This window comes from Hemicordylus capensis, chromosome 3 (assembly GCF_027244095.1).
Source record: "Hemicordylus capensis ecotype Gifberg chromosome 3, rHemCap1.1.pri, whole genome shotgun sequence".
Lineage (NCBI taxonomy): Eukaryota > Metazoa > Chordata > Lepidosauria > Squamata > Cordylidae > Hemicordylus > Hemicordylus capensis.
In genome coordinates, this window is record NC_069659.1 from 38,195,674 (window position 1) to 38,484,031 (window position 288,358).

The 288,358-nt window shown below is 44.7% G+C and overlaps 3 protein-coding genes across 7 annotated transcripts; 2 read left to right on the top strand and 1 right to left on the bottom strand.

Annotated features, from left to right (window-relative positions):
• Positions 1-30,899: 30,899 nt before the first annotated feature.
• LNX2 (ligand of numb-protein X 2) lies at positions 30,900-154,809 on the bottom strand. Of its 4 annotated transcripts, none has more exons than XM_053307859.1 (10): positions 154,793-154,809; positions 65,598-66,099; positions 61,413-61,657; positions 58,117-58,316; positions 52,125-52,493; positions 46,589-46,732; positions 43,154-43,331; positions 39,998-40,229; positions 38,429-38,587; positions 30,900-34,773 (listed from the first exon to the last, which is right to left on the bottom strand). In XM_053307859.1, the coding sequence occupies exons 2-10, from the start codon at positions 65,990-65,992 to the stop codon at positions 34,638-34,640; spliced, it is 2,058 nt and encodes a 685-aa protein (XP_053163834.1). In that variant the 5' UTR covers positions 65,993-66,099; positions 154,793-154,809; the 3' UTR covers positions 30,900-34,637. The 4 variants fall into 4 exon arrangements, with proteins under 4 accessions (XP_053163834.1, XP_053163831.1, XP_053163832.1 ...); XM_053307856.1 differs by lacking the exon at positions 154,793-154,809 and adding an exon at positions 152,445-152,754; XM_053307857.1 differs by lacking the exon at positions 154,793-154,809 and adding an exon at positions 146,971-147,219.
• On the top strand, positions 152,917-170,997 carry POLR1D (RNA polymerase I and III subunit D). 2 transcript variants are annotated; one of them, XM_053307862.1, is made up of 3 exons: positions 152,917-152,976; positions 165,828-165,902; positions 168,799-170,997. In XM_053307862.1, exons 2-3 carry the CDS (start codon positions 165,886-165,888, stop codon positions 169,079-169,081), a joined length of 300 nt encoding a protein of 99 aa, XP_053163837.1. In that variant the 5' UTR covers positions 152,917-152,976; positions 165,828-165,885; the 3' UTR covers positions 169,082-170,997. The 2 variants fall into 2 exon arrangements, with proteins under 2 accessions (XP_053163837.1, XP_053163836.1); XM_053307861.1 differs by lacking the exon at positions 152,917-152,976 and adding an exon at positions 158,543-158,717.
• Positions 170,998-263,356: 92,359 nt separating this feature from the next.
• On the top strand, positions 263,357-267,609 carry GSX1 (GS homeobox 1). The gene is made up of 2 exons (XM_053310640.1): positions 263,357-263,890; positions 265,412-267,609. Exons 1-2 carry the CDS (start codon positions 263,440-263,442, stop codon positions 265,786-265,788), a joined length of 828 nt encoding a protein of 275 aa, XP_053166615.1. The 5' UTR covers positions 263,357-263,439; the 3' UTR covers positions 265,789-267,609.
• Positions 267,610-288,358: the final 20,749 nt, after the last annotated feature.

Below are 288,358 nucleotides of genomic sequence, written 5' to 3' on the forward strand. Positions count from 1 at the left end.
GCAGGAATCTCTCTGAGCCCTATCTTGGAGAAGCCAGGGAGGGAACATGAAACCTTCTGCTCTTCCCAGAGTGGCTTCATCCCCTGAGGGGAATATCTTACAGTGCTCACACATCAAGTCTCCCATTCAGATGCAACCAGGGCAGACCCTGCTTAGCTATGGGGACAAGTCATGCTTGCTACCACAAGACCAGCTCTCCTCTCCAAGACCAGCTCTCCTCTCCGGACCAGCTCTCCAGTGTAGATGATCCTAAGGTCTTCCCCAATAGACTGGCCCTCTCATGAGAGTGCTAGTCCACTGGCAGCAGGCCACCATGGGGGCAGGAATGTGGCTTGGTCTCAATGGAATGCTTTGATGGGGTGAACCCTTGCAAGAGCATCCTTGGTCACAGTGGGCCAGACCCCAGGATCCTTCAGCCTCCCTCATATACATATCCCCTCCTCGAAAGTCATCATGTTCCCTTCCCTTCCTGAGTAACAGGAAAATAGTGTCCCCTAAAATGATCCCCCCCACCCCAGAAATTGTGCTTGTGTGAGACAGGTTTTTTTGGGGGGGCTCATATCAGAGCAGCAGTGCACTCGTCAGATGAAGGGCTTGCATGGCATTTAAAGGGGTTCAAATTTAAAGGGGTCCACCCGAAGGCGAGTGGACCATTCTGAAAAGGCATGATCATGCTCAGCACACTCCCTTGAAGACTGTGGCCAATGGAGGCTGCTCTTGTGATGTTCCAACACCTTGCCCACAGTCTGGTGACGTGAGTGCTATGGAGCTTGCAAGGACCCGGCCTTGGCAGACCAGGAAGAGGGAGGGGCTCCCCTGCCTGATAACAGAGGTGGCCGGACCACAGTTGGATGAACGTCTGTGTTGCAGTTCATGGTTAGAAGAATTAAACAAGAGTCTGGTGACCTCCGGTTTCATGTTAGGTGTGATTGGCACAACAGAGGGAAGGAAGCGAAATGGAGACTTGAGATAAACAATAAACATTGTTGTGGTTGCACATAGTTACGCTTAGTTACAGTACAGTGGTTCCCAACCTTGGATTCCCAGATGTTGTTAGACTATAACTCCAATCATCCCCAGCCACTATGAAGGATTACCTTCAAATTTTCTTACTGCTTCTCTTTCTCATGTCCTTCCTTCCTTCCTTCCTTCCTTCCTTCCCTTGTTATTTTTCCTCTCTCCCTCTTTCTTTTTCTATTTATTCTCATTTACTTTTCTATCTCTCTGTTTGGAGTAAGGGGATTTCATGGGCTGCACCCTCCTGCTTATGCAGTAGGAAACAAAGCACTGAGAAGGATCTTCTCCAAATCTACCTGGGCATGCCCAGGATGGAACCTGAGACTTCCTGCAGAAAAGGCAGATGCTGTGACACTGAGCTATGCCTGCTCCCCTTCCATTCAGCACTCTCTTGTAAATACATAAAAATAGATACTCCCAGAGAAAAAATGTTATGAAAACAGGGTGCAGATTATCTGTTCCAGTATTTCTTCACTTTTTAAAAGCTCAACAGTGCACCTGCAAGTCACTGAAAAGATTCTGGCTTTTCTACGTTAATGAATAAACTAAAATCATTGCTAATATGAGGAACTAAATTCAGAACTGGTGTAAAAGGATGCATCAACTGTCAGTTTCTGTATTATTATGAGTTGCTTGGGCACTAGAGCAAGGTTTGGTCCACGGTCTCTTTATTTTATAATAAATTACTTAATGGATCATCAAATTTGATATTTTCTCATAAAGGTCTAATTAAGAAAAAAGCAAAATCCCATGACACGTAAAACCTCTGACTAATAGTACTAATAAAATGCCCTGAAATGTTTGATAGGGTTTTCACATACTAATTGCCTTTCATTAACTTTAACTCTGACTGAACTGATCAGAGGAGCACTAGCTAGGCTAAGATACTCAAGAAGCTGATGATTATGATGGTAGGTAAATGAGAGGAATAGGCCAAAAAGAAGAGAAAGGGAATTATACTGATGTTCATATTGGGGTCTAGAGAGGGATTTTCTCCCGGTCCAATTGGCCAGTGAACCTTAGTTGCTTTTCTTTTCTCTGAAATATGTGAGACTAGTTCACTTGCTGGAAACATCTAGACCATGATGGGCCAACTTCTTAAGTCTTTGAGAGGGGCAAACACTTTAGCACCACAGTGCTTCAGATGGTGCAGAATGCAATGGCCAGACTGATATTTGGGATGATTTTCATAGTGATTTTATGTAGAATCCAACATTCTATAAAGTACTCATATATAATTTACACAGGTACGCCATGTACAAAAAGTTACATAGAATGGATACATCAGATACAGATACAACAGATACAAAACCTAATGGAAATATAGCACAAGTTATATTCTCAATCATATTCCAAATTTTCCCTCTTCCCTCCCTTCCCTATTGTATAATGTCACATGAAATGTGTATTATAGACCACACGATATGCAATGCATTACAATAAAGATCTATGAACTTCTATGAATTTCTATAAAGCACTATACTATGTTTCAAGATAATACCACATTGGTGAGGAAGACACAACAAATGTCAACAGAAGCACAACAGAGTTAATATGGTGGTTACTTGAATCCAAAATACTACACGAATTATTTCAAGTGTGTCGGGACTCTCCCCCAATGCCCAGTGAGGCAGGGCACTCATCCGACCAGACAGCGAGCAGATCAACGGCCGGGGATTGCCTGGCTGCTCACGAAGCCGACAGCAACCATATTGGGAGATGGGGGCATGCAAGGAAGCCAGAAGGATGGCTGCCCGTGACTGGGCCAGAATGGCCCGACAAGCCATAGCCTGGCTAATGCCCCTCCCCGCTGCAGAGACCCTGGGGGGATGATGCAGGGAGAGGAAACGGAGTCCTGTAGGGTGGCCCCTTTAAGGGCGAACAGGCAGAATGCAGGAGGGTGGGAAGGGAAGGCAGGGGAGGGATTAAGAGGGGTGGCGGCTGACCCTGTGAACATATATAATGGGCTTGAAGCCAGTGATGAGGAGGCCAGTGGACATGGAGGGTGGCTGCCTGCATGGGCTCCCAGGAAGGATCAAGACAATCCCTCTTCCTGGCAGATGGAGGAGGAACAGGGTGCTTAAAAACCCCTCCCTATCCTTCTGAGGCCTGTATCCCCAGGGGTTGTGAGGCTTGTGAAGAGGAAACACCACTAAGTGATAGGAGGTGGTAACAATCCTTCTTTCCACTTCTACCAGTTAAGTCATCTGCAGTGGAGGGTGGGGGAGGGGCATCTACTCCCTTTCATAGTATGCTAGTTCATGCATTTTTCAGTATATGGACCACACTGATGTCTGCACAGTGGTCCTTTCCCCAGTCCGTTCTGTGTCTCTGATAAATCAGAGTTCTTAACACAAAAAGATGTATTGGTTTTATTGTTGTCCAGGGAATGTTCACCGTCCCCCATCCCCTCACCTCTTTCGAGGTGCCTTGATCAGATCACTCTGAACCCATCTAGAACATATCATGTCCTCCTGCTGCTGGGTGGCAAGCTCTGGCCAGTCGTACATTCCTGCAACTGCCCTCCATAGGATGCTGACCACGTATTTTATCATTGCCAGTGGAGGGCGGTCAAAGACATGTATTTTGTTCTGCTGATATCCATGGAAACCCCTCCACTGTATCACACTCACAGTGGTAAGCACCCCCCCTGAGTTCCCACAGATGAAAGGAGATTCTCCTATCTTGGGAGGCTGGAATAGGGGCTTGTCTGTGGTTACAGATAATCTGGTGTCCTTTCTTTTTCCATTCATGATGTTTCAGAGGTTCCAAAAAGCCTTTGATCAAAGCCTTTTTCTCCCAGTCTAGCCCATCCTTCCTCCCAATTCCAAAGAAAAATGAACACACACACACCCCCATTTTTACCTCTTTCTTCCTCTCCAGTGTTTCATCTCCAAGACTGGAGCGGGGTCATCTCTATTTCTGCCAATGTGTGATGGAATAACAGTCTTTTACATTTCCATGGCTTGATAAGGGCACCTGAAGCCTTTCTATATTCGTTCATGTAGTATTTGATCATCCATTCTCCTTGTCATTCTCCACCGATGTTATGCCCCCACTGAAGACTCTGAAGAAGAAGTGGGGGTAGTGGACTTACTGGGAAGCAGGGAGACATCTGAGGAGAGTCAGTTTGATAATCTGAGTGGGGAGGCATGTGAGACGGGCCAAGGTGAGCGGTTGCCACAGGAGGAGCCCACAGGGCAGAGTGGCCTTTGGAGGGAAGAGTTGGAATCTGAGCAGGAGGTTGAGCGGCCATTGTCTCCCAGAGAACATAGGCGAGAGAAGCATCAACAGCAGGTTATGGATTTGAGAGGAAGCAGCCAGTTTTCAGCAAGAAGGCAGCAAGAGACTGATTGTTTGTCCCATAATCATACAGTCTTTGTCTTCATCCTTTCCATTTTCATCCACTCTCCTAGCTTCCGGTATCCTCATTTCTATTTTGATACCATTCAGGATCACGCTAGAGCTGATCTTTCAAAGAAGGGCATTTAAGGCCAATATGTACAAGATAGAGCTGAGGGGACATCCCTGTCTCAGTCCCGATCATATGGGGATTGGAATCCCCTTGTTGTATGGGGATGGGAGTCCCCCTGCACCATAATGATAGCTATCCTGTAAAAGACTTGTATATTCCAAATGAATGCCTCCAGCAGCCCAAGCCACTTTACTGGTTCCATAGATAGGTATAAGAACATAATAACAGCCCTGCTGGATCAGGCCCAAGGCCTATCTAGTCCAGCATCCCATTTCACATAGTGGCCTACCAGATGCCTCTGCGAAGCCCACAGACAAGAGGTGAGGGCACACCCTCTCTCTTGCTGTTGCTGCCATGCAACTGGTATTTAGAGGTATCGTGCCTCTGAGGCTATGAGAGACCCTGTAAAAGGCCTTGGGTTGATCTACAAGTAACAAGTGTCCTTTCCAAGTTTCCTTTTTCAGTCTTTCAAACATTTATCTTAGAAGAGTGAGAGAGTTGGCAATCTCTATCCAGGAACTGCACTCATCTTTCCCCTAATAAATTTCCCCATGATCTGTGCTAAACTTGCATTTAAGATCTTAGCGAGTATCAATAAACTTTATTCATCAATGTTATCAGGCACCATTTTGAAGCCAAAGTGGGGTTCCCTTCTTTATTTTAAAAAAAGTTGTTACCCTGATATATTGAATCCACTAAAGTTTCTTCAAGACTTAGTTAAAAGTCCTCAGAATTGGATTAATCAATTGGTCCTTATAGGTCTTGGGAAAAGAGTAGCTGAGTCCATCCAGCCATGGAGCTGACTTGGTTATACTTCCTTCAAAACCGCCTCAATTTCATTTACTGTAATCGGTGCAATGTGAGTAGCTTTCTCTTCTTCATTCAAACCAGAACATCCAGTAGTGTCAATATTTGCTAGGAAGTGATGGACTATTCCCTTGTTCATTCCTTTGTCAGTGTACAACTCATCATACATGGTTTCCATAACTTTTAGCATGTCCTTCATTTTGCGCTTCATGTCATCTTTTGGATTTGCCCAAAGTCCTTCAAAATCTCTCAAATTTGATGTTGCAGTTCTCTTCCACATCCATTCATGATGTTCCACGATATGCCCCTTAGTCCTACATCTCTCCATTCATAATCTCTGTTTTCTTCCGATGGTTTAATTAGAAATACTCAGAGGTTCTTTACAGTTACTCCTTGTTAATGCAAGAGTTAGTATACATTTTTCTATACAATTTGAGAAATGTATATACGGCACAGTGATGTTCTTGGCGTTCCCTGTTATCTTGTGCTCTAACTACGGCAATACAAGCCCTCCTAACTTCCTTCTTCATCTGTTCCCAACATGTGAGGGTCTTTAAGATGTTATATTCTTTTATATGGCCCAATGCCCCAAGAGTCCTTTTGATGGCATCCCTGACATGCTGTAAAGCAAGATTAAAAGGAAATAATCTCCATTGTGGCCTTCCCTTATCAACCATTTCTCACTTATTGAAATAAATAGAGCCCTCTTTCCTCGCATTTGGAAGCACACAGGCAGCTGTCCCCTAAAATGGATTGCCTGTCTGTCCCCTCCCAGGAAGAAGTATTTGGGCAGATGGGCAATGTGGCCATGGCTTTTGTCAAGGGTGACTACTGCCCAAGACTCTCCTGTCCAAATCTCTCTTTCACTTAATTTCTTTTGAGGCTCAAGAAGGACAGGACAATATCTTGATAACCACACAGCAGCATCTGCCTTGGGGGGGATGGTTGTTGTGAGGAATGAAATAGTCACGGTCCTCATCTCCCCACGGAAGAGAGGGATCAAGTCATAATCCTGCAATTGGATGCATCCTCTGTAGGTACTTTCAGAGACCCCAAAATTGTTGGTACGATCTCACGGTTCTAAGACAGATATCAATTTCTCTAATTCCTGGTGGTATGATCGCTGCAGGATTTGATCGTTTAGAAAATGAAGCAGTTCCTCTCGAAATTCCTGCTCCACATAATTCCAGTCCAAAGATCCTAGGTTTTGTCTTTTGTATCAGAGCCTCACCACGAATCATTGAGGGGGTCAAAGTCTTCCAGTATAGATTTATAGTATGCCTGCAGAAAATCATAGTCTTTGAAGAGCTCTAATGTTTCCACCTTCTGACTTCCAATGGCCCCTCTGCCCTAAGGTGTTTCTTCAGCACACAATTTGCCTTTATCTTATACTCATTGTGCTCCCGATCCATTAGTCATGTTAGTAACATTAACATAATTCATGACCTGAACAGCATTTGTAACACTAACACTAACAACAACATTAACATATCTTACCAATAAACCAACCTTAGCCACTTCCCTGTTATTAGTATCCACATCAGCAACCTTAACAAAATTAACATTATTAGCATTTCCAGCTTTTGGGGGATTGTGTGTGTGTGTGTGTGTGTATGTAACTCTCTTCCTGATCAATCAAGTTAGCCATTTATCCCCATAGAGAGACAGACAAGATCATTTGTTTCATCTGCACATTATTAACACATGGCTTCATGATGAGGGGTAAATGTTGAGTGAAGCCACTTGGAAGTACACTCGTGGCATTGAGGGAAGCATCCTCTCCCCTTTGCTCTTGGGTTTGCTTTTGATTCAAGTTCACATGCTTTCCTTTGTGTTTTCCTTCCAGCCAATGGTGGGTGGAGGAGAGGGAGAGAGTACTGAAGAGCTACATCTGCATTTGTAAAGAGAGTATCCCTCTTATCATGCGAATGATTCTAAGTCAGTGCCTTTCCCTATTTACTCCAGCATTTTCAGAAAAAAAAGCTTAAAAGCAGCACTTTAAAAACCCTGAAATACCTCAAGATAAGCTAGAATTTGCAAGACAAAGCCTGACTTGTGTGTGGAGTGGGTCCGAAGATCTCGAAGGGACTTGGGGGTAAGTTTGGCTGGTGTGTGAATGCACACACTCTCTCCCGAAGGAGATTCGGGGTAGAAGTCCTGTGTGTAAAGCCTCCTGATAGCTTTAACATTAGCTTGTGCTGACCTTGCCCAGTTCAGTCCCTGGCACTTCTAGGTAGGACTGGGAAAGACTCTAGTCTGAAACCCTGGAGAGCTGCTGTTAGAGTAAACAATACAGAACTAGTAGATGGACCACCAATGGTCTGACTGTATAAGCCTGCTTCTTATGCATGCTTCCTCAGAAGGGAGTCCTGCTGTATTCATTGGGGCTTCCTTCTAAATTGGTGAGATTAGGATTGTAGCATTTACTGTGGCATAAGTCTTTGTGGATGTATCCATGAAAGCCTCTGCCATTGGTTAGTCTTTAAGGTGGCTCTGGTTAACCTTTAAGATGCCACAAGACTCCTTTTGAGACTTAGACTATTTCGGGACAGTGACCCACAGCATAGAGCCAGTTTCAGACTTTTCCACTCATCCAGTCTCAAATTTGGTCAGGACCGTCAAGGGTATAGACCTCTTCTCTCTGAAGGTGCATCCATGACAAGAATGTCAGTAGAGGTTAACTTGACATAGAGGAAATTGCCTTCTTAACAGAATAAACACATCTGTGGCAGGTTTCCCAAAATATGGTTTAGAGACAAAGATAAAGGTTCTGGAGCAGCCTTTTTCTTTATCAAAAAGCATGTAAAAACAATTCAGATAATTGGCAAGGCAAGGTTACTCAAAAGAGAGTTTGCATACCAAAGGTGTCTGCAGCCAAAAACTTGTACAGTGCATTCAAAAAGTTGCTGTTCAAGATTACTTTAAAAAAGCATTCAAAAAATATAACCAGTGAGGCTTGGTACAAAACAGACAGCATGCAAAAAGACACTTGTCTGAGCTCAAGAGAGTTAGGCACAACCTTGCCGCTTTTAATATTGTCCAGCAGTTAGGAATGTAAGAAGCTGCACTGAATCAGACCATCGGCCTATCTAGCTCAGTATTATCTATACTGATTGGCAGTGGCTCTCCAAGGTTTGAGGCAGGAGTCTCTCCCAGACCCACCTGGAGATGCCAGAGATTAGACTTAGAACTTCTGCATGCAAAGCAGATGCTCTACCACTGAGCTTCAGCCCCATCCCCTAAGGGGGATGTCTTACAGCAGACACATAGTCATCCATATATCTTACATGTAGGTAGAGGCAGAGTGTGCCATTGAATTGGTTTTGACTCCTGGCGCCCACAGAGCCTTGTGGTTGTCTTTGGTAGAAAGCAGGAGGGCCTTTCAGCATCTTCCTATATTGCTGCTGCCTGATGTAGGTGTTTCCCATAGTCCCATGTTTCCCATAGTTTGGGGAACATACCAGCGGGGATTCGAATCATCAGCCTTTGGCTTGCTAGCCAAGTCATTTCCCCACTGCGCCATTAGGTGGCTCATGTAGACACACAGCCCAATGCAAACCAAGGTGAACTCTGCTTAGCAAAGGGGACAATTCATGCTTGCTACTGCTAGACCGACTCTCTCCATCCCAGTTACTGCAGTTCTGCTTTCTTTGTGAGCCTTTGACCGCACTATTACACAGATTTGAGTCTCAGTTCCTCCTCCCTCCCTTTTCATAAACAGAAGTTGTTGCCAAAACCTAAGTGTTTTCTTGGTTACTGTTAACGGCAGCGTTCAGCTGCCAACCATCTCGCCTTGTTTTGGCTACCTAGCTGCTGAAGGCTGCGGGTTTTCTGCCCAGCAGCAGATAAACCAGGCTCTGAGAGCAAAAAAGCTATGTATCTTTCTAGACAGAAAGAGACAGAAATAAAATGGTTGCTCTAAAGGCAAAGTAGTTTCTCTATGGCCCAGAAAATGACAGATACCTCCCAAATGGCAGTGATATGTCACAGCCAGGACCTTGTTCATTTGTCTTGATGTCTGATTGTATTTGTAGTTTCCTGGGTGTGTACAGACATGCCCATACTTGTCCGAATAGTTTTATTTCATTTTTACATTTCTATCTTGCTCTTCCTCCAAGGAGTCCAGAGTGGGGCACATGGTTATGTTTATCTTCATAACTAATATTTAACTAATGTTTTAATGTTGTTTTTATCTTGTTGTAAACCACCCAGAGACGTAAGTTTTGGGCAGTATAAAAATATGTTAAATAAATAAATAAATAAATAACAGCCCTGCCACTGTGAGGTAGGTTAGGTGGATAGAGAAGTGACTGGCTCAGAGTCACCCAGCAAGTTGCAAGGCTGAATGAGGATTTGAACTCGGGTCTCCCCATTCCTAGTCCAGCACTCTATCCATTACACCACACTCGATACAAGTTACATATGACCTGAGAAGAAACCATAAACTGCTGTAGAGATATCTTAAGACAGACTTGTTCTTTGGGCAAAGATATTTGTCGCAGTGTTCTCGGGGTGCTCAATTAGATCATTTAATAAACCATCTCATTTGTGTGCTGCTCTGGGCAGAGCATTTGATTTGTGCTTTATTTCTTGTCCCACTTTGTATTCCCATAAATTCGGACAATCGCGGCCTGCGCAATGCTGTGATTGTTGCCTGGAGAATGTTTACTCCTCACTCTCTTCAGGCCTTAAAAGGATGGGAACTGCCTCCTAATTGCCCAATTAGTCCTAATGCCACATCGTGTTGACTGTTTAGTTACCACGTATTGTGTACAGAACTAATTGTGGTGAAAGCAAATGAATGGGAAGGAAACAAACAAGCTACTAGAAAATAATTACATGGAGTGTTTCTTTTTAGTACCTGTACAACAGATTTCATTATAGTCAACAGCTCCTAAAGCTGCTCAAAATAGCGGTATTTGTCATTTTCATAGAAACTTGATAATGACATTAATTTATCTTAATGGTCTGTTCTATTGTTATAAATAGTAAAATTAGCTCAAATTGTCTTGCTTTGGCTGGTTTTGGATGGCTCCGAAGGGCCCCACAACAGCAGATGAGTAGGTAATTTGGTGTGCTTGACAGTCTTCCAATAATTTGTTATGTGGAGCATGAGTAATGTTAGTGCCATTAATGTTCATTTTCCTCTAAATTCATTACTGCCCTTTTCCCTTTTATCTTTTTTAATGTCTGGGCCATTTTTCTATATTTCAAGTGGCTCCACCAAGCCTATTCATATTCCGCTATAGTAGCTATTAACATTCTGAACATAGCGAACATCAGGTAGAAAAACAACTCTTTACAAAATGATGAGCGTGGTGGCTATTTATGACCGGGAGCAGGTAAAGCAGGGTGGCATTAGGCAATGGCCATAATTAAGTCAAATCTAATTTTAAAAGAAATTTAAATGTTTCCATGTTCCTTGCAAAGATCACACACACACACACACACACACACACACACACACACACACACACCACACACACACTCCAGTAGATGTCTAGGAAGGTATCAGTGCTTGAATAAACAATCATCATGACTACAATGTAAACAAACAACTTGTTCCTCTCCTCTAATATCATCTGTGTTTAAACTTCACAAGATGTTTTCCTCCAAAGTGATAGCTCTGTGACTATACACCAAATAGTCTCTCGCATTTAATTCTTATTAGCCTTGGGAAACGATCCTTTTCAATGAGGTTTGTTGACACGCTTCATTATCTAAACAAATGAGAAAGCATTCATAAATGGTAAAAGTGAGGATATGTAAATGGATTACTTTTGGATTCAATCAGCCTTTAATTCCTGACTGCTTTCTCCTTCTGCTATGCTGTGCCTGACGTGTGTGTGTGTGTGTGTGTGCGCACACGCGCATGCTACTTATACTGAGATATGCAGGAAATACTTTAATAAGACATACTGATATGAATACGATGGATGTTTATATACCACTTTTCAACAAAAGTTCCCAAGGTGGTTTACATAGATATACAAAATTAAATTAAATGGCTCCCAGTCCCCAAAAGGCTCACAATCTTAAAAAGAAACATGATAGACACCAGCAACAGCCACTGGAGGGATGTTGTGCTGGGGATGGATAGGGCCAGTTATTCTCCCCCTGCTAAATATAAGAGGAGAGTCGGTCTTGTGGTAGCAAGCATGACTTGTCCCCTTAGCTAAGCAGGTCTACCCTGGTTGCATATGAAAGGGACACTAGAAGTGTGAGCACTGTGAGATCTTCCCCTCAGGGGATGGAGCCACTCTGGGAAGAGCTGAAGGTTCCAGGTTCGCTCCCTGGCTTCTCCAAGAGAGAGATTCCTGCCTGCAACCTTGGAGAAGCTGCTGCCAATCTCTGAAGACAATACTGAGCTAGATGGACCAATGGTCTTACTCAGTATATGGCAGCTTCCTATGTTCCTAAGAGAATCACCACTTTAAAAAAGTGTGTCTTTGCCCAGCTAGCAGAGGTCAGTTAGCAGCATCAACATGATAAGTTAATGCTGTCTTGATTATGCAGCAGTACCAAAATATGCCATGATCAGGACTTAGTGAGCCAAGGCCCAGCCTCTGAACCATTTCCCCCTAATCCAGTTGTCAGCCCTGGATTATAATAAGAGACTGTTTCTGAACGTGTGCAGAATTCATTTGCTCACAAGTAACCACAGCCTTTCATGATACATATGGAATAAAGGGTCAATGCTTCTAAGAAGGAAATCATGGCTTTCAGGCAGACAATATTACTCTTCAAAGAAAAAAGTGAACTCTGTACATGTTCAGAGACTCTTATTTCTCATATTCAGAAACAATATCCTTTAACGGAATTAAACACCAGTAATGTGCGATCAAACGTTACCTTTAAAATGCAAGAAATTTGCTCTAGGACAAGGGTTCCCAACCTTGGGTGCCCAGGTGTTGTTGGACTACAGTTCCCATCATCACCTGCTACAATCCCTTTGGCCACTGTGGCTGGGGATGATAAGAGTTGTAGCCCAACAATATCTGGCCCCCAAGGTTGGGCACCTCTGCTCTAGAATATATGAAGTAGTTTACCTTTTAAATCCAAATTGTTTGGGGGACATCTGAAATATTCAAGTAAGTGGAAGTTCAATTAAATGAGTGTATCCAGCCAAAGATGTTGCATCCTAGACCTGATTCATAGTTGCTCCCACTGGGCTTTGAGAGACAGAATAGGTTGCAAACTGGAGCACAGCTTATGGAGGTGTAGTAGGGCTAGGCACCTTCTCCCACACCCGGGTCACCATGATGGGGGCAGGTTTCATCCTCCTGAACTATGCCCTTGACAGAGTCCATTCCCCACCCCCCACTGCATAACCTAATATAGCAGCACCCCCAAAATGTACATCCCTTTTGCATTCTTGTTTTATAAGCAAACAGCTGCCATTTCTGCCAGAGGAAAGCTGCTGTCAGTCAGAGCAGACAATACTGAGCTAGATTAGCAGCTGTGTTATGGTGGTGGGGGTAATTGGCTGTAGCTCAGACGTAGAGCACCTGCTTTGCATGCAGAAGCTCCCAGGTTCAATCCCTGGCATTTCCAGGCAGGACTAGGAAAAGCCCTCCCTGAAACAAGGATGGTTCACACAGCCATTACAAGAGGGCTCCCTCCTACCCAGCAGCTGTACCCAATGGCAGAATGAAATAGGAGAAGTTCTGGCGCATCACGGCCAACTCTTCCTATAATGGCTTGGCCCGAATAGACTCCCACATCCCTCCAGCAGGTTGGGAATTACACTTCCAGAACCAATATGAAGATGTCATGGCAAACTCAGGTCCCCCTCCAAAGGATATAAAACTCCTGCCCAGCTGGCAACCAATCACTGTATAGGAGCTTGAGTCCCTTGTTTCACAATCTAAAGCAGGAAAGGCCTCAGGGGAAGACCTCGTTCCTATGGATCCTAGAGTGGTGGGCCCCAGTCCTGGCCTCGTTATTTACCCATATTGACTCCCAGGGCTGCATTCTCAGGGACTGGGGGCTGGCGATCATCATCCCATCATCCCAGTGAATGGCAGCTCCTGATTGGGCAGGGCCTGGGTTCTTTGAACCTGTTCGCCCAATGATAGCTCCGCCCCTGCTCCTCCTCCACCCATCGGCCTCCCTGCCTTCAAAAACAGCCCCATTCGGCCATTCAGGCCTTTCCCCTACCAACGTGGCCATTTTGAAGGCCACCATACCTGTACAATGGGCCTCTGCATGGCCTGGGTCCTGCCAGGAGGTCACGTCTGGGTCATGCCAGGAACAGGCCAGGGGGTTCAGTCTAGGGGTCAAGTTGAACCAGGGGTGGTTCACCTTGATCCCGAACCTTCAGACCAAACTGGTTCGACTTCAAACCAGTTTGGTTTCAAACTGGTTGCATATCCCTAATCCTTACGAGGATGCACAGTGATGACTGAAGCTGACTATACAGCTCTTCCAGAGAAAGCTCTGAAGTACAAGAGAACTCTATGTATCTGGAGTGCAAGAGAAAATTAATGCCATACTGAGAAAGACATACAGCTGGATTCCAAGTATTACTTGTGCAAATGGAACTTCTATTTGCAGAAGGGAAAGGGGAGACGGAGTCCCTAGCCCTCAGAAACATATTTCCGGGGGCACAAGAGGATGCAGGAGATAGAAGAAGGAATTGACATAAATCACCCCTTCTCGCTCGTACAACCAGAATTTCTTGCATTTTCAGAAGTACTATTTGGGATCTAACCGACTGACTTGATATCTCTTTTCAATGAAGCAACAGATATTATTGTGCCTCCATAGACTTACGTAGTGGGAAAGAATGATAATCATATTTAGTTAATCAAATATTTGCATATGTGCTTGAAAAACAAAATGGGAAATCATTGCTTGGAGGTGTGCTTTTTAAACTCAATCTCTGTCGTAATATGCTACTTTTTCATTTTTATTTGCATAAGATGCAGAAATATTAATGGAAAGATCAGCAAGCGCATCGCTAGGATCATGCAGTTTTGTGGTTTTGTGTAAGGAGCACCACAATCAATACAGTAATCAAAATATACTCAGGAGTGGATTGCTCTTTGAATTTTTTTTAAAAAATATGGAAGATAATGCTTTCATAATGCATAGTATCAGAGACACAGTTCATAAATATTTATCCTAATAATGTAAATGCATCCACCTGCCTTCATTTATAAAATAATAGCTTTTGAGAATAAGGCATAAACCTTATTCCATTTAACTTACTTTGCCTGTAGTCCATTAGACTGGGTTATGTATTGTGCTATGGAAGCCACAGCATGACAGCAGCCCATAATGGTTCATGGAAGATAAATGGAATTAGGCAATTGAATAATTACAGGGGCACTCTCTATAGCGCTATAAGTAAAGGTCTGTCAGCATTTCCATTAGGAAATCCAGTCCCCCAACTTCAGGATACATCTGCAAAGTTTGATTAGGGATAGAACCCATTAAACAAGGACTCATCCTGGAAAACTAGTTCCTTCACATTTGTTTCAAAACTTGGAGAACCACTATGCAGTTTTAAAATGCAGCAAAAGCCCATCTCAGCATCCAGAGCACAGTGTAATAAACAGAGTTGTTTAAATATATATGCCATGGACTAGTTACTGTGGGTTGACTTTCCTCCAAGTCCACTATGCTAGGGGATCCCCATCTTGGGTCCCCAGATGCTGTTGGACTACAAATCCCATCATCCCTTGTCACAGTGATCTTTGGCTGTAGATGGTGGGAATTGTGGGCCAACAATATCTGGGAACCTAAGATTGGTAACCATATTAAGAAGTATATCAGGCCAATAAGCCAAGCATAATTTACATAGCAAGGGTTCTCACTAGACTATCCTTCATTTAATATATTGGTTTGTTTGTTTGTTTGTTTGATTTCTATACCGCCCTTCCAAAAATGGCTCAGGGCAGTTTACACAGAGAAATAATAAATTAATAAGATGGATCCCTTTCCCCAAAGGGCTCACAATCTAAAAAGAAACATCAGCAACAGTCACTGGAGGTACTATGTTTGGGGTGGATAGGTCCAGTTACTCTCTCCCTGATAAATAAAAAGAATCACCACGTTAAAAGGTGCCTCTTTGCCAAGTTTGGTTGTGTTGCTAATATCCATAGTGAAGGCTTTTCAGTAATATACGAAAATAAGAACAGCCCTGCTGGATCTGGCCCAAGGCCCAGCTAGTCCAGCATCTTGTTTCAAACAGTGGCCCACCAGATGCCACTGGAAGCCTACAGGCAGGAGTTGAGGGCATGCCTTCTCTCCTGCTGTCACCCCTCTGCAACTGGTATTCAGAGGCATCCTGCCTCTGAGGCTGGAGGTGGCCTATATCCCTCCGACTAGTAGCTGTCCTCCATGAAGTTATCCAAACCCCACTTAAAGCCATCCAGATTGTTGGCACATCTTGTGGCAGAGAATTCCACAAATTGATTATTGATTGATTGATTGATTGATTGTTAAATTTATATACCGCCCTTTCATTAAAGCAATCCCAAGGTGGTTTACAACAAAAATTTAAACACAAAATGGTAAAAATGGCACAATTAAAATATTGTGAAAAAATATTAAACAAATCTGATTAAAAATTTAAAACAAATGCATAAAAGCAATACAGACTATAAAGAGCAGCAGCAGAGAATCAGATAAATGCCTGGGCAAAAAGCCAAGATTTTACACTCTTTCTAAAAGCTGTGATGGAGACCAAAGAGCGAATAGACTCTGGGGAGCATTCCAGAGTCTGGGGGCAGCAACAGAGAAGGCCCTGTCCCGCGTGCATGACAACCGAGCCTCCCTCATTGTCGGCACCCGGAGCAGGGCCCCCTCAGATGACCTCGTCAAGTGGGCAGTAACCCTTGGGAGCAGGCGGTTCCTCAGGTATCCTGGGCCCAAAGCGTTAAGGGCTTTAAAGGTCAAAAACAGTACCTAGAATTGGACCTGGAAACAAACTGGTAGCCAGTGCAGCTCTTTCAAAATGGGTGTGATGTGCTCCCACTGGGCAGCTCCAGATAAAACCCTCGCTGCCGCGTTTTGCACTAGCTGCAGTTTCCGGATATTCTTCAAGGGCAGCCCCACGTAGAGCGTGTTACAGTAATCCAGCCTTGACGTGACTAAGGCATGAGTAACTGTGGCCAGATCTGCCTTCTCGAGAAAGGGACGCAGCTGGCATAGTAGCCGAAGCCATGCAAAGGCACCCTGGCCACGGCCTCTACCTGAGCTTCCAAAAGCAGAGCTGGGTCCAGTAATACCCCCAAGCTGCATACTTGCTCCTTCAAGGGGAGTGCAACCCCATCCAGAACCAGTAAAATCTCCTCATCTCAATTGGCTCTCCTACTGACCAACATTATCTCTCCGTCTTGTCCAGTTTCACTTTATTAGCCCACATCCAACCCATCACGGCTTCCAGCCCCCAATTCTGGACATCCACTGCCTCCCTAGGATCAGGTGACAAGGAGAGATAGAGCTGAGTGTCATCCGCATATTGCTGACAACTCAGTCCAAGTTGAGTTTCACATGATTATGCGTCATGTGAAAAAATAACTTCTGTTTGTTGGTCCTAGATTTCCTGGCAATCAATTTCATGGGATGACCCTTGGTTCTAGTGTTATGAGAGAGGGAGAAGAATTTCTCTCTATCCACTTTCTCCACTCCATGCATGATTTTATAGACCTCTATCATGTCTCCCTGCAGTCATCTTTTTTCTAAACTAAATAGCCCCAGGTGTTGTAGTCTTGCCTCATAAGAAAGCTGCTCTAGGCACCTGATCATCTTGGTTGCCCTCTTCTGCACCATTTCCAGTTCTACAATGTCCTTTTTTAGATGTGGTGACCAGAACTGAATGCAGTACTCCAGGTGTGGCCGCACCATAGTTTTGTATAAGGGCATTAGAATATTAGCCGTTTTATTTTCAATCCCCTTCCTAATGATCCCTAGCATGGAATTGGCCTTTTTCACAGCTGCTGCACATTGAGCTGACACTTTCAACGAGCTGTCCACCACAACCCCAAGATCCCTCTCCTGGTCAGTCACTGAAAGCTCAGATCCCATCAGCGTATACATGAAGTTGGAGAGGGTGGGGTTGTCCCAATGTGCATCACTTTATTATTAATAAATATTGATTTCTATACTGCCCTTCCAAAAATGGCTCAGGGCAGTTTACACAGAGAAACAATAAAAAATAAGATGGATCCCTGTCCCCAAAGGGCTCACAATCTAAAAGAAACATAAGATAGAAACCTGCAACAGTCACTGGAGGGGTACTGTGCTGGGGGTGGATAGGGCCTCTTACTCTCCCCCTGCTAAATAAAGAGAATCACCACATTAAAAGGTGCCTCTTTGGCAAGTTAGCACTTTACATTTGCCAACATTGAACTGCATTTGCCATTTTGTCGCCCACTCCCCCAGTTTGGAGAGATCCTTTTGGAGTTCCTCACAATCTGTTTTGGATCTTACTACCCTAAATAGTTTGGTAATCTGCAAATCTGGGCACCTCACTGCTTACCCCAACTTCTAGGCAATTCAGCCTGCTATGTAAAAAAAGACAAAATAGGTGGCTATTCACGAGTGGCTCCACTGGCAAGTAGGGATGTGTGAACTGGTTTGGGGGTTCAAGGATTTGGTTTGATGGTTTGGGGGGTTGTGGTTGAACCAAAGCCCCCCCCCACTTCTGTCCAGACCAAACCCCCTTGCCAGTTTGTGAATTTTTTAAAAAAATTTTAAATTACCTCTAGCTTCTTTGTGGGGCTCCCTAAAGGCTATGGGAAGGGTATGCAAAGGTTCCCCCTCCCCCCCTGCCTCATTAATCACCGCCACAGCCCATTTTAGAGCTTATTTCAGCCCATTTGGGCCTCTTTATTTTTGCACGGTGGCCATTTTGACCACCATCGTGCATGAACAAACGGCCTCTTTGTGGCCTGGCATGGCTCAGGGCCTTGCAGAGGCCATTTGTGCATGTGCAGTGGCCATTTTTCAGGCCTCGCAGAGGCCATTTGCACAAGCATGGCAGTGATCAAAATGGCTGCTGTGCAAAAATGCAGAGGCCCGAATGGGCCGAAATAAGGTCTAAAACGGGTTGTGGCGGTGATGATCGGGGCTGGTAGTGGGAGGGGGAACCTTCACGGACACCCCCCTCCACCGCAGCCCATAGGAAAGGTCTAAAGGTTAAAAACAACTTTCCAAAAATACCCAACAAACAACTTCGCGAATCCCCACCCTGGACCGAACTGAACCAGGGGGGTTTCTAAGGGGTGCTGGACCGAACCAGGCCAGCCGGTTCCGTGCACATCTCTACTGGCAAGGAGGACTCCCAGTTTGCTACTTAAAACTCTCACAACCACCATCAGCAAATACTACTGCAATGCAGAAGGAAAACTGAAGAAGGAAAACTGCATATGCCCAACAACTCCAAAGGGCTAGAAAAATATTCCCCAGCAATCAATGGCCCACATTCTCTGCAGCTTTATGAGGGTAGAGCAAGAGCTGTGTCTTTACAGGGAGCCAGGACCAGAAAGCAAATTCTGCTACTCTCCCCTCCTTGTAAAAGCCCTGTTTACTGCCAGAAATATGTCCCTGAGGGTCACATAGCCTTCAGGGATATATTTCTAGGTGTCAAAGAGCAGAGCACTAATGGAGGCAGGGGGAATCAGCAAAAATGGCTCAACTCTCACCTCACATGTGCTTTGCTGCTTCACAAGATGTCAACTGAGCTCGGAGCAGCCTTGCTGCATCTGGATGAGCTCCCTTATGGCAGCAGATGGCTTCTCAACATGTCAGTCACTGCCTATTTCCATGAGGAAACAGAAACATTCAGCCAACTCCCCCTGAACAAAGGAACAACAATAATTTACTCCATGGTTAATCTTTCTCACCTACTCTTTAATAGGGAAACCTTTTAGGATTATGTAAAGGGAGGGGAGGCATCCACCCCTTGATATGTGGAACAATCAGTACTGTACAAGCTATGGAGATTGTGAGAGATAAGGCTAGCTGATTATGGAAGCTTATTCTATGAGATTTCCAATCTCCACATTAGTGAAGACTGATTCAAAGCAAGCAATCTAAATGTTGAATCACTAGTCCAAGAACTACACTTCTAACGTACATCTCCCTGAGGTAGTCTGAACAATTCCACCCCACCACACCACCCAGTGTGTACTTGGGGATTGATTGGGAACAATTCCCAAGCACATCTGTGTACTTTAGAGTGAATGAGCAACCATTAGCTGGACAGGATTGAAAGGGTGGAGATATAGTTGTTGGTGTTTAGATAACAGACAATCCATAGGCAAGACAGTCCAGCTTTGCTAACCCCCAAAATGGAGATTTGCCCAGTTCATACAGAAGCCAGTGATGTCAATTTGGCCAGACCTAACATTCATGGCCAATTTAGGCCATATTTATCATATTCAATCAAGTTGTACGGGCCTGCTTTAAAACCTATGGGGGAAGGAATGCATCCTGAGTAGAGAAGGCCACACTATAACAAATAACTAAGGTGTCCAAGAGACACACCTGTGAATTGGGTTTAATATAATCAATCATCAATCTCAATCATCATCATCATCATCATCATCATCATCATCATCATCATTTTCTCTGGGCACCTCACAAAACCAAACTAATAAACATAGAATTAAAGCATGTAAAAAAACATTGACACCATCAAAACCTTTAACTTTAAAACTTTAAACTTTTAACACTTTAAAAAGTTTTAAACACATCTGTGAATAAAAAGGCCTTCACTTGATGCCTAAAAGAACATAACGATGGTACCAGTGAACTTTACTAGACTATTCAATCAATGGGGTGCCATCACTGATATGTCCTCTCCCTAGTAGTCAACGACCTCACCTCATTTTGTAGGGGCACAGACAGCAGGGGAACTGAAGAAGATCTTAACATCCAGGTAGACACAGATGGGATAAGGCACTCTTTACATAGTAGCATCTATTAAGTAGTAGTTACTGTGTAAAGTATCATAGTAGCTACTATGTAGTAGGTATGTAGTAGTATATGCTGGAGTTACTTTATATTGTAGAATTAAGAAACAAGCTGAAGTCCAGAAGTTCAGTATTAGATGTAAGGTTTGAACTTGCATAATGCATGGTCTGATTTAGTTTTCTTTTTGCATCTCTGCTTTTTTGAAGGTACCATTTGGAACTGCATAGGGCAAGAAAGACCAGATGGAAACAGCTAATGATTACTGAGGCATAACTTCTTAAAATCAGCACACATTTGAGATTCTACAAAATCTGCCCCAGAGAAGAGTTTGTACTGTGTGAATTATTATCCCATTTGAAACACAGAATCTACCTCAAATGGCTTTAAAACCATATTGTAGTGAAATATGCAGTTTATTCCATTAACTACTCACTGAGTCAATTGGAGAAGTGCTGTTATTAATTTCAATGGAAAGCTAAAATGTAGTTCATTTTCTGTAATTGCAGGCCCATGGCCTAAGGAGTCCGTAAAAGCTTTTAATCTGAGGCATTTTTAGAAGGGCATGATCAGAATTACATTTAGCATCATCATAAGGTGCATAATTACGAAAGCCTCAGTAAAATACAAATAAAAAGAGCTGCACTCGGCATGATCTAAATCTCCTGTGTTGCCAACCAAACAGGAACCTTATGCACACTTACATACAGGCTGCATTTGCACGTAACGGCAACCCGCGGGTAGATGAACCCAAGGTTAATTTTTGTAACTGTGGATATTATTATTATTATTCCTTGTTTACACAGTCAGACAGATGTTATTGACTGGTTTGTTTTATCCAGACATCGAGTCCTTCCCAAGGACCTGGGATGGCTGAATTTTATTATCAATGTTGTTGCTGTTATTATAGATATCATCGCAGAATATAGGCTGTTCCCAGTAAAGTTGCTTTTTGTAATTGGCTGATGGTGATTTCTCTGGCCCCAATGGTGTTGAGGTGCTCTTCAAGGTGTTTTGGAATTGCACCTAGGGCGCCAATTACCACTAGGATTATTTTGGTCTTTTTCTGCCACAGCCTTTCAATTTCAATTTGTAGATCTTTCTATTTGGTGGTTTTTTCTATTTCTTTTTCTTCTGTTCTCCTATCCCCTGGTATTGCTATGTCAGTTATTTTAACTTGTTTTTCTTTCTTCTCAACTACAGTTATATCTGGTGTATTGTGTTGCAGATGTTTGTCTGTTTGTAGTTGGAAGTCCCATAATATTTTTACATCTTCATTTTCTACAACTTTTTCAATTTTATGGTCCCACCAATCTATGGCTACAGGTAGCTTGTATTTTTTGCAGATGTTCCAGTGTATCATCCCTGCTACCTTGTCATGCCTTTGTTTGTAGTCAGTCTGTGCGATCTTTTTACAACAGCTGACCAGGTGGTCCACGGTTTCATCTGCTTCTTTACAAAGGCGGCACTTGCAGTTTGTGGTGGATTTTTCTACTTTTGCTCTTATTGCATTTGTTCTTAGTGCCTGTTCTTGTGCAGCCAGTATTAAACCCTCTGTTTCTTTCTTCAAGTTGCCATTCTTAAGCCATTGCCAGGTCTTGGTGATGTCAGATTTTCCACTTATATTGTGCAAATATTGACCATGCAGGGGCTTAGTTTTCCATTTTTCTGCTCGGTTCTTGACTTGTTCTTTCTTGTACGCCTGCTTTGTTTCATTGGTGTTGAATAGTTTCTCGTTATTGACCATTTGAAGTGCATCTTCTTCACTGTCCTTGATATATTCTTCAAGGCCTCTTTTCTCTTCCTCTACTGTTTGATGGACTTGCAGCATTCCTCTTCCACCTGAGCTGCGAGGGAGGTATAGCCTTCTACATCACTGTGGGGGTGCAGAGCATGATTGATGGTCATGATTTTCCTGGTCTTATGATCTAGCATCTCTAGCTCTGCCTGGGTCCAGTGTATTATTCCTGCAGTGTATCTGATAACAGGTATAGCCCAGGTGTTTATGGCTTGTATGGTGTTCCCGCCATTGCGTTTGGACTTGAGGATTTTTCTAACTCTCCTCATGTATTAACTTCCAATTTTTCTTTTAACTTCAGTGTGTGCAATGTTATCAGCCTGGAGAATTCCAAGTATTTGTAATGTTCTTTCTCCTCCAGGTTCTTGATGTTGCTTCCACTGGACAGTTCTGTTCCTTCTGTTTTTCTTATTTTTCCTCTGTTCGTTATTTATTTATTCATTTCATTTCATTTCATTTCATTTCTAAACCACCCCTTCTTATTACAGATGTTTGTCCAACCATACCCAGGCAACCTCCGGTTTCAGGGTAGAGGAGACACACCCTCTTCCTGATCTGCCGGGGCTGCATCCCAGCAAGCTCTGCAGCACTCATGATGCCAAACTGTGTGCAAGGTGCCAGAATATCTCCAGGGTGGCAGCCATTTGCCACAATCTTCAAGGGGGTGTGCTGAGCATGATTGTGCCTTTTTGGAATGGACCACCTGCCCTTGGCAGGGAAAGGCCATTTAAATTGCTTTGAATGGCATTTACGTCCTTCTCTTAGCAGCAATTGCACTGCTGTCCCCTGCAGCAGGAGCCCTGCAGCAAAACAGTCTTGAACAAGCACAATTACTGGCAACGGGGCTGGAGAGGGGCACTATTTTTCTGTTGCTCCAGGAAGGGATCATGATGACTTCCTAGAAGGAATATGTATATGAGGGAGGGCCAAGAAACCTAGGGCTTGGTCTACTGTGACCAAGGATGTTCTTGAGATGGCAGATCCTGGCAAAGCAGTCCAGGAACACCCAAGCACACTCCTGCCCCCCTGTTGGCTTGCCGACTGGGGATTAGCCCACTCATGAAAGGGCCAGTCCACTGGGGAGGATCAGAGGTTCAGTGAGATTTGGGCCTCCATCAGACTGTGCTCTCATGAGGTAGGCCAGCCAAAGCAAGCCCCCTCCCCTGTGTGGGGCCCCGATTCTCTCTGGTAAATAATAGAACTTGTACACCATGACCCCCTCCTCTCCAGGCAACCCTTGGATACTTCCAAGGAGTAGTGGCCGCTCCATGTGTCCAGTCGGTACCATGTGGACAGACTAGGGAAACACCAGGACCAGGGATAGATCTTTACTCTCATTCAAATTTCCCGGGTTTGGACTGGCATTGTGGCATATGCAGATCAGCTGCAATGGGGAATCACAGGAGAGATCTGATTATCAGCGATCCCAGGAAAGTAGGGTGTTCGTACTGGGCAAAACCAAACATGGATATATGCCAATGGATTACCAGACTGGCAGAGGGACTGCTTGGACTACTTCATCGTGGCAGTCGCCAGGACAGGGAGAGGTGTTGCTTGGGTCCCCATCCACATGGTTTGCTTGTGTTGAGCAACCACTGTCTGGTGCTCATGTGTGTCTCCATGGCTTTCACTCTCATGAGAGAACGGTCCACTCAGGAGCAGCCTCCGCCGTCCTCACACAGGAAGAATCTCTCCATTGACTGGAGGCAATACTGCTCCTGCTGGATGGTTCTTCTCATGAGTAATGCCAGAGACTGCATGCTTTTACCCAAAGGGAAGGGGGCCCCCTTCCCCAACTTTATTGTGCAAAAATTAGAGCAGAGCCCAAATTCTTGGGTGGGCTGCCTTTTAAACCTGACCCTGGGTATCGCTGCCCTGCCATATGTTAAAAGAACATCTTCTTCATTATGAGCCCCACCGCCCATTGAAGTCATCTGGAGAGGTCCATCTCCAGTTGCCGCCAGCTCGGCTGGTGGCTACACGGGGACGGGCCCTCTTGTTGCTGCCCCAAGACTGTGGGATGCACTTCCTACTGAAAATACAATCCTCCCATCTCTGGCAATTTTAAAAAAGCACTCGAAAACCCACATCTTCACCCAAGTTTTTTCAGCTTTTAAAATTTTTAGGGTTTAATTTGTTTTTGATTTCAAATCAAATCTTTATTGTTACGGTCATTCGACCAGCAAATGTTTTTGATTTTTAGGTTGCCTAAATTGTTTTAAGATTTTTGTGTATGTTGTAACTTGTTTTATGTTATTGTTAATCACCCAGAGAGGAAAGTTTGGGGTGGTGTACAAATCTGACAAAATAAAATAAAATAAAATAAAATAAATGTTATCTTTGCAGTGATCTCATCAGGTTGCCCAGTTTATGGTGCCGGTGCCACTGCCACTACTTGTGCTTGTGAACATACTTCTTTATTCATTTTTTCTTTATTCATCTTTATTCATTTTTTGAGAGCAAAGCACATAGTGCCTGTCTTGCCATCCTGTCCTCTTTCTCTTCTGATTGCCAGAGGGGGGAACAAGAGACAAAGTGGAAGGTGGGCATCCCCCAATGCGACTTTTCCCTTTGACAGGTTTAGAAGCTTGGGATGGGGCAATGTGGCATCCCTGACATAATGGAGCTGGAAGATGAGAACTGGTCCACTAGCTTAGTATTGTCTACACTGACTGGCAGCAGATTTCCAAGGTTTCAGGCAGGAGTCTTTCCCTACCTGGAGATGCCAGGGCATGAACCTGGGACCTTCTGCATGCAAAGCAGATGCTCTGCCACTGAGCCACAGCCTCATACCCTTGCAAAGCCATTGTAAGGATTAGTGTGGTAACATCTGAGTAGGGGTGTGGAAACCTGTTTAAGTCTAATCGGCCTGATTCAACCTCAAACCAGACTGGCCCCCACAAAAGGGAGGGGGGGCGGTCTGAGCTTGAGCCAAACCAGGACTGGTCAGGATTGAAATGGTTTTGGTTCAGCTTGAACTGGTTCAGCTGGTTCTAGTGCTCATAAAGGGGAATCCTTACTGGATTCCCCTTTACAAGCACTGGGGAACCCTACGGGGTTTTTAAAGGGTGGGGTGGGGGTGGGTGGGCAGGAGGTTACCTTACCTGCCAAGGTGGTGGCACAGCTCCTCAGGGTCGGCAGTAGCACCCTTAGACCCTGCCAGCGCTCTCCCCATCATCTCGAGCCATTGGGGGCCTGGGTTGGGCCTCTGCATGTGCAAAGATCACTCAGATAGCCTCTGTGCTTACGTGAAGGCCTGAACGGGGCCTCCACCAGCCCGAGATGGAGGTGTGTGCCGGCAGGGTCTAGGGAAGTGACTATTGGTCCACCACCATCCCCAGGGAACTGCACCACACCGGGTAAGGTAACCTCTTGCCGCACATCAGGTAAGGTGACCTCCAGCCCACGCCCTTTTATAACCCTATAGGGTACCCCCAGGGCTTGTAAAGGAGAATCCTTACCGGATTCCCTTTTAGAAGCACTAGAACCGGGGCTGAACCAGTTCAACCGCAGTTCTAGGCATGAACCAAACTACCAGCCAATTCGGCAGAACCAGGCGGCTTCTTTCGAGCCCAGCTTGGACTCAGACCAAACTGCCTGGAGTGGTTCCATGCACATGCCTACATCTGAGAAAGGCTTGGAACGCTCTACTGTGCTATACAATGGTAGGTAGTCATGTTATCCCACTGATGGAGAGCTCAGGATGCAAATCTTCTATGGGACACAACTTCCATGCAACATGGAAGCTCCATGATGGAACTTCCTGGGCGACATGATATGCTGTTTCCTACTGATGACGCCAAGGGTGTGCCAGGGCGGTTGTGCAACTTCAAAGGCAACCCCAACAGTGTAGCATCATGGTAGCAGTGGCTGCATGACTCTAAAGCACTTCTTTCCACTGGAAACAACAGGAAGGAGCACTGTGCTACTGCCCAGATGTGCTCTAAAACAGGGATCCTCAATGTTGGGCCCCCAGATGTTATTGGACTTCAACTCCCATAATCCCCAACCAAAGGCCACTGGGGCTTGGGATTATGGGAGTTGAAGTCCACTAACATCTGGGGGCCCAACGTTGAGGATCCCTGCTCTAAAGTGATTGCGCAGCACCCCCATTGTGACACTGTTGGGGCTGCTTTTGAAGTTGCACAGCAATCGTAGTGTCAATGGGAGACATAGAGCCTCCTGTCCTTTTGTTTGGCCTTAAAAGCAGTTATGGGGGCACGTGAGCACGGCCTGCTGTAAGATATGCCCCTTGAGGCAGGGGTAGGCAACCTTGGCCTTCCCATTGCCATAGAATTACAACTCCCAGCATCACCAGCCTCCATAAATTGTGGCCAGAGATGATGGGAGTTGTACTTCAACAGCAGCTGGAGAGCCCAGGTTGCCTACCCCTGCCCTTAGGGAATGGGGCTGTAGTTTATGCTTGCATGCAGGCAATCCCAGGTTCAATCCTTGACATCTCCAGGTACGGCTGGGAGGAACTCCTGTCTGGAATCTTGGACAGCCCACTGCTAGTCAGTGTAGACCAGGGATTCTCAACGTTGGGTCCCCAGATGTTTTTGGACTTCAACTCCCATAATCCCCAACCAAAGACCACTGGGGCTGGGGATTATGGGAGTTGAAGTCCAATAACATCTGGAGACCCAATGTTGAGAATCCCTGGTGTAGACAATGCTGAGCTAGATGGACCAATGGTCTGACTCGGCATAAGGCAGCTTCCTACGTCCCTATGCCTTTCCTCCTGCCATGGATGCCTTTAGAAGTCAAGGACAGCATGAGATTTGACGACATCTCCCACATCTCATGCTGATTGGCCCTTGGATCCATGACAAAGTTGAAAATGCAGAGCCACAAGACCAGAGTGCATGCACCTCATGTGAGCTGTGTTGCATCAGAAATTACTTATGAGCCCTATTCAGAGATTGAGGCTTTTCTCACAACCAGCCTAACCTTGCCTGGGCTGCTCCAAGCAGGGTTAGGCTGCTCATGAGAAGTGTTTGGATCTCTCCTCTCCCCTCCTAACTAACCCCTTTAATAACCCTGGCTGTTAGCTGAGCTTAAGGGTGCTCTTGCACCCTTAACTTGGCTACTGGGAATCACAGTGACGGCCTCATAGAGCGCCTGTTGGAGAGGGGAAATCCCCAATGCAATGCACAGGATGCCTGGAAGCTGGAACAACAAATTTCAGATTGTGAGCCCTTTGGGGGACAGGGAGCCATCTTATTTATTATTTCTTTATGTAAACTGCATTGGAAACTTTAGTTGAAAAGCAGTATATAAATAGTAGTTGTTGTTCCGGCCACAGATCCCTCTGCCCTGCTCCATGCTTCACAAAGCTGCACGGGAGCAGGACTGTCCATGTGGGCACATGGGAGGCACGCTGACCTGCTTGGTCATCTGGAGGGGAAGGTAAGTTCGAAGCAGCCTTTCCTCCACGCGCTCCCCACCTGCCTAGGGCAAGCTTGTGAATCGCCCCATTATGTTGCACAAGGGTCCAGATGTGAATGACTGTGGTTGTGTTCATTTCAAAAGAGAACAGGTCCCTCAAACAGATCCTTCCAATGCAGGGTACAGATCAGAAGTGCACTGCTGTGAGTGTTCCACTTAATGTGTAAATAACTGTACCTGCGTAGAGTGTTGAACATAATATGTTAATAGGGCTATCGAGTTCAGCAAGATCAGGTTTTGAGATGCTAGCAGGGCTCCAGTTCTGGAGCTCATCCTGCTCAAGGAAGCCAAGCTGCAGAGGGCCATTAGTATTCTTGTCTGATTTACACTGCCCACGCAGGGAGTCCATTTGGGTGAACTCTTCGCTGCGCAAAAAAGCCAAGGAGAGCAATGGATGAACCAGCTCTTAAGCTTCACTGGGCCTTTGGGAGGATGAAAGGGGCAATTTATATAATAAAAAGTGCTATAGAAATGATAGATAGCAATGATAGCAGGAAACCAGACAAGATTACATGGACCAGGATTACTCTACAGACAATTGAGTCTTTCAGTTCTGTGGCTTGGTTCACAGGTGAGAGAATTGCATATTGTTACAAAGATGACACAAAAGCCAGAAACAGACACTGCTGCAAAGGGGAGAATGGATTTTTATTTTTCTCTTTTCCTTCAGTATTACCACAACATTAGATTTCATTGTTCAAAATAATTTAAGACAGAAGGCACAGAAGAACAAACCCAATAATATAAACTACAATACCAAAGAAAAGAAGTAAGAGAGAAAGAGAGAGAGAAAGAGAGAGAGAAAGAGAGATCCACATATGGAAATGAAACTAGGGCAAGAGAAGGAAATTCCACACGGAACAAGCTGGCATTACCGGAAATTGTGATCAAGAGCACTAGCCTCCCTAGCATGAAGTCTACAGCAAAGCTTGCAGCTACTGGTTCATGATGCACTTAGAGCAAAAAACACATGTTGGTTTTGCTTGAGAATTCAATGAAATTCCTCCATTTCAAGTGGAATGTTTTAAATACAGCAGCACAGCACCTGCTAGGCTTATTGCAGTCTGCAATGCAATGCAATACACACCGAGGTTATCCTCTTCAGGGTAAGAGCAGCAGCCAGGCTGGGTTCAGAAGTTACACACACTCCCAATTGGCCATCATGAGAATTTTGCAATCCAGGTAGGATGGAGTGTGTGTGATAGACAGCAAACTGGATGTGGAGGCGGGAGGCACAGGGATTGCTTTCCCTCCGCCCTAGGCTCTGTATGCATGTTCTGGGCTCGTTGTTTCCGTCTGCCCCCGTACCAAGTTCATAGACAAATCTCTCCTCCCCTCCTACCTTGATTGTAGAATTCTCATAGTGCGCATAGCTCTCGAACCTGGCCTAGCTGCTCCACCTAGCCCCTTTATTTACAAAAGGTGTGTTCTCCTGCACAATCATAGTTAAAGGATTAAGTCCAATCACCGTGCAGGGTGTACTCCTGCAGAGCATGACACAAGAACTTGGGCTTTACATTCAATTGTAGTTCCACCGTCACAGCTAACTAAGATTAAACTACAATAGTCAGCTATGATCAATTTGTAGCTGGCAATTGTCATTTAATCCTACCTACCAGTAACAGTGGCAGGTGACAGCAGGATTATGACTGCAAGAGGTCATTCATAAAACCAAAAACTGTGTTCAACCCAGGTTTGGGAGCTGTGTGTGCTCCTAATTTTCTGTTGTGTGGAAGCAACTTTAGAGGAAAGCCTTGGTAGAAATGATTGTGTGGAAGCAAGGCAGGAGGAATTTTTCTCCTACCTTGCTTCCACACAGCCACTTCTGCCCTGGCTTTCCTCTAACGTTGCTTCCACACAACCAAAAATTGGGAGCACACACAGCTCCCAAACCTGGGTTGAACACAGTTTTTGGTTGTGTGAATGACCTCAATGTGTTCTTACATTGCGCTCTGTGGAAGTATGCCAGCTTGGCAACTGTAGTTGTTATTTATTAATTATTATTATTATTATTTCAATTTTTATACCGCCCTTCCAAAATGGCTCAGGGCAGTTTACAATTAAAACAGAAACCGTTAAAATCAATAACAATTAAAACAGAAATATAAATATACACATCAATTAACAATTAAAACATCATAAAAAACAAAACAATTAAAACTCCCAGATCACAGTATTAAAACAATTAAAACTAATTAAAAACCCTGGAAGGCCTGGCCAAACAGATAAGGTTTTAAGGGCATAGTTAACCCTTTAACTATGATAGAACGTGTCCACTGTGTCATGCTAAAACCAGAAGTTACCCATTGGGCAAATGGGATGAAACATTCATAGAATCATAAGTTGGAGGAAGGCTGATAGGCCTTCTGTATTTCCTGAATTGTCAGGAACTAGAGTATCCTCAATAGATGGCAGTTCAGCCTCTGCTTGAAGACTTCCTGAGGGAGACCCCATCACCCTGTAAGTAATTGTTCTTACAAGATAAACCAAGGGTCTCAAAGCGTGGCCCACCCCCCAGATGTTGGCCTATAACTCCCACCATCCCTGGCTCCTGGCCATTATGAGAGGATGTTGGGAGCAGTAGTCCATAAACAGCTGGAGGGCTGCAGTTTGAGGTCCCCCCCTCCATGAAAGAAAGTTTCACCCCAATCTCAAACCACCCTAGAATGGTGGTGTAAAATCACACTTCTGTCCTAGCGTGTTAGATTTTAGGGTCTCACAGTGGCACGGTTTCATCCATAGCACCCTCTTGTCGAGTCTCTTGCTGTAGGTGCAGGATCCTAAGGTACCATGCCTTCATGGAGTTCCCTTCACTGGAGAAGGCCCTCACAGAATTAACCCCTCTATCAAAGTGAATGAGGAAACCTGAACATGAATTACCAGGACATTTGTTGTAAGGGTCCACTGGGACTCCAGATGTGATGTTCTCACAACAGTTGCATCCCACCATGGTTTGCACTATGGCAACCCGCTTTGGAAACAGAGGAATTTCAAAAGCAGTGTGATATAGGACAACGGAGTTAGCTGTAGAAAGAAATGATTTCAGAAGGCTAGTTCAGTCTCTTGCACATCCCTAAATAGCTCTTTGAATGCTGGCCTGTGTACACATTAGAGCGCCCACAGCAGCTCTGGATTTCTACGCATGGATTTTAAAACCGGGGCTGAGCATACTGGCTTCCCAAGCGGATAGCCTTGACACAATAATAGACTGTATGGATCTAAAGCAGAGGTAGGCAACCCTGGGGCTCCAGCTGTTGTTGAACTACAACTCCCATCATGCCCAGCCACAATTTAGAATACATTGTGGCTGGGGATGATGGGAGTTGTAGTTCAACAACAGCTCGAGTGCCAGGGTTGCCTACCCCTGATCTAAAGTATAAAAGTAAAAAGCTGCATGTTCTACAGAAAAGAAGAAAGACAACCTTTAGATCTACTGTGGACTCTTGTTGGTTTTTTTTTTTGCAAAGGCCTGTAGCTTTATTTTGAACAAAGTTACGTTGAAACAGTGACATGCCGTAATATTCCGCATCACATAGCTGCTAAATCAGGGGGTTGGACAAAGAGAAAAACAAAGGCTCATGCCCACCATGGATATATGTGTTGGAATACATTCTCTGATCATTGATACTAGCATTATAATACAGAGATAATTCATAAGGGTAGTTGACCATTCAGAACTCGCATGTTTCAAGTAGGCAAAACGTTTGACCCATGTTTGAAGCTTGGATGGATCCACTTGGAGAGCACGCATTGGAGTGCCTTGCCACAAGGATGCCCCTTCTGTTCAAGTCACAGAGCAACTGGAACATGCGTGAAGTCATCAGTTTGGTTTAGAAATGTAAACGCTAAGTTTAAAGCAGGCTACCCGTCATTAACTCAACGACAGATCAATTAACCAAGAACATGGCAGATTGTTTCAGCATTTTATGTGAAGGCATCTGGGCTTTTGTCAGCAGATGACAGAACAAGGAAAAAATGCAAATTTCTCTTTCTCACAGCTTGGGGGCTGAGGGGGGAGATAGAAAAGTCTGTTTTGGGCTTCCTAAATGTAGCACTCCTAACAATAGCTTTTCCCTTTTATTTCTCTGATTTTGCATGTGATGCACTCAAGAGAGCTACAGACAGCCGCAATATAAACTGTAAAAATGGTTTTTAGGAAAAAAGGTTCATCAAAATCCTTACATAGTAAAACATTCATTTGGAACAGTAATATCAGTAAATGCTAACATTGCAGATCAATCAAAACTTACCCTCCATTTTTTAAAATGGTTGCCAGCATTGCAGGTAAATTGCATCAACATTGTTTTATTGTAGGGTACAAACCTATTCATATATTAAATAGTTTTCTAAGAAATTGTCCAATTATTGCACTTTATTTTTTAAAAAAAACTCCAGGCTTTTGTCCTACTTTATGAGAACTAATGACCCATAAATAAAACTATGGGATGAAAACAAGTTCTTGCCAAGAAAGATTCTTGGAAGCTTATGGAAGAACACAGCAGGTGAATATGACGATGTTAAAAAAATGTGTGTCCCTCTTTATTTATTTATTTTTAAGAGCCAAAGAAAGATAGAACTAGCTAGATTTCTAGCATCAAAGTTTCTTTGGTGGAAAAAGAAGCTGTGCCTAGATGATCACTATTTCAATTAGCAAAAATTTAAGAGAGATTATGCAGAACTAGCTCTCAGATATTGCCAGGATACCACTTGTCTGGAGAGCTTTAGACCAAACCTGCTCAGCTTAGGCCCCCTAGCTATTTTTGGACTACAACTCCCAAAATCCCCAGCCACAGTGGCCAATAGCCAGGGATTATGGGAGTTGTAGGCCAACATCTTCAGGAGGGCTGAAGCTGAGCAGCACTGCTTTAGACTATACCTACACTTGCATGTCAACACAGGAAGGAGGGTGGCAGTGCACAAAATGGACAACCGCCTGTAAGTACTTACCAAGTGGGTAGAAGAGAAACCAGAGATCACAGGCCTCCATCGGGCATGTTGCATGAAGCTGCCAACGTACCTGGTTACGAACTTCCACTTTAGAGTCTCCATCCAACTTGAAACCAGGAATTGATGTTAGCTTAATGTAGTCGGTGAAGTCTAAGGCGAAAGTCGATAAATGGGCACACTGGCAGCTTCACACAACACATCCGGCAGAAGTGCGCACTCCCTGTGATCTCTAGTTCCTCTCATACCTGCTTGGTACTTACAGGCAGTTGTGTGAACCTGCCCAATACCTCTTAAATCAGAAATTGTGCAGTGTGGGGTGAAATGATGCAAACATTGATCTGGACCCAGAACAACCACATATAGTGATTGCATCAGCACTTATACCAATCTGCTATCAAACCTGTGCATTGGGAAGCATCCCATGCACCCATGGCCAGGGCTGTGTTTGCTCTGAGCATCCTGCAGAAGGGTGGGATTGGGTGTTTGGCACAGAGAAGTCAATATCCATAGAAACTCACTTTTTAGTATCATTTTCCATAAGTACGTTTCTAGCCTTTATGGCAGAAAAGGTGTGGCTAATCTCTATCAAATTTTTAGAAGGGTGTTGAGCAGAACCCCCCATGGCAAAGGGGCTAGGGTTTCATTGAGCAGTATGGCTCCTTGGCTTACCCTGTGATTATTACAAGCAAGATAAATTATGCAAAATACAGCCGTAATTGCAAGTATCCACAATTTATTCAGGTTACAGAATTTGGATATCTTTATCACAGAGTATACTCAACCTTGTCCATAGCACAGCCCAGATTTTGCAGATAAGGTGCACATTGGTATGCCTCTGATGCACAGACAACCCATGACACAGTGCAGCTCTCACAGGCTGGTTATGTATTGGTATGTGTGTGTGAACTATATAAAACTAACCTGTAGATCTATCCTAGTGTAGCTACAGCCTCGGGGGCCAATGCCTATGCTAGAAATGAACTGCATGGAAGGTGCCCTTGAAGCAATTACCATGCTTGGAAAACGAAACATGGGATTGCTGGTTACACATCATTAGGGGCAGACTTGGATGCTCCAACTGCAACATGAAATCCACTACAGCAAATGCTTCTGTGAGGCAAAAGCTATAACTGATGCTATAACCCAGGGGTTCCCAACCTGTGGTACTCCAGATCTTGTTGAACTACAACTCCCACCATCCCCAGCTTCAATTTATTGTGGCTGGGGATAATGGGAGTTGTAGTTCAGCAACATCTGGAGTACCACAGGTTGGGAACCCCTGCTATAACTGATGGTGAGCCATATCCACCATCTCCTTGTGCTGGAAATTTCCACGCCAGCACTGAACATAGCTAGTGGTGGCTGGCACTAATGTGGAGTCTTTCTGCATGCAACGGAGGTGATCTACACAGTGTGGTGATCTCACATGCTACAGCTGTTATGGCAAACAGGCACCATGAGGAATGACTTCCTATTGCTTCTATGTGGCAGCCATCACTGAGGAAATTGCCAAGGAATTAGAGAGAGCGAGAAAGAGAGAGAGAGAGAGACTGACTATACCTGTGACTCTAGAGACATAGGAGCATCTGCAAAATACCCTCTGGCAAAATACTAGGAGCACACGTCAACAAGAACACAAGGTGCTTCTAGGTGTCTCCTTCTCAAGCAATGTTGGCTGCAAACCTAGAAGCAAACAGGAAGGACTCGCAAAAGTGGTACCTACTCTTAAGTGGGGCTTGTGGCTACATTTTGTATAAAAGTTGCTGTTCTACCACCACTATAGATCCTGTAAGTACATTCAGACCAGTATCTGTCAGCGCAGAGCTCGGCACGGTTGGTATCTGGCAAGCTGGCACATCAGTGCGCTGGCTGCATGTGAAGAGAAGCACTGCTACCCTCCAAGAAGCCAACCTCTGCAAGCCCACCCAAGATCTTTCGGCCCGTGCATGTGGACAGTTTGAATGCCAACTTGCGAAGAAAGGAAACAAAAATTAAAGTCAAACACAACAAACATGGCAGACATGGCTGTTTCAAGATGGAGATACACACACCGTGAGGTTGAGGATCTTCCCTCCCCACCCCCCAGATCTGAATGAAGCAGTTTTTGGCCCAGCTTATTACCAGCTGTATCAGTAGTAGAAAAAACAAACCCAGCTTGAATAGTTTGAACCAGCCATCTAGAAAAAATAAGTTGATTAAACCAAAGGGGTTTCTGCGAGTCTATACAAGACTTCCTGGCCAGCAGATAACTGTCAAAGTTACTTTGTTTCTCTGTTCCTTCAACATAGGAACCAGCGCTGAATGGCTCATGCCCACGGTTGAAAGTCCATTGACTGCAACTATCATATCGCCACATCTAAGAAGGGAAAACAGAGAGAGACGCCAGTGAAGATAAGCAATATGCAATAGCTGTAGCACCCAGATCCCTTAGAACAGAGGTTCTCAAACCTGTGTCCCTAGGTGTTGTTGGGTTGCAACTCCCACCAGCCCCAGCCCCAATGGCCAAAGGGTGGGAATTGCAGTCCAACAACATTTAGGGGCACAAGTTTGAGAATCTCTGCCCCAGAGAATAATCTCTCTGAGATGGAATGCTCCTCCTTGGATTACTCTGTCTAGAGAGATGAAAAGCATATAAAACGCACGAAGCTACCTTATATTGGTCCATCTAAGTCAGTATTATCTCCACTGGCTGGCAGGAACTCTTCAGAGTTTCAGACAGGGGTCTTTCCCAGCTCTCCCTGGAGATGCCAGGGATTGAACCTGCCTTCTACATGCAAAGCAGATAGGGACACAGGAAGCTGCCATACCGACTTGGAGCATTGGTCCATTTGGATCAGTATTGTCTACAGCTGGTTTCTCAAAAAGGGGTACTAGTACCCCAAAGAGTACTTGAGGGGCTCCCAGCGGGTACTTGGAGCCCTTCTGCCTTCCCACATTGCAGCCGTGCTATTTGATCCCCATCTGAGGATCACTGGCTTGAGGCCAATGTGTCCTCAGTGATAAGTCTACAGCAGAAGGAGAGGGAGGAGGGTGAAGACCCTCTTCCTCTGCTCCTGATAGGCTACATGCTGGAACTCCATGAACCCCTCCCCCTCAGCTTGACAGGCTTCAGAAAATTAGCATGGAGTACTCCCATGGAAATTAATAGGACAAGTTGTCCCATTAATTTCAATAAGACTGCTTATGAGTAACTTAGTCTGGATGTAAGCCAGTGACTGGAGTAACCCGTCTCATAACTGTAACATTTAAAACAGATGTGCACACGTGCACGCACACACACACACACACACACACACAAGTACGTGAGCTGAAGGTTTGCAACAGAAGGGGTACGCTTGTTTAAAAAAGAACTAGGGGTGTGCACAAAACCGGAAAACCTGGTTCGGTTCGAGTAGAACCGGAGTCAAACCAAACCGGGTCTGGTCCTGTGCACGCTAGAGCTGGGCCTGGTCACCCATGCAGATGACCATTGGGCATGCGCGACGGCCTCCAAAATGCTCTGCCACTGAGCCATGGCCCCACACCCAACGTATAGGGGAAAACATGCAGAAAATGCTTAAGAAAGACTTGGAAAGGGCCTGCTTAGTGTAGGCCATTATTAGTATCAGTTTAGAGAGATGTGTGTCATGTTCCACAATGCATTACAGCAAGCTGTTAAAATCTTTACAAAACCAGGCAATTGCTACAACCCCCCACCCCCTTCTTAAAAATATTATCCTAAAATATATATCTGATGTTCAGTGTGCTAAGAGTGCTGGAGTAGGACAATCCCCACTAAGCCATGAAGCTCACTGGGTGACCTTGAGTAAGTCACTTACTCCCAGCTTAGCCTACCTCACAGGGTTGTTGTGAGGGAGAAAAAGTGAGAGGAAGAACCATGTACACTACCCTGAGCTCTTTACAGGAAGGGCATATTAAAAATGTAATAAATGCATACAAGCATTATTATGTGCTAAAATGAATAAAAATGGTGAAAATCTAATAAATAAATTACATGTTACAAGTGTAATAATTAAATGTAAGCATTATTACAACACAGCACGGAAATAAATCCTCTCTTCTCAAAGCTTACCTACAAAAGAAAATTCTTACTTTGCCTTGGCAAACTTCATGAGAAAGCGAGTCCCAGAGTCGGGAAGCAACAGCCAAGGACACCTTTCTATGCACTCTTGTAGCCTCAACTAGATATCCAGATGGTGTACTTACAGATGAGCCTTATCACCTGTTTTCCCCCAGCTACATCCCAGGATGCACTGGGAATAGCTGGGGGAGTTCACTTCTCAGCCTCATCGCAGCAGGTGTTCCTGATTAGAGTGCTACTTCTTGATTTTGTTGCAGGAAGTCAGGATCTGACTGGAGAGATACTAAGTGTGTGCTGCTCCTCCTAATATCTAGAGAGAGCTCATGAGAAGCATTGTTCCTGAAGGGAGCAAGCTGGATGGAATATCTACTTGCAAACAGTCCCATTTATCTCAGGGCTGCACAACTTCTGCCCTTCTGCAGGAGTTGGACTAGAACTCCCATAATCCCCGACTACTGGTCACTGGGGGTGATGGGAGCAATAGTCCAAAACCAGCTGGAGGGCCAAAGTTGAGCAGCTCTGATTTATCTGGAAGGACAAACTGGATCTAAGTGACCAGATTCACCATGGCTTTGCAGAGCATGTCTACCATGTGTTTAGGGATTCCCTGCTAAACTACTGGATATCAAATCCTAAATCCATACCCATCCCACTAGTGATGGTTGTTTTATTTAAAAATGAATATACTGTGCCAAAAAAGGAAAAAAAGTGGGGAGTGATGGTAGCTGGGAGTAGGGTGGGTAGGTGAAACATATGCAAATGAACACAGACATGATGCACCCGCACAAGACATCTGGAACACGCAATTTGCACTTCCTTGGCTCAGAATCTGGACCACCTTTGGTGTAGAGTCACATATTAGTAGCAGGTGTAAAAGTGACATCTGCTAACTGGTCAAAGAGGCACCTTTCTTTTTAAGCAATTGCAAACAACATAGACATACATGTATGTATAATATGCATAATACTATTCTAACAAGCACTAATAACCCAATACCAAACACCACTATATATCTGGTATAAGGTTTTCTTCTTCTTCTAACAGTGCATGGAATAAGTTTTGAAAGTGTATATGTATTTACAAACATACCCCACCTATATACACATAAGCATCCACAGGCATACATGCATGCACACACTTGCATGTATGATACATGTTTTGTATACTGCTATAATTTTAGCTTAGCTTTAATCATTCCTGGCAGAACAAATGACTGTGCTTTATCCTGTACTTTTATCGTTCCAATGATTGATAAAGACCATTATGGATAAATTTATTTTTCTCTGCAATTAAATTTGGCACAGTGGCTGACATGCAGATTAACACCGCACTTGTGCAATTAACAAAGATGCACCCATGCAAGAAGGTAGCTGGATTCTCAGAGTGGCACCATCTCTTGTGGTCTCAGTCGGCTTGTGCAAGGGTTACACTTGCACAACAAGGGCAGCAGGTAGCTTTGCATCATTCCCTGCAACATACATGGACTGAGGTAGTGGTTTCACAGCAGGAGACAAGCCACAGATTGTGCAAGAGCACCTTGTTGCACTGGCACAACGCTCATCTGGAACGCAAGGCCCAGCAGAACTAGTACAACATCCAGAACTAGCTAGCACAACATCCTTGCACTAGTGCAGCCTTAGCCCAGATGTCAGCCACTATATCCCATTCCGTGACTAGCCATTCTTGCCCAGTTGGGCAAAGAGGCACCTTTTAAAGTGGCCTCATATTTAACGAAAGGAGAGCAAAGGCCTCTGTTCATCCCAGGACAGCATCCTTCCCTAATTGTTGTAGCTAATATCTCCCTTAAGTCTCTTTTTAGGACAGGGAACCATCTTATCCTTTTTCTGTGTAAACAGCTTTGGGACCTTTTTGTTGAAAAGTAGTATATAGAGGACAACAACAACAAAAGGATGGTTATAGCAAAGCTCACTTTAGTCTTCCATCAAAGTATGCTGGTGTCCCCAGAACAATCGTTTTAATGAAGAAAGGCTGATTTGTGTGATTTTCCTCATAGCCTCCAACAATGCTAAAGCCCCAGCTTGCTAAATTGCTCCTCCGTAGCACGACATCATGGCAACTGTGCAGGCAGCTATGGAAAGAAAGAGTAACGTTAGTTGCAAAACGTATAACCTGCTTTCCTTGTAACTGAAGCTAACAGAGGCTTACAGTACAAATCATCCAAATATACACATCAAAATATCATTAAAATATAACCAGCAAGAATAATAAAACCACAGGGATTTTGTCAAAACTATACTATGCTCTAGTCTCTCATAGTCATTGCTTTAATGAAAGGAGGTATATAAATTTAACAATAAATAAACAGTCATGACAGGTAGAATAACAAGAGAAAACACACGATAAATAGTCAGATCTTCAACCATGGGATCAATAACATCAATCTATATTAATGCTGGTGTTGCAGTAACTCAAGAGCTGATGTTATTCACGTATGGTGTGCATGCTTGAAGATATTGGGTGGGGGGAATTATACAATTAAATTAGTGAACAAATTACAACATTCCATTTATCCCTATAAATACTTTAAGATATACTGATAATTCAGTTAATTAAAAAAAAGACCACCACAAACTGATTTTTTTCAACAGCAAATATTCTAGTCTCATTCCCTAATAGATAATGGAATGATGATGGAAGCTGTCGTCCAATTTCATCTGGGGATTGAAGGTTGAGAACCCAAGAGCAAAGGGAACTAGGGGTTACTATCTTCACCTTGTGTAGCACACCTTAGAAATCCTGAGGCTGTTCACACAACCGAAAACTGGGTAGGACAAATGTCTTACCCAGGTTTGGGAGCTGTGTGCACTCCCAGGTTTTGGGTGGGCGGGAGCAAACAACTAGGTAGGAGGAGGGCAAAGTGACTTTGTGGGAGACACGAGCCGACTCTGAGTAGGACAGCCTTTCCTCCTACCTTGGTCAAATGTTGGGTATGAAAGCTGTGTCAGATGGCACTGTCCTACCCAGCTCCTGTCTCCCACACAATCACTTCTCCCTCCTCCTACCTAGTTGTTTGCTCCCAACCAAACAAGAATTGGGAGCACAGACAATCCTACCCAGTTTTCAATTGTATGGACAGCCTCCCTGTGTTTTAAGATAAATTACTACATTCTCTCTATCCCACCCCCAATAGCTGATTTTAAGTCACAAGTGCCCAACCTCTGACATAGGTGCCACAAAGCCCATGGATCTGGCTAAAAGTTAGGGCTTGCACTTGGCTGCTGTCTTCTCTCCAGCTCAACAGAATAGACTCAAAGCCACAGAGGGAGAGGGTGTGTGATTATTGTAGTAAACAATAAACACACTAGGAGTGGCACTGTATCATGCTTATGCCTTGTGGGACACCTGCCAAAAGGTTGGGGGTGCTGATTGAACAATTCAAGTCAAGCCAGGTGCCTGAAGGCACCTCAAAGGTCTGCCCAAATGGCACAGCTGTAGAAAATCACAAGAACAAGCAGAGGGATTTAGATGTCAACAGTACCTTGGAAGGCCCAGCCACATCACCCACGATGGCGACCAGCTTGCATCATATTCATTCTCACTGATGGTACTTGGCTGCTCCTCATTTGCCTGGGGCTGTTCTTCAGCAATCTGGACCTCCAAAGCTTTAAGGGCAACAGCCGAGGAGGCAGCACTGGCCTTGAGCATGGCCACTGCCTCGCTGTGACTTAGGTTGGTCAGATCAATGCCATTAATATTCATCAGGACGTCACCTGGGTAAAAAAAACCCCAAGAAGTTCCGGTAAGAACTAATCTGCTCATTTTCCTTTCCCTTTAGTCCCTACAACTGGACTAAATTTCATCCAAGTTGGTTAGGCAGTTCAAAAGCTTGTGCCTCAAATGTTCATGTGTTCGCCATCTTGAATTGGGGGTGGACGACATCATCACTATGTCCTTGAGCTGTCCTTTTATGTTCCTACAGCAATAGCAAATTGGTTCAAATTGGTTAGGCGGTTCGTAAATTAGCCCAGTTATGCCTCAAATGATTATGTGTCCATCATCTTGAATGGAGTGGATGACATCTGCACACACTACGCCGTTGAGGTGTCCCTACTGTACCCAATTTGGTTCATATTGGTCCAGGCATTGTGAAGTTGATAAGGACACACAATGTCGGGTGATTTCATAAGCGTACTTTCCTTAAGGAAAGTAGACTAAACAAATGAGTGGACAAAAGCCTCTGTTCGGTGCCTCAGCAGCCTGTGACATTCTTGTGCAAATGAAGAGGTGCTTTTTTCTACTCATAAGTGGCACCTATATCCTATGGGCACATGTAGCTGTGATGGTACACAAGGTGCTTGCATCAAAGTTGATGCAGCAGCATCCTGTGTAGTAATGCCACTGGGATTCAGAGTTCTGGGCTGCAGTGTCAGTAGTCCTCTGGAGAACTACATTTCCCAGGGGCTATTTGCAACCTGTGTAGCATGTCAGGCATGGTGAGAGGAAACATCCTTCCTTCTGTTCACCCATTTGCCATTATTGTCAGAGCACAAGCAGAAGCCAGGTAAGTGTGATGGCAGGGAAGGAGGTGTCAAAGGATTAACGGGCAAGTGGGGAGAAGGAAGCTGGAATGGGGGCTGAGGGCTCATGGGGTGGATTAGGATAGTTTCAACGGATTCAGACACAAGCTATTTCCTGATTTTATGGGAAATGGAAGCAAACCAAACTAGAAACTATTTTCCCATTTTGGGGGGAAATAGCTTGGCTTATTTCAAGTCCAATCTGAGCTGGGGAGAACATCCACATCACTATCCTAGGCAATGTAAATTCATCTGGCTACACTACCTATCAGCTTCTTATAGATTATTTTAACAGCTAGTCAAGACATGAGCATTTAGGGTACTTGCTCTGTGGTGTGCAAGGAATTCACCTCTAGGCCTGCATAGCTTATTGCTGTTTACCAATAATAGCAGAAGAAATTATGCAAAATATATTCTCTTAATTTCATTCCAAGGCCTATATTGCGGCTCTTTTGTCCCACCCTCATCCCCTGCGCCCGCCCCCCACCACATGGACAGCCATGTGTAGATCCATCTGCTTTAGAGATGTGCAGAACTCATTTGGAAAGATAAAACAGATATGCACAGATTGGCAGGGTCTGTGCTGAGCAGCTAATCTGTCCTCACTGCCAATATCTGCGTTCTGAAATCCATGCTGGAAGAGGGAAAAGAAAAGAAAAACTGAGGTGGGCCTTCTGGACAGTTCTGCTTCTGAAGTTCATCTGAGCCAGTGCATAGCAGACTACATGTGGGGGGAAAAGGATTGGCCCTGAGGCCCATTGTCTGAAGAGTGACCTAAAAGCAACCTCCCTTCCAGTTAAATGTGTGGAAATACACTCCAACACCAAAATACACTCAAAACAGGATGCAAGCTCCTCAGTACAGCTCGTGAGAAGAGACACTCAAGTCTTAATAGGATGACAGCCAGCCTGAAGGAATTTAACAAATGACTTCCCATTCCCCTCAGGAAGTTCCCCACAGATCTCCTTCTGAAAACAGTCACTTCCTACATGGGGACTGGATGCCGTGTCTCCTTTAGAAGGATAACAGTTATAAGGAAGGAATCTGGGAAAGAGAGGGGAGGCAGGTGAAGAAAACACCAGACGTCTGCCCCGCTCCAGCTGGTTTTGTTTCACATGTACAGTTTTGAATGTCTACTGCAATGAGCCCCTTTGGGGACTCCGATTAAAAACACGATAAAAGTCTACTAAATAAATAGTACACATATTAATGCAACAACCATGAAATTGCTAAAGTACTTCTTATATATTATTCCAGGAATCTTTACAACAATCCTAGAAGGTAGGTCAGTATTCATCACCCCAGTATTGTAAAGGGGGGTTGTCCCTGCTGGAGCAAGGCACAGATCCACCTAGCCCAGCATCCTGTTTCCCACAGTGGCAAAACTCAGATGTTTCTGGTGAGCCCACAAACAGAAAATGATGGTGGGGTTCACCCAGATTTCATGATGGATTTCATGAGTTCATGACGGAGGGGAGATTTGAATGGGGGGCTTTGTGGTTCCCAATCCATTCATTCTCTCAACCACCTCTACAGAGTAGCTCTCAAGTTCAAGAGACAAATGTGTTGTGACTGCACTATTTTCATGCAGACGCCATATAGTGTATATATTGTGCAGAAGCTATATGTGTGTGTGCTACCATGTATTAAGGGCACTACCCACTGTGAATATCTCCAAGCCTTATCAAAATTAACGGAAGCTGCACAAAATTGTGATGGACTGGAGTGTCGAAGTATGTTTTCCTGGGATCTACCCTCAACAGAGAGATGGCCCACTTTCGGATCACTTGGAGACTGATCTAGAGCCACCGGTCAGGCTCAGACATGGCTTCAAAACCTCAGAACAGTCCAGCTTGGGACTTCCTGGCATAGTATCGCCAGAGTCCATAGAACCCCTGGATACAAAGCATTCTGTAGTGCCATGGCCTTGCAAGGCACATGGGGAAGAGTTCTGCAAGTAACCCTCCAGAACCTTTTAAGACCAGACTGAAGGAATGCTGAGTCGTGGCAATGGCCTGGCCTAGGAGAGTGTCTTGGCAGATTGTGTCCTTAATCACCACCAGGACTAAATTAGGAACAAATGCAACGTGCTGCCCCAAAGCCTCTTCCGCTCCCACCTCTTTTGATCCTGCCATCTCTTGCCAAGCAGCCGTGAGGTTGCACACTCGTTACAAATATGGGCAATTCTCCACTTTTGCTGCCTCGGCCTCCTGCCACTGTCATGCCAAGGGATTCATGAGGCTCTTTCTTCACTGTGATGTGCTTCTCTTGGCACGTAACACACTGGGAGAGATCCTGCATGGAAACGGTGCATACATGATATTTTAAAGTGTACATTCAGATCAAGTTTGAAGCTTACATCCACATTCAATCACTCATAAAGGCGTGTTCTCGCTCTCCCTGCCACTTCCCAGCCATCCCACTGAAAACATCTGAGCTCTGCGCATTCAGGCCTCCGTGAACTTCTCAGAAAATGCAGATGCTGGTGTGCCCTGTGATCCCACTCTGACAGCTAAACTTTCTCCTGTTTTGTGACATTCACGTCTGTGAAGGGAAACTTTGATACAGTTGGACAAACTCGGTGTTTATTTGTTGGGGGAGATTAAAAACTGAGCCTATAATTCTGGTAGGAGGAAACATACATGCAAAGCAAATATGTAAAGATTAATACGAAGCTGATTGAGAAAGGGCTGGTTACAGAGAGCTGGGTCTAGGTACACCTTAATTTCAGTCCCTATAACCATTATTCAGTTGCAGAGGCGTATCTAGGGAAAATAGCGCCTAGGGCAAGCACAGAAATTGCGCCCCCTGTCCAAGCATCTGACACCCAGCTTTGAGATTACTTTACCATAATATCAGCTGAAAAATACAAGTCAGGCTCGTTAATCTTTTAATCTTTCAAAAACTATTTAGCAGTGGATGTAGCCAGACCAAATAATGCTGAAAAACTATAAATTTCAATATGATGGGGCTCATGAAATACCCAAATACTATGTGGAGGTGTACTTGGAAAACTAAACAGAAGTGCCTGTCTAATTCTCTACTATGCATTGTAGCATCACTATTACATAAGTTTTAAAAATAAATGGAAAATCTGACTTTTCCCAGATATTCTGAAAATAATTAAAGGACATACAGAGTAAACTGTGTCGTTGCTTGGAATATAGTCTAGTATTTCAGAAAGACAGTTAAAATGAGAGAAAGAGAGCAAGAAACGCCCAGTGGGCCTTAATACTAAGGATTTCACACTGATTCAAAGACAAACTCACCATTAATAGCCATATTATTAAGACATCACATTTAACTCACTTATCACAAGAAGCAAAGTAAGAGCAAATGAATACAATCCTAGCTCATATGCTTCAGCTCAGTATTCACAAGCCCTGATTCTCTGTACATAGTTCCAAACTAAATATGTGTACAGTGACTTATATTATTATTTTTTTAACCTGTAGCCCCTTCAGGAGGTTTTCTAAAGGCTGTGGAGGGGTCTGCAAAGGTTCCCCCTTCCCACGCTGGCCTCTTGGGCCTCACAGGGACCATTTGAGCATGTGTCATGGCCATTTTAAAAAATAATTTTTTAAAAAAATGGCTGCTCAAAACAAAATGGTCACTGTGCATGCTCAAATGGCCTCTGTGAGGCGTGGCCTGGCCTAGGGCCTCACAGAGTCCATTTGAGCATGTGCCATTTTGTATTTGGTGGCCATTTTTTAGATTTTTTAAATTTTAGAAAATGGCGCCCCCCTTCAAATGGCACCCAGGGCACATGCCCTGCCTGCCCTACCCTAGATGCACCCCTGTTCAGTTGTACCTTTCATCTTAGCAGTAGAATCAATTATGAAAGTACAGGCCATTACGTGATTTACTTAAGTTACTCAGAGCACCAAATTTGGGTTAACAGAACTTGCAGGATGTGAATTTTGTCTTCACTGAATACACAAAACTCTTTGCAACCGTTCCAAAAGGGACCCCTTCTCTTGATTCAAGGAAACAGAAAACATGTACTTTGTTTTGAAACTGAACATTGTGATTAACATTATTATAGCGATTTTTTTAAGTGACTAGGATCTTATTAAAATGTCTGCTTTTGCTTAACTTTGTTTTGTAAGAAACCTTCAAAAGTAAAAAGATTTCTTGCAAAACATCAAAACAAGAAAGCAAGAATATAAGAACCCAATCACATTTTTAAAAATCCCTGTAATACAATTGATCACAAATCATGTTATGACAGAGAAGCAACGAAGGAAAAGCTGATCAGTTAAACAGAAAGGGAAGCATCTAGATCAGAGCTGCAAAACTTCAGCCCTCCAGCAGCTGTTGGACTGCAACTCCCATCATCCTTGACTATTTGCCACTGTGAGTGCGGATGATGGGAGTTGTATTCAACAGCTGGAGGGCTGAAGTTTTTGAACTCTGATCTAGATAACTTAGTGGACATATATAACTTTGTATTTAGCTAGATGATAGAGAAAGATGCTCTAATCCTGGCTCATTTAACACAACAAATGCTAGTCTTTTCAGATGAACTGGCTCATTTTGTCCTGTATCATATTGGTATTGCCTCACTTACAGAATGTAACTTCCTCACGCAACATGAGCTCCAACATACCTATTTGCCAGGAGTCCATTGCCAAGGGAATTTTTGCCTTCCAAGCTAACAAAATGAGATGTTTGCCTACTGAAAAGGCTAGCCAAGTCTGATGTGTTGCTATCCATCTTGCAGCTGGGATTTAGCCCAGTATAGCACTGACTTGATTTTTAGAATTATTCTGTTTGTTTGTTTATGGCATGTGGAGTTATATTTACTTTTACCTTTGTGTGCTACCCTGAATATGCTGTAGAAAGGCAGTTTGAGGATGAGAAATACATAACTAAATACATTACACTCCCTTGTATTGGGTCAGACCATCAGTCTTTCCAGCTCAGAATTGTCTATTTATTTACTACAATCCTATCCTGCGCTTCCACCAAGGAGCCCAGAACAGGGTACATAGTTATGTTTATCCTCACAACCACCCTGTGAGAGAAAGAAGTGAATGGCCCAGAGTCACCCAGTAAATTTCATGCCTGAATGGGGATTCAAACTTGGGTCTCCCTGGTCCCAGCACTCGAACCACAACACCATACTGACTGCAGTGGCTCTCCAGGGTTCCGAAGCCCTCCTGGGGATGCCAGGAGATGACCTCACGATGTTCTGCATACAGATATTGAAGTGTAAACTATGCGCCACAATCCCTCTCTTTTCTGACTTGTGCCACAGAAGCTTATCAGATGTTCTTGAACAATACTCTTCACTGGGTGATTTCAGCCTATTCATTGTACCATTTTTAAAATTGTGCTTTAGTTTTGCATGATTTTGGGATGATTGTATGTAATTTTTATTTTTTATTTTTAGGTAAGGATATATTGCAAGCCAACTTGAGTGCTCAGACTGAAACAGCAGGATATAAGTCCAGTAAATGTGTACTGTTGTGCAAAGCCTGCACATTTACAGCTGGAGCCAGTTCTAGAAATTATTTCTTTCTGTGGTCAGTCAATCTGGGCGAACTTACCTTGTGTGGGCTGGGCCTGTTACTATGATAGAGCTGATGGGACTGATGCTGACTGATGGGATGAATCCCTCCATCTCTGAGAATGCTCACAATTTGTGACTTGGCTGGTCGGGAAATGGTTAGACTCACCCTCTCTCCACTGGCCTGTCGAATATACATGGAACATGAAGTGGGGGAGGGGGAGGGAAATCAGCATTATTGCAGATGTTCAGGAAACCCAACACACCCCAAACATTCTGCAACCAGAAAGCTTAGTTCTACAAGTAATAAGAACAGAACACAAGAACAGCGCTGATGGATCAGGCCCCTGGCCTATCTAGTCCAGCATCCTGGTTCACAGAGTGGCCCCCCAGATGCCACTGGAAACCTACAGGTTGAGTTGAGGGCATGCCCTCCCTCCTACTGTTGTTCCCCTGCGACTGGTGTTCAGAGGCATTTTGCTTCTGAGGCTAGAGGTGGCCTACATTGTACAAGTTAAGGAAATCACAGTTTTTACCTCTACATTTACATTGCTACACACATTTAAAAGCTTTTGGTTCCATATAACTGGCACCTTCACATCCATCCTTGGGGCAAGGTCACACAATCCACTGGAAAATAAGTTGGGGGGGGAAACCAGAGGTTCCCAGGGAGGGCACGCTCCTGGTGGGCTTGTCGTCCAGATCTGCCCGTGTCTGGTTCCTGAGCCTTCTGCCCGACATTCAGCCATCGCCAGTAGGCGTCTCCGCCTACTGGGACCCATTTGAAGTTGGACAGGGAACGCTGGGTGGAAGGCTCAGGAACTGAATGTGGAGGCTTCAGATAACACACTTGGCAAGGGGCACACACTCCCTGGGAACCTCCGCTTCCCTCCAACTTACTTTTTGGCAGACCATGCAGACCTGCCCATTGTACCATGCACTTTTTGTACTTAAGTCTGCTAAATAACTACTTTAGCTTTTTAGAAATGCAGGACAGAATTATTTTTTTTAAACCAACGCAACATAGCAAAAATAAACATGGGAGGGGGGCAGCGCTACTTCTCTCTACAAAAGCCTCAGTTGAGAGGTGGGGGGATAGAGTTCTTTTGGACACTACCTCCTCCCGTCAGACTGAATTTGCTGCTGCTGGTTTGATCTGGGACATTCTCCTCAGTCTCCTTTCCCAGCTATGCAAAGGGCATCTCTGCAAGCCTTAGAACACAGACATCGCTGATTCTCACAGTACCTTGGAATGACATGGAGAATTCTACGCCCAGCACCAGACCCTTCCAGGAGCATCCAGCATTGGCCTTCAAATGCTCCACACTGCTGGAAGTTGCCATTTGAAAAGCAGTACCACATATTATAATGGGTGCAGAGACTGACCATGGGGGAAGCAGGTTGCAGCATGTATCAGGTGATATGGAGACCTGCGCTGCACAACTTCAGCCCTCCAGTTGTTGTTGGACCAGAACTCCCATCATGCCCAGCCACAGTGGCCAATAGTCAGGGATGATGGGAGCTGTAGTCCAACGAAGCAGGAGGACTGAAGATGTGCAACCCTTAGAGAGGAGAGCTGGTCTTGTGGTAGCAAGCATTACTTGTCCACTTAGCTAAGCAGGGTCCACCCTGGTTGCATTTGAATGGGAGACCACATGTGAGCACTGTAAGATATTCTCCTCAGGGGATGGAGCCGCTCTGGGAAGAGCAGAAGGTTCCAAGTTCCTTCCCTGGCTTCTCCAAGATAGGGCTGAGAGAGATTCCTGCCTGCAGCCTTGGAGAAGCCGCTGCCAGTCTGTGAAGACAATACTGAGCTAGACAGACCAATGGTCTGACTCAGTATATGGCAGGTTCCTATGTTCTTAAGCAGACCAAACTTAGTAAGGATAATGCTTATAGCACATACATGAGGGAATCAAGCTATGTGCTACAGTGGAGGCAAACACCTTCCTCCTGTAATGTGGGCTGGGAGAATATTCTTTTTCAGTCTCAAATATGCAAACTGATATGTGTGTGGTTGAACATAGTGAGGACACGGTGGCAGAACATGTATGTCCTGGACTTCCAAATTTTCCTGATGGCTAGAACCAGAATAACTTATGCTGAAGATCTATTTTAACTCACTGTCACTTACATGTAATGGTGAGTCATAGAAATAGTTATTATTTATTTACAGATTAATATTTCATCCCACCCTTTTTCGGAGGAACTCAAGGTAGCATACCTGCTCCCCTTCCTGTTTTGTGCACCTCACAATAACCCTGTAAGGTAGTCTAGCCTAAGTGAGAGTAATAGTAATATATTTGTTTGTTTAACTCCTCCTCTTCCAATTAGCACTCAAAGGTGGTAAGACAAGGAATTCTGCTTACAGACAAGGATGAACAGAAAGGTTGCCCACCTTTAGCAGGGTATAGGGGTGAATCTAGTAATGCAAAATAAATAAAGCATCCAGAGGGGCAACCATGTTTGTTGTTACTGCCACCACAAACTAAGAGTTTTGTGGCACCTTGAAGACTAACCAATTTATTGTTGCAAAAACTATTACTGTATATAGTTTGAAGAGTTTTGTTTGTGGATTAGTTTGTGCAGAATAAAGTCACGTTTCCCCAATTACTATACCAAACTTTAATATCAAATTTTGCATAAACAATCCTGCCACTTAAAGTAGCAGAATGCACTACTTTTTACACTGGAATATGCTGATATATACGTAGTTCCAGCCAATACACATTTCTATCCCCATGTGCATATATAGCTGCCAACTTTGATGCCACTTTTTGCATCTGATGAAGTGGGCTCTAATCTCTGAAAGCGTCTGCTACTATAAATTTGTTTGTTTTTATAAGTGACACAAGACTCTTTGTTGTTTTATAGTAAGCATGTTATGCAGTTTCACTATTCTGACCTGGCGATTTATTATAGTAAGAAAGCAAGACGCTATAGCAGTTTCCCTTAAAGCAGAAAAACAGTGTTTTAAGGATTACTTTTCTATGGAAATGAAGCTGGGTTCACATATGTGAACAAGTAATCATGAAAATAAGAGTGAAGAATACAGATTGCCTAGCAGGTTGTATGAAATGAGTGCCCAGCCAGTAATATATTTACAATTGTGTGTGGCTGGAAACACACAACTGCTCAAGGGTTTATTTCTCCGAGTCCAGTATTTTAAAATTCTGTTATGCAATCTGTCCCCCTCTTCTCCTTCCCCATCCCCCAGTCTCTCTCCATCCACATGTCCATTTACTTTAGTTTTAATTTTTATAAAATGTGAATTTTCATAATGGAATGCTTGGGTTTAATACATTTTGTGAGCTGCTTCGGGAGGTTTGATCAGAAAGCAAGAAAACAACCAAGTAGTTCTAAGTCAGGGTTAGGCAACTTTGGCGTCCCAGCAGTTGATCTACAACACCCATCATTCCCAGTCAGAATTTATTGTGGCTGGGGATTATGGGAGTTGTAGTTCAACAGCAGCTCAAGATCCAAGGCTGCCTACCCCTGTTCTAAGCAGAACTGATGGAACCTATTCTCTGCTTCTCTTAACATTATCATTTCTTGTTTACACAGTCAGACAGGTGTTATTGGCTGGTTTGTTTTATCCAGACATCGAGTCTTTCCCAAGGACCTGGGATGGCTGAATTTTATCATCAATACTGTTGGTTATTATAGATATCATCGCAAAATATAGGCTGTTCCCAGTAAAGCTGCTTTTTGTAATTGGCTGATGGTGATGATGATGATGATGATGATGATTTACATTTATATCCCACTCTTCCTCCAAAGAGCCCAGAGCGGTGTACTACATACTTAGGTTTCTCCTCACAACAACCCTGTGAAGTAGGTTGGGCTGAGAGAGAAGTGACTGGCTCAGAGTCACCCAGCTAGTATTATGGCTGAATGGGGATTTGAACTCAGGTCTCCCCGGTCCTAGTCCAGCACTCTAACCACTACACCATGCTGGCTCCGTGGTATACATGGTGACCCTTACCATGGGGACCCTTACCTAGAACCCCCTCCTCCCATGAACTGTGAATTTTATTTGTATCTGACTTTCAGTAGATGGGTTACAAAGGAGTGCTGCCTGTACTTTGCATGGACGTATTATCTGTTGCTCCTGAGGGCAGGACTAGAACCAATGGGTTGAAATTACAAGGAAGCAGATTGAGGCCAGACAGTAGGAAGCATTTCCTAACTGTTGTTTGACAGCGGAACAGTCGGCCTCATGTAGTAGTGGGCTTGCCCTTGCTGGAGATGTTCAGATAGGGGGGCAGGGCGGGACTAGAAACCTTCAAGGTCCCTTCCAGCTTTAAAGGTCCATGGGGCAGGGGTTGGGGTGGGGATAAACCAAGAAGATGCCTCATAGCAAATCATGCCATTAGTCCATTTGAATGTCCTAACATTTGAACGCCTGTAAACAGTACAGGTGTGTGGGCAAAAACGTGCCTTCATCACACGCAGAAACAAAAGCCATTCCTGCCTTCGTCAGGGGAGTGACGAGAAGGAAACCACTCACAAGGTATTGCATTAATATGGGCAACAGCCTTCGCTGCACAAATAAGACTCTGTGGCTTGTTAACTAGCTGGTTCAGCTCTCCAAGGATCTGCCCAATTAGTCAGACATGGCATTCCTCTGCTTATCCTCTCTCTGGTAATGTCTCTCTTAATTGAAATTCACAGCATTAACGTCCTGGATATCTAGTCAACCACTGGGACTGCATTCACACAACAGGGCAGTTCACATTTATTTATCAATCATATTTCTATACTGCCTGACATGTGCATCCCTAGGTGGCATACACAAGTTAAAATAAAACAAATATTAAACCAGGCTAAAATGATTCAAACAGATAGGATATAAAAGCAATTAAAATTAATTAAAAGCCCAAGAAAACAGGTGAGTCTTAAGGGGCTTTTTAAAAACAGCCAGGGATGGAAAAACTCTGGTTTTAACAGGGAGTGCATTCCAGAGCCCTGGGGCAGCCACAGAGAAGGCCCGGTCCCGAGTAGCCACCAAACGAGCCAGTGGTAGCCATAATCGGACCTCCCCAGATGATCAAAACAGGTAACAGGGTTCACAACAATGGAGGTGCTCTCTTAAATATACATGATCAACATGAGGGTGGGAGAGGCCTCCTACCCTAATTTGGGAGCTGTTTGCCAATTGTGTGTTAATTAAGCACAAGGTCAGTGAATGGGAGCTACCCCAGCTGGGTAGAACAAGCATGCCCTACTCAGATTCCGTCCCCAGCTTCAGATGGGGCAGGAGGAAAAACTGTCCTACCCAGCTGGGGCTTAACTCAAGATCAAGCTCCTAGCACCGACCTTGTTTCACACTCACACACAGTGCATGCAGCTTCCAAATAGGGTAGGATGCTTTTCCTATCCTTGTCTTGACCATGTGAGCTGCCCTACAACCATCAAGGGTTCCCAAACATGTGGCTGCAAATGTAGTTGGACTACAAATCCCATCATCCCCAGTCTTCAGCCATTGTGGTTGGGGATGATGGGAGTTGTAGCCCAACAAGAACTGGGGACCCAGGTTTGACAAGCCCTGCATTACATGATTCAATGTCATTTACCTGGATAATCTGGGCAGCCAATTCAGGTGTGCCATGCTTCAGGTCATGACCATTGATCGCCAACACCTTGTCATTGCTACAGAGTCGGCCATCCTGAGCAGCCAAGCCCCCTTCCAGTAGGTCAAGTATAAAAACCCCTGGCTCATCCGTCCTGCGCACTAGCTTGATGCCAAGCTGTTCATTGGTGTCTCGCTTGTGCAGGGTCACGTGGAAACTATCCTCTCGCTGGGGAGGGCTATCGCTGTGATTGTGAGTCCGGCTTCCAAATCGTCTCTCTCGGAGGACAGTGAGGTGTAGTACTGTGCAAGGCTGGGAAAGGATGGCCCTGGCATGGTTGTGGGACACGTTGCTGATATCAAAGTTATTGACCTGAAAGGAAAGAAATTGAAAGGTTTTCACACAGTTCTGCAACAGGGCTGAATTGCAACCGTTCTTAAAATTATTTGCAAAGTTTCTGGCATCCAAAACAGGCCTCTCCTATTTGGCAAAGTTTTTAGGCACTTCTTGTGAAAATATTCACATATTGGTTTTAAACTGCCAACACGTTCTCAATTGCCCTCATTTGCCAAATGTATCACTTTAAAGAAGGGGTTTGGCCTTGTGTGCTGATTAAAAAAATAATAATAATTAGCAGTCATGGAAAGCAGGTGCAATTTGTATTGGGACTGCAATGGCCTGTAAAGAGTTAAATCCCCTCCCTCATGCTATAGTGTGGATCTGGCAGGAGCAGGGGAAATCACACACCTGCAAGGAATCAATGACTGCTACTCAGACTAATGAAGTGTTTGTGCAAGCGTCTTGTGCTAGCTAGTAGCTCTAAGTCTTATACTGCTGGTCACCATATCTCAAAAAGGGTATTACAGAATTGGAAAAGGCACAGAAGAAAGCAGCCAAAATAGTAAGGAAGGCGCTCCAACCCCCTGATGAGATATGGTCACAATATTTGGGGCTTTTTACTTTAGAAAAGCGGCAGCTAAGGGGAGACATCTATCTATCTATCTATCTACACTCTCCTAAATGTACCCATTGCTAATCCCATGCATGGCAGCATTCGCAACAGTTTGCAATCAAGCTGCTGATTAGCAACAGGGATGGCAGTGGGGAGAGATGCGGCAGCCTGGAGAACGGACGGCCACGGGGGGAGGCGGAGAGAAGCAGTGGCCCAGTGAGCCACCGACTACCGGGGTGGGGGGGCAGAGAGAAGCAGCGGCCTGGTGAACCGCCGGCTACCAGTGAGGGGCGGAGCGAAGCTGTGGCCCAACAAACTGCCAGCCACCAGAGGGGGAGAAGTGGGGGGGGGGAGAGAGAGAGAGAAGCGGCAGCCCAGTGAGTCGCTGGCCACTGGAAAAGCGGGGGGGGGGGGGGAAGAGAGAAACAAAGGCCCAGCAAACTGCTGGCCAGCCATGGGGGATACATGGGGTGGTGGTGGAGAGAAGTGGCTGCTGCTTCGCACTCCCCCCCACAGCCGCCGGGGGAGGGAAAGCACGAAAAGAAGACCAAGAGCGGGGGCGAGGGAGAGAAACAGGATGCTGGACTAGATAGGCCTTAAGCCTGATCTAGCAAGGCTCTTCTTATGTTCTGAAGCCTGGAGCTTGCCTTTCGGAGTTGCACATCTCCTGTTTTGCTGGGAACTGTTACGCAAAGGTATAATCTTCCTGAACTAGCTAATGCAACATTGTTTGTTGTGCAAGTGCTTCATTCGTCTGAATGACAGCCACAGTGTTTAAAATTGTGTCTGGCCCTTAGTTGCTAACAGAGACAGCTATATATTAATTATAAGTCCATTTACTGATGTCTAATGGCATCAGCATGTCATAGACAAATAGTTTTGTCTACAATCCAATCATAAAGGGAAAATAAGCAAGTGTTGTGGGGGGAGTATTGTAATGTTTGGTCTGAGTCAGGGATGTGTGTAAAGTTTATTTTTCAGTTGTTTTTCACTTTAGCTGTTACTTTGGCTTGTATAAGTGTACTTATATTTCCGCTGCCACCAATTATACGATGGAGCCTCTGTAACTCTGTTGGTTTCTTTACCCTGATAACATGGCTTTGCAGATGTGAGGAGGGTTTGTTACAGAAATCACTCAGTCAGATGTACTTTAAAGCAAAACAAGAAGAATATTTATTTAAAGGTGTTTTCTGAGGTTTGTTTGTTTCCCTACTGATTAGTAGGGATGAAATCTTGCTTGGTTACAAAGTTGATGACTTGAACTTTCTCACAGCACTTAGTTACTTTAAAGGTGAAGTGTGCTGCCGAGTTGATTTCAACTCCTGGTGACCACAGAGCCCTGTGGTTGTCTTTGGTATAATACCAGGGGTGTAGCAAGGTTGGAGTGGGCCCAGAGACAAGATTTTAAAGTGGGCCCCTCGCTGATACACACACACAAACACACTTCACAATATATAGTGCACTCACACTCACATCCCCATCACGAATATGGTGAATATCTAGTTCACATTGAATCTGGTTTTTTTATTCTCTGCAGGGGCGGAGCCACCATTGGGCCAATGGGTTCAAAGAACCCGGGCCGCTGACCAATCAGGGGCCGCGAGAGCAGCCCTGACATGCCCCCCGCGTCTGACGTCAGACGCAGGGAGGCTAGTTTAGCTCCCGAGCGGGGGCCGCACAGCCCCTTCGGGAGCAAAACAAAGGCTGGTGCTGCCTTCGCAATGCAGCCCAGGAGCGGCTCTTCCCTGCAGGGAAGAGCAGCTCCTGGGGTGTGCTGTGAAAGCAGCGCCAGCCTTCATTTAACTGCCTAAGGGGCCATGCAGCCCCTGCGGCAGTTAAAGAGCAACTGAGAGTCTCTCTCGGCCGAACGGAGCCTCCAGGCGCCGTTCGGCCAGACCACGCCCCTGCATCTGACATCAGATGCGGGGGCGTGGCCCCAGCGTCTGATGTCAGGGGCGGGGGCGGGGTCAGTGGGGCCACGCTGCGGCGGCTGCACACAGGCCGCCAGCGGTCCCGCTACGCCACTGACTCTCTGCTACTACCGATCTCAAAGAGACTCAACATAGTTCATAGGGGGTGCAACACAGGCGGGTGGGGAGTCATGGGATGTGCCTCTGGGGGGCCCCTTGAGGCAGTGGGGCCCCAAGACTACTGTCTCCCCTTGCCTAATGGTAGTTACGCCCCTGTATAATACAGGAGGGCTTTGCCATTGCCTCCTCAATATAAGGCTTTTCACCTTTGAACCCTTCCCCAAACTTTACGTCACAACCCACTCTTTATTACAGACTGTCCTAATAGCCCAGTCCTTTATTTTTATAGTAGTCTACCCAGAAAACCACATGGCTCTGTGGTCGCCAGGAGTCGACACTGACTCGAAGGTTCAACCTGACCCCTTGCATCTCAGAGCAACTCCTCTTTGAGACTGTTCCTACCCAGACCCAAATCTTCACTCTCACTCAACTGCACTTCTAACTTCTGTCACTCTCTAACTGCCTCTCATGATTGACAGCCCCAAAGAGTTCTAAGCCAATTTGCATAAAAGTGGTCCAGCACCATTTCTTCACAAGAATAGCTCCTGGTGCTGAACAGGTTCAAAAGGGGGGGGGGGACACAACATAGGAAGCTGCTTTATACCGACTCTCTGGCTGGGTATTGTATACACTGGCTGGCATTGGTCTCCAAAGTTTCAGGCAGGAGTCTTTCCCTGCCCTACCTTCTGATGCCAGAGAGTGAACCTTCTGCATGCAAGCATGCAGATGCTCTTCCACTAAAGCCTCGTCCCCTCAGGGAAACATCTTACAGCAGATAATGCTCACATGTAGTCACCCATCCAAGTGCAAACCAAGGTGAGCCCTTCTTAGCAAAGGGGACAATTCATGCTCACTACCACAAGACCAGCTCTCCTCCCCACAAACCTAAGCATATTTGTGACATCCTTTCTATCCTACCATGTTCCACCTGAAAATCAAACCTGGAGTTTATTCTGTACAGCCTGAGTTTTTACAGACTTAAAAAGTCCAGACATGGAATGCCTAGAACCATGCACAAGCCCCATCATACAAGGCTATTTTGTATTGCCTTGCAGTCTGCATGTCCAATGGCAGTGCGTGCTAAGCTCTCGCTTGTGCCGAAAACACTAACAGTCACTAACAGAAATACAGCCAGATCCAATATCTGCTGTTTAAACTTGCAGCAGGCTGCTTCAAGTGCTTCAGTATTCCAAAGGCATGTTGATAAAACCTTGTGTCACAATTTCTCTCTCCGAGCTGCTTCTTGACAATGAACACAGACAGTTATTTGTGTCTGTGGAGAAGAGACTGCTACACCAAGGATTCTGCTATTTGGAAAAACAAGGAGGCCAACATCCATCTCAGAGTTCTTTTTATTTCACTTACCCAGCTTGCATATCAATGCTCTAAATCAGCTAGGGACAGCCCAACTCTACTAACTGTTTTGCATGCTCATGCATGTGTGAATAATTCTAAGGGTGTATGCAATTCAAGTGGTGCAGCCCAGTATGCTTTTGCAACAAGGAGAGATGTCTTTGTGCACCTCTCAAATGGTACATGGAAGTGGGTGCTCCAGAGAGGTGTGTTCCAGTGTCCTCTGCAACACTGGAAGGGATCATCTTGGGGTACAGCTCTCAGAATGCAAGTTGCTTCCTTCACATCCCAAAAGCTGTGGCTACCCCAACCCCTACTTATTTTATTTATTTATTGTTAAATTTATATACCGCCTTTTATTAAGACAATCCCAAGACGGTTTTCAAAAAAAATTAAACACAAGACTATAAAAACGACACAATTAAAATATTAAGCTAAAATATAAAACAAATCTGACTAAAAAGATTTAAAATACAAGCATAAAAACTGTACAAAATACAAAGCAGCAGCAGTAGACACAATCATATAAAAGCCTGGGTAAAAAAACCAAGATTTAACACACTTAGATGAAAATACTCTGACAATATGCTCTGGCAGCTTCTGACGGAGGCAAACCAGGTTCTCCCTATCAGGCAATGAAGCTGCCTTTTTCTGAGTCAGAACATTGGTCTGTCTAGCCCATTGCAGTCTACTCTGACCAGCAGCATCTCTCCAAGGCCTCACAGGGGCCTTTCCTAGTCCTTCTAACCAAGGTGCACCTCTCCCAAGTGGAAATGGAACCCCAGTCCTTGAAGAGCCCATGCTTTTGTTTTTTGTTTTGTTTTTGGGGCACAATGCCCTAAATGAAGGGAATGTTATCTATTTTAACATTTGTCAGCCACCTTGAGTAAATGTGTTTTAAAAGTGGGGAATAAAAATCACAATGTATTTTAAGAATACCCAGACCGGAGCAAGGGGTTGGACTAGAAAACCTCAAAAGGTCCCTTTCAATTGTAATATTCTATTATCCCCTACTACATATACACCTAACAGTCTCTCATACACACACCCTGGAACTCCCAGTTCTTATTTGTAAGGACTTGAAATCTTGCCTCAAGCAGAAAGTTAAAAAAATTTCAAACCCTGGTTTCAGCTTATTTCCCCCAAGGGATTGTTGAGAAGATAAATGAGGCAAGAAATGTGAATCAGCCTGTATCCTGCAGTGGAAGCAGGAGGAGCAGGGAGGAAATGCTATAGAGATGATCAATAGTAATCCACACTGCTGCACTAGGAAATTTATGTTAACATCTTATCCAAAAATGACCTCTCCGGGCATTGGAGAATGTCCATTAAACCACAGCCAACAGAGCCAAAAAGGAAGAAGGGGCATTCAGCCCGACTTCTCCATTTGAAAAGATGAAGCAGAACAGAAATAGTTATAGCATGCAAACTCCCAAGAGCCACGTAAATCACTAGTATCAATACTGAAATAGCAACTCCTACTTTGTCTGAATTATAATGTTTTTCGACTTGAAATTGCCATGCTAACATTCACCCAGAACAGAGAATTCCAATCGGCTGCCAGGAATGGATGGCTCCCCCCTGCCTGCCCGTCGCTTGATATAGCTCTGCACAATCCGGACACAAGCAAGCCGAGAAGAATATATAATTAGATACCTACTTGCAGTATTTGATCTCCAGCAAGAAGTCTTCCGTCTCTGGCAATAATCCCATCTCGATAAACCTCTTGAATAACAATGTTGATCAAAGGTGTTTCATTGCCACCCACTATGCTAATTCCCAGCTCAATATAAGGATTGGACCGATGGATTTCAATGGTGGTGATCTCGCCTTCCGGCAAACTTGGGACCTGATGGGTTGCTGTCCAATTTGAAAAGAAAACAGAAGATGTAAACCTAAATACATTTTCAAAAGAGCAAATCCCAGAACACACACAAGGATGCCTGACATGTAATGGAAACAAGTTATAGCAACGTATGACTGCTGAACCAAAACACTGCTCACCCGCCATGAATTGTGGCCTGCCTCGTGTTTGACAACTCCCCTGTGTTTACAATCCCAGTAAGGAAAAACAAACACAAAACCCAAGGTTTACTCCGTTCCTGGTAGGCTACCATACATGGCTGATTCGCTGCATCCATCTTGGTGGGCTCTCAGATTGTTCAGGCCTGTACTGTACCACATCACCAGTGTTCCCTGTAACAAAGGTTCCCAGATGCTGTTGACTACAACTTCTATAATCCCCAGACAAGAGCACTGCAGCTATTGATGATGGGAGTTGTAGTCAACAACATCTCGGAATCCTTGTTACAGGGAACATGGCACTATTATCAGAAATGCCTTTTGTTACAAAGCAGTTAGGCTAATTAGTGTGTGCCATTCAAGTATACATAAAAACATACCCCAAAAAAGGATATTTGTTAGCCGAGCGCATAGTGACCTAGGAATATAGGAATCTGCCTTATAACTGAGTCAGATATCATTGGCCTATCTAGCTCAGTGTTGTCTACACAGACTGGCAGCAGCTTCTCCAAGGTTACAGGCAGAAGTCTCTCTTGAATACATGTCATTTTCAAATTCGTTATCCATTTTGTCTATCGTACTTTACGCTTTTTTTGTTTTTGCTTGATTTTGGGCAAAACAGAGAGAGAGAGAGAGAGAGAGAGATCAACCCTAATAATGTTTACTTGGGAGGCACACCCCACCATGTTCAATAGGTAGCATTCAATGGGTAGCATCCACAGTTGTCTTTAGTCTGGAACAGGAGTCCATACACTGGAGCAAACACTCCCATCACAAATTGAGATCATCTGGAGAGATTCGTCTGCAGTTGCCACCAGCCCGTCTGGTGGCTACTCGGGGACGGGCCTTCTCCATTGCTGCCCTGAGGCTTTGGAACACACTTCCTGCTGAAATAAGAGCCTCTCCATCTCTTACAACTTTTAAAAAGGCTGTCAAGACACATTTGTTCACTCAGGCTTTTAATTAGATATTGTTTTAATTGTGTTTCAATAGTTTTAACATTTTAAATTTTAATTGTTGAAATTTGTTAATCTTTTTATTGGTTGTTTTTATTGTTTTGTTGTAAACCGCCCAGAGAACTTGCGTTTTGGGCGGTATTAAAATGTGTTTATGTTTTATTATGAAGTTTGTTTTGACAGGATGGTTGTTACAGGGAGGGGTCAGTTGCCCTCTTTTCTCCACTTGTGGGCTTCCCTGATTGGCTGCTGCCTGGAGCAGGATGCTGGAGTAAAATGGGGCTTTGGCTTGATCCAGCAGAGCTTTTCTTAAGTTCTTATAACAATCTGAAAGAATGTTTAAGCTGCTTTTTACTGTGGTATGGAACCTCTGGAAGTTTTACTATGGTATGCAACCTCTGGAAGTTGCCTTGTGAGACCGTTACACCTAAGGAGTAGCATAAAGATTATTAAATGTTTGTTAAATTGCTTTGGAAGCTGGCTATACAACCATATTAACAACAGCCCTCATCAGTTTAGAAGGGTTAATTCAGGATGCTTTTTAAAGAGCAGACTAAGCTCTGAAAAGCAGGCACAAACAAAGACAAATGAAACTGAAGCGGGGTGCTGATGAGTGGCGAGACACAGACCACACTAGGAAATGGAAGTGGAAAGCCTCCCTTCCTGTCTGATAAGGCTTCTCTTCCTCTCTAAAATCCCAGTTGTTGGGAGATGTTGCTGTTAGGTCACTGCCGATGGATGCTGCAAACTACAGGCACAAGGCAATATCTCGTAGATGGGAGTTCTGTTGATTATAAAGTGGAATGTGGGTGAGGAATTTAATCTCCCCAAAATTCTTGGCTTTGTTCCTGACTTTTAGCTTGTTGCTCAGTCTCTGTCTTCTAACTCATCTGCATGGTTTGACCTTTAGCTCTGTTCTGGACTTCTAGCTTACTCCTTGATCTCTGGCTTTTCCTTGATCCCTGGACTTCTAGCTCCTTGATCCCTGGCTATTGGCTTGCTGATTCTCCCAGACACAGCTGCAAAGCCTGTGACTCCTACAATAGTTGCCCATGGCTCAACTTGACACCTGTGAGATAAATAGCGTGATGGAATAGGGGAAGCGTTTGATCTGGAAAACAAATGCAAAATACAACCAGCAGTATCCTTGGACTATGTAAGCAAACCTAAGCATAATTAGGTGGTCATGGTCCAGTGAGTGGACAAAATGGGCATCTCTCTCACTAGCCTCTATGGTAATCTTAGTGGATGAAGGACCAATAATGTGTATTCAATAGAAAGATGACATGAAGGCTGAAATGTGAATGGAAACCCACGTTATTGTATGAGTCTCGATTTAAAAACTGGATTCCTACACATCCAAGCCATATCAATCATTCACATCCGTGCACATACCAGGATAAGATATATTTTTTAATGTCACTGTTTAAATGCTATAATCTTGGGAGGCGCGGGTTCAAATCCCAGCATAGCCCACTGGATGACCATGGGCAACTTCTATCTCTCTTATATCTTGGTAGGTGTAGACATGTTGCGGCATCTAAATATCCTTTCCAAGGCCTTCATTGCGACCCTATCAAGTGCTAGTCTGCAGTGTATTTCTTGACTGCTGGATCCTTTACTGTTGATGGTTGATCCTAGAAGGCAGAAGCTACCCACCACTTCAGTATCTTCATTATCAGTTCTGAGGCTGGTTGCTGTACCCATTGTCATTAGTTTAATTACTAAATTAATAAATTAATTACTCAATTTAAACTCATATGCCTAAGATTTCTTTACCAGTAGCTCTTACTATTTCAGAAGATTGTGGAAAGCTAATGAGATCAGGGTTAAAGAAAGGGGTGGGGGTGAGGGAATAAGCCATGGTTGCCTGCATGACAAAGGGAAAAAAGTGGGGAAGCTATTCTGAGACTTCCTGAAGTGTTAAGGTTTAATACAAGCAGATCAAACAGAATGTCAAAAGAGAAACACAACATACTGTCAGCGCCTGTGTTCTCAAAGGCAGGGTTGTCAAGGCCTGACTCATCTGTCCACACAGGAACAGTTGCTGATGTAGAGTTCTGCTCCACTGGTACTGTCCCCGTCCCAGCATGCTCTGCATCGGGAGATTGACAGCTTGGGTTATCCATCATATTGCTCTCGTTCTCGCTCTCCATGTCAGCCTGCAATTTGCTGTTTTTCCTTCTCTCCAAGGCAGCTCTTCTATGAGAAGCCCCAGGACACCTAGGAAGGAAATGCTAAAATGTCTTCACAAAAGTAAGGACTATCACAAAATGCATGAATTAAATTAAACGTCCTCCAACAACACTGTCTGGCAGTCTCTGGGCATAAGTTATTTTCCTTCGAACCAGCTGATGGCACATGCACCCTCCAAACAGATGTCTTGGCCAATATCTACACAGTGTTACTTTAGGGATGAATGGGCCAGTTCTAAATAGTTTCTGCTGTAGTTGTCCACCTACTTCATTTCTTCAGTTATGTTTTGTCCAGGCTTTGGAACTGCCTAGCTAAAAACAAGTGCTAAGGCAGACCAAAAACTCTGATTTTTTCAAAGGAGGAGCAGCATTTAAAGAACGTAACTTGTTCAGCCTCAGTTTCGCAAACCCTGCTTGCCTCTAGCTCTATTCAATTGTTATATTCAACACTCATACAATTATTAATCAATCAATCATCATATTTATTTGTTAGCCGCCACGTAACAAATTGTTCTCTGGGTGGCTCACAACACAACAAGATTTAAAAACATGCAGACAAGCACATAACACACAAATTACAACACAAAAATTTTAAAAAATACAAAATAAAACTTTTTTAAAAAAATCAATTTTAAAAAGCCTGAGTGAACAGAAAAATCTTCACCTGGCATCTAAAAGAACAGAGTGACAATGCCAGGCAAGCCTCACTGGGGAAGCTATTCGATAGACTGGGCACCACCACTGAAAAAGTCATCTCCCTAATAATTAGTATCTAGCATGTCCCAGGTTTGGTTCTTGGCATCTCTTACTCGGGTGGAAAAGGTTCCTGCCTGAAACCTTGGAGAGCCACTGACTGTCAGTGTAGACAATACTGAGCTAGATGGACCAATGGTCCTGCTCAGTATAAAGCTGCTTCCTATAGTATATGTGATAGTATATGTGAAATATGTATAGTATATAGCATAGTATATATATGTATAGTAAAGCCTGGAGATAGTATATGTGAAATTTTGCAAATGGGGCTGCCCATTTGAATCCCAGTAATCTGTCAACTAAGAAGATGGGCAAGAGACCAGTACAGTCCTAGTTTACGATATATGTTGTTTAAGGAAATTGGACTTGCTCCAACAGTGAGTTATACTGTGAAACGGGATCCTTTGGAAGAAATGTTTCATTCCCCATTGCATTTGGTTAAGACTTAATGATAATCAAATAAAAGGTAGCAAGGTTCAGTAGAATAATCTTGGACCTTTGCTTGACCAAATGACATTTGGTCAAGAACATCCCAGAAATGATTAAACATTAATCGTTTCTCTAAGTACCACATGTGAAGGAATTAAAGTCCACCCCAGGGTTGGTGGCAGTTTATTGCAGATGAGCTGAAAGCGGATCTGTGGCTCCCAAGGGAATCTGCTGAACCTGAAAATCTGATAAATCAAGGGGATGCTAATGAGGCACTAGGGTAATATTGGGGGTGGGGTTAGTGACCAGGAAATAATTACATTTGTGCTTCATTCTTCTAATCTCCTTGTTCACTGGCTTGCAGATTGGCCCCACACTCCCAAGCTGCCTGAGGGTTACACTGACATTTCATTCAGCTTTTATGCTTAAATGAAGCCGATTATTTTGTCAATGGAAATTACCACGTCCGAGTCAGAATGTCTGCAATCCCAAGGCTGAGTGAGCTTGATCAACTTGCATGTATTCCAGAATAACAGAGCCTTGGCCTTGGACCTGAGAGGTGAATTTCAACCCCAAACCCAAGACACTGGGATGAACTTGGAAATGAAGCCGCATTTCCTAGTATCAGTTCCCCTTGTATAAAATAGGAAGAACAATGACATACATCACTAGGTGTAGCGAGAATGAATAGGATAAGTACTCCAAAGCAGTTTGCACACTGAAAATGTTGCAGTAATTACGACAAGGGTATTGTGGGCCTCATTTCCTGACATTTGCTTTCTCCCAGGGAAGACACCTGAGCAGACTGCACAGACCTTAGGTGGGATGGGAGCAGAGCATCTGCCTTTGCATGCAGAAAGGTCCCAGATTCAACCCCAGCATCTCCAGGCAAGTCTGGGAAATATCTTTCTGAAACCCTGAAGGCTGCTGCCAGTCAGTGCAGATAATACTGGGGACCAAGGTTGACTCAGTCTAAGGCAGTTTCCTATGTCACTGTGAATTTGCCCAGTGGATGCCCTTGACATCCCACTGTTGGGTTTGCCTGGGTACCAACTCTGAAGACACTCTGAAGAGAGTCCACATCTGTCCTTGTGATCACTAATCACAAGGACCGCCCCCCCAAGATCCTTTGGGGCCATTCTTCCAGTGGGGCTCCTGTCCTTTCCTCAGAATCCCCTCCATCAGCCCCAAATCCCCAGGAACGGTGGTGCTGATGTATCAGGGTGGAGCTCCAGCTCCAAAAGTGGAGTGCTCACCTGGCTGCTCAGGGCTGCCCTCCCAGAAGGCCGACTGAGGAGGAGGGGCTCTGGTATCTCCTCCAGAGTACATGGGAGTAATTGTAAATCCTCAGTTAATGCCAGCCTTCTGCTGGTTCAACAGGACCACCTGAGAACTCATGCTTCCAACTTCCTCCTGACTCAGGTTAAGACACCAACCAGTCATTCTACTGAATGCAGTTGCTGGAAAATAGTCATCCTTGTTAGGACAAAAACCAGGCCAATGGTCCATCTAGTCCAGCATCCTGCTTTCCACAATGCCAGCCTCTGGAAAGCCCACCACTGCTGTCCTTCAGCAACTGGTACTCAGTGGCATCCCGCCCATAAGATGCTGTACACTGCATAATGCCTCACTGCTATGCACCCACTGACTTGCAGGTGCACTAGAAATCTCCTGCCTTGGAGATGCCTGGGAGGAAACTTGGAACCTTCTGCATGCTTGCATGCAGAAGGTTCCAAGTTCCCTCCCTGGCATATCCAAGAGAGGGCTGAGAGAAACTCCTGACTGTAGTCTTGGAGAAGCTGCTGCCAGTCTGTGAGACAATACTGAGCTAGATGGATCAATGGTCTGACTTGGTATAAGGCAACTTCCTATGTTCCTAGAGGCACGATGCATCCATCTACCCACCCACCTGGTGAATACATTTCTAGAAACTCTGGGGAGGGAGCGGAATCCTGAAGGACAATGCTGTTTTGGGGATGGGGCTGTAGTTCAGTGGAAGAGCATCTGCTTTGTATGCAGAAGGTCCCAAGTTCATCAGTGTCATCTCTGGGCAGGACTGGGAAAGACACTTGTCTAAAACCAGTGTAGACAGTACTGAGCTAGATGGACCAATCATCAGACGGACTATAAGGCAGCTTCCTATGTTCCTATGAAATACAAACATTCCAAGTAGCTGTCCTATGGATAACCATTAACAGGGGCATAGCAAAGTTGATGTGGGCCCTGAGACAAGTAGTAACGATGGGCCCTTCTCCCCCTCTGCCATGTTTTTGCTGCAGATGGACATGCAGAGGTGCACCTAGGTAATTTCGGAGCCTCTACCTAAAGGCCTTTGGATACCGCCCGCCCCCCCCCGCAAGTTAAGCATAATTTTTTAACACGTAGGTTCTTGAAGGCACAAACCACATCACCCAGGACAGACTAAAGAAGATTTGGAGGCCCCCAAGGGATATGGAGGTCCTGGACCTTGGCCCCAAAGTCCAGGGGTAAGAGCGCCTCTGTGGACATGGCGAAGGCGGGGGAAAACATTCTCAGCATGCGCTCTCTCTCGCTCCTATGCAAATACTATCCCATGCTTCCCACACATTAGAGTCAGCAGTTTGCCAATGAGTTGGGGAGGCAGGAAGGAAGAGCAAAGAGGGGGCTGTTTTGAAGCCAGTGGGGCCCCCTTGCTCATGGGTCCAGGGACATTTTTCTCCCATTCAGTTATAGCAACGCCCCTGGTCATCAATGAGCTTAACAGCCACTGAAAGGCCCAAGGACCATTGATGTAGGCCTCTCCTCACCTGTTTTTGAGGTGCGCCTCCAGATCACATCTCTGCATTACTTCATCACATACTAAAGAGAAGGGACACAAGACCAAGAGCTTGTCGAGCAGTTTATGAACAAGGATACTGGATTTTTTGCACAGCTTAAAATGGAGCCTTTTGCGATCCAAAGGGCAGAAATCCTTCTCCTGCAGAAAGTTCCGTAGGCACTTATAGCAGAATGTGTGACCACAGGGCGTGTCTAATGGCTGTAGCAAGGGCTGAAGGCAAATATGGCAAACCAAGTCATCATCAACATCATTTTGGTAATTGTACAAATGGTTCTCCCGCGTCCAATGTTGTTGGCCACACTCAAAGCACAGAGGGTTCAAGTTCTGCTCCATCGAAACAGTCTCTTCATTTGTGGTGCCCATAATAAAGCAATGCCGTGTGGGATCCACTCCCTCATCAATGGAGAACTTGCTTATAGAGGTTTTGTTTGTTCTTTATGATTTGTTTTGTTCAGCAAGGAATCATTTTTCTGAAAAAGAAAAAAGAAAAATCCATTATTGAGATTCACCGCTAAAAACACAAGGCAAAGAATAACTGAAAATGCATCCCAATCCAATATAGAGAAAAATATCATTATTTCCTCCGGAAATGGCCATGCTCAGGATTAAGTGTACCATATACTATCATACTTTGGACACTTTATGCAAAGACCCAGCTCCCTTGCAAAGTCCATAATGTTGGGGAAAGTTGAAGGAAAGAGAAGAAGAGGATGACCAGCAGCAAGGTGGATGGACTCAATTACGACAGCAGTGAATGCACAATGAGAGACCTTCAAGGCCAAGCTGAAGACAGATAATCCTGGAGAGAATTTATCTATGTGGTCACTAAGGGTCGACACTGAATTGATGGCACTTAATCAATCAATCAATACTAAAAGAACCAAAAAAAAGGTTCTATGTACACACAATCCATATTGTTTGCCAAGAGAAGCCGGATTCTGCAATGCATTTATGCAAATCAAGCAAATTTGCATAAATCCACTTAATTTGCATAACACATCTATTAACATTTTGTGTAATTCAGTCTGGTTCTGTTAGTCACAGGGAGAGGCAGTTGATCCAAGCTACATGTTGCATCCACAGTGCATGTAACTGATAGCCATTTTTAAAAAAATAAAAAGGAAAATCAGATTCGGGAGGGACAAGAGAGAAGTGGTGGGGGACAAGAGAGAAGTGGTGGGGGTATGTACATGCTTAACTCAGGGATTGAGGCCATTGTGGCTGCAGATGATAGGAGCTGTAGATAGCATCTGGGGACCAAGTTGGAGAGTCCTAATTTCACCTTCCCTCCTCCCTGCTGCCCACCCCCCCCCCCCCCGCAGCTTGCTGAAACTGTTGGTTGCCCACATTTGGTTGCATCCATTTGGTACATAACACATCACTTGGCCCACAGATAGGCAGAGCTTTGGAGCCCCCTCCCTTCTCCTATGCCTGGAAATCATATTCAGTCATTTCTCTGGCTCCTGATATCAACAGGCATAGCCCACAACATAAATTCACAGCTACCAAGAACTAGAAACTTGCTTTTTAAAAAAAAAAGAAGGAAAGAGGAAAAAGCAGCTTGGATTCTCAAGAAGCCAGATTCTGCCACCAACACCACATATTGTGCTTTTTCTGAACCCCAACAGCATCCCAACACACTCTATCCTCACCAAAACCTTAATGCAGAAATAAATGCATAGCACTGTTTTTCTCTTCCCCGACCCTCCAAACAAATACTTTGCAATGCTACATAAAAGCTATTATGTCCTTTTTGGCTACAAGAGAGAATACGTGGTAATCACAGCAGGGGCACTTGGGCTCAAAACAATACCATTCATTTCATCAACCAGCACAAAATAAACGCTTCCATTGTGCAGTCAAGGTCCGGAGACCCCATTAATCAAACCTGTTTGGCTGTATTCCTCTCATCCTCATTCATGCTTGTTACACAGTCACCAGTCTGTATATGGAAAGCCAAAACATATGTAAAAGTTGCTTGCCTGCTAAACAATTAACAGAAACTGTGTAGTGTCTGGAATGTATATAGTTTTCATGATGATTCCTAGCCAGCCTCAAAAATGTGTTCTCTTTTTCTGTAGATTTTCCACTGTCTGGAACAAATCCCACCCTTACCCCCTTAACTGTGGCTAAGTAATCCATTGTTTATCTGTTTGTTAGAATTATATATAACCGTTCTCCCAAAAGTTGGAACTCAAGGCAGCACGACTGTCACTGACATAAATGTTGTTGAAGGTTATCAGGGTTTTTCTTAATATGTCATCTCAAAGTTAGTACAAATTGTAGTTTTGGATCCTGGCTGAAGGAAAAACCCAGTTATCTTTAACTGTTGGTACTGTTTCCAGGATTTGTTTCCAGGATTTGACAAAACCCAGGTGCCAAGGAGACATGAAACGTAGAAATTTAATCGTGGCACCTAGACTAGGATATTTGGAGTCAGAGTTATTCAATAAAATCATTTTTTTCCCTTTTACTTGTAAGGGGAATAAAGATAAGCCCATTTACCACCCCTCCCCACAATGTCCATCACTAAGTCTGTAGTTTTTGTCAAGCATCCGTTGCCTGGAGCCTAAATCCAAAGAAAATTTGTCAACTTAATGAATACGAATATGACAAATATTATATTTAAGAAGAGAGTTTGCTCGTGGGAGGGAGGGTCTGCAACAAGTTGGCCCCAGGTTTGCAGGAGGCTCTTGACTTCTGTCCTGACAACAGGCACAGACAAAAAATAAAATCTGCTGTGCTTGGTCACAGTAGCTCTTGGCGGTTCTTGCTGTTGACCAATGGTGGTGTGATTATGACAGCAGCAGTGGCAATGCGGATGGCGCAAGAGCTGCTTGTAACCACCATAGCCAGGGCATAGTAGCACTTTTGCTTGTCTCTCCAGGGTCTAGGGGAGGAGGACCAGCTGCCCACTGGCTCATGGCACACTCTGCTCCTCACCTTGTCTCCTCTTCCTTTCCCTTCTTTTGAAAAGGAGGGAAAGAAGAAAGGACGGGCCTTCTCCATTGCAGCCCCAAGGCTTTGGGATTGCTCCCTGCTGTAATAAGAGCCTCCACATCTCTTACAGCTTTGAAAAAGGCAGCCAAGGCACATTTGTTCACCCAGGCTTTTAATTAGATACTGTTTAAATATCAGTATCACCCCTGCTAACTGGGCAAAGAGGCAGCTTTTAAATTGGGTGATTCTCTTTTTTGAGCAGGGGGAGAGTAACTGGCCCTCTCCACCCCCAGCACAGTACCACCAGTGACTGTTGCTGGTGTCTATCTTACATTTCTTTCTAGCTTGTGAGCCCTTTGGGGACAGGGAGCCATCTTATTACTTACTTACTTACTTAATTATCTCTGTAAAACCACTTTGGAAACTTTTGTTGAAAAGCGGTATATAAATATTTTGTTGTTGTTGTTAATAGTTTGATGGTTTTTAATAGTTTTAACGTTGCTTTAAGCTTTAATTAATTCATTTTATTTTAATGTAAACCACCCTGAGCCACTTTTGGAAGGGCGGTATAGAAATCAAATCAAATCAATAAAAAAAATTGTTGCAACGTTTTAACCTTTTTACTTCTTGTTTTTATTGTTTTGTTGTAAACCGTCCAGAGACTTGCGTTTTGGGCAGTATACAAATATGTTAAAATAAATAAATAAACCAATGAATAAAAATTGAGCGGACAATGAGGATGAAATGCAGTTGCTTGTCCTCTCAGTTCACAAAAGGAGAAAGAGGAAGAGGGGATGCAGGGAGAGAACCACAACATGCAACTCCACCTGCTGGCTGGGTACTGGAGCAGGGCAAGTATAAGCATTGGGCCTCCTAGATGCTGGGCCCTTAGCAGCTGCCTGAAGATGCCTCCCTGTGATGCCAGCCCTAGTCTGGGCCAATTCAAGCGATACAGCCCGGTAGCCGAGAGCATGACTGTTCATTCGAATGGCCTCTAAACACACGCTCCAAAAGCTCATTTAAGCCAGTGTTTAGAGGCCATTCAGATGAACAGACCCCAAATGCAATTAAGGGATGTGCCAGGGGGATGTCAGTATATCCATTCACTTGTGCTGCTGGGATGTATCACTTGAACCGGCCCTTTGTGGAGAAGGAACGTGTACTTCCAAGGCTGGCTCCAGGTTTTCTAATGCTGGGGGGGCTAGTGTTAACGTCTGCTGCAGACAGAAAGTACTGACATTTGACTTGCAGAATGAAGAGCAAGTCATAAAGACAGGCTATTATTATAAATAGGGTTCATAATTACTAGCTGACAACCAAGACCCCGGCTCTTCTTTCTGATGAAGTCAAAACATGAAAAACAATGAGATGGAGAGAAAGTTATACCAGTTTGAGAGGAGGAAGGTGTCAGTCCCAGTTGGTGGTTAGCATTTCCATGGTAATACGGTTGCCTGTCCCTGAACTGTAAACCAGGGTAATTATTAACAAAGCAAATATATTGCAGCTGGGGGAGGGAGTTGTAGTCCAGTAACAACTGGAGTGCCTCAGGTGAGCCATTGCTGCCTTATGTCCATCTTTATTACAGAGTTCCCAAGTCCTTTCCTAAAACAAGTAATCCTGCAACGAATGACAGTCAAGTCTTCATTGCTGTCACTCCAATTCTCACTCTATTTGCAAAATAAAGATCATTCACTTTTGTATCTTTGGCACTTATGATTTTATTTGGTGAAACCTTTCCAAATGCATTTAGCCTCCATCAGCCAGATTATCTTTGCTAGTCTATTGTACGCACAGTAATAATGTAACGTCTTGTTGCAGAAAATTAGGCCGCCTCATTATTTTTCAATAGAGCAAATGAGATAATTCTCTTCATTTGCTCTATTTAATAATGCTGGATGTGAGCTTTTGAGTTGTAATGAACTTTTCATTTTATTTTTTGAAAGTAGCTTACATCAACACTAGATGTCGGGGGGTGGCGGAGAAACAGAACGAAACAAATACTTAGCACTTTGAACTGTTTAAAATGCTTCACAGATATTCTTTTTGGTAATCCTTACAATTCCTCTATCCACTCGGTGGGTCAGAAGTCCTATACACACGTTTTCAACACTTGTATCATCTGTGTACAGTCTACACAAGTACAGATCTGTATGCAGATACAGTTAGTCACATGTTATGTTGAATACAGGTACAGCAGTACACTTCCTATCTGTATCTTGTATTTGCAGGGTTCCGTTTTAAAATAAACACAGGTACAACCGTTCACCCAAATACATGGAGATATGTTCAGACATCTGAATGCAGGAACAACACAGGACACAACAACTTTTCTTTGGCTCTCGGAGCCAGCCCCATATTTAGGAATCAGATTGCTCTCTGCTCCAGGGGACGAGGGTGGGGAGGATTCACCGCTTGCCCCCTGAAATTCCCCCTGCTCCAAAGGGGGCAGGAGGTGGACTGCTCACCTGGCTTTCTGGCTCCTTCTCCTTGTTGCATTCATCTGGCCCAAGCAGATGATGGATCAATGCAACCAGGAGGAGGAAGAGAGCACGGGCACAACCTTCAAATGTTCTGCTTGCTTTCTCCTTGTCCCGTTAGTCCATCCTTTGGCTTAGGTGTCATACTTAAATTTCCAGGCGCTATAGTAACCTGGGAACTGCCAAGCCCTGGTACAACATAATGTCTAAATAGGGTAAAGATAAAGTGTGCTGTCGAGTCGTTGTCAACGCCTGGCGACCACAGAGCCCTGTGGTTGTCTTTGGTAGAATACAGGAGGGGTTTACCATTGCCATCTCCTGTGCAGTATGAAAGGATGCCTTTCAGCATCTTCCTATATCGCTTCTGCCCAATATAAGTGTTTCCCATAGTCTGGGAAACATACCAGTGGGGATTCAAACTGACAACCTCTGGCTTGCTAGTCATATCATTTCCCCGCTGCGCCATTAGGCTACTCTAGATAGAGACTGATTGAACTAATGTTGAGTGTAAGATGTGAACAGGGCTGGAATCAGGACTTGAATTGGCACACACAAATCTACAGAAGCATAATGTGCACAAGCAGTTCACGGCATGCCTCTCTTCCTCCCCGCTCCACCCAAAGTTAACATGGCTATGAGAAACTTCTCCTTGTGAGTTCAGCAGTGCAGGTTTCTGAGAGAGAGAGAGAGAGAGAGAGAGAGAGAGAGAGAGAGAGAGAGAGAGAGAAGACCTGGCCATGAAATTCAGTGTATTGCACGGTATTTGTTATTCCGCTTAATACCATCAGAGCCTTGAAATGCCATTTCCTTTTCTCCTGCCAGCTGGTTAAGGCAGGAAATGATATAAATATTAGATCTTTTTAAAGAATTTGGAGGAAACCGAGGCAACGTGCTTCGTCAACTGGATGTTTCCACAATTGAGGATATCTGCAAAACACCTGAACAATTGGTGGAAAATACAGGGGTGAGGGAGGGTCTAACCATGTTTTTTCCAGTTACGTTTTAATCTTCTGAAGAGTTGTTTATTTTCCTCTCTGCACTGGCTGCTTCAATTTAAGGTTTATTCATTGTCCTTTAGGAGCAAAATATGCAGAAGATTTCCTCTGACTAAGCCCTTTGCGGGGGAAGTGGCTATAGTGTATCACGTAACTATAATATACTAGTTTTACAAATTTATTATAGCTGTATTTTTAGAAGCTATACCCCCAAAGAAACTAACTAGCTTACATGCAAAGTGGGGGAGAGTAGTGGTTATCTATTCTTCTATGAGTAGTACACGTGTACACACATACACACACACACCAGGAGGGTGGAGAGGAGAAAAGAACCAAGACAAACTGAGCACTCCCCCACAAAAAAATGCATGTAATTCTATTTTATAAATTACTTCCTCCCATCCAGTGCCAGCTTGCTGCCTGAAGAGGAATACCAGATGGCTCCATCTCTATTTCCCCCTTTTTCTTATTAAATCACATCCCCAGTTCCTTCCTTATCTCAAGTCTTACCCTCTTCCTAATCAAAAAGGCAATAAAGGGGGGAAAAGAGGGAAAGGAGAATGGTGCCAGTTTGCCCCCCTTCCTTGGCCAGAGAGAGAGAGAGCGAGCGAGAGAGAGAGCGAGCGAGCAAGAGAGAACACACATAAGGAAAGTCCTTCTGGAGGAGGTCAAAAGCCCATCTAATCAAGCATCCAGCTTCACACAGTGGCCAGCCAGGTACATCAGGGAAGCCTGCAAGCAGGGAAAGGGGGCAACCTCCCGCTCCCTAGCACTTGGTGTTCAGGGGCATGTCCCTCCTATGTAGCTATCCAGGCTAGGAGCTACTGATAGTCCAATCCTCCATGAAATAGAGAAATATGGAAGGGATTAGACAAAGATTGTCTACTCCCTCTATTTAGGGCTACCTTTGAGGACGATCGGAAAGCTACAACAGGTCCAGAATGCAGCAGCTCGTTTACTTATGGGTGCCAGAAAATATGACAGGGTAACACCTCCCCTGCAGTCATTGCACTGGTTGCCTATTTGTTACCGAGTTCAACTTAAAGTCCTGGTTTTGACCTTCAAAGGGGTTTGGCACCTGTTTACCTACAGACCCACCTCTCCCATCCAGTTACATCCCGTCTGGTCAGATCTGCTCAGATGGCCCTTTTGTCGGTCCTCGATTTCTGAGAGGTTCGGGGCACTAGGTCCCGTGAAAGGGCCTTCTTGGTTGTCGCCCCACTTCTCTGGAATTCCCTTCCTCTGCAGATTCATTTAGCTCCTTCTTTGTCGATTTTTAAGTCTCTATTGAAGACTTCTCTTTCGTCAGGCTTTTACCTTGTAGTTTACCTAATTCCCACCCCCCTTCTGTTAGTTACTTTAGTTTTATTTAGAATGTAATTGTAATGCTGTTTTGTTTTGCATATTTTTGTACACCGCCCAGAGTCTTCGGAGTGGGCGGTGTTTCTAATAAATAAATAATAAATAAATAAATCCTCTGACGGGCAGTGGTTTTGGACAGGAGCCTTTCTCGGTTCTACCAGGAGATGCCAGGGATCGAACCTGGGGCCTTCTGCATGGTGCTCTACCACGGCTCCATTTCCTTGTTACTGCCTGCTTGAGAGAACCAGGCCTTCATGATCACAACAGACTTCCTTTTCCTAACATCTGACAGCCATCCTGACTATACACAGTGGCTAAAACAGCCAAAAACTTTACAATGGTATTGACAGTTAAAGAACTGCAAGCCGACAAAAACAGGTGTCAGGAGAAACAGGAAAAGTGCTACATGTCTGGTTTTCAAAACATATAATTCACTTGGAAATAAACCCTCTGGAATTTCAGGGCGAAAACCAAATAGCGTAGGTGATGCCCTTGTCTCTACTTAAAAATTACAGTTCTTTGAACAGCAACCCACAATTCGATAGCCGACTGCGCAATATATATTTTGCAGGTTATTTTTCATCTAAAACTTGTTTTCCCATTCTTCATGACGTGCTCATGATCTTGATTTTGCTTAGAACAATTCCTCTTCAGCGAATAGGTGCATCATTGCACAGCCTTGGGTGTGACTTCTACCAATTCAAAACTTGCATTTTCTTCTTTTAAATAAGCAGAGTATGGCAAGTGACGTATTGCCCTTGTGCACAATTAGTTAAGTGGTTTCTGCCATATAAGCTTCACTAGAAAAAGGAGATGGTATAGAGATCTGGTACTATATTGGGCAGCAGCGATATAGGAAGATGCTGAAAGACATCATCTCATACTGCACGGGAGATGGCAATGGCAAACCCCTCCTGTATTCTAACAAAGACAACCACAGGGCTCTGTGGGCACCAGGAATCTAAATTGACTTGACGGCACACTTTACTTTTATAGAGATCATGCTCCAATAGCTTCTACAGAAAATGCACTGAAAGCTTCCACACATCAAATGCCACCACAAGACTGGTTTGCATAAGCATTTATTAAATTTCATTTCAATGCACTTCATAGCCCATTAGAACATAAGAACAGCCCTGCTGGATCAGGCACAAAGCCCATCTAGTACAGCATCCTGTTTCACACAGTGGCCCACCAGATGCCTCTGGGAAACCCACAGGAAAGAGGTATGTGCATGCCCTCTCTCCTGTTGTTGCTCCCCTGCAACTGGTAGAGAGGCATCATGCCTCTGAGGCTGGAGATGGCCCACAGCCATCAGACTAGAAGCCATTGATAGCACTGTCCTCCATGAATCTGTCTAAGCCCCTTGTAAAGCCATCCAAGGTCACCACCACATCCAATGGCAAAGACCACCACCACATCCAATGGCAAAGAATTCCATAGATTAATTATGCGCTGTGTGAAAAAGTACTTCTGCTTGTCGGTCCTAAATTTCCCAAAACCTTCAGTTTCATGGGGTGACCCCTGGTTCTAGTGTTGTTAGAGAGGGAGAAAATTTTCTCTCTGTCCACCCTCTCTACTCCATGCATAATTATATATACTTTGATCATAGATATAAGTTTATTCGGTCATTGACCAGCAAATATACTTTGATCATGTCTCCCCTTAGTCGCCTCTTTTCCAAGGTAAAGAGCCCCAGATGTTGTAGCCTAGCCTCATAAAGAAGGTGCTCCAGGCCCGTGGAGCACCTCATATCCCCTCATATTGCCTCAGTGCAGCAGCCGAATGTGTGAACTTACTCAACTGAAAAGCACGACATTTGAGGCAAAACAAAGCAACATGAACGTTCTATCTGTGTGTTTTATTTGTTGTTTCTCCTACTGACCCCTACAAGTCATCACTTGATACTGCTGTTACCAAGTGATGGACATACATGTGTGAACTAGCCCTTAGCCTCACTGACATCATATAAAGTTTATTTACAGGTGATGGGAAATGCCTCTGATAGAGACTCTGAAGAACTCTGAAGAGCAGGGGTGGGGGATCAGGGATCGGGGTAGAGCATCTGCTTTGCATGAAGAGGGTCCTGGATTCCATCCCTGGCATCTTCAAGGAGGACTGGGAAAACTCCTGCCTGAAACCCTGGAGAATACTTCAAAGCAAGAAGTGTGTGTGGGGGTGGGGTGGGGTTGCTCACCTCTAACCTTTGATCTTTTGGTGATCTGGTATCATTCACAACGTGGGCTTTGCACCTGTGCAATAGTCCCTGTGGAAGGATTTCAAGATCTTCATAGCTCTCTAAAGCTCTGCCCTTCATGCATGGAGCGTGTGCGGTATCTTCAGCGCCAGAGCACTATCCAGCTCTATACAGAGCACTATACAGGCGCTGTATAGAAAGAACTTCACGAAACAAGACAGGTAAACGTAGCAGGTACATCCGAAAAATGGGGAGGCTGGGTGGGTGTTGTGAATGAGACCGGATCAACAAAAGATCAAAAGTTACAGGTGAGCAACCTGTTTATCTTAATGGTGATGCAGTATCCTTCACAATGTGTGAAGCTCTCCCTAAAAAGGAGGTGGGTCTGAGGATGAGGAGTTACTGAACTTTAGTACAGCCAACCTAAAATCCGCCTCAGTTGCAGAGCGGATAACTAAGGTGTAGTGTTTTTCAAAGGGCATGTTGGAAGACCAGGTAGCGGCTTTACTTATTTCAGAAAAGTCAGTGCCCAACAAATGAGCAGCGGTGGTGGCCAGAGTCCTAGCAGATTGGGCTTTGACAGTGCGAGGAGGCTTAAAGCCTTGCTTGTCATAAGAGGTGGTGATGAGGTGGACCAGCCATTCAGGAAACCTTTGTTGAGATACTGGTTGGCCCTTGCAGTTACCTTAAAAACGCAATGAAGAGTCCACTCGACTTTTTGAAGTCCTTCATCCTGTTCAGATAGAAGAGGAGTACTCCCCGCACATTGAGGAAATGCAAAGAGAATTCCAAGGGGGAAACAGGGTTCATGAAAAAAGTTGGAAGGACAATGCCCTGGTTAATGTGAAACTCTGAAATGTGAAACTACCTTTTGGTAGTAAGGCAGGCTCAGTACACATAACTTTACTGGGGGGAAACACAGTAAATGGAATGCCAACTCTAAGAGTGGCAAGTTCGCTAACCCTCCTGGTAGTAGTTACTGCAATCAGGAAAACTGTTCTTGAAGATGAGGTTGAGGGCAACCTCAATAGGGGCAGAGGATAACTGTTCAAAATGTGCCTCTGTAAGGTGGAGAGTACAGTATCAAGAACAGATTCCAGGGCTCAACCTTAACTGGTTTCTTAATTGGGGGCAAAAAGATTTTTGAGCCCTTTTTGAAATATTTTGCAGTCAGGGTGGGGTGTTAGACTCCCATCCTTTATGCATCACAGAGAGGGTTAACTTAGGGACTTTGATAGATGAGTTGAAAAGGCACTGGCCTTTTCAACTCATCTATCAAAGTCCCTCATATTTTTGAAAGGTCAAATACAGGAGGACTTGATGTACTGATGCAGAAGTTGGTTCGAAGCCTTTAGTTTTAGCATTGTTCGCAAATCTTCTCCATTTACATGGGTAAGTGTGCCTGGTAGAGGCTTTCCATTCATGGAGCAAGATCCAAGAAGTTCAGCCTCCAGACTGTCATGTTCAATGTTCAGAGGCTGTGATGGAGAACCTGGCCCCCATTCTGTGAGAGTAGGTTGGGGTGCTGGTGGAAGCAGTGCTGGAAGCCTTGAGACAGTCATAAGAGGAGGGGAAACCAAGGCTGTCTCAGCCACCACAGCATGAGTACTATGCGTTTGGTTTTGTGTTCTGAATTCGATAAGATTTTGTTTCCTCAGTTGGAGAGTTGAATGGGTTATTAGGGATGTTGTCAACCGGAGAGGTGTCGGATGGGGTTTCAGTATGCATGGAATCATCATCAGATCTCTATAAAGAGGTGTACTTAGCAAGAGAAGCTTGTCTGTCTGGCAAAGGAGTTGTCTCCAGGGGGGTCATTGGGGAAGTGGGTAGTTTATTAGGAGAAACCGGGTGAGCCAATTCAATGGGTCTTGGCACAGGAGACTGTGGCATAGGTTGCTGTGGGATAGATGGTTGAGGTGCAGGAGGAGGACCAGTGGGCATCTGAAAGATGGATCTGCACCTGCAGGAGATGGCTAACCTTGAGAAGCAGTTCTCAGTTTTTTTCCCATTTCCAAAGCCTGAATTCTTTGTAGTCATAAGGAAAGGATGGGGAAGGTACATGAAGAGGATCTTTAAATCTCCCCATCCATCTGATGAACCCTGGGTCCAGGGCTCCAGTAGTCTCTCTTTCTCCAGTATGGAGAATAGGTAGGAAGTGAAAAGTGGAGTCTCTTTCCATGATGGATTTGGCAGGTAAGTTGGGGAGCAATGCAGAGTTGTTTGAGCCAGGGAAGCACAAGTGGTTTGAGGAATCTGCAAAGCCCATGAGCTAGAGTCTTCATCAGCATCGAGGCCATGTAGGGAAACGTCCCTAAACATTGATCCAGATGGTGTCATTACTGGGGGTCCCAACATAGATTCGGTGTCCTGAAGGAGAGAAAACTCCTTCGACACCGACTGTGTTGAGGGGAAATGAGATCCCAACATGGGCGACAAAGGAACCAAGGGCTGAGCGGGTGGGTAGGTTCCTCTGCAACATGCAGTGGAGAGTAATGGAGGCGTCAACATCAGTGATGTTGGGGACCCAATAGAGATGGATGGTATCAGAAGTAGGGCTGATGATGTTGAGTTTGGAACTGGTATCAATGTAGAGGCCTGAGAAGTCAAGGCTGGAAGAGTAGAAGCATGCTCAATGATCTCTGGAGAAGATGACAACGAATGGAAGTGGACGACCTGAACAACTGACAGGGACGGTGTTTTGAGTGTTGATCAGTACTGATGACATCAACAAAGACTACAGGCAACTGTATATGGCTCGTAAAGGGCAGCTGTCAAATGCAATTCCCTGCTCTTCCGAGTTTGTTTGAAAACTGATAAACAGGTTTTGCAGGTGTGTGAGTTGTGGTCTTCCCCTAAGCAAAGCAGGCAGAGGTCATGCCTATTTGAACGGGGGGGGGGGGGTTCCATGGCAAGAGGAACAGCATTTTAAAGTCCTTTTTGAGTCCATGGAGACAAAGTCAGAATGCGAGGCAAAGAATATCAGAACACACAGTCCAAGGTCAGAAGGGATAATAAGCAACTGTAAATTTTGTGTCTTTAAGGAACCAAGCACGAGGAGCAAATCCCGAGGGAAGCAACATCCTCACAACATGCTCCACTGCCGAAGATACCGAGCGTGCTCCTTGCATGAAGGGCAGATCTTCAAATCCTTCCATGGTGAATACTGCACAGGCACAAAGCCCACATTGTGAAGAATACTGGATCACCAATAAGACTGAAAACATACACCAATGCAATTCCTTTGGCAAATGTTTTGCACAATGTGTCCCACTTAGTTCAACAGGCCTTAGATGTGACTAAGATGTGATTAGATATGCTCTAATCTTTTCTGGATTAGAGCCAGTATGTGTGGTGGATTCTAATCCAGAATGGTCAAGTCATTGCTGCACAGCCTAACTTAATTCAGAGGGGTGTTTGGTTGTTGTTGTTTTTTGATACAACAACCCAAGTAGTTGCTCTGAAGGCCGTAGTAGATGACATGCCTATTACATGATTGGGGCCTATTTAGCCTACATTTAACTAAACAAATAACCGCACAGGAAACTGATCTGGACCACAGAGGCAGAGGGGTCTGTGTTGGTGCTCCCTATAAAGACTTCTGGATCCGGCTTGCTTGTGTCAAGGTTTGCGTGGATATCAGCCTCCCACAGTAAGTCTGAGGAATGAGGAGAGTTCACCCCAGCCAGGATTCCTGCCCTGGACAACAGCCCCTCAGAACCACCAGAACAAGAGCACAGGCAGAGTCAGCCACTCTCTTGGAGAAACCCTGGAGCTCTGGGTACCCAGCACCCCCTGGTGGGATTGCAGCCTTTTCCCTTCAGCCCATCCACACATACCCCTTGCGTCCAGGTCCCCAGGGGCAAAGGCGATGCCAGGCCAGGGCTGAGCGCCACTCTGAAGACAGAGCACACACAGCTGCTCAGGGTCTCCCTCTAATGGGTTTTCTTGGGAAGGGGAACCAGCCAGAGTGACCCCTTGGGAAGAGGTCTACCCTAGGTGGTCAGGGAAGGACAGGGCCTCTGCTAGTCATAAAATACCTTCAACCATTGCCCACTCCTCATTGGTTCAAAAGAGCCCAGTAAGAACTCTTACCTCCAGCTGCCTAGCCTGGCCCGGGTTGGGACAGCTTGCTGGCTACAGATCACCTCCGTCCCAATCCCTTTTCCTCACCCTCCACTCCACAGGAGCAGGCCTGACAGTGATGAACAGCTCACTTGACCACAGACTCAAGCCATCAGCTGGATTCACATTTAAGTCTAATTATTTCCTGCCTTCCAAGCAGATGCTCAGCCCATCAAAGCATTCAGTAGAACTATATCATCTAATGGGGGGAACTTAGCCAGCTGTCTTAACTAGGCAGTGATAGAGCTGGATAATTAGAGACGACATAAACCGCTCCATATTTAGGCTCATCATATTTTTCATGACAAACATCTGGTGCTGTAAAGCAAAAGCAACACTCTGTGTCAATTTCTGATGGCTTCACTCTCCATCAAGCACGGCCTGTCTCCTCAATGGGTATCTGCTCCATGACTGAAAATGCACTAGGGATGGGAGTGAGATGACAAATAAATGAAGTGGAACTGTAAACAGTGTTCTTATGATTGCTGTTTATTTTCACCATCGTTCTAGTCATGTGGGGATGATTATCAGGATTCCACAAGTTTGGCTTGGTTTATGTAACCTGCTGTTAGTTTCTATTGCCACTGATCTCTCTTGTCCTCTGGCACAGGGCTGTATGAAACCCTCCTGCAGAAGCTGGACGACAACTCCTATCATTCCTGATTATTTGATACTGTGGCTATGGATGATGGGAGTTGTAGTCCAAACCAGCTGGAGGGCCCAATTTTGGATCCAGAGATGTGGGGTTGAACATTTCCCCATACCCTAACCTCTGCTAACTGGGCAAAGAGGCACCTTTTAATGTGGTGATTTTCTTTTATTTAGCAGAGGGAGAGTAACTGGCCCTATCCACCCCCAGCACAGTACTTCCAGTAACTGTTGCTGGTGTCTACATTTCTTTTTAGATTGTGAGCCCTTTGGGGACAGGGATCCATCTTATTTATTTATTATTTCTCTGTGTAAACCGCCCTGAGCCATTTTTGGAAGGGCGGTATAGAAATCAAATCAATCAATCAATCAATCAATCAATAGGTTTTTTTAATGGAAAGTTTTCTATCTCTAAATTTCTTTTCCACATAAAGTATTGGATTGTTTTTCAGTATATAATTTAAGCCACATTAAATATCTTTGTTGATTCCGCTCCACATCCAAACCAAATATTTTAGTTCAGCTACTTAAAAAGCTTTTGAGACACAGTACGGGAAATTAAGATGGTGGGGTCTTCTTACAAGATACCTCATCACATAACATGCCAAATCAGATCACAAGCTATTTAGGGCATTTGGGAAAGTTGCATAGCAATGTTTCCTGAGGAAAAATTGCAAATGGTATGCAAGTGAGAAAAACATGCATGGGGAAATTTTCCAATTCAATTAAAAACAAACAAACAAACAAAAAAACCAGAGGCCCACATCTCTGCTTGGGTCCCCAGATGTTGTTGAACTACAACTCCCATAATCTCCAGCCACAAAGGCCAATGACTTTTGGTCATTGTGGCAGGAGATTATGGGAGTTGTAGTCCAACATCATCTTGGGAGGGGACGCAAGGCTGAGAACCCCTGTGCTAGTATGCACAGCAAATTGGGGGGGGGCACTATTAACTTTTCACCAACTCAGTTTAAGAGAGGTTACAAGTAGCACGAGGTCTTCACTGTTTTTGTCTTTTTAAATATTTCAGCCCAAAGGGAGAGACTGACATCATCCTTCTTACCCCACCCCCGCCATTCTCACCCCTCTGGAGGATTTTCTGAGACTCATGCCTGCACAAAGAAATAGCCCGCCCTCTCTAAGTTCTCTGCAATGCATGGAGAAGTCAGAGGAGAGGAGGTCACCATCAATTACAGCATTTTGGGATCCTTGATGTTAATAATGGCATAGGAACATAGGAAGCGACTTTATTCTGAGTCCGGCCATTAGCTCAATCTTGTCTACACAGTCTGGCAGCGGCTTCTCCAAAGTTACAGGCAGGAGTCTCTCTCAGCCCTAACTTGGAGATGCCAGGGAAGGAATTTGGAACACTTCCCTTCTGCCTTACAAGGCTAGTACTGAGCTTTGGTAAAGGTAAAGTGTGCTGTCAAGTCGATTTCGATTCCTGGCACCCACAGAGCTCTGTGGGTTTTTTTGGTAGAATACAGGAAGGGTTTACCATTGCCATCTCCCGCACAGTATGAGATGATGCCTTTCAGCATCTTCCTATATCGCTGCTGCCTGATATAGGTGTTCCCCATAATCTGGGAAACATACCAGCGGGGATTTGAATCAGCAACCTTCTGCTTGTTAGTCAAGCATTTCTCTGCTGCACCACTTAAGGTGGCATAGTACTGAGCTAATGTGCAAGAAATGATTAAAATACTTTAAATGATCGAAATCAATGCTCCGTATTATGCAAGCTATTCATAATGTGGATCCTGAGAGCATCACCACTCTGCAGAGGTGAGGATATGTCTTGAAGACAATCACACCACTGAACAGTTGTTTTAAGAGTTTTTTTCTTCGTTAGAACTCGGATGGCTTAGCAGAATTCCTAAGTATAAACTATTAATATATTACAATGGCACAAGAAAGGTGCTGACAGTAGTAATCTGGAAATGTTGCTGGGCAGGCAAAAGTGAATGCTAAGATTAGAGTGGTGTCAACCACACTGAGATAAGGGAAGTTGGGTATAATCTGTGGTAGACCTTTCCCCCCCGCACTGCCTCCAACTGTGATATATGACCACTCTACAAAACAAGGATCTAGCTAAGGCACTGCTGTCGGTAGCGTTTCAGTGTGAAGGCAACAAAGGTGGGTTAGTTCATTTACTAAAAGAGTTGTGCCTGTCTTTTGGCATCTTTCAAAAGTAGCCATTAGGCAGACATTGGGGCTAGTCTCATGTCCATCCGGGTGGGCGGGCGAGCAGGCAAACAGGGTTCAATCTACCTTCCCCCAGATGACTGCTCCAAGCCCCAGCGGCACGCACGCCGTGTGCCCAGAGGACCAGTGCTGCTGAGAGCAGTGTGGGTAAACAGAGGCCAGGACCCTCTGCGAATCCCACACTGTACTGCGCACCAAGCACAGTGCCCTGGGGGATCTCCCCCGCCAGAGAACGGGCGCTGTAGGCTCCAGTCTCTGTGTCAGTGCAAGCTGCAAGAAGCTCACGCTGACACACAATCCCAGGAGCTGGGTCAAGGGTGTGTTTGTGCCCTTAACCTTGGCTAAGAGCTTAAGCCCGGGCTTCGATGCTCATGAGAACAGCCTCATTCTGTTGCAAAAACAAAAAACCGCTCAAGTGCAGGCCTTGTCAAAAATCAAAATGAGCATTCATCCCCCTCAGAGGGTACTAACCACCTCAGCTGGCTCATCTATTCACAGAGGAAGCCACTTGGCACATTTCAGCATCATTTGCCCCTCCAGCTTTGCCTCTTTCTAATCAGCCTTGACCAGGAGAGAAATACAGGTACTGGCGCTCCTCCAGAAGGGGGTGATTCTTATGCTTTCGTAAGGAAACCTCTTGCGGTATACAAGTGAAATGTGTTTCACTAATCCCCAAGATAAAAAGTGCTCCACCCACCAGAAGTTTGGGGGAAACTGGTATCAAAGACCCCTACCGGACAGCACCTGTGTCATCAGAACTGATAAGCATCACAATTTTTTTCTGAACACCCATTAATTTGGGAGGTGTTTTTTAAAAAAAAAAATTTAGACTTTTTTTTTTTAAAAAATGAGCCAAGTGCTCTGTTGCTGCCTAGTAGAGGAAAACCAATAGGATTCTGTGACCATTTTACAGGGACAAAAGTCCGACAGGATTGCTTAGAAGGCAGAGGACAAGTTGGGCCATGGCAACTTATCTCTCAAGAATGTAAGGAAAATTGGCAAGACAAATTTTTGCGTGTGTTTCATTTCACTTTTCTGTGACCAACAAACATCAGGGTTTTATTTGCACCCATGAAAATGTGGGGCCCTGACACTTTAGAAGGACAGATTAAGCTGGAAAAGCAGAAGCCAAGTCTTCTTCTTCTACCATGCCTTCCGTGGTCCTCACCTGCCCTTGCTGGGCAGTGCACCTGGGGATCTTCTTTGCTACAGTGGGCGAGTGGGGTGTGTGGGATGACAAAAGGATCAGGGAAGACGTGGCAGAGAGAGCTGTGGCTGCCACATTTCCTTCTCAATAGGTACTTTCAAAAGGAACAGAACAAATCTCGGGGTTACAAACCAACAATGTGTGCTTGACACAGAGTCAGTTTTGATGCAGAACCTGTTTTCCCAGAGCGCTTCTTTCACTCGTTTCACAACAGCTCCGCCTAGGAATTCACTTTCAGGGGTCATAAGTGTCCTCTCTCAGAGAACCATTTGAGCTCATCTGCAGAACAAAATTGTTACCCATGGTAAAGAAAGGAATAAAATAGAATAAAGCAACATCACTTCAGTCTCATGAACAGAGAATATTAAGGGAGTTAACTCCAGCCCTGGAAGTTGCATTTCATATTTGTGCTGCTTTACGTTTCCATAGGAACAAGGAGCTTTAGGCTTTAATTACAGCAGTGACTTTTAAAAGAGCTTTAACTCCCCTCTCTCTCTCTCAAGGACACCTCCTGTATGTTTTCTTACGAAAAGCTAATATTAGGTTCTGGAATAAATTATATGTGGAGCTCTGTGTACTCTGCCATCAATGTTGTGCCCCCTTCCAAACCTATATTTGGAACCAAAAGAAGTGACGCAGTTATACATGAAATTGTAAACCTCCGACAACTTTCTGTTGACAAGAAATTTAATTAATACTAAGAATACCAATACATACTGCACGGGGATACCCAGGGACAGTGGGTTGTATTGAGAAGTCACACAAGCTCAATTCCACTCATGCAATGGGATTTTAATATAAACTCCATTTCACTGCAGACCTCCTGGGACCCCCTGAAAATCTGATCAGGAGCTGTACAGCATAGGATGGTGTACAGGTGAGATGCTGGTAGTAGCAGGGGTGGCCCTTTCAGGAGGCAAGATGAGGCAATTGCCTCAGATGGCATGTTATTGGGCTGCCAGCAAGGCAGAAATGTGTGTTCCTCCATGGCCATTGGAGCAATTTTCTGGGACTGATCTAATTTGTGCAAACTTTGCAAGGAGTACCTCTCCTCACACTCCTTGCCAAGCTTGCAAAAAGCACAAGGAGGAAAGAGGAGGTTGTGGCATGTGGCAACCTTCCCTCTTCCCTGACTCCGATGTACTTTCAAAGCTTGCAAAGGCTGGTTTTGAAGGAGGCTCGGGGTGGTGGGGTGGGGGAGGCAAGGCAACATCCCTTGCCTCACCTCATGCAGGCACCACGATACTTCGGGCCACCCCTGACTTCTAGAAATTAGAGAGGGGCACCTTTGCTGGGAAAACGGGGAAGTACAGCACAGCACCATGGAAATGGTCATCTCTGCATGGTGCTGGGTGACTGTGCAGAGTATTCAGCTTTGGCTGAAACTTTATAAAGTAATGTGTGCTGTCGAGTCAATTTTGACTCTAGGTGCCCAGAGAGCCCTGAGGTTTTCTTTGGTAGAATACAGGAGGGGTTTACCATTGCCTCCTCCGGCACAGTCTGAGAGGATGCCTTCAGCATCTTCCTGTATCGCTGCTGCCTGACATAGTGCCAGTGGGGATTTGAAAGGATTGCACTTAGGTTTGATGGGGGCCACCGCTGCCCCCCACCCCGAACCTTACCATGAAGAACCTTACTGACATACCCTGTGTCTTTGGACAGCTGATGGGCTAGGAGTTGGGACACCACTTTGATAACCTTCTTGCCCAGTCTAGCACTAGGGTCTCTGATTTCTTTGTTACTCATTTATACCCTGTTCCTCCTTCATAAAGTTCAGAGCGGCTTCTGGGAGGCAGACCTAAAAATGCCTAGAAATGAAACAGATCAGGAGTTGCACCCAATCCTCTCTCTGCATGTCTGCCTTCCACTCACTGTCACATGCAACTGACAGACATACTTACCCATTATTTCAAAGCTGATTGAGTCATTGGTCTTGCCCCTCTCCCCATGCTTCGGGTAAGCTGTCTTGCCTTTCTAATTTTTTTTAAAGCACCCAAAAAGCCACTTTAGGAATAAATCGAATGCATAAAACGAATAAATAAATAAATTACACTTTCATTCAATTAACTGATTTTTTTTTTAAAGGCTACTCAGAATCTGGGGAAGGAGAGGAGGGATTGCCTTGCCAAGAGGGACCAGCCAATCAGTGCTTTGCACAGCCCACCTCTGCTGCAAATCCACAGCACTGGTTTTGGAATTCCATTCTGGAAAGAGCATTGCAACAATCACAGCAAGTGTGCTTCAGAGACGTCCAAGCACCACTTACACAATGTTTCATTTGCACACTGTCTCATCTGACCAGCACGAGGCCTGCTAAGTTTTAACAACATAACAGCATCATGTGCCTGCCTCTAGTCCATTCTCTTGCTCCTCTTCCAGGTTTCAATGACAAATCACAGTGGGAAATCTGCCAGGGGGAGACTGGGGGAGGTGGCCCTAGGATGCCCCTGCTGAAACTACTAGCAGTCGAGAGACTGGGCAGGGGAGCACAGGAACATCGGAAGCTGCCTTATACTGAGCCAGACCATTGGTCCACCTAGCTCAGCTTGGTCTACACTAGGGGTTCCCAACCTGTGATACTCCGGATGTTGCTGAACTAAATGCCCATCACCCCCAGCTACAATTTATTGTGGCCAGGGATGATGGGAGTTGTAGTTCAGCAACAACTGGAATACCACAGGTTGGGAACCCCTGGTATATACTGACTGGAAGTGGTTCTCCAAGGTTTCAGGCAGGAGTCTTTCCTAGCCCTACTTGGAAATGCTGTCAGGGATTGAAACTAGGACCTGCTGCATGTAAAGCAGATGCTCCACCACTGAGCTATGGCCCTATCTCCATATGGGTAAAAAGTAAAGTGTGCCGTTGAGTCCATGTCGACTCCTGGCCTCTCCCACGCAGTATGAGATGATACCTTTCAGCATCTTCCTATATTGCTGCTGCCTGATATAGGTGTTTCCCATAGTCTGGGAAAGACACCAACTGGGATTCAAACCGGCAACTTCTGGCTTGCTAGTCAAGTCATTTCCCCGCTGCGCCATTAGGTGGCTCCCCATATGGGTAGAGCTGAGAAAAAGTTTCAACTTTGGCGACTAACAGACCTTTCAAGCTTCACTCTCACATTCCACTTGCCAAAACTCACAGCTGATTGATGTGAACAGGCATGCAATATAGAAGTGTGATATTTACTGGAGTTTAGAGCAAAGTCATTGGCACCCAATGCTATAATGCAAGAAATGCAGCGCACTGTAAAATGAGTAATACGAGCAGCAACATTTGACTCAACACAAAAAGTCTAACAGCAGATCTGAAAGGCCATATATAGATAGGGGCAGTGCTAAGATAAACACAAAGAGATAGAGAACATTCTGCTTCTCTTTAGGAGGAGGCAGCTGATGTGTTTTTACAGAAGCCAGTAGGAGATACAATGACAGTCATGATAAGCTATACAAAGCAATGTAGCCATGTTTTAAAACCACACAGATACAAAAGTGTCTCCTATGCATCCGTGACATTGATATTCAATCCAAATCAACATTTATGATCTAAAGTAAGTAATTCCATGTACCGTAAGTATTCTGAATTTCAGGACCTAAAAAGTTGTGTGTACAAGGATGGATTAAAGACAGACAGACCCCTAGTTTATTTATCATATTTTAATTCTGCCCGATATGTACATCTCTAAGTGGTGTACAGAATTAACACAATGTAAAACAGAAACACCGCCCCCCATCCCAAGTCCTGCTATGCTGCCTCATTGTGACGTGTGTGTGTGTCTGTGTGTCTGTGTGTCCCTGGGAGGGATGAGTGAAGTACACTGGGAGGAATACTCCCAGTAGGGTCATGCAAAGCACGAAGGTCATCCCAGCTGTCTTATCGGTCTTATATGGTCCCTTCGGGTTGTCCCAAAGACCAGTCTAGCTGCTGCATTCTGTACCAATTGTCATTTCTGGATATGTACAAAGGCAGCCTCATGTATAGAGCATTACCATAGTCAAGCCTAGAGGTTACCAGCATATGCACCACTTTTTTAAGGTCGTTTAGCTCCAGAAATGGAGATAGCTGACGTATCAGCTGAAGCCGATAAAAAGCGCTCCTGGCCACTGCCTCAGTCTGAGAAATCAGAGAGAGTTTTGGATCTAGGAGTTTATTCTTAGGCAAGTGGTTTCACTGTTGCACAAGTGTCCAATTAAAGCAAGCTGCACAACTTTGACCCTCCAGCCATTGGACTACAACTCCCACCATCCCTGACTTTTGGCCACTGTGGCTGGGGATTATGGGAGTTATAGTGCAATAGCAGCAGGAGGGTCAAAGTTAGAATGGCTTTGCTTGTGTAGTCCAGACACGGTAGCTACTATTTACCTACTCTGCATGGTTTTCCTGTCAATACAAGGAGTGTCCGTTTGAAATGCAATCTATATATTCAATTCTCTTGGGACATGCGTGCTCAGGATTTGGCGGTGGAACTCGCGCGACATGCTGCGAGAGTTCCGAAGTGAGGACTGAAGAGGAGAGGGGGAGGAGCTGGTGGGTGGAGGGGGGAGAGAAAAGCGGCAGCAGGCAGCGGGCGGGGGAAAGAAAGGCAATGGCGGGCAGTGGGCAGGGGAGAGAAAGGCAGCGGTGGGCAGCGGGCGGGGGAGAAGAGAAAGGCGGCGGCGGGAGGGCGAGGGGGGAGAGAAAAGCAGCAGTGGCAGCAGGCAGATGGGAGGGAGAAAAAATGGCGGTGGCGGGGCCCTTCTCGGCCGCCCACCGCGGCTCTGTGGGGGGGGAGGGACGGGAAGGGAGGAGGGCTGGAGAGCATGGGGCCGGAGGGAAGGGGAAAAGAGGAGAGACCAGGGCAGGAGGAAGAGGGAGGGGGAAACAGCCAGCCCCAAAGAGCTGGGGTCTGTGCAGGGTCAGCTAGTATCTCCTTATTCCATAATCCCAGAACTTGTGGGGTCACCCAAAGAAGTTGATAACAGCAGATTCAGAGAGATAAAATTAAGCACTTCAGACAATGTATAACTAAATATATAGCATTCACTGTCACATGATGTGGCAGTGACTACTAGCCCAACTTGAGGCTATGTTAAAATCTTCATGTTCAGGCTAGCTTTGAATAGTCAAGATTAGAGTGACACCTCTCACATTTTGCTATTTTATCATTTTTTGTGTGTTTAAATCTCAAAGCTGAGTTTTAAATATTTTTCAGTTTGGGAACTATAAGCCTGCCCTACCTTCTCACTGATGAATAAGAATCACCTGTAGACAGGCAAGCTCTATATAAACTGCTCCCACCCACCCTGCCACCATTTAGGCAATAATGACTAACACAGAAATATATGGGTGGGTGGACTACTAAAAAAATGTGGACTAGTAGCATTGGCAGACTTATCTGCATGGCTGGCATAGGACAAAAATCTAAATAAACAGAGTCAAACAAAAAACAGACAGTAAGATTAAAATGTCTTCTGTTATCACTCGAGCTTTGCGAAGTTCTCTAAACGGCTGCTCTGGTGGTGGTGGTCAGAAGAGAACCAAGTAGGAAGGTGCTCAACCCCTCAAGGCCTACACAATACTCTAGGACTGCCCCCTAGAGCAGTGATCTCCACTATCTTTCAAGCACAGGACACACTGGCAAAAAAACCATCGATGTGAGCCATTTCCCTCTGTGCTGACCTCTGCACAGTACTGCACTTTCATTGGTTCTGGGAGGGCCCTTTAAGAGACATGGAGCCCTCCGTTAAGAGCTCTATGGTGGGAGTGCTGGGAAGGGTTTCACATTATTTTAAAATTCTGAATTTAATGTTCACCTTTAAAGATTTTATTCTATTCACACAAGTCACAACCTAGTCAGATATGATCTCTTGTAGCTGAGCAAAATTGCTAACAGGATGTATCAGAACATTTTTAAGGTGCAACGTTTTATGCTTGCAGTCATGTAATTAAGAGCTCGGGAATCATTAGCTAGACTAGTTCCTTCTCACCGATATGACGGTGTGGGGGAGGGGGGATTGCACAGGGGTTTCATTCCTACAAGACAATCTGTCCAATGACTCTGACCACATAGGAGCTCTTTCTGATTACTTGTGGTCAGACACCTTTTCTATACATACATGTACCTCCAGAGATCAGTGCATTAAAATGTGCACTTTTAAAATTTGTTTCTGAAATAATAGTGCGTTCTCTTTTGTACTATTCATATTGAACTGTGACCTTTTGTGATATACAAACAGGAGTTAAATGTTTGACTCATACATTTGTGTAACTGCGTCTTTTACATAAGACATTTTTACCTCGCCTTTCCAAAAGTTCAGCCTAGCTAACAATCCAGTCTCTTGCTTTACCTACTGTACGTCAGGAAGAGAGAGAAAGAGACTGACTATGACTCATGGATCATTATGCTTTTTGAACTTATGCATAATCAGAGATATGGAATTCTTTCCATGGGTACTGAAAACTGCCTAACTCAGCATCGAGGCAGGAAGCTACATGTTTCCAAAGTGATTAGCCCAGAGGTAGGTAACCTGGGCTCCAATTGTGCTGAACTACCACTTCCACTACTCTCAGCTGCAATTTAATGTGACTGGGGATGATGAGAGTTGTAGTTCAGTGACAGATGGGGAGCTAAGGTTGCCTGCCCCTGGATTAGCCCATATAATCCAAATCAGAGGGTTACACAGGAAGCTGCCATATATTGAGTCAGACCATTGGTCTATCTAGCTCAGTATTGTCTTCACAGACTGGCAGCGGCTTCTCAGAGGTTGCAGGCAGGAATCTCTCTCAGACCTATCTTGGAGAAGGCTTGAAACCTTCTGTTCTTCCCAGAGTGGCTCCACCCCCTGAGGGGAATGTCTTATAGTGCTCACACTTCGTCTCCCATTCATATGCAACCAGGACTCTGCTTAGCTAAGGAGACAAGTCATGCTTGCTACCAGAAGACCAGCTCTCCTCTCCTGATTAACTGGTTGCTTCGAACCAGTTAATCACAGTTAATTGAATGAAAGAGTATTGTGTTATTCATTCATTCATTCACTCTCTATTCATTCAGTTCAGCCTGAACCAGTCCAGCTCATGTTGGATTATTAGAGACATCAGAGCGCACGCCTTACCTCCTCCTCGAGTCCCCTCACGTACGGTTACCACTTTCATGAAATATTTAAAGCACCCTCCTCCACCCCACAATTACGAAAACAGAAAGCATTAACCAGGCTGTGGAGCAGGATGTGTGCACTAATTGCATCTGGGTGGGCTGGTTCAGACAAATCATATGAAGTGGCCCAGAGAATGCTACCGAGGTCCTGCTACCGAGGATTGCTACATGTCCAGGATTGGCCTGGACCGTCTAGGAATCAGATGGCCTGTCCAGGATATAGAAAAAGTGTCACCCTGGATATTAAATTGGTCTCTGGGGTATCTTGGAGAGAACACTTTATGCCTGCTCTCAAAAAGTTGCACTGGCTGCTGATATGTTTCCGGGCAAAGTACAAAGTGCTGCTAATTACCTTTAAAGCCCTAAATGGCTTAGGACCAGGTTACCTGAGGCAACGCCTTTCTCGACAAGATCCCCACTGTTCCTTGAGATCATTAGGAGGGGTCCGTCTTTGGGTGCGACCAGTACATCTGGTGGTGACCTGGGATAGGACCTTCTCTGTTGTTGCCCCTAGGCTGTGGAACATGCTCCCTGTGGATATAAGAGGACTGTCTTCCTTGGAGGCCTTCAGGAGGGCCTTAAAGACACACCTTTTTAGCCTGGCTTTTAACAATATCTAGTTTTAATCTGACTGTAATTTTAAGCTGCTTTTAATTGGGTTTTTTTAAAATTGTAGTGTATTTTTAACTTTAATGTAAACCCGCCCTGAACCACCTTTGGAAGGGCAGTATATAAATCAAATCAAATCAATAAGTGTCCTGGAATTTTGAGTGGGAAGATTGCTTTAACAAATCTCACCCATTTTTCTGGTGCTTCTCTCCAGGCATTGTAGCTACATGGTGTCTATGTTTAGAAGCCCCATATTCTGAGTCTTTCTCTGGTGCCAGTGCTGCCGACTGTAAAGGTTACCTTTTTATATAAAGGTAAAGTGTGCCATCGAGTCGGTGTCGACTCCTGGCGACCAGAGAGCCCTGGTGGGTTTCTTTGGTAGAATACAGGAGGGGTTTATCATTGCTTCCTCCCACATAGTATGAGATGATGCCTTCCTGTATTGCTGCTGCCTGATATAGGTGTTTCCCATGGCTTAGTAAACCCCTTCCCCTCATATCTTGACCATCTCTAAAGTTAGTGAGGGTGGTAGTGGGCCTCTGGGTTTAGCTGTGAAGTATATGGACAGAGAGAGACCACTTTTCTCTAGTGGCATTATTCATTTATTTAAAATATTTATATCCCACCCCTCCAGTACATTACTGCTCAGGGCGGCTCACAACATTTATAAAACAGCTACAATATAAAATCAGACTAATAAAATTAACCAAATTAAACAAGCTAAAAATCCAAGCTAAAAACCACAATCAAAATTAGCTTTTAAAATTCCAAATTAAAATCCTAAAGCTAAAAACTAAAGAGTTTTATTGAGCACCCTTTTTTAAAAAAGGAAGGTTATGTGTGACCCCCACTTTTGATGGTTGAATCCAGGAATTATCTTCAACAAGTGTGGCAACCCCAACACTATAGCAAGCAGCATAGGAGGGATGGAAGGCGCACAGGGTTAGGGCCTCAACTTCCACAACGATATTCCATAGTCCGCACCTAGAATGTTCACATACTTTTAATAAACTTCTAGTTCTTTTATTTACAAATCTTCTGGGAGGAGATTTCCCAATGGCTCAGCAAGAAGTAAATGTGCTCCCTTCAGAATGACCTATGGTTAAAATAATAAACACATCTATCTCCTCCCACCTACCAGAGCTCTGTACAATTAATGCAAAACACACTAGGATTACAATAGACTATGGACACTTTTTGTGGAAAGTTATTAAAATATCATTATATACCCTCAGTCCCCTACCTCACAATCACCACAATATATCTGGCTGCAGGCCTACCTCAATACCATCTACTTTTTGGTCCAAACCTAGCAAAACCATTTTGCTTTTAAAATCCCTACCTGCCAGGATCACATATCCATACACCAACTTTTTCTCTGTTTTAATGGTAGCAAAACAGAATAGGGTTAGCTTCCGATGGGTCCAGATCACAAAACTGCGACATTATCAGCCTCTCCAGTGTAGGTTTAGCAAAACAGTAAAACGCAGATTCTATCCATTTTTTAAACAGTTTCTAGCAGGAAACATGCAAGTTACCTTGAGCCTGTATTGGAAAAGTCAGGGTATTTTTTAATTAAAAAAAAAAAAAATAGTTAAATGAAGGTCTTACCTACCAGTATCTCCTACCTATACACCATCTGTTACTCCATTTCAAGCACAGAAAAGTGCATCTGATGAGAAATGTAGGGCTGGTTCTGATAGGATAGCTGTTTTGGGACCTGTTTGCCTGTTGCCTTTTTCAGCCCAAAGCAAGGATCCTCTGGATAGGAAGCACAGCTGGTCGACTTCATAAACTGTTCAAGCTCCTGTCCGAAGGCCATTCTCACTGCCCATTGCCCAGAACTTAAAGAACCTTCTGTGCTACCAGAAGTGATATAAAAAGTCTGTAAATGCCCCGCCCAGTTCATGTTGGCATAGTCCAATGAGCAGTCAATGAACTGGATCCAGCTCATAGAACATTGCAATCTGGCTACGCTGAAGATGTTGAAAGCAGAGGACACTTTCCATTGCACACATGGAAAAACATTATTTCAAATATTTTCCACTCCCCCTTTTGCTCCCACATCTACCGGACTGGAAGTTTACTGCAAAGTGTCAGACAATAATATCCTACAGCTTGAATTAATTCAAGCTGTAGGGTATTACAGCTTGAATTAGGAATACTTCTAATTCTAGGAAGGGGCCTAGAGCACCTGCCTTATGAGGCAAGGCTACAACACCCGGGGCTTTTTAATTTAGAAAAAAGACCACTGCGGGGAGACATGATAGAGGTCTATAAAATCATGCATGGTGTGGAGAAAGTGGATAGAAAGAAATTCTTCTCCCTCTCACATAACACTGGAACCAGGAGTCATCCCATGAAACTGATTGCCAGGGAATTTAGGACCAACAAACGGAGGTACTTTCTCAACACACCGCATAATCAACTTGTGGAATTCTCTGCCACAAAATATGGTGATAGCCAACAACCTGGATGACTTTAAGAGGGGTTTGGATAACTTCATGGAGGAGAGGTCTATCAATGGCTACTAGACAGAGTGCTATAGGCCACCTCCAGCCTCAGAGGCAGGATGCCTCTGAGTACCAGTTGCAGGGGAGTAACAGCAGGAGAGAGGGCATGCCCTCAACTCCTGCTGTAGGCTTCCAGTGGCATCTGGTGGGCCACTGTGTGAAACAGGATGCTGGACTAGATGGGCCTTGGGCCTGATCCAGCAGGGCTGTTCTTATGTTCTTAATTATTTTAGGCCTCTCTTGTTTAAAGAAGCCTCATTCACTCACTCTTCTTCCACAGAGCAAGCAGCAGACGTCAGTGCAGCCAAGTAGGTAGGAGACTCCTCCAACCTCCCAGGATCCAGGCCAACCCCTTAGCTTCCTTCCTGGATAAGGCGAGGTGAGACCTTGTGTGAAGGGTTATCTCCCCTGTAGATTTTAGCTGGCATGGTCCTGGCCGCTCTCTCCACTCCTGCCTTTCCTGTCACAAGGCCTTGGACGAAACAAGAAAACTAGCCTGGAAAACAGACTAGAACATTAGGCTTAATCCAGAGACAGTATTTTCTAAAAGGTATCTGGGAAATTTTCTGAATAAGCCTGAAAATGTCAAGCAAGACTCATTAATAAACTAACAACATTGATTAGTGAACTGTACCTCTACAAGTATTTAATGTACAGCAACATCCTTGCTTTCCAATAATGTCCTTTGCTACCCCAAACTAGTTGTCTAGAGACCATGCATGGTCTCAATCCAGTGTTGTACTTTTCTACTGAATGTTTTTCACAATTTTCATAACGTTAGTTGGTAAGATTAATTTATCCACTTTTAAACTGCATTTTGGTCCTAACAAGGACCCCCGAGCAGCTCACAACCAGTTCAAACGTAAGGATGAATACAATACCAATTCAATGGGGCAAAGCTATAACTAAGGCCTTAGGCTACATGACCCTCGGGGACATATTTTCAAGTAGCGCGGGGCACTTGCAGAGGCAGAGCAAGGTGTCAAAGTCTGCTCTGCCCACTGCTGCACTCCTGGCACTGCACAGCTATAAAAGCTCCCTTCAGCATGGTTGCGTCTTCCTGGTGCACCCATGCTCTGTTGCTCTGGAAAGGGCCCGATTATGACATGTTGAGACCCTAAGCTATGTCAAGTTTAAAAAGCCCCATAGCACTACAAAAGAAAGTATTATTCTAACAAAAATAATAAACAGAAGTAATAAAGCTTTGTTTTTACTTGGCAAAGATGAAACGAAAAAACAAATAATCTAACCGTTGTCTTGCAATAAACCTATTTGCATTAGAAATAACTTTAAATGAAAATACATTATGTAAAACTTGAAATTTAGTCTTTAAAATATATATATATTCAGAGGCCCCTTATAACGTGAGGCCCAGGGGCGTAGCTATAATTGAACGAAAGGGTTCAAAGAACACGGGCCTCCAGCTCCAGAGGGCCCTCCAGCTATGTCCCTCCCTATTTTCTTCATTATCTCCCTCAGTCTGGGGGGCCGCCAGAAAGAGGGATGAACACGGGCCCCCTCTCCCCTAGCTATGCCCCTGGTGAGGCCCTAAACTGTAGCTTGCTTAGCTTGTGCCTAAATCCTGTGCCTGTGCCACATGCCTGTGGATGTCAGCCATTAGTCCAGGCTGCCAGAGCAGATGAGGACAGCCCATACTTTTCAACATTTCACACAGGAAGATACTTGCAACCACCAATTCTCATACCAAGGATGACTGCCCAAGCCCACCCACCCCCCACCCCCGATACTAGGACACACACTGGTGAAGCCTGAATTCCACCCGCTTCATTCTGTGTACTGCATAATGCTTTAGTGTGTGCACCACTTACTTGCAGCTGTATGAGAGACTCATGTGTCCACCCACTCACCCACCCGCTTGGAGATTACATTTTTGGAGATACTGGGGAGAGAGCCTGAACAAGAGACATTTTAGTAATTTGCATTAAAAAACTGGACAAGGCATCCTCATGAGGCAACCAATAGGCACAGTTGGATCCTATGGAAAAGCTTAAAAACAGTGGTGATTCTCTTTATTTAGCTGGGGGAGAGCAACTGGTCCGATCCAACTCCTGTGAGCCCTTTGGGGACAGAGAGCCATTTTAATTTATAGCTATGTGGACCGCCTTGGGAACTTTTGTTGAAAATATTTGTAGTAGTAATAAAAGAGCCTTAACCACTACAAGCTGAAAGAGGAATGAGTGGAAGCAGGGGAAGTTAATGATGACTCCTGGAACCTTTTTAAATAGAATAGAGATGCCTTATTGGATTAAAAGCTTTTTAAAGGAGAAAACAGCTCTGAGCAATTAGCATGAATATATTGTTCAATTCCATAAGTAAAAAGGAAGCAAACAACATGAACGCTAAGGCTTGTATTGGTAGAACTATACTGGCAATTCTACCAACAGAAATCCTAAACTGAAAAAGGTCTACTGGCGCACAAGCAATATGTGAACAAAGACCACGTGATGTTCCTAAATGTTCTTTTAAATAGAAATCACATTTGGAAAGATTAACAACTCTTTATGTGGCTACACTATCAATATTAGAGTCAGGATTTTAAACACAGCCTGCAGATAGACGTTTCCAAAGCCAATGGCCATTAGGCGATTATGTAAACTCATGTCTATATCTGAGGGAGAGAAAGAACGCACAAATTAAGATAATGCTGCATTTGTACAAGTCAATAGCTTGGCATAATACATCTCCTTATTTCAATCTTCGTAATTCTATATCCATGAAATGCATTAGAGGTTTCTAAAAAAGGCTTTAGTCAGATCAAACTGAAGTACCTCCTCCCGCTTCTTAAATCCATTTTCAAAATGCATGTAATGCTTTTTTCACTCTTAATAAACCATTAGAGTTTTAGAATGACTCTTTGCAATTAAAACAAAATTCATAAGTGGGAAACTTTTAAAAACAACAACACTAAACAGGAGAGAGATAGGAGTCAAGCAGAGTAATCAATGCATGTGGGAACATAGGAAGCTGCCTTATACTGAGATAGATCATTGGGGAGGAGAGCTGGTCTTGCAGTCACAGACATGAATTGCCCCCTTTGTTAAGCAGTGTGCCCTGGTTTGCATTTGAATGTGTGATTACAGTGGCTCAGGAAATCCACTAGTCTACTAGTCTATGACGAGTAAAAAGAATCCTGACGAGCTATGTACCAACATAGCTCAAAGAACCACCTGACAAGTAAAATATTTTGTCTGGCTGGTGAACTGAGCCAACATTTATTGACTCCTGGTCATGTGAACACTGTAAGATATTCCCTTAGAGGATGGGGCCATAGCTCAGGGTTAGAGCATCGGCTCTGCACGCAGGCATCTCCCAGTAGGGCTGGGAGAGACTCCTGCCTGAAATCTTGGAGAGTCACTGCCAGTTAGTGTAGACCAGGCCTGTACAACATAAGGCCCGGGGACCTGATTCGGCCCACAGGGACTATTTTACTGGCCCGTGGGGTATCCTGCAGCCAACACAGGAGCTGGAAACTGCTGTATAGCTCCATCCTATGCATGTTTTCTCATAAATATGTTCCATGGTGTGCCCAGTGAGTCTTACTCCCATGTAAGCATGCCTAGGATTGTAGCCTGAAAGCAACAACAATTTAGAGAGAGAAGAGGAGTTGGCATTTATTTTGGGCTGGCTTGCACTCCAGGGACCAGTGGCCACTATTTCTTGGTTAAAACTATGTGTCCATTGACAGAAGGAACAGATCCACTATGTGTCCATTGACAGAAGGAACAGATCCACAATGTTTTAAATTTTAATGTAATAATGTGCTAAAAATTGACCTCGGCCAATGCATGCCTAGTTGTGGATGGTTCTGGCCCACTAGGGCATTTGAGTTGTGCAGCCCTGGTACGGACAATACTGAGCTAGATGGAGCAATGGTCTGACTCCGTATAAGGCAGCTTCCTATGTTTCTATCTCCATCTAGCTCAGTACTGTGTGTGCTGACTGCCCGATACTCTCCAGGATTTCAGGCAGGAGCAGTAGCGGCCAGTGAGAGGATGGCGCCAGGTAGGGGCGGGTACCTTTAAAAAGTTATTACGGGTGGTTCTGCCAGCACCTGCAAGCCACTGCGAGCAGCTGTGGCCTGCTCAGCATCCCACACAGAGGCTGTCACAGCTCCACCATTCACCTAGCCTCTGCACATGTACAGAGTCCATTTGTGTGGTCAGCAACACCATGCTGACCAGGCAAATGGCCTTTGCACATGCACAGAGGCCAGGTGAGTGCCGGCGCTGTGGCAACTTCCAGGCAGGGAGCAGATGCCAGTGTTACTGCCAGCAATCACTTTTTTTTTTTTTTAAAGGTAGCTCTCACCTCTCCTCCCCCTCCTAGCACCACCCTCACCGGCCACCACTGGGTAAGAGCCTTTCCCAGTCCTACCTGGAGATACTGTAGACTGGAATTGGAACCTTCTGCATGCAAAACAGGTGCTCTATCACTGAGCTATGGGCCTTTCCTCAAAAGGAACATGGGAACATAGGAAGCTGCCATATACTGAGTCAGACTATTGGTCCCTCTAGCTCAGTATTGTCTTCACAGACTGGCAGTGGCTTCTCCAAGGTTGCAGGCAGGAATGTCTCTCAGCGCTATCTTGGAGAAGCCAGGGAGGGAACTTAGAACCTTCTGCTCTTCCCAGAGCGGCTCCATCCCCTGAGGGAAATGTCTAGTACAGAACAGGGTGACCAGAAGCAAAGGAAGTCAAGGCTATTTCTTTCAGGGTTGTGTGGAAGAGGGAATATCAGCAGGTTCAACTTGATAGGGAACTCATCAGCCCTATTGATAAGGAACTCCTTGGGCCACTGTGCCTGGGGATGATGGGAGTTACAGTCCAGGAACATCTAAGGCTGGGAATCCCTGCCGTATGGAAATGTTCTCGGAAACGATGTACTTCTATGCTTCAATACCCAGATTGCTCAACATTTAGGAGCAGAGAGGTCAAGTAAAACTGAGAGCGAAGCTGTACCATTTAAAATGCAACACAGCAGTTTATCGTAACAGATGCTGACTCACATTTTAGGTTTACTTTTTAATCTTGCATGACACGGCGATACCAGATGTTAACACAACTTGATTTCCCTTGATCACATGAGAATGAAAGCAATTTTCACAAGGAAAAGGGGAGTCTTGTGCACTGCCATCCCCGTTAATTAATTTCACTTGCTAAAGCATTAGAAATAACAAAACAAGCATATTGGAAGGGGATTTAAAATTAATAGGCCATGAGGCATGGTTTATGCATGCAGCAGAATAAGGTGGGAATAACGTGGTGGAGCTGTAAGTTGGTAGAATGGATTGTACCACTTCAGACTCCAGGTGGGGTGGAGGAAGATACTTTTTTTTAAAAAAAGGTGTCCTACATTTAAACACATTTGATTGATTGATTGATTGATGAATGAACTGCCATCAAGTTGGTGTCGACTGTTAGCAACCACACAGATAGATCTCCAGGATGATCTGTCTTCAACTTGGCCTTTAAGGTCTCTCAGTGGTGCATTAAATGCTGTTGTAATCGAGTCCATCCACCTTGCTGCTGGTGGTCGTTGTCTTCTCTTTCCTTCAACTTTTCCCAGCATTATGGACTTCTCAAGGGAGCTGGGTTTTTGCATAATGTGTCCGAAGTATGATAGTTTGAGTCTGGTCATTTGTGCCTCGAGTGAAAATTCTGGATTGATTTGTTCCATGATCCATTTGTTTGTTTTCTTGGCCGTCTATGGTATCCTCAACCATAACTTAACACACTTAACTCACTCAAAACCAAACCTCCCTGCAAGTAGAAAAATGATTTAAAAAAGTTCTAGCCTCATCTGCTTCTGTTTACCCTGATGTGCTAGATTATTTTATTTTACTTGACACTTGCAGGGAATTTTGTTCTACAGTGGAGCATTTAAAAACTCATATTCCCTACTTGCAGTCTGAAGTGGTATCCAGGCTCAGATTACCATCTCATTCTCCCTTGCACATATACCAGGGTTCACTTAAACATGAAACAAGTGAAGTCTTTCTCCCCCCAAATGCCACACAGCCAATATAGAGATGCACAGAAATATGTTCTGGAAAGATTCAAAGAAAAAGCCCACATTAAAAATCACTGCACATACCAATCAGCATTCATTTCAGTGGGGCCTGCAAAGGAGTACTACTTATTTATTCATTCAAAGGTAGTGTCCATCCCTTCCCAAAGGCTCAGAATAGCCTCAGGCAGGGAGAAAAAGGGAGAGAGATCTATTAAGTTATTGGGCCACTGCCAAACATCACAAGTTCAATTACTAGTCTTTGAATTGCTTTTATTAGTGCAATCTGATTCATTGCCAATGGAAGCTATATTAAGATTAGAGATGTCTCAATTGGAATCTGTACTAATTTGTCAGGTTCCTGTCTTTGAGGCAACTCTATAAATTGGTCCAAAGATGGAAGGGATGAGGCAAGAAGGGAAATACAAGGAAGCAGGAGTAGGAAAGAGCACAGAAGAAGAACCAGCTGAGAGTTTACCACTTTGCTTAGGAAGAAACAACTGTAGAGGAAGTATGTGTAGCAATCACATGAAGCAAGGACCCAACCAACATGGCCTCCTATCATACAAACCTGCCAGCAACTTTCACTCCTCTACAGAGGCCACCCTTCATGTTCTCCTTCCATCTGAAGCATGGCAGATGTTCACGAGGGACAGGGACTTCTCAGTTGTGGCACCCAAACTACAGAATGAGCTCTCTATAGAGGCACATCTAGCTTCCTCCCTGTCCATCTTCACAATGACAGTGAAGATATATAGTTTAGGCAAGCTTATTAAACCCAGAAAGAGTCCTAGTGGTTTTAATGTAAACTGCCCAGAGATCTGAGTTTTGGGTGGTATATAAATATGCTAAAGAAATAAATAATACACTAGACACTACGAGCATATCACTCCACATTGTTTGCCAATATATTTCCAGATGTGATTTAAAGTGCTGGTTATTACCATTAAAACCCTAATCAGCTTAGGGCCAAGATACCTGTAGGACTACCTACTCTCCCAGAGTTCTGCCCAAATTATAAAATCAGGCAGAGAGGTTATTCTGCATGTCCCACCAACCTCTGAAGCATGGCTTGTAATTATGTTCAGGTGGGACTTTTCTTTGATGGCCCCGGCTCACTGGAATTCAGTTTTCTCCAGATTACTCCCTTCCTGGTTAGTTTTAGACAAAAGCTGAAGACTCTTTATTTATTTCAGCAGGGCTTCTCAAACTTGGGTCCCCAGATGTGGTTCAACAACTCCTCCCATGATCCCAAGATCATTGTGGTTTTCGAAGATGGGAGTTGTAGATTAACATCTGGTGACCCATGTTTGAGAACCACTGCCTTAAATTGCATTTGGTCCTCTTGCTACTAGTTTTAATTGACTGGTTGCTATGTTGTGCTCTGTTTTTGGCAAAAAAAAACCAAACCCACCATTTTTTGCTGCTGTTTTATTGCATTTTTAATACATTTTGTAGTTGTTTGTAAGCTAGCTTGGATTCACCTTGTGAGACTTGGCAGAGTAAAAACAATTTTTTAAAAAAAGGATAAATATTGTGTCACTTTACTTGAAGGTAAACTGCCTGGAGTTCACTTCTGCACAGAAAAATAGGATATACATAAATAAACTGAGCTGGTGTTGGGGAAAGGGGATGATCCAATAAGGCTACCGGTTTATTCTGAACTGTTTAAAGTCCTCAACCAGCAGAACTCTTTCATGTAGGCAAGCGCTGAGTCTGTCCCTTTTGGAATGAAACATGCCACTTTCAAAATGAATCGAAGCACTCCTTTCCCTTTAAAAGTCTAACCCGTTCTGAGTTTGGATATCCACCAACCTGTCACTACAATGCTTGTTTTAAGGGGAAAAAATTAAAAAGCAGACGTGTTTTTAATTGAGTCAAACTTATTTCAATTACAATTCAATCCTATTACTTTGTTTTAAGTGTGGTGGTACTGAAGAACAACTTATGCAATTACAACAAAGAAGCATGTTTGTTGTGAGTTTTACTGGACCGTACCATATCAGACTGCAGGAAAGGAAACTGAATTTGAATCTCCTTAATAGGAGACACATTGAAATGGTGGATAGCTTCTGTCTTTTAGGATCGACCATCAATAGTAAAGGATCCAGCAGTCAAGAAATACGCCACAGACTAACACTTGGTAGGGTTGCAGTGAAGGCCTTGGAAAGGATATTTAGATGCTGTGATGTGTCTATACCTACAAAGATTAGAATCATTCAGACAATGGTTTTCCCATGACACTCTATGAATGCAAAAGCTGGACTTTGAAGAAGGAAGATAGAAAAAATATTGACGCTTTTGAACTTTGGTGCTGGAGAAGACTGTTGAGGATACCATGGACAGCCAGGAAAACAAACAAATGGATCATAGAACAAATCAATCCAGAATTTTCACTCCAGGCACAAATGATCAGGCTCAAACTATAATGCTTCAGACACATTATGCAAAAACCCAGCTCCCTTGAGAAGTCCATAATGCTGGGAAAAGTTGAAGGAAAGAGAAGAAGAGGATGACCAGCAGCAAGGTGGATGGACTCAGTTACGACAGCAATGAATGCACCACTGAGAGACCTTAAAGGCCAAGTTGAAGACAGATCATCATGGAGAGAATCTATCCATGTGGTCACTAAGAGTCAATACCAACTTGACGACATTTAATCAATCAACCAATCAATGGGAGAGTGATCATACAAAAATCAGCATATCACAGAGAACTTCTAGTTATCATTCTTCTCGAAATATCAGCTTTATGTTACAGTACAGGGAACTTTACACACATACACACGACAACCACTGAGATATTGGACCCTTTGTGCCTGAAGTCTGAAATGGTGCAACACAGCAGCAGTCACATCAAACTGCTCCAATCATGCATTTCGTTGCAAGGGTAGAATCTTGCACTTGAGTGGGGCATAGTGCTGTAGCTCAGCAGCAGAGCATTTGCTTTGCATGCAGAAGGTCCCAGGTTCAGTTCCTGGCATATCCAGGAAGGGCTGGAGAACACCCATTGGAAACCCTGCAGAGCCACTGCCAGTCAGTGTAGACAACACTGAGCTGGATTGGCCATTGATTTGACTCAGAATAAAGCAGTTCCTTCAGTTTCTGAGTCAGCACAACCTCACACCCCAAGCATTTCCATTTCAAAGAACAATATGCAGGATTCTAATGATTTATGGTCCAAAGCTATGATCCACTCTGACCCTTGCGTGGCATGAGTGTACCATGCAAAGGCTTCTGCACCACTCCAGGTTTGAGGTGCTAAATGGAGTCTTCTCCAGTCACTTTGCACAAACATCATTGAGGCTAGTCCAAAGCAACACCTGCAATAAGGAGGTTGGTTGTGCCGGGGAGTCGGTGTCAACTCCTGGCGATCACAGAGCCATGTGGTTTTTCTTGGTAGAATACTGGAGTGATTTACCATTGTCTTCTCCTGCGCAGTATGAGATGATACCTCTCAGCACCTTTCTATATCGCTGTTGCCCGATATAGAAGTTCCCCATATTCTGGGAAACACACCAGTGGGGATTCAAACCAACAACCTCTAGGCAGGTTGCTTCCTCACTGCACCATTAGGTGGCTTGCAATAAGCAGAGCTGCTTATAAACACAATTTGGTGGAAGTACAGGGGAGGGGGAACAGCATGCAATGTAGTTTTGGGTAGAGAACCTGAGCATCTCAAAGGGGTGTAATTGGAATTGCGGAAGGTGGGGTGTATTCAGAGAACACAAGCCACACCAGGATTCCCAAGAAAAGGGGAGAAAAGGAGCAGTGTTCTCTCTAATTTTTTTCATCTGGGTGCGGAATGAGTTTTGTTCTGGGCAGCAGTATCAAGGCAGTGTGTGCACATGTGCATTCAGAATGGGGCTTTCCTGATTCAACCTGAGCGGGATCTAAAATTAACTGAGCGGACATCCAAAAACTTGCAAGTGCACACACATGCACACACTTTAGAGGAAACATTGTTAAGGACCCCTCATCTGCCTGCCCTCCACTCCAGATTACCTGTCGCATCTGCACTACAGTTCCCATGTGGTGGCTTGCTAAGCTCCTGCAGGGATGTGGCATAATGACAGCACTACCAGGAGATGCACACTGGGCCATGACATCACCATAGTGCGCTGCTGCCAGAACTTAGCAAGCCACCACGCAGGAATAGTATTGGGTTAGACTAAAGTAATTCAGGAGGAGGCAGGCAAGGAAAAAGAGGTGGTAGCAGTGGTGATTCAGAATCAGTCACTGACCAGAAACAGAAAGTACACAAGGCAAGTAAGCCTCAATCATCATCATCATCATCATCATCATCATCATCATCATCATCAGCGGTGCCCAAAAAAGGTGTGTCTATGTCAAATTCTTGAACACGGGCCCCTTCAAACTTTGTTATACCACTGGCATCTCAGGTTCTGTTTTCAAGTTTCTGGTCCTCATGGCTGTCAAAGTCCCAGCAGCCAGACATGTGCTGGGGATGGGGCCTCAGTGTGCCGCCTTCTTTGCCTCTCCCCATGGCTAGGAGAAGCTGGATAAATTGTGCCTAACAGGCAAAGCCTTCCAAGATGCTCTTTTTAAAATAGCCATGTGCGCCTTAGCAAACTGATATTTAATACCAAAAAGGCTTTTAAAGATAAAAATGGCGGGGTGAGCCAATGATAATAGTGCTGCTACCTTGCTGTAAAACTTTCTTCTTTTTAAAAATGTGGCAGTGCATTATTTTGAGTTAAACACTTCCCAAACAGAGCAGATGCTAACAACCTACAACTGAGAAGTGTCTGCAGGAGGTGATTTAACAATAGAACTCCTTCAAGATTCTTTTGTGATAATTGCAGGGAAGAACTATAACTCTACTATTGTGGAGTGATTATTGATCCTAGGAGACTAGTGAGAGATATCTCATACCTCAAGGCATAATACTCCCCACCCCCACTAATTTCCATTGGAAAAGTGCAGGCTCCACAAATAAATAAAGCTAGGCTTGACAAATGAAGATGTCTTATTTGGTGACACATTAAAATATGTCCTTCTGTTTGTTCGATGCTGCTAATGCATTCCCTTTCTCTCCCCCCACACCTTATCATACTGCCTCCTCTCCCCCTCCCTATAGTACTACTGAGGAATGAGAATCCTTCAACAGCAGAAGCATCTTGATGACTGGGATTCTTTAAAACAGAGGTTGTCAAACTTGGGTCACCAGATGGTGTTGGACTACAACTCCCATCCTCCCCCACCACAAAGGCCATTGTGGTGGGAGATAATGGGAGTTGTAGTCCAACACCATCTGGTGACCCAAGTTTGACAACCCCTGCTTTAAAAGAAACCTTAAAGCAAAGCAGCCCTGCATGCCAGGAGTAAAATTTTAAAGTAGTGACAACCACAGCATGTCATTAATAGAGCAGAGAGCCAAATGCATTCAAGATGCTATATCTTTCAAAAGCCATGCACTTTTTGCAATGCAAAACTAAAAAGGGCAAGTAGCCAGCCCATTTCAGGCTGCCACACTGGTGCAGATTTTGCTTTAACACACACACACACACACACACACACACACACACACACACACACACCCCAATAGCCTCTTCATTTAACATTCCAGGACTTCGCAAAGCCGCCCCATCTCCTCTTCCTGCTCCTACTGAGATTTGCTTGCTCTCTCGCTCTCTCCCTCAAGTTCTACAATAATTCAACACGAATGCAATCTCTAAAGCACAATTTCTGCTCCCAAATGCAAGACAGATTACAGGAGAACACCACCCAAGCCGGATTCCTTGAAAATCCGCTGCAGGAAGCTAGGCTGACAGCACCGAAGAGCGATGACAAAAGCTGCCAATAAGAAAACTATGTGCCGCACCATCCCTTCATCTCACCGCTCTTGCCCTTTGCCTCACAATTTAGACAGACGCATAACTTACCTGTGCAACGGATAACAGATGAGAGGCATTGTTTTCCCCTGTGGGAGGAGCGTGCGGGGGGGGGGGGGAGATCACATGATAAAGCTGAACTTCAAGAGGAAAGGCTGCCAGCGTGCTGGTAGTCGCAAAATACACCACTGGAATAATTAGGAAAGCACCAGTCGCCACCCCGCGCTCCCGCCCTTGCTAACCACAGGCGGGTCCACAGCAACCTCTCGCAAGGTTCGCTTTAAGTGCAGAAAATTGGCTCTCTTGCATAATGGCACATAAAGGCAAGCTCAGCCTTCCCAACCACAGTTCAGTACCTGCTGTAGTGACACCTGTCACAGTTAAAAGGGTCCATAGGCATGTAGCATTTAAATGGCTTTCCCTGGAGGGCATACTAAATACAGCAGACTAAAACGGGCTCCCGGCTGGGATTAGGTAGACAAATGATTCTCCAGGTGTAGCACAACACAGCTCCCATTGTATAATTCAGAATTTTAAGTACTTGGCGAGAGCCAGAGTTTATTGCATCTAGGAAGGGCAATTTTGCATTTCATGGGTTGCTGGTTTAGAAACATTAAGAACATGCCACTGAGACAAAATATCCTGTGTATAATACAATGTGTACCCTCTCAGTTAATCAACTAATGTGACAACTCTACATGCAATCAAGACCAAAAAATGAGATTTAAACTTTCCTTTCTAGAGCTAGCCTTGCGGTAGCACTCGTGAATTGTCCCCTTTGCTAGGCAGGATCTGCCCTGGTTTGCATCTGGATGGGCGACTACATGTGAGCACTGTAAAATATTCCCCTTAGGGCAGGGCTGCACAACTTTGACCCTCCTGCAGATGTTGGACTTGAACTCCCATCATCCTGGATGACTGGCCACTGTGGCTGGAGATGATGGGAACTGTAGTCCAACAACAGCTGTAGGGTCAAAGTTGTGCAGCCCTGCCTTAGGGGGTGGGAACGGAGCTCGCTGGAAGAGCATCTGCTTGCATGTATGCATGCTGAAGGTCCCAGGTTCACTCCCTGGCATGTCCAGGTAGGGCTGGGACTGGGAGAGACCCCTGCTTGAAACCTTGGAGAAGCCACTGCCAGCCAGTGCAGGCAATACTGAGCTAGATGGACCAATGGCCTGACTCCGTATCACACTTTCCTATGTTCCACCTCCTGACACATGCTGGTAAGGCAGCCTTGCAAATCAAGCCCACAAAATATCAGTAGCAATATTTGTCTCACTTCCCAGCATCTGCTTTAGCCATTTATGCCATATGGGCAGCCTGGAAAAACAAAAGGCTTCTTCTCATTGGCCTTGGCCTTTATTTTATTTTTATATCTAATAATTTATTATATCTAATAAATTATTATATCTATAATATCATTAGATATTATAGTAATATTATTGCATTATTATAGGTATAGTATAGTAATGTTATTATTATTATATTATAGTAATATTATAATAATATTAGATATTATTATATCTAACAAGGGCCTTGGCCTTTATTAGAGTGGGCTGCAGATAGAGACAGCCAGAAGGGAGACTGGAAGACAGCTGTGGAGGTAAGGAATTCTTATCTGGCTTCTACGCTCCACTCTCCTCTGAGTGGGGAAGGGTCTGGCCAAGGCTTTTTCTTTGCTCTTGTCCTCCTTGCTGTAGCCTGTTTGTTATCAGAGGCTGAACTCACTCTAATTGTGTTTTATATATTCTGCACCTGGCCAAACTGCCTGATTGGTGTGGGTGTGAGACACACCCATTGGGCTTCTGAGGAGAGGAGAGCTGGTCTTATGGTAGCAAGCATGACTTGTCCCCATAGCTAAGCAGGGTCTGCCCTGGTTGCATATGAATGGGAGACTTGATGTGTGAGCACTGCAAGATATTCCCCTCAGGGGATGAAGCCGCTCTGGGAAGAGCAGAAGGTTTCAAGTTCCCTCCCTGGCTTCGCCAAGATAAGGCTGAGAGAGATTCCTGCCTGCAACCTTGGAGAAGCCGCTGCCAGTCTGTGAAGACAATACTGAGCTAGATGGACTGATGGTCTGACTCAGTATATGGCAGTTTCCTAGGTTCCTATGAGATCTTGGCCTTTATTAGAGTGGGATGCAGCTAGAGGTGCAGCCACCTACAGCCGGTCACCAAAGGGGCGGCCTTCGGAGGTGGCCTTCAGAGGCGGGACTGAGGGTTGGGGCCGGTATACGAACTTGAACAGCTAGAGGAGATTCTTGCTCACTGTTGGTGAGATTGGGTCGAAGTAGTTGTAATGTGTCTGGGTTCGTCTAGAGATGGGGAGACAGTGGGTGCCTTTGTTGAATGTGAGGCAGCTATTCCGGTGGTGGTGGAAGAAGTAACGTTGGCAGGTCAGCAGGCTGTTCCAGGGGAAGGATAGTCAGAAATTTAATAGCTATCTCCCCTTCTGGCTGTCCTGCCAGCTCTGTGACCTCGGGGAGCACTGCCAACAACCCACACAACCTTACCTTGCTCCTCTAAAATGCCAGGTCAGTCCAAAATAAACATGAGCTCATCCATGATTTGATCATGAATGAAAGGGCTGACCTGGTGTGTATCACTGAGATTTGGTTGGGGGAGGCTGGTGGCCCAGTCTGGTCCCAGCTTCTTCCTCCAGGGTATTCTGTAGAGGAGCAGGTGAGGGGACGTGGGTGGGGAGTGGAGTGGCTGTGGTCTATAAGGATAACATCTCCCTTACCAGGGTCTCTGTTGAGGTATCTGACCATATTGAATGTGTGTACCTACATTTGGGGATCAGGGATAGATTGGGACTTCTGTTGGTGTACCAATCACCCCGCTGCCCAACGGAATCCCGTACTGAGCTCATGGACTTGGTCATGGAACTCACGCTGGAGTCTCCCAGACTCTTGGTCCTGGGGGACTTCAATGTTCATTTCAAGACCAATTTGTCCGGGGCGGCTCAGCAGTTCATAGTGGCCATGACAATTATGGGCCTATCCCAAGTGGTCTCCGGACTGACACACATTGCAGGTCACACGCTTGATTTGGTCTTTTACTCTGATCAGAGTGGTGTTCCGTGGGTGGGGAATTTGTGATTTCCCCATTGCATGGACGGACCACCATCTGGTTAAGGTTAGGCTTACAACCACTTTCTATTTCTGCAGTGGTGAGGGGCCTATTAGAATGGACCGCCCGAAGAGGTTATTGGATCCAATAGGATTCCAAGAAACCTTGGAAGGATTTAATGTTGGCTTTGCAGATGATCCTGTTGATGCCCTGGTTGAGAATTTGAACAACTTGCTCACCAGGGCAGTAGACACGATTGCTCCTAAGCGTCCTCTCCAACCCGCTTCAAAACTGGCCCCTTGGTATATGGAAAATCTACAGGGGCTGAAGCGGCAAGGTAGGTGACTGGAGCGCAAGTGGAGAAAGACTCAACTTGAATGTGACAGATTATGACATAGAGCACATTTAAAGATCTATGCCCAGGCAATATGGGCGGCAAAGAAGCAGTTCTTTTCTGCCCGTATTGCATCTGCGAGTTCACATCCAGCGGAGTTGTTCAGGCTTATGAGGGGACTAGTATGTGCCCCCCCTTCCTTGAATCAGAATTTTGAGCCATCAGTTACCCGCTGTGATGCGGTTAAAGGATTTTTTGCAGATAAAATCTCTCGGATTCGAGCCGACTTGGATGGAGACTCCACAGTTAATTCTATGTCTGAACTGGAGGTGTCCAGCAACTCCTCTTATGTGCTTCGACTGGATCAGTTTCAGTTTGTGACTCCTGGAGATGTGGACAAGCTGCCCAGAATGGTGAGACCTACCACTTGTTCTCTTAACACTTGTCCAACATGGCTTGTTCTATCTAGTAGGAAGGTTGTTGTAGGAGGCCTGGTAGAAATCATAAATGCTTCTCTGAGGGAGGGCAGGATGCCTCCTTGTCTTAAGGAGGCAATCATTAGACCTCTTCTTAAGAAGCCTGCATTAGATCCCTCAGAGTTGAGCAATTATAAGCCTGTTTCCAACCTCCCATGGCTGGGCAAGGTAACTGAGAGGGTGGTGGCCTCTCAGCTCCAGGTGGTCTTGGAGGAAACTGATTATCTAGACACATTTCAAACTGGCTTTCGGGCAGGCTATGGGGTGGAGACTGCCTTGGTCGGCCTGATGGATGATCTCCAATTGAGAATAGACAGAGGAAGTGTGACTCTGTTGGTCCTTTTGGATCTCTCCGCAGCTTTCAATACTATCGACCATGGTATCCTTCTAGAACGTCTGAGGGTGTTGGGGGTGGGAGGCACTGTTTTACAGTGGTTCAGCTCCTACCTTTCGGACAGATTCCAGATGGTGTTGATTGGAGACTGTTGCTCTTCAAAATCTGAGTTTAAGTATGGTGTTCCTCAAGGCTCCATACTTTCTCCAATGCTCTTTAACATCTACATGAAACCACTGTGAGAGATAATCAGGGGATTTGGAGCGAGGTGTTATCAGTAAGCTGATGACACCCAGATCTACTTCTCCATGTCAACATCTTCAGGAGATGGCATAACTTCCCTAAATGCTTGCCTGGAAGCAGTAATGGGCTGGATGAGGGAGGATAAACTGAGACTGAATCCAGATAAGACGGAGATACTTATTGTGCGGGGTCAGAACTCCAGAGACAATTTTGATCTCTCTGTTCTGGATGGGGTCACAATTCCCCAAAAGGAACAGGTTTGCAGTCTGGGAGTACTTCTGGATCCAGACCTCTCCCTGGTATCTCAGGTTGAGGCGGTGGCCAGAGGAGCTTTCTATCAGCTTCAGCTGATACACCAGCTGCGTCCGTTTCTTGAGATGAACGCCCTCCGAACAGTGGTACATATGTTGGTAACCTCCAGACTTGACTTCTGCAATGTGCTTTATGTGAGGCTGCTTTTGTACGTAGTCCAGAAGCTTCAGTTGGTACAGAATGCGGCAGCCGGGTTGGTCTCTGGGTCATCTTGGAGAGACCACATCACTCCATTGTTGAGAGTGTTACACTGGCTGCCAGTAGGTTTCCAGGCAAAATACAAAGTACTGGTTATAACTTATAAAGCCCTACATGGCTTTGGCCCTGAGTATCTAAAAGAATGTCTGCATAGCATCTATACCCTTAATGTCCAACTCCTTTTTTTAAAGATTGAAGATTGAGAGGGAATTGTCAGAAGTTGCAGCAAACAAACATACTGGGAATCTTCCTTGCCTCAAAAGCTCCCTTTAAATGGCTCCTCTGAGAATCAATGCAGTCATTACTTTAAGCATGTGGTTAGTTTTTTTTAATGTTAATTTTGTTTAATTTAATTAATTCATTTCATTTCATTTATTAATTGATCTGCCTCCTGTGGATCTGAACTGTAGGGCAAGTGAAGGAGAGCTTTACCTCTCTGCCTCTGTTCTGATTAAGGATGTGCCCGAAACGTTTCAGAGGCCATTATGGAAGCCTCCAAAACACTTCAGCCACCAGGGCCGTTTCGGAGGTGGTGGGGGTGCTCCCTTAAGAGTGGGGAAGTGTGCACTTATCCCTCCTGCCGCATTTCCCCCACTGGCGCTCCATTGTATCAAAGCCCCTCGGGGTGGCAGCACACCACCCTGCCTCCCCGTTGCCATCGTCGGCGGGAAGTGGCTGGAAATACCAGGTGTGCGTGCATGCACGGCAGATGGGCACGCACACGACAGGCACATGCGTACCCAGTACTTCTGGCCACGGATGGTAACAGGGCAGCAGGGAGGTATGCTGCCGCCCCGAGGGGCTTTGATACAACAGAGCGTCGGCAGGGGGAATGTGGCGGGAGGGGTAAGTGCACCCTTCCCCACCCTTAAGGGAGCACCCCTGCCACCTCCGGAACGCGGAGGAGCAGTTCCGGGCACATCCCTAGTTCTGATCCTGCACCTATTTAACATTAAAGAACCAAGCACACATTTGAAAAGGACATGCTTAAAGTAACATCTAAAGTAAAGTCAATTGACTCCTGGAGACCACAGAGCCCTGTGGTTTGGAAGAATACAGGAGGGGTTTACCACTGCCATCAGTATGAGATGATGCCTTCTAGCATCTTCCTATATTGCTGCTGCCCGATATAGGTGTTTGTTTCTCATAGTCTGGGAAACATACCAGCGGGGATTCGAAGCAGCAACCTCTGGCTTACTAGTCGAGTCATTTCTCCACTGCGCCATTAGGTGGCTGTCTGACCCTAAACCCTGTTGCTGCTTCTAAACTCAATACCAAGTATATCATTGTCTTCTGCATGAGCATGGAGGTGAACTGGGCAGGCCAGCTCCGGTGTAACCAGCTGTGATGGTGGGCGAGAACACAGAAAGGTGCTTTCTCAGGGGTTGCAGCAGGACTTTGGCCAATATCTGAGACCCAAGGTTACACTGGAAGTTGCCCAATACCAAATCAGACCCTTGGGCTACCTAGCTCAATACAGGGGCTTTGAAAGGTTTCTGGCAGGAGTCTTTCCCAGCCCTACCTGGAGATGCCAGAGGTTGAATCCAAGAAGCAGATACTCTACCAGTGAGCTTTGGCCCCCTCTCTAGTAAGTGAGATAGGAAGCTGCCATTGGTCAGACCATTGGTCCATCTAGCTCAGTATTGCCTGCTCTGACTGGAAGTAGCTCTCAAGAGTCCCAGATAGCAATTGAACCCAGGATCTTCTGCATGCAAAGGTAGATTCTCTACCATTAAGCTATGGTCCCATCCCCTCTCTCAAGGCCTGGGTTGTACAAATGGTTTGTGCTTGCCCTCTTAATCAAAATTACATGCCATGAAAAAGCAAGTGCAGAAAGCCTGTGAAAGTAGGCTCACTCACATAATGTATATTATCTCTGACCATCTCAGAATTAATCGCTCCCTTAGAAACAAACACACACGGTTATACACACTCCGCAGTATATTATTTCTATCTAGAGAAAGTTAGGGGGGAAAGAGTGTAAGATGTATACTATATTGTATTTATAAAGGTAAAAGGTAAAGTGTGCCGTCAAGTTGATTTCGACTCCTGGAGCCCACAGAACCCTGTGGTTTTCTTTGGTAGAATACAGGAGGGGTTTACCATTGCCTCCTCCTCCCACGCAATATGAGATTATGCCTTTCAGCATCTTCCTATATCACTGCTGCCCGATATAGTACCAGCAGGGATTCGAACCAGCAACCTTCTTCTTCTTAGTCAAGCATTTCCCCGCTGTGCCATTAGGTGGCTATATATGTTGTATTTCTACTATAGTATAAATCCAATATAGCATGTAAGATATGTACAGTATACTGCATTTATACTGTATTGCATTGTATATACATACAGAGCTTCCCATCAACCAGTCCTTACAACTCCCATGGAAACCAACTCTGATACCCCTTTAGGACTGAAATGATAACAATTCAGTATGTTCAGAATTACCTTATCATATGAATATATGTTATCGCCTTACCCAGAAGGGCAACTGTGGTCCATCTAGCTTAGCATTGTCTACACAGACTGGCAGCAGCTCTGAAGGGTTTCAGGTGAAGTTCTCTCTCAGCCCCACCTAGAGCCACTAGGAACTGCACCTGGGATCTCCTGCATGCAAGTCATGTGCTTTGTGCCACTGAGCTATGGCCCCTTCCCAGCCCAAGAATCCTGATTCTTGGCCTGTGAACACAGAATATTCAGAACACAGAATATACAAAAGCCCTTTTTCATTCTTCATTTTCAGACATCTCCACGATAAAAACTGTCCTGTCAATTGATATTCCTTCCAGACTTCTCAAAACTCAAACAACGTTTCATGCCCACACTGAACTATCAAAGTCAATTTGGCTGAACGTAAAATAGAACAACAGCTCAATTTATAAGCTGTCCATCTCCTGCAGTAACTTTGGGATGTAAAGCATCCCATTATACCTGGCTCAGAGGCACAGATAATTTGAAGGGGAGGGAACCTGGGGCTTAGCAATTTTCTCTGAACATCGGCAACAAGACTGAAAGCATTTCATGTAGGCCTTTAGGACACAGATATCCACTGGGCCCCTGTGGCTTGTAACTGTAATAACATTCTCTGCAGTGACATCTGCTGCTGCCATGTACATCAGTCTACAGATCTCTGACCTCCACCTGTCCACCTCTGTCAAAAATCCTGGCCAGCATAAACTTCTTTAGATACAATGAGCTTTTGGTCATAGCACCACAGGAAAGGAATTTTTCCCCAGATCAATGTTTCAACATTTATTTCAAATAAATATTTAATATTATTTAAATATTCACATCCCACCCCTCCAGCATCATGCTGCTTAGAGTAGCTCACAACTAGAAATCACAACAAAGTTTAAAAAACAAACAAACAAACAAACAAACAAACAGGTAATAGATAAAACTGACTGCAGTTTCCAGAATACTCCCCCTTTTTTAATCATCAGATTCATATTCTGCCTTCTTGCAAGAAGGAATTTGTGACAGCATACAATGAGGCTACCCACTTTTTATCTTCACAAGAATCCTGCATGGTAGGTTAGGCTGGGAGAATGTTTGCGGCCCAAGGTCATCCAACAAAGCCTGGTCCACATATGCAGCAGAATGAGGGGACAGAGACCTCTTTGGATGGCAGGTGAGAAAATGCTATTCTTTTAATGTTCTCCCATGTAAGAACTGTGTGTGATCACTGTAAGATATTCCCCTCAGGGGCACTGTTCCCTCTAAGGCACGCGGCTGCACATGCATGCACACCCCAAAGCCTCCCGCACAGCGATCCCTTACTGACGCTCACTTCCTCTGCGGCTGCTGCTCCCCCTGACACCTTTCCCCATCACCTCTTCCCACCCACCCTTTCAATTCTCCCCACCTGCCACTCAATCCCTCGTGGTGGCGGCGGCAGTAAATGGGACTCAGAGGGAGAGGATTCCCTCCTTCACAAGAGCCTGAGTGGCGGATGGGGGAGACAGAGGCAAGGGATCTTGCCCTGGCATATTGCCAGTCACATCCCATCAAAGTACCTCTTTGCCTGCAAATGGGAGCTCAGAAGCTGTGTGCAGAGACTGCCTCCCAGCTCAATGGGACCAATGGCAGCAAATGGGACTCGGAGCCCAAGCGGTGGGCAAGGAAATGTGGGGGTGGGGGGGGGGGAAGATGCAACTGGGAGCCAACCCAGGTGAGGAGCAATATCGGACCAGACAGAGTCTGCGGTGATGCGGAAAGGCGGAAAATGGCAAGAAGGATTCTGCAAGGGTAAATCTTGCCTCACAAACCTTTTGGAGTTCTTTGAGAGTGTCAACAGGTGTGTGGATAAAGGTGAGCCAGTCGAAATAGTATACCTGGACTTTCAAAAAGCTTTCGACAAATTTCCTCATCAAAGACCCCTGAGGAAACTTAACGGTCATGGGATAAGAGGGCAAGCACATGCGTAGATTGATAGCTGGTTAAACATTTTTGAGAGAGGCGTTGCTTCTGGTGATATGTACATGCATCTAGAATTTCTTCCATTCCACCTCTGTCCCTGGTGAAAAGGTGCTAGCCATATTAGCAAAAAAGTGCTAGCCATATTTGCAAAAAAGTGAGCTAGTAGTTTGTCTAGTGAGAGAAAAAAGAATCATTCCAGTAAAAATGCACATCGGATAGGGGTGTGTGTGGAGGGCATCCACAGGGTGCATATTAATGCATATTAGTAAGTAGGGATACTCATGTGAATATTGCAAACTTCATCTACCTATTAGCAGCTAGTGGACCGGAGTCCCATATATGGCCTGGCAGGAACTACCCTGCTGGCGCAGCAGGGAAATGACTTGGCTTGCAAGCCAGAGGTTCCTGGTTCGAATCCCCGCTGGTATATTTCCCAGACTACAGGAAACACCTATATTGGGCAACAGTGATATAGAAAGATGCTGAAAAGGCATAGCTTATACTGCTGATGGCAATGGTAAACCCCTCCTGTATTCTACCAAAGACAACCTGTGGTCAGCAGGAGTCGACATGGACTCAATGGCACACTTTACATACATGCAGGCCTGGCATATATGTCATATACATCCTACATACGGGGTATAGCTAGGGGAGAGGGGATCTGTGTTTGCCCCTCTCAACGGTGGGCCCTCAGAGGGAAGGAGATAATGAAGAAAATGGGAAAGGGTGGAGCTGGGGAGCCTTGGGTTCTTTGAACCCAGGTGCTCAATTGTAGCTGGTTCACCATGTCTGTTCACCATGTCAGTATACACATCTTAAACTACATCACCATACAAGACCGACATTGACCTTCCCATATTCTGCGAGTTGTATTATCTAGAACTGCCACAATCTCCAGTCTACAAGGAAAACAAGAGATTAAAGTTATCTAGAACACAGATATACTCTCTCTTCAGTGTCAAGACTCAACTTGGTTTTTAAATGGATTATCTGAACACAAAAATTAGTTGTCATCATGATGACAAGAGATAAAATTTGTATATCCCCACCTTATTACTATAAACAGCAAGAAATAGTTTCTTTTGAAAGAACTGGTTTTAAATAAGAGAGAGAGTAAACTCTGACAGGAAAGTGCTGAGAAGCACTGGACACCTGCTGTTCCGTCTCTGCACAGAAGCCCCTCTGACATGAAGATGGATTGCACAGCCCTAGCTCCTTTTCAAAGCCCTTCCCCCTCAGAAACACACAGCTGTGAAACAGCTGAGGAGGAAACAAATGAGCTTTACACACCATCTCCCACCCCGCAAACAGTAGGGTTTGCAACTCACAAGGGAGTGTTCTTCAAGCTGAGAAGTTTCCCGCTCTTTTTGTCCAAGATCTCCTTCCTGTCTCACTTCAGAGTTCTATTACTTCGACCCATCTGCTTATCTGTTAACTTTCTGAGCTCACAAACATTCTGTACCATTGACTAACACGGGAGCAGTGGGTTTTTTCTCTTCAGATTCTTTGAACACCTACCTATCTACAGGTCACCTCAAGTCTGCTGGTACCACTCACTTGCCCACAGGTACTCCAGTTCTCCATCAATAAGAGTCCCAAATTTCAGTACTTTTGGAAAACAGACATGAAGCCTTGGCACAAGAAGTCTCAAGAGTGGAGGTCCTGATAACAGCCAGTTCTGTTTTCTTTTACATGTGAACCAGGAACAGCTGCCTTCATTCTGAGACCAATCTAAGGGTCATTGTAGGCTGCCTGTGGTCAAGTAAATGGAGGCCGTCTTGGGGACAGAGGGAGATTGCTACCAATGAAGTCTATCTGTCCCAAATAAAAGTGTTACGCAGCCTGGGAGAACTATTCAACTCTCCTCTGCTTATGAATGCTCAAGAGGCAGAAATAGCAAAGAGTTCCTGTCACTATCTTCAGCTGCATCCCCATCTACAGAGGATGGTTGTCAGATTCTACCGGTTCAGGGGCTCTCTGTAGAACATGCTCCATGTGAAGCAGTCTGGAGAGTTGCAGTGAGTGGAAAATGCACTGATTCAGGAAAGCAAGAGCTCCATTTTCTTATTTCTAATGAACTCATGACCAGTTTGCACTTACGGAACTGTGGATCTTTGTCACTTGATGAAGTTGTTGCTCCTCTTCATAGAAGAGGAAATTTACTGCAAGGGATCCATCATGGGACAGCATGTACACAGGCCCGATTCCTATCATTTTCCCCCTTCATAAAAAGGAGGAAAGCTTGTGCAAATTGGACCATGCACACTTATGACCTGAGACATTATATTATAGGTATAGTGAAAGGGGGAGTGCATACCTATTCCTGCACCATGCAGAGAGAATTCACAGCACATGTAGGGATATGAACCAGGCCTTTGTAATAATAGTAGTATCTCAGGGGTTGCAAGGCTGTCTGGATCAAATTCTTTTTTCAGTAGGTATCCTAAATCCTGGTTTTCTTTACCATCTCAGAGGCAACCCTTGTCCCCGGCAAGATTTGTTGGGTTACAGAGCAGAGTCTTTTCTGTGGTGGTCCCTGGTGCTATGGAACAACTTCCCTAGAAAAGCCCACCAAAGCCCTTTTAAAGCAGTTTTAAGAAATGGTTCAAAGCTTTCTTGATTCAGCAGCCCTGTGACCGGATTGCTTGAGCTGTACTGACTGCATTTGTTGTATGTTTTACAGAATACTCTTTCAGTCATCCTGTTAGGAATAGGAATGCCATCCCCTCCCCACAATTTGATAAGTTTCAAAACAAAGTGGGATAGAATTAGTTTAAATCTATATAGTAGATTATATAATATTACTTCAACATTTTTCTATTTTATAAGAACATTATCATCTCTTTACAATTTGGATCGTTTTTGCATGTTTTATAACTGCAACATGGAATAAAGTTTTTGTCACTGCTAAACCAAACTGCCTGAACCATATTAAGCATGGGAAGTTGCTTACAGGTTTATTGTTTGGTCTGAAACAATCACTGATTAGAAGCCACCTTGGAACAAATAACGCTCTCTCTTGACTTAGCAAGGAAGTTGCCTATAATTCCTGCTTGTGTGGAATTATAACATCTAGAGTCAAAAGGAGCTTACCCAGCAACCTTAACAAAAACAGGAATGGCCTCTTTGTTTTAAAAATTGCATTGGATTTAATAAAACCTGAGTCCATTACTAGATTACTTCAAAGTACTGTGCTGCAAAACACACTGGCAGATGCAGCCAAAATCTATTGGCTCCACTTTGCTATATGGAGTACAACAAAGCACAGCTGAACAAGGTTTTGCAATTTGTTTGTATCCACCTTTTTTATTCATCTAAAGAATAATAAAACAACATCAAAGTATTCTAAATTCAGATAGCAGTTTTAGTCTTCAGAACAAAGGTTCTCAAACTTTGTGAGAATGAGTCTCCCTAACATCGCAGTGTTAAGCACACTTCGGAGTCCTTCATGTGCGCACTTGTCACAATAGAGTAACATGATGTGTACTAGAATTCTCAAGCAACAATGATTAAATTGTTAGACCCTGCTCTTAAAATCTGCCCACCACTTTTTTGCAGGGGATATATCACGTGGGCTAAGCCTACTCATGTAAGCATTTATGCACATAACCTCCAGTTACCATGAAAAGTTCTATACATTGTGGGAGAAGATGCATGAGCCTAAGGCTCACTATGATGCCCCACTGCATGTGCAACTTACACAGTAAGGGATAGGGCTGTAGCTCAGTGCTAGAGCATCTGCTTTGCATGCAGAAGGCCCCAGGTTCATCAATCTAATAGGTAGCTGAAGTTTGCAATATTCACATGAGTATCTCTACTTACTAATATGCACCACATGGATGCCCTTCACACACACCCCTATCAGATATGCAATTTTTACTGGAATGATTCTCTTTTCTCTCATTAAACAAACTACTAGCTCACTTTTTTCCAAAAATCTTGTGCATATTAGCAATTTGCTAATATGGCTAGAAGAAATGCTAGATGCGAGTACACATCACCAGAAGCAAGGCCTCTCTCAAAAATGTCCACTTTTTAAAAAAGATTCTGAGCAGTTTTGGAAAAGGGAACTATCTTCTATTTTGAGAATTTCTCAGCTGAAAGCTATATATGCATATTTTAAAAGAACATAGGGAGCTGCCTTGAACCAAGTCAGACCACTGGTCCATCTAGCTCAGTGTTGTCTACTCTACACAGACTGGCAGTGGCTTCTCCAAGGTTTCAGGCAGGAATCTTTCCCAATCCTACACTGGAGATGCTGCCAGGGGTTGAACCTGGGACCTTATGCTCTATCACTGAGCTACGGCCGCATCCCCTTAACAGGTCTCTTAAAAGCCACTGGAAGTCTCCAGCCTGAGGTAATGTACACAGAACACTTCAAAAGTGCTACAGAATGACTGTTATGAAGCCAGAAATGCAACAAACGTGGCATTGTTCTCCTGCTGCAATACCACGTGGTTCAAGCTATTTCCCATCTCTTTATTTCTTCACTTAGCAAACAATCCAAGGAATGTTGCCCTCAAAGGTGAAATCACATCGTGTCACTCACCTCCAGCACATGTTGCTACACAGCAGTCAATCCATAACTACTCCCATACATAGTCTATTGTTTAAAATTCAGTTTTATCCCTCAGTTAGGTGCTGGGGTTCCTTCTGCTGTTGCCTGCCTGCTTTTGCTTCCCCTGTGGGGCTGCAGCCTTAAGTTAACATCTGTGGGAAGTGTGGGCAGGATTGGGACCAGCCCCTGAGTGACTCAGCTGTTCCTCGGGTCACCTGCTCAGTTTCGGGCTTTATAGGAAGGCTCCTTGTAGCTGTAAGCCCCCCACTGAAGGGGTTGCCACCGAAGGGGTGACATCAAAGGGGGTTGCCACTTTGGGGGAGAATGAGGGTGAGGGCTAGAGGGCTTCTGTTTAATTAGTTTTAAACTGTTTTAGACTTAGGTTGAAGTTGCTGTAATGTGTTTGGGTTCATCTGGAGATGGAGGAACAGGGGGAGCCTTCGTTGACTATGGGGCAGCTCTCCCGGTGGTGGTGGGGAATAGAGAAGTAACATTGGCAGTTCAGCAGGCTGTTCCAGGGGAAGGGTAGTCAGAAATTTAATAGCTGTTTCCCCTTCCAGCTGTCCTGCCAGCTCTTTGACCTTGGGGAGCACTGCCAGCAACCCACATAAGCTTTCCCTGCTCCTTTGTAATGCCAGGTTGGTCCAAAATAAATCTGAACTCATCCATGATTTAATCATGGATGAAGGGGCTGACCTGGTATATATTACTGAGACTTGGTTGGGGGAGGCTAGTGGCCCAGTTTGGGCCCAGCTTCTCCCGCCAGGATATTCTGTAGAGGAGCAGGTGAGGGGATGTGGACGAGGTGGAATGGCTGTGGTCTATAAGGATAATATCTCCCTTACCAGGGTCTCTGTTGAAATATCTAACCATATTGAATGTGTGTACCTACGTTTGGGGACCAGGGATAGATTGGGACTTCTGCTGGTGTACCGATTACCCCACTGCCCAACGGAATCCCTTACTGAGTTCACAGACTTGGTCGTTGAACTCGCGTTGGAGTCTCCTAGACTTTTGGTGCTGGGGGACTTCAATATCCATTTCGGGACCAATCTGTCCAGGGCAGCTCAGGATTTCATAGCGGCCATGACAACTATGGGCCTATCCCAAGTGGTCTCTGGACCAACGGATATTGCAGGTCACATGTTTGATTTGGTCTTTGACTCTGATCAGGGTGGTGTTCTGTGGGTGGGGACTCCTGTAATTTCCTCATTGTCATGGACAGACCACCATCTGGTTAAGGTTGGGCTTATGACCACTTCCCAGCTCCGCAGGGATGAGGGGCCTATTAGAATGGTCCGCTCGAAGAGGTTATTGGATCCAGTAAGATTCCAATAAGGCTTGGAGGGATTCAATGTTGGCTTTGCCGGTGATCCTGTTGATGCCCTGGTTGAGAACTGGAACAACTTGCTCACCAGGGCAGTAGTCACGATTGCTCCCAAGCGTCCCCTCCGACCCGCTTCAAATTTGGCCCCTTGGTATACAGAAGACCTACGGGGGCTGAAGTGGCAAAGTAGGTGACTGGAGCGCAGGTGGAGGAAGACTCGACTTGAATCTGACAGATTGCGACATAGAGCACATCTAAAGATCTATGTTCAGACAATACATGCGGCAAAGAGGCAGTTCTTTTCTGCCCGTATTGCCTCTGCAAGTTCATGTCCAGCGGAGTTGTTACGGCTTATGAGGGGACTAGTATGTGCCCCCGCTCCCTTCAACAAGAATTTGGAGTCATCAGTTACCCGCTGTGATGTGTTTATAGAGTTTTTCACAGATAAAATCTCTCTGATACTAGCTGACCTAGATGGAGACTCCACAATTAATTTGATATCTGAGCTGGAGGTGCCCAACAACTCCTCTTACGTGATTCGACTGGATCTGTTTCAGTCTGTGACTCCTGAGGATGTAGACAAGCTGCTTGGAGCGGTGAGGCCTACCACTTGTTCTCTTAACACTTGTCCAACATGGCTTGTTCTATCTGGTAGGGAGGTTGTTGTAGGAGGCCTGGTAGAAATCATAAATGCTTCTCTGAGGGAGGGAAGGATGCCTCCTTGTCTTAAGGAGGCAATCATTAAACCTCTTCTTAAGAAGCCTGCATTAGATCTCTCAGAGTTGAGCAATTATAGGCCTGTTTCCAAACTCCCATGGTTGGGCAAGGTAATTGAGAGGGTGGTGGCCTCTCAGCTCCAGGCGGTCTTGGAGGAAACTGATTATCTAGACACATTTCAAACTGGTTTTCGGGTGGGATATGAGGTGGAGACTGCCTTGGTCGCCCTGATGGATGATCTCCAATTGGGAATTGACAGAGGAAGTATGACTCTGTTGGTCCTTTTGGATCTCTCGGTGGCTTTCAATACTATTGACCATAGTATCTTTCTGGAACGTCTGAGGGTGTTGGAGGTGGGAGGCACTGTTTTACAGTGTTTCCGCTCCTACCTTTCAGATAGATTCCAGATGGTGTTGATTGATGATTGTCGCTCTTCAAAATCTGAGTTTAAGTATGGTGTCCCTCAAGGCTCCGTACTTTCTCCAATGCTTCTTAACATCTACATGAAACCGCTGGGAGAGATCATCAGGGGATTTGGAGCTGGGTGTTACCAGTACACTGATGACACCCAGATCTACTTCTCCATGTCAACATCTTCAGGAGCTGGCATATCCTCCCTAAATGCCTGCCTGGAAGCAGTAATGGGCTGGATGAGGGAGAACAAACTGAAGCTGAATCCAGATGAGATGGAGGTACTTATTTTGCGGGGTCAGAACTCTAGAGACGATTTTGATCTGCCCATCTGTTCTAGATGGGGTCACACTTCCCCAAAAGGAACAGGTTCACAGTCTGGGAGTACTTCTGGATTCACACCTCTCCCTAGTTTCCCAGGTTGAGTCGGTGGGCAGGGGTGCTTTCTATCAGCTCTGGCTGATACTCCAGCTGTGCCCATTTCTCGAGATCAACGACCTGAAAACAGCTTAGGCCCTGGGTATTTGAGAGCATCTTCTTCAGTACAAGCCCCACCGCCCATTGAAGTCATCTGAGGAGGTCCGTCTCCAGTTACCGCCAACCAGTTTGGTGGCTATACAGAGACGGGCCTTCTTGGTCACTGCCCCGAGATTGTGGAATGCTTTCCCTGCTGAGATACGATCCTCCTCATCTCTGGCAATTTTCAAAAAACACCTGAAAACCCATCTTTTCACCCAAGCTTTCTCAGCTTCCTAATATTTTTGGGTTTTAATTTCTGGTTATTTTAAAATTGTTAAATTGTTTTAAAGTTTTTGTATATGTTTTTAACTGGTTTTATGTTATTGTAAACCGCCCAGAGACGAAAGTTTGGGGCGGTATACAAATAAGAGAAATAAATAAATAAATAAATTACTCCACTAGTTTGACTCTAGTTTATTACATTCTCTGGTACATTTGATTTTGGATATTATGACTAGATTGTTCCCAAATTGATTGTAACCAGATCTAGCTGATTTGGAGAAAAAACAAATCATGTATAGGGGTACAAATCGAATTGTGCCTGATTCGAATTGATTCAAGATTTGGATCCCTCCTATTAATTTCCCCAGATTCTTAGCTTTTTTAATTAAAAAAAAAAAAAAAGCTAAGCTCTAGCCCTTGTAGAAGTGGAGTTATGGAGCTAAATGTGTGGTCACTATTTTTCAAGTGTTTTGATTATTTGGTGTATAATAACTTTCCCTCAATGAATCCCTATGAGGATTCATTACACACCTTCATTTCTTCTATTTATTCATTTTGACTGTCTTTTCGACAGTGCCAGCTATCAGCTACACCCCACTCTCACAGGCAAGGCAGTACTACTCAGTTTATGTTCTAGAATTTTTTCAAGTGTTTAGGCTCTTTGGTGTCTAATTACCTTTCCTCATAATGAATCCCTATGAGGATTGATTACACACCAAAGTGTCTAAACACCTCAAAAATTCCTAAAATATAAACTGAGTACCCAGTGGCTTGTGAGTTGCAGGGTAGTTGGAACATGGGATGCCACTAATTTTCCACCCCCACCTGTAAAACAACAGCCTGAAAAATTAAGGCTATCACTGCCTGGCTTACTTCCTGCGGAGGCCCTCTCTCTATTAGTGCTTGAATGTAAACAGCTCCCCCCCCGCCCTCCAAAAACCAACCAAACAAAAACCGCACACAAAACCAGAACTGCACACAGTGAAAAATCCCCTGGGGTTCAGCCAGGAGGCCTTGCTGATGTAAAATATGAGGGGGGGGGCTGCCATAAGGATAATGGTCTGGGACCCTTTGTTTTGGGGATTCTGTGAGAAAACTGGATCCCCCAGTGCTTTTTTGTTCATAAAATTGCTTTTCTGCCTCTCTCCATAAATAGGCTGCAAGGCAGCTTACGATAAAACATAATTCAATTAAACCGACAAGAAAACCAGTAAAGGGCATCCAAGATCTTCTGGAATAGCACTAAAAGTCTAAGAGAACAGGATGCCTGGCACCAAGAGGAACAAATTAGGTGCCTGGTGAACATACCTGAGGACAGAGATCCATAATTTGAGATGCCACCACATAAAAGGTCTTCTCTCTAGAACATTTGATTTTGGATATTATGATATCCTCCCAATTATGACATCCATCTCCTAACTTCAGTTTGTTGTCTGAGCTTCCATTTAGATGCGAATTGATGAAATCAGTTGGCATGGCAGCTTATTTGAGGTCAAATAATGAATTCAGAAAACCTGCAGAGTGTGGAGACTAGTACCTAACTGTATCTCAAGATCTTCTAAAGATTCATTCTTGAATTATGGATTGGAATGCTTCAATTTGTTACCATTTCTCTGGTTCACATAAATTTTATGTTATTTATTTATTTTATCCCACCTGACTCCAAAGGCTCAAGGCAGTTCACAAAAACATACATAACAAACACAAAATAAGACAAGCTATTAAAACAACTTTAAAAATGTAAAGATTACTAAAAGCCTGGCCTTTTTTTTTTTTTTTAAGTGTCTTAAAGGCTCTTTTAAAGGCTGGTAAAAGGTGCAGTGGGAAAATGCTTGACTAACAAGCAGAAGGTTGCTGGTTCAAATCCCCGCTGGTACTATATCGGGCAGCAACAATATAGGAAGATGCTGAAAGGCATCATCTCATATTGCACAGGAGGCGGCAATGGTAAACTCCTCCTTTATCCTACAAAAAAACCCCACAGGGCTCTCTGGGTGCCAGGAGTGAAATAGACTTGACCACACACTTTATACACACACACACACACACACACACACACACACACACACACACACAGAGAGATGTTAAACCATGGACAACTATAGGGAGCACATTCCATAGCCCGGGATTGACTACAGAAGGCCTGTTCCCGAGTCACTGCCAGACGAGCGGGTGGCATCAAGAGACGGACCTCTCTCAATGACCTTAATGTGAGGTGGGGATAATGAAGAAGGCGGCACTCTCCCAGGTAACCCATTCCTAAGCCATTTAGAATTTAAAAGGTGATTACTAGTACTTTGTATTTTGCCCAGAAATCTATTGGCAGCCAATGCAATTATTTTAAAGTAAAGTGTGCTGTCACGTCGATTTCAACTCCTGGCGCCCACAGAGCCCTGTGGTTTTCTTTGATAGAATACAGGAGGAGTTTACCATTGCCTCCTCCCATGCAGTCTGAGATGATGCCTTTCAGCATCTTCCTATATCGCTGCTGCCCGATATAGTACCAGCGGGGATTCGAACCGGCAACCTTCTGCTTGTTAGTCAAGCATTTCCCCACTGTGCCACTTAAGGTGATGCAATTGATTTAAGACAGGCATAATATAGTCTCTCTGAGAAACTGCTGGAGGCCAATCTAGCCACTGCATTTTGGACCAACTGAAGTTTCCAAATTAGATACAATGGTAGCCCCACATAGAGCACATTGCAGTAGTCAAGCCTAGAGGTTACCAGAGTGTGCACCACAGTTCTGAGATAATTATCTTCAAGGAATGGACACAGCTCTCATATCAACCGAAGTTGATAGAAGGTGCTCCTGGCCATAGCCTCAACCTGATAAAACAGTGTGAGGCCCAGGTCCAGAAACACTCCCAACCTGATCCTTTAGGGGGAGTGCAAGCCCATCCAGAACAGGAGGATCAATCACATCCCACAAAGTATGACCACCTTACCATGAGTATCTCCATCTTGCTTGGATTCAGTTTCGGTTTATTATCCCTCATCCAGTCCATTACTGCCTGTAGGCAGGCATTAATTAATTAATTGATTGATTGATTGATTGATTTCTTAAATTTATATCCCACCCAAACATACATCTCTGGGCGGCTTTAGGGAGGTTATGCCATTTCTTGATGATGATGTCATAGAGAAATAGATTTGGGTGTCATCAGTGTATTGATCACCCTACTCCAAACCTCCCGATGATCTCACCCAGCGGTTTCATGTAGATGTTAAAAAGCATCGGAGAAAGGATGTACATAATACATAATGCATTGTGTAAATTGAATGTTTAGTTATTTTAAATCCTAGAATTGATCATACTCTGAGCTTGTTTATATACACTTTCAGCTTGATTTCAGGAAATACTTGCATGAACAGGAACAAGCTTGTCAGCTTTCTCATATATTAGTTTATTCCTTGATTTTGCAGGTATATGTTCAAATATTTCAACAATTTGTTTCACTTGATACAGAAGCAAGAGGAGTCTGAGGCTATGCTGGACAAAAGGATTTACCACCGTGCTGAAGATGCAATGTGTTCAGCTAGCTCCCAGATTGTACTCCTCCTGCACCAAGACATCTTGTATTATGTGCTGTTTGGAAATAGTCTTCCGACATTGTGTCTTTTAAGAGTGTTGCTTGTTTAGCAATCAAGTCAAAAAGCAGCAACCCTTAACAATACTACTTATTACTTTAGAATTGCTTCCAAATTTCCAGGTTTGGGGGTTTTGGCAGAGGTGAAATTCCTGAAATGTTCTATTCTCCTAATTACTATTTTCAATTTTAAAAGAAATTTCACAGAGCATACCTATTTATTACGTACAGTGCACTAGAATGCATCACTACTAAACTTCCTCCAACTCAGGCTCCATAATCTGTAAAACTGGGTTTGCTTTTCATTTCCAGATTTTGGCAGTACCATCACTAAGGATTTAACAAATGTTAAAAAGGTCATACACATTATCATCCCATCACATTTTGCTGAGATGTTATAAGACATCAAGGAGAGTCTGCACATGGCAAAATCCCTGAATCTCTCCGGTCTAGATAGAAGGTTATAGAGATTCTGTAAATACTGGCCAACTTCCTACTAAAATATTCATATTCTTCCAATAATCTCTAAATCATATAATTATTTTATTCCATTTATAACAGCTGTGAGTTGTTAAGCAGCTATTCTCTGTATGGAACATTATTTTTAAGTGTACATTATTTTAAGTGATAATTTCCATGGTGATGCACCAGTGCGCTGTTTAAGACATTATGCATAACATGTAAAGGCTGTTGGCAGTGCTCCAAGAAGACTTCCAAAAGTTAATTATGTGCTGTGTGAGGAAGTACTTTGTTTTGACTGTCCTGACTCTAGAGTCAGTCAATTTCACAGAGTGACCCTCAGCAGGAGAATATTCAGTGTCCAGGAGACAACACTGTGCAGCTGGAGGACATTTCCAGATCTGGGCTAAGTTCTAGAAACAAGTAGTTCCAAGTAGAACTAATGGAACCTACTTTCTGCTCCTTGGTGACTCTTGCCCAAGACCACCCCCCCTTCATATGCTGTATATTCTGTTTGTATCCAGCGGTCAACACAAGGGTCGCAAAACAGTGTGGCCTATGCTTTTGAGTGGCTGCCATCTTGAACCAAAATGGCAGACTGGCAAAGCAAATACCCCCACAGACTCCCATGTACTGTGGATTGGGTTTGTATCAGACTGCCAATGCAAGAGTTATTAGGAGACCAACAGATCCAAAGGGGATTTCATAAGCCTTCTTCCCTTCAGAAAGTAAGCTAACAAATGTCCTGACAAAGAACAGCCAAGCAATGGAACCAGCTGATTATGAAGTGCGTAGAATCTCCTTTCTTAGAAGCTTTCAAAAATATTTGACCATTGTTAGGGAGCCATCTTGCAGAGCATGAACCCATCTTGTATTAATGCAATACTACAAGATGTGAGGAGCCACCTAATAGTGCAGCGGGAAATGACTTGCCTAGCAAACATGAGGTTGCCAATTCGACTCTCTGCTGGTACCTATATCAGGCAGCAGCATTATAGGAAGATGATGAAAGGCATCATCTCATACTGTGTGGGAGGAGGCAACAGTAAACCTCTCCTGTATTCTACCAAAGACAACCACTGGGCTCTGTGGTCACCAGGAGTCGACACCGACTCGACAGCACACTTTAGATGTGAGAGTGGTCACCGTCTTAGGTGGTTTTAAAGGGAGATTAGACAAATTTAAGGAGCTGAAGTCTATCAAGGACTATTAAATGTGATTGGTAAATGAAACCTCCAGGTTCAAAGACAATGTTGTTGACTAGGACTCCCATCATGCCCAGCTGCAAAGCCCCTTGTCTGGGGTTTATGGGATTTGTAGTCAACATCTGGGAATGCCCATTACAGGGGACACTAGTTGGGAGAACCATTGCTTTCATGACTTGCTTCCTGAAAGCTTCTGGTTGGCCACTGTTGGAAACAGAATGCTGGACTAGGTGTACCTTTTGTTTGATCCAACAGCACTCTTAGGATCTTATGCTCACAGAGAACAAAGATAAGCTCACATGCATGGGGCTCCTTGCACACATTGGAGCCACATGAACTACAGCCGTTGCTTTGGGTCCCATCTTAAGCTAACATCATGAATGGAAGCATTTTTCAAAAAAATACTAACATTAAGTTTCAGCAATCCACCACACATCTGAAAAAAATTGGAATGGTCATTTTTGATAAAATGTCCTCCTAACAGGACAGAAGCACATCATTTTAAAGTCTTATATTTAGCAGGGGGAGAACAACTGTTCCTATTCAGTTCAGCATAGTGTCCCTCCCAGAGGCTGTTGCTGGTGTCTGTCGTGTTCCTTTTTAGATTGTGAGCTTTTGAGGGGCAGGGAACCATCTTCATATTCCTTTGCTAAACTGCTTTGAGAACTTTTTATTGTTGAAAAACTGATTATTGAAAGTTACTTATTAGTGATAGACTTCCCGACTAATGAAGCATTGGTGCAATGGTGTAGCACCGAAACTTCTGAAGAGTTCCAAATTAAAGTAGCACTGGTGCGTGTGTTGAAATCCCCCACACATGTATGTGTGCATACACACAAACACTCACACATGGTCTGTGTCAACCAAAAATATGTCTCCGAGGGCTGCACAACCCTCAGGGATGTATTTTGGGGTGGAATTGAGTGCTTCCTGGGGAAGGGGAGGTCATCAAGATTGCCCCCATCCTGCGCCTGCAGTGGAGGCAAGTTGATCAAACTTTTCAGAAGCACTGGTGTTTCTTTGTACTGCGCTTTGTTAGTCAGGGTGTCAGCCATTCTGAATAATAATAAAATAAGATCATGGTTTTAAATAACTTATTATTAGGATAACTTTTGTCATCCTCCAAAAGTGAATAATTGCTTCTCTAAATAAGACAATTATTTAGTTGTGAAAAAAGCCATACAAACTCCTAGATTAAAAGCAGCAGAGACAGGTGCTTGTCACTGAATGCCTTTTTTCTTTCTCAGAAAGTGGGATGAAGGACATGTCAGAGAGACCCACGCTGCTGTCACTGCACCAATTCCAAGTGATTAGTGAATTGCCTCCATTGCTGCTAGAGCAGGAAGCATATTATATGCATTTTAACACACATTGGCTTGCATCCAAAGAAAGGGTTGAATCCTGACTAAGCATCATTGAAGTTCATGGGGCTTCAGAAGCAACTAACTCGTCTCACTGATTTTGATGGTGCTTAGTCAGGATTCACTTTCTTTGGGTACAACCCACCGAGTTTTCTAATAAAATGCAGATGATCAACCAATAAATTAAAACAATTTAAATGTATTGCCAAATCTCAGCATAGGTGCCTTTTTTGAGATCAATACTCTTCAACAAGGTGTATAATAACTTTCAGTTCAACCACCAAAAGCTACCTTTTGTTGACAGAGGAAAGATAATCTTTAATATCTCCTTTTAAATTCCTTATTAGGAGCACATACCAAAACCAAAGTAGCCTCAAGCATGAAATACCTGGGCTCTCAACTTGCAGCTCTACTGATTAGAATTGGACCCTGCCAATTAAATTGGCTAAAGCTTTAGCTTCGTACTAAGCTAGACTGTTCATTTAGCTGAACAGGTCATTTCATTTGCCCTTGCTCTCGGCTTGTGGCACACTGACATTTGGGAAGAGCTAGCTTGCAAGGATGTGGGGCAGATTTGGTTAAACACAGGAAGAATTCTACCTTAAAGATTGAAACATTTTTGATAATGATCAGTGTTGGAGCACAGTCTAATGGGAATCTCCCTAGTGCCAGCCCCACTGAACTGAACAAGAGCAGCAAAAAGAGGACAGCAGTATGTTCCTAAAATTCTGTTATCCACCAAGAGATGTACATATCAGGTGGTATAAAGATATAATAGATAAATAAAATATTCCATGAGCCAGGCCCACAAATTTTGGCCATCAAAACCATCTCAGAGGACGAATGCTCATAGTTATTTTTGGCAACGTTTACCACCCTAGAGACAGAAAATAGGTGATAGCATTATAGCACTTACAGCTTTATGTGTCTTATCACCCCTTCTTTATCTCTACCCCTAAACTTAGGGTAAAATTGCAAGCATTTTTGCAGAGAGCAAAGAACTAGAGTAACAACGAACAAATTCTTGTACTCTCACCATCAAGTAATTTTTGGGAAGACATTCTTGCCAATGTTCATTTCCATTCTTCTGGCAACATCAGATTTTAAAAAATCTGATAGAACTTTAAAAACAAACAAACTTTTAACACACTATTGCTGGTGTCACAATATTGCCCAAGCCTGCACAGACAGTGCAATCAGTCATCTACAAATCCACTTGCCAACTCACCAATGGCGAGTGTCCCCAATCCACACAGATCCTCTCCCCAGAGGTCTCAGAAACAGCAGGAATCTTTTCTGAGCAGTAGAAGAGGGCTCCCATTGCTTTTTACCATCTCCATACACCCTGGCAAATGACAGAAGACCCATTTCTCTCCTCTTCCTGTGTGCCAGAAAAGGCTCCAATAAAGAGAGGGAATCTGAGGCAACCAGAAGTAATGGATGATTACTGAGCTAAGCCTAAATTTGTAGATCCTGGAGTACAACATACATGAGGATTTTATTGTCAAACTATAAAATGCAAACTGGCCTTTAGAAATTCTACATTTCCGACTGTAAAATAAATATTGTTGCAAGAGAAGTGCAAATATCTGACTTCTAGGCAAAATGTGTCAAGGGAAATATTGTCCTGTAAGAGCTTCTGGAGATGGACAGTCTCGTATCGAAGCAGTACAAGTCTGATCTACATATATTAAAACAGCAGTGTCAATAGCCTGAAGATGGAACACTGGCATCTCTTTCTCTAAGCAATGTTATCGAGCGAGATATTACTTAGATCAGCATTATTCTCCCTTCAGAGGTATGCTGAAATGCATCAGATAGACATTCTGACATTGATTTAAATAGATTTGCACAGCTCCTGGGAGGTTTTGCTACACTTTAATGCACTAGCAACTACGGCCATTAAAAAAGTGCATGTCAGGCAGCAATCCTAAGAACAATTACCTGCGATTGCAGGTAATTGCAATGGGATTTACTTCTGAGTAAACATTGTTAAGATCAGGGTGTACAATAATGAAAAAGAATTCTACGTGTTCTCCACAGTTCTCTGAACTTTCAACAGTGATACAAAGTATTTCTTCTATTCCACCAAATCTGGCTATGTAAAGAAAGATACTGGTCTCAGATACCATACTGGTTCTGGTGGGAGAGTGGGGAGGGAGACAGAGAGAAACCCCAATATTGGTGATGTTCTGTTACTTCCTTTATTCTGCATCCTAACAACACCTGAAGTGTGTCGTCAAGTCAGTTTCGACTCCTGGCGCCTACAGAGCCCTGTGGTTGTCTTCAGGTAGAATACAGGAGGAGTTTACCATTGCCTCCTACCGCACAATATGAGATAATGCCTTTCAGCATCTTCCTATATCGCTGCTGCCCGATATAGCACCAGCGTGGATTCGAACAGGCAGCCTTCTGCTTGTTAGTCAAGCATTTCTCTGCTGCGCCACTTAAGGTGTCTAAGAACACTTACTTGGGAATAAATAAGAGGAGGAGAGCTGGCCTTGTGGTAGCAAACATGAACTGTCCCCTTTGTTAAGCAGTGTCCACCCTCATTTGCATTTGGATGGGTGGCTACACACAAATGCTGTCTGCTGTGAGACATTCCCCTGAGGGAATGGGACCAGAGCTCAGTGGTAGAGCATCTGCTTTGTGTGCAGAAGGTCCCAGACTCAGTCCCTGGCATCTCCTGGGAGTGACTCCTGTCCAAAACCTTGGAGAGCTGCTGCCAGTCAGTGTAGACAATTCTTAGCTAAATGGACAAATGGTCTGACATTGTATAAGGCAGTTTCCTATACAAGACCCATTGCACTTTGTGTAAATGTGCATAGGCTACAAAATGTAGCCTTTGAGGGAATCCATACATGGGTGGAGGGGAGAATGATTCTTTCCCTCGGGATACTCTTCCTGCAAGGAAGCATAGCTACTAATTCCTAGGAATTCTTGGCTCCACTGGGTGAACCAAGTGAACTTCACTGTGCACCCTAGGGGTAAAACAGAAGTGTAATGTCTGCAGAGCAGATGGAAATAAGATCCATTTGAAGATGCCAAAAAAGGGCATCTCTCCCCTCTTACGGGCCAAATATTTGCAGATGGAAAAAGAGAATGGAGAAGCAACAGGGCTGATGAATAACGATACCAATAGTACTTTACCTTATTTGGTAGACAACTCACGTATAATTCATAGAACATTTTACATAGTCCAGAGACTAGGGCCAGGCTTAACAGAGCTACATTAGATATGCCCAAAGGACTGTACATGCCCAATGATATTTTTGCCCTTTTTGCCTTTCAGACAGCAAACCTTGATGCTGAAACCCAGCTGACTTTCAGGAATGTGTCATGTGGCCAGAGTTAAATGGGGCTCTCCTTCTAGAAACAAAAGTGCAAAGCTCTATTGAGTTAGTATAACTTGTTACACAGTGCCTTAAAACGTGAATTGATAGATCAAACTTTATTTTTAGTTGGATGTTAATATTATATTTGGAATTATATTACGGGCGAGGAGAGCTGGTCCTGTGGTAGTGAGCATGAATTATCCCCTTTGCTAAGCAGGGGATGTCCTGGTTTGCATTTGGATGCCTAACTACATGTGAGCGCATATTCCTCTTTGGGAGCAGGGCTGTAAGCTCAGTGGCAGACCATCTGCTTGTATGCAGAAGGTTCCAGGCTCATTCTCCAGCATCTCCAGGTACAGCTGTGAAAGATTCCTGCCTGAAGTTTTGGACAGTAGCTGCTGAGCTAGATGGACCAGAAGACTGACTCTGTTTCAGGCAGCTTCCTATGAGCGGGTCTTATTACGAAGACGACAAATATTTATATACTGCTTTTCAACCTAAGTTCCCAAAGCGGTTTACATAGATATAAATAAATAAAATAAAATGGCTCCCAGTCCCCAATGGGCTCACAATCTAAAAAAGAAACACAAGATAGACACCAGCAACAGCCAATGGAGAGATGCTGTGCTGGGGATGGATAGGGCCAGTTGCTCTCCCCCCTGCTCATTAAAGAGTATCAGCACTTTTAAAAGGTGCCCAGGAGCCGAGTCACCATTGGGCGAACGGGTTCAAAGAACCCAGGCCGTGCCCAATCAGAGGCCGCGAGCACAGCCCCAGACACACACCCCACATCTAAACATCAGATGTGGGGGCATTATTTCAGTCCCAAACGGGGCCCCGGGGTCCCGTTTGGAGCCGAAATCAACCCATGCTGCATTGGGCAGCGTGGCTGGAGTGACTCTCCCTGCCTTGAAGGCAGGGAGAGCCACTCCTGGTCTCTCTGCCAATGCAGTGGGGTCAATCGATCTCCCTCCCAAACAGGGACGCGCAACCCCGTTTAGGAGAGAGATCAGTCCATGCTGCATTGGCAGCATGGCTGGAATGGCTCTCCCTGCCTTTAAGGCAGGGAGAGTCATTCCAGCCCAGGCTGCTCAAAGCGGCTCAGGCCAATCTCTTTTCCAAACAGGACCGCGTGGCCCCGTTTAGAAGGGAGACCATGCCCCCTCAGCTGATGTCAGATGCAGGGGCATCGCTAGCCGGGCGTGTCTGATGTCAGATGTGGGGGGCAGGGCCAGGGAGCCACGGCAGCAGCTGCACAAGGGCCGCTGCCAGCCTGGCTCTGCTCCCGAAGGTGCCTCTTTGCTCAGTTAGCAGGGGGTTATTCTACTGAGGGTGGGGGTGTGTGTGTTTTTCCAAGCCGGTTAACTCTTTTAATGATGCCACGGAAATTGCCTGGATTTCATAGTTTGGCCTACTTAACTTGCCCAACACTGCAGTGTTAAGCCCCAAACCTTCAGTCTCAATAAGCCAGCTTGATTGCACGGATATATATTCATTTTCTTGAACTTTGCCATACACAGAGGGGTCAGAAGTTGGATTCTCTGCCACACAGCTAGCCAGAAGCCACTTCCCCCTATGTCTGCATGAGTTTTATATGCTCATTTGCCTACTTGACTATAATTGGCCGGTTTTCAACCCTTTCTCCCATTGGCTAAAGAGGACTGTTAATCCTGAGTAGATAAAATTTCAGAGTGGGGATTCCATGGTCGAGCCAAGGTGTGAGTGTTTGTACAGAATACCCAGGTCTGCCTTCCTAAATGTTGGCCTGGTAGCTTGTGGAGAACTCCATTTTGAAATTGCTTGGAAAACAAAAGAATATTGGAAATATGTAAACTTGCAGGGAATCCTGCCTGCCTTTTATTTATCTGTCTTCGTCATTTTTATTTTTTATACCGTTGGCCAGATTAAGCACAGGGACTCCCAGTCACTGACCACGGACAATACACTCAGGTCATCATGTGAGGATGTATGTGAGCAGACTCATATCTCTCTCCACTCAGTGTGCTGCTCCATCCCCACATGGTCACATGGGGGGGTCCCCTAAACATGTGTTATAAGTAGTACTTTATGTAGCCTTTAAATAAGTTTAGGGCATGACCCATGGGGCATGGGCCCCCACTGAATTGCTCAGAGCCCTGAATCTCATCAGCCACCTCCCTCCTCCATGATGTTTTCCAGAAAGGAAGCACAGCAGTGGAGGCACCTGCAGGAGAGCAGGAGAGAGCGAGCGAGAGAAAGCTGCTTCCACCTTCATAGTGCTGTATTGTAATATTAGGGACTTTTAAGAACTCAGTAGTTATTCAAGGGGTGGGGGGGGGATGATTCAGATTCCAGATCAAAAGTGGGGCAGTGGGTCCGGGGCCCAGATCTTTTAAGTATCTAGCAATGCCCCCTGCCCAGCTCCTCTTGGTTTAAATCCTGCATTTAGGAACAGTTCAGAGGCTCCACTCTATGTGATCATGTGCGATGAAAATGCCTGCTGGACAGATGTGTGCACACATGCTCCCACACACATGGTGGTCAGTGCTTATCCTCCGAATCAAGGATGTTTTATTGTGTGAACAGCCTATGGCTAAACACGTAATAAATACCAAACAGAAGCTTAATTGCCAGTGCTCTCACTAAATGCAGGTTTTCTCGCCTACCTTCTTGTGAGCTACTTTTCTTCAAGATGCTTAATATTACAAGTTCCTAAACCTCATTATACATATTCTCATTCTCTCTCACACACACCATTTCCAACTTCAGCTTTAAGCTGCCTTAATAATGACATAAAATTAATATGTAGATATGCTCAACTGTCACAATAAAATATAATCCTAGTTTTAAAATAATCTGCAGAACAGCCAGCACTTCATGCGTATAATTCAGCTTCATCATTAGTTAAGTGAGCACGAACCTCTGCAATAAAACACAAGCAATAAGATCATCTCTAGAAATGAGAAAAGAAGTCAGCCCGGCCAAATTCTTTTTTCCCTTTCTCCTATCAAATTAAACCAGCTTTTCCCAGTGGAAAAAGAGCAACTTAACACTTGCTGCCCCTGGCAACAAAACACTCAGGACTGGGTGCATGAACTGCTGTACCAGCATAATATCGGAAAGCATGACATTACACCAGTATTGCAAGCAGACATGCAGCATAAATGTTTGGACTGGGAGGCCAGATGTCTTCCCATTTGCGTCAGCCTATTTCTTAAACTCTGCCCGTCCTGGAGGGGATTACCATCTAACTGGGGTGGATTGCTTTCTGAGGGTGCAATCTACCAAGCCCTGCTGCTGTGTGCCCAGCATTCATTCCGCTGGGGTTGCACAGCTAACATAGGTAGATTCTTTTTCAAGCCTTGAGCAGATTCAAAGCCCATTCTTGCCATTCAACATGCAAATGGCGACAAGGGGCAGTCACAGCTGTTTTACTGTTTCATCATGTGCCCACATTTATCAGACTGCAGCTCCCAAACACCTTAACTTCGCATAGTTAAGCCGCAGATTAGGGCCATGTTGGCCTCTTTCACACATGCTCAACACAGTGCCTAACAAGTCTTTTGCAAGCACCTTGACTTGGGCCCAGAAGTTAAAAATGGGAGAGGCAACCAAATAAAATGGGAAGCGTTATTCTCATTTGCCTTGTGGGAGAAGATGGATGCAAGATAGGCATTAAGCAGCTCTGCCTTCTCTCTGTCACCCATCACCATTTTGCCATCATAAACCGTGTATTATGGTGGTTGTTGTTGTTATTATCCGTGTATTAATGTATTATTATGTAATAATAATAATAATAATAATAAATAGATATTTATTTATTTTACATTTGCATTCCACTCTTCCTCCAAGGAGCCCAGAGCAGTGTACTACATACTTAGGTTTCTTCTCACAACCACCCTGTGAAGTAGGTTGGGCTGAGAGAGAAGTGACTGGCCCAGAGTCACCCAGCAAGTCTCATGGCTGAATGGGGATTTGAACTCAAGTCTCCCCAGTCCTAGTCCAGCACTCTAACCACTACACCACACTGGCTTTCCCCATGCATGAAGTGGGGATCATTTGCCAGTAAGATACCTTTCCTATACCCCAGATTCAGCAACAAGGGAAGGGGTGCAGCTCAGTGCTTTGCATGCAGAAGGCACCACGTTCTATCCCTGGCACCTCCAACTTGCAGGGCTGGGAAAGACCTCTGCCTGAAGTCCTAAAGAGCTGCTGTGTGTCACAGTAGACAATCCTGAGCTAGAGATGGACTGATGGCTAGATGACAGCTTCATATGTCCATAAGCTGCACAGTTACCAGAAGTTATTTATGCACTGTGTTGCCTTATATATAAACTGATATACAAGTTGTTCTATGCACAGAAATAGAATACTGGAAGACCTGCTTCACACATTAGACTAGTGATGCAGCTGCAGCCAAATAAGTGAGCCATGTAAGTTCCTTTCTGCATGGGGAAACTGTTTAAGATGGCAAAATGGTAATAGGCAACACAATTTTGCAACTGTCTTCTCCCACAAGACAAATGAGGCCCAGTCAGGCAACAGGTGCAGAAACTGAGAAAGGAGCGGGCTGTGCCTCACAATTGGTAAAGAGATGGTAAGGGAATACCTCGCTATCTTAAATGAGTTTAAGTCTCCAGGCCCGGATGAATGACATCCCAGGGTACTGAAAGAACTTGCAGGTGTGAACTCAGAACCACTCTGAGAACTCCTGGAGACAGGTCAGGTGCCAGAAGATGGGGGATGAGCAAATGTTATCCCTGCTTTCAAAACGGGGAAAGACAAGGGGGAAACAGGGATATGCATGGCACACCGTTTGAGCACTTTTAAGGAAATTAGAAAGGAAGCTTTCACAGAGAGCAGTTGTTTACCTGCTCTCCACCACTCCTTCCAGCTGCAGTGGTGCATGTCCCCAAAAGCCCTGTGGTGCCATATACATACTGATGGCACGCAGGGCTTTGGGGGACATGCAGTGCCCCAGCAGGCTTGAACCATGTTCAAACCACATTTGGGGCACGTCCCTACTTGGAAACTTTAGCCTTGTCAGTTTGACACTGACACCTGGCATGATCCTACAACAGATTATTAGGCGGTCTCCTGTGAGTACTTAGAAAAAGAATCTAGCAATTAATAGGAGCTAGCACATATTTGTCAAGAAAAAGTCATGTCAGACTGACCTTATCTCCTTTTTAAATAGAATTACTAGTTTAGTAGATCATGGCAATGCTGTGGACTTAGTATATCTTGATTTCAGCAAAGCATTTGACAGAGTATCCCACTCTATCCTTGTTGACAGGTTGAGAAAATGTGGACTAGACGATGCTACTGTTAGGTGAATTCACAGCTGAGAGTTCTCATTAATAGCTCTATGTCATACTGGAGGGAGGTACTGAATGGGCTGTTTAACATTTTCATAAATTACTTGGAGGAAGTAGTAAAAGAAATGCTTATCAGATCTGCAGATGACACAAAGCCAGGGGGAATAGCTAAAACCTTAGAAGATAGAATCTAGTCCAGTCTGGACAGGCTTGAATACTGGGTCAAAACCAACAAGACGAAGTTAAACTAAGACAACTGTGAAGTCCTGCATTTGGGTAAGAAAAATCAAATGCACATGTATAGGATGGGGAAGACTTGCCTTGGCAGCAGTGCATGCGAAAGGGACCTAGGTGTCTTAGCAGACAACACTGAATATGAGCCAGCAGTGTGGCACAGCTGCTGAAAACCCTAATACAATCTTAGCCCACATCATCAGAAGTAATTGTTCCACTCTGTTCTGTGTGGTCAGACCTCACTTGGAATACTGCATCCAATTCTGAGCCCACATTTTAAGGAAGACACTGATAAACTACTCAGAGGAGGGCAACAAAGATTTGGAGATCTGGAAACCAAGTCCTATGAGGAACAATTAAAGAAACTGAATATGTTTAGCCTGGATAAGAGAAGACTTAAGGTATGGGGAACATGATAGCCATCATCAAATATCTGAAGGGCTGTTACACACACATCCTTGTATATGAATCACTACACTATCAATCATTTGAAAAGTGAACCTTTGTCCAGGTCCACTCAAATGCAGGGTACAGATAGGAAATATATTTATGTGTGCTGGACGTAATGTCTGAATAACTGCGAGTACAGTGTACACAGATTGTACATGTGCTGAACTTAATGTGTGAGCAGGACTAATGATTAAAGGAACGATTAACACCAGTGTTCCCTCTAAGGCATGTGCACTTACACACACTTTTTTTGATGTCCGCTCAGTTAATTTTAGATCCCATTCAGGTTGAATCAGGAAGGCCCCACTCTGAATGCACATGTGCACACACTGCCTTGATACTGCAGCTCAGAACAAAACTTATTCTGTGCATAGATGAAAAAAATTAGAGCAAATACTGCTCTGGGCCTGTTCCTTATATCTCAGCCTAACCGACCTCACAGGGTTGTTGTGGGGATAAACCCTCAGGGCTCCTTGGAGGAAGAACAGGATATAAATGTAAAAATAAATAAAAGTTTATTTTAACCAAAGCAGACACATATCTCCAACTAATGACAAACCTTACCTTAAAATGGGATATGTGCATATGCTATACTTAGCATATGCACATATCCCATTTTAAAAACATTTATACAGAGAGAGTTAAAATATATTGCACAAAATATAGCTGCACCAGCTTTTATGGAAATCCTCACATTTGAAGTGAATGAAGATATAAACGCTTACAAGACTGGGTCCAAACCCAGCACACATTACTATTCGCTTTCACACTGTGACCTAACATTTACAGCTCATAATTAATGACATTTGAAATCATTTAATTTTCAAATTTACAAGGAGCTGTAATTTATGCACAACAAATATCAGTCATGTAATAAGGCAATCGAGAAGCATGAACATCAATTATATCATACTAAATTGCTGCAAATCTAATTCAGAGAGAGTTTTCAATACCCAAGCAAATGGTTACTATGCTGGTTTAGAACTTGGCTATCTGCAGCAATCTGGAAGAATTCTTACTGCCTGCAGTCTTCATGGTAGGATATGGAGTCCTGATGGAATCTATGATCATGCCAAGCCATAATTTGTGACAGGTTCCATTTCTGAGAACAGGCTACATTCTTCTTTACTGGTATTCTGAAGCCATTTGATCCTGCCCACTTTCACTATGCTTGGGGTCACAGTGCAATGATCCACTGATTTCAATTAACTTTATTTCATGTAAGTTGGTAACATAGGAAGTTGCCTTATACCATGTCAGATCATTGGTCCATCTAGCTCAGTATTGTCTGCCAGGGTGCAGCTCGGTTGAAGTGGGACCTAGAACAAGATGGGTCCCTTGGCCCCTTACCTTCTTCTTCTCTCCCCATGCCCCCACCCCCATGTCTTTGCTGCAGAAGAACTATATGGTAGGGATGTGCACGGAACCAGTTCTAAGAACCAGCGGTTTTGCCAGTTCGAAGGTGGCAGGGGTCTTCCTTTAAGAGCGGGGGGAGGGTGCACTTACCCCTACCACCGCTCTCCTCCCCCACCAGCATCAGTTTTTAAAAAAGCCCATCGGGTGGCAGTGTACCCCACTGCTGCCCCGTTGACCTCCTCTTCCAGATATGACCAGAAATCTCCAGTGCACCTGCGCGCCCCAGCACATGCCGGGGAAAGCTGCGGGAGGGGTAGGTGCACCCTCCCCCCGCCCTTAAAGGGAGACCCCCACCACCTTTGAACCAGCACGCCATGATTCTGTGCACATTCCTACTATATGGACATGGTGAAAAACAAGACGTTCTCAGCATCCCCTTTCTCTCGTTCCTGTGTAACTAGTATCACATACTCTTCATACTCCTCCAGTCAAGAGCTAAAAGTCTGCCAATGGGTCAGGGAGGTGAGAGGGTAGCGTGAAGACCAGGTTGTTTCCCAACCAACCGGTGCAGTGGTGGGGTGGGACTTTCTCATGGGTCCAGGGACATTAGTCCCTTCGTCGCAACTAATGTCCATATCAAAGGGCAACGTTGCACTAGTTTATCTAATATCTATCCAGGAACAGGGACGGAACTAATGATGTTCCACTATGTCCATGAAGAAGAGCCCCTGGGGTGCTGGGGCCCACTAGTCGCCACTGCCTCCTGCCTCACTACCTCCCTCCCACCGCCACCACTACCCTAGCCCTTCAGTTTCAGCTATGCCCCTGTTGTCTACATTGATCCAACAGTGGGTCTCTACACTTTCAGGAAGTCTTTCTCAGCCTCACCTGGAGATACCAGGGATTGAACCTGGGACCTTCTGCATGCAGAGCAGATGCTTCATCAAAGAGGTTATGCCAAAGGTCTAATGGAAAAGGTGGGCTGGAGAAGAGACTGGAAGGAAATGAGAGCTGGCATTGCACAAGTCTTCTGAGACGCAGTCTCAGGGATAACAGGCAGAAACAGAAAGGGAGTAAGGGCAGAGTCACTGTAGGGAGCGAAATACTTTTGGACAGATAATGGTGGTAAAATATAGTTCTCAGTACTAAATGTGGGGCAACTGTGAGATTAAGAGATGTCTGCTTTACTCTCTTTATTCACAGGCAAGGGAAGCAAGGTGGTTTACTTGAACACTATGCCCGGATAAAGGACTTTAGGCCAAAGCATGGTTTGCAATCCTGGTTCAGAGGACAACCATCATTTGCCAGTTCAGATGTGTTTTCTTGCTGCAAATTAGGAAGCAACCAAGGATCCACAGGGTTAGGCTTAGCTCACTAGCCAGCTATTATTTGTGGTTGTCACACACACACACCACCTCTCTTCCCTCAAACCCTTTTCTGGCACACAGGCCGAGGGCTTAGAGATGAGAAGAAAGTCTTCTGCCATTTGCACAGGGATAGGGAGATAGTAAGAAACAGAGGGAGCCCTCTCCTACTGATCAGGAAGGGATTCCTGCAGTTTCTTACCTTCTCAGAACCAGTAGTGCAAATGAGACCTCTGGCAAGATCTGCCTGGTGCTGGGTGACCTGCTCAGCAGAGGGCAAGCAGATCAGTAGATACCTGGAAGTCACAAACTGAGCAGAAGAGGGAGGGGAAGGAGGTGGGAGTACACCAGCACAGAGCTTGTACATGGTGTGGTCTTACATGCGAATCAACCCGGTGTGCTAGACAAAGCATCATGAATTCATTTTTAAGTGATTACAAGTATAATATTTTGTTTGTAAACCGCCCCGAGCCAAATTAGGAAGGGCGGTATAAAATTCAATAAATAAATAAATATTTGACATGTTTGTATTAAATTTAAAATTAAGTTTTAATTTAGATTGCTTTTTAAGAGATCCACTTAATACATTAAAAATTTATTTTTAATCATCCATTTTTGTCCACCTTGCAATGCAGAAACCAAGTTGTTTTCTCAGATGAGAAACCTCCGTACGCATGAGCATAAAGTATAAGTTCATCACTCTGTGCAGCAACATGCACAAAGAAACCAATTCCTGATGGCTTTAGGGCTAAATACCTTGAATTGCTTAGTCTGAAGCAGTCCCACTGACATCCGAGAATTGCAGCCCAACTAGCTTAATATTCTAAACTAATAGCTTGAATATTACTCACATGGTCCACTATGCCAACTTTGTAAGACTCCTGCACAGCTTATGCAATTCATTTCTATTGGAAGGAAATTTGTTTCAGCGAAGTCCAAGCAGCATATGGCACTAGCATCTTTATCAGGACACTCTCTCAAACCATCTGATGTTACTCCCTAAGCCTCCTTGATCTCCTGTCTGATTGTATGCTTAGGAAGTGTAAAACATCAACAAGTCAAAAAGAATTGGGAAGAGGAATTCACATCGGGCACATTGCTTATTTAACAAGATTAGGGTCTAGCCAGGAACAGTTTCTTTTAGCAGAAGGTCAACTGTGTTCATAATTTAGAAATCATTTTCAGTAACAGATTGTCAAGTATATCTTCAGGCTAATCCATAACAGATATTTTTCCTGTGTTCAAAAGACAAATCTAAACCCACAATATAATGTAATTAAAAAAGGAATTAAATGCTCAGAAGTACTTAATAGCGGATTTCTACAAAAGTAAACAATCAAATAGCACTGAGCATGCATTAGCAATGGGGCAGGGGGAGAGAAAAAGTCAGCAGGGACAGACCATATCCACTCATGCTACATCTAAAATAATTAATGCCATAATTGGTAATACTGAGTCAACAATTCAATCAACTGACTGAATACTAACAAGAGAATATTGTGCCTGGTATTCTGTGTGAAAGATGATTAAGATTTCTTTTTTTTTTTTAATGCACGAATCTTCCGTTTGTGTTTTAGCTTCCAAGAGCATAGGAAACTGCCTTATGTCAGGCCATTGGTCCACCCAGCTCAGTATTATCTACACTGACTGGCAGCAGCTCTCCACGGTTTCAGGTAGGAGTCTTCTCAGCCCTACCTGGAGATGTCAGGGAGCGAACCTGGAACCTTATGTGTGCAAAGCACAGGCTCTACCACTGAGCTATGGGCCCATCTATTAAGGCAGGGGCATCCAACTGTGGCCCCCGGTTGATTTTGGCCTACAATTCCCATCATCCCCAGGCATAGTGGCCAACAGCCAGGGATGATGGGAGCTGCAGGCCAAAAACAGTTGGAGGGCCACAGTTGGATACCCATGCCTTAGGGAATATTTTACAGCAGACAGTGCTCACATGTAGTCTTCCATCCAAATGCAAACCAGGCAGTTCCTGCTTAGCAAAGCAAGGCAATCCATGCTCACTGCCACAAGACCAGCTCTCCTCCCCAAAAGCAAAAGAGTACCAGCAAAAAAAGATGGCAGTTTCATAACTGAAACAAGCATTTAGTCCCTAAACTAACTGTCTGTTCAGCGTGCCCAAGGGAAGGTTTTCACAGTGCTGAGGTTTTATTTGGCAGGGCTGTAACACACACAACCTGAATCCAACTCCTGTATCAGGGGCTCCCTTGCAGCTGTTCTGTCTTCCACCCACACACACTCAGCCATTCCATTCCTTTTCACATATTAAGGCCCTTTTATAGAACTACATCAGGGGAACAGAGCGACATTTGAGTCTCTCCGAAAGAAAAATGCATCTGGATCCAGCCTTCCTCACGTACACAAAACAACATCCACGGAGGCATTGCTGGCTGCAAGTAAGCAATTTCAGCTTAATAACAGTCTTCAGCATCTAATGATGACAGGGGAGTTTAAACAAGAGCAGCATGCTCTTTCAAAGACAGGGAGAATTCAGTTCTGCTACATTCAAGTCCATGGGAGGATTGCCATCCATTCTCGGTTCCCAAACTCCAGTGCAGAGATAGAGGTGCAGGGGTCATTTACAGGGAACCAGCCATGGATAAAGAGGAGTGCTTAACCCTTCCTCCCACACCACAAGAGCTGGTCTTGTGGTAGCAAGCATGACTTGTCCCCATAGCTAAGCAGGGTCTGTCCTGGTTGCATCTGAATGGGAGACTTGATGTGTGAGCACTGCAAGATATTCCCCTCAGGGGATGGAACCGCTCTGGAAAGAGCAGAAGGTTCCAAGTTCCCTCCCTGGCTTCTCCAAGATAGGGCTGAGAGAGATTCCTGCCTGCAACCTTGGAGAAGCCGCTGCCAGTCTGTGAAGACAATACTGAGCTAGATAGACCAATGGTCTAACTCAGGGTTTCTCAACCTTGGGCCCCCAGATGTTGTCGGACTACATCTCCCAGAATCCCCAGCCACAAAGGCGATGCCTGAGGATACTGGGAGTTGTAGTCCGACAACATCTGGGGGCCCAAGGTTGAGAAACCCTGGTCTAACTCAGTATATGGCAGCTTCCTATGTTCTCATGTTCTCCTGTCAATTCTCCCCAGCAACGTTTCCATAGGAAGCTGCTTTATACACACTCAGACCATTGGCACATCCAGCTTCATGTTTTCTACACCCAGGCTTGACAAATCCCAGGAGACAAGGAGCCCTGGTGCTAAAAAATTTAACAGTGGTGTGGTGCCTAAACTACTCAGAAGCAGAGTTATTCAACCAGACCTTTAATTGTTCCAGGCAGCCCCACTTCTGTTCTATGTTACTTGTACAGGGGATAAAGAGAAGCCCATTTATCCCCACACTACGAGGTCATTCAGACAAGCGAAAACTGTGTTCTACCCGGGTTTGGGAGCTGTGTGTGCTCCCAATTTTTGGTTGTGTGGAAGCCAGGTAAGAGGATAACTTGGGTAGAAGTGATTGTGTGGAAGCAAGGTAGGAGGAAAAGCTACCCAGGTTTTCCTTCTCCCACACAATCACTTCTACCCAGGTTTTCTTCCTACCTTGCTTCCACACAACTGAAAACTGGGAGCACACACAGTCCCCAAGCCTGGATAGAACACAGTTTCTGCCTGTGTTAATTAACCCAAAGTCCATCACCAAGTCTGGTGAGTCTGTCAAGTGTCCCCTGTCTGGCTCCTACGGTTCTGGGCTGGCTCCTGGATTCACAGAAAATTTGCCAAGGCCTGTTCTACACTGACTGGCAGCAGCTCCCCGGGATTACAAATGGGGATTTCCCAGTCCTGCCTGGGATGCCAGGGCAAGTACTGGATCCAGGACCTCCTGCATGCCAAGTAGACTTCCTCCCAGTGAGCTATGGCCCGATCCCCAATGGTCATTCTGGCCGTTTTCTGGCCTCCTATATGACAATAAGCCCATCTAGCAGGCTAAAGAGAGAAGGCCTAAGGGATGGTGAAGGGAGGATAAAGCATATGCCCACTTTCTGCTGCTCCACCACCCCCTCCTCTGCATGACCACTAACCAGCACACATGTGCTTGGGTCGCCTGCTAAAAGGGAAGGAGGCAAGGATTGAGCTTTTAAAAAGATGTAACCAAGGTTTATAATGCCATGCACAAATTTGGACAGCACGTATAAGGAGCAATAGTTATCTCTCGCACTAGCCCAATCCACACTTTATTTTCATTGAACCCGTAATTGGTATACAGCGCACACAAGTGCAGATCTGATTGCACACGCAGAGTTATTCATCCATTGTGTTCAAGGCACATACAGTAGTCCACTTTCTATCTGCATCCTGCATTTTAGGGGACCTACATCCAGCTTTGTTTAAGAACATGAGAACATAGCCCTGCTGGATCAGGCCCAAGGTCCAGCTAGTCCGCCATCCTGTTTAACACAGTGACCCACCAGATGCCACTGGAAGCCTGCAGGCAGGAGTTGAGGACATGCCCACGCTCCTGCTGTTGCTCCCCTGCAACTGGTACTCAGAGGCATCCTGCCTTTGAGGCTGGAGGTGGCCTATAGCCCTCCGACTATCGTCCTCTGACTTATTACATGAATGCATGTACAGTCATTTACACAAGTATGCACACCTGTATGCATGTACAACTTGATGTCTGAATAGGGCTAGTCTCTCAAAATACAAGGAGTCATCCACAGAAACCAGAGGGCAGAAAGCTTAAGACAAATACAGTGAGCTGCTTCTTTTATACAGCATATACAACCTATGGAACTGACTGAGACAAGATGTGAACGCAACCCACACAAACAACCACCAACAGTGAAATGAATACTTGGACATGACAGCCAAGTGCAAACTCATTATGCAGAGGCCAGTATACCTCTCCCAAACAGATGCTGGGAATTAATACGGAGGTATGGATGTTTCTATCATGTCAGCGCAGCGACATTCCCCAAGGCATCACTGTGGCCAGTGTTGGTAGACAGCACGCCGAGCTAAACAGGCCATTACTCTGATGTGCATGACAGCTCTTCCATTCACAAAGGCAAACTTTTAAGCTAGAGAAAAAGAGAGCCTGTGGAGTTGCTCAAGGATCCTACTTTATTGAGTATTTTCATTAGTGTCCTTGGGGAGGGAAGGAGGAGTGTGCGGATGAAATTTAATGACACCATGCTGAGCAGCATTGGTAGCAGAGAGAAGGGATGTGAAGTTATGCAGGATAAAATAGATGACCTTCGGAACTGGAGCAATATAAAGTGGAATTAAATGCAAAAATACAAAGTCATACCTTTGGGGAATAACAAGAAACACGCAGTGTTGACATTCACTGCAGACTTCTAAGCAGGAAGGAGACAGGGGGGAAGAGAGGTCTGGGCATCTTGATCAGTCACGAGAGGGCCACGATACAGCTGCAAAACAGGTACGTTTCAATTCACGAATCGGGCAGGATCTTTCTAGCAAGGGCAGGGAATTTAGCACCATTGCACAAGCACAGCTGAGGCATCATTTTGGACCCACTTTGATCACCAAAGTTCAAAAATAACGGATTCAAACGAGCAAAAATGTCCAACATGTATACAGGTCTTGACAAAGTTTTCTTGGCTCTAGGAGCCAGACCAAAAATAAAGCAGCCAGGCTGCTCTCTGCTCCGTGGGAGGGAAGACTCATGGCTCAACCCTCACAATGCCCTCCACTCCATAGAGGGCAGGCTTCCCACCTTGCTCTCCCCTTCCTCCTTCTGGTTGTATCCATGTGGGGAGGAGATCTGGTCTTGGGGTAGGTAATAAGCATGATTTGGCCACTTTGCTAAGCAAGGTCTGTCCTGGTTTGCATTTGGATGGGCACCTACATGTGAGTGCTGTAAGATATTCCCCTTAGGGGAGGAGGTCTTAGCTCACTGGTAGAACATCGGCTTGCATGCAAAAGGTCCCAGACTCACTCCCTGGCATCTCTAGGTTGGGCTGGGGGGGTGGGGAAGACTCCTGCCTGAAACCTCGAGAGCCGCTGCCAGTCAGTGTAGACAATACTGAGCTAGACAGACCAATTGTCTGACTCAGTATAAGGCCGCTTTCTATGGCTCAGACAGGCAGTGAACCTATGCAACCAGGAAGAGGAGGACATAACCTGCCCCTCCTTGCTCATTCACTCATCCTCCTGCTTGCATCCATCCATCATCTGGCTCACACACCACACTTAAATGTCCAGGTGCCCCGGCAAGCTGGCACCTGGAATTGTCAAGCCCCGACGCAGAATGACTGCAAACATGGAGAGCCAGTCTTATGGGCAAAGATGAAAAGATGCTGGCCTGTTCAGGTTTAAAAGGAGGCAGCGGAAGAGGGAGAGAATTGCAGTGCAGGGGCCAAAGCTCCAGGGACAAGCGTTGTATGCAAAAGGTCCCGGGTACCCTCTCAGGTTTCTCCACCCAAAAGAATCTCAGGCAGCAGCGGAGGGAAAGACCTCCGCCCAGAACGCTGGAGAGCCTCTACCAGTTGAAGTAGGGAGTGCTGGACTGGAGCATCTGAGTAAGGTCTAACTCAAAATAAGGCAGTTTTAGGTAAATAAAAGAAGATGATAACCTTCCCAGCACAGACATGGAAACAAGAGTGAGATGCATTCATTAAGTATCAGTTACCTTTTTTGTGGTGGTTTCTTAGCAGAGGCTCACTGGTATCCAGGTTCCTTTTTACCCATTCCCTAGGATTCAGAGGTGGGAGGGATGCTGATCAAGTCATTTCTCTGTGGTTAACCTTACTTACTGTTGTTGTTGTTGTTGTTGTTGTTGTTGTTGTTGTTGCTATTTAGCACTTGTACAGCACCTCTGAGGATTCAAAGCACTGCACAAGTATTATGTGGTTGTAAACCTTGCAAAAACTCTTTAAGGTATTGTTCTCATAATGCAACTGGGAGTTGAGGTTGAGAGGGAGTGGTTTGCATAAGGCCAGCTAGTAAGTTCATGGCAGAGGCAAGATTCAACCTGGGGAAGTCCTAACTCATTGCTCCGTCTATTAACCATCACACCATTCCAGCTCTTCATTCCTGCTGAAGGCTGTCTTGAAATAAGGTTTGCCTTGATAACCTTAACGGGCTTTTCCATTCTTTTGAACATGAATCTACCACCACCATAAAAACGAGTTTTCATTTATTCCACCATGGTCTCATCGGTTCGCCCCACTGCTCCCAGGGTCGCAGGCCTTGCTCCTATAAGCAACTTCGCCATACGGCCAAACTCAAGGTCCCGTATCTGCTTGCATAACTCTTCCAGGTGTCCTTCCAAAGATGTGCAGGGGCAGAACCTGCGGTCCAAAAGCACACATCACTTGGAGGCAGAGGCTGGCTGGCTGCACATGATGCAGGCCTCAATGACTTTTCTTTGGCTCTAGGAGTCTGCCCCAAAACTTAGAAGCCAGACTGCCCTCTGCTCCTTGTGTGTGTGTGGGGGGGGGGGACTCACTGCTTGCCCCCAGCACCCTCTGCTCCATGCCATGTGGGGGCTGGCTCCCTATCTTGCTTGCTCATGCCTATTCCTGGTCAGGCAGGTGATAGGGACGTACACGAACCTGTTCGGAGGCCCTTTTATGGGCCTCTGAACAGGTTCAAACACTGGCCAGGTCAAATGTTCAGTGGGGGGGGCGGGGTAGGACTTTAAGGACAGGGGAGGGTGCACTTACCCCTCCGCCTGCTCCCCCCACCCCCGCCGCCAGTGCTGGAGTTTAGTAAAATGCCTCGGGGCGGCAGTGTACCTCCCTGCTAACCGTTCTTCTTTGGTCGGAAGTGGCTAGAAGTACCGGGCGTGTGTGTGCCCGGCTTGCGCACACACGCCTGGTACTTCCAGCTGAAGAAGAAGGGGCGGCAGGGAGGTACGCTGCCGCCCCGAAGCATTTTACTAAACTCCAGGGCCGGAGGGGAGAAAGCAAGGGGAGGGGTAAATGCACCCTCCCCCGCCCTTAAAGTCCTACCCCCCACCCCTTTGAGCCATGCCCACCCGGTTCCATGCATATCCCAAGCAGGTGATGGATGGATGCAACCTGGAGGAGGAATCAGCAAGCAAGGTGAGAGTTGCTCCCTCCTTGCATCTTTCTGACTTAGGCTGGCAATGAACTGAGGAGGAAGGAGTGACCTGCACCTGCTTTGCTTGCTCAGTCCTTCTACTGGTCCCAACCCAGTCCATTTCCAGGTGCTATGGTGAGTTGGTGGCTGGGGACTGTGAAGCCCTGCTATGAAGAATGGCATAAGGACAATGTTCCCCCACTTGCAACCTTTCAGATGGCCCTCGCTGTAAGTTAGTAGTTCCTCAACTTACGTCTGAAAAAGCACAACAGGAGCACAGGAACAAAGGAAGCTGCCTTATAGAGAGTCAGACCACTGGGCATTGGTCCATCTAACTCAGTATTGTCTACCTACACTGACTGGTAGTGGCTCTCCAAGGTTACAGGCAAGTGGTCTTTTTCAGCCCTACCTGGAGGTGCCAGGGATTGAGCCTGCAACCTAGATGTTCTTCCACCAAGCCATGGCCCCATCCTTCAAGAGGAATATCTGACGGCTCTCAGATCTAGTCACCCATCCAAATGCAAACTAAGGTGGACCTGACTTAGCAAAAGGGACAATTCAGTGCTGTGTTTGCTCAATAATCATGTGCCTCCCTTATTTTAAGGTTGACCTTTGTCCCCTGTGCAATGATCCCCAACATCCGATGAGCAATCCATTCACAGAGCAGTAATGCAAGGTTGTTCAGATGCCACCTCCTGAGCTTCCTGCAATCAATGCAGAAACCTTGCAGGCTGCAACCCTATGCATACTTACTTCCATGTCAGTCAATGAGACTTACTTCTGAGTGTGCATGCATAAGACTCCACTGGCACTTATTCAATCATCAAAGACAAATTAAAGGCACGCAGTTCAGCCAGAAGCTCTTATTTGAAATCCACACCTAAGCCCTGTTCAGACAATCAAAAAAAGCATCCCAAGAGGTTGCCCGGAAGTCGTCATCAGGCTTACGGCATCTGCCTCTTTAGACAAACACCATAAGCATGGTGGCTTGAGGCTTCTTGATGCGTTGGTGTGGGAATGGGCCTTGCTAGCATGTTCTTGGGACACTGTGCTTGCATACAGCATCCTTCTCTCCACCCACCCCACAACTGTCATAGAAACACACAAAGTAGAATAAAAAGGCAATATCAAAAAGGCAAGACCAGCACAAGGCTTTATGGGCCCACAACATGATACAAAAGTCCTCTTAATGGTTTGGAAGCAAACGTTTGGAAGCAAACAGGTGGTATGCACATGGGAAATAAGTCAAATACTATAAGAAGTGGAAGTAACTTTGACTTGCTAAGTCCAGAAAGCACGCACAAAATGATCTGAACAATGGAGGTCCATCATCACTCTAGCAAACAACCATGCCTCCTTGGAGAGGCCAACCTTCACCCAGTTGGGAGAATAATTGCTCTAAAAGTCCATTGGTTAATCAGAGCTGGCCCTATGGGAAGTACTGTAATAACCAATCGAAGAATTCTGAATCATGATAAGGGCATATGGCCGGTGGGGGAGGGGGGGAGGGGATATTCTCAAGTTATTGCATAATAATGTCTTTCAGCACATGGATGACTCACTAGCCCTATTCAGAAATTATGTTGCACCTGCATTCTGATGTCTGTACACTCATGTTTGTGTGTGAATGGCTGTACCTGTGTTCATTTTAAAAGTGAACCTGGGTACAGGCCCTTCAAACGCATGGTACAGCTCAGAAGCATACTGCTGTACCTGTGTTGAACATAACTTGTGAACAACAGTACCTGTGTTACAGATCTGCTCCTGCGTACATTGTACACTCGTACCAGTGTCCAATGTCTAAATAGAGGCCAATGCACACATTATGTACATGAGTGTACAAAGGTGCAGATCTGTATACAAGTAGAGTTATTCACTTGCTTTGAACAGAGGTGCAGCAGTACACCTCCTATCTATATTTTGCACTTGAGGGGACCTTTACCCAAGTTAACATTTAAGATGAATGCAGGTACAGGCATTCACACAAATTCATATACAACTATACAGATGTCTGTATACTCATACAACATAATGTCTAGATATGGCTTAGGGTTACCATTAATACCACTGTCAAAATAATGAAAATAAAACAGAAGAATGACAAGCAGAAAAGTCATCACTCCCCCCCCCACACACACACACACAATACCACCACCACCAATCCTTCTGGCCACCTCTTGGAGAATTACTTGGACTAATTTTCACTCCAGCCCCAGACATAACTGGGAGGGCAGCGGGAACAATCATCTCCTCCCAACAGCAAAGAGCCACCAGCATCAGCATCTTCTTCTTTGCTGACCTGGTGGCTCTGCACAACTATTTTCGTGTGTTGTATTGGAGCAGACAATTGAAAGAGAAACGCCTGGAGGAGGAAGCGAGCCGTAGGCGAAGCTGTGGATGGAGGTGCCAGGCAGACAAGCCAGAAGCCTGGGAGAGGTACGGACACCCCAGGCAACGCAGCCGGTCACGGGGTGAAGAAGGCACAGGGCAGCAGCAGCAGCAGCAGCAGCACCCACTGCAGAGAGCTACGAAGAGCTGCCCGAGCAAGAAGACCCTGGAACCGCAGTGCCTCCCGGCGAGGACTGGGGGCTGGAATGTGCTCCGAAGCGAGCCGCGAGCAGCTCAGGCAAGGAGCAGAAGCCAACCACCTAGAGGTCGCAGTGGGCCAGGTCCTTTCAGTGGCAGCAGGGGCGGCTGTCCCTGGAAGTTACTCACCCTAGCGGGCAGAGGCTCCCTTCTCACTGCGCCGTCTCATGCATCGTGCTCGAGAGGACAGCGGACCGGGAGGCAGGCGGCGGAGGAGCTCTTCTCCGCCCCCACCGTGCCGCAGCTGTAGCCTTGGCTCCGGCTGTGGCTCCTCCTTCCCCGCTCGCTCGCTCGCTCTCTGCTTCTGCCTCTCCTCCGCCGTGGTGCTGCTCCTGGAAGGAGACAAACTCCAGGCAGGACTAACAGGCGGCGCTTCTCTCCTGGCTGCGCTCGCCGGCCTCTCCTCCTCCTCCCGCCCTCCCCGGGGCTCCAGTGACGCCACGGGAGGAAGCTCCTGCCACCTATGGGAGCCTGGCTGGGGCGGGATCCGGAGGCGCAGGCCACAGGAGTCCCTGCTTTCTCCGGGGTTGTCCCCGTCACTCGCCTGATTCCGAGAGAAGGTGCCCGGCGCCCGCCGCGGGCGGAGGGAGGGAGAACGGAGGAGGAGGGGGGGGGAGTCGAGTCGAGAGGGATGTCGAGAGGGATGAGGACAAGAGGGAAGGTGATCTATATTCTTAAAGTATCTAATTTCATAGATATAGATAATATAATTCGCTGAGGCGAATTATGGGTGGGAGTAATAATGTAGTATGTGTTCGTTCGTAGTATGGCTAGTTGGTTTCTAGTTGCACATGGATGCAGAAGCAACGATCCGGGATTTGAACAGGTTTGCATCACAAAACAAACGTCTAGATACCTGTTGTATCCAGGACACACAAGAGATAGGGTCCACGAAGTCCTTTATTATAAGCAGTCTCTTAGTATAGCACAGCCATCAGGCGCTGAGCAAGCAGTTAGTCAAGCCAAAGGCAAGGCTCTTTCTCATTGCTCTCTGCTCTCTTTTATACATTAGATTGCTGTTTACATTTTCTATCCCGCTCTTCCTCCAGGGAGCCCAGAGCAGTGTACTACATATTTAGGATTCTCCTCACAACAACCCTGTGAAGTAGGTTAGGCTGAGAGAGAAGTGACTGGCCCAGAGTCACCCAGCAAGTATCATGGCTGAATGGGAATTTGAACTCGGGTCTCCCCAGCCCTAGTCCAGCACTCTAACGGTTCTAACCACTACAGGACACCGGCTCTCCCACTGATCCTCCCACTGTGAGGACAAACAGTTATTAGGAAAGGCCATCATCATAACATAAGGACAGCCCTGCTGGATCAGACCAGAAGTCTATCTACTCCAGCATCCTGTTTCCCACAGCAGTCCTCAAGATGCTACCACAAAGGTGACTGCCCCTAAACTTGGAGGTTCCACTGGTGAAATCATGCAGTATGGTCATTGATAGCCCTCTGCTCTATGAATTTGTCTAATCAGCTTCTAAAGCCATCTAAGGCATCTTGTTTAAGTGAATTCTATCAGTCAAGACTTCAACTCTCATCATCCCCAGCCAAAAAGGGGGCCATTGTGACTGTGGATGATGGGAGCGGCAGTCCAACACCTGAGGACTCAACTTTGAGAAACCCTGCTGTAAGTTAATGATGGCTTCACCTTTTTGCCTTGTTTGAGAGTGCTCAGGGGTGTCTGGCTGGTTGTTGGAAAGCAATTCGTAATGAACCACAAATCATAGACTGGAACACTTTGAGATGGGCAGAGGCGTATCTACGGAAAATAGCGCCTAGGGCAAACACTGAAATTGCGCCCCATGTCCAAGCATCTGACACCCATCTTTGAGATAACTTTACCATAATATCAGCTGAAAAATACAAGTCAGGCTCGTTAATCTTTTAATATTTCAAAAACTATTTTAGCAGTGGACTTAGCCAGACCAAAAAATGCTGGAAAACTACAAATTTCAGTATGTGGGGGCTCATGAAATACCCAAATACTATGTGGAGGTGTACTTGGAAAACTAAACAGAAGTGCCTGTCTAATTCTCTACTATGTATTGTAGCATCACCATTACATAAGTTTTAAAAATCAATGGAGAATTTGACTTTTCCCAGACACTCTGTAAATAATTAAAGGATATGCAGAGTAAACTGTGTCACTGCTTGGAATATATTCTAGTCTTTCAGAAAGACAGTTAAAATAAGAGAAAGAGAGCAAGAAACTCCCAGTGGGCCTTAATATTAAGGATTTCACACTGATTCAAAGACAAATTCACCATTAATAGCCATATTAGCAAGACATCACATTTAACTCACTTATCACAAGAAGCAAAGTAAGAGCAAATGAATACAATCCTAGCTCATAAGCATCAGCTCAGTATTCACAAGCTCTGATTCTCTGTACATAGTGCCAATCTGAATATGTGTACAGTGACTTATATTATATATTATTATTATTATTATTATTATTATTATTATTATTTTACCTGTAGCCCCTTTGGGGGGCTTCCTAAAGGCTGGGGGGGGTTGCAAAGGTTCCTCCTCCCCCCACTGGCCTCTAGGGCCTCGCAGGGACCATTTGAGCATGTGCAGTGGCCATTTTTAAAAATCTTTTTAAATGGCCTCCGCGCATGCTCAAATGGCCTCTGCAAGGCCTGGCATGACCTAGGGCCTCACAGAGGCCATTTGAGCATGCACGGTTGCCATTTTGTTTTTGGCAGCCTTAAAAAAAAAATAATAATAATTTTACAAAATGGCGCCCCCCTTCAAGTGGTGCCCAGGGCACGTGCCCTGCCTGCCCTACCCCTAGATACGCCCCTGGAGATGGGTTTTGTAGCAACATGTTGCTTTCAAAGATCTCCTCAGTTTTGGTGTCCCCCAAGAACCCCAACGAACTACCTATGAAAAGGAAATGGATTTTGAGAAGCTTTATGATCCTCAAGTAAACTTTGGGTCATCCCAGATGATACATTCACACCACTGGGAAACTGTCGGTCATGTGATATCCAGTGCAAAATTTAATGTCAACAAAAAGCATTCTCAAATAATGGTGCCTCCAGAATTCCCATTGTCATTTTCTTGGTAATTCACACGTGGCTGAATTCTATGCATGCTTACTTGGAAGTAAGTCTCACTGTGATCAATAAGATTTACAACCTGAGATTACAGGCCTAATTTCCAAACTACTCTCTAACAGACACACGTTGCAGATCAGGCTTTAAACATCTGATGGCATGCTCAGGCAAGCAACAATTCTGTGTCTGTTGCAACTTACTCCTATAAGTGTTTCCACAGGGCTGCAGCCTTAGTTAAACCAACCACTGTTACCTGGGATTTGATTAGCAATCAAAATTAATATTTGGGTGAAAGACATACCTATTGTGACCATTATAGGAACATCACACATATTATCCATTAGGAGCAAGGACTTCAGAGAACCATATTATTTATAAGTTTGGAGAACCTTTTATTTTAACCTAAAGTTGGGGCCTTATTATCTCCAGCTGATGTTGTGGTAGATGTAGAGATATCCTGGAAAGCTAAAAGCATTGGTACAGGAAGATTAATAGTGCTGTCAAAGAAGAATTGCAGTAGTTAAAAAAAAAAAAAAAAGCAACAACAGATAATCCACACTCCTTTGGGGCAGAAATGTGAATACAGTTTCTCTTGTGTTTTTTTAAAAAGGTCTATAATATTCAGAATGAGGACAAAAAGGGCTTGAGAACTAAAGCATTCAATAAAGCTCATTTGAAATCTATTATTTTAAAAGCTTGGAAACTCCCATATGTACAATCAATCAATCACTTTTATTTCGGTCTTAGACCAGTATAAGAGCAATAAAAACATAAAACACTATAAATGACATACTAGAAGCCTACAGGTGAGTGACACAATACAAGCATATGGTAAAAAAAATAAAATAGAACTGTTGTTATGGAATTATAATAACTATAAAAGACTATAAAAATCAGATGTAAAATTTAGAGTAAAACTATGGTTGTCTAATACAAAAAGTGAGACCACAAACTAAGTAGCCGATAATGACTGAAATCTGAAGGCTGCAGTTAACAGTTAATAATGGTAAAAAGTGGTTACAAACGTTTATAAAAGATTTATAAAAAGCCTAAAAGACATCATAAAGGGACATAAAGGCATACAAGCAAATATGCATTAAAATTATATGAAAAAGGCATTTAAAATCATACAGGGGCAACTATAGACACAGAAAGAGTTTTGACAATTTAAGGCAAGGTAAAAAAACAACCCATATGTACATACATGGGAACTTAAAAATACATATACAACATCTTCACTTTGTATTACATGTTGGTGTTTTCACAGCAAAATAAGTGGAGCTGCTGTAACTCCTTTTCCAGGGGTAGCAAGTGAGCTTGGGCCAGATTGCTTGTTTTCAAAATTTTCTGACACATCAGATGCAGGGATCTTCTACTTAGATCTCCCTGGTATAGGTATATGGAGGGACCTGAATTCAAATCACTGAGTACAGGCCTTGCAGAACTCTTCAAAGGAAACATTTCTTCAGGTATGACTTTTACTTGTTTCCGTCAGAATCATGTGGTGAAGTTTTCCCTGGCAACTTCAGGCAACAGATGGGAGATTGCATGGTGAACATCCCATCCATGGAGATGGATGCACACAAAAGAAATAGTATATTTCTTATATATTTAATAGTATATTTGTGTGTGCCTTGCACACAAAAGAAATAGTATATTAGGAAACCATGCCCCTACCTTTTTAAATGAGAGAGTGTTCAAATAAGCTATCTCTACCTGCAACTGGTGCAATTCTGGTACAACTTTATCACTGCTGCTGAATATAAACTGGCACTTCTATCGTCGATGTAAGGTTGTGACTTGGCAGAGTTTTTTCTTTTATGTAGTTTTATGATTGACTTTTTATTAACTCTACAGTACTGGTTGTTTTTATGTGCTATTATAAGAACATAAGAACAGCCCTGCTGGATCAGGCCCAAGGCCCATCTAGTCCAGCATCCTGTTTCGCACAGTGGCCCACCAGATGCCGCTGGAAACCACAGACAGGAGCTGAGGGCGTGCCCTCTCTCCTGCCATTACTCCCCTGCAACTGGTACTCAGAGGCATCCTGCCCTTGAGGCTGGAGGTGGCCCACAGCCCTCCGACTAGTAGCCATTGATAGACCTCTCCTCCATGAAGTCATCCAAACCCCTCTTAAAGCCATCCAGGTTGTTGGCTGTCACCACATCTGGTGGCAGAGAGTTCCACAAGTGGATCATGCGTTGTGTGAAACAGTACTTCCGTTTGTTGGTCCTAGACCTCCTGGCAATCAATTTCATGGAGTTTCAATTTCACTACACTCCTTGAGTGTAGTGATAAAGTGGGATAAAAGAAAAGAAAAGAAATGGCTGTGAAAAGTACTAGAGTCCACAGGTGCCAACGTCACACATGACAAAAATCCGAAGAGGGGTATATGAGAGGCTCTATTGTAGCTCCTCGATCTAACCACCTGAGAAAGTAAGGCACTTTGATTTCAGAGGGACTTCCTTCTTCCAAATAGGCATGTTTGGGTTACACACACACACACACACACACACGAGCCCTGAGGCATTTTAAAGACTAAACCGGCTTACTGTGACATAAAGAGCTCACTTTACAAGCTGCTTGACAGTGTGGTGTAGTGGTTAAAGTGCTGGACTAGGACCAGGGAGACCCGAGTTCAAATCCCCATTCAGCCATGATACTAGCTGGGTGACTCTGGGCCAGTCACTTCTTTCTCAGCCTAGCCTACTTCACAGGGTTGTTGTGAAAGAGAAACTCAAGTATGTAGTACACCACTCTGGGCTCCTTGGAGGAAGAGCGGGATATAAATGTAAATAAATAATAATAATAATCTGATGAAGTCGGCTCTAAACGCACGAGACTTTATGCCGCAGTAAAGCTCAGCTGTTCATGCCTTCAGTGTCACAAGACTTTTTTCTTTTTTCTTTTGCTTTTGCTGGAAATGGTTATCCTCGTGTAGGTTTCAGGATAGCCTGTGAAAACCATCCAGGCAGAGTTTGCCTGAGCCAACAGGAGGAAATCGCGCAGCCGACCCTCCTGTACAGTGCCTTATTCCCTCCCTGTGTAGGATTTTTATTATGCGTGTGTTTTGAGAACGTGCCAAGGGCCAGCTCTGCCGGCAGCCCCCAAGAGCTCCGGGAAGGCGGCGCTGGTGATTCGCTTTCTCCACAGCCTCCGCCCCTTTCCCGGTCCTCGCGAGCGGCTGGTGCGCACTTGGCGTCGCCGCGACCTTTTTGCTCCTCCTCTTCCCCGTCTTCGCCGCCGGGAGAGAGAAGCGAATGGAGGACGCCGGCACTTGAGGCGGAGGAGGGCGGCCACTGATCATCGCCATGGCGGAGGATTCGGAGCTGGAGAGGTGAGGCTGGCCGCCCGGAAGGCGGCCGCGCTCAGGGTCAGGGAGGCGTGGATGCGGAAGGCCACCGGCTGCATGGCGGTTGGGCTGGCCGGGAGGCCTCCAGAGGCCTCTCGCCTCCCCTTGCACCCTCCCTCCCGCCCTTACAAGGCTCTTCCCGGCCCAAAGGGCAGGCGGGTGGCGAGAAGCGCGTTCAGTGCCGCACTGAACTAGGCAGCCATCTAATGGGGAAAGGCCGCCACGCAGGACGAATATAAGAGAATTGGCTCATCTCAGTTACTAATCCCTGGGGCGTTATTTACGTAAGGTCGAGAGGAGGAGAACTCTTGGGAGTTGGCGGAAGAGTTTGCAGCTGCGCCGCCGCTTTGTGCCCCGCTTCCTCTCCGGTTCTTTTTGATGCCAGAGTCAAAAGGGAAGGGAGTAGGGTGGGCAGCGGTTCGCAGACTGGGGCTCCAGATGGTGTTGGACTTCAACTCCCACAATCCCCAGCCACAGTGGCCAAAGGCCCATTGTGGCTGGAGGTTATGGGAGCTGAAGTGCAACAACCTCGGGGGACCCACATTTGAGAACCCTCAGGGGTAGGGTCAGACTTTCTTTTTCTTTTAAAAAATACCATCCATAGTGTGACACTATTAGTGTCCCATGAGCTCAGAAGAGGGCGGGGCTCCTAAGTAGAAGAAGGTCTCCCTTTTATTCTTCCTCTTTTCCAATTGTAGTACTACAGGGGTTGCAAATGGGCACTTATAGTCTACCAGGATGTGCAACTTAAATGCCCTGGTGGTCCAGAACCAACTGTGACTTAGTATGCTGGGGCTGAGATCAATTTTCAGTACATTAATTATTACAGTAATATTAATTAACAATATTAACAAAATAAATATTAATTTCATTAGCCAATATTAATTTAATTAACAGTATTAAAGCAATCATTAGCTACTTATGGATCTCCCCACCCCCAAGGGGTCCACAGTTAACCAACGATAGTGGCCAGAAAATAGGCCCAGCCCGTGCTCAGTCAGTGGGGCACCTAGAGTCCTCTCTTTCCCCTAAATTGTTGTTGCTTTCAGACTGCAGTCCTAGGCATGTTTTCTTGGCAATAAGCCTTACTACGTAGGATGTATTTCCAAGAAAATGCGCGTAGGATAATGTTGTAAGGCAGTTCCAGAGCAGGCAAAGAGTGGCCCCTTGCAGAGAAAAAGGAGCTGACCAAAAGAGTGACCCTCTTCCGTTCTGGGGTGTGCTTTGCCTGATGGTGCTGCTGCAGCTGTTCCAACCCACTCTGTCCATCACTACTGCTGCTGCTCAAGCAGTAGCAATTGGCTCACTAGTTCATCTGCCCATCTCTGCCACATGCATCTCATCTGGTTTCATGTGGCCAACTGCATCAAGCTGCTCTTGCTTATCAGCAGGACAAACCAAGAGCTCTTCATGGCTCCTACTGTTGCTGCAGGATATTCTTACCTGGGGCCTAGCAGAGAAGTTCCTGCAAGCTGGATCTGGCCCCTGGCCTGGGCCTTATGTTGTGTAGGCCAAGTCTATATGCATTTTAGTGGGATGGCCCTTTGGCTCCTGTTTGCCTCTGATAAAAGGAAAATGGTTACAAAGGTGGTGTATTTTTGCTTCTTTCCTCTTCTCCCCTGCCAATTTATTTTTAATTTTTTGAGCCCTGTCCCACTGAATCTGTTGCAGAGGGAGGAATGATTATTGTGAAAGTGTAAAGGCTGTAGCTATTTGGAGTGGTGGGGGGTGCGGGCAGGAAGAGATTTGGTTTGACAATATTTAGAAAATATGTGTTTGTTTTTGTTATGTTGAAGGTCCTGTTACTACAATAATAGCTTACCTTTGGTGGACTAACTGCATAGGTATCCACGTAGAGGAGCTTAAGATGACACAAGATTTATGATAGCCATCTTCAAATATCTGAACAGCTGTCACATAGAAAAAGGGGTGGACTTATTTGGATTGAAATCACAAGGAAGCTGATTAGGGCTAGACATCAGGAAGAATTTCCTAACTGTAGGAGCTGTTGGACAGTGGAACTGAATGCCTTGTGAAGTAGGCTCTCCTTTGCTGTAGGTTTTCAGAGACCCAGACTGGACAGCTATATGGCAGAGATGCTGCTGTAGTAATTTCTTTTGCTGAGAAGGGAGTTGCTCTAGCTAGAAGAACCCCAAGGTCCCTTCCATCTCTGATTCTATGATTTATTTATTTAGAAAAACGTTTCTGTCTCACTTTTCCACCCAAATTGGGCCTGCAGAGCAGCTTACAGCAAGTAAAAACCAATTCATAACTTTAAAAAATGATGATGATGCAGAGCAGCAGCATAAAAATAAACCAAAGAGCAGCAAAACATCAATGAGCAACTCCAGAAAATGGGCACACAAAGTTGTTTCTGTTGCTTCCTAAACACACTCAGTGAAGTGGATAGCTGAACCTCCCTCAGGAACAAGTGCCGGAGCCTTGCCTGTAGAAAACATCCAAGCACATAGGACCAGCATATGGATCCTGCATAGAAACAATTGTTCTAGAGATGATTCCTGGAAAAGCTTGACACTTCTACTTCAGCCCATCTGGTAGAGACCAAAGAGGCCATTTATGTCAGGGTTGGCAGGCAGGTGGGCAGGCAAGCCAGCAGCTCTGTAGAGGTTCAGACAAGGATTTAAGCAGTCTGCAGCAAATGGCATACTCTGATGTAGAAGCCAAGCTAGCAGCACTGCTAAGTTATTGATTTGGAGTGATTGATCTTATTAAGTTATTGATCCCAGAGCCAAGCTAGCAGCACTGCTAAGTTATTGATTTGGAGTGATTGATCTTATTAAGTTATTGATCCCAGAGCCAGGAAATAATCACTTTTGCGGGGAGGAGGAGATAGACAGAAACCCCAACCTTAGCTGCCGCCTCTTACTCTTACAGCAGAGCAGTTAGTTATTTTATTTATTTAACATATTCCTGTACTGCCCAACATACACATCTCTGGGCGGTTTACATAATATACCAAATTTAAAAACACAACTAACAAATTAGCAACCTAAATGTATACAAATCAATGCAAATTGGCACAAAATTAACTTAGTTATACTGGGAAAAGGTAAAGTTTGTCGAGTTGGTGTCAACTCCTGGTAAGAACAGCCCTGTCTTTGGTAAGAACAGCCCTGCTGGATCAGGCCCAAGTTTCACACAGTGGCCCACCAGATGCTGCTGGAAACCAACAGGGGGGAGTTGAGGGCATGCCCTCTCTCCTGCTGTTACTCCCCTGCAACTGGTATTCAAAGGCATCCTGCCTTTCAGACTGGAGGTGTTACAAGAGGAATACAAGAGGGGTTTACATTGCCGTCTCGTTTGCAGTATGAGATGATGCCTTTCAGCATCTTCCTATATCACTGCTGCCAATATAGGTACCAGCGGGGATTCAAACCGGCAACCTCTGGCTTACTAGTCAAGTCATTTTCCCTCTGCGCCATTAGGTGGCTGGCAGGTAGGCTGTATTAGCTGCTGTGAAATCATGGAATGCTCACAAACATTCTAACTGACTAGGGAGAATGTCAACAATTAGAATCTTGGCAAAAAGTGAGATTAGTTTTGAAAAGCTTCACATAGGGCTTAGGGACAGAAAGAGCTTCATAAACAGGCAGAGAGGTTGAGGGCTGATAAACTGACTGTGAAGAGCTCCCACTCAGGAAGTACAGAAGTTAACTGTTAAATGTTGAAACAAAATGGCTAAAAGAAGGGGGAAGAATAGTCATTGGGCTGAGAATTTCTCCAGTCCCTTGAAGAAAAAACTCATACAGTTCCTAGAAATAGCAAAACCTGTTGGTATGAAAGGGTGGTACAAGTAATGCAAGGCAGCCAAAAGTATAAAGACTAGGAAGCTGAGGGGAAGGCACACTCAGGGTGACTGAAGACGATGGAACAAAATAGGCAATGGGACAGAAAGCAGGAACTGAGGTAATGGTAGTTGGAGAAAATATGGCGCTGGAGGGGCAGGTAGAAAATGTGAGTGATGGAAGAATATTCACAAAGGAATTATGTGCTGATGGCAGAAAAGAAGTATATCCTTACTGTTACCTACAGGGTGTGACAAAGTCATGAATTAAGTAAGTGAAATTAAATAAAAACCACTGGTGGTTTAACAAATTAGTATACAGGTGAAACTCGGACAATTAGAATATTGTGCAAAAGTCCATTAATTTCAGTAATGCAAATTAAAAGGTGAAACTGATATATGAGACAGACGCATTACATGCAAAGCAAGATAAGTCAAGCCTTAATTTGTTATAATTGTGATGATCATGGCGTACAGCTCATGAAAACCCCAAATCCACAATCTCAGAAAATTAGAATATTACATGGAACCAAGAAGACAAGGATTGAAGAATAGAACAATATCGGACCTCTGAAAAGTATACAGTGTACTGTGCTTGATTGGCCAGCAAACTCGCCTGACCTGACCCCATTGAGAATCTATGGGGCATTGCCAAGAGAAGGATGAGAGACATGAGACCAAACAATGCAGAAGAGCTGAAGGCCGCTAATGAAGCATTCTGGTCTTCCATAATACCTCATCAGTGCCACAGGCTGATAGCATCCATGCCACGCCGCATTGAGGCAGTAATTGCTGCAAAAGGGGCCCAAACCAAGTACTGAATACATATGCATGCTTATACTTTTCAGAGGTCCGATATTGTTCTATTCTTCAATCCTTGTCTTCTTGGTTCCATGTAATATTCTAATTTTCTGCGATTGTGGATTTGGGGTTTTCATGAGCTGTATGCCATGATCATCACAATTATAACAAATTAAGGCTTGACTTATCTCGCTTTGCATGTAATGCGTCTGTCTCATATATCAGTTTCACCTTTTAATTTGCATTACTGAAATTAATGGATTTTTGCACGATATTCTAATTTTCCGAGTTTCACCTGTATATTTTCAGAATCACCATGTCAAAGAGATGCTGCTTACAGATTTCTAATGAAAAATAATGTCATTTAAATGTCTGCCACCCACTGCAACTCCTGGACTAACTTAATTTTACATGGAAAACAATTCAAATCACATTTCAGAATTCATCTTAAATAACTTTCAGGGAATTGCAACCAAGCTTCTCTAGCAACTTTTTAAAAGTCCCTAAAGACTCATTTTTTCACTCAAACTTTTTAATTTGACTTTGGTTTTAAACTGTTCTAAGGTTTTCATTTTTGTTTTCATTTGCTTTATGTTGCTGTAAACCTCTCGGAGACAGAAGTTTGGGGTTGTCTACAAATTTGATAGAGAGATAAAATTAACGTTCCAAAGATCGTTGTCTTGTTTGTTTTGATGGTCTGTTCAATATTCTTTCACACCCTTAAGAACATAAAAACACCTCTGCTGTATCAGGCCCAAGGCCCATCTAGTGCACCATCCTGTTTCACACACTGGCCCACCAGATGCCGCTGGAAGCCTGCAGGCAGGAGTTGAGGGCATGCCCTGTCTCCTAATGTTGCTCCTCTGTAACTGGTATTTAGAGGCATCTTGCCTCTGAAGCTGGAGGTGGCCTATAGCCCCCAGACTAGTAGCCATTGATAGATCTTGTTTGATGTTTCTCTTGATTCTGGCAGAGCATGGTCTACCAGACTGTTGTGCAACTGGCACAGTGCCATCTTCACAGAATCTGGACATGCATCTTCTGAAGACATGTTTTGATGTGGCCTGTGGAATTTTCTGCACTCTTTGTGCAGCAATGATGGAGGATCCATGCTTAAAGTAGAGTTCCACTATATTAAAGTGTTCTTGTATTGTTGATTTTTCCATCTATTCACTCAAGGATCTACGCCATTATCTGAAACCAAAGAAGACAGTGTTTGTTTATTATAGTTTCACAGTTATGAAAAAATAAACCGTGTTTATTTTATTTGACCTTTACCTCTCCCTGTATTTTGGGAGACCAGAGATCAACTGTTGGCCTGGGAGACCAGAGCTGAGAGGATAAGGAGCTGAACTTCACATAGATTTCAATTAATTAGCAAACTTTATGTTCACATGTCATGTTCAATGTAGTACAGTCTGTGTAGAATGTATGTCCATATCAACCTGTATGCACATGCAGTTGTGTACATGTTCAACTCATGTACAGTATTTATTTATTACATTTATATCCTGCTTTTCCTCCAAGGAGCCCAAAGCAGTGTATTGCTCTGGTTGTCATTTACCTTGTTATGAGGATTTTTGAATAAGTTCTGTAACTAGAATTAATATGCACCTTTCCCCTCATGCACAAAATGTTTTGGTCCTGGAACAGTCATGTGTACAGTTATGGGGAAAGAGATCAGAGCAATATGATAAAAAAGCAAGCATCGGAACACTTATTTTTCCCCTTAAGTATTTGATAGAATTCCTTTTTTAAAAAACTGTAGAGGAGGTAAATTAGGAACCAGTGTCTTTTATTTTATGATTCCAGAATTATTTTAAACTATTTAAATGTTTCAGATCACATCATTTGTTGCTCATATTGACAATCTGTTTTACAAGTTCTAGAGTTGGACTTCATAACTTAAGACAATTTCAGTGCAGTGTACAATTTAGCTGTACATATTAATTCTAGTAAGCCCCATTAAACTCAATGGCTGACATCCAGACTAAACTGCACCTGAGTTGATCTACTGACATTAAGTAGTCCTTTAGCGTAACTTATTCTGGATGCCAACCAGTAGAATTTACTTCTAACACAGGTTTGCACTGTGAGTGAAGGCAATGGAACTGGGTTGCATGGGAGCTTGAAAACGTATAAATGCTAGGGCATTTCTGTTTAGATAGAACATACTGAAAGTCCACTTGGACTGACATCACTTTTTCATTGGTGCTAGAACTCTTTCCATCTGAGGCCTTTCCCCTTTTTGCCTGCACAGTGTCTCATAAGACAAAGAAAAGCTGCATTAAGGTTATTGCTGTTAATGTTACAGGTTTGGGGAGTGGGTGGGTTTTGTTTGTTCTGGGACAGTGGCTTGGCTTTGCAATGGGTCAATAATTTGGATTAGCTTTCTTTTTCATGAACACTGAAAGAAATAAGATTGTTTTTATTCCAGAGACGCTTGAAAATTAGCCAAATTAAATGTTGTTTTTAACTTCAATGTTTAGAGAGGCAGTGGAGGAACTTTTAAAAGAGGCCAAGCGTGGGAAAACCAGAGCAGAAACTATGGGAGCTATGGGTTGGTAAGTTGTTCTTCAAGCTAATCAATATTTGTTGCCTCTCTTGAAAATGTTTATATTTTAAAGAAAAACATACACTAAATCCTGTGCACACAGGCTGATTTTTTAAAAATAATGTGGAATTTATTTGATCATTTCTGTCATGCTATGTTCATATGATAATTTAAAGATTGCAATTGGTGACCTTTCTACATTCAGATTAGCATATGATCAGTTATGATAGTTTATGATCTCATCATTGGACTACACATGTCTGTCATGACCTGGGACAGTGGTCTTCAGACTATTTGGAGGTAATAGTCTTGAATTGGTAGGTTATAACCCAAAATGGGTCTTCATCTGACTTAAAGTGAATTGCATCAGTGGCATCACCACCATTTTTTGTTTTTGTTTTTTGTTTTAGGATTTTTGTTTTTAAAGGCAGAAAGAAGCCAGGTGCAAAAACAGGACTGAGCAGCTGTAGCTTTAGTCTTAACTTTGAAGTTTAAAAGGGGGAATTGTAGCAGCTATAGCTTTTTGTTCAGAGGTGAGAGAAGTGTGCCTTCCAAAATTCCCTCCTTTGCACAACTGTTAAGAGGTACAGAAACCTCTTCGCCCCAATGAAGGGAAAGAAAGATGGACACATAAGGGCAAAAAGTAAAAAATGAGTCTTGTTTTGCAAGCTGGGGTTAAAGGTGAGTCCTAGGTCTTAAGAGTTCGAAGACTGCTGTTGTAGGGAGCAGGCAATTCCTTTGAAGTTGGTTGGATCCCTCAATGAGAGATCCATTATAGCAGACAGGCTTCTCTGAGGGCCACTTTGCATCCCCTGCTGATCATTCCCTACAATACACAGATACAAGGAACTTTAGAATGTGTTCTTGAGGGTATTCTCAGTTCATTCAAGGCCTGACAGGCCTGCCCAGAGTTCTACTAAGAGTTGAACTAAGAGTAGGATGTCCTTTAAAGTGTAGTATACTCTATAATGCACAAGGGGTTCTATGGTGGATGCACAAGGATTTTTCAGCAGAGGTCAGTGTGGAAAGGCTCTTTGAATGCAGAAATTTCAACAGCCACTGAACTAGTATATCTTTTTAATTGGTGGAGTAAGGGCCACTTCACATTTACAAATATCCATGGCATTTGCGTGCAGAAATTAATGTGAACTCCATGCGTACATTGTCTCATCTGATTTTATTCGTATATTTCTCAAATGCATGTGCACATCAGATTAAAACTGCTGCATCCATTGCTTGTTAAATTATGTCACCTGTTGCATCTTGTACCTGCTGCAGTTTGCACATGGTCTCCAAAGGCAGCCCACAGTACAATACTGCAATAGACTGGACTCAAGGTTATGAGAGCACGGTGGACAGTCACAGGATATGAATTACACTTGCTGCTGCAATTCATAGAAATGGGCATTTAGGTTGATTTTTTTAAAAAAAAAATTTGTTCTTGCAAATCCTCATTGTGTTGTTTTACGACTTGAATACATTTCCACATGAAGCTGTCATAAAATGGTGGGCCATTGGTCCATCTGACCTATACTTCTTCAACTGCCAGCAGTGCTCCAAAGTTTCAGAAGGAAGTTCTTCCAGGCCTTGCTATCTGGGGGTTGAAGGAAATGAATATGTGAGCTGCACGCAAAGCGTGTCTACTGCCCTTGAGCTGTGGCCCTTCTCCAACTTTAAAGGGTGACTTCTTCCACTCCCAACCCCCTGCTATAGAACTCAAGCAAGAGGAGTATTCTTGTAGCCCTTTAGAAAAGAGTGACAACTGCCACATGCCACTCTCCCCTCCTCATTTTTAACTCGGGGGTGTGGGGCGACTTAGTGTGCTGTCTCAGGGAGCGAGAAAAAGGAACACAAAATACATTTTAAATTTAAAACAAAACAAAAGCCTGCAACCTTTCCAAAGAAGAAGACACTCATGGATCTTTGGAAGAAAAGGGGTTTGTCTATTATCAATGTTTGTATAAACATCTCACAATATCAAAGATTAAGGGGAATTCAGCAGTGAAAGGAATTCATTTAACATACATCAGAAAAATAAGAAGAGTTAAAAAAAAATTAGTCTGTGACCCTAAATTTTTGGGTATAGGCAGAGTCTCCCTTTAGCATGTAATCCCATGCAAACTGGGAAAAGGAAAAACATAAGAGACACATGGATGGGGAGAGAGGAGATTGGCTAGGCATATTTATATTTATATTATAACACTAAACACAATTTTAATGGCTAAACACCTTTTCTTTTTTACATGATTTTTGTTGAAAAGTACATTTAAATTACAGGTTATCGACAAAATTAAAAACAGTAATTCTATAATTTAGGTTTGTCATCATGCAAATAATTCAATTAACAATTATGATATAGAGCCACTGAAAATCATGCTTAAATATGTGGTTATCCTGCCTAATAGCTAAAAACATTTGGATACTATTTCTAAAACTGTCTTTCCAGTGTGCAGTTAAAAATTTTCAGCAAAAAGATATAATCCTCTCTGAATGCACTCTGTTAGCACAGCTCCTCCTCTGATATAACTATGCCAAGCAAGAGCCTTGTGGTAACTTAAAGTCTAACAAGCATTTTATTGCATCACAAGCTTTTGAGGGCCAGAGCCATTTTACCAGATGGATTATGATAGTGACTTGACATCTTTGTAAACTTCACAAAAAGTTGCTGTGTTCTCTAATAGTGATTTCACTTTTATACAGAAATCTGGCTATTAGATCTTTGGTTCCAAGGCTATGATAGAAGGCACACGTCTTGCCTATTTCTTTCTGTACTCCAAGTTTACACTAGGTGGCATTCAAGGAAAGCCAAAAGCTTGCAGAAGTTGAGCTACTTGATGTGAGTATTCACCAGATTTGTCTTTCTGTGTCCTAGCTATTTATGCTGTTGCTTTCTCATGTCTGTGCAGGATGAAGTGTCCTCTCGCCAGCACAAATAAAAGGTTTCTTGTCAATACTATTAAGAACACATTACACTCTCAAAAAGAGCAGGACCCAGAACAGAAACAAAAAGAAGGCAATGAGGAATCTGAGCCAAGCCAAAGCAGGGAAGAAACCAAGCCAAAGAGGCACAGAATGCATCCTTACACACCTAGCTTTAAGGCTAGGAGAAGAGTCAGCTATTCTCCTCCTAGGCACCGGAACAGGAGCCAGCACACAAAGGACAAGTACGAAAAGCAATCAAGCAAATGATGAGGACTATATGCCCTTCCAAGCCAAGGATGCCTTGGACTGTGGAGATGTTCATGTATCTTCGCAAAGGGTATTGTTCAGTACAGATGTCCGTGATGGCAACAGCTCTTTAGAGAGCAGGATGTCTGCTTCACGTGACTCTGTGGAGTTCTTCTGTATGTACTGGAAAAAAAGTAACAGTGTATCTTATTTTATCTTCCTCTTTCTCCTGCCCTCTACATTAAGCTTGTGGCTTTTCTTTTGATGGTGTAACACTTTTGTGCTTAGCACAACCTTTTTAGAAACCTTCTTCTTTTTAGTTTAATATAAGTAAATGTGTATTGTATAAATGTTACTTTGCTTCTAAATAGCTTGAGATAAACTTCTCAGGCCATCTTTGCTTTTAAAATGCTGTTGCTCCATTTGTACAAAAGTGTGAGATGCTTCTTTGCCTGAATACAGCTGAATTTTAGAGAGTTTATTAAGCTTATAACCTGAAAGCGGCTGATGTGTGGTACCTAAATATTAATTAGTTTAGTTAAATGCGGATTGGTTTAATGTATATTGTGAAATGTATAAGAGGCATTTGCCCTGATCCCGTGGTTCTGGTGTCCATGTAGGAACTGCGCTGCACACATGAGCAGTGGCTGCTTATTCACTTCAAATACTGTTTGCGTGCTCAGAATGTTATCTGTTGGAGTGAATGAGGGAGACCCTTTTTTGACCCAGAGCTCTGTGTGCATATTGGAATCTTGGAGATCACAGCTGTTGTCTGGATTCAAACTTGGTTTATTAACCTTATTCAGGCATTCAGTATGTGGACAAAATATATCCCAAGTATTGAGGAGATCTGAGCTTACCAGCTAGCCTCACCCCTTATGTCAGCACATTTTATACCTATGCATCCAGCTCTCTGTAGACAGCACTTGTGTGCAAAGGCTTCCAGCATACCTGACCACAGCAGTGGCAGCTGGTATGGGTGGATCAGGGGGGCAGTAAACAAGCCTCAGGTGAAGCTCATTGTTGCTCCTCTTGCTCTGTCCTGGTTTCCTCACTCTCCCTCGCCACCGCATTAACCTATTGATCTTGCAGGCTGATCATTTCCCCAGTTTCCAAACCCAACAAATGACCAGCTTGCAAGCAAGGGGTTAACGCCACGGCTGGGTGCAGTGAGGCAGCTGGGGCAGGGTGAGAGGAGTAAGAACGAGCCTCGCCTGAGGCTTGTTTACTTCCCCACCACCACCTGATCTGCCTATATATGGCAACCACAGGACCACAGCAAGAAACTCTCCCTGGGTATAGCATTTGCTTCTGCAGTCCACAGGGGACATGAATATGGAGTATGCCAATGTGGGGAGCAAGGCTAGCCAGCATGCTCATGCCACCCCATACCTGGATGCACTTGACCCAGAGAGCAAACACCTGATAGGGCAATGGTGCTGCAAGCATTGAGTAAATTGATGATGTGAAAATCAGCGTTAATAAATGCAACACCACTATGTCAAGACCTCTCTGTTGAGAGGCAATGGAGTGAAGAGTGTAACATCAAAAGAATCTGGGAAATGTTTATCACGGATTACCAGACATTTAATCCTAAAACAATGCAGGAAATTGCCACTTATATTCGGATTGCTTTCTTGTTACAGTTGTATCGATCAAGTTCTAAATGACTTATATCTGATCATAATTGATTTTTGGTTGTTATTCTGTTCTATGGAAACATTGATATTTAAGTCTTTGGTCGAAGTTATTTGGATGAATATGTGGTTAAGATTTTTCAACTTTGGGTAGTTTTCCTAAGTTGATATTAAACTTGAAATGTATTACTAAATATGTGTTAAGTATTTTTATTCCTTAAACGTGGACAAAATTTAAATAATCTTTGGAACATCATATTTATTCTTCATTACCAAATAAAAGTAGATATGTGTCAAGTGCTAATGCCACAATGGTCATTCTATAGCAGGGGTAGGTAACCTTGGCTCTCCAGCTGTTGCTGAACTACGACTCCCATCATTCCCAGCTGTAATTTACTGGGAGTTGTAGTTCAGAAACAGCTGTAGAGTCAAGGCTGCATCCATCTGGAGGATAGTGGGGCAAGGTATTTATTTATTTATTACATTTATATCCCGCTCTTCCTCCGAGGAGCTCAGAGCAGTGTACGTGGTTATTTTTATTCTCATAACAACTCTGTAGGTTAGGATGAGAGATACATGACTGGCCCAGAGTCACCCAGTGAGTTTCATGGTTGAATGGGCTTCAGAATATTAGTCATTTATGTATTATTTTCAAAGATATATATGCTGCCATTCTTCACATATGATTTCATGATGGCTTACAACTTTTAAAAAAACTACACCACAACATAACGCAACTTATTAACTATATTATAACTTTATTACTACAATGTGAGTACTTTATTTGATATTGGGGGGCAATATAGACCGAGTTAAGTCATAGTTTTTTTAAAAAGAAAAAAACACACCCTATGGGACACATTTGGCAATAACTCAAGTTAAATTTAAATAAAAGAACTGTATTAAGAATTATTGGTTATAGTACAGATATAACCTATATGGAGATGATATTCAGGGTCTGCAGTAACCCCGATATTATTTCCTGTGGAGTCTCGAAGATATATCTTATGCATGCAGTTGTTCCAAATCAAGAGCTTCTTGGAGACGTAAATTTTAAAAAGCAAAGAAAGGCTAACAGCAACTTACATTAATTATTTTATCAACATGATTGGAGCTCTTCTCACGATCAGTGAGAAGAGCTCTGGGGCGGTCTGTGGAGAGAGCGGGTTACACGGACCCTCCCCGCAGACAATCTCCTTTCCTTCCCTGGGCGGGCAGATCACCCGCCCACATGAGCAGCAGCTGCCTCTGCAGCTCCAGGGGTTGGGGTGCCGGGACACGCCACCATGCGTTGCCCCACCCCCTGCAGCTCTGATAATGCACTGTGTGAGTGTGGTGCCGGCTGGCACATGAGCAAATAGACGGGGTTAAGGGAGCACTCTCTCCCTTAACCTTGTTTAATAGGGTAGCTAAATAGGCAAGTTTGCTGCCATGTAGCCGCTGGGTTCAGGCCCGATCCTGGTGGTTCACACGCACATGCAAAACCACGCTGGGCTCCCTTAGCCTGGTTTTGCACGCACGTGTGAATAACCTCATTGTGTTGTTGAATGAGAGTTTTCACCATTTAACAACACAATGAGGTTATTCACACGTGTGTGCAAAACCGGGCTAAGGGAGCCCAGCCTGGTTTTTAAGTCCCCACCTTAAGTGGCGCAGCGGGGAAATGCTCAACTAACAAGCAGAAGGTTGCTGGTTCGAATCCCCGCTGGTATGTTTCCCAGACTGGGGAACTCCTATATTGGGCAGCAGCGATATAGGAAGATGCTGAAAGGCATCATCTCATATGGCATGGGAGGAGGTAATGGTAAGCGCCTCCTGTATTCTACCAAAAGAAAACTACAGGGCTCTGGTCACCAGGAGTCAAAATCAACTTGACAGCACACTTTACCTTGGAACATGCTGTGTTTAATTGGATTTAACTGATCCCTCCAATTAAAACAAAAACAAATTGAGTGGGTTGAGACACCACAGAACAATCAACTCCTTTGTTGTAGAAGAATATATGAAGTAGTTGAGTTATTTGGAAATGTTCCTGATGTTATTCTCTAGTTTTCCATGTGTTTTGATCTAAAATTCATAGTAGGGTTAAGGTGCGAAATATTTGCTGAGTGGTTACAAATGTCTATGTACAAATCGGGCCATTCCTGGGGATGCTGGCTGACATTATGTGCAATGTTAAGTCGCCCTAACGCTCTGCCCCAGGGCTGCTATTGTTTCAAATGCAGCATTCTGGTGAATGAGGAAAACATGCAACACTGCTTGTGCAATTGATTTTTCTGAGTTGGCAGCCCCAGGGCAGAGTGTAATGGTGATGTAACACCAGGCGTCATGTCAGCCACAGTTACCTCCATCAGTGGAGCAGTTCCTTAATGCTGCAGTTATTTCAGCTAATGAAGTAATATTGCTAAGGAGCCCCTTGTCACTGCTGAATAATTGGCATATGGAGGGTGTGAATTGAGGTTCTGATGGTGAACTTGAGATGAAAAAGACATAAGGGAAGCAGGAAGAAAACAGCAAATGTAATATAAATGGTTGACACCTATTATCCTTAGACTGACTAGATCAATATGGTCGGGTTAAAGTCTTGGCCTCTGCTCAGCAGTATGCATCCGTCAAGGCAAAGGCCTGAAGAGTTCAGTTGGATAAAAACTACTCCCTTGTCCAGAGAAAAAAGCCTTCTGGTGTGGTGTGTGTGACATCACAAGTCATGGTGGTAGGATCTCTCTCCAGGATCTTTTTCTAGTGCACTTAACAACAGACTCCCTAATATGTCACCTGATGGGACAATGATAAGTTAGCAAATATTGCCATCGATAGTAATCAATAACTTCTGAGAGGAAAATTTATGTTTAATTAAAAGGCACAAAATAAATGAAGAGTTATGTCAAGAAAAATGTGGGAAAGTAGGAAATAGCAGCAGGGTTTGGAGGGAAGGTTTTAGAATTAAACTTAACTACTGAATTAACATGTTATAGACCTATTTTCCTATATTGGGAGCTAATCTATGGCTGCCACCAGCTCGTTTGGTGGAGATGCGAGACAGAGACTTCTCTGTGGGGCCTCCCGGGCTTTGGAATGTGTTCCCTGTCCTTATTTATTTATTAAGATTTAATATACTGCCCAATCCACAGATTCAGAGAGGTGTACAAACAAGAAAAGCATCCGAGATTTAAAAAAATAAAGATAGAAAAAAATTACAAATAAATAAATAAACAATTTAAAAGGCAAATGCCTGGCGTAAAAGAAATGTCTTCAATAAGGTTTTAAAGGCTGAAAGGGAGGAGGCAGACCAAATCTGGGGGAGGAAGAGAATTCCAAAGTGAAGGGGCAGCAACAGAGAAAGCCCTTCCACGGGCCCTAGTACTATGGACCTCTCCTGAGACCAGGAACCGAAAGAAGAGTAACCTGAGAAGATCTCACAGGACGGGACAGTTCTGGCTGGGAGAGGCGGTCCTGAAAGTAAGCCCTGAAGGGTTTTAAAGGTGAGAACCAGCACTTTGAATTGGACCCAGAAGCAAATAGGTAACCAGTATAGCAACCCCAAGAGAGGTGTCACACTATCATATCCCCTAGCGCCCATTAGCAGGCAGGCCACCACATTCTGGACCTACTGAAGCTTCCGGGTTGTCTCCAGAGGCAACCCCAGGTAGAGCGCATTACAGTAATTCAGACGAGAGATGACGAGGGCATGAGTTACCGTTGCAAGGGCCTGCCAGCCGAGATAGGGCCACAACTCCAGAGGCAACCCCAGGTAGAGCGCATTACAGTAATTCAGACGAGAGATGACAAGGGCATGAGTTACCGTTGCAAGGGCCTGCCAGCCGAGATAGGGCCACAACTGGCAGACCAGCCAAAGCTGGGCAAAGACACCTCTGGCCACTGCCTCCACCTGCTGCTTGAGCAAGGAGCTGTGAGTCCAAGAGGACCCCCAAGTCGCGGACCATCTTCAGGGAGAGACTCAGACTCGGCAATTGGCCAGATCAAAAGCAACTCAGTCTTGGAGGAATTAAATCTGACCTTGTTTGGGCCCATCCAGACCCTGACAGCTTCCAGACACTGGACAAGCACAGAAACGGCATCTCTGGGGAGCCATATAAGAGCTTCTCCTTCTCTGGCTGCCTTTTAAAAAATCCTTTAAGATACACCGGTTTTCTCAGGCCTTTTGCTAAAACTATTTTTTAAAATGCTTTTTGTTAAAACTATTTTTAAATGTTTATGATGATTTCAAAATTGTTTTTATTGTTTTTATTGAGCTTTATTTATTGTTTTAAGTTGTGTATACCACTTTGAGATCTAGGTGTTGTTGGTTGCTGTTGTTATGGTGTTTACTGCACAGTAATAATATTATGATTATTATTTATTTTATTAATATTCTAGAATGAAAAGTGGGATATTAATATAATACATGAATTAGCTATGTGCCTTCGGATCTATGGAGTTGTCTGCCCCATTAAAATGTTATGGAAATTACTTGCTAGTGAGGAAACCCCATGTATGTGCATTTGTTTATAAAGTGCTCAACATTTCCAAGCACTGCACAGAATTTCTAAAACAGGACCTTTCTCACAATCAGAGACCCAGCTGGGAAGACGCGTGGGGAGAAAGGCTGCAGAACTTACCTCTGTGTGGTGCGTTGTGTGGATTCCCCCGGCGATGGGCAGGCGCCCCTCAGTGTCTCAGTGCCGGCTGAAATCAGCAGGTACTGACACATTGTCAGTTAAACAGAGTTAAGGGAGCACTCACTCCCTTAACCTCATTTAACCACCGGGCTTCATAGCTGGGTCTGCCGCTGAGGTGCCACCAGGAGCCGCCTGGATCTATGGCTTGGCTGCTTGTGAGAACAGCCTCAATGTCTGTCTGCAGACTGCAATTTGAGAAAAGGCACAAAGGGCAGGTTGACACTCAGCACTGAACCTGTGGCAGGGAGTTGTGAACTGGCTGAAGGTATTAGCGTGCAGTGCAGTTCCTTAAGGAGATTCCTTCAGTACCACAGATCCCAGCAGTTTTTGCAGACACAGAGACCCAAGACTGGTAGGAAACTGAAGGGTTAGCAGATGATGTGCTATGTTTAATGTAGTTGTTTATTAAAGACCTGAATGCAACTTACAGCTCTGGGGTTATCTGATGAAGATTAAACAACAGAGAACATCACACCAGGTTCTCTTTGGTGATCTGATGTAGGGTAACACAGCTGCTGCCTTGTAAGAATGCCTTTTTGTTGCCACATACTCTTCTTCTACATTTGTAAATAAAGCAAACGTTTTGAAACCATGTTGCATAATCAATATTCTCTTATCCAAAGGAAACCAAAGGCACACAACGCTGCCCCTGGACCTTCTCACCGTTTGGGGATGTTGGACGCATGCAGTAGTGTATACCTACTCAGCCTATAATCTAGAATCCATTTGCTCCAGAAACATTGGGCAAGATTCTACCTGCAGAAATCCATTGCTAATAACAGTCATAGAAGCCTGTGGATGATCACTGCACACTGTAGCTTTTGTTTGTTTTTAGGTATAGAATAAGGAACATCCTTATTCATGAAGATAATGTGCAGAACTAAAGACCAACTGGGCGGCTTCACATATCACAGTGGCAATTAGGGTGGTGCCAACCACCAGTTCCCACTGAGTGCATGCTCCTGCCTTAAGCCGCAAGTGGTGCGCAGTTTGTTTGTTTGTTTGTTTGTTTGTTTGTTTATGTTTGCATTTATATACCGCCTTTCATTAAAAAGATAACCCCAAGGCGGATTACAAGTTAAAAACACACAATAAAAAGACAACAAAAACATCATGTTAAAAGTATAAAAACATATAAAAACAGGCATAAAAACAATATAACAAATACAACAAGTTCATGAGGTGTACACCTGGAAATGTTGGATTGCCAAACAGCAGTTCCCTTCGCCACCCAACATCTGCCACCTAGCTACACATCTTGGTTACGGATATTGGGCAACAGAGGAAAATGTTGCTTGTTTCTGGGTTCACACGTCATAAAATGTGTGGCACTTTGGGGTCACACCAGGATCATGTGCTCAGTGGGAACCAGAAGTTGGCTCCACTTCACTTGCTGCCATGACCAGTGAAGCCACCCATGATATGAAAAGAGATGGCCACAATGAAAGTAGAAAAACCATGAAAGACAAAGTATCTGTATCTTGTTATTATATGCAGTTCTCTGCCAAAGGATGTGTTGCTGGCCACCAGCTTGGGTGGCTTCTTTATTATTATTATTTCTTGTTTAAACAGTCAGACAGGTGTTATTGACTGGTTTGTTTTATCCAGACATTGAGTCCTTCCCAAGGACCTGGGATGGCTGGATTTTATCATCAATACTGTTGGTTATTATAGATATCGTCGCAGAATATAGGCTGTTCCCAGTAAAGCTGCTTTTTGTAATTGGCTGATGGTGATTTCTGTGGACCCTATGGTGTTGAGGTGCTCTTCAAGGTCTTTTGGGACTGTACCCAGGGCGCCAATTACCACTGGGATTATTTTGGTCTTTTTCTGCCACAGCCTTTCAATTTCAATTTGTAGATCTTTGTATTTGGTGATTTTTTCCCATTTCTTTTTCTTCTATTCTGCTATCCCCTGGTATTGCTATGTCGATTATTTTGACTTGTTTTTCTTTCTTCTCGACTACAATTATATCTGGTGTATTGTGTGGCAGATGTTTGTCTGTTTGTAGTCAGAAGTCCCATAATAGTTTTACATCTTCATTTTCTTCAACTTTTTCAATTTGATGGTCCCACCAATTCTTGGCTACAGGTAGCTTGTATTTTTTGCAGATGTTCCAGTGTATCACCCCTGCTACCTTGTCATGCCTTTGTTTGTAGTCAGTCTGTGCGATCTTCTTACAACAGCTGATTAGGTGGTCCACTGTTTCATCTGCTTCTTTACAAAGGCGGCACTTGCTGTTTGTTGTGCATTTTTCTACTTTTTGCTCTTATTGCATTTGTTCTTAGTGCCTGTTCTTGTGAAGCCAGGATTAAACCCTCTGTTTCTTTCTTCAAGTTGCCATTCTTAAGCCATTGCCAGGTCTTGGTGATGTCTGATTTTCCACTTATATTGTGCAAATATTGACCATGCAGGGGCTTATTTTTCCATTTTTCTGCTCGGTTCTTGACATGTTCTTTCTTGTAGGCCTGCTTTGTTTCATTGGTGTTGAATAGTTTCTCATTCTTGACCATTTGAAGTGCATCTTCTTCACTGTCCTTGATATATTCTTCAAGGCCTCTTTTCTCCTCCTCTACTGTTTGATGGACTTGCAGCATTCCTCTTCCACCTGAGCTGCGAGGGAGGTAGAGCCTATCGACATCACTGCAGGGGTGCAGAGCATGATTGATGGTCATTCTTTTCCTGGTCTTACGATCTAGTGTCTCTAGCTCTGCCTGGGTCCAGTGTATTATTCCTGCAGTGTATCTGATAACAGGTATAGCCCAGGTGTTTATGGCTTGTTTGGTGTTCCCGCCATTGAGTTTGGACTTGAGGATTTTTCTAACTCTCCTGATGTATTCACTTCCAATTTTTCTTTTAACTTCAGTGTGTGCGATGTTATCAGCCTGGAGAATGCCCAAGTATTTGTAAGGTTCTTTCTCTTCCAGGTTCTTGATCTTGCTTCCATTGGGCAGTTCTATTCCTTCTGTTTTTGTTATTTTCCCTCCGTTCATTATTAATTCAGCACACTTGTCTAGTCCAAACTCCATTGCTATTTCTCTACTGAATATATGGACAGTGTTTAGCAGTGATTCGATTTCAGACTGGGACTTCCCATACAACATCAGATCGTCCATGTACAGCAGATGGTTGATTTTACTAGATGTTTTAGATGTTTGGTATCCGAGGCCTGTTTTATTTAGTATTTGTGAAAGTGCAGTCATGGTGATTACAAATAATAGAGGGGATAGTGAGTCCCCTTGGAAAATGCCTCTTCTAATGCTAACCTGTCCAAGTGCCTCGCCATTGATTGTTAACTGTGTACTCCACATGCTCGTTGCTTTTTAAAATAAATATCTGAATGTTTTTGCTGACACCAGTTGTTTCTAAACATTTTAGTATCCATGTGTGAGGCAATGAGTCGAAGGCTTTCTTGTAGTCAATCCATGCAACACTTAGATTTGTTTTTCTTCTACTGCAGTTTTCTAAAATCATTTTGTCAATCAGCAGGTGGTCTTTTGTGCCGAAATTGTTTGGGCAATTTCCTTTCTGTTCAACTGGAAGCTGTTTGTTAGTTAATAAGTGTTGCATCACTTCATCTGCTATTATTCCAGTTAATAATTTGAACATGGTTGACAGGCAGGTTATCGGTCTGTAATTACTTGGAAGTGCACCTTTTGCTGGGTCTTTCATGATGAGATGAGTTTTCCCAGTTGTTAGCCATTGTTCAATATCACCGCCTTTCATAATGTGATTGAACTGTTTTGATAGTTGTTTATGAAGGCTTGTTAGGTGTTTAAGCCAAAAGCCATGCAGTTCATCGTTGCCTGGCGCAGTCCAATTTTTAATTTTCTTTGCTCTTTCACTTGTTAATTCTGGTGTTATTATTAGATCTTGCATATGTTGGTTACATTTTTTGACCTCTTTCACACAGCCTTCTTTTTTATTATAATCTATTGGATTGTCCCATAATTTTCCCCAGAATTGCACTGTTTCTTCTTTATTTGGGGTTTCTATGATTCTTGCAGTTTCTCCTTCTATGCTTTGGTAGAAACGTCTCTGATTCAACTGGAATTGGAGATTCTGCCTGTGTTGTGTAATCTGGCTTCAAATCTGCTAATCTTCTTTGACACTGCTGTTATTTGCTGCTTTATTATTTCTAGGACTTCTCTAATTTTCCTTGAATCTAGGTGGTGTTTTTGAATCAGATACTGTTTGGTGTTTTCATTCTTCAGCTTCTTGTCTTTCATCTCTTTCAATTTACTAGCATCTGATCTAAGCCTAGTGATTTTATTTTCTAATCTAATCTTCCATTTAGGTGATGTACTACTTTCTTCTTTGACAGGTCAACTGATCTTATATCTGAGCCCTTGTGTTGTTATTGTTGCTGCACTGTACATTAGTTGGTCTGTTTCTTGCAAATTATTGGTTGTTATATCTGCAAGTGCAGCATTGACATCTTTTAATGCCTGAGCAAGTTGTTTTTTGGCAACTGTTTTTAGAGCGGGAAGTCGAATCCTGGTGGTTGTTTCGTTCATGTGCTCAGTTATTTTTTGCTTTAGTTCTTGTTGCTTTTCTGCTAAGCGGCATTTGGGTTTTTGAAGTGAAGGCAAAGGGGCAGTTGTATGATTTTGATTTTGAAACAGTTCAGCAACAGTGGCATCCTCTATTTCCAACACCTCCTCCACCTGCACCTGAGCAACTTCTTCAGTTGGTGGTAATTCTTCTTCCATATCTTGAGCCTGTGTTGCTCTTTGCAGTTCTTCCAGCTCAACTCCTGTGAATACTTGATTTCTTATTATGAATCTTCTCTGGTCTGCTAGCCTTTGTTCTGTTATTTCGGTATCTGGATGCTTCTCTTTCCAAATTTGGTACATTTTTTTTAAATAGCCTCTTCTAGTTGGACTAGACTTGTAATAGCAGATCATTATTTCCTTGTTGGCATTTTTCGTATATTTTTTTCGGTTAAGTGACATTTCTTCCAGTAGAAAGTCTCCAGCCCTGGTTGCTCAACTGAAGATCCTGAGTCCTGTTGCCCACCTGCCACCAGATGTCCAGGGACTCCAGCACCTGGCACGGTCCTTGTTGACCTGGGCGCCGACCGATCCAGTATAGATTTATTAAATTTACGTCTCACCATATTGTTGATGGGAGAGGCACTCTTTGTCTGGTGAGACCTGTCCAGTATGGTTGGACCTCTGGCATAGCTCTCACCTTCCTCAGAGCACGCAAGCCCCACAACCACACCAACGTAGTGCCTCACTGCAGGGGGGGGGGTGTTGTTGTTGTTATTTATTATTTATTATTTATTTATTCAATTTCTATACCGCCTTTCCAAAAATTGCTCAGAGCAGTTTACATAGAGAAATAATAATTAAATAAGATGGATCCTGTCCCCAAAGGGCTCACAATCTAAAAAGCAACAATCACTGGAGGTACAGTGCAAGGGGTGGATAGGGCCAGTTACTCTCCCCCTGCTAAATAAAGAGAATCACCACGTTAAAAGATGCCTCTTTGCCAAGTTAGCAGGCCTTAGACAAATTCATGGAGGACAGACTTATCCTCCATGAATTTATCCAAGGCCTGCTTAAAGCCATCCAAGCCTGAGGCAATCACCACAACCTATGGCAGAGAATTGCTGATGGCTATAGGCTACCTCCATATTCAGAGGCAGGTTGCTTCCAAATACCAGTTGCAGGGGATCGACAGCAAGAGAGAGGGCATACCCTCATCTCTGGTTGCATGGCTTCCCAAGGCACCTGGTGAGGAGAGCAGGTCTTGTGGAAGCAAGCCTGACTTGTCCCCTTAGCTAAGTAGGGTCTTCCCTGGTTGCATATGAAAGGGAAACTAGAAGTGTGAGCACTGAAAGATATTCCCCTCAGGGGGATGGGGCCGCTCTGGGAAGAGCAGAAGGTTCCCAGTTCCCTCCCTGGCTTCTCCAAGATAGAGCTGAGAGAGATTCCTGCCTACAACCTTGGAGAAGCCGCTGCCAGTGTGTGAAGACAATACTGAGCTAGATAGACCCGTGGTCTGACTCAGTATATGGCAGCTTCCTATGTTCCTATGTGGGCCACTGTGGGAAACAGGGTGCTGGACTGCATAGGCTTTGGTCTGATCCAACAAGGCCCTTCTTATGTTCTTATTAAGTTGCCATCCATGGGTTTGTTTTCTGTAAATATATTGCCTTTATTTCTTCTCTGGAGGTTTGTATTTAAGGAGAGAGCAAGAAGAGTTGGGGATAGGAAACAAAGTGGGAAAGTCATGTTGTCTGAAAGCAAACAGAATATAGTTCCAATTATTTTTACCCCCTGTTTCAGTTGTCAGACAGAATCTTCAGGCAGGTGGCTCAATTCACAGATACTTTAGAAGGGCCGATATCAGTCCTAGGAATACACGGCCGGTGAAACCCTGACAACATCAGCTGCTAGCAGAAAGGCCAGCTAATCATTGCAACTTTTTTTTTTTTTTGCTGGAGAAGTGCAGCTGTCAAAGCAAGAAGGTAAATGAGTCTTTTGCTCTGGAACGCTAAATAGAAGAGAGTGAACTATAGAGCCATCCTCCTCTCCCTGGGTAATGCTCCGTTTGGGGGCTGACTGGGTGGTCTTAAGTCCATTGCCACTGTGCCTATGAGGGTTGATACCAATCAAGGCCCCTGCAGCTGAGACCCCGAGTGACCTGCGTCAGCGGCTTCTTTCCCCTCTCACAGGCCCCCGGTTTGCTCGTTTGTGTGTGGGATGCTTTTTCTGCCACTTTATTTATGGGATTACATAAATGAGCCATTAAAAATGTAAATCTTCAGAACAGTTGAATAAGAAAGATTTAAACAATCAAGCGTAGGGCGGTACAGTACAAGAAACTGTTCCCCAACCAGCCGTGCTGCTTTGGGACATTGTGACTCCGGGTACAATAGGGAGGTTAAGGGAGGGAGTCAGGGAAGAAGTAGGGGGGAACAAACTATCTTGCCATTGTTAACTGTCACTGGCACCAAGGGGAAGATTAGGGTTTGGTGGGGAGGGGGGGTTCCCTTCCTTTCCCTTTTCTTTTAAAGGCGTGTTACAACAATAATGATGAGCTATTATGAGCGACAAAGGCAGGCCATCCTCCTCCTCCTCCTCACAGTGCAGGTGTCAATACAATCAAGCTTAAACAGAGAACTGAGTTGAAAAAAATGAAGATTATTCCATTGCCCCACAAAGCATTTTACTCTTTAGTGTCGATTGCATGTTACAACACACTCCGCATAAGCACAAAATAGGCACAGCTATTTCAGGTTTGCCGTTCTACCTACACACACACACACACACACACACACACACACACACACACACACACAGCAACTTGGGGCTCGTTGCAGGGCATGGATATGATTTTTATCATGGAAATGGTATGGCCAGGGGTTGGTGAGTGTGTTTGTGTGTGTGTGTATTTGCGGGGGTGGGGGAGACAAGCCTTCTCTTTCCTTGTTGAAGTCTTGGCCCGGATTGGTACACCTCCCCTGTGGGTGCTGTTTGGCAAAATGTAAAGAGACGGCGTCTTTGTCATCTCACCTCGTTTTGGCCCTTCTAAAATTGACTAAGAGGCTTTTTGTTTTGTTTTTAGTTCAGAAGCTGCTGGCTACTTATAGCTCATGAAATGCAGTTTAGTCTACTTATCGGTTACTGTGGTCCATGAATTTTGCCACCATAAATCTTTTAGCCTTTAAGTTGCCAGAAGGAACACAGGAAGATAGGAAGCCAATGTGGTGTAGTGGTTAGAGTGATGGACTAGGACTGGGGAGACTTGAGTTCAAATCTCCATTCAGCTATGAAACCCACTGGGTGACTCTAGGCCAGTCATGTACCTCTCAGCCCTCATAGGGTTGCTGTGAGGATAAACATAACCCATGTACACTGCTCTGGGCTCCTTGAAGGAAAAGTGGGGTATAAATGCAGAAATGAACTAAAGCTGCCTTATACTGAGTTTGACCATCCAGCTCAGTATTGTCTACATCAGGGCTGCTCAACTTTGGCCCTCCAGCTGTTTTTAGGCTACAACTCCCATAATCCCCAGTCACGGTGGCCCATAGCCAGGGATTATGGGAGTTGTGGGCCAACATCTGCAGGAGGGCCAAAGTTGAGCAGCCCTGGTCTACATTGACTGGCAGCAGCTTCTCCAGTGTTTCAGGGAGGAGTCCTTTCCCAGCCCTACCTGGAGAAACCAGGGATTGAACCTGGGCCCTTCTGCATGCAAAGCAACGACTCTACCAATGAGCTATGGCCTCATCCCCAAAGACTCTGTTGCTGCAACAACTTCAACATGGCTGCTCCTGTGGAAGTTCTTGCCTGCTTATAATCAACAGCTCCTATCATCCCCAGCCATTGTGGGAGATAATCATCCAACAACGTCTAGGAGCCCAAGGTTAGGAGAGGAACCCCTGGCTTATACAGGCAGCCAGAATTTTGCCCTGCTGGGGAAATAGCATCTAGGGCAGTGATCTACACACTATTTTTCAAGTGGGGGCCACTTTGGCAAAAACCTTTCAGTGTGAGAGCCATTTCTTACTGTGTTGAGCTCTGCGAATGCTATGCTTTCCGCAGCACTGAGTGGGTGGGCTTTAAGGGAAAGAGGGCCCCGTCAAGACCCAGCACCATCTTAAAAGGTGTTCACAGACTTCTAGGATGTATCGCCTTTCCCAGTGCTTTCCCCATAGAGCTCTATGGAAAAGCAGTGGAAAGAACTACACTCCCAGGTGTTCTGGGGCCCTACAGGGCTCTGTTTCCCTTAAGGCATCCCACCACTGCTGGGGAAAGCACAGCACTGTGTTGTGGGTCTGGTCGCCTCTGCACAGTGGCAGGGGAGCTGTGTGGAGTATTTAGCTTCAGCTTCAACTTTGCACAGGACTAATAAACAATCAGGGACAGGAGCTTAGCTAGGGGAGAGGGGGCCTGTGTTCTTCCCTCTTCCCAGCGGCCACTCAGAGTGAGGGAAGATAATGAATAAAATAGGGAGGGGTGGAGCTAGGGGCGGCTCACAGGAGCTGGGGGGCCCCGGGTTCTTTGAACCCATCAGCTCAACTATAGCTACACCCCTGGTCAGGGAGCCCCACTTAGTATCAATGGGAGTCACCACTGGCTCCTGAGTCCTGCAATGAAGAACACTAATCTAGGGGATTGAATTGAGATCAGGAACATGGTATAGGAGAAAAGGTTAAGCCTCCACTCCTTCAGTGCCATGGTCCCAATCCAATTCAGGCAGGAGGGTGGCATTTATGTTTTGTTTTGTTTTAAACCAACTATGGGAAATCCATTTACAGTTTTCCTGCCATTTTGTCTAATTGTGCCTTAAGCCTTATTGAAATCAGCATAATTTAATTAATCCTGCCAGCTCATAACACATTTATGTGGATTAATCAGTTGTCCTTTAACCAATTGATAGATCAGTTAAATGTTTATATTTAATACAATCCAAAATTATATTTACATCTACAATTACAGTTAAATAAATGTACATATTGATTGATTGATTGATTGATTGATTGATTGATTAAGTGCCATCAAATCAGTGTCGATTCTTAGCAACCACATAGATAGATTCTCTACAGGATGATCCATCTTCATATTGGCCTGTAAGGTCTCTCAGGAGTGTATTCATTGTTGTCATAATCGAGTCCATCCACCTTGCTGCTCGTCATCCTCTTTTTCTCTTTCCTACAACTTTTCCCAGCATTATGGACTTCTCAAGAGAGCTGGGTTTTCGTATAAGGTGTCCGCTGTATGATAGTTTGAGTCTGGTCATTTGTGCCTCGAGTGAAAATTCTGGATTGATTTGTTCTATGATCCATTTGTTTGTTTCCCTGGCTGCCCATGGTATCCTCAAGTCTTCTCCAGCACCAAAGTTCAAAAGCGTCGATAGTTTTTCTGTCCTATTTCTTTAAAGTCCAGCTTTCACATCCATAGAGTGTCACAGGAAAAACCATTGTCTGAACAATTCTAATCTTTGTAGGTAGAGACACATCATGGCATCTAAATATCCTTTCCAAGGCCTTCATTTCAGCCCTACCAAGTGCTAGTCTGCGATGTATTTCTTGACTGCTGGATCCTTTACTGTTGATGGTCAATCCTAAAAGGAAGAAGCTATCCAGCACTTCAGTGTCTTCATTATCAATTCTGAGGTTGGTTGCTGTACCTGTTGTAATTAGTTTAGTCTTTACATTTAATCATAGTCCCATTTTTTGACTGTGCTCCTTGACTTTCATTACTAGAGCTTGCAGATCATCCGCATTCTCAGCAATCAGAGCAGTGTGTCATCAGTATAGCACAGGTTATTGATGTTTCTTCCTCCAACTTTAAAACCGCACTCATCTTCTTCCAATCTAGCTTCCCTCAGAATATGTTCAGCATATAAATTGAATAAGTAAGGAGAAAGTATACAGCCTTGTCTTACTCCTTTGCTGATCTGGAACCAGTTTCACCATTTTCCTTCTGGACTGTGGCTTCCTGCCCTGTGTATAGGTTTCTCATGCGTTCTCATGAGATAAGATGTTCTGGGATACCCATTTTCCTAAGGATATTCCACAACTTGACATGGTCAATACAACTGAAGGCTTTTCTAAGGCCAATAAAGCACATATTGACTTCTTTTTGGTATTCTTTGGCTTTCTCAATTGTTCAGTGTGCATCAGCAATGATGTCTCTTGTTCCTTGGCCTTTTCTGAAACCAGCTTGAACATTCCGGCATTTTCCTTTCCACGTAGGGCTCTAATCTGCATTGGATGATCCTGAGCATTATTTTGCTAGCATGTGAAATTAAGGGTATTGTGTGGTGGTTTGCGCAGTCTGTTAAGTCTCCTTCCTTTGGTATGGGTATGTATGCTGACCTCTTCCAGTCAGTTGGCCTCTGTGTCCTTCTCCAAATTTGCTGGCATAGTTTGGTTAGAGCCTTGACTGATTCTTCTTTTGTTGCCTGCCATATTTCTGTAGCTATTCCATCAATCCCTGTAGCCTTCCAATTTGGTAATAACCAGAGTGCTGATCTAACTTCATCTTCCCTTACTAGAGGTAGAGGTTCTTGCAAGAATATCTTGGATGTTGACATCCCTGCTGTACAGATTATCAGTGTACTCCTTCCATTTGTGTTTGATCTTCTCTGAATCAGTTACTATCTGTCCTTTGGCATCCCTTAACATACCAATTTGAGGTTGGAATCTCCCTCTGAGTCCAGAGATCTTTTGGAAAACTTGCCTTGTTTTTCCATGTCTATTTCCATCCTCAAGGTCTTTACAGATGTACTACAGATGTATTGCAGTACTGTTCCTTGTCTCTTCTAACAGCTTTCTGAAATTCCCTATTCAGTTCCTTCATGAGGTCTTTATCTTTCTTGACCATCTGTTCTGACATCCATTTTGCTTTCTTCTGTTTCTTGGTCTTTGGCAGTCTCTTTTCATATTTGTCCTTAACAACTTCTTTGATTTCATTCCACAGTTCCTCTGGTTCCCTCTCAATGAAGTTCAGTACTTCAAAGCAGATCCTGATGTTCTCTTTGAAAATGGTGGGTACATTCTCAAGATCATATTGTGGAAAACGGATAGTTTTGTACATATATATGTACATATTAGCAAAGGTTTAATACATACTTTTTTGCAATAGTGAAGAAAGTGTGAGTTAATGTAAGGATCATCATATTAAAAAGCCAATGTGAGAAGGAAAGGGCATCTTTAATAGCTTATTTTCCATTCAGTAGCACATTAGAATTAAAAGAGCATAACAAATAAACATTTACAATCTCCAGGAATCAGCATTAGTCTCCAGCGGATTATCAAAAGCAATCCTGGAGATTTTAATGGTTTGATACTGTGAAACATACTGGAAAAAATATTGGGGGTGGGTGGCGGAATCTTCAGCAATAGTTTGAGTTAGAGTTGGCAGTCCTAAACCTTACTGATTAAAATTTACCCTCAGCAATGAATCAATCCATGCTTAAACTGGTTAATCTACCAATTAAATGGATTAATGCTTACAGCTCTAAATGTATCTGTTTCATTTTATGCTTAGGTTTACCCAATTCCCATGGAACTACCTGGGTATGAATGTTATTATTTGAATTGTCCCCAGTGAGTAAAATATCTGAAAGTAGAAATCTCTGTTTTAAAAGTGCTGTCTGGGATGCTGCCAGTCAAGTTCCAGAGGTGAAAGTGCTTCATCTACCTTCACAGGACAGCAGCAGCAAAACAAGTACTTTCCGATGTCCACGTGAGCACGAGCAATGCAAGCAATGTTGGGACAGCCCTTTCATGAAGCTAGGTGAGACAGTCAGCTCAGGTGCAACAAGGACGGCAAGGTGTCTCCCAGCATCACCACTGGAGCAGCTTTTGGGGACCCACCTGGCATTAGCAAGCTTTCCAAGGAGCACCGCTCCTCACACTCCTTGCAAACATGCAAGAAGTATGAGAAAAAGAGGCTGCTAGCAACCACCCTCCCTCCCTGGCTGCTATGCAGGGTTGGCTCTGAAAGGGGGATGGCCCCCGCCTGAGACATGGGGTAAGGCAGCATCAGATGCCGCAGTACCTTGGCCTGCCCTGGCACCACTCATGCCCAGTAGCTTCTGATCTATTCTCATTAGGGTTGCCAGGCCAGATGCCTCCAAAACCCAGATATTTCGGAAGCTTTGTTTGGTGATGTCACAAACAGGGGCATAGCGAGGGACGAGGGTAGAGTACGCCCATTTTCACATAGTAAACATGGGCAGCCCCCCCACCCATCATGGTGGTACCCCCATAGTAGTGCACCCTCCCCCTCCAGCTGGCCACCCACCCATCCAGCTGGTGCCCCCGCCATCACTAGAAAGCCAGTGTGGTGTAGTGGTTAGCGTGCTGGACTAGGACCGGGGAGACCCGAGTTCAAATCCCCATTCAGCCATGAGACTTGTTGGGTGACTCTGGGCCAGTCACTTCTCTCTCAGCCTAACCTACTTCACAGGCTTGTTGTGAGGAGAAACTTAAGTATGTAGTACACCGCTCTGGGCAAATTGGAGGAAGAGCAGAATATAAATCATCATCACCACTGCCACCTCCACCGCCAGCTGCCTCCTGATACCCAGCTCACAGGCTCATCCTCTTTCCGTTGGCCGAGAGCCTACTGGGAAGATAGGCACATGAGTGTCCTCCAGCGGGCCCCTGGCTGATGGAAGGAGGATGGACCTCGAAACTGGGTGAGCTGCAGAGGTGGGCAGAATCCCTAGGCAGCTGGAGGGAGAGGGCAAGTGGGAGGGGAGCAAGGTGGAGCCTGGAGCCTGGGCAGTTCGGGTTCTCTGGACCTGTCCAAACAATTATAGCTCCTCCTCTGGTCACAAGGTGGGGCCTAGTAAAGACACAAGACTGCCAGCCCCTGCAAAATGATATGCGGTGAAATTGAGCAGAAAGGGGGTGAAACCCAATGTTAAAAGTGCAGAACCCACAGCAGCCCCCAAACATCCTGAGATTAACCATTTCTCCACTCAAGAAAAATGCAAAAAGCTGAAAAATAAGGTCATTTTTGTCTAGCTGGCAAGCATAATTCTCATTATTTCTGGAGATCCTGCTGTGAGATATAAGAAATATGATTTAACCTTTTTCTGCATTTCAAATGTATACCTTGTTCCTTCATATAAAAATCCTCCCAACATGCTTTACAAAAAAAATAAAATGGTAAGTAAGATTATTTAATACACAACCCAATAAGAGACCCACAGAAGTAAAAGAATGGATAAAGTCAATGTAAAGTCAGTTTTGTGCAGGGCTAAAAGGTTTCTGAAATTTTTTTTTAAAAAGTCTTCGTTATTTGTCTGAAAGCAGAAAAGGAGGAAACCCTCCTTGCTAGGGAGGGAGTTCCATAGATGCTGCAATATCTCCCCTGAAAATGGGCTGTTTACACAACCAGTTAGCCTTGGGAAACAATTTCTGACTTCACTCCAACCTGTGACTTGTTGACATGAATCACCATGGCCAATCTGTTTTCTACAGGTGGGACTGTAGCTGGCATACCAGCTGAAGCAGATAAAAAGCAAAGCTTACATTTCAAGGGAGCTTCCTCAGAAAAACTCCCTGCTGGATTGTACCCCATGGGCAATTTCAAGGGAAACTGAATCAGGCATGTTACTACTTTTCGAATGACTGTAGCTATAAGCAAATTTTCAAGCTGATATTATGTATACTGACTGGCAAGAGCCCCAGGTCTTTCAAAGACACTCCCTGCTGAAATAAGAGCATCTCCTTCTCTGTTTGCTTTTAGGAAGGCTCTGAAGCCCTACCTCTTTTCCCAGGCTTTTAACTGAAATTTAAATATAAAATGTTAATGTGTTTTTATCTATTGTGATACTTATCTGTTTTTATTATTTTTAAATGTTTTATATTTTATATTATGTTTTAATCTGTACACTGCCTAGAGGATTTCTATATTAGGCGGTATAGAAATTCAATAAATAAATAAATAATAAGATGACATCTACTATAAGGCCATATTTTTTTACAAACCCCTTAAATATTATACTGTCTCAAACTTGCAAAATACATCGGTAACAGAATCAGAAATGATGTCTGTTATCAATGCATTTTGCATGTTTCAGACACATTCTATTATATTCAAGGGTTTTGTCAAAATATGACCTTATAGTAGGAGATATTCTCTTGACAGTGGGTGTATCAACTTGAAAATTTGCTTATGGCTACAGTCATTGAAAAAGTAGTAGCATGCCTGATTCCGTTACCCTTAGAACTTCCCCATGTAAACAGTGGCAAAGTTGTTATGTTACAGTTCTGTGGAGTTAGAGTGACCTGTGAATGACCTCAGCTAGTCACCAGGGGAATGTAGGTGAAGTGCTTTTCAGGTCCTTGTATGTGTTGACAGGGGTATTACCTCAGGTGAGGGTAACACCCTCCTATGAGGTGTTACCTCATATGAGAGGAGAGCTGGTCTTATGGTAGCAAGCATGACTTGTCCCCTTAGCTAAGCAAGGTCCACCCTGGTTGCATTTGAATGGGAGACTAGAAGTGTGAGCACTGCAAGATATTCCCCTCAGGGGATGGAACCGCTCTGGGAAGAGCAGAAGGTTCCAAGTTCCCTCCCTGGCTTCTCCAAGATAGGGCTGAGAGAGATTCCTGCCTGCAACCTTGGAGAAGCCGCTGCCAGTCTGTGAAGACAATACTGAGCTAGATAGACCAGTGGTCTGACTCAGTATATGGCAGCATCCTATGTTCTGCAGGGTAATAACACTGAGACCCTCAAACAGCGGCATCCTTGTTAACAGAAAATGTATTACATACCTCCTTGGTCTCGATCCACATATCCGCAGTGGGATGCATGGATATGTAGAATCCAGAGGAGAGAGTTGTGGTATGCAAGGACAGGACGGTGGAGTAGAATCAGGAATATTAACAGTTTAATGATACAGATATTATTTACAGAGAGTCAAGTGCAGGCTGCCTCCAGTGCTCTTGCTGCTGGCTGTTTGTTAGCCCTGCCTCTACTAAAAGATAAAGTGTGCCGTCAAGTTGATTTCAACTCCTGGCGCCCACAGAGCCCTGTGGTTTTCTTTTGGTAGAATACAGGAGGGGTTTACCATTGCCTCCTCCCACGCAATATGAGATGATGATCCCTTTCAGCATCTTCCTATGATGCTGCTGCCTGATATAGTACCAGCGGTGATTCGAACCGGCAACCTTCTGTTTGTTAGTCAAGCATTTCCCCGCTGCACTGCAGGACTGGAATTAAAGGAACTAAAGCACCATTCAGAAGCTGGCCTGGATCAATGAATGGATTATCCCAAAACACCAAAAACTGATGGAAAGATGGATGGTTTGAGTGGTTAGCTTTGACAGTGTCCATCACATGTTTGAGTGGGTGGAGAAATGGTTTCACTTTTTGTCCCAGGTTCACTCCAACCTTCCAACACCCCTGCTGCAATAGCATGCTGGAGGAATGATATGAGTCTCCCCACCTTTCACTACCAGGACAGCCTCCACGTGGTCAAACAACTGCATAGCCACCCAAGTTGTGGTTTTTTCCCCCTCCAAAAAGAGGGGCCCGCCCAGCTCACACTCTGAGCCCTGATGGCTCCCTGCATGGTGGGTAGGAGGAGTTCAGCCTGCTCCCGCATCACCTCCTTGCAGTACCTCCTCAGCTGAGCGTATAAAATTGGGAACGAATTACATGAAAACTCCGTCTGTGGCGAATCCTCTCTGATGGCTCGTTCAAACATGCAAGTCATCACTTGATTGTGCAATCAATGAGTGTTGAACTTGTATCTGTGAACCTGCCCCATGTAACTCTGCACTGGTTGTTCCGTCCTCATGCCTTTTCCTTTGCTACCCTTTGAAACAGAGTCTGTTGCTGGTGTTTCCCCATGTTCCTTCTGAGAATGTGAGCCCTTTTGGGACAGGGAACCATCGTATTTACTCACTTATTTACTTATTTTTCTGTTTAAACCACTTTAAGTACTCTTGTTGAAAAGCAGTATATAAACAGATGTAGTAGTTATTGTCATTGTCATTGTCATTGTTGTTGTTGTTGTCATTGTCGTCTGGCTCCAAACAAGCGGACCATATACTGGGAAGGAAAAGTATGCAATGCATTCACTTCTTCCATGCCTTCCTGTGCAAAATCTGCCTTCTGCTTATGTTCAGATCAGCTCCTATTTTAGCCAGATCTGAAGTAGCAGAACTAGTATACAAGTGCTTAGTAGTACAGCCATTACTCTGGCATTTAACAATGATGTTCCAAGAAGATAAGTTCATATAAATGCTATGGATTAGAATAGAAGCCTTTCTTTCTTTCTTTCTTTCTTTCTTTCTTTCTTTCTTTCTTTCTTTCTTTCTTTCTTTCTTTCTTCAGTCAAACACAAATTACTTAGAATCAGGTTCTCATACAAAACTGTTTCCCATCATAGTCCCTATATGCTCGTACACACAATGCTGGGTATCAGGCATATGCCTAAAAAATAAAGGAGACTGCGAAATAACACCAAACAACCCCAAGTAATGACTGTGAATTCAAAGTGAAAATGAATAGGGTCTGCCTCATTCATAAATGTCATATGAGACTTTGGTTTAAAAGGCAAGCCTGTCATCCCAGGGACAGCAGCTGTTGTTATGTTGGACAAAATGGATACAAATGGGTATTATTTTAAACTGAAATGCTTTAATTTCAGACCTAACAAGCACACTGTCCTCTTGGTAACCCTGTGTCATGCAAGGCATGATCTCCAGTAGAGGGCTTGATTGCACAGGAAATCGGATTCACTGGCTCAGGCCTAGCAAACCGAGAAACCCCACAAAAACAAAACAAAATAACAGCCCCAACACACTGGCAATGTTTGAGTTACTATGGCAATCACAAAATAGGAAGGCCTTTTCTTCTTTCCTCATCTCTGCATGCAGCCACAGCCTGCTCCTGAATGGCTCACATCTGCAAAAAGTTTTAGCACGGTCCTCAAATAAAGAAAAGGGTCCCCAAAATGGGCACTGACCCGTCTCAAAAAATGCTGCAAATTTTACATGCGGAGATCGGGGAGCTGTTGCCACTTTGCACAGGTTATGTCATAATGTGAACAAAAAGCTATAAAAGCAGACGAAGGCTTTTGGCTGTCAGATATGGAGGAGGGAGGGGAAAACAGAAGTCAATGACAGCTTTAATGCAGATGTAAGGAGAAAAGTCGAAGATGGGTGACAGAAAGTTGCCAGTCAATGAATGAAGGGGGAGAATTCAAACACAGAAACTAGACAAAAGGGTAAAGTACAATAAAAATCTAGCTATAGAGAATTACCAGGGAGGGGAAAAAATGACTTTAAAAAAAAAGCGCAGTGGCTAGGACCTTAGAGCTATGAAAGCATGTGAAACCAACATGTGGTCCCTTAGAGTGGTCCGTCTGAACATAAATAAAAGACCAACCTAATCTTTGACCTGGCAGAGTTTTTTTAAGTGACTTTTCTTGCCCAGATCACACAAGCCTTATTATATTGCCAGGCATCTGAAAGTTACACATTTTCTCAGAGGTTGCTTCCTTTAAAGCTGACAGAACTGCATAGGAACAAGGCATCTCTGAAGAACTCCAATTCTTCCATTTTTGCCTCTTTCACACTCATTAAAACAATCTTTACTATAGAGGTCTGCAAAACTCCCACAGAGTCAACCAATCCAAGAAAAAAGCCATTTAAACATTAAATATGAATCTACATTCAATCTTCCAGTCAATTTTTTTAAAAAATTATTTTTTGTTCACTGTGCTTAACATTGTGGTAGCTAAGCAACTCCAGTGGAATTTTTTTTTACCCATTTTGTGAGAAAGGCAGAGGATCCCTAATTTAAATCTTCATTTCTATTAATCTAAGTGTGTCCCAACCCACCATAGTTTTCTTAGCATAATTAAAGGGTTTGTACTGACATGGGTGACTCAACAGTCACAATCATCTGAGAAAGATTTTAATGTGTGGCGAGGAATTTAAATAGAGTGAACAGCCCACAAAAAAAGTCCAAAGAAACCCAGTAAAAGTGAGAGTGCATTATACATTCATTGACTCTTGTTCTTTTTTGGGGGGTGTTTTAGTATGAAGAGAAAGGGACAATAGAAGAGAATGGCCCTACCTTATCAAAGTTCATTCATGCAGCCATTTCAAATACTTTTAACTGCTTGTCAATGGGACTTGCAAGTCTCTAAGATTCTAAACATTCTGTCACATTTGTGTACTAACCACTTAAAGTTTTGCTAAAGCTTTTTGACCTAGACTGACTCTCCTTTATCTGGGTCAAAATGCAAGGCAAAGCTATTGTGCTCAATGGCCTTCATTAAATTCATTGATTTGACCTGTATTTTAAAGACCAAAAGTCAAATGGGATGGGAAGTTAAAGTTCCCATACAAAACTTTCTTCGGGTACTTTTCTGTCTCCTTGAGCTATATAACATTCAGAAAAAGGACATCTTATGGTCACTTGAATTGTGAGTTATGTAGGGGAGAGGCTGTTTTTGTCCTGTTTCTTGTGGCATGGAGGTGGAATGAGAGTTCTTTCTTTGGCCCTCTTCAGTCTGAGCAACAAAAAAGGTTACATTTGAAGGGCCATCTCTCTTGCCTTTTATTTTCTCCCGGGTAATGCAGGGAGCAAAGTACCACTTTGAGGCACAGGTGGCTTCAGTGGTAAAATTTGCCAGTTTACCCCACAGATTCATTCCACAAAATGTAATCACCAGTAATGGATACACTATTGGTATTGAAGCTTTCCTTCATCAAGGACACACTTCACCTTTGGAATAATAATTAAAAATCAGATCAAAGGGCAATACAAATTTCTGACCCAAGCAATGTACATACTAGCAGTAATTTTCACTTTACCATTCATTTAACTGTGGCTGTCCAGAAATAGAAGGAATAAAATTGTATAGGCCCAAGTATCCCACAATACATTTTTCTTGTTGTTGTTAGTAACTACTTTTGTGTTCATTAGATACTGTGGCTGTCATACCACTCAGAGAAACCAGTGGTGGCACGAGGCCAAAAAAAAAAAGCAGGAGGGGGCACAGAAGGGTTTAAAAGGTAAAGCCACCCAGGAATTCTTGAATGTCTCTGCTCTGTTTTTTTGTACAATAAAATTGGGGAAGGGGAACCCAGCCAGCCCCCCTTCCCTTTTAGTAAAAGCATGCAGTCTCTGGCGTTCCTCATGAGAAGAACCAACAAGCAGGAGCAGTATTGCCTCCGGTCACAGGAGAGATTCCTTCCGTGTGATAATGACAGATGCTGGTCTTGTGGTAGCAAGCATGACTTGTCCCCATAACTAAGCAGGGTCTGCCCTGGTTGCATATGAATGGGAGACTTGATGTGTGAGCACTGATTTTCCCCTCGGGATGAAGCCGCTCTGGGAAGAGCAGAAGGTTTCAAGTTCCCTCCCTGGCTTCTCCAAGATAGGGCTGAGAGAGATTCCTGCCTGCAACCTTGGAGAAGCTGCTGCGAGTCTGTGAAGACAATACTGAGCTAGATAGACCAATGGTGTGACTCAGTATATGGCAGTTTCCTATATTCCTATGCAGCTCTGGAGCAGACCACTCTCTCAGTGAAAGACCATGGAGAGACACATGCACTACCCATGAGAAGAACTGTCCTGAGTTACCAAGAGATGAAGCTGAATCATTAATAATGTCCAATGATGCCCCTTTCCTAAGGATCTCTCACTCATGAGAGTAAAAGGCCATGCAGGCTAGACGGCACCTGCCAGCCAGCCTGGTTACTTGACACAAGCAAGCTGTGGAGATGGGTACTGCGGAGAGGGCAACACCTTCCCCTTATCATGTTTTAAGCAAGCTTATAAACTAGTTAATGACTTCTGATGGCAAGGATACTCATCCAGATTTTCATTTTGTAAACGTCAACTACCTGTTGAAGAAGGCAGATTCCATTTCCCCCATTTTCAGGCTTATCATTGGGTATTTATTCTATCTTCAGTCTTGGTGGAACAATGAGTCTCAGGTTTGGTCACAACTCAGGCACAGCTTGAAAGTTATTATTTGACTCCACTGAAATCTTGGCAGGTGCTCAGTTCATCATTTGTTCAGGGATCTAGGTCATTACTGGTGGTTTAAACTGCAAGGCATATATGGAGAACTTTGGGTTCTAGAATGTTTTTGATCCTTTCCAGCATGACAAGCTTATGTTTGGGAAAAATCCCTGTCTAAAAATCGAAAATCTTTTTATTGGGCTAACTGGGCGTCCCACAATGTAATCACGCTAGATCAACTGATCTCTTCTGAAGCTGTTTTTAAACCTTTTGACACTTTGAGAGCTGAGTTTGATCTGCCTTTAAATGCTAGCTGGCAGTTTATTCAGCTAAAACATTTACTATCATGGCTCTTTGGTCCTGATGCTATTGCAGCTTCAGAAACTCCACTTCTGTTATTAGATCTGGAACATCTATTGGATGCAACTAAGCCTATAACCTTGCTCTCTATCAGAAGTTTGAAGACATTGACAAGATTGATATTGATTATAACTGAGATCTCTGGAACAATTATCTTGAATACCCTATCTTATTACTGCTTTGGAATCTTTAGTTGAAAAGCGGTATATAAATATTTGTTGTATTGTATTGTATTATTAAATCAACGGTGGGTTGCTTTGAAGGCTGTAAAACATGTCTCCTTAGATCTCAAAATGCAGCTAATACAGCAGAAACTTTTGTTCCACATTTATTGGACAGCTCAGAGAATGTTTAACAAGGGATGGCTGCAGACTTCTAGATGTTGGAGGTGTAATCTGTATGAGGGTGCACTTAATGTATATGGTTTGGTCCTGTCTGGTTATTGCACCATTTTGGCTTGAAAATTACATGGTTGTTAACATGACAGGGCAGCTATCATTGCTTGTCAAGGACATTCATGTTTTGTTGGGGTACATACCCAGCATATGGAATCTAGCATTACATCAAGAATTGTGGATTCTTTACACTTGGGGGTCACCAAAGGGATTATAAAACAACATTGGAAGGACAGAATTACTCCTGAACTGAAACTTTAAATAACTTGCATGTGTTGCTTGTCAGCATTTGAACAGGGTTTTTTTTTCTCTAACAGCAAGGTAAAGAAAAGGAATTTTCAGCTATTTTCAGCATTTATTGAATTGTTTATGCTTTGAAACATAAGATATATATCCTTAGATGAAGGTGTTTTTTCTTTTATTTTCCTTTTTTATTTTGCGTTGGCTGTATCTTATTATGTTTAAGGGATGGTTATGTTATGTTTAAGGGATTTTTCTTTTTCTTTTCTTTTCCAGTTATATTCACATATATGATTACTTACCTTGATCATGTTTATGCACTGTTGTGATTTCATTGCAATAAAAGAAAAAAAAATAAAACGTGGGAGGCGGGAGTGACACGAGGAAGCAGTCCAAGCCGTCCCCCTGCCAGTCTGGTCATCCATTAGCACATATCCATGTTTGGTTTTTCCTGCAACAGCCACCCTACGTACCTGGAATCACTGATGATCAGGACTCCCCTCACCTGCGATTCCCCATGGTGGCCAATTTGCATACACCACAATGTCGGTCCAAGCCCAGAAAATTTGAATGAGAGTAAAGACCTGTCCCTGGTCCTGCTGTTTCCCTAGCTTGCCCACCTGGGACTGCCCATATACATGGAATGGCTACTACTCCTTGGGGGTATGAAAGGGTTGCCTGGAGAGGAAGGCTTACAGTGTACAAGTTCTATTATTTACCAGAGAGAACAGGGGCCCAACACAAGCAGGCCCCCCTTGACTTGGATGGTCTACCTCATGAGAATGCAGTCCGATGGAGGCTTGAAGCTCACTGAGCCTCTAGTCCTCCCCAGTGGACTGGCCTTCTTATGAGAGGGCTAAATCCCTGGCTGGCAAGCCAACACAGGGGCAGGAGCAGTGGCGCACCTAGGTAATTTTAGCACCTGAACCACACCCACTGCGAACTTCCCTTCCGCCACAGCAACACTCTATTATAACTGCACAGGTGTGCTGGAGCACCTCGCAGTTTTCCGGGGCTGCTGGGCCAGATGGTCAGGCCCAGTGGCTGCTCCTGCTCTGCCCACTACCACTGCCGCTGCCATGGGGGGAGGCCAGGGAGGCTTACCCCCCACCCCCAATGGCTAGAATTATTGAAAAAAATGGTGGTTCAGTCTCACGGCAGGGCAGCAGCAGTTGTAGGGTGGTGGCAGGAGGTCCCCCAGGCCTTTGGAGGCCACAGTCCAGGGCCCCAAGATCCAGGGGTAAGAGCACTTCTGTGCAGGAGTGTGCTTGGGTGTTCCAGGACTGCTTTGCCTGGGTCTGCCATTGCAACAGCATCTTCCATCACAGTGGACCAGACCCCAGGATCCTTTGCCATCCCTCACATACATATTTCCTCCTAGAAAGTCATCATGATCCCTTCCCAGAATAACAGAAATATAGTGCCCCTCTCCATCTCCCCATTTCCAATAACCTGTTTTTGTATGAGACTGTTTTGCTGTTGGGCTCTTCTGAGGAGCAGAGGTGCAACAGCTGTCAGGACATGGGCTTAAAAGCCATTTAAAGGGACTTAAAGGGCGTGTATGGAGGTCAGAACCAAGCCAGTGCCAAGCCAGAGGCTTGGTAGAAGGGGGAAGAGCACACTTGGGGTGGCCAGCTGTGGTGCCAGCAGCCACACCAGCAGGTTAACCAGCTCTTGACACCTCCCAGTGCGCCCTCCCAGTGCGCCCTCCCAGTGCGCCCTCCCTTACTGTGCAGAACCAGTTCACCTGAACCGGACCTGGTTTAGTTCCGTCATGGACCGACCCTTCGAAGTGGCCCCGGTTCGAGGTGAAGCAGTTCTGCATGAATCGTTTGTGCACACCCCTAGTATAAGTCGCAGTCCAAGAGATCTGTAACTTGTGCCTTTGACTTCTACTGTGCAATGAATTGTTTTTATGGCTGTAGGACAGTGCATAATGGTATGCCAGACCTTAGTGGCTATTAAAGATTTGCGGGGAGAGGGGGCAAGAGTTGCTCTATATCATTTATTTCATTTTATTTCATTTTAAGTATTTTATTTCTATGCCACCCCATCTGTCAGCTCTGGGCAGTTCACAACAAGCAAAATAGAGACATAATTAAAACCAACAAAACAATCAAAAACGGAAACAATATAAACAGTTTAAAACGGTTTAAAAACAGTTTAAAAACCCTGGAAGGCCAGACCAAAAGAGTAAGTCTCGAGGGCTCTCCTGAACGCTAGCAATGTTGTTAAGGGTTTCTGTGGGAAGTGCATTCCACAGCCTAGGAGCAACAGCAGAGAAAGCCCAATCCTGAGCTGCCAGCAGACAAACCAGTTGCAGCTGGAGGCAGACCTCTCCAGATGACTTGATGTGTGGTGGGGATCGTGAAGAAGAAGGCATTCTCTAAGATAACCTGGATCTAAGCCATTCAGGGCTTTAAAGGTAATAACGAACACTTTGTATTTCGCCCAAAAACATATCAGCAGCCAGTGCAATTGCTTAGGTACAGGCATAATATGATGTGAGGGAGGGCAGGATGCCTTCCTGTCTTAAGGAGACAATTATTAGACCTCTTCTGTAGGGGTGTGCATGGAACCAGCTGACCAGGTTCAGTTCAAGTGCAAACCGCACTTGAACCTGACCAGACCAGTTTGGTCTGGCCCCCTTTTGAACGCCCCCCCCCCCCCGTTCAGTTCAGTCCAGGGGAGCATTCGTGATTTAAAAAAAAAAAAATACCACTAGCTGCCTCAAGGGGCTTCCTAAAGGCTCTGTGTGTGTGTGTGTCCCGCGAAGGTTCCCCTCCCCCCTCTGGCCTCGTTTATCACTGCCACAGCTCATTTAAGTCTTCTTTCAGCCCATTCGGACCTTGGTAAGCCGGCGCGGTGGCCATTTCCCCCGCTGCCGCACATGCACAAATGGCCTCTGTGAGGCCTGGCATGGTCCAGGGCCTCACAGAGGCCATTTGCGCATGCGCGGCAGCATTTTTTTTAATTGCCCTCATCTCCTGCCTGTGGCTTCCAGAGGTATCTGGTGGGCCACTGTGTGAAAAAGGATGCTGGACCAGATGGGCTTTGGGCCTGGTTCAGCAGGGCTGTTCTTATGCAAATAGCCTCTGTGAGGCCCTGGATCATGCCAGGCCTCGCAGAGGCCATTTGTGCATGTGGGGCGGTGGGGAAAATGGACACTGCACCAGCTTACCAAGGCCTGACCAGGCCAAAAAAAGACTTAAATGGGCCGCGGCGGTGATAAACGAGGTCATCGGGGGGAGGGGGAACTTTCACGGACACCCCGCCTGCGGCCTGTTATCAGTATGCTGATGACACCCAAATCTATTTCTCCATGTCAGAGCCATCAGGAAAAGGCATGACCTCCCTAAATGCCTGCCTGGAGGCAATGATGACAGGGATTTCGGGGTAAACCTGGCCAATATGTGAACGTACCTCCTCCATTACGGAGGAGATCTGAGTTAAAGGGCTTTAAAAGCCCCGTGTGAAAAACTTCCTGATGAGCTCTGGATCTTAGCTGAGTGCTCTATTGTTGTTGCAGCCCAATGAGCCAAAGAATGGGACTTAAAGAGGACTCAAGACTCTGCCCTTGAGTCTTGTTTACTTACTGCACTCTTTAGCTTCTCAGTGCCTCAGGCAAACATTTACTGGGGAGCACAAGGTGAGTTGTGAGCTTCTTGGTGGGTTGATTCCCTAGAGGGCTTCGGCTGCTCACTCAAGCGGTCTGAGCAACTACTTCCTGGGTTCCAGCCCAACAGTGGTCTTCTTAGGATACATGATCTTCTCCTTCTCAAACAGGTCTCCTTTTCCTTTGGGTTGAACAAGCTCCTTGATGCTACCTTCTCTGGACCAGAGTCTAAAGCAGGGGCAGGTAAACTTGGCTCTCCAGCTGTTTTCGAACTAAAACTCCCAACATCTCCAGCCACAATTTATTCTAAAGCCTGTTCTAAAGCCTGGTGTACACACATACCAGAATGAAGTGATGGAAAGCTGAAGTGGTAAAAAGGACTGCACCACTTCAGATTGCACGTAGGGGATGCCATTGTTTCAATTCTCTCCTATATGAAGAAAAAGCCCTCCCCGAAAATAGAAATCTAATGTATCAGGGAGAAAAGTTCTATTCCAACTCATTTTGTGCTGTGTTAGTTCCCTACTTGCAGGAAGTTATTTAAAAAAAAAAACATGAAAGAGAACATTACAAATAACGTCATATTATTATTTTATGTAATAAAGAAAAAACCCTCCCTGCAAATAAAAATCTAGTGTATCAGGGAGAAAGGTTCTAGACCAGCACATTTCATGATGTATTAGTTCCCTACTTGCAGGAAGCTTTTTATGCAAGAGAACATTAAAAATAATGTGATTTCCCTACAGGAGTACAGATTTTCCCCTTTCAGGATTTCCCAGTGATGTTGCAAGGTTGCAAATGACCCTGGAACAATATTTGAAGATGGGCCCTTGCCTTCATGGCTCCCCACAGCCTCCTGTCCCCCACCTTCACCAGGCAGAGGCAGTAGGTAGTTCTTACTTGATGGGATACTTGACCCCAACTCTTCACTGGCTGCTCTGCAGTTGACCGACACAGCCTGATGATGTCACTGCCTGTGCCAGTTTGGTGAGGCAGAAATGCCCCAATGCCAGTGAGAACAGGTCTGCCTTAAAGGGTTCTCACTGAGATTGAGGAGGCTCTGCCTCACTGAACTGCCACAGCTGTCAGAGAGTGCTGCTGGTGTGAGTTAGGGCCAAACACCCAGTGGAGGTGGGTGGGAGAGGCGACAGGCAGATCTTTGATGCTCACCCCCACCAGACATCCAACCACCTCCAATCTCCATGGAAGCTATGCACCTGGGAGTTCTCTCCAAAGTGCTTTTCTGTTCTGCCAAAAATAAAAGTGTCCCTCCTAAAGTTTCTTTCCTTTCTCCCCCAAAAACATTTATTTGTTTGCTTGTTTATTATATTTGTACACCGCTCCAAACGCCTATCTCTGGGCAGTTTACAGCAATACAAAACAAACTAAAAATAATTTAGTTTATTAACATAAAACAATATACAACAAATTTTAAAAAATCAAAACCTTAAAACGATTTAAAACCACAAGTCCAGTTAAAATGTTTGGGTGAATAAATGTGTCTTTAGAGACTTTGTAAAAGTTGTCAGAGATGGGGAGGGTCTTATTTCGGAAGGGAGTGCATTCCAGTGTCTCGAGGCATTAAAGGAGAAGGCCGTCCCTGTGTAGCCAACAGACAAGCTGGTGGCAACTGCAGACGAACCTCTCCGGATGATCGCAATGGGCAATGGGGCTCATAGTGAAGAAGATGTTCTCATTTAAGTGAGGACTTGCTCCTCAAGCTTTCCCTCTCTGTACCTCAGCTCCCCTTCCTGCAGTCCAATTGCCACCTCAGAACTCTGCTACCTAGTGGCATTGTTAGGGAGGTCTAGGGGGCACATCCACCAATGTTTTTTGGGGTGCCCCAGATCTCCCCCGCATCACCTCTCACCTCACTGCTGCCTCTTGCTGCTGCTGCCTCAGTGGCGGTGGTGGAACTAAACAGCGTGCTGCCGGGTGTGTGAAAAGTGAGCAGGGAAGTGGTGGCAGATTCCTGGCAGGCTTTTTGCATGCTCAGGCAGCTGCATGCTATTTCGTTCTGCTGCCACCATCAAGGTGGCAGCAGCAAGTGGCAGTGGTGGCAAGCAGTGGCGGCATCACAGCAGCAGTGATGAAGGTGGCTCCCCATTGCCATCATTGTACCATAAAAATAAGATAAACAAATGTCATGGTGCCTATGGCACCATGACAGTTTGGGCTCAGACCCAGATCTTGCGGGGGGGGCATAGCAATGCCCCTGCTGCTACCTCATTCCCATCTCAGTCTCCTTCTGTGTAGACCAGGCCTGACCTGCCAGTAGGGGCTAGGAACATGTCCGTGTTACATTCCTATCCAACTTGAATCAGCATACTGTGGCAAAAGATGCATTTTGAAAGTTAACAGAAATCTGGAAAGCATATAATAAACTCAGGATGTATTTCCAGCTTGGGACACATGAATCCATAGATCTCTTGGTGCCTTGAAGCAAAGTAAGACAAAAGGTTTTATAAAGCGTGTGTGTCAATGGGAACAATTCTGTGCAAAGCTGTCTGGATTCTGCATCCCTGGGATGAAACGATGACCAGGCAGATATGTATTTCATCCCTTCCTGCGGGCTCATCAGCAATGCATTGTTTGGCTATTACTTCAGCTAATGAAAGGTACCAGCTGCAGCGATATGGGAACAGGGATGCCTTCAGCTTTGCAACCAGATTTCCTTTAAGAAGAAGACGCAAAAGATGTTGGGGGTAGGGGGAGAGACACAAACTTCCAGCAACTAGAATCTGCACTTTCAAGGCCTGTCAGTCAAGCACCTCCCTGGGGTCTTTGGTTCACTTCAGGGAAACAACTGAATGGTGAAAGAAAGATAGTCTTACAACACTTCAGAGAATCTTCTTTACAATTGTTTCTCTTGTTCAGAAATTAGGCTCTAAGCTGGAGCTGGGGGGAAGCTATTCAGACAAGTTTATTCAACAAATCGATCCTCTTTTATATGTGTGAGTCAGCTGGGAAAAGACTTCCATTTTCTACTAATCTGTTAATTATTCAGAGCTATTTGTTGAAGACATCATCAAAGCTCTCTTTTTGTGACTGTGGCTTTGAATGCTTACCTCTTTGGAGGCCATTGCTGCAGCCATGTGATTGGTCCACTATGGTATGTCACATGTTCTTGCCTTTGATCTTTGATTGGCCCTCTCCTGCAACCACAAAGAACTTTCCAAGGTGGCCATGCAAAGCAGGGATGCCCAATCCGCATTTTAGATGCAAGGGACACTCACAACTGCTGGCCCATTTGGATGCATGGAGATGTCATGCAGTTGACATCTCGAAAATTCCCACACTCCTTGCTTGGGAGCACAAAACACTAATTGCTGGAAGCAGCCCCCATGAACAGAAGGCCCAATGATGTGTTGTGGTGTTTCTCACACCAACATCCCAACTTCCTATGTGTAGCCTGAAGCATCAGTGCCCATCTTGGTGTCCCCCATGTCCACCATGCTGAAAGAAGACAGAAAGAGGAGAGCTTTTGTGGTGTAGCAAGCATGAATCGTCTCATTGGCAAACCAGGGTCTGCTTTGGTTTGCATTTGAATGGGTGACTACACATGAGCTCTGTAAGATATTCCACAGACCATAGCTCTGTGGAAAAGCCAAAGGTCCCAGGTTCACTCCCTGGCATCTCCAGGTAAGACAGGGAGAGACTCCTGTATGTAACCTTGGAGAGCCACTGCCAATCTGTGCAGATAATACTGAGCTAGATGGACCAATAGTTTGACTCAGTATAACCCATGTTCCAAGAAAAGAAGATTCTACCATTTTCAGTAGCAGTTCTGTGCCCAGCATCACATTTAATACACCCAAATTACCTGCAAACTCTTGGCAAGGAGTGCTGGCAGGACATCTATGCAGCCTTTTCTTGTACTTCGGCATTTAATATCCCTCGATTGAGTCTGAACATGAATAATTTGTTAGCAGGTTCAAGGGTGGCCCAAGCTATTTCGGTGCCTGGGGTGAACAGCAGGACTGTTCTTATGTTCATATGTATGTATGTATGTATGTATGTATGTATGTATGTATGTATGTATGTAGTTGGTGTCTGTACATTGAAACATCTGTTCTTTATTTGTAGTTTTTAATTTTCTTTTAATCCACGCAATAAAAAGGTCTGAAGAGAAGAATTTGGTATAGATCCATTATGTGTATTGCATCGCCAGTATGCCAACTAATTCAGAGAATAAAAACAACTAAAAACAATTCACAGAATGAAACAACTAAATAATTTCACATGATAAAAACAATTAAACAGTTTAAAGTTAATTTTAATTTACAGCCGGAAAAACAGGTATTGTCTTAAGGGTCTTTTTAAAAGCAATAAGCGATGGAGAAGCTCATTTCACAGCCCTGGGGCAGCCACAGAGAAGGCCCAACCATGAAGCACCCTGCATGGTTTGTGCATATGTGTATGGATTGTGGGGACTGAAAGTGTTGAAATAGTACATCCACTATGCATTAATAAGTGTTATACAGCTGGTTCATAAGTACATATTCATCACTTGTTGAGGAACATGGGAAGCTGCCATATACTGAGTCAGACCATTGGTCCATCTAGCTCAGTATTGTCTTCACAGATGGGCAGTGGCTTCTCCAAGGTTGCAGGCAGGAGTCTCTCTCAGCTCTATCTTGGAGAAGCCAGGGAGGGAACTTGGAATCTAGATGCTCTTCCCAGAGTGACCCCATCCCCTGAGGGGAATATCTTACCATGCTCACACATGTAGTCTCCCATTCAAATGCAAAGCAGGGCAGACTGTGCTTAGCAAAGGGGACAATTCATGCTTGCGCCCACAAGACCATCTCCTTCATTGCATGTATGAATGAGCCATCATAGATTAACCACAACCAAGAGGACTGTCATATTCCCTGTGGTCTACTCAAACACAACAGCTAACATACTGTGCAAGAGTACATCAGCCTAGTAACACTGGCCAAATTCAGACCTTAACATGAAACAGGAGTTAAACAGAGCAGAGGTTGAAACTCCATTATGTCCAAATTCGTGCAGCTTCAGTTTCGAGCTGAAAGCGACCTGCAGTTTGCCTCACAAAACTCCAGTTTGAACCTTCGGTTTACACAAAGGTTCACCGCTGAGAACATGGCTGTTGAAGTATGATTTCTGATCCCAGATGCTGCCATAACCACAGTTTCATGCTGATTTTCAAACAGTGGGAAAGACCTTCCCATGAACATGCCCATTCCAGGGCTGCAGTGCTTCTCTCTGGCCACCCACCTTTCCAAGCACCAGCCCTGCCCCTTCTGTCACCTATCCAGCTATGGAGTTGCCCAGCAACAGGGAGGCCACCATGTTCCTTCCCAATCTTATCAGCCTGTCAAGCAGCACAGTCACTCAGGGGCATTCCCTCTTCCCACTCTGGCAAGCAGGAGGAAAAGGGGATGGGATGACATGGCAGGTACTAAGTGCTTTGCTACTCGAGAATGAAGTTACAATGATGTATGTTCACAAGCACACACACTCCAGATGGCAACATAAGTTGGGCACCCCATCATAGCGGCAGGAGGGGAACAAACGGCTAGGTGTGTGTGTGTCCCAGGGTCAGGCTTAAAAGGCAGCCCCAACCTAATATTTCTATTTTTTTTCACAGAAAGATTGGGGAAGGCAGGCCTAGCTCCTACCCCTTGGGGATTTGCACTCCCTAGGCTTACTCATGGCTGGTCCCAGGGGCATATCTATGGTGGAGCAGGCAGGGCACGTGCCCCGGGTGCCACTTGAAGGGGGGTGCCATTTTTAAAATTAATTTTTTAAATAAAAATGGCCGCTGAAAACAAAATGACCACCGTGCATGCTCAAATGGCCTCTGTGAGGCCCTAGGCCATGCCAGGCCTTGCAGAGGCCATTTGAGCATGCACGGTGGCCATTTTGTTTTCAGCAGCCATTTTTTTAAAAGTATTTTTTAAAATGGCCACTGTACATGCTCCAGTGGTCCCTACAAGGCCCTATAGGCCAGCAGGGGGAGGGGGAGCTTTTGAAGACTGCCTCCCCACAGGAAGCCCCTCGAAGGGGCTACAGGTAATTTTTTTAAAAAAATTGATATAATATAAGTCACTGTACACATATTCAGATTGGCACTATGTACAGAGAATCGGGGCTTGTGAATACTGAGCTGAAGCTTATGAACTAGGATTGTATTCATTTGCTCTTACTTTGCTTCTTGTGATAAGTGAATTAAATGTGATATCTTAATAATATGGCTAATAATGGTGAGTTTGTCTTTGAATCAGTGTGAAATCCTTAGTATTAAGGCCCACTGGGAGTTTCTTGCTCTCTTTCTCTCATTTTAACTGTCTTTCTGAAATACTAGAATATATTCCAAGCAGTGACACAGTTTACTCTGTATATCCTTTAATTATTTTCAGAATATCTGGGAAAAGTCAAATTCTCCATTTATTTTTAAAACTTATGTAACAGTGATGCTACAATGCATAGTAGAGAATTAGACAGGCACTTCTGTTTAGTTTTCCAAGTACACCTCCACATAGTATTTGGGTATTTCTTGAGCCCCATCATATTGAAATTTATAGCATTTTCCAGCATTTTTTGGTCTGGCTACATCCACTGCTAAATAGTTTTTGAAATATTAAAACATTAATGAGCTTGATTTGTATTTTTGAGCTGATATTATGGTGAAGTTATCTGAAAGATGGGTGTCAGATGTTTGGACAGGGGGCGCATTTTATTTTATTTTATTTTATTTTTTAACATTTATATCCCACTTTTCCTCCAAGGAGCCCAGAGCGGTGTACTACATACTTGAGTTTCTCCTCACAACAACCCTGTGCTTGCCCTAGGTGCTTTTATTCCCTAGATATGCCTGGTCCCCAGGGTCAGCAGTGCTGCAGTCAAAGGAGAGATTTGACATCTGTGATGATGATGGATGACAACCCAGGGCACACTCACTCAAGAGAGAGCCAGGCCATGGAGACACCCCCTCACAACTCATGAGAAGAACTTTCAGAGGGGAGGGGAGAGAATTGCCAAGCATGATCTCTAATAATGTATGATGACATACCAACCTCTTATCTTATGGACCTCTCTCTCACAAGAGTGCTAAGCATTAAGGAGGCCATTCTATATCGAGCCAGTTTGCTGTATGGAGGAAAACCATGGGGCTGGGTATCCTGGTGACTGCTCTCCCTGTCTTGGCGACTGCCACTAAGTAGTTGTCAAAGCTTGCCCCCGCATGCCCTGCCATTCTCTCAGCAGGAAAGGAAGGAACACATGTGGGAATGTATACCCTTGATTGTGTCCCAAAACGGCAACCGCTCTTCTGGGGTGGTTGCCAATAGCAACATTTTGGGGTCATGCCAGATGCAACCACCCCCAGGATCTTGCAAATGCACCAAATAGCAGCCTTCAGTAACTTCCCAGACTGTGCCATCCCCAGCATCTTGGCATGATTGTGTCATTAGGAAAGGTAGCATTTGGAAATACGCCTCAAAATCTCATACTAATAGACTGCAAAGGGTGTTATAGACTGCTCTGCCTTTTGAAGTAAGCCAGCTGAGAGACCTTCAAAACTATCTCATGTAGGAAGACTCTGTTCAGTTATAAGAACTTGAGTGCTTCAGCAGAAATGAACAAATACACAGCCATTTCCCCCTTGTAGGAGTAAATGCAACGACTGGCAAGATAAGGAGGAGAGCTCAATAATAAACAAAAGGTTTGCATTTCACACCTGGTATGCCCTGTTTCAATGAAGTAAGCAAACACAGAACCATTTTGCCAAACAGATAACCACCTATGAATAGCTGGAAATTGTCTTTGTCTCTTTTGGCCATTCTGTACAGCCATAGAAGGCACATCTTCACTGAACAGGTTAACCTAGCAATGGACGCTTTTGGTGTACTCCAATTTCCCTACCATCCTGGGAGGGACAGTCTTCTGATTGACTCAAGACTGCCCAAGGACATGATTTTGAGGATATCTGCTTCTGGCACACAACGTGGTTCAGAATCTGTTACATGATGGACTCTCATACAGCTAGCTACAGCTTTTACTTTTCGCTTCATGCCCCCTTCCTCACTCTGCCATGCTCCCTACTCCTGAGGAATCACCAGATGGAGCTTTGCGCACCCAATGGGCACTAGGAACGATAGGTAAACTTCCAACTCAGATCTATGTCTTTCTCTGGGATCTTCTCCACTAGAGATGTGCACAGAACCGGCCAGCCCAGTTTGGTTCAAATTCAGACTGGATTTGAGCCACCCCTGGGTGCCTCAGTTCAGGCTTGAATCAGCCTGGGGCCGGTCCTGTCATTAAGCCAGCTCAAGGGTTTTACGGCCATACTTGTAAATGGGAATCTGGTAAGGGTGGTGAGAGGAAGGTTCTCCTTTTTATCTTGCAAAACATGCTGCTGCGTGGTGGGGTGTGGGCAGCAGTGGCCCCTCCCCTATTTCAGCCCTTTACTTGTAAAAGAGAATCCTTTGTAGATTCCCCTTAACAATTATGGCCCTCGTGCTGGCTCACGAGCTGGGGGCTTGGCTCAACTTGCTGCCAGACAGAGCCTCCCCAGTTCAGTTCAAGGGCGAGCCTCCAAGCCTAGCTGGCTCAAGTGCAAACCAGCTCGTAGGTTTGTACATCTCTATTCCCCACCTCTTCTCCCCGTCCCTTTCAGCTTTCCTAAGCCAGGCACCCTATCAAGATTTCTAACCAAGCTTTATTTTACCTACTGTGAAACACCAAGTAATTGATTGAGAATCTTAACCAAACTCCCTCTTATTTTTTGTAACTCCCCAAGTTTGTATTAATAAAGCTTTGAAACTGTCATGAGCTCACTCAACAGAAGACGCTGGCCAGAAATATATGACACTATAGCCGGTAGCTCAAGTTTCAGTTTTACTGCTAACTAGTCAGGTTAAACAGTCTCACCAGGAATACAGAAGTGAGGAGTGAGAAGCCCATATTCCAAAGTCACAATCTCTCTGGCAAAAGCTCCAAGCCGATTTGACGTGTTGTTTCCAGCAGTCTGTTAAAGCACAGGCTGCCCAATTTATAGTCAGCAGCCACGTGCACTCAATCAACACTCCACCACCGCCAGCTGCCATAGATTCAATCCAGCTTCTGTCTTCTCACCAGCCAACTACTCCTCTGTAATTCCCTCACCTGCTGCTGACGTTTTTCCTGTCTGTGTCCTCGAGTAGATAGCAGCTGTTCAAACTCTGGCTCAGATCCTGACCCTTCTCTCCAAAGATCACCCGGCCCTGCTGGCCCCTCCTGCGCCAAACACTCGCCAAACATGGTAACCTGTCTCCATTACCTCCCCATTCACATGACTGGCCTGCTCCTCCTCAGGCGCCTCCCCACTTTCTAGTAAGTCTCCTGCCTCCTGCTCCTCTCCAATGTCCTCGAGTGGAGACATGACAGAAACTCATAATCAAGTATCGCTCCTTCTCTGCATTTTTCCAATACACCTTGCTTGTTTAAATGAATGTTGTGTCAGGACTGCACTGCCATTTTGATTTAGTTTCCCCCACTTAGCCCCAAAACATAGCCAGAGTGCCAAGCCAAATCGTTCCCGTGTAGCCTTGGTAACAGGGCCCCTGGAGATTGGGGCTCTCCTCTCCTGCGATTCCCTGTGCTGGCAGATCTGCATATGGCACAACACTAGACCAGACCCAGGAAGTTTGATAGAGGTGAAAGATCTGTCCATGCAACTGGTGTTCCCACAGTCTGCGCACACAGCCAGGCTCTGACACATCAACATCTCCTTGGGTACGTGCAAGGCTTCACAGGGAAGACAAGGTTGCAGCGCTTCAATCCTTTGCCTTGGGGGGGGGCACACAAGCAGGGCCCCTGTTGTTGGGTTAGCTCAGCTCATGAGCATGTCGTCTGATGGTAGACCTAGGGATTTCAGCCACATGGTCCTCCCCGGTAGACTGGCTCTCTCATGAGAGGGAATAGCCCACTTGCAGCAAGCTGCCAGCAGAACAGGAGTGTAGTTTTGTCTGCACAGACTGCATTGAAGGGGTGATCCCTCACAACAGCATCCAAGGTGACAGCAGGACAGACCCCCCCCACCCCAAGATCTTTTGCCAGCCCTCATATAAATATCCTAGGAAGTGTTCATGTTCCTTTCCCTATCCTGAGTAACAGGGAAATAGTGCCCTCCAATATCCCACCCACTACCCCGACATCATGCTTGCATGGGACTATTTACATACAGGGCTTTTTGGAAAGTGGGGGTGCCTTTGCTGCCTGAAGAAGCTGGCATGGCATGGTATTTAAAGGAATTTAAATGCCCTTTCCATGCCGAGGGTGGGCAAACAGCTCCAAAAATGCACGATCACACTCAGCACAGCCCCTTCAAGATTGTGGCCAATCGTAGCCACTCCACTGACATGCTGATGCTTTGCCCACAGTCTGGCCATGGAGCTTGCTGGGATTGACCTTGGTGGCTGAGGAGCAGGGAGGGGCTCCCCTCTCCTGGAACTGGAGGTTGGTGAACTGCAGTTGGAAGAATGTCTATGGTCCGATTTAAAGTTTCAAATTGAAACCACGGGCTCGCCTACCTCCAGTCTCGTGTTACGTCTGAATTAGGCCAATGTATTTGTGCAGTCTGCGCAAATTATTCTACACAAGAGTAATGCCATTATTTCTAATAGGCTTGCTCTTGTATAACACAATTTATGCACATTTTGTGCAACTTACTCAAATTGTGCAAATGCAACATTACTATGGCTGATGTACTCTTGTACAGTATGTCAGCCAACCTTTGTCAATGGAGACAGTTCACACATTGGGCTGAGAATAACCTTTCATTGCTGAGTCATGGAGCAATGAGGAAATAAGAGATGGGCAGTACATGCATTTGTGATCTAGCTCTTGGTCCTTCAGTTTCATGTGCAAAAGGGATCCAGAAATGGCTGGCCAGATCTCTAAAGCCTATAGCCACGTAAAGCAGCAGCCAACCTCCTTTGCCAAGTTGTAATCAAATCTGGACAAAGCCTGCCATAGCCTGGTGATCTACTGCCTACTTCCACACCCAGCAAGAATGGCAATGAAAGCCCCAAGCGCTGAAGTGACATTGCAATAAAAGGAGACGCATCCATCACCTCCCCTAATCCAGTTCAATGGCATTAATTTAATGCCCGGTTTTTAAAAGAAGAAATTATGTTATACTGAGGAGGAGAGGAGAGGTTTCAAAGGCTTCACCTGCAGCTGATGCTGTCACTTCCCTCCCCTTTTGCTCATTAGTGTGAGGCTGGAACCAGCCTTTCCAGCATCTGGAACCACATTATATGCTTCAAGTAAGTTAGAACACCACAGGCAGCTGGCGTTCAACCTAACCAACCTCACAGCATTGCTCTAAGTGAGAACAAAAAAGTTAACAAATGAAGCAACACAAGTAGTGCCGGGGGGGGAAGGCCCCCCCAACAAATAGTTTGCACCCTGCTGCCCCCCTCTTTCTAGACTTGTGGCTAGGCACCTTTTCCTCAGAATGCTTTTCTCTAATATCATCTAGATTATACAGTAGTGCCAGTATTGTCAAGATGAGGAGTTGTTTCAGTATTCTGACATTATAAGACCTGAACATTTTGTCAGTCATAAAATCGAAACCATCTGTAAAATTGACTTGGCTGCACAAAGACAGCAACTAGGTGACAAGAAGCACCACCTCTCCAAACTTGGTGCAGGTCTGTTGAAAAATGGAGGATATACAGCAGTTTAAATATCACTCCTAAAAAGAGAGGCCTCATGGTTGCTATGTTTTCAGCCATCTGATAACATATCTTATATTTTTAAAGATAAAAAATATCTTATAATTTTTTTAAAAATAGCCTTTAAATTTTTTTTTTAAAAATCCAGGTATACGCAGAAGCATAATCCTGTGTGGTTTTGAAAAAAACCAATCCAGTATTTCCTGAGTTATTTGCCTCTGAAGTCCCCATAATAACAGGGTAAAATCAACAAAGGGTACATAACGTCAATTTTGCTCACTGAGGGTTCTGAAGCCATAGTTGGAGGGGCAGGTTCTGGCAAGTGACTTCTTGGTTCTGAATGTAGCTGCTTGATATAGTATACTTAGTACAGAATACTATATAAGATAGATGGATATAGTATACTTGGACCTCCCAAAAGCTTTTGATAAAATTCCCCACCAAAGGCTCTTGAGTAAACTTAGCAGTCATGGGATAAGGGGACAGGTTCATGTGTGGATTGGTAACTAGTTGAAGGATAGGAAACAGAGAGTAGAAATAAATGGACAGTTTTCACAATGGAGGTAGCCTAGGTAGGAAGTGGGGTCCCCCCAGGGATCGGTACTGGGACCACTGCTCTTTAACTTGTTCATAAACGATCTAGAAGTTGGGGTGACCAGCAAAGTGGCCAAATTTGCAGATGACACTAAACTATTTAGGGTAGTGAAATCCACAATGGATTGTGAGGAACCCGAACAAAATCTCTCCAAACTGGGGGACTGGGCAACAAAATGGCAAACGTGGTTCAGTGTAAGCAAGTGTAAAGTGATGAACATTGGAGGAGGGGGCGGGGGGACACCAACTTCACATATACGCTGATGGGATCTGAGCTTTTAGTGACTGACCAGGAGAGAGATCTTGGGGTCCTGGTGGACAGCTCATTGAAAGTGTCATCTCAGTGTGCAGCAGCTGTGAAAAAGGCTAATTCCATGCTGGGGGTGGGGGGGGGAATGCTAATATTATAGTGCCCTTATACAAATCTATGGTGTGGCCACATCCGGAGTACTGCATATAGCTTTGGTCACCGTATCTTAAGAAAGATATTGTAGAACTGGGAAAGGAGCAGAAGAGGGCAACCAAAATGATCAGGGGCCTGGAGCACCTTCCTTATGAGGCTAGGCTACAGCATCTGGGGTTCTTTACCTTGGAAAAGAGGTGACTAAGGGGAGATATGATTGAGGTGTATAAAATTATGCATGGATTGGAGAGGGTGGACAGAGAGAAATTTTTCTCCCTCTCTCACAACACTAGAACCAGGGGTCACCCCTTGAAACGGAAGGTTGGGAAATTTAGGACTGACAAGTGGAAGTACTTTTTCACATAACACATAATCTATGGAATTCCTTAACATGTGACGTGGTGATGGCCACCAGCTTGGATGGCTTTCAAAGGGGCTTAGACAGTTTCATGGTGGACAGGTCTATCAGTGGTTACTAGTATGGTGGCTGTGGGCCATCTCCAGCCTCAGAGGCATGATGCCTCTCAATACCAGTTGCAGGGGAGCAACAGCAGGAGAGAGGGCATGCACATACCTCTTGCCTGTGGGCTCCCCAGAGGCATCTGGTGGGCCACTGTGTGAAACAGGATGCTGGACTAGATAGGCCTTGTGCCTGATCCAGCAGGGCTGTTCTTATGTTATGTTCTTATACGGAGAGTTTAGGAGCACTCTGGCGCTTCTAGAGCTAAACAGACATTCCCTTCCTCCTCCCTTTCCTTTTATGGGCTTTTCTGTTCTATTTTCTTTCACTGAGGCAGAAGCAAGGGGCCTTGTCAGGGCAAGCAAGGTGGGGTGAGGTGGCAAATGGACTTAGAAGGGGGGCAAGATGGCAGGGGTCCTTGCAAGGGTACAAAAGGCAGTGGCAGACTGCCTTGGAACATGAACCTTCTACTTCAGAGATATATTTCAGAGTTGCTCCGATATTGTTAGAAGCGAAGGCTGTCTCCTTCCCACTCCCATCAACACAAGTAAAATTGGGGGAACATTTTGGGATTCATTATATCTTGTTATCCTTTCTAGATACTCAAATTGCTTAAACCAACTGATGTTAAACTTTGTAAAATGATCTCTCCAAAGCATATGGCAGTGTCCCAAAGCACTGGGAAGAGCAGAAGGTTCCAAGTTCCCTCCCCGGCTTCTCCAAGATAGGGCTGAGAGAGATTCCTACCTGCAACCTTGGAGAAGCCGCTGCCAGTCTGTGAAGACAATACTAAGCTAGATAGACCAATGGTCTGACTCAGTATATGGCAGTTTCCTATGTTCCTATACTGCCTGTCAATAAGGAGGCTCCACATAGCCAACATGGGTAAGTAAAGTAAAGTAAAGTAAAGTGTGCTGTCGAGTTGGTGTCGATTCCTGGAGACCACAGAGCCCTTTGGTTGTCTTTGGTAGAACACAAGAGAGGTTTAACATTGCCATCTCCCATGCAGTATGAGATCATGCCTTTCAGCATCTTCCTATATTGCTGCTGCCGAATATAGGTACCAGCAGGGATTCCAACCAGCAACTTCTGGCTTGCTAGTCAAGTCATTTCCCTGCTGTTCCATTAGGTGGCTTCTAACATGGGTAAGAGGTACTGTTAAACTTCCCTTTCCCACATCACTCAATCAGATTATGCTTTTCAAAAAGCCTGCAAATTCAGTCATCCAAAAACCTTCAGTTTAAGGTGAAAGTGAAGATGCTTTCAGTTTTCACACGTGCTCTAAAAAGCATGGCAATGGCTAGTTAAGGTGCCTGTCTTAACTTCTGCACCATATAAGCAATTTCTAAGACATGCTTAGCTTCAGCAACTTGGCTACATTATGTGCTTTCAGATCGGACTCTCTTCATAGCACAGTCTAATTTTATGTGCCACAATGGGTAACAATTTTATTATTCCTGAAACTTTGCTGATCTCTTTGGTACTCTGTAATGAATTTAAATGTCTGTGGTGCTGGGTAGCGGTGCAGTGGTGCTGCTAAGAGGGAGGAACATGTGTGGCTGGGCAGGCACTACACAGAAGGGATGCCCATCTGGTAAGAGATCTTCAACATCCTGTTCTCCACTTGTAGCATCAGTCTATGTAGGATGCTTTGTGCAGCTGCCCATGGGATAGCATTTTGCTTAGACAAGGGGATGTGGTTGGCCTGAAAGCTTATAGCCAACTGGGGTCAGAGAGGACCTGTCCTAGAGCTGCTGCTAGGGAAAGAGAATCCTTTGCTGATGCCTTTGATAAAGACAGTGATCACCAGAAATAGGAACATAGGAACATAAGAAGCTGCCATATACAGAGTCAGTCCATTGCTCTATGTAGCTCAATATTGTCTACACAGACTGGCAGCGGCTTTTCCGAGGTTGCAGGCAGGAATTACATATAATTACATATGTTTTATAAGGAATAATACAAACCATTTTAGAAGGAATAATACAAACATAAGAACATAAGAACAGCCCTGCTGGATCAGGCCCAAGGCCCATCTAGTCCAGCATCCTGTTTCCCACAGTGGCCCACCACATGCCGCTGGAAGCCACAGGCAGGATTAACTGATCTAATATATATATATATATAGAGAGAGAGAGAGAGAGAGAGAGAGAGTAGACACACACACACACTCCGCAATCCCTTATCTTCAGATCCTAAGCTGGTTTTATATAGTCCCAAATATTCTGAAATTCCCCACAGTTCTCCCCGATGGAAACTAAGTAGCCCTATTCAGGGGCGTAACTATAATAGGGCAAGGGGAGACAGTTGTCTGGGGGCCCACTTCCTTGGGGGCCCCCCCAGAAGCAAGTCACATGACCGACTCCCCCAGCCGCACACCTGCCCGGGCTTCCTTCAGTTGTATTCATCCTCCGAAACTGATGTGAGTGTTAAGACCTGGAGCTACCAGAACAGCATCTCTTTCTCTAGTACCTTTAAATGACTTGCATCGTCCACAATTTACAAAACCTTTCAAAAAATAATTTAGGATGATGTTCTATTGTGGCATGAGCAGAGCTTCAGTGAGGGGGAGCCATTTTTAAATCTTGTCTCTGGGCCCACTCCAACCTTGCTACGCCCCTGGCCCTATTTAAACATTATGTGCTATGTGCATGCAGGTGTCTGTATGCATGAACATGTTTTTGCGTGAATGACTGTACCTGCATTCATTTTAAAAATGAACCTGGGGACAGGCCCCCTTCAAAAGCAGGGTACAGATAGGAAGTATATTGCTGTACATGCCTTCAAAGTCATGTCTGAGGAACTGTACATGCATACAGAACTGTGCATGCATACTCTGGCTGACATCCTGACTGTGTGCATACTTCTTACACCAGCTCACATGTAGCACTAACCCCTACACTAGCCCCCATTCCTCCAAAGTATGAGTGCTCCTGTCGAAGAGCACCAATCCTTTTGGAGCTCATGCTGTACTCTGGAAGTGTCAGTTATGTGTTGCCACTTTAACAGGGCACTTCCAAAGCATGACGAGAGCTCCAAAAGTATTTGTATCACTAGCTCTGCATATGTGCTCAGGGGCAGAGCTGTAACAGGGCACATGGGTTCCAAGAATCTGTGCAGCCCTATGAATACTCTGGAATGCTCTCCTGGTGTCTATTAGCTCATTGGTCTCCATCACAGTTTTTAGAAAGTGTGTGAAATCTTGACTTTTTACCCAGGCTTTTATATGATTGTCTCTACTGCTGCTTCTTTGTATTTTGTATGGTTATATTGTACTTGTATTCTAAATCTTTTTAATCAGAACTATGTTTTTTATATTCTAGCTTAATATTTTAATTGTGTAATTTTTATAGTCTTGTTTTAATTTTTCTGTGTGAACTGCCTTGGGATGGTTTTAATGAAAGGTGGTATACAAATTCAACAACAAACAAACAAACAAACAAACAATAGGGCTGTCTTGCTTACCCCTCATAGATAAGTGGGTTTTAACGCACTAGCATTCATGGATACCGGAAACAGGTGTCTACTAGACACCCCGTGGATACATGGAACCATGAATAGCGGCTTCACGAATAGTGAAGTTCTCCTGTATGCATTCAGCGTCAACCAGGATGTCAGTCATTGTACACAGATTGTTCAAATATTGAACATAATGTGTGAATAGGGCTAGTCTGTTTTGGTACACCTTGATTATGTGTAACACGTGTAATTGCTTCATTATAAATAGGTGCCATAACAGCTAAATGACAGATACCTTAGGTTTGGCAGGTTCTCTTCAGCAAGGACACAACAGGCCAGCCAATTGATTTTTCTGCCTCAAACTCTGAGTTCACTGATATTCCTCTTTTTCTTGCTATTCCAGACAGAAAAGATTATCCTTCTCCGCTACCACAGGAGGACCTCCTTTGAGGAATTAACACCCAATGGCTGGCTAGTGACCAGTTAAGGGAGCTCCTGGGAGTAGGTGTCTCTTCTAAAGGCAGCCGATTCCCAGGTTCAAGCCAGACCCATCATCAGGAGTTTTGTGGCAAGGGAGCAATGACTCCTATGGGCATATAAACTTGCCTTACACTGAATCAGTCTATGTTGGCTGACATACTGCGCAACATTTCATCTGCCTTGTGACAGAACGTGCTTGCAGTTGTGCAATGCAAGAATTGTGCAAATTCAATTCAGCAACGGATGGCCATGATTTCTTACGGCTATCCATCTTTTGATTGCACTGGCACAGTTTCTTATATCATGCACCTCTTGCACACTGCGTGCAAGTTCCATTACAAGGCAGACGGAACGTTGTGCAGCACGTCAGCCACTGACTGGCAGGAGATCTCCAGTGTTTCAGGCAGGAGTCTTTCTCAGCCCTACCTATAGACACCAGCAGTGTTCCCTCTAACAGGGATTCCCAGAGGCTGTTGACTACAACTCCCAGAATCCCCAGCCAAAGGCCATTGCAGCTGGGGATGCTGGGAGTTGTAGTGAACAACATCTGGGAATCCTTGTTAGAGAGAATACTGGACACCAGTGACTGAACCTGGAAGGCTTGTGCTCTCAGACTGAACTATATACAGCGTTTCAACCAAAGTTCTCAAAGCAGTTTACGTAGATATAAATAAATACATAAAATGGCTCCCTATCCCCCAAAGGGCTCACATTCTAAAAAAAGAAACATAAGACAGAGACCAGCAAAGGCCATTGGAGGAATACTGTGCTGGGGATGCATAGGGCCAGTTGCTCTCCCACTGCTAAATAAAGAGAATCAACACTTTTTAAAAGTGCCTCTTAGCTCTTTTAGCAGGGATAAAACCATTCGACTATTAAAACAAATGGGGCTAAACCGGGATCATGCAATGTTGTGCTCCCACTGACATGCATCTTATCTTATCTTATCTTATCTTATCTTATCTTATCTTATCTTATCTTATCTTATCTTATCATTTATTTGATATACCACCTGACTTCAAAGGCTCTAGGCAGTTCACAAAAATAAACACAATAGAAACAAAATTAAACCAACTATTAAAGCAGCAATTAAAAATTTTAAAACATTCAGAGATTACAAAAAGCCTGGCTTAAAAAATGTGTCTTAAGGGCTCTTTTGAAGGCCTTGAATTTTGATTTTGTGCCAGAGAGGGGAGTAGGATAGTGTCAGTTGTGTCCCTCCCGTCAGCATAGTAAGTTGTCTCCCTCCCCCCTTTTTGTAGCCCCGTGGCTACAAAAACAAACAACAACCACCACTCTGCTCCCTAAGTAAACAGAGAGAGATGAAGGGCCACATGTGGAAAAATAATCGGAAGCTGACACATCTGCCCCCACACCCAAAGATTTGGTTGGGCTGCGCAGTTATGTTCCTTCTTCTAGTAGGAGTGCAGATGCCCCCAAGCATTTGAGGAATTCCCCCTTCATTTTACTGAACCCCTCCCCACCAAACCATATCTGCAATCCCCAAAACTTATTTTCTTCCCCCCAAAGTGTCTTTTCTCCCCTCCCCCCGCAAAAAAATAATAATCAGTGAGGTGTTGCTCCTCAGGCTTTATCTCTGTCAGTACCCCTGCCTTGCAGTGTTTCCCTGTAGCTCAGTATCCCTTGCAGGGGCGTAGCTATAATTGAGCAAAAGGGTTCAAAGAACACGGGGCCCCAGCTCCTGAGGGCCCTCCAGCTCCACCAATCCCTATTTTCTTCATTATCTCTCTCACTCGGGGGGGCCGCCAGAAAGAGGGATGAACACGGGTCCTCTCTCCCTTAGCTACACCCCTGATCCCTTGAATTCCAACATGGCAGGCAGCTACCATACTGCTTACTGGGTTGGACCAGCCCTGTACCAGTGGTCCCTCTAATTTTTTTCATCTGTGTGCAAAATGAGTTTTGTGCTGGGTGGCAGTATCAAGGCTGTGTGTGTGCATGTGCATGGTGCACTCAGAATGTGGCTTTCCTGATTCAACCTGAGTGGGATCTAAAATTGAGCAGACCCCCCCCCAAAAAAAAATTGTGCCTGTGCTCACACACACACCTTAGAGGGAACACTGCCCTATACCCCTTATTCAAGAACAGACTGGACATGGTGGAAGCTAATTCTTGTTGCTGGTTAAACAGATACATCATTCATTGTGTAATGAACATTGGAACCCAGGGGCAGGCAACAACAGCTGGAGAGGGATTAGGGATTGCTTATCCCTACTATAAGCAATGCTTTGCCAACTCTGTGATTTATTGTGGCTGGGGATGATGGGAGTTGTAGTTCAATATCAACCGAAGAGTCAGGATTGCTTAACCCTACTGTAAGCAATGCTTTGCCAACTCTGTGATAATGGCAGAAATGGCTCTATCAGAAAAATCCTTCCTCTTCTATTGGCATTACACCTGCACCAGTCTCAGAGACATCATCAACTGAACATGAGAAGGCAAGCCATCAGCAGAGAGTGTGGATGGAGCCATCATGATGGCCATTCTCAAAGCCTTGGGATAACTTGGGAGAACACAACAACAACACTGCCTGCTCCTTGCCTCCAGACAAACATTTGGCTTGGTGATTTGTTTCAAGCTTCCATGAGGTAGGGTCAGCTGTTTGGGCAATCAATCATCTAAGCTGACCACAGCTCCAGGGCCTCTGCAAGAAATGTTCATGGTTGTCTCTATTAACATCATTTAGTTTTTAGACTTTTCCTAATTAAGAAAGGTTCCCACCAGCAACAGCAAAAATCTCGACCACCTCTTTCATTAGCTTGGCTTTTCTTCCCTTTAATTACTATTGAGGTCCTCACTGATTAAATTAGTTTTTCCTAGGCCCTTTCTGAAATCTCGGGGAAATTATCTTTAAAAAAATCATGAAATCAATTCCCTTACGCTGTTTTAATCTTTTATGCCTTGGGCTCCAAAAGGGATGGGCAGACAAGAGCAGCCCCTCGAAAAGTGTGCAGCTCCGAACTGCTTGCCAGTCCCCTCTTGCCTTTGTGGACCATCTGGGTCAATTTCCTTCCAACTAAATGAAATGCAAATAAAAATTCCAGCAGTTTTTCAGCTGCGGGCTGCCCAGCTCATTAGCATGATAGAAGCAGGGAGATGAGGCCTGACCCTGTGCACTTCCCCTCATCTCATTAAGTTGTAACTCTACCGTGGCTGCATTCATGGTGTTTATTGACGCTGAAAGGCGTCTTTATCCAAAACTAGCTAAATTCACATTCAGGCTTTTTTCCCCTTGGAAGGCTGTGCCCGCTGCAGCATTCATATGAAAGTGAACCTATTGTCACTCAGTAATGTGTCCCGCTGATTCAGTAACAATCTTGAGGTTCCCCCACCCCCCAATGTTGGGTTCACCATTTTAAGTTGCAAAGATTTGCAGGGGAATTTAGCAGCTTCATGTTGGAAATGTAAATTTTTTGTTGGGGTGGTCATAAAAGCAGGCAATGAGTAGCACATGAAGAGGCATTATGGATGTATCTACGAAAGTGCTTGCAGAGTAGAATTAGAGCCGAATTCATCACGATGCGAAGTGTGCTATAGCATAGGGACCCAAGAAAATGGGTTCCTTCCAAATCATGACATTGTGATAGTTCTCTGGTATGTTCAGCCAAGCTCATTGGGTTTCTAAGAAATCTCTGCAGACCAGATTATGGTGGTGTTTCCATATGTCATAATAGGTAAATGTCTGAGTGGGGATCTCAGTGAAGAGGAGTGAGCATGGCAGGAGTGAGCATGCAGTAGTGTAGTGAGCTGTTCTTGTAATAGTAAGCATACCTCACTGAGGGAGGGCAGGATGCCACCTTCTTTGAAGGAGAAGGTGGTTAGACCCCTTAAGAAGCCGACTCTGGATCTCCTGGTGATGGATAATTATAGGCCAGTCTCCAACCTCCCATGGTTGGGTAAGATGAATGAGAGGCTTCTAGCTGACCAGCTCCAAGTGGTCTTGGAGGAAACTGATTATATAGACTAGGACTGCTCAACTTCTGCCCTCCTGCAGATCTTGGCCTACAATTCCCATAATCTCTGGCTATTGGCCACTGTGGCTGGGGATTATGGGAGTTGTAGTCCAAAAACAGCTGGGGGCCCCTAAGTTGAGCAGGCCTGATCTAGACCCATTTCAAACTGGCTTTAAGGTGGGTAAGGGATAATAAACTGAAGCTGAATCCAAGCAAGATGGAGGTATTCCTTGCTGGGGGTCATAATCTGCAAGACAGGATACAACTTCCTGTTCTCGATGAGGTTACACTCCCCCATAAAGAACAGGTTCGTAGCTTGGGAGTGCTCTTGGACCCAGGTCTCACCCTGATGCCTCAGGGTGAGGCTCTGGCCAGGAACACTTTTTACCAGCTGCGATTGATTTGACAACTCCACCCATTCCTTGAGGAGAATGACCTGGAAACAGCGGTACACCAGCTATTGCAATGCACTCTATGTAAGACTGCCTTTGTTCAGAAGCTTCAGCTAGTTCAAAATGCAGCAGCCAAATTGGCCTCTGGGGTATCCCAGAGAGACCACATTATTCCTGTTCTTAAAGAGTTGCACTAGCTGCAGATATGTTTTCAAGCAAAATACAAAGTGCTGGTTATTACCTTTAAAGCCCTGAATGGCTTAGGTCTATGTTACTTGAGAGAGCACCTTTCTCTATAAGATCCACACCACTCATTAAGATCATCAGGAGGGGTTCATCTTCAGGTGCCACCAGTTCATCTGTTGGTGACCTGGGAACAAGCTTATATAACAGGATTATCCTCCATGGAGGTCTTCAGGAAAGCCTTAAAGACCCATCTTTTTAGCAGGGCTTTTAATGCTATCTTGTTTTGATTTTGATTTTAACCTGGCTTAAATGTGTCTTTAATTATTTTAATTGTTTTATTATGTATTTTTGATTTTAATGTAAATCTCCCTGAGCCACTTTAGGAAGGGCAGTATATAAATTGAATTGATTAATGAATGAATGAAATTAATGAAATTTGCTAAGCTGGGTTCACCCTGGTTTGTATTTACATGTGTGACTACATGTGAGTACTGTCTGCTGTAAGATATTCCTCTTAGGGGATGGCACCATAGCTCAGTGGAAGAGCATCTGCTTGCATGCAGAAGGTCCCAGTTCCACTCCCTGGCACTTTTTAAAAGTGGTGATTCTCTTTATTTAGCAGGGGGAGCAGGGGCGTAACGAGGCTGGAGTGGGACCAGAGACAAAACTTTAAAATGGGCCCCTCGCTGATACACACACACTCATTTCACATGTGACTTGCCTCTGGGGGGCCCCTCAAGGTGGGGGGGGCAGGCAGCCACCTCCCCTTGCCTAATGGTAGTTACGCCCCTGAGGGGGAGAGCAACTGGCCCTATCCATCTCCAGCACAGCATCCCTCCAGTGGCTGTTGCTGGTGTTGATCTTATGTTTCTTTTTAGACTGTGGGCCCTTTGGGGACAGGGGACCATCTTATTTATTATATCTGTGTAAACCACTTTGGGGACTTTTGTTGAAAAGTGGTATATAAAATATTTGTCGTATTCGTATTCATATCTTCGGGTGTGGCTGGGAGAGACTGCTGCCTGAAACCTTGGAGAGCTGCTGCCAGTCAGTGAAGATGATACTGAGCTAGAAGGAGCAATGGTCTGATGCAGTTGAAGGCAGCTTCCTATGTTACTATGTACTCCCCCAGAATGAGGAGCTGTCTGTAATATATGGATATGGATTATAATGCGAGGGACTGGAAGTCAGCTATGATATTTCTGTGAGCATTGGAAAGGGAGAAGTATATTAGGCCACAAGTTGTGATTCAACACAAAGCTCTTATGTACTGAAATCTGAATCGGAGTAGACTGACTCCCCATGATTCAGGCCTCCATTACTAGAAACTAGTGGGTCCCCAAATATATTGTAACTTGCAATCCTATGTCAGCATCAGTCTACCCTCACAGCCTTCCTTTCTCTTTTATCTAACCTTATAAGCAATGCTGTTTCCTTAGAAGCCAAACGATTTTATTAACTGCAAGCTGCTGTCCAAGTCCAACTTGAGATCCACTCAGATGTGGATTTGGTGCATGCAAATGCAGGAAATGAAGTCGAACTGAAGTAATGTGTTACATGTGTTAATTCTAAAATTTCCATTCTCCCATCTGCAGTATGCTAAAAACCAAGAATATGGTGCATCCACAGGACACGCTATCAAATTAAATCAGTTGCTCCAGTACATGTATCATCATGAGCTTTGATGTTGGTTTAGAAGACCTGACCTATTACTTCCAATGCCAGAGAAGGATGGATGCAGTGAATTTCCCAACAGTGAGGAGCTTGACTGAGATATCTTTATACAGAACAGGCAAGGGCAGCTCCAGAGGGGGGTGGGGGGAAGTGCCCCCCCCCAAGGTGGCTTGCTTCCCCCCCCCCTCCATTTCTATTGCAGAACTCCAATAAGTGGTACAAAGAGAGCGCCTTAGAAAGTGCCTTCTTCTGCATGATCCCCACTGCACGTTAAGGTAATCTGAGGAGGTCCATCTCCAGTTCTATGGTGCAACCACACCTGGAGTACTGCGTACAATTCTGGTCACCACATCTAAAAAAGGACATTGTCCTTTTTTACCACATCTAAAAAAGGACATCTGAAAAAGGTGCAGAAGAGGGCAACCAAGATGATCAGGGGCCTAGAGCACCTTTCTTATGAGGCAAGACTACAGCACCTGGACCAGCAGCAGCCAGTGCCAGCGCCACTGGGGCATCAGTAAGAGACACCTTTAAGCAAATTAGGAGGTGATTGATTGATTGATCAGAATAAGGATAGTAGCAGTATCTTGGTCCAGCCCAGTAGCAGCCAGTGTGGGTGTCATGCATGTGGTAGCAAGCATGAATTGGACACCATTGAGGTGTCCTTATGTGTCCCTATAGCTGTAACAAATTCGGTTAAAATTGGTCAGGCAGCTCACAAGTTAGCTCCCATGTTCCTCAAATGTTTATGTGTCCACCATCTTGAATTGGGGTGGGTGCCATCATCACAAACGATGCTTCTGAGGTGTCCCTGTGTGTCACTCACTACAACTGGACCAAATTTGGTTCAAATTGGTCCAGGCATTGCCAAGTTGGAGGGGTGGGGAGGAAAAACGGAGACACACACACACACACACACACACACACACACACACACACACTGCCAGGTGATCTCATAAGCTTACTGCAAAGTAGGCTAAAAACTAGCTCTACTGGCTAAGATCACACAGCAGGAGCATCATTAGGGGGTTGCCCATGGGGCCCAGGCCCCTGAGGGAGAAATGCAGGCCAGACAGGGTACTGTCCAGTGTCCGAATGTGTGAGGAAGTAGACAAGAAGGGTAAACAAGCCATAAAAGGGAAACCAAGCTATAGGAATGTGGGTGGAATGTGAGTGTCTGTATTTGTGGTATGCAAAAGGAGAACTTGATATTCTGTATATCTTTATGATTGGTTTAAGGACCACTGCAATAAGGCATGCTTTGATAATGTATAAAAGCATCCTATATAATCTGCTGGCTAAAGGCCATGGGTGTGCCTTTTGTTTTAGAGGTGCACCCGACCAGTCAATTAATAACACTTTGAAACGGACTGATGGTGTGGCTTCTATGTGAGGAGGCAGGGGCTTTGCTAGGTACTTAAAATATTTGAGGCCTGTTCCCACAGCCTCCCTTTTGATAAATAAACTCAATCATATCCCCCCAAGAAAAATTACGTTCCCCCCCCCACATATCTAATATTATAACACAGTACCTATGAAGGTGGAAGCAGCAGAGAACTAGGTAAGGCTAGGAACTCTGCCAAATTTCAGTCTGGTCCATTATAAAACATTACCCATCAGAAAGGTTTGCCCTGGTACTGGAACATGAGTAGGTTCAGGAAAAAATGAAAATCTGTCAGAGTAATGAAAAATTATGATCCAATCCCTCAGAAAATATGACTGAAAAATACTGAAATCTATCAGTAATGCTAAATTATGGCCCAGTGCATCAGAAAAAAAATACCCATCAGAAAAGCTTACCCCTGTATTATTATTATTATTATTATTATTATACATTTATATCTCGCTCTTCCTCCAAGGAGCCCAGAGCGGTATACTACATACTTGAGTTTCTCCTCACAACAACCCTGTGAAGTAGGTTAGGCTGAGAGAGAAGTGACTGGCCCAGAGTCACCCAGCTAGTTTCAAGGCTGAATGGGGATTTGAACTCGCATCTCCCCGGTCCTAGTCCAGACCACGCTGGCTCTCATTTCATTTCATTTCTTTCTCATTTCAAGTATTGAAATGTGAATGGGTGCTGAAAATGTCTAGTTCATAAGAGTCTTCTGATGGTCTTCTGTCCATCAGAAAAGCTCACCTGGGTACTGGAATCTGACAGGGTAATGCAAAATTGCATTCTTGTCCATCAGAAAACATTAACAGGTAAGAAAATCTGATGGGGTAAGTGAAAATTACTTTCTTGTCCATCAGAAAACATTATCAAGTAAGAAAATCTGAATAAGAAATTTTTTTGCCAATGAGATTCGAGGATCTAAGCAATCCCTAGGGGGTTCATGCCCCATGAGCCACCCCTAATGATGCCCCTGGGATGGCAGGATTGAGTTTAATTATCAAAAGAGAGGCTATGGGCCCAGGCCTGGATCTTTGGAATTCCTAGCAAAGTCCCTATCACATAAGGAGCTGAAGGGCAAGGATGAAATCCAGAGTAAGGATGTGCAGAATGGTTTGTGTTTAGAATATTCTGTCCACAAAATGGGCTGTTTGGGTATTCTGAGCTCAGAAAAGAATGGCCTTCAAATGAAGGGCCTGTTCCAAGCTCAGAATGGAATGACCCCATTCTGACTCAGAACACACGAAACATTCCAAGCTCCATTTTGGACTCCAAAATGGCACCACCATGCATCAGCACCACCATGCACATGGCTGCCGCTCATGCACAGAGGCCAGGAGAGTGCCATTTGGAAGTCCAAAATGGCGCTCAGAACATTCCAAGATGGAACAGGTTCATAATGTCGGAACAACCGGCTTGACCAGTTGTTCCGACAGAACGATCTGGGCATTTGCATTCCATTCTCAGCTTGTAATGGAAGACAAATGCCATTCCATGCACATCCCTAGTCCAGGGTTGTGCCAGGTAGTTAAAGGAGAAGCCAGGGTTCAAGCAGAAAGCTGAAGGCCTGAGAAGGCAAGTAGTCAAGCCAGAGAGACCAGACACAACACACCAGGAACAAGGAGACCTTGAAACCGAGGCAAGGCATGTTTCAGACAGGAAGCTGGTTTTACCTTTCCTGCTGCAAGGGGAGCCAGTGGCAGGGCTTGTCCAGGGCCTGGAGGCAAAAAAACCCTGCTGCAGTACAGCAAGCTGCCACAAGGGGCAGCAACATGCATATCTCCAACCAGATAGAACATGATAAGGAAAAAACCATTTGCTAATAGGGAGGGCCAGGGGCGTAACTATAATAGGGCAAGGGGAGACAGTTGTCTGGGGGCCAACTGCCTTGGGGGGCCTCCCAGAGGCAAGTCACATGACTGACTCCCCCAGCTGCACACCCACCTGGGCTTCCTTCAGTTGTATTCATCCTCCAAAATTGATGTGAGTGTTGAGACCTGGAGCTACCAAAACAACATGTCCGTCTCTAGTACCATTAAATGACTTGCATCATCCACAATTTACAAAACCTTTAGTTATAGATATAGATATAGATATAGATATAGATATAGATATAGATATAGATGCTTTTTGTTACCACTATTCAGCCTCATTTAAGATTTCTTTACTTCATGAGCTGAGGTTCAGTGAGTGGGGGCCCCATTTTAAAATCTTGTCTCTGGGCAGCACTCCAACCTTGCTATGCCCCTGGGGAGGGCAGGAGAAGGAGCTGCCTCATGATTCTCTTGGTCAAGTGATTCACAAGGGAGCTCCTCCTTCTCCTACCCTCCCACCTGTCCCTGCCACGCCATCATCACTGCTGTGGGCACCTGAGGTAGAGAGTCCACTATTCCCACCACCATCATGGGAGGACTGCCTGTGAGAACACAAACCGCCCACCCCATGCCCTCTCTACACCCCTGCACCGCCTCACCGTGGGGCCACGGCCACTCAGGCTCCCCCTCGTCTCCTCCTTCATTGAATTGCTGGCTTCTAATTCCTCCACCCTTCCTGCCTGCAATGTGTGAAGTCCTGCTTCCTGTTGTTCTATTCTCCACCCCCATTGCAGGCAGGGAGAGTGGCGAGATTATTGGGGGAAACTAGACGCTGACGACCCTGAGAAGAAGACATGAGGTGCCTGAGCAGAAGCAGCAGATGCTACGACTCCCAGACCAGGTAAGAAGGAGCTGAAGTGGAAAGGTCAGGACTTGGGCTAAGGTGGGAGGGAGAAGTTGCTCTTCGCCTCACATGGCGTGTTGAAGAGAAAACAAAGGGTGGGGGGAGCACAAGAAGGGGGGAAAGGCTGGAGAATGGGCTGAGGGGGTGGGGGAGAAATGTGCAAAGTGCACGAAGGGAGGCGGGGAAACTGTTGGAAGTGAAGGACTTTGCGCTGTCTCTTGTCTCAATTACAGTGGAGGACAGACTAGTGAGTCAGAGGGCTAGAGGGTCAAGACATTGGTCATCCCTTCTCTACTGCTCTGACACTATCCCTTTGGAATGTAGATTGCTACTCTTAGGGACACTTCCTTCCAGCCACTTCCTTCCTCTCTCCCCCCTTCTCTTCCTGTTCCTTCTACCTTGCAACATGAAATCTCCTCTCCCTGCACCATGTGTGCAGAGATGCAGAATCCATCTGCATCCAGATAGCTAGATAGATTAGAGATCCTAACTCCTCACGTTCCTATCCAGAATGGAGTTCTCTAATAAATACCATATATATTGATTTGAAACTATGAACTGGCTCCAAGTTACTTTACTCTCAGCATACACGCATGCCTAACCAAATTCCGCTGTGTTGTGCCTCTGTGCACTCTGCTATAATGAAAAAGGGATTCTCTTACCAGAGAGAATTCCCAACAAAAGCCACCTGCAGGATGGGGGGGGGAATTCAGGCTAGTGGGGTGATAGCTTGGCCTGCTGCCTCAGATGCTGGTTGGGTTTGGGTTTGAGATTGGGCTAGGCCTGGTGTGGTTTACCCCTCCATAGCCTCAGCCCAAGTGGTTGACCTGCATTGGGGGAATGATAGCTCAAATAGTGGCATTTACTCTGGTGCAGACCTATTCATTTAGTAAAGTTAACAAAGTACTTGTTGGAACTTTGACCCTAGTAGCATCTGCCCTCAACTGCAATGTCTCATAGTGACCACTGGCGGACTTTAGGGTCATGGATGAAAAGTGCTGGACTCCTCCCCTCTTTGTTCTCACAGAGTTCGTAGTCTCCATTTTGTCTCTTCCAGAGATGGCTGTTTGTTTTAGCCTCTCTCCAGCCATGAGCTGCAGCTAAAATAAGCTGCAGGTTCTTTCCGTTTGTTTGTAACCTTCTTAAATAAATCTATGTTGTTCTTCAATCCTAAACAAGTGTCTCCAGACCTCTTGCTTTGCTGCTTTCTCACCAAACTGGTTTTGCTCTGCTATTTGGGGACTGAACTGCCATTCTTCACCTACAGTAGTGGCCTATGCCTAACCCAAAATTATTGTCTTGCTGCTCCATTCCCAGGACTGGGTTCAAATACTACCTCCAAGCCATGCTCATCAGGTCTAGCCATCGGAGTGAAATTCATGAGTTTTCTGTATTTTTATCTTGGGAAGCTATAACATAACCTCATGAAAGGTGGTCCTTTCATGAGGCGAGGTGAGGCAGTCACCTCAGGCAGCAGATTCTTGGATACCAGCCAGGTGGCAAATTGCCCCCCCCCTCCACTGCCACCATCAGAGCAGCTCTTAGGGTCCATCTGACCCTTACAAGTTCTGCTTCTCTCCTTACACTCCTTACTAAACTTGCAAGAAGCACAAGGAGAGAAGAGGAGGCTGCCGACAACCTTCCCTCCTCCCTGCCCGCTGTGTCACTTCCAAAGCTTGCAAGGGTCCATTTTGAAAGGGAGCTGGACCCCACCAGAGGCATAGGGCAAGCCAGCATTTGACATGTCCACCTCAGCTAATATCAATAATATCATGGCCTGCCCCTGTGTAACAACATATTCATTTGACAAAAACCCTAACCACCCTAACCAAACACACCTAAATACTTAGCAGTCCTGCAATAAGTGGACAGGCTTATGGTTGGATCATTTCTTAAATATAGGAGGAAGAAGGGAGGAGTATATTGACAGCCAGGCACGGAAGGAGGCCAGCGGCAGCCTGGATTCTGCCGCCACTGTGCCCCCCTAGCCCCACCCATGCATCTAGCATCAGACGCAGGGGGGCGTGGTTTAGCTCCCCCTGTGTCTGACATCAGATACGTGGGGGGGTGTCCGGGGTGCGAGGCACGGCCCCGGAGGGGGCGCATCCCAGGTTCTTTGACCTCGTTAGCTCAGTGGCGGCTCTGCCCCTGTTGACAGCATTTATAGTAGAAAGATGTAAGCAAGAGAGTACCCCAAGGATCTGTATTGGTGCCGGGCTGTTGGGGTGAACAGTGCAGCGGTCAGCTTTGCAGATGACATTACAGTATTGATGGTGAAATCCAAAGCAGACTGGGGGGAATTTCAAAAGTATCTCTCCAAAGTGGCTGAACGGACTACAAAATGACATTCAATGTACATAAGTTACGCATGTAATAAATTCAGTGTAAGTAAATTGTGCATGTTGGGATATGGGGACACACACACACGTTCCTAACTCTATCTCTATCTCTATCTCTATCTCTATCTCTATCTCTATCTCTATCTCTATCTCTATCTCTATCTCTATATCTATATCTATATCTATATCTATATCTATATCTATATCTATATCTATATTGATGGGGATTGTTCTGGTTGTGACTAGCTAGGCAAGAGATCTGATGAAAAACGTATGGAAAACCTCAGTGTTGTGGCATTTAAAAAGGGGGAGGAGGGGTTCAAATTTCCTGAAAGTGAGTAACCTTAAGACAGTGGTGCACATGCTGGTAACCTCTGGGCTTGACTACTGCAATGCACTCTGTGTGGGGCTGCCTTTGTACGCAGTCCAGAAACTACAATTGGTGCAGAATGGGGCAGCCAGACAGGTCTCCCGGACATCCCAAAGAGACCATATTACTCTGGTCTTAAAAGAACTACACTGGCAACCAATAGGTTTCTGCCAAAATGCAAAATGCTGGTTATTAACTATGAAGCCCTTAACAGCTTGGGCTCAGGGTATTTAAGGGAACACCTTCTTTGTTATGGACTCCACCTTCTATTAAGGACTTCAGGGGAGGTTTGTCTGAGGGTGCCGCTGGCTAGACACAGAGGTGAGTCTTCTCTGTAGTTGCCCCAGAACTGTGGAACGCACTTCCTGCTGAGATTAGAGCTGCTCCATCCCTGTTGACCTTTAGGAAACAACTGAAGATGACACATCTCTTCAACCAAGTTTTTTAGCTGTCTGGTAGTTTTAATGGGCATTTTAATTTGATTTTTAAAATGTTTTAATTGTTCAAATTTCTTGATTTTATTGCTGTAAACCACCTAGAGACTTCGGTAGTGGGTGGTATACATATATATTAAAATAAATTAGGAAAATAAAATGAATAAATAAATAAATTCCAGCTCCCTATGTTCCTAACCAATCTTAAAGAGGAAAAGCAGCTTCCATTGGTGACAATGCTTACCTTACTGCGGACAAGTGTTTTCAAAGGTATTGTTTTTAATGTCTTATGGTTTACAGAAATGCAGTAGGACAAAAGTTGGGAGATCCTTGATCCGTGGAGGCTTAGAAATACATCGAGACTACTCAAACTAATACAACTAACTCGATGACAAAAATGCATATTTCTAAGATTAGGTGATGACTCAGTTTTTGCCATGACCTGCAGAGGGCAGCAAACACTCTTCTAAACTAAGATAAGATTGAGGGAATTTGCCAGACATTCAGAAGTCTGGTAAAGCCATTTGTTGTTGTGCATATTTCTCCAAGGTTACTTACATTAAGTCTATTCATTATTGGTGGGGAAGCAATGACAAGGAACAGACTTTTTTTTACTACTAGGAGGTTTATATAACCTGATGATTCTGCAAATTACTACTAGTATCTGAAGGCTGCCAAAACTATTCATGCTGGGAATACAGGAACATAGGAAGCTGCCATATACTGAGTCAGACCATAGGTCCATCTAGCTCAGTATTTTCTACACTGGCAGAGGTTTTTCCAAGGTTGCAGTCTCTCTAAGCCCTATCTTGGAGATAAGGAGGGAGGTCAGATAGAGACAGGTCTCTCTCAGCCCTATCTTGCGAAGGAGGGAGCTTGGAACCTTCTGCATGCAAGCATGAAGATGTTCTTCCCAGAGTGGCCCCATCCCCTAAGGAGAATATCTCACAGTGTTCACACATGTAGACTCCCATTCAAAGGCAACCAACGTGGACCCTGCTTAGCAAAGGGGGCAATTCATGCTTGCTACCACAAGACCAGCTCTCCTTCCTCCTCCCATTTACTTGCTTGGAAGTAAATCTCATTGAGTTCAATGGGACTTGCTTCCAAATAAACCTGTTTAGACTTGTGCTGCATGTGATATTAATAGCAGTAACAAAAGGTGTGTGTGTGTGTGTGTGTGTGTGTGTGTGTGTGTGTGTGTGTGTGTGTGTGTGTCACTGATCAGTGTTGCAGCAAGCTAAGAGCTGACACCCAGACTAAATTACTGATTGAAATTGAAATCTGGGGGCAAATTAGTCGTGACTAATTTCTCCAACTGATTTCATGTGGATGTCTCCTGAATCATCTAGTCTGAATGTCAGCCAGTGGCAAATTTTCATCAACAAATCCAGTCAAACATTTGGAATGCCCAGAAGGAGAGAATTTGTGAGAGAAATTGTGTATTCCCATTTTGGCTCACGCACTGTGTTTTTCTTGCACCAGTGTGCTTGGAGTTCAAAATGAAGCAAAACACCGAGAATTTCTTTGGCAACTCTGCCAAAGATGGAATGGTGTTCCCAGTTGGCAAAATTTGGCATCAGTTCTCTCAGGTAAAGTTATTTTTTAAAAAATAAAATAGATTTCTAGGAAAGAAAATCTGCCTTCACTTTGGTTAAGAATAATTTAAGATGTATTTACATTTATAGTTTGTTCACCGAAGCTCACAGAGGCACACGTGGGGTTGGGGGCCATCTCCCATCCAAGTATTCATCAGACACAGCCCTGTTTAGTGTCAGCATGGTGGCTACAGCAGTGATCTTCACTGGAGGAACTGGGGGCCAGTGGTCACGGGAAGAACTGGGGGCCAGTCAAAGCTAAGTATGCCCACCCATCTAATGGTTTATTGGGGCTACATGAAACTTCAGCCAAAGCTGAATGCTCTGCACAGTCCCTCTCTCAGGAAGAGGCGACCGTTCCTACCTGGCAGTGCTGTGCTTTGCCCAGAGCCAGGGGGGGCTCCCTTAAGGGAAAGGGGGCCCTTCTGAGCCCCTGCACCATCTTGGAAGATTTATTTATTTAACATATTTCTATACCGCCTCAAACTCACATCTCTGATGTTCATGGAATCTATCTATCTATCTATCTATCTATCTATCTATCTATCTATCTATCTATCTATCTATCTAGCCCGCCTGGTATGTACATCTCTAGATTGTATGGATGCGTCTCCTTCCACCCTGAGGTCATCGGGATCCTCCATGTAGGGGCCTTCTGTGCCATACAACTCATCGGGGCGGATCCATCTCCTCCACTTGCATCCAAGAATGCTGAGAAGTGTAGCTCTTTCCAGAGGTTTCCTTTCAGAGCTCTTAAGAGAAGGCTCTGTGTCTCTTAAAGGGCCCTCTCACCACTGAGCAAAGTGTAGTACTGTGTGGAGGTCAGCACAGTGGGAAATGGCTCTCAGGTTGAAGGTGGGTTTTTGTTGTTGTTGATTTGCCAGAGTAGCCTCCACCTGAACAACAGTGGAGATCACTGCTATAGCATGTGCTTTCAGACTATGCTGCAGAACTTTTAGAAGTACTCCGATGGCCTAATGAAACTGACAGGCCATGTATATTTCCTAATATGTAGTATTTGTATAGCACTGTCTAGGTTTGATGTTGTCCGCAGTAAACCTTGCAACAAGCCTGGAAATCAATTTAAATTTTCTGTTGTGCTCGAACTCCCTCCATATCACCTCCATGATGCCTCCTTACTTCACATCCCTCCTCAAAACCCACTTTTTCTGTGAAAACATTGTCACAACCTCTGAGTCCTCAAACCTGACTGCAACTAAGCCTCAACATGTATACATGAAATAATTACATATTCTTCCCTTGTTATCCTGCCACCTTTCACCTCCCCTTTCTCTGTTATCTGCTTTGGGTCTGTTTGTAGAATGTGAGCTCCTCATGGCAGAGACATGTCCTCTCATTTGTTATCAAGTGCCATGTACATGGATGGCAGAATCTTGGACTCCTTCTGTATTTGAAAATCTAGTCTTCCTTGGCAAGACATTTAGAGATGCCTCTTTATCAACTATGAAAAGATGTTTTGGTATAAAGGGTGGGTTATTAGAGGATGGCATTTCAGAGAAACACATTAGTCCTCAGAGGAAGCCTGGAACTTCTCAAAGAATAGCTGGTGTTCATGGCCGCTCAGATAATGTATGGGTCCTGAGGCAGGTGTGATGTTGGGGGTCCCTCTAAAATAGGCCTGCTCAACTTAGGTGCCCCCCAGTTGTTTTTGGACGACAACTCCCATAATCCCCAGCCACAATGGCCAGTAGCCAGGGATTATGAGAATTGTAGGCCAACATCTGCGGGAGGGCCGAAGTTGAGCAGCCCTGCTCTAAAAGGACTCAAGCATGTGTATACAAAGTTGGGGGACACTGAGCTGAGGTGGGGGGGCTTGCTTTGTGGGGCAACTGGGGCAAACTGGGGCAATCTCCCTCTGGGCAGAAAGAAACCATAAAGCCATAGTCCAGTGTAATGGCAATTTGTGCCTCGTGCAATTTAGCAACATTTTTCTTCTTTCTTGTGGATATATTAAAACCCTTCACAAAACTGGGGTTTGTTTGTTTGTTTTCTTAGAAAAGCTTCCAAAGTTCTGGATCTTTAGGCAATGGTTAGAATGAATAGAATTTTTAAAAATCAGGTTGTAACAGCTGATATTATGAAATAAGTTATTCAGAGTAGTCCATTTAAAATGAAAAAGATGTTAGGCATTTCAATGGGACTACTTTGAGTCATTTTCCTGAGCATGCCAGCCAATTTCACCTTCATATATGTCAAGTGATGGGCTCTGTGTTTGTCCCTACAGAAGCTGAGAAACAGCTCCCCTGTCGTTAGCTGTGGCCTTCCAGGTGCTGCTTAATTAACCACCCCCTGCTTTGCAGTCTCCATCAGGAAGCAAAAACAAGAGATCTACTGAATGCCTGGTGGGGTGCTGGCCAGATCTAGTGGGCTGTGTTTGACTTGGAGGCTCACAAGTTGTACAGACACATCTTACAAGTGAGCAGTTTTGCTCTAGTTTTTTTGACTGAATCTTTGGGTACCATGTGAAATCAAAAACAAAAACACACGCATAAGCCCCACTCTTGAAAAGTATCACCCTCAGCACAAGTAGAAGACACTAACATGGAGAACAACTCTCAGTTATTCACAGTCGCTTGGGGTAGTCTTTCCTGCTGCTGATAACATAGGATACTGCCCCACCTACAGGCTGTTATTACGTGTGGTTACGCAATGCTGTGATTGCTTCCTATATTTTCCAGTTCAGCACCATAGACATCCCTAGCACTGAGTTCTGACTCCAGAAGGCAACCAAGGGTCCAATGGCAACTAACCCAGAGAAACGCTGAATGCTGAACTGGTAAGAAAATAGAAAGAGAAACTATGTCGCATTCCCCCCATTTGGCTTCAGAGCTTTCCATAGCACCTAAATTGTCCCTGCTTCGCAAAACAAATATAGTTTGTCTCCACAGCTGTCTTTGTTACATACTGAATTATATGTGAAAATAGCAACTTTTGGAGAGATCTCCAGGATACTGACCCAATAGTATATTTAAAATTACATAAATACACACACACATCCCTTCTCATTGAGGCTATTCTCATGTGCACCCTAACGCATCCTATGGAAGCCCAGCCTGGTTTAGGTTGTGTGTAAGAACTGCCAGGATTGGGCCTGATCTTGGCAGGCATAGCCACCTAGCCCTGCTTTGTAGCCCAGCTCTTAGCCAGGGTTAAGGGCTTGACCGAGCTCTTAACCTGACCTTCAGGGTTGTATGTTTGCTGGGGCTACGTTTAGCCCCAATGGACACAGAGATGGGTTCCTAGAGCATCCCCCAATGCATCATGCATGTTGCACAATGCATTGTGGGGTCTCCAGGGGCCGGGACACATTGTCCTAGCCTCCAAAGCTCCGTCCTGCAGGCACACAGCATGGATTGTCAGGGTGTGTGGTCCACTCCCAGAAACTTTGCAGCCATTGTCTGGGGGAAAGGTGAGTTTGACCAGCCTTTGGCCACTCCCCTGACCTGCTGCCAGTTGTGTGAACAACCTCATTATGTTTGTCAGGGAAGTTCAATACAAAATATTATATTAGTGGCTAATAATAATAATAATAATAATAATTTGACACTAGGATAAAGAAGATTTGCAAAATGAATGTATACCCAACAAGTGCTGGGAATGTGGCAATGATAGTGCCAACTTGTTGCAGTCTTGGTGGGCGGCATATCTACGTTAGGAAATATAGGCAAGAGATGGTATATAATGGATCTAAAGGTATCCATTATAAATATATAACATATAAATATTATAAAGGAAGGGAATCTCAGGATCCAACCCAATGACCTACAAAATGACTGAGCAAACAATTCCTTTAGATTTATTTATGCAACATTTATGGGAAATGGGTAGAATACAGTGGAACATATGGACTAATTAGTCATGACTAAGCACCATTTAAATTAGTGGCTGACATCCTGATTAAAGCATGCTTAACTTGTCCTTTTAATTTCAGTGGGACTTCCTCAAGTAAATTTAGTCAGCATGTCAGCCAATGAGACAGGTTAGCAATAACTAACTTTTTAAGATCCATGGGATTTATGACGAACTTGGTCTGGAAGTTGCCCAGTAGATTCTCAAGGCAGTGGCTTCCTGGCAAACCTTCTTACTGCTGCTAAAATTCTTTTGCCCAAACACTAGAACACATTTTAGATACCAAGTGCCTCCAAATGAGAACTATAGGAATTACAGCTAAGGAAGAACGGTCTTGTTTGGTGTGAGAGAGCTTGGTAATAAGAGGTGAATTTGGTGCAAAATGATCCTGCTTCCTGGTCTACTGGGTTGAGATTTAAGTGGTGTGCCATCATCATAAATGCCATAACATATTTATTATTTCTTGTTTACACTGTCAGGTGTTGTTGACTGGTTTGTTTTATCCGGACATTGAGTCCTTCCCAAGGAGCTGGGAGGGCTGAATTGTATTGTCAGTTGTTATAGATATTGTCACAGAATATAGGCTGTTCCCAGTAAAGCTGCTTTTTGTAATTGGCTGATGGTGATTTCTGTGGCCCCTATGGTGTTGAGGTGCTCTTCAAGGTCTTTTGGAACTGCAACCAGGGCGCCAATTACCAGTGGGATTATTTTGGTCTTTTTCTGCCACAGCCTTTCAATTTCAATTTGTAGATCTTTGTATTTTGTGTTTGTTTTTTTTCTATTTCTTTTTCTTCTGTTCTGCTATCCCCTGGTATTGCTATGTCAATTATTTTAACTTGTTTTTCTTTCTTCTTGACTACAGTTACACTGAGGGAAATAAGTATTTGATCCCCTGCTGATTTTGTCCGTTTGCCCTCTGACACAGAAATGACCAGGCTATAATTGGAATGGTAGGTTTATTGTAGCTGTGAGAGACAGAATAACAACAAACCAACCCTCAAAAGCCCAGTGCCCAAAAGTCAGCGATGGATTTGCATTGTAGTGAGGGAAATAAGTATTCGATCCCCTATCAACCAGCAAGATTTCAGGCTCCCAGGCGTCTTTTCACTATATGCAGGTAACGAGCTGAGATGAGGAACACCCTCTGTAAGGGAGTGCTCCTAATCCCAGCTTGTTACAGTACCTGTATAAAAGACACCTGTCCATAGAAGCAAGCAATCACTCAGCTTCCAAACTCACCACCATGCCCAAGACCAAAGAGCTGTCGAAGGATGTCAGGGACAAGGTTGTAGACCTGCACAAGGCTGGACTGGGCTACAAGACTATCGTCAAGCAGCTTGGTGAGAAGGTGACTACAGTTGGCACGATAACTCACAAATGGAAGAAACACAAAATAACTGTCAATCTCCCTCGGTCTGGGACTCCATGCAAGATTTCACCTTGTGGAGTTGCAATGATCATGAGAACGGTGACAAAGCAGCCCAGAACTACACAGGGGGAACTTGTCAATGATCTCAGGGCAGCTGGAACCATAGTCACCAAGAAAACAATTGGTAACACACTATGCCGTGAAGTACTGAAAGCTTGCAGTGCCCGCAAGGTCCCCCTGCTCAAGGCAGCACATGTACAGGCCCGTCTGCAGTTTGCCAATGCACATCTGAATGATCCAGAGGAGAACTGAGCGAAAGTGTTGTGGTCAGATGAGACCAAAATCGAGCTCTTTGGTATCAACTCAACTCGCTGTGTGTGGAGGAGGAGGAATGCTGCCTATGAGCCCAAGAACACCATCCCCACCGTCAAACATGGAGGTGGACACATTATGCTTTGGGGGTGTTTTTCTGCGAAGGGGACAGGACACCTTCACCGCATCGAAGGGACGATGGACGGGACCATGTACCGTCAGATCTTGGGTGAGCACCTCCTGCCCTCAGCCAGGGCATTGAGAATGGGTCGTGGATGGGTATTCCAGCATGACAATGACCCAAAACACACAGCCAAGGCAACAAAGGAGTGGCTCAAGAAGCACATGAAAGTCCTGGAGTGGCCCAGCCAGTTTCCAGACCTTAATCCCATAGAAAATCTGTGGAGGGAGCTGAAGGTTCGGGATGCCAAACATCAGCCTCGAAACCTTTCTGACTTGGAGAGGATCTGCAAAGAGGAGTGGGACAACATCCCTCCTGGGTTGTGTGCAAACCTGGTGGCCAACTACAAGAAACGTCTGACCTCTGTAATTGCCAACAAGGGTTTTGCCACCAAGTACTAAGACATCTTTTGTGAAGGGATCGAATACTTATTTCCCTCACTACAATGCAAATCCATCGCTGACTTTTGGGCACTGGGCTTTTGAGGGTTTGTTTGTTGTTATTCTGTCTCTCACAGCTACAATAAACCTACCATTCCAATTATAGCCTGGTCATTTCTGTGTCAGAGGACAAACGGACAAAATCAGCAGGGGATCAAATACTTATTTCCCTCACTGTATATCTGGTGTATTGTGTGGCAGATGTTTGTCTGTTTGTAGTCAAAAGTCCCATAATATTTTTGCATCTTCATTTTCGACAACGTTTTCAATTGTATGGTCCCACAAATTTTTGGCTACAGGTAGCTTGTATTTTTTGCAGATGTTCCAGTGTATCATCCCTGCTACCTTGTCATGCCTTTGTTTGTAGTCAGTCTGTGCGATCTTTTTACAACAGCTGAATAGGTGGTCCACTGTTTCATCCGCTTCTTTACAAAGGTGGCACTTGCTGTTTGTTGTTGACTTTTCTACTTTTCCTCTTACTGCATTTGTTCTTAGTGCCTGTTCTTGTGCAGCCAGTATTAAACCATCTGTTTCTTTCTTCAGGTTGCCATTCTTAAGCCATTGCCAGGTCATGGTGATGTCTGGTTTTCCACTTATATTGTGCAAATATTGACCATGCAGTGGCTTATTTTTCCATTTTTCTGCTCGGTTCTTGACTTGTTCTTTCTTGTAGGCCTGCTTGGTTTCATTGGTGTTGAATAGTTTCTCGTTACTGACCATTTTAAGTGCATCTTCTTCACTGTCCCTTATATATTCTTCAAGGCCTCTTTTCTCCTCCTCTACTGTTTGATGGACTTGCAGCATTCCTCTTCCACCTGAGCTGCGAGGGAGGTAGAGCCTCTCTACATCACTGCGGGGGTGCAGAGCATGATTGATGGTCATTCTTTTCCTGGTCTTACAATCTAGCGTCTCCAGCTCTGCCTGGGTCCAGTCTATTATTCCTGCAGTGTATCTGATAACAGGTATAGCCCAGGTGTTTATGGCTTGTTTGGTGTTCCCTCCATTGAGTTTGGACTTGAGGATTTTTCTAACTCTCCTGATGTATTCACTTCTCATTTTTCTTTTAACTTCAGTGTGTGCAATGTTATCAGCCTGGAGAATGCCCAAGTATTTGTAATGTTCTTTCTCTTCCAGGTTCTTGATCTTGCTTCCATTGGGCAGTTCTGTTCCTTCTGTTTTTGTTATTTTTCCTCTGTTCATTATTAATGCAGCACACTTGTCTAGTCCAAACTCCATTGCTATATCGCTACTGAATATACAGACAGTGCTTAGCAGTGATTCGATTTCTGACTGGGACTTTCCATACCACTTCAGATCGTCCATGTACAGCAGATGGTTGATTTTACTGGATGTTTTAGATGTTTGGTATCCGAGGCCTGTTTTGTATAGTATTTGTATTATGGCCCCTGGGTGCCATCAAACCTCTTTTATGTTGGTCTTCTACTCCCATCTTATCAACTATTCAACTCAACATAGCATCCTTTCCACTGGCTGTTGCTGGTGTCTCCCATATATTTATTTTCAGGCTGTGAGCCCCATTGGGACAAAGAACCATATTTTCATTCCTTTTGCTAAACTAATTTGTGATTTTGTTGTTGTTGTTCAAAAGCAGTATATAAATAGTGGATGCCATAGCAAAGGGGGGGGGGGGGAAGTGCCTTCCATGAATGGAAAGAGAGTTGAGTGCATGATGCAAGCACGTGTGGAGCTAGACTATGGGCGGCCCATGTCTGGCTGTCATGGTGGCCCCACTTGCCCCACACCCTACCTCTGACATCAGACGTGGGGGGCAGCTACGACCCCGAGTCTGACGTCAGATGTGGGGGGGAGCATGGTCTGCTCCCAAACAGGGCTGCGCAGCCCAATTCGCAAGTTAGATCCAGGCCAGTGCTGCATTCACAACACGGCCCAGAGCAGCTCTTACCTGCCTTAAAGGCAGGGAGAGCCGCTTATGGCCATGCTGTCAACACAGCACTGGCCCTCCTGCTCCTGAACGGGGCTTCAGAGCCCCATTCAGGAGCTAGATCGGGGCCAGCGCTGCATTCGCAGCGTGGCCAGAAGCGGCTCTTCCTGCCTTTAAGGAAAGGAAGAGCCATTCCTGGCCGCGCTACGAATGCAGCACCAGCCATTTAACTCCTGAACAGGGCCCCATGGCCCTGCTCAAGAGCTAAACCAGCACCCCCCATATCCGATGTCAGATGCGGGGGGGGGGTGTCAGGGGCTCGAGGTGTGGACCCTGAGGGACAGCAGCCCAGGTTCTTTGAACCCGGTCGCCTAATGGTGGCTACGCCCCTGCATGCAAGGGACATGAGCAGTTCCTTGCCTGAATGGAACTCTCATTCATGGAAGGTGCCTCCATCAACAGAGTGCTACTCTGCAGTCCTAAAGGACCCTGATGCTACTCCAAATTACTACTACTACTATTACTATTACTATTACTAATAATAATAATAATAATAATAATAATAATAATAATAGAAAAAGCAAAAGAAATAGAAAAAAAACACAAAATACAAAGATCTACAAATTGAAATTGAAAGGCTGTGGCAGAAAAAGACCAAAATAATCCCAGTGGAAATTGGCGCCCTGGGTGGAGTTCCAAAAGACCTTGAAGAGCACCCCAACACCATAGGGGCTACAGAAATCACCATCAGCCAATTACAAAAAGCAGCTTTATTGGGAACAGCCTATATTCTGCAACAACAACAACCCCCAGTGAGGCACTACCTTGGCGTGGTTGTGGGGCTTGCGTGCTCTGAGGAAGGTGAGAGCTATGCCAGAGGTCCAACCATACTGGGCAGGTCTCACCAGAGGAGCCAGACAAAGAGTGCCTCTCCCATCAACAATATGGTGAGACGTGACTTTAATAAATCTATACTGGATCAGTCGTCACCCGGGTCAACAAGGACCGTGCCAGGTACTGGAGTCCCTGGACATCTGGTGGCAAGTGGGCAACAGGACTCAGGATCTTCAGTTGAGCATCCAGGGCTGGAGACTGCAAGGTTACTGGAAGAAACGTCACTTAATCAGAAAAAATATACGAAAAATGCCAACACGGAAATAATGATCTGCTATTACAAGTCTAGTCCAACTTGAAGAGGTTATTTAAAAAGAATGTACCAAATTTGAAAAGAGAAGCATCTAGATACAGAAATAACAGAACAAAGGCTAGCAGACCAGAGAAGATTCATAATAAGAAATAAAGTATTCACAGAAGTTGAGCTGGAAGAACAGCGAAGAGCAACACAAGCTCAAAAGATATGGAAGAATTACCACCAACTGAAGCAGTTGCTCAGGCGCAGGTTGAGGAGGTGTTGGAAATAGAGGATGCCACTGTTGCTGAACTGTTTCAAAATCAAAACCAGGCAACCTCCCCTTTGCCTTCACCTCAAAAACCCAAATGCCTTTTAACAGAAAAGCAACAAGAACTAAAGCAAAAAATAACTAAACACATGAACCAAACAACCACCAGGGTTCGACTTCCAGCTCTAAAAACAGTTGCCAAAAAACAACTTGCTCAGGCATTAAAAGATGTCAATGCTGCACTTGCAGAAATAACAACCAATAATTTGCAAGAAACAAACCAACTAATGTACAGTGCAGCAACAATAACAACACAGGAGCTCGGATATAAGATCAGTGGACCTGTAAAAAAAAGAAAGTAGTAAATACCTAAATGGAAGATTAGATTAGAAAATAAAATTGCCAGGCTTAGATCAGATGCTAGTAATTTGAAAGATACGAAAAACAAGAAGCTGAAGAATGAAAACACCAAACAGTATCTGATCCAAAAATAGCACCTAGATTCAAGGAAAATTAGAGAAGTCCTGGAAATAATAAAGCAGCAAATAACGGCAGTGTCAAAGAAGATTAGCAAATATGAAGCCAGAATTAAACAACACAGGCAGAATCTCAATTCCAGTCGAATCAGAGACATTTCTACCAAAGCATAGAAGAGGAAACTGCAAGAAACGTAGAAACACCAAATAAAGAAGAAACAGTGCAATTCTGGGGGAAATTATGGGACAATCCAATAGATTATAATAAAAAAGCAGGCTGGGTGAAAGACGTTGAAAATGGTAACCAACAAATGCAAGATCTAATAATAACACCAGAATTAATAAGTGAAAGAGCAAAGAAAATTAAAAATTGGACTGCACCAGGTGATGATGAACTGCATGGCTTTTGGCTTAAACACCTAACAAGCCTTCATAAACAGCTATCAAAACAGTTCAATCACATTTTGCAAGGAGGTGATATTGAACAATGGCTAACAACTGGGAAAACTCATCTCATCATGAAAGACCCAGCAAAAGGTGCAGTTCCAAGTAATTATAGACCGATAACCTGCCTGCCAACCACGTTCAAATTATTAACTGGAATAATAGCAGATGAAATAATGCAACACTTATTTTATTTATTGTTAAATTTATGTACCGCCTTTCATTAAAGCAATCCCAAGGCAGTTTACACCAAAAAATGTTTTAACACATCAGCTAACAAACAGCTTCCAGTTGAACAGAAAAGAAATTGCCCGAACACCAGCGGGACAAAAGACCAGCTGCTGATTGACAAAATGATTTTAGAAAATTGCAAGAGAAGAAAAACCAATCTAAGTGTTGTATGGATTGACTACAAGAAAGCCTTCGATTCATTGCCTCACACATGGATACTAAAATGTTTAGAAACAACTGGTGTCAGCAAAAACATTCAGATATTTATTTTAAAAAGCAACGAGCATGTGGAGTACACAGTTAACAATCAATGGTGAGACACTTGGACAGGTTAGCATTAGAAGAGGCATTTTCCAAGGGGACTCACTATCCCCTCTGTTGTTTGTAATAGCCATGACCCCACTTTCACAAATACTAAACAAAACAGGCCTCGGATACCAAACATCTAAAACATCCAGTAAAATCAACCATCTGCTGTACATGGACGATCTGAAGTGGTATGGAAAGTCCCAGTCTGAAATCGAATCACTGCTAAACACTGTCCGTATATTCAGTAGCGATATAGCAATGGAGTTTGGACTAGACAAGTGTGCTGCATTAATAATGAACAGAGGAAAAATAACAAAAACAGAAGGAACAGAACTGCCCAATAGAAGCAAGATCAAGAACCTGGAAGAGAAAGAACATTACAAATACTTGGGCATTCTCCAGGCTGATAACATTGCACATACTGAAGTTAAAAGAAAAATGAGAAGTGAATACATCAGGAGAGTTAGAAAAATCCTCAAGTCCAAACTCAATGGAGGGAACACCATAAACACCTGGGCTATACCTGTTATCAGATACACTGCAGGAATAATAGACTGGACCCAGGCAGAGCTAGAAACGCTAGATCGTAAGACCAGGAAAATCTTGACCATCAATCATGCTCTGCACCCCCGCAGTGATGTAGATAGGCTCTACCTCCCTCACAGCTCAGATGGAAGAGGAATGCTGCAAGTCCATCAAACAGCAGAGGAGGAGAAAAGAGGCCTTGAAGAATATATAAGGGACAGTGAAGAAGATGCACTTCAAATGGTCAATAATGAGAAACTATTCAACACCAATGAAACCAAGCAGGCCTACAAGAAAGAACAAGTCAAGAACTGAGCAGAAAAATGGAAAAATAAGCCACTGCATGGTCAATATTTGCACAATATAAGTGGAAAATCAGACATCACCAAGACCTTGCAATGGCTTAAGAATGGCAATCTGAAGAAAGAAACAGAGGGTTTAATACTGGCTGCACAAGAACAGGCACTAAGAACAAATGCAGTAAGAGCAAAAGTAGAATAGTCAACAACAAACAGCAAGTGCCACCTTTGTAAAGAAGTAGATGAAACCGTGGACCACCTAATCAGCTGTTGTAAAAAGATCACACAGACTGACTACAAACAAAGGCATGACAAGGTAGCAGGGATGATACACTGGAACATCTGCAAAAAATACAAGCTACCTGTAGCCAAAAATTTGTGGGACCATACAATTGAAAATGTTGTCGAAAATGAAGATGCAAAAATATTATGAGACTTTTGACTACAAACAGACAAACATCCGCCACACAATACACCAGATATAACTGTTGTCGAGAAGAAAGAAAAACAAGTTAAAATAATCGACATAGCAATACCAGGGGATAGCAGAACAGAGGAAAAAGAAATAGAACTAATCACAATATACAAAGATCTACAAATTGAAATTGAAAGGCTGTGACAGAAGACCAAAATAATCCCAGTGGTAATTTGCACCCTAGGTGCAATTCCAAAAGACCTTAAAGAGCACCTCAACACCATAGGGGCCACAGAAATCCCCATCAGCCAATTACAAAAACCAGCTTTATTGGGAACAGCCTATATTTTGCGACAATATCAATAATAACCAACAATACTGATGCTAAAATTCAGCCATCCCAGGTCCTTGGGAAAGACTCGATATCTGGATAAAACAAACCAGTCAATAACACCTGTCTGACTGTGTAAACAAGAAATAATAAAATTAATACAGCAGTAAATCATGAGCTTTCAAATGACACTTTGCAGATACTGATGGCTGAGCATTCCCAGAAACTAGGAAAAGGGTGGCAGGGGAACAACACCAAAATGTAGAAAGAATGTACAGTAGCACTTTGTAGTGTATTGCATAAATAATTTCCAGTGTGTCTAGCTGATCTCCATCAGGGGAATGTGTTCAACAGTTAGCTAGAAACACAGATTACATCTCCTTTTTATAAGACATGTATCGAGGAGAAGTGTCTCCAAACATGTCTTATTAGAAGGAGATGCAGTGATGTAATGGAGCAGGAGAGGTCAGGAGCAGAGCTCTGGCACAATTTGCAGCAACCCCACCATGCCCCCCCACCTCCCTGTTTTGGAAGGAGAAGGGGGACCATGTATGTGATTTGACTATATTTTTTAAAATCCTCTGACTTCTGTAAAAATAATAATAATGAAAGGCATTGGCTTTAGCTATGCATGCAATTAAGTGTATAAAGTGGTCTTCTTAGCAAGCATGCATTTTCCCAAAATTGCAAAGCAAGGAGCCGGGTCTCAGGATCAGTGAGACCCAGTTTGTAAAGCTAAGCAGGGAGAGCAGGCTAAGCCCACTCTCCTCACAGATGAGCAGGGCAGGAGCCCTGGGTGGCTGGATCAGCTGCTCACACAACTGCCAGCTCTGTAATGGAGCCGTTGGGGGCTGGGGAATTCAGGGGCGGCGCGGCCCCCGGAAGCTCCAGTATGCCCGGCGTGAGTGCACAGGGCATACTGGGGAGACCCCTGAGCTGAGTCAGCCTCTTGCTGGGGGTCTACTCATGAGTAGCTGCAGTGTGGAGCCACGCCACAGCTACTCATGATCCCACAAACCCAGTTTAAGGGGTGGTCTACTTGAGTGGGTTACCCACTCAAGAACCACCGGGCTCGCAGCCGAGCCCAGTGGTTGTCACGATTGTAGAAAATTGGGCTAGCGGAGGCTAGCCCGATTTTCTACAATTGTGTGAATAGCCTCAAGGTCTACCCTGTTTTGCATTTGAACAGTATTCCCCAGGGGCATACCAAGGTTGGAGTGGGCCCAGGATGAGAATTTACAATGGGCCCCTTTCTGCCTTCCACTCCTTCTCCTGGCCCCATGTCTCTGCTGCAGAAGAACATTAAGGACATGTGTAATATAGTGTAGCAGATCAACAGAGGACAGGAGACTATAGTTACAAGGTGTAAACAGCAGCACCAAATAAGTATCAGCTTTGTGAAATACAAGAGGGCAATTCATGCTTGCTACTACAAGACCAGCTCTCCTCCCCTTCTGTGGTTTTCAAAGGAAGCTTCTGTTCCAAGCTTAACAATTTTTGTCAGGGCTGTAGCATGGCGGGATTTTTAAAAAACGACAACAACATTTTTCATTTGGAAAAGGCAGGAGAAGGGATATCCAGGCAAACCAGTTTAAAATTAGCAAAAAATCAGGAAGGATGCTAGGCTAGCTCCAAACCCTCAATTATTGTGAGCCATTCTGGGAGAAAGGAACATTTTTTTGAGAACTTGTTAGGTTGAAAAACAATTGAATATATTCTCAACAACCACAGCACCATCAAAGAACCAATCAATAAACCCTCTGCCTGCCACCACCACTTTCCTTTCCACAGAGAGGAAAATGACTCATTGCAGGTTGGAAGAAGATCACTTCACATTGGTCATCAGGACGTAGACAGAAGAACCCAATCATTTAAAACCATTTGTTTGAAGTTAGAAATAGCTCAGGCACAAACAATATCTCTCTCTCTCTCTCTCTCTCTCACACACACACACACACACACACACACACACACACTCCCCAGTAGCGGCCGGTGAGGGCGCCAATGGAGGGGCGGTGAGAGGCACCTTTAAGAGTAAAAAATGGGTGCTTACCTTTGCTCTCGCTGCACCTGAACGCTGCTCGGAGAAGCAGCGTGCCACCCAGCACCCCCTGAGGTGGGGGGTTGCTTCCACCACTCACCTGGCTTCCACAGAGCCAATCCCCCACCCGCAGCCAGGTGAGTGGCGGAGGCGATCCCCCGTCGCAGGGGGTGCTGGGTGGCACGCTGCCTCTCCAAGCAGCATTCAGGTGTGGCGAGAGCAGAGGTAAGCACCCATTCTTTTACTCTTAAAGGTGCCTCTCGCTGCCCCTCCACCGGCGCCCTCACTGGCCGCTACTGCACACTCCATAAAAGTGGGAAGCAAGGGGGGAAGTACCAAGTCACACACAAAAAAAAAACACAGATAAGAGTTGTTTGACTTTTCTTTCCTCTTGAACAGCTTGCTAGCTCCCAGTCCCAGCTCTGTCCTAACTGCCCTCAGTTGACAAGCAGGGGAGGAGCTCAAGAAGCCTCTCTGCTGCTGCTGCAACCGCTGCTGCTCTCCTCTGCTCTGCCTGACAAAAGAGAAATTGGGAGTCACAGAGAACCTGCTTGGGGGGACTGCAGCTCACACTCCTGGCTACGGGACTGGAGAGAGGGCAAGGACTGGCCTCGTGGGCCCTTCATAGGGCCGCTCAGGGGCTGTGGGCCAAGAGACATTCATCTCTCTTTGTCTCATTAATGGTACGCCCATGGCACTCCCCTTAAGGCAGGCCAGCAGGGCTGAAAGATTCCTGCAAGAAGCAAACTTTTTATGAGGGTGGGGAGAAACTTTTCTGGCCTCTTGGCTTACTTGGATGGCTGTCCCATACAGCGCTTCTTCCTGTAAGTTAATGTGCAATGCAATTCTCAATTTAAGGTCATAGTATTTGTTTTATTTTTACATTTATATTCTGCTCTTCCTCCAACGAGCTCAGAGCAGTGTTCATGGTTATGTTTATCCTCACTCTGAGCCATGACACACACACCCCCCCCCCGGGGCAAACATAGGTATACACATGGGGGGAGAGTGGAGCAAAACCTCAGCCTTTTATGTGAACCTTAGACAATTATGTGTCTAAATGTTTTAATATACACTTTCCCCATATATTATCCATAATCTTCTTGTGACAAAATTCACAAAAATTATTGCATTTATCTAAATGGAGTGGGTGTGGCCATTTAGGTGGGTGTGGCCACAGGGGTGGGTGTGGCCATTTAGGTGGGTGTGGTTATTAGCTGTCATGGAGAGCTCATGCACTTCTGAATTTGCGACAACACTACTGAGGAGATGTAATTATGTGTCTGTTTGTGGGGGAAATTCCCTCGATGAAGATCAGTGAAACATGTTGGGAATGATTTATTGTAGAATGACCACCATGGAACTTTATTGGCTTTGCCTGCTGCATTATCTTTGAGCAGTCACAGAGCCTTTCACTGGAAAGGGTCAAGCAACGCTTGCTGAATAGCAGACAGGATAAATACGTTTAAAGAAATCTATTAAATCTGGTTGTTTAGAAAATTCTTTTCCTGCTACTTTGCTTCTGGACATAATAATACAAAGTCACCTTGGTTGTAGCCTGTAAAGTCCTGTATGGCTTGGATCCCATGTTTCTCAGAGAATCCCACACCTTGAATGAGCCGACACAACCCTAGAGAATTGCTGGGGACATTTTGCTGATTGTACTCACTTCTCTAGTCTATTTGCACTGACATTTCCACAATTATGTACAACTGTTGTATATGGTGATTACAGTAATAATAGTAGGGCAATGAATAGCATAGACTTTGCTTGATATACATGATTGTATCAAGTTAGCTGTTCTCAGCCTCAAGGGAAAAATGGTTTAGCATTGCAAAGTTGACTTATTTCTATAAAATATGGTCAGGAATGCTTTGCATTGTAATATGGGATGTGCTCATCTTGGTCTTTTGCTGCCATTTTTGAAATTCATGGGATCTATAAATGATGACTCGCTTTGGATGAATAAGGAGAGCTTTACTGTGAGTACTATCTTTGTGCTAAATAAGGTCTGGAAGTAGGGGCGGATTAAGCTTTTTGCCACCCATAGGCAAAAAGGCTTTTGCCGCCCCTTTACCTTAAACAAAAATGGTTTGCCTTTCTTAAAAAAGGTAAGGGGGGTGGATTTCTCCCCACCCACTCCACCCTTGCTACAACTGCCACTGCCCACAAAGAGAGGCCGCAAAATTTGCGGGGGGGGGATGCCTATTCTACCTCTCCATTAATCCACCACTGTCTGGAAGGGCACTTTGCAAGGTGTTCTCAGCCCTGATCCTGAGGCTGAAGTATCTGATGACAAAAAACAAGGCCTGACAGAACATAGCTAGATGTATGTTATGCAAGATTCCCTGGTCAGGAAACTTTGAAACACTAGGGTGAAGTAAAGAAATATCCCTGTACTAGTAGTTAGGGGAGGGATTCTCAAATATGAGTCCCAAGATGTTGGACTACAACTCCCATCATCCCCAGACACAATGACATTGTGGTGTAGTGGCTAGAGTGTTGAACTAGGACCAGAGAGACTCAAATTCAGATCCCCATTCAGCCATGAAACTGTCTGGGTGGCTCTGGGCCAATCACTTATCTCTCAGCCTAACTTACCTCACAGGGTTGTTGTGAGCATGTTGTAAGCATAATGGTGTATATTGCTCTGGGCCCTTGGAAGATTGGGATATAAATGTAATTAACAAACCTCTGGGGACCCACGTTTGGGAACCCCTGAGTTGGGGAACTTCCTTGGCTGATGGGCACCTTCCTTATTCGCTTTCAGCTGGTAGGTAAAAACTTTTTCAATTCACAGTGTTTAACTGAATTCTATTTTTAGCTGGAGTTTTCACTTTAATTTCTTTCCACTTATTTTTATGCGATGTCTGGCGTTGTGCTGATTGTACTGCGCATGTGTCTGCTTTGATTTTGAATGGTATTGTGAACTGTTCAAAGAGCCTTGCTCTCTTGAGAGGAATAGAAATGCAACAACAATATTTTTAGAGGGTTTGGTTTTCCTCTTTTTATAATTTGATGTCGGGTTAGACTGAGCACTGCATTGTCGCTCAGGTGTCCATAATAACGAACAATGATAGCAAGGCAGACGGGAGACCCTCCTTTCATAACCACACACAAACATCCCCTGTGTGAGAAAAAGCGGCAGCAAAGGAAAGGTTAGCAGCAGAGGCCGAGGGGCAATGAGAGGTCTGAGCCCCCCAGCTGAGGGAAAGGCTGGGGGGATGCCGGAGGCAGTGCTTGTTCATAAGACAAGCTTGCTGTGAGAAACAAACGAGTCTGACCTTTTGCTCAGCTCCTGGACTTTCTGATCCTTCCATAAAATGGCTCGCAAAGGATCAAGGGGGCTGTGCCTTTCCCTCACCTTCCTTGTATCACCTTACCTGCCCATATCGTGGGTCTCACCGCTTGGTCCCAACCAGTGCAGGGAACAGGGCTGAAAATGGCAAGAATCCAATTGGACGCTGTCTGGTAGAGGATGGGGCTGCAGCTCAGTGGAAAAGCATTTGCTCTGCATACAGAAGGTCCCAGATTCAATGCGCTGGGTGTCTCCAGTTCAGAGCTCCGAATCTCATCAGCCGCCTCCCTCCTCCATGACCTCTTCCAGAAAGGAAGCGCAGCAGTGGAGGCACCTGCACCGAGCAGGGGAGACAGCCTCACCTAGTTCTCTGCTGCTGCCAACTTCATAAGTGCTGTATAGTAGTAGTAGTAGTAGTAGTAGTAGTAGTAGTAGTAGTAGTAGTAATTGAAGATGCAAAAATATTATGGGACTTCCGACTACAAACAGACAAACATCTGCCACACAATACACCAGATATCACTGTAGTCGAGAAGAAAGAAAAACAACTGAAAACAATCGACATAGCAATACCAGGGGATAGCAGAATAGAAGAAAAAGAAATAGAAAAAACAACAAAATACAAAGATCTACAAATTGAAATTGAAAGGCTGTGGCAGAAGACCAAAATAATCCCAGTAGTCATTGGCGCCCTGGGTGCAGTTCCAAAACATCTTGAAGAGCACCTCAACACCATCAGCCAATTACAAAAAGCAGCTTTACTGGGAACAGCCTATATTCTACGGCGATATCTATAATAATAACAACGATACTCATAATAAAATTCAACCTTCCTAGGTCCTTGGGAAGCACTCGATGTCTGGATAAAACAAACCACTCAATAACACCTGTCTGACTGCGTAAACAACAACAACAACAACAATAAATACTTTTTAAAACATGCATAATTATTATTGGGGGGTGGAGTCTGATTGAGTTTAATTATAAAAGGGGGCTGTGGGCACTGACCTTTCATGTATCTAGCAACGGCCCTGGCAAAGACTCCTGCCTGAAACCTTGGTGAGCTGCTGCCAGTCAGTGAAGACAGTGCAGAACGAGATGAACCAATGGCCTGACTCGGTATATGGCAGCTTCCTGTGTTCTTATCTGGTCTCAGATTTAGCAGATTATAACCTGTGCTCTGACTTATTGGTGCACAATAGACTTTTTATTTCTTGAAGGTCTGGTCCTATGACAATTTCTCCATTAGCAAATACATCTTAGGGATGCAACAGCCAATGCAAGGACATAACATTACAACCTGTTCTGTTGTGCGAGAAATCTGAGCCAATATGGGATGTCACAATGAAGCTGCAGGGTGAGTTGGTCTTATGGTGCTTATGAGAGAAATCATGCTTCCATGTGATGTCTGAACTGCATGGCATCTGAACTGGGCCAGAGATTGAGGGGACGGGTTGAAATCTGCAAGTCAGGTGAAGCTTTACCTGTCTTATCTCTGACCCATCCATGGTACTAATCAGGAAGAATAGATTTCTTGATACTAATCAGGAAGAACCTCTCCTCCAGGTTTGCTGTGAAGATTAAAAAGTTCAAGTCAGTTAACATGTGTGCTAACTCTTTGAGGAAGAATAGATTTATTCTTCGTCCAAAGAGTTAGCACACATGTTAACCGACTTGCACTTTTAAATTTTAACAGCAACCCTGTCAGGTAAAGTTGTCCTGTTGAGTCGATTTCGACTCCTGGTGACCACAAAGCCCTGTGGTTTTCTTTGGTAGAATACAGGAGGGGTTTACCATTGCCTCCTTCCATGCAGTGTGAGATGATGCCTTTCAGCATCTTCCTATATCGCTGCTGCCTGATATAGGAGTTTCCCATATTCAGGGAAACAGACCAGCAGGGATTCAAACTGGCAACCTCTTGCTCGCTAGGCAAGTTACTTCCCCGCTAAGCCATTAGGTGGTTCCCTGTGAGGTAGGTTAAGTTAAAAAGAGAGACACTAGTTTAAGGTCACCCAATGGTCTTTACGGCTGAGTGGGAGGTTAAAACCCTGGTCTATATTCCAGTATTCTCCCTACAACACCACACTAGCACAGGAGGGAATAGCCTCAAGTGACTACCAAGAAGCAGACAAGGATATTAATGGAGATATAATTCCACCCTACAAAGAGTGGTAAGATTGCCACCACTTGTATGCCATTAGTGGCATCAAGCTCTGTAGGCATGCCCCCTGCAGGAATTTACTGGTATCACACCAATAATCATAGGCTGTATAAGACACACACAAAACGCCTTATGGCACCTTAAAGACTTTTTGTGATGTACACTTTTGCAGACCAGAGCCCACTTCATCAAAAGGTATTACCCACAGTTGATACATACATATGCATGTGGATGTAGAAGGGGAAGGGTGTAAACAGTGGAACTAGAACCTTGTCTATTGCAAAAGATACAGTCTGTGACATTTCTGTACAAATGTCAGAAGTGTACAAGAAAAGCACAGTAAAAAAGTGAATGGTCTCCTGGTTTGTATAGTTGAACTTTGCATAGAAATGTCACACACTGTACCTTTTTATTTTATTTATTTGGCCCTTTGACTTCACAGCTTAGAATTTATGTGCCAGCTAAGGATTATACTTCACACATCTAATGAAGTCTACTTTGGTTCACAAAACCTTCTGCCACAATAACTCTGATAGTATTAAAAGTGCTATATATAAGACTCTTTGTGTGTACTTTGCTGCAGCAGACTAACACGACTGCCCTTCTAGCATGTATATTTAGAGATGGTATTTGCATGTAGTTCTTCTACAAGGAGTCCAGGGTTGCATGGCTGAGGACTGTCAGGTTTGTCCTCACAACACCCCTGTGATGTAGGATAGGAAGGAACATAGGCAGCCACCATATACTGATTCAGCCTATTGGCCCATCTAGCTCAGTATTGTCTTCACAGACTGGCAGTGGCTTCTCCAAGGCTGCAGGCAGGAATCTCTCTCAGCCCTATCTTGGAGAAGCCAGGGAGGGAACTTGGAACCTTTTGCTCTTCCCAAAGTGGCTCCATCCCCTCAGGGGAATATCTTACAGTGCTCACACATGAAGTCTCCCTTTCATATGCAACCAGGTGGACCCTGCTTAGCTAAGGGGACAAGTCATGCTTGCTACCACAAGACCAGCTCTCCTCCAAGGAAGGAAGGAAGGAAGGAAGGAAGGAAGGAAGGAAGGAAGGAAGGAAGTCCAAGTTCACCCAGTGAGTTTTGTGACTGAGTAGGGGATTTGAACTGTAGCCTCATCAGTTCCACAGCTATCGACTTCACTCAATGATGATGATGATGATGATGACGATGACATAATCTTATATACCACTTTGCAAAAAAGGTTCTCAAAATGCAAAAGAAACAAGTAAAACTATCCTCTGTCCCAAAGGGCCTCACAATCCAAAAAGAAACCCAAGAGAGGTGCCAGCAACAGTCACAGGGAGGGTGCTGGGCTGGGCTGAACAGGGACAGTTGCTCCGTCCCCTGCCGAACATAAGGAAGCCACCTCTTTAAAAGGTGCCTCTTTGCCCATTTAGCAGGAGAACCAGGTATAAGGTGTCTTTCTTGCCACCTATGTGATAGAGCCATAGGTCAGATGCAGACCATGTCTTTTGTATGTGCATGATCCCTGTCATAACACTCTGAATCAGGGCTGCAGAACTTCAGCCCTTCTGCAGATGTTGAACTACAACTCCCATCATTCCTGACTATCAGCCCCTGTGGCTGAGGATGGTGGGAGTCCCATAACACCTGGAGAGCGTCATAATTTGAGATCCATCAGGCAAGTTAGTCGTGTCACTTAGTCTGGATGTTGCCCACTCCTTCTGCTTTAAATGGTCACTGTCTGAAAATAATGCTGCATGTGTGAGGATCCATCCTCTCCAGCATTGCAGCTTGTCCTCGCACAATTCATGTTAAGCCTGGCGTCTGCAAGCTATGACCCATCAAGCTAAACAGAGCCCACCCACCCTGTGCCGCCATTCACCAGAGGCTTGGCTGTCCCTCTGCTTCTGCTTCTCACTCGGTCTTGCAAAAGTGGAGGGCTGTCAAGCTCTTGGAAGGGGCAGGTGGGCTGTGCTGGGTTCGGTGAATCACAAATCAGGAGAAGGGCTGAAGCTGGAGAGGAGAGCTGGTCTTGTGGTAGCAAGCATGAACTGTCTCCTTAGCTAAGCAGGGTCTGCCCTGGTTGCATTTGAATGGGAGACTAGAAGTGTGAGCACTGTGAGATATTCCCCTCATGGGATGATGCTGCTCTGGGAAGAGCAAAAGGTTTCAAGTCCCCTCCCTGGCAGCATCTCCAAGATGGGGCTGAGAGAGATTCCTGCCTGCCAGCTTGGAGAAGCCGCTGCCAGTCTGTGAAGACAATACTGAGCTAGATAGACCAGTGGTCTGACTCAGTATATGGCAGCTTCCTATCTTCCTATCTTCATGGCAGAGCACCAGCTTTGCATGTAGAAGGTCCTAGTTTCGATCCCTGGCAATGCTTGGTAGCATCTCCTGGAAAGGCTGGGAAAGACGCCTGCCTGAAAACACAGAGAGCTGCTTCTGGGCAGTGTAGACAGTACTGAGCTCAGTGGGCCAATGGGCTGACTCAGTATAAGGCAGCTTCCTATGTTCCTAAAACAGGAAGAATGGTAATAAATTGTTGGAATAACGAGAGCAGCACATTATTTCCATGAAGAAAGCCAAGGACTTTGCCCTGCTGAGACCCTGAAGGGGGGAAAGTACTGGTATTTTTTATTATTAATTTTAATTTTAATTTTAATAATAATAATAATAATAATAATAATAATAATAAGAATAAGAAGAAGAAGAAGAAGAAGAAGAAGAAGAAGAAGAAGAAGTAGTACAAATATTATGGGACTTCCGACTACAAACAGACAAACATCTGCCACACAATACACCAGATATCACTGTAGTCGAGAAGAAAGAAAAACAAGTGAAAATAATCGACATAGCAATACCGGGGGATAGCAGAATAGAAGAAAAAGAAATAGAAAAAAATCACCAAATACAAAGATCTACAAATTGAAATTGAAAGGCTGTGGCAGAAAAAGACCAAAATAATTCCCAGTGGTAATTGGCGCCCTGGGTGCAGTTCCAAAAGACCTTGAAGAGCACCTCAACACCATAGGGTCCACAGAAATCACCATCAGCCAATTACAAAAAGCAGCTTTACTGGGAACAGCCTATATTCTGCGACGATGTCTATAACCATTGACATTAAAATTCTGGCATCCCAGGTCCTTGGGAAGGACTCGATGTCTGGATAAAACAAACCAGTCAATAACACCTGTCTGACTGTGTAAACAAGAAATAACAACAATAATAATAATATAAACAAACAAACAAACAAACAAATATGAAAGGGAGACTAGAAGAGTGACCACTGGAAGATATTCCCCTCAGGGGATGGAGCCGCTCTGGGAAGAGCAACTAGGTCCCAAGTTCCCTCCCTGGCTTCTCCAAAATAGGGCTGAGAGAGACTCCCACCTGCAACTTTGGAGAAGCCGCTGCCAGTCTGTGAAGACAATACTGGGCTAGATGGACTAATGGTCTAACTCAGTATATGACAGCTTCCTATGTTCCTAAGGAGCATTTCTCTTCACACACTCCTTGCAATGCTTTCAAGGGAGCATGAGGGGGAGGCTGCTGGCAACCTTCCCTCCTCCTTGCTCCGCACAGCACTTCCAAAGCTTGCAAGGGCTGATTTTGAAGGGAGCCCAGCCCCCAACAGGAGTGTGGGGCAAGGCAGCATTTGGCAGATTGCCTCTTGGGCCGCCCCTGTCTGTTGCTAACGGTGTTTCTTGAAAATATATCCTTGAGGCCTGTGCAGACCTCAGGGACATATTTTTGGGAGTCACCGGCAGTGAAAATGAGAAAGGGAGATCAACAAAGCTCACCTCTGCTCTGTAGCACCCATGCAGTGTTACTGCACAGATGCTTTGTCAGGCCAAACGCCAGCCAATGTTTTTTAAGTTGTGAGCAGGGGTGTTGCTAGGTAATTCCAAAATCTGGAGCTCAGGCCCACAGGACCGCCCCCCTTGTTAATTAAACTCAATCATACCCCACAGTATGTTTTTAAGTCACTAATATTACAATAAGCTCCTATGAAGTTGGCAGCAGCAGATAACTAGGTGAGGCTGTCTCCCCTGCTCGGAGCAGGTGCCTCCACTGCTGCGCTTCCTTTCTGGAAGAGGTCATGGAGGAGGGAGGTGGCTGATGCAATTCAGGGCTCTGAACAATTCATTGGGGGCCCGTGCCCCATGGTTCACCACCTAATGGCATCCCTGGTTGTGTAGGGACCCCAGAGCTCTCTGCACTGTCTTTGCAGGACACCGGACCTCTCGGCGCTGTGCCCCACAGAGTAGAAGTTAAATAAATAGGCAGCAGTATAAATGGTTGTGCTTTCTCTAGGTTTCTTTCCTTCTTCCTGCCTAGGGACCCATGATGGTTTTCTGTGTCAGATTCAGGCCCCTTTTAAGGGCAACAATTCCCGTACCTTGCCTGGAAAAGGCCTGGCTGCGTTTCCAGGGCCCTGCTAGCATCCAACTTCCCTCAAGCCAAGGCTGGAGAGCCGAAACTCTTTTGCTGCTACGGGCTCTTCTGTGCTCCCCTTCCAGGCCAGGCTGTGCAGCACAAGCAACCATTTTCAACATTTCATCACAAACTAGAGATCTCATTGTCGGGAGCAGCACATTAAGAAATGTTCTTGGCTTTGAAGTTTTTGTCTAATGGCTCTAAACTGAAAGAAAATGTTTTCCTATTACTTAATTCAATCATAGCGAAGAGGCTTGGTAAAAAGCCCACGGATTTTGCCCAAAGTGTGACAGAGTTCCCTTTGTGTTTGCTTATCCTCTGCTGTCACACAGTTTAATTCGCCTCTCTTTATCTGGCATTCAAAACTTTCTTCAATGACATTCAATAAGGTCCAGCGGCTGGAGGGAGAGAGAGAGAAGGGGGGGCCTGGTTATTCCCCCCCTTCATATTCTTTCCCAGTAGCTTTGGGCTTGGTGCTCATTCAGGGGTTGTTAACCCCTTGCCTCCCTGAAGCCAAAAGATCAGGGGTTCAGTCCTGTGAGTACAGGATTGCCTTAGGAACCCACAAACTCCTCTCTGAATAGCCACCTGCCCAGGGGACATAGACCCCCTTCCAAATTAAACATTTAGCCCATGGACTACAGGGCCAGTGGCAAAGAGCAAAATGCTAGTCCCAACACTTCCAGCTTCACAGTTAGAATAATCAGAGGCTACAGTGCTCCGATTCTTTTACTTGAGACATTAAAAACAATGAGACTAACCTCCAAACAGATGGGGCGGGGGTGACGTAGGGCAGGCCTGCCCCACATTTTTTTTTATGCCAACTTAATTTTTTTAATTTATTTTTTTACAAATAATGTTTAAACTAAATATTGCTTGCACTTAGGATTGATGCGGGCCAGAGAAGACCCCCCTCACTTTCTTGGGCACCTTACCCCTGACACTTTTAGACTGGCTACAGGCCTGCCTCCAGATATGTATGTGTTGGAGCATTTCTTGATTCAGTTGTGCCTGCTTTAATACAAATGCACTACTTCAGTTCCAAATTAGGGAGTCCCTGCTGCAATCCTATACACATTTACTTGGATGTAAACCCCATTTAACTCAGTGGGACTTATTCCGGGTGAGCATCATAAAATCAGGCTACCCATGGCTCCAATTCGACTGCTCATTCTTTTCCAGAATGGGGTGGGAAGGAATGCATGTATGTTTAGGACAGAAGTCTAAGGACACAGGATTAAATCCTGTCCCAAACACACACATAACAAGTCCCATTTTTATTTCTTTTTAGTCTAAAAGGAAAGGAAAATGTGTGTATTTTGGTCAGGATTTAACCCTGTGTCCTTAGACTCTTAATTTAAATTTAAATACAATGGGCAAGACCCTGCTAAAGTTAGGCACTTTTGACCATGTTCCATATATTTCAATAGGAAAATTTTAAGTGCCTGGTTAGATCTTCATTTGTAATGATTAATGAATGACATTCAGAGTGCATATATTTTAAAGATACAGACAAGTCTTTCATTTCATAATGAGCTTTTTAAAAAAGCTGTTTAATGAAAGAAGGTGGAAGAATAAAAAGCAAAAAATGTATTCGTGGTACTGTATGTACTCTCTACATATATGTGCGTTTTCTCCTTAACACCTGTTCTAACCTAATATAGCAACGAAAACAAAGCTGCTAGCTTCTTGTCTTCAGCTAGGGTGTGTGTGTGTGTGTGTGTGTGTGTGTGTGTGTGTGTGTGTGTGCAAGAGAGAGAAAGAGAGAGAGAGAGAGAGTCGATTATATACACTTCAAATAGAAACACATTTGCTTGAAAGCACACACACACACACACACACACACACCCATTTCAGTGAAATTCACTTCATTGACTATGAGCATAGAGTAACTATCAGGGAACGCTAACATTTAACGATCACAGGTTGTTGGTGCGCTTACCTAGAAAACGGTCCCATTCTTCGCAATCGATTTGACTTCCAGTAAAGGAAAGATGGAAGCTTTAGGGATTCATTAACATCTAGGAGCCACCTCTCTTTTGGATCACATCTTCATGCAGGAACCAGTCCAGGACAGAACGATGTCAAGTTAAGGACAGAACGATGGTCCTAGCCGGACTGCACTGCATCACAAATGCGTTAAATACGTTCCAAGCGTTTGCTGCTACCCTTAACATACAAGCTTCAAAAACGCTTAGGGTGAATCCACTGCAGCTGCAGGTTATAGGTATATGTATCACGGCCTGCTATACGATCATTTCAATATATCTAAGATCTTTTCTGTGTCTGAGATGTATGTTTTAAAGATCTCTTGGTTCTCATTATTATTTCGAAGGAATAAAAGTGTGTGGGATGGCGGGCAGGGGAAGAGGGAAAAGGGAAATACATACTATTTTATTATTATTATTATTAAGAATATTTACATACCGCTTTCCAACACAAACGTTCTCAAAGCGGGTTACACAGAAAGAAGAACGAGGCAGCAATTCTTCCACTGTTTTGGTTATCATTTGCTGATTTAAAATGTGGGCTATTTGTTGGGAAGGTTATTGTGTTTTTAAGTTATATTATGTTTTATATTTTCATGGTTATTATTTGTTTTGTGAGCGCTTTTTGTTAGCCGCCTCAGGTGCCCCTTTAGGATAGAAGGGCGGCATACCTTTTAAAGCAATCGGCCAGTAAACTCGAATGGTCAAAACTACTCTGCTATGTTAAACATTGTAAAAACCTAGAAAACGAGTGTAAAAAAATGTGGATCTATTGAAAAGAGAGAGAGAGAATAGTGTGCGTCCTTCAGTTCGGCTGCCTTTCGAATTAGAAATACGGAATAAGGTACCTCTGCAGTCGCAGCGCTAAACCACTAAACAGCATTCGGAGTGAAAAGGAACCGGCAGAACTTTGTTCACTATTTAAGCCGAATCTGCAACAAACACTTTACCTGCCTTGCAGAGTGGGTAGTCCTGTTTAGGGCATCACAGGGAATGATCGGTTCTCACGCACAAACACACCCCGCCCGCCCATCTCAGGGCAAGCTCGTCCACTCCGTTTCCAAATCCGAAGCAGTTACCTCCTCCCCTCCTCACTCACATCTAACAGTGGGGAGGCCACGCTCGATTGACACACACCCCCAGCCGGATTCCTCCAGGTGGGCGAGTCAGGCATGTCCCCCGTGGGTGTCCTGTCCCAGTTCTTGAGGCTGCAATCCCTGAGAAGCTGGCCTGAGGAGTGAGGACCGCACCGCGCCCCCGCCCTCGGACACTCTAATTGATCCGATTACCTGCACGGACCTTGCCGTTTGTGAGCATAAAAGGGGGCCCCATTTCAGAGCACCCGCCCCTGCTTGTACCACCCCTAGGCCTGTAATGTAGAGTGAGGAGGGGGAAGAAACCCGAAGTTAATGCGGGGTGGGGCGCCTTCCTACAGGCCCAGAGGCCACGGGGCATTCCTTCTGCAACGCACACCTGCCTTTCACTCCCTGATTCTTCCGCGGGTGTCCATGCCCCTGGCCTGGAGGAGTCCACATGAGTGTGTCTCCTCATGGACACGAAACAAGGGTGGCATTGCTTCTTTCTTTCCTTCTAATCTGAAACGAGTACAACGCAATTCCACCCTGCTTTCCAAAGTATAAGGGAAGGGCTTATATATTGCAGCTGGCTGGAAAGAACGTCTGTTTTAAAAATTAAATAAATAAATGGCCGACATGATGAGGAAAATTGCTCGAAGCAGTCCCGGTAGGACTAGGCCTTTCAATTTCAAGGGGACTAGTCGGAGGAATTTTCCTCCCAGCATCTGAGTCAATGTTTTTTAAAGCCTACAGTGGTCTAAAGGTAAAGGTAAAGTGCGCCCTCGAGTCGGGGTCGACTCCTGGCGACCACCGAGCGCTGTGGTTTTTCTTTGGTAGACATTTAAATGAACTGCCCGCGGAACTGCCACAGGTTTGAAAAGATTACCCTCATGAGACTGGCCTGGCCTAACGTCCACTGGCAAATCAAAAGGCGGCGGTGCTAGCTTCCAGCTAACAATGCGATCCATTCCCCCTAAAATCGTTTGCTGTGAAGTCCACTCAGCGGACACCCACTCTGGGCTGAAGCCATTTGTATCCCATCGTTCTGTCAAGAGCCACCTACGTTAATGGCTCTGTATGAGTATTGTTATTGTGGATGGTGCATTCAGAGTAGCAGTCCTAGTTTGTAGTAGTAGTAGGAGGAATAGCAGTACTACTGCTAGTAGCAATACTACCAGTACTAGTAGTGGAATAAAAAGATCACTCCCAAGCAACTTGGGAGTGCAATCATAAGAACGTAAGAACAGCCCTGCTGGATCAGGCCCAAGGCCCATCTAGTCCAGCATCCTGTTTCCCACAGTGGCCCACCAGATGTCTCTGGGAAGCCCACAGGCAAGAGGTATGTGCATGCCCTCTCTCCTGCTGTTGCTCCCCTGCAACTGGTCTTGAAAGTTATGCTGCAAGGCTGCAAAACCCCTTTTTGCTGAATCCTCACCCCCAGCTGTAATAAAGTGTTAAGGGTCTGTCGTAAGTACATTTGCTCACCCCCATCCTTTGCTACCCCGCCTCTCTCCCCACTCGCCCTGTTATCTTCCCCATTGTCTGTTTTAGACCGTAAACTCCTTGGAGTCGGGAGCTACTGATGGCCCACCACTGTGCAAAGTTATCACATCATCATCATCATCATCACCCTCTGCAACTTTTCTTGGGAGAAAGTCTCCTAAAGATCAATGGGACATCGTTTGCATAGAATTCCAAGGACTTGACCTAAGCCCTAGTGATAGAATGGGCCAAAAAGTTGAACAAGACCACAGCCCAGTTTCCTGATTCTTAAACCATTGCTTGGAAAGAAGTAACATATTTCTTTAGCATGCATTAGATGAATACGTATGGAATTGCCACATAAACGTGCTTAGGTACAGACAGCTTTTTAAAACAAGGTATGTCCTATTTATCTCCACTTCCAATTTAAAGGCACTAACATCCCGATTCTAACCAAAAAGGGACGGGGGTTTGTTTTGTTTTGTTTTTCTTTTACCATCACAGAAGGGCTCACAATCAACTGTGTGCATTAACTTTCATATGCTTGCACTGTCCGCAAATAAATAAAAACACACGTACACCCGGCATGTCAAACGTGACAGTTGTACAATATATTCAAGACAGAAAGAAAAATCCAGCATGGATTAAGTCTTTCTGATTATTAGAAAGGACGCGAATAAACATAAATTATTTTTTGAAGAAAGAGTCCATTGCAATATATCCTAGATTTATTTCGGACACAATGTTTTTCGGTTCTAAATCTTATTTGGAAGGAGAAGCCAGCAGGTAAGAAAGAAGAAATTAATATTTATTCCTTCCAAATACGCCCGAGTTTTCTGGGGAATAAGTTCGGTTGAAATAAACGGGACTGGATGCCAAAGAATTGCCCTTAGGATCTCAGGGTATCTCCCTCCCTCCTGAACTTGGAGCCAAGACGGCGATGCATACTGCATGTTCTATTGCTGCGGCTGCTGCTGTTGTTATTGATAATGATGATGATGTCACCGCTGTGTGCGTGGTGCTTTACTTAGAAGTAAATGCCAAGTAAATGTGTTTTGGAACTGGTTGCAAGCCTCACTGGATGCAGGCGGCGACTGGTACATCCAGGTAAGGAGTTGAGGCTCGCGTGCGTGTCCTTAGGATCTCAGACTGGAAGCTATTGATTTCTGCTGCCTAAGAGAAGTGCTCAGCATTGCTCGGAATGATGTTCTCCTGTTGCTTACACTTGTTGCTTTCTACTGCCAAGTAACAATCCTCCGAGGAACAGGCTTCCCAAGGTAGGGATCCCGCCCCATCCCGGCATGCACGTACATCCCAGGCAAGATCTTGGAAGCTAGACCGTCGTCTTCCATCTGCCAGGATCCGCGCCTTAACGAGATGCTGATGGGGATTGAATCCCCGTCCAGGTCCTTCGCTCCAGGCAGGCGCACGGTTGGAAACCGGCTGATCCGGCCGAAGGAGAAGAAGAGCGCAATGGGGGGAGACGGAGAGGCCTCGGAGGAGCCAATGGAGTGGCGGTGGGGCGAGGAGGGGGCGGGCAGGCAAGGCGGCCGAGAAGCGTGGGTGGGGTCGACAAGAATGGGGGACATTGTGCAGCGCCTTTGGCGAACAAGGGGCATAATGAGGGAGCGTGCAGCGGCGGTGCCAAGGCGCGCCACAAAAAGCCTATTGACGCGGGCCTGGGCCGCTCCCGGCGCAGCCAGCCCGCATCACATGGCCCCCGAAGGGGCTATTTAAAGCGGGCCGCGCGGCCCTTTCAGCACCACTGGCGCTGGTCAGCGCCCTGCGAGGAGCCGGCCGGGCAGCAGAGCGGAGCCGCCCAGGCGAAGGCGAAGAAGGGGCCCGGCGGGGCGGGGCGGAGCCATGCCGCGCTCCTTCCTGGTGGACTCGCTGGTGCTGCGCGAAGGAGGCGGCGGCGGCGACAAGAAGGGGGGCGCCTCGCCCGGCAGCCCGCCGCCCCCGCCGCTCTTCTCTTACGCCGTGCACCCGTCGCATCCGCTGCACGGGCTCTCGGCCGCCTCCGGAGGCGCCTGCCCCGCTGCGCCGGGAGCCACGTCGGCGGCGCGCAAGGCCGGCCTGCTGTGCGTGTGCCCGCTCTGCTTGGCCGCCGCCTCCCAGCTGCACCCGCCGCCGCCGCCGCCGCCCGCCCTGCCGCTCCTCAAGGCGTCCTTCCCGCCCTTCGGCTCCCAGTACTGCCCTTCGCCCCTGGCTGCCAGGCAGCCCCCCGGAAGCTCCGCCGCCGGCCACGCGCCCGCCCTCTACCAGAGCGCCTACCCCTTGCCCGACCCCCGGCACTTCCACTGCATCTCCGTCGGTGAGTCGCCTGGGACGGGGCGGGCTGGTGGGGCACTCTAGGGGAGGGGGAGGGCGGGGACTCCGCGCGAAACTCTGCCGGGGATGATGCCCGGCACGCGGGATGCGCACCTTGGCTCGGGAGCGGGTCCCAGGGCAATACAGGTCTTCTTTCTAAGTAACCCTCCTCCACATCTAAGGTACACTGATTTCCACAGAAGGTACTTCCGAATCATAGGGCTAAGGATCAGGGTGTAAATGCATTTAGGATCTGCCCCCCCCCCGTTTCATTTCGAGGGTGGCGCAAGGGCAGACAGTTCCTTCTGTAGAATTTCCTTAGCCTGGCGTGGTTTTTAAAAAGAACAGCGTTAACCCGCTTGGAAATGGGTAGGGTGTAAATGCACCTTCACTGAATCGCATCCTTCAGCATCTTTGGGACTCAAGCCATAGACTCTGTAATTGAAAATTAATTACAATTTGTAATCGCGTCCAAGTAGGTGTGTTCCAGATGCCAGGATTTCTGCCTGAGTGTGGGCGGGGGGGGGGGGGCATCTGCCATACCCACCCTCTTAAGGGTACCCGTGGCTCCGAACTGCTCGCCAGGAGCTGCAGTCTACCGCCTTTCAACTCCACTTCCCTTCGCTGGGCCTGTTGCGGTGCTGGTGAACTGCAGGCTGCAGCTTTCTAGCGTCGCCGCTCCACGCGCAATCTCCACCAAATACAACCACCCTAGAAAGCAAGCCCGACGGAACTGGGTTGGTTGGTTGTGCCGTGGAGTCGGTGTCGACTCCTGTGGCAATTACAGAGCCGAATTTAGGGGGACATATTTTCGAGCACCTGTCAGGCTGCCAGGTGGGCTGCCAGGTGATGGCCCGCCGAATGCAGCTCTGGAGTCGGCGTTTATGGAGACCGAATGAATACAGACAGACAAAACAGACAGACAGACGTATACCGCATGGTGAGGGTGAGCGTACCTTATGGAGTGGAGAAATCTCAAACCCAGACTGTACATACGTCTAATTTCGCCCTTGCCGTCGCCCCATGGGGTAACATTTTCCTCCATCCTTCCCGTAGCAGCAGATCGCTGCCTTCTTATCTAAAGATCACTTTGCTTTTTCCGGAATACATTCGGATAACTGCAACTGTGATGCCAGTGCCTGCGTTTCCAGAGGTCCCATGGCTCATTTTGAAACCGCTAGAAAGTTGGGTGGGATCAGGGGTGCGGCCAGACGGAGCGCTTGAGGAAAGACCCTTTGGGGGCATATGGCTTATGAGCAGGACTGCACAACTTCGGTCCTCCAGCTGTTCTGGACAACTCCCATCTGTAGGAGGGCCGAAGTTGTGCAGCCCTGATTATTAGATTTGGTGATGTGCGGGGGGAGGGAGATCAGTAAAATGAGGGGAGAACATCTCCAATGCTTAGGGGGGAATCTGCCCCCCTGGGTGAGATGGGTGACTTGGGGGCGCGTTTGCCTGCTGGGGAGATTTCGATCCGAGCTGGCCCTCACTCAGCCTGGCTTTCTCCTCCTCTCGCCCTCTCCAGACAGCACGTCGGGACAGCTGCCCAGCAGCAAGCGGATGCGCACGGCCTTCACCAGCACGCAGCTCCTGGAGCTGGAGCGCGAGTTCGCTTCCAACATGTACCTGTCGCGGCTGAGGCGCATCGAGATCGCCACCTACCTGAACCTCTCCGAGAAGCAGGTGAAGATCTGGTTCCAGAACCGGCGCGTCAAACACAAGAAGGAAGGCAAGGGAGGCTCCCACCGCGCCGCCGCCGGCTCGGCCCAGCACAGCTGCAAGTGTGCCTCTCTCTCCGCCGCCGCCGCCGCTGCCAAGGGCTCCGAGGACGACGAGGACTTGCCCATGTCGCCCTCTTCCTCGGGCAAAGACGAAAGAGACCACCTCGCCCTCACCCCTTAGGAGCAGGAGGAGGAGGAGGAGCCCCCTTCCTCCTGGGCGCCCGGGACCTTTTGCGTGTTGATGTTGTAAATGACGAGAGACCCTGGGCCGGTCCCCTGCGAACCGGGGGCCTGCGGAGACTCTGTAAATAGGGCTTGTCCCCCCCGCCCCACAAGAGAAATGTTCCAGAGGTGTTGAGGAGTGGGGTGGGATTATATCCCGCACCAGAATCAGCTCTTTCCCCGTTCTGTTGTACATAATGGGCCTGGCGACCAGAGAGGACAGGCGCCCACCCCTTGCTCTCGGGGTCTCTCTTGGGTGGCGGAGGGAAAGGGAGAGGAAGAGAAACCCTTGGTTACAGAAACATAAGAACAGTCCAGCTGGATCAGGCCCGAGGCCTATCCAGTCCAGCGTTTCGCACAGCGACCCACCAGATGCCTCTGAGAAGCCCACCGGCAAGAGGTGAGGGCATGGCCTCTCTCTTGCTGTTGCTCCCCTGCAGTTGGTATTTAGAGGCATCTTGCCTCTGAGGCTGGAGGTGGCCTACAGCCACCGGACTAGTAGCCATTGATAGACCTGTCCTCCATGAATTTGTCTAAGCCCCCTTTAAAGCCATCCCAGCTAGTGGCCATCACCACATTCCGAGGCAGAGAATAGATTAATTATGCCCTGTGTGGAGGGGAAAAAAATTCTTCCTTTTGTTGGTCCTAAATTTCTAGGCCTTCAGTTTCACGGTTGGTCTCTATGACAGGATCCTTCTGCTTTGTTGTCACCAAACATTTCATCTCCCTCCCCCGGTCCTCCTCCTACGGCATAAAATGTAGAGTCTGCGACCCAAAAGGCCTTTCCATGATCTTTAGAGTCGTGAGAACCCAAATGCCAAATGTGGGACTGACAGCAGAACTGCTGTATCTGGTTTGTTATTGTATCTTATATATATATATATATTTATAATATGTGTACATATGTATAAAAATTGGTTTAATGAATGAAGCCTCTTCAGGACATAGTGGTGTGATGATTGCACTGTTTTCTGCAATACCAGAAAATATTTATTATTTATTTATGGCGATGGGCGGGAGGTTTCCATTAAAAGGACTACTTTTCTGCAGAAGGAGAAACCTCCGAATTGTCACTCTTCCGTTTGTATGAGCCATTGGGCATCATCCCGCTAAAGTGGAGCACATCTAAATCTCTTTGATTCCAATAGTGTATAGAGCAAGGGTTCTCACGCTTGGGTCTGCAGATGTGGTTGGACTACAACTCCCATCATCTCTAGGCCCAATGGTTAAAGGGCATTGGGCCCAGGGGGAATGGGAATTGTAGTCCAGCAACAGCTAGGGGCCCAAGCTTGAGAACCCCAGGCGTATAGTTAAGCATAGCGTATTCTTGACTCTCTCCCTTTGAAACGAATGGGACCTTTGCCCAGTTGACTAGTTCGTTCGGATATGATGTCGATAGGCACCCAGTCCCGTCAAAGTGGAGCTCTTTTTAGTACTTTCTTTCAGTGGGAAAATAACTCTGTCCCATTGAGGTCAGAGGGATTTAAACTCGCTTGGTTTTGGCTCGATCGCGCGCCCTGTGTTATTAAGCAGCGTATGGGGTGTCTGTTTAATCATATCTCAAACAGATACACATATACATCTACATTTGCTGAGAAACATCTATGCTGTGCACAGATAATCAACGTCATCTATACATTACACTGTAGCATATAAAAGTGCGCACGGTACATGCTTGCACTTTGTATACATTGTATATAAAATCCGTCTATTATGGAAGCATATTTTGTCGCTGCTTTCCTTTGAATAAAGCCGAGAGGCAGATTCATTTGTCTCTGTATACACGAGCTATTTATATATACACACGTTAATACGTATATCCATTTCTGCTTTCTCCGGATTATTTTTCCCCACTAGCCGATTTGCTAGCAGGGCGTAATATGTACTGGAATATAACATAATTATATTAAAATAGCAATCTGATTTGGCACCGAGTACATTGAAATGTATATAAAGCCCGAAGCAAAACACTTGGAATAAATAACACTGGTTTCAATAGAATGTGATTTCAAGGATATGGGTTTGATAGAAACCTTGAAAGCGTTCTGTCCAACAAAACAGTTCTTTCTTACACCAAATATCTGTCATCCACCAATCTTGTTTTCTCTTCCTACGAATATTTATTTGGAGGGGGTGGGAGAGAGGAGAGGAGAAGATATCAGAAAGGTCTCAGTCCCACAAGAACTACTTTTCTCCCTCTTTCTTTCTTTCCCACAAATATGTTTCGCAACATCTCAAAAGATCGCGCGTAATTCTGAAGAAATTTACAGCGCTCTCAGCAACATCCGTTCATAATATCCCTCTCCCTTTATGGGCCATAAATCCATTTTATAGCTTTTATATAAAGACTATAAATCCACAAATCCAAGGAAGGCAATACTTTTATTAGCGGATAATGTGATATCTATATCCGTTTATTGATCCTTTTAAAGCACTGACCTACTTTGAATTGTGGATTTTCCTTTTATGGACAAACACTCCTATCTATGATTTGGTGTTTCGCTGAGGGCTGTCAATATCGCCGCCAGGTTTACAGTAATCCCTACCAAATCATTCGCTTTCTAGGATTCCAAGGAGAAACCGCGTGTCGCCAGTTTGGGCACCGGCTCAGGTTCCCCGCCTGAATTCCCCACATTTAGCTAGCGCGCTGAATAAGCGAATTGCCTGCCACCTGAATGTACTCAGAAGGAGCCTTCGAGGTCTTCTTTGAGCACGTTGCTCTTTTTCTTGGGACTGCGCCCCTGCATTGTTGGCTGGACTCGCACCGCGGGAGGCAAATCCAATGCGTATCAATTGCGGTCTCATTCATGGAACGCCCACCTCTTACTTCAGAGGGATAGTGAGTCGTGTGAATCTGTTGCAATGAAAAACAACAACAACAAAACTAAGGTAGTCTTGCAGCACCTCAAAGACAGCAGAAATTATTCTGAGAGTCTGGAGTTTGGACTACGACCCCACTGCATTGTTGCGTGCGTGGAGTATCTGTGTGCATGGATGTGCGCTGTGGTTTTCGGACCAGGAAGAATGGGCAGGGACAAAAGATCATAGTATTCCGGCCCGGGCAAGACATTTAACCCACCAGCACTGCGGTCAGGGTTAGGGACGTTTTTGGTGTCGCAGCAAAACAGCTCTGCACCCATTCTTTCTGGCCCCTAAGGAGGAACAAAACGTTGTCGCGCGAGTCTTTGGAAACGGTTATTGGATCGCTCGTTTTTTAGGGAGCTGACAACACAGCCGGCAGCTTTCAACTTTTTGGTTCTGTGCAGTGTCTCCAGAAGTCCCATCAAGCGCAGTGATGTTTACTCCCAAGTGAAGATGGCGCACAGGACTGCGGTTGTAATCTCGCTGTCCAGAGCACCAGCGGCACGGCATGGAAGTTGGGGTCACGAGAGAAAATCAGTTGAAGCGAAAATGAGAAGAGAACTGACAAAGTGGCGTAAAGTGGTTCCTTCCCTTTGGTGTCCCTAGAACCAGGGGAGCAGTCAGAGGGGAAGCTTGAGGAGCAACTCCTCAATTGGTGGTGATGATGATGTTGATGATGATGATGATGATGATGATGATGATGATGATGATTTAGAGGGAGGAAAGAGACTTGGGGAGGGGGAGATATGGGTTCTTATGTTTGATGGGGGAAGATCAGTAAAATGGAGGGGGGCTCATCAAATGCTTAGAGGGGCAGCTATGCCTCGTCTAGAACTCTGCTGCTTCTTTGAATCAGACTCCAGCTTTTTAAAATTATTCCCTTTCTTTTGGCTTTCTGAGAGCAGAAGCTGTTGTTTTTTAAAGGCATGTAATTTTTGGAATGATGTGTGTGAGATATTTCTGAAGCATTATCTGATATGTCAAGGAAGCGTCATGAAAAATACCCCCACTGGGCAGGCCTAAAAGAGCCCTTTAGTCAGATCTCTCCCCCTCCCCACACCCCCATTACAGGTAGTTAGGCTTCATTTCACTTGAGAATAAAGACTGAATTGGAGATATGGAAGACAGTACCATCCTTCAGTTCCCTCCCAGAGATTCTCAATCAAACACAATGCAATGTTAAAAAGAAAATAAAATACACATTTCTTCCAAATGGTCATTAAGATGAGGAGGGATGAAAGGAAATGATTTAGATTTCATACCCAGTTGAAAACCCACCCTTTATATCTAGTTGTCAGAGATGCTGCAAACGCTTTAATCCATTTTCAGCCCCCGTTCAGCTGAAGGCCACGGAAAGGGATACAGGACTGCCCAAATTTATGGACAGAATATGTTTGTAACAAGAGCACCATGAGAAGCAGAAATCCACAGGTGCTCCATTCCCATTCCCTCCGAGTCTGGAAAAGCAGCACCTGTTGAATTCCAGCTTCTTGCATTTAATCAATGCAAAGAACCAAAGTCCATTAAAAAGGTGGCACATCTAAATTGGAGCTTGGGCTGTAATGGCAAATACTCTTGCCAAGAAGTAAGTTTGATGTTAATGATACTTGGCATTCCAAGTCAATATGCTGAGGAAGGTGTGTTGGGAGGGATCATATGTGAACTTAGTCAATATTAGTTCATTAGACTGTGTGTAAAAGACCCAGAGGTTTAAAAAAAACAACAACAACAACCCAGAGGTGGTGGTGGTGGTGGTGATTTGTTAGTTAATATATTATTATTTTTATTTTACACAGTCAGACAGGTGTTATTGACTGGTTTGTTTTATCCAGACATTGAGTCCTTCCCAAGGACCTGGGATGCCAGAATTTTATTGTCAATGTTGTTGCTGTTGTTATAGATCTCGTCGCAGAATATAGGCTGTTCCCAGTAAAGCTGCTTTTTGTAATTGGCTGATGGTGATTTCTGTGGCCCCTTTGGTGTTGAGGTGCTCTTCAAGGTCTTTTGGAACTGCACCCAGGGCGCCAATTACCACTGGGATTATTTTGGTCTTTTTCTGCCACAGCCTTTCAATTTCAATTTGTAGATCTTTGTATTTTGTGATTTTTTCTATTTCTATTTCTTCTGTTCTGCTATCCCCTGGTATTGCTATGTCAATTATTTTGACTTGTTTTTCTTTCTTCTCAACTACAGTTATATCTGGTGTATTGTGTGGCAGATGTTTGTCTGTTTGTAGTCAAAAGTCCCATAATATTTTTACATCTTCATTTTCTTCAACTTTTTCAATTTTATGGTCCCACAAATTTTTGGCTACAGGTAGCTTGTATTTTTTGCAGATGTTCCAGTGTATCATCCTTGCTACTTTGTCATGCCTTTGTTTGTAGTCAGTCAGTGCGATCTTTTTACAACAGCTGATTAGGTGGTCCACGGTTTCATCTGCTTCTTTACAAAGGCGGCACTTGCTGTTTGTGGTGGATTTTTCTACTTTTGCTCTTATTGCATTTGTTCTTAGTGCCTGTTCTTGTGCAGCCAGTATTAAACCCTCTGTTTCTTTCTTCAAGTTGCCATTCTTTAGCCATTGCCAGGTCTTGGTGATGTCTGATTTTCCACTTATATTGTGCAAATATTGACCATGCAGTGGCTTATTTTTCAATTTTTCTGCTCGGTTCTTGACTTGTTCTTTCTTGTAGGCCTGCTTTGTTTCATTGGTGTTGAATAGTTTCGCATTATTGACCATTTTAAGTGCATCTCCTTCACTGTCCTTGATATATTCTTCAAGGCCTCTTTTCTCCTCCTCTACTGTTTGATGGACTTGCAGCATTCCTCTTCCACCTGAGCTGCGAGGGAGGTATAGGCTATCGACATCACTGCCGGGGTGCAGAGCATGATTGATGGTCATTCTTTTCCTGGTCTTAAGATCTAGCGTCTCTAGCTCTGCCTGGGTCCAGTGTATTATTCCTGCAGTGCATCTGATAACAGATATAGCCCAGGTGTTTATGGCTTGTATGTTGTTCCCTCCATTGAGTTTGGACTTGAGGATTTTTCTAACTCTCCTGATGTATTCACATCCAATTTTTCTTTTAACTTCAGTGTGTGCAATGTTATCTGCCTGGAGAATGCCCAAGTATTTGTAAGGTTCTTTCTCTTCCAGGTTCTTGATGTTGCTTCCATTGGGCAGTTCTATTCCTTCTGTTTTTGTTATTTTCCCTCTGTTCATTATTAATGCAGCACACTTGTCTAGTCCAAACTCCATTGCTATATCACTACTGAATATACGGACAGTGTTTAGCAGTGATTTGATTTCTGACTGGGACTTTCCATACAACTTCAGATCGTATTATTATTATTATTATTATTATTATTATTATTATTATTATTATTATTAGTTTTAATTGTGTTTTAATAGTTTTAACTTTTTAATATTAATTGTTGAAAGGTTTAAATCTTTTATTGACTGTTTTTTATTGTTTTGTAAACCGCCCAAAGAACTCGCATTTTGGGTGGTATAACAATGTATTAAATAAATAAGTAAATAAATAAGTAATAAAGACCCAGAGGTTAAAAAAATCAGAAGTGAAAAAAAACCTAGAGGTTAAAAATAATAATAATTTAAAAAGACCCAGAGACCCAGAAGTGAAAAAGAAGTTTAAAAAAAAGACCCAGAGGTTTAAAAAGAAAAATCCCAGAGGTGAAAAAGACCCAGAGGTAAAACAAACAAACAAACAAACAAAAGACCCAGAGGTAAAAACAAAATAAAACCCAGAGGTTAAAAAAAAATTTTTTTTTTAGAGACCCAGAGACCCAGAGGAAAAAAAGACGCAGAGGTAAAAAAAAGTATTGTATGCAGTTGCAAAGACCCAATATCAGCCCAAACTCTGGTACAGAAGCTGTCATCAGGACTTCCCCCTGTGCCACACAAAAAAATTGGAGCAGCAGCAGAATACTGAGGCATGGAGAAAGAGTCTAGTGGAAACCACTTAAGAGGGGTGGGTAGGTGGGGCCATAACTCAGTGGTAAATCATCTGCTTCCAATGCAGAAGGTCCTAGGTTCAATCCCTTGCAACTCCAAGTAGGACTGGGAAAGGCCTAAAACCTTGGGGAAGCTACTGCCAGTCAGTGTAGACAACACTAAGTTAGATGGACCAATGGTCTGACTTGGTATAAGGCAACTTCCTAATCACGGCATAGTGGTTAGAGTGTTGAACTAGGACTGGGAAGACTGGAGTTCACATCCCCATTCAGCCATGAAGTTTACTAGGTGACTCTGGGCCAGTCAACCTAACCTACCTCACAGGGTTGTTGTGAGGATAAACATAACCATGTACACGGCTCTGGGCTCCTTGGAGGAAGAGTGGGATATAAATGCAAAAATAAATTAAATAAGAAGCATCCTTCCTATGACCTATTCCAGAGAAGCAATTGCCATACAGTCTTAATCTACGGCTCCCAAGGCTATTTTTCGAATAGAAAGTGAGTCAGGGCAGGTCGTCTCTGTCCCGTTTGCAAAGTGTATGATGGAGCATCAGTTTTTGCAGAGTATATTTGTTCCCAGTGGGGATGTCTGAATGGGGGGATAGAGGGGGCCCTGTGCCTACTGGGGACCCCAATTGTAGAACAGCAACAGAAAGGGGCGTATCTAGGGGTAGGGCAGGCAGGGCACGTGCCCCGGGCGCCACTTGAAGGGGGGCGTCATTTTTTAAAATTTTTTTTTTAAAAAAATGGCCACTGGAGACAAAATGGCCACTGTGCATGCTCAAATGGCCTCTGTGAGGCCCCCATGCCAGGCCTCGCAGAGGCCATTTGAGCATGTGTGGCAGCCATTTTGTTTTCAGCGGCTATATATATGGCCACCACACATGCTCAAATGGTCCCTGCAAAGCCCTAGAGGTCAGTGAGGGGAGCGGGAACCTTTGCAGACCCACCCCACAGCCTTTAGGGGCTACAGGTATTTTATTTTTTTTAAAAAATAATATAATATAAGTCACTGTACACATATTCAGTTTGGCACTATGTACAGAGAATCAAGGCTTGTGAATAATGAGCTGAAGCTTATGAGCTAGGATTGTATTCATTTGCTCTTTGCTTCTTGTTATAAGTGAGTTAAATGTGATGTCTTAATAATATGGCTATTAATGGTGAGTTTGTCTTTCAATCAGTGTGAAATTCGTATTAATTAGCCTTAGTATTAAGGCCCACTGGGAGTTTCTTGCTCTCTTTCTCTCATTTTAACTGTCTTTCTGAAATACTAGAATATATTCCAAGCAGTGACACAGTTTACTCTGCATATCTTTTAATTATTTTCAGAGTAAATAGGGAAAAGTCAAATTCTCCATTTCTTTAAAAAACTTATGTAATAGTGATGCTACAATGCATAGTAGAGAATTAGACATTAGTTTTCCAAGTATACCTCCACATAGTATTTGGGTATTTCATGAGCCCCAGCATACTGAAATTTGTAGTTTTCTAAATTGTTTTTGAAAAATTGAAAGATTAACGAGCTTGACTTGTCTTTTTCAGCTGATATTATGGTAAAGTTATCTGAAAGATGGGTGTTGGATGTTTGGACGAGGGGCACAATTTCAGTGCTTGCCCTAGGCGCTATTTTCCCTAGAAACGCCTCTGGCAACAGAGACTGTTCTGGTTCCAGCAGGACAATATTGATCCTTCATGGGAGTCCCAAAACCCACCCTTCCTTCCTTCCTTCCTTTAGCAAATTATTGACCGCCTGACTTCCTTAGACTCAGGGCAGTTTACATAAATTAAAACAACAACAAAGACAATAAAAGAAGGCAGGGGGAAGGGGGGGGAAGAAAAGGGGAAAAGCAAAAGAACACCCCCCCCCACACACACACACACACAAAGCCTGGCAAAATAGATAGGTGTTCAGGAACTTCTTAAAGGACAAAAGGGGCGGGGGGGGGGCATTATGGATCTCAGGAGGCAGAGTGTTCCATAAGGAGGGGGCTGCAACAGAGACGGCATTTACTTTTGCCCCAAAAGTCAATGGAATAAACACTGTATTTGGCTTAACAGGGATAGTTGCTTTCCCTCTGCTAAATATTAGAGCGCGACCACTTGAAAAGTTAGTTATTTATTTCAAATATTTCTACCCCGCCCCTCCAGTGCACTACTGCTCGGCTCACCCTTTCTGTCCAATTCGCTTGCTTTGGGGTGGAATCTCTTTTCCAGTAGTAGAGTATTCCCCCCCTCCCCCCCGCACACTGCAAACTCCAGTGAATGCATACCACTAAGGGGAGACATGATAGAGGTTTACAAAATTATGCATGATGTGGTGAGGGTGGATAGAAAGACATTTTTCTCCCTCTCTCACAACAGTAGAACCAGGAGCCATCCCACGAAACTGTCTGCCAGGAGATTTAGGACTGACAAAAAGAAGTACTTTTTCACAGCATGCAGAATTAATCTATGCAATGTTCTGTCACAGGGTATGGTGATGGCTCCCAGCTTGAAGGGCTTTAAAAAGGGGGCTTGGAATCATTCATGGAGGACAGATCTGGCAATGGCTACTAGTCTTGCTGTCTATAGGCTACCTTTAGCCTCAGAGGCAGGAGGCCTGGCCTCTGGATACAAGTTGCAGGGGAGCAAAGGCATGGATTTATCTCCTGCTAATGAAGTGCATGGAACCAGCTGGCCCAGTTCAGTTCGAGTCCAGACCAGACTCGAACCTGACCAGACCAGTTCGGTCTGGCATCCCCTCTAAAGCCCCACCTCGGTTGATTCGCTTCAGGGGGGGTCTACAGACCTTTAAAAAATTTTTTTTTACCTTATCCCCTTTGGGGAAGGTCCTCAAGGCAGTGGGGAGGGGTCCATGGAGGTTCCCCCTCCCCCACCCACCAGCCTCCGTTGTCACTCGGGTTCTTCAGCCCGCTCAGGCCTCCGTAGTTCAGTGTGATGGCCATTTTGGACACTGCCACACATGCACAAATGGCCTCTGCGAGGCCCTGGGTCATGCTAGGCCTCGCAAAGGCCATTTGCGCATGCACTGTGGTGTCCAAAATGGCCGCCGCACTAAACTATGGAGGCCCAAACAGGCTGAAGTACCAGCCAAAATGGAGGCGGGGGGGAGGGGGAACCTCCATGGACCTCCCCCTCCCCCACCGGCTCGCCTCGAGGACCTTCCCCGAAGGGGATAAGGTTAAAAAAAATTATTTATTTATTTTAAAGAAAGTTTGTGAACTCCCCACTCCCCCCAAACAGTCGGGGGTGGGTGGGGTTTGGTCTGGGGCTGGACCTAATGGGGTGGTTCAGTCCGACCCTGAGCTGTTGAACTGAACCAGTTCAATGTCGAACCCGTTTGACATCGAGCCAGTTTGCACACCCCTATCTCCTGCCTTTGGTCTTCCCAGAGGCATCTGCTGGGCCACTGTGGGAAACAGGATGCTGGGCTAGATAGGCCTTGGGCCTGATCCAGCAGGGCTGTTCTTATGTTCGTATGTTCTTAATCTCTGCTAACTGAGCAAAGAGCCACCTTTTAAAAGTGGCTCTTTTCCATCTATCTGTTATGTATTTCTCTATGCGAGCAGCTTTGGGACTTTTGTCAAAAAGTGGTATATTCACCTTCAATTGCTCTCACATTTCTCTCTTCAGACCAAACCAAATCCCCCCTCAGTTTGTGACTAATAAATGTATAACATCTGTTTTATAGTAATAACATTTCTTCAGGGATATTTAGACTGAAGCATCTCTTCCAGTATTCAATGAACTGGCTTCAGCTGAGATAGGAAAGGAAAGGTTGTGCCATCGAGTCGATTTTGACTCCTGGTGACCACAGAGCCATGTGGTTTTCTTGGTAGAATACAGGAGTGGTTTACCATTGCCTTCTCCCACACAGATGAGATGATGATGCCTTTCAGCACCTTCCTATATCACTGCTGCCTGATATAGGAGTTTCCCATACTCTGGGAAACATACCAGTGTGCCAACAGCCTCCACTATTTATTCCCAGCACTTTTCTCAGTGTCCTGAATGGTGCCAGTTTTTAGCCATGTACAAAACAGTCCCTAATAATCTCTCTAACTTCAAATAATCAAGTCTTTTTTGTTTCTGCAACTTACAAGCAACTTCTGTTCTAGCAGTATTAAGAATGGGTGCTAGAAGATGGGTGTCAAATCATCCTAGTATCCTAGGAACAGGATTAATAAACATGGACAAGTCAACATGATTTTTTTTTCACCTTAATAATATCCCAGGCTTCTGTCCCAAAAGGAGCAAATTACTAGACAAACTCACTAGATGTGCAAATCATTTAACTGTGCCAACATGTTTTTAGAAAAGCTTAATTATTACTGCTGAATTTAAAGGGTAACATAGGAACATAGGAAGCTGCCATATACCCAGAAAGACCATCTTGCTCAGTATTAGCTACACAGACTGGCAGCGGCTTCTCCAAGGTTGCAGGCAGGAATCTCTCTCAGCCCTATCTTGGAGATGCTGCCAGGGAGGGAACTTGGAACCTTCTGCTCTTCCCAGAGTGGCTCCATCCCCTGAGGGGAAGATCTTACAGTGCTGCTCAAACATCAAGTCTCCCTTTCATATGCAACCAGGGTGGACCCTGCTTAGCTAAGGGGATAAGTCATGCTTGCTACCATAAGACCAGCTTTCTTCTCCTATGGAGGTAGAAAGTACATAGGAAGCTATGTTCTGCTAAGTCAGTTGGTCCATCAATGGGTCCCCTCCCAACAATTATTCAATACTGTAAAATGTTTCTCTGTGCTTCAGCATATCTTGTCTCATTCCAAAGGACAGAATTCCACATTTCCCTCCTTCACGTAGGTTTCTACTTCTATGCATTGCCACTTCTGTGCATTTCTGGTTCTTCCTGAAGCCACACACAAAAAGATTAAAGTTCTAATTTAGATACCCGCTTTCTACAACAGAAGTGTACTCAAGGTTGCTAACAATTCAAAGCAATATAACAGAATTACAGATATATACAATAAAATATCAAAACATTAGATTCATGAAACATGATCAACAACAGCACATTAATGCATTTAGCCCAAGAAGATAGATCTAAGCAAAAGCACACTCTGACAGTTTTCCCTGTCCATCAAGAGGAGGCAGTGATGGGGGGTAGCGTAACTCCTTGGGGAGGGTTTTCCATGGTCTTGGTGCCACCACTGAGTAGGACCTCTCACTTGTCTTCATCCCTCGTGCTGGAAGATAGAGGGAGGTGGCCCTGCAAAGTGAATGGGAGCTCCTGGGAAGCTTTGTATGGGAGGAGGCAGTTCTGAAGATACACCCTGTTCCCAGTCCTGCTACTGATTTTGATTTTGAATTGAATTTAAACTCACCCTAGCTTGACACTAATACATAACAAATGGGGAGAAGGAGAAGTAGGAGAGTGATACATTTTCGCAAGGATGGGGAGAGAAGGTTTCAAACCACTTGCCTTATGGGTAACATATAGTGCTGTGCTACACCCTTGCGTTAACACAACAGCATGACACAAGTGCACTCTTCATCTGGATGTAGGCCTCTGTGATAAGCTGCCACTGCATCCATGATTGCATTAAAACACTGTAAAGAAATGAGTGCAGACAGGGCATGGATGGCAGGAGTGGGATGATGCCAGGGGTGCAGCTGTAATTGAGCAGATGGGTTCAAAGGACCTGCCCCCCCCCCAGCTCCACCACTCAGGGCTGGACTGGGGCACTGAGCAGGCAGTGGAATGTATGTGGGGAGGGCGTTGGCTTTTGAGCAGAATGGGTACATAAGCGGGGGAGTATTCATTGCTGTCGAGTGCGGTGGGGTACGGGGGCGCCCCATGGGTAGGGCGCCCCAGGAATATGCCCTGTTGCCCGGTGGGCCAGTCCGGGCCTGCCACTACTCCCTATTTTCTTCATTATCTCCCTCATTCTGAGGGACCACCGGGGAGAGGGGTGAACTCAGGCCCCCTCTCTCCTAGCAACCCCCCTGGGACTGGGATGCTGAGACTGACGGTTTCATGTACCATCCTGATCTGTGGTCCATAGTATTATTATTTTACATTTATATCCCGCTCTTCCTCCAAGGAGCCCAGAGCGGTGTACTACATACTTAGGTTTCTCCTCACAACAACCCTGTGAAGTAGAGTAGGCTGAGAGAGAAGTGACTGGCCCAGAGTCACCCAGCTAGTTTCATGGCTGAATGGGGATTTGAACTGGGGTCTCCCCGGCCCTAGTCCAGCACTCTAGCCACTACACTACGCTGGCTCTCAGGTATATGTATATGTGTGTGCACCTTCCAGCAGCGGCACACAACACACATACACCACCTTTATGAGATGACCTGTTCCGGAAAAGGGAGTAGCAAAGTAGTGAGGGGAGACCTACTCAGTCTAAACTCCAGCTCTTATCTTTTACAGATAGACAGTCTTTAACAAAATATGTACGCTATAAGGATTAAGATGCTTAGTATTACGGTGTGTGTGTGTGTGTGTGTGTGTGTACACCAAGTCAGACCATTGGCCCAACTAGCTCAGTATTGTCTTCACAGACTGGCAGCGGCTTCTCCAAGGTTACAGGCAGGAGTCTCTCCCAACCCTATCTGGAGGTGTCAGGGAGGGAACCTGGCATCTTCTCCATGCCTTGAGTGGAATAGAGGGGAGGGGGCTCTTTAGTGCCAGCAAGACCTGGGCACTGAGCACTGTGTCCACACCTGGCTCCTCAAATAGCCAGGCATGCACATGGGGAAGCCTGCTTCTACACTTCTTTGGCCAGTGGCGGCGGCGGCAGCAGCAGCATGTTTTCTGCCTAGAGAGGCAAAGTGCCAAGAAAGAGCAACGTGCACAGAAAGAAGAAAGTGCAGGCAAAGATGCCAAACTTTATTCCACATGTGAAATTGGTGGAGAGGAGAGCTGGTCTTAGATATAAGATATTAGAGGATGGGGCCTCTCTGGGAAGAGCATCTAGGTTCCAAGTTCGCTCCCTCCCTGGCATCTCCAAGATAGGGCTGAGGCAGACTTGACTTCTGCTTGCAATCTTGGAGATGCCACTGCCAGTCTGTGTAGATAATACTGAGCGAGATGGCCCAATGGTCTGACTCAGTATATGGCAGCCTCCTGTGTTCCTATGATTTTTGGAAGAAAAGCAGGTATATTTCATAATAATACTCCCTTCCTAAATGTAGCTGGAAGTGAGCTCATGGATAAAAGACCTTGATATATATCCTGATGCATTTTATTATATTGATTGATGAGAATAAAGAAAAGCACTCTGAGCATGTGAAAAGTACCTTTCCAAGTTACCACAAGGGATCCAGGAATGTGGGGGGCAGGGGTTCAATTTCTTGTTACTTGCCTTCCACCCCCCTCTGGTGCCAGCTAAGCATCTGGCTCTTACTAGATCTTGGTTTGTGCTCTGTACCTATTAAAGCTCTAAAGCTGAAGCAGTCCTCAGAGAACAGGGAAGTTTTTAGGGGTTGTTTGAAGTTGAAATTGAGCATATAATGTATATCCAGTAAGGAATCTGGCTTATTTTCCAGAAGTTATTAGTCCTGTAGAAAGCATAATATAGATGCTGCATTAAAAGCATTAGGATTGCATTTTGTACACAACTCTCTGCCCAGAACAAAAGCTTCCCGGCTGGTGGACAGAATTCAGACTGTAGAAGAGAAACAGCATCAGGATATTACTATGCAAATGAGTCTGCCACACTGTTTAGACTGTACCTTGGAACAGTAAACAAGTAAGTTGTCATGGCAACTTGAGACAGATCTGCTTCATACACATGGATTTGCAAACTCATTTTTAATAGGATATGTATTAATGCTAATGATCAGCTTGTTCGATTCAGTCCGTTTTTAAACCTGCTGTCTTTTAAAGATCTTCCAGGCAATCCACAGACAGGCTTCATCACAAATGGTGCAGGAGCTAGTTCTGAAAGAGATATGCAATCCATTCCATATTTATTATCTGATCATATTTTGAATACTTGGGACTTGCCAGTCACTTCACCTGCATGCAAAGAAAAAAAATGAGAGCACTGTATTGCAGTGCTTAGGGAGGCTAGACCCACAGAAGTCCAGAAGACATTTTATATTTTAAACTTATACATTTTCTTTTCAGATAATGGCATCTCATCTAGTCCATGAAACTAATTATCTACATTTCCCAACCTCATCTCAGACTCGAAACATGAGAGTTGCCTATTGGAACCAGTTTGCTGGCACTATGAGTTCTGCTTTTGTAGCCACATGATGGAGCTCCTGGTGGAGAGGAAGAAGATGGCTGTACCTTCACTCTTCTAGGAAAAGCTGACTCAGGCCATGTGTTGTGGATGAGGCTGTGAGTTCAGATCCCACAGTCTGCTGTGCTGAAAGGGCCATAATGCTTGGGATGCAGAGTCTCTTTTCAGTTCATCTGATCCATCCATCCATCCATCCATTCATTCAATTTTATTTATTCGATTCTATCTATCTATCTATCTATCTATCTATCTATCTATCTATCTATCTATCTATCTATCTATCTATCTTCTGTAGCAAGCCTGGAAGACCTTGGACAGTAACTCCACACAGCTCTACCTGATAAATGGCCAGACTGCAGGCAGCATGGCTCTCTGGTGGCATGCAAGAGAGAGGCGACAGAGCAGCCTTAGGCTCTTAGTGCAAACCATGTTGGGGTGCTGCAGACCTGTATTCGCCACAATGGAGGAAACGGCCACAGTGCTGCTTGCACAAGTGCTCATTCTCAACAGCCTTCTGAGTCCCCAGCAGCCCCCACACATTTTGTGCCATTGCTGGTATCCCATAGGAACATAGGAAGCTGCCATATACTGAGTCAGCCCATTGGTCTATCTAGCTCAGTATTGTCTTCACAGACTGGCAGCGGCTTCTCCAAGGTTGCAGGCAGGAATCTCTCTCAGCCCTATCTTGGAGAAGCCAGGGAGGGAACTTGAAACCTTCTGCTCTTCCCAGAGCGGCTTCATCCCCTGAGGGGAATATCTTGCAGTGCTCACACATCAAGTCTCCCATTCAGATGCAACCAGGGCAGACCCTGCTTAGCTATGGAGACAAGTCATGCTTGCTACCACAAGACCAGCTCTCCTCTCCTCACATTGGCCAATCATGCTTGGAGTTTGTGTTTAGAGTGTGAAAAGCACTTCATGTGCATTCTGTGGATGGAACCCTTACAACAGCCATGAAAAAACCAGAACTATTAACCCCATAGCAGAGGCGGAGAGAGAAGCTGCCCACTGTGGCTGAGGCAAGATTCAAACCAGGGAATTCCTGATTTGCAACACAGTCTTTTAGCCAGGATGTTATACCAGCTCTCCATGCTGTATGCTTGTTGGATCAACTCCATGTGGCCCTTTTAAAGACATTGGCTGAGATCTACAGTCACCAGCCCAAAACAATGTGTTTTTGGCTGGGATTTGGGATAAACTGAAAAGCACTAATCAGTACTATGAATGAACTTGATAAAAACAGACACTCTGGAAATAAAAAGCAGTTTATTACTTTTGTCTATACATTTTGGTCTCATCTTATTTGTATCTACAGTTTGAATATGTTTTCTCTTTTATGTGAATATTTGGTATTAATATTGATGAACATATAGTTTACATGATAACTCCATTGCTTTTATAACTTGAGTGTGTGTTTTCATAGAGTTTAGTCATAGGATTGATTGATGACATCTATAGTAGACATCTTCATTCAGTCTTAGCTCTTTTCCCTGGTTGAATGCTGATTAATCACAGTAGTTTGACTAGGATTGCCCTGAAATCCTGCATTCTCGCAATCTGCTCAATTGGAGTGGGTGGGACTTGCTAAACCTGATTAACTTTTTTAACCAGGATCTTTGTGATTATGAGAATGCAGCCTCTATCTAATATTTGAATAGCTGTTAAAATGTGGCAATGATGGGAGAGGAGAGCTAGTCTTGTGGTAGCAAGCATGACTTGTCCCCATAGCTAAGCAGGGTCTACCCTGGTTGCATTTGAATAGGAGACTGGATGTGTGAGCACTGCAAGATATTCCCCTCCGGGGATGGAGCCACTCTGGGAAGAGCAGAAGGTTCCAAGTTCCTTCCCTGGCTTCTCTAAGATAGGGCTGAGAGAGATTCCTGCCTGCAACCTTGGAGAAGCCGCTGCCAGTCTGTGAAGACAATACTGAGCTAGATAGACCAATGGTCTGACTCAGTATGTGGCAGTTTCCTATGTTCCTATGTTAATGATATTTGACAGCTAACTTGCTATAGTATTTAACACTTGATAGTATTTCATAGCAGGCGTACAATGGTGTCGAATATTTTCATTTCATAGTTGACATGCAATATCTTAGCGTATGTAGAAGATGACATGCAATGGTATTTGAAACTTGCCAATAGCAAAATGATCAAGATATACCAATAAATCTATAGCAGTCCAGTTTTGAATTTTGAGATAGACTTCTACATGTACAATTCAAATTTCTGATTCAAAATGTTGAATTTGAAATGTGAGCAGTAAAATTAGAAAAGAAACAAAATACAATTTTTTGGTAGATGTCATTTCCTCTAATAAAAAGTAGTTATATCTGGGCTTGCCAATTTTATTTCTGACAAGGCACCTGTGCACTTAACAAAAGAGGGCCAAAAGCTCCACGAATGAGTACTTGGTTTGCATTCAGATGGCTCCAGTTTCCTTAAATGGCATTTCCAATCCAAAGGATCTTGTGTAGCAGGACTAAGAAAAACTTCTCTCTGAGTGTGGAAGACAATATTGGGCTACATGGCCAATGGTCTGACTCAGGATACAGCAGCTTCATATGTTCAACAGAGGCAAGAGATTCAGCAGGCAAATCTTGCCCTGGAATAGAGATGAGGAAATAGGGGAATTCCACTGTTGTATGTGTGCAGGGTGTGTGGATGCTGAAACACACAGGAGCCCTACTAGACAAAAGTTGGCAACCCTGTTTAAAGCCAATCCTGCACCAAGAACTGAGGGCCACTGAGACTTCCTTATATCACTTACTCTCACAACAAACCTGAGAGCCAGGCACCTGAGAGGTGTAGAATGTTTTTCTTGGCAAACGCTCAGTGTCTTTAACAGATGTAAGTGAGAAAGTCAGTTGATGCACCTTTTCCCAGCATGGAGAAGTGATGCATTTTCCCTCCAACATAGCAGTTAAAAGCACAGAACCTCTGCTGCGGGGAGAGGGAGTGCAGGGTGGAGGAAATAATGGCAATGCTTTCTTCAAGACAGTGGCTGGCATACTGTGCAAGAGTACATCAGTCTTGTAATATTACATTTGCACAATTTGTGTAGGTCGCACAAGTTGTGCAAATGCAAATATTGCACAATTTGTGTTACACAAAGTAAGCCCATTGTTTTCAATAGTCTTACTCTTGCATAACGCTCTTTGTGCAAATTTTGCATTGGTGCAAATGTAATGTCACTAGGCTTGTGTACTCTTGCGCCGTATGTCAGACAGAGAGTTGTTACCTGCAGACGTTCAGTCAAAGACTGTCTTCAGAGGACTAAGAGGTGGCTCAATGGTGGGGACAAATTTAAATGATCACTTCTTCCCCAGGGACTGCTCTTCCTGTGTCACCTGAAAATATGTCCCTGAGGGTTGCACAGCTCTTAGGGACTTCTTTTTTGAGTGACACAAAGGGCTTCCAAGAGAAGGGGAGGTCACTGGACTTCTCTCTTCCACACACAAACACACACTAGTGCTGGTGGCACAGCATTCATATGGAACTCTTCAGAAGTATTGGATGCCCCACAAGTGCTTCTCCTCTTGTACTGGCTGTAGTTTCAAGCCTTAAGAGGACAAGACCATGGCTCAGTGGAAGGGCACATGCTTTGCATGCAGAAGGCCTCAGGATCAGTCTAGCGGGACTGGGGAAATCCCTGTCTGAAACCCTGGAGAGCCGCTGCTGGTCAGTCTACACAAGACAGAGCTATCTGGACCAGTGGTCTGACTCACAATAAGGCAGATCCCTACAGCTGGATGTTCTGAGCTCATTTTTTATCCCAGCCACAAATCTTATACCAGCTTTTGATCCCAATCCTCAATATGACTATAACACTGACACACCATGTTGTTATGTAATTCCTCCACCTGTAGGCCTATTCAGACATTGTGTTGTACCTAAATTCAGATGCCCGTCATGTTTTTGTGCATATGACTGTACTTCAGGGGTGTAGCCACCATTGACCAAATTGGTCCACAGAACCTGGGCCGCCATGTCCAGGGGCCGCCATGTCCTGGTGCTCCAGTCACACCCCGGCACTAGCTGAAGCTTCTCACAAATGGAGCTGTGGCTCCATTCGTGAGACGCTTCAGCCAGGATTGGATTCCCAGCCTGGCTGGGAACGTGTCTCTTTGCCATTCCAAGCAGGGAAAAGTACTCTCAGCCATGCTGGAAACTTGGCGCTGGTTGCTGAAGTGGTTTGCGAACAGGGCCCATTTCAGCATTTCGCCACACCCCTGAGTCTGACGTTAGATGCTGGGCATGTGACATCAGATGCAGGGGGCATGGCAGAGTGGTGGGGCTGTGGCACCAGGCTGAACCGGGGTCACCGGCAGCCTCACTACACTGCAGCTGTACCTGCATTCATTTTAAAGGCGAAGCTGGGTACAGGCCCTCCGAAATGCAAGATCCAGCTAGGAAGTGTACTGCTGTACCTGTGTTCAGCATAACATGTGAACAGCTGTACTTGTGTACACTGTGCACAGATTGTATGAGTGTTGAATGTAATGTGTAAATAAGGCTCTTTTCGCACATGTGGTAGAGCGTTGAGACTGGGAGAATGGACTGTACCACCACGGGGTGGGGGGACTCACCTTGTCAAATGCTCCCTTGGGTTAAAAACAAAAGACACAGAAGAGAACATATTTTCATATGTGGCGGGAGTTCACAGTTAGCAATAGGTTCTGGAAAGAAGTTGGTAAAATCAACTGCATTGTCCATTGTCTACACATTGTGGCAAAATCACACAATTTTGGCATATTTTTCAGGGCTCCCTCCCCCTCATTTGCTCAATTGGTGTTATTAACTAGTTTTTAACAAGATCCTCAGGACACTATGCACAAAAACCCTGCTGCCTTTCAGTGTTCCCTCTAAGGAGTATGCATGTGCACACGCTCACAAGTTTTTAAAATGTCTGCTCAGTTAATTTTAGATCCCACTCAGGTTGAATCCGGAAGGCCACACTCTGAATGCACGTGTAGACACACTGCCTTGATACGACCTCTCAGGACAAAACTTATTCTGCACAGAGATGGAAAAAAAATCGGAGGGACTCCTTCTGCCTTTCCCTTTTTGCGGCAAGGTCAGGAACAGCAAGCCACTGTGGATGATGCAAGTCATTGAATGGTACTAGAGAAAGACATGCTGTTCTGGTAGCTCCAGGTCTTAACACTCACATCAGTTTCAGAGGATGAATACAACTGAAGGAAGTCCGGGTAGGTGCGCAGCTGGGGGAGTCAGTCATGTGACTTGCTTCTGAGGGGGGGGCCCAAGGCAGTGGGCCCCCAGACAACTGTCTCCCCTTGCCCTATTATAGTTACGCCCCTGACCAAAAGAAACCCATGCCCATCATGTGAATGATTCAAACACTTTTATGAATTATTAGTATCCATTCATTTCATTTGTAAATAATGAACTACTGATTACATGCTTACCTGAAATACAGATGCCATTTTGGTCAGATCTAATTACAATGTAGTACCTTTTGCTCGTTTTAAATGCCTGAGGTTTAAACTAAGTCCCACTATAGTAATATGCTGTGCCTGTAACTTTCCTGCCATGCCCATGCTGTTATGTGGGTTTTTTTCTAATTGATTTTCTAATAACAATCCTGAAGATGTTTTCCTTTTTAATGAAAACATAATTTTAAAAGAAGGGGGTAAAAGAAAACCAGCAAATACAAAACCAGCAGAAGAGACAAAGCACTGGGCTCTAGACCCAGTCTTCCTTATATGCAAGTTTTATATTTTCAGATAGCACTCATTGAATGGGCAGCATTCAAAAGTGGCATAACCCAGCAGTGGTTTGAAGTGGGGATAAAAAAACCACTCCAAAACCAGTAACTGGCCAGATTTTGAAGATCTTGAGCCAACAGCCAGTAATCTCAAATTCGATTATCTTGTCCAGGAATTAATGCATTCCTCAGCACAATGACAAGAACAACAAATATTTATATACCACTTTTCAACAAAAGTTCCCAAAGCGGTTTACATAGATGTAAATAAATAAATAAAATGGCTCCATGTCCCCGAAGGGCTCACAAGCCAAAAAGAAACATAAGATAGACACCAGCCACAGCCACTGGAGGGATGCTGTGCTGGGGGTGGATAGGGCCAATTACTCCCCCCCTGCTAAATAAAGAGAATCACTACGTTAAAAGGTGCCTCTTTGCCCAGTTAGCAGGGGCAAACTTTGTTCAGCAGTATGAAAGGAGTGCCTGTCTTTGGCATGCCTTCCCAGAAAGGCTTCATCAGTCTCTCTCTTTGCTAAGTATTTAAGAGAACTTAAAAGCCTTCCTTTCAAAACCCCTGCTAACTTGGCAAAGAGGCACCTTTAAAGTGGTGATTCTCTTTTATTTAGCAGGGGGAGAGTAACTGGCCCTCTCCACCCTCAGCACAGTACCTCCAGTGACTGTTGCTGGTGTCTATCTTGTGTTTCTTTTTAGATTACAAGCCCTTTGGGGACAGGGAGCCATTCTATTTATTTATTATTTCTCTGTGTAAACTGCCCTGAACCTTTATTGGAATGGCGGTATAGAAATCAAACCAAACCAAACCAAATCAAACCAAACCAACCAACCAACCAACCAACAAATAAATAAACAAAAGCAGTTTTAAAAAGAACTGGTTGTGATTCTCATCTAGTTTTAATCCTGGTTGCTGTTCTACTTGTTTTACATTATCTGCTCTGTCTTTCATTTAGAATGTTTTATTGCATTTTATTGCCTTTTACTTTTTTACTCTTCTATCATGGGTTTTATTTGCAGCACAGCAACTCTTCAGTGGCTGTTGTTGATGTCTACCTTATGTTTATTTTTAGACTGTGAGCCTCTGGGGACAGGGAAGCCTCTTATTTATTATTTATTGATTTTTCTGTGTAAACCGCTTTGCAAACCTTTGTTGGAAAATGGTCTATAAATATTATTATTATTATTATTATTATTATTATTATTATTATTGGTGGTGGTGGTGGTGGTGTGCCTCCCCTCTCTGTCCCAATGTGAGCTAGGAATGCCCTTGACACCATTGCCAGGCTGGCTGGCATGTGCCACTCACATGGCCTTGGCAGCAGGGTGTGGGAATGCAGAGCACCCACCGGGAGGTGGTGGTGGTGTGCCATGTTGCCCTTCACTTCAGGCAGAAAAATGTCCTGGACCAGTCCTGGTTGCACTGCCCTTGAGGGTTTGCCCATAGAATGTCAAAGAGCGGGAAGCAGTCAGTGGGGCATGTTCTCCCGGTCTGTAACTTCTGCTCTGCATCCACAAACCTCAGCTCCTCTGTTGGTGCAGTAAGTCTGCTGAATGTCATGTACAATCTTTGTTAAAAGATAGACACCCCAGAGCAGAGGGTTCAGAGGTAGGTCTCCAGATCTGTTGGTGGACTACTACAACTCCCCCACGTTATTCCGCATAAATATCTGGAATGTGATAGGCTAGAGCTGGCAGGAACAAATGGAATGAAATGACACCCAGACCAGGCGGCTTCAA

What these genes read in the sequence shown, in the direction of transcription:
- POLR1D (XM_053307861.1), top strand. Translation starts at nt 158,692, where the DNA reads ATGGCGGAGGATTCGGAGCTGGAGAG. An exon ending in GAGGATTCGGAGCTGGAGAG is followed by an intron (nt 158,718 to 165,827) that starts GTGAGGCTGGCC and finishes TTCAATGTTTAG; the next exon opens with AGAGGCAGTGGAGGAACTTT. An exon ending in ACTATGGGAGCTATGGGTTG is followed by an intron (nt 165,903 to 168,798) that starts GTAAGTTGTTCT and finishes ATGTCTGTGCAG; the next exon opens with GATGAAGTGTCCTCTCGCCA.
- GSX1 (XM_053310640.1), top strand. Translation starts at nt 263,440, where the DNA reads ATGCCGCGCTCCTTCCTGGTGGACTCGCTGGTGCTGCGCGAAGGAGGC. An exon ending in CTTCCACTGCATCTCCGTCG is followed by an intron (nt 263,891 to 265,411) that starts GTGAGTCGCCTG and finishes CGCCCTCTCCAG; the next exon opens with ACAGCACGTCGGGACAGCTG.
- LNX2 (XM_053307859.1), bottom strand. Translation starts at nt 65,992, where the DNA reads ATGGGCACCACAAATGAAGAGACTGTTTCGATGGAGCAGAACTTGAAC. An exon ending in TGGCTGCCCAGATTATCCAG is followed by an intron (nt 46,733 to 52,124) that starts GTAAATGACATT and finishes TATATTCGACAG; the next exon opens with GCCAGTGGAGAGAGGGTGAG. An exon ending in TACTTTGATGGAAGACTAAA is followed by an intron (nt 34,774 to 38,428) that starts GTGAGCTTTGCT and finishes TTCCCTTCTTAG; the next exon opens with ATGTGGCGATATGATAGTTG.